This window comes from Schistocerca americana, chromosome X (assembly GCF_021461395.2).
Source record: "Schistocerca americana isolate TAMUIC-IGC-003095 chromosome X, iqSchAmer2.1, whole genome shotgun sequence".
NCBI lineage: Eukaryota > Metazoa > Arthropoda > Insecta > Orthoptera > Acrididae > Schistocerca > Schistocerca americana.
The window spans coordinates 755,641,997-755,885,789 of NC_060130.1; the positions used below are offsets into that span (position 1 = coordinate 755,641,997).

Below are 243,793 nucleotides of genomic sequence, written 5' to 3' on the forward strand. Positions count from 1 at the left end.
TTGGTTTTATTTGCAAAGTAATTTTTTATGAGGTACGATTACCAGATACATATGTTTACACTACAAACTGCAGGACACAATCCTCACATATAGATGAAGAAATTACGTTATACGAACATAGTTCTGGAAACGCTTTGTTTCCATGTCACAACTAATTTTCTCCAACGAGCTCATCGAGATCAGATAGTAAATTTTCACAATCAGCGTTTGTGGGCAGACGTCAGTCCTCACGCAACTGTTGAAGAGAGTCATCAACAAAGATTTTCTGTCAGTTTTTGGGCCGGCATTGTTGGTGACTATTTGGTAGGGCCTCAGTTTATTCCACCCAGGCTCAACAGACAAATTTATCATTATTTTATAGAGAAAGTTTTACCTAAACTGTTAGCAGATGTGCCTTTAGATGTCTGACAAAACATTTACTTCATACACGATGGAGCAGCTCCTCATTTGACTGTTAATTCCCGTCGGCTTCTAAATAACAGATGTGGTGACCGAGGGATAGGTAAAGAGGGACTAATTGCCTAGCCACCACGCTCTCTGGACCTAGACGCACTGGACTTTTATTTGTGGGCGCATTTGAAAGCTCTTGTGTACGGAACCTCAGTACAAGATGTTCAGAGTCTAGGAGTCCGTATTACAGAAGGCTGCAAAACCATACGCAACACTCCAGGGATACACCAGCACATTCGATCCTATATAAGTTGATGCATGTATCAATGCCCACGGAGGGCGTACTGAGCGTCTTCTGTGAGAAAGAGTTGCATGTGATATGCTGGTGCGTTCTGTTTGGGTGTGTTTCCCATGATTAATGAGTTGGAGATTAATGAGTTCCAGATCCATGTTCATATAAAATAATTTCTTCATCTAGGTGTGAGAAATGTCTCCTGCAATTTGTGCCATACACATTTTTCATCTGTATCCACCTTTTTATACAATAATAACATTTTCTTCTGGTCAATCTATATACAGTGTTTACATTACATATGTTTTTTGGTGGGGTCCGCCTTTAGCAAAATACAATGTTGTTTTTTCTCCCAGACATGTTTCACTGCAGTTGCCGAATCATCAGTGGATTTTTTTACTTTATGACTTCTTACCACAAGGTGTGATTTTCTTGCTGTATTACGTTTTTACAGTGTCTGTTTTTCTTTATAGTTTGTCATATTTTCTTTTTTCCCTCTTTTTCTGCACTGTCAAGTTCTGTGTACTGAGTTGTCACTGTTACTGTTTACCAGCTCATAGACCCTTGGTACACATATAAAGGTTGAGATAGCATACATATATACACTGCAATGCCAAAGAAACTGGTACAGGCATGCGTATTCAGATACTGAGATATGTAAACAGGCAGCTGCGGTCGGCAACGCCTATATAAGACAACAAGTGTCTGGCGTAGTTGTTAGATCGGTTACTGCTGCTACAATGACAGGTTACCGAGATTTGAGTAAGTCTGAACGTGGTGTTATAGTCGGCGCACGAGCGATGGGACACAGCATCTCCGAGGTAGCGATGAAGTGGGGATTTTCCCGTACGACAATTTCACGAGTGTACCGTGAATATCACGAATCCGGTAAAACATCAAATCTCCGACATCAGCGGGGCCGGAAAAAGATCCTGCAAGAACGAGACCAACGGCGACTGACAAGAATCGTTCAATGTTACAGAAGTGCAGCCCTTCGGCAAATTGATGCAGATTTCAAAGCTGGGCCATCAACAAGTATCAGCGTGCGAATCATTCAACAAAACATCATCGATGTGGGCTTTCGGAGCCGAAGGCCCATTGGTGTATCCTTGATGACTGCATGGCACAAAGCTTTATGTGTTGCCTGGGCCACAAACACCGACATTGGACTGTGGATGGCAGGAAACATGTTGCCTGGTCAGATGAGTTTCGTTTCAAATTGTATCAAGCGGATGGATGTGTACGGGTACAGAGAGAACCTCATGAATGCACGGACCCTGCATATCAGCAGGGGACTGTTCAAGCTGGTGGAGGCTCAGTAATGGTGTGGGGCGTGTGCAGCTGTAATGTTATAGGACCCCTGATACGTCTCGATACGACTCTGGCAAGTGACACATACCTAAGCATCCAGCCTGATCAACTGCATCATTCATGTCCATTGTGCATTTCAACGGACTTGGGAAATTCCAGCAGGACAATGCGACACCCCACACATCCAAAATTGCTACAGCGTGTCTCCAGGAACACTCTTCTGAGTTTAAACACTTCCGTTGGCCACCAAACTCCCCAGACATGAACATTATTTAGCATATCTGGGACGCCTCGCAACGTGCTGTTCAAAAGAGGTCTCCACCCCCTCGAACTCTTACGGAATTATGGAGAGCCCTGCAGGATTCATGGTTTCATTTCCCTCCAGCACTACTTCAGTCATTAGTGGAGTCCATGCCGTGTTGTGGCACTTCTTCGTGCTCGCCGGGGCCCTACACGATATTAGGTAGGTGTACCAGTTTCTTTAGCTCTTCAGTGTATATTTTATTAATATATTTTTTCTTCAGGAAGATTTGGTGTATTCCCTTGGATGATACGGATTGCAGAAACTTTCGAAACACATATAATCCGAACAAAACAAGCATCGCGCGAAGACAGGTTTGCTACAGTGACATTTCCTCATATGAACCTCACTCGGGAAAGAAACGTCTTTAACACCAGTAAAGATTTCGCGCGTTGGCAATAATTTCACTGCAAACCGTGCATAATGGATCATTTTTCCCCAAACTGGCGCTTACAACTGATTATGAATCAGGATACACTACAGCAATTTCACCGAAAACAATTTCAAATAATTTTCTTATTTCTTTTTCTTTTTTAATTCAGTCATCTGACATACAATTAGTAGACGAATAAAGACAACGTTATATCAATACACACTGGAAAACATTCGTGTAGCAGTCTTCTACAGACTTCGGCATATAAATGAAAAACAAAAATAAAAGGAATAATCGGGTTTCGAGCACAGGACGCAAATTTGAGAAGCCGCGACGCTAACCACTGTACCCCCATTTCCTCTGAAGATATCCCACAGTAAAAGGCACTTTACCTGGAAAATGCCTCGAAAACTTAGACCGTAGCTTTTTCAGAAACAGTTGAGTATCTGCAGATAAGCCGAGACACGTATTCGCTTATTTTGACCCACTTCCTCTGAGCGAAATTTCTGGGAAACCGGGTTATGGCACTTGCCGTGTTCTCCTAGTAAGTATGTAGGTATTGTCACAATAAAAATTATAAATTGACAACACGTATCAAGCCACTGCCAACAAAGCGGTTAGTATTCAGAGTTCGACAACATAAAATGAGCAATTACGAAGCTCATTGTACCACTGAGGTGGAACTGCCATAAGACAGTTCTTACCCCAGGCAACACCTGATGATTTTTGCCTGTTCAATGGTCTTTGGCCCGTATTTATTAATTTTATGTCGATTGTGACGCCAGACAAGTCACTTTCCTAATATTTACACTTTTGGTAATACACTCATCAGCCAGAACATTATGACCATCGACCTGCTATCGATATAAACCCGTTCAGGCGACGGCAGCGTCAACTGGCGAGGAATAACTGCTAGTCAGACTCAGGCATCATGCATGTGGTATTAGTGAGTGTGCTACCAATGTGTAGAATGGGGAAGGCGCTTGATCTATCTGAGTTTGACCGAGGGCAGATTGTGATTGCTCAGAGGTTCGGCGCAAGCATTTCGGAAACTGCACAACTTGTCGGATGTTCGAGGAGTGCTGTGGTGAGTGTCGTCAACACGTGGCAAAACCAAGGTAAAACAGCGTTCAGATGTCGTGGGGTTAGGCGGCCACCCGTCATTACAGATGTCGGACGTCGTAGGATGGGCGAACTGATAAAACAGGACGGGGCAGAGTACACTGTTTGTCTGAACACACGATGCATCGAACACTTCTAACGATGGGCCTCCGCAGCCGACGACACATGCATGTACCAATGTTAACACCAGGACATCGGCAACTACGACTGAAATGGGCACGTGACTATCAGCACTGGACGTTGGCGCAGTGACAGAGCGTTGTATGGCTGATGAATCCTGATACCTTCTTCATAATGCCGATGGGAGGACGCGTATCCGTCGTCTTCCAGGGGAACAGCTTCTTGACATCTGTACTGCGGGATACAGACAAGTTAATGGCGGCTCCACTATGCTCCGGGAAACGTTCATATGGTCATCAATGGTTTCCAGTGGAGGTCGTGCAAGGCACCTCGACGACCAAGGAGTATATTACACTGACTGCTGACGATGTAGACCCGTTCATGAGACGATCATGTTTCCCGACGGCAGTGGCATTTTTCAACAAAATAATGCGCCACGTCACAAAGTCGGAAGTGTGATGGAGTGGTTGGAGGAACACAGTGGCGAGTGGCGAGTTCCAACTCGTCAGGTCTGAACCTGATCGAACACATCTGTGATACAACTGAAACTGGCGTCAGAGTTCAACCTCCCCCCCCCCCCCCAACCCCTCCGGAAATTATAGGAACTGGGCGACTAGCGTGTACAGATGTGGTGCCAACTCCCTCCAGTGACCTACCGAGGCCTCACTGCTTCCATGCCGTGAAGCGTCGCCGCTGTTATACGTGCCAAAGGTGGACGTACTAGCTATTAGGTAGGTGTACTTACCGGCTGTCTGGGAGATGGTCATAATGTTCTGGCTGATCAGTGTATCTTGTCCCACAATTGTACCTCCAGTGTCAACATTTTTGTGCCACTGCTTAAAACAATTTTGCTGTCACTCTGACCTTTTAAAAACGTATCTTTATCGATAGACTATATTTTCTCTCCCAGGCTTCAGGGCTTGAGACTAATCCAGCTGCTTGTTGTCAAGGGGCGTCAGTCCCCCGCAAACTGCATCTTAACCTTAGTCTTTTTTTCCCGAACCATCCTTATCCTTCCGCCAGGACCCCAGAAACTTTCCGGCGCCTCCCTCCAAGCCACAGCCAGGGTGACTTCCATGTTACCGGGCTCTCAGCTGCCCGCCACCCAATGGTTCAAATGGTTCAAATGGCTCTGAGCACTATGGGACTTAACTTCTGAGGTAATCAGTCCCCTAGAACTTAGAACTACTTAAACCTAACTGACCTAAGGACATCACACACATCCATGCCCGAGGCAGGATTCGAACCTGCGACCGCAGCGGTCGCGCGGTCCAGACTGCAGTGCCTAGAACCGCTCGGCCACTCCGGCCGGCCACCCAATGGTGATATTCGGCCGTCACATTGCCCATGGAACTCTGATGTTAGAGTGCAGTTAAATTTTAAATGTCTCCCGATGCAGAGGTCGGATTATGACGTCGTTTGCCCCACTCAACCTTAAATAAAATAAAACACACATGCATGTTATGTTCCACCATTCTTTCTTATCTTAATCTACATTCTTGATTATGTAACTTAAGTAATGGGAAACGAGTGTGGTCAGTGAGATAGCAGCCCACTGCCACGTCAGACCTGCATTACCTCTGTAACAAGATATCCCGAAGATTTTCGATATTTTTTTTCCTTCAGTTCAGTTTGTTCTTTCAAAGTGGAGTTTAGTACTTTAGCATAATATGAAGAAATTCCAGCTCTTCCATGAGGTCCGTATATCTACATTTCTAGAATGAATCGTTCACTGTACAGGATATTTTACAGTGCACTGAATACTTGCAGCAGATAATTGAGATAGTGACGGTCATTCGAACCTGGAGCTGTAACTTTCCCGTACGTAGTTCCCACTGGCCATCTGAGGATGGCTCCAGCCCCATCATACTTTGTTTGCCATAGGACCGTTATAGGATCGTTGCATATCACAATACGTAAGGGGCATTAAAAAAGAAACGAGCTGGAAGCTGTAAAATTAAAACTGCTGAAGGGATCGTAGAGCCATTGCCTGCAGGAGACGGTGTGGTCCGTGTAAGAGCGCTAAGGCGCCAAGTGCACCATACACCCACGTGACGACAGAGCGAGTACACGCACATGTCGACCGTCTGCTGCACTCAGTAGTACTGAAAAGAGAGAAACAGCGACTTCAAAAGAAGAGCAAACGGATATAGCGCGTTTCCTTACTGCAGAAGGAGTGCGGGGAACGGAAATTCGTCTAAGAACGGCAAAAATGTGCGAAAAGCTTTGCTTGTCAGTTGCAAGGATCAAACGCTCTGTCTGGAACGGCACACCGCTGATACCGTTGCCCAACAGGTAGATGCCCTCATTACTGAAGACCGGCGAATAGCGGTGGCAGCCATTGCCACAAACACCGACGACTGATGGTATTTCTGACGTTTCGGCAGTCTGACTGGCTGGCATTGTCAGAGCTTCAGCCTCCATTGCTGGTAGTTGTAAGGAGTCGAGCTCGCGGTCGCAGATTATATTAACTGGCGCGCCAACGTCCAAGGACTTTTCCGTGTGCATTACCGCTGCGGTTCTCCCCTTGCTATCTGCAACGGTCGTTCGCTGCAGCACGGGAATCTACGATCCGAGCACCTTGAAGAAAGCCTCGATGTGAACGATTCCTGGATTTCCGCGCTGCACAGAACTGAATCGCAGCGGTAACGTCCACGGAAAAGCCCTAGGACGTTGGCGCGCCAGGTACATACAATCCTCGGCCGCAAGCTCGACTCCAGTCATCCACCAGCAATGGAGGGTGAAGCTTTGACAATGTCAGCCCCTTGTTCTGGCAAAACGTCAGAAAATTCATCAAACAAACGTCTGCCGAAGAACCCGAAACAGAGGCCAATAGGCAATTTGTCAACAAGTGGCCACGTAAGCCTTAAAAATTTTGTATTGCACCAGATGTCGGATTGAGCGTCGGTTCCCAGGTAGATGCCGTGTTTCTTGACTACTGCAAGGCGTTCGATACAGTTCCCCACAGTCGTTTAATGAACAAAGTAAGAGCATATGGACTATCAGACCAATTGTGTGATTGGATTGAAGAGTTCCTAGATAACAGAACGCAGCATGTCATTCTCAATGGAGAGAAGTCTTCCTAAGTAAGAGTGATTTCAGGTGTGCCGCAGGGGAGTGTTGTAGGACCGTTGCTATTCACAATATACACAAATGACCTTGTGGATGACATCGGAAGTTCACTGAGGCTTTTTGCGGATGATGCTGTGGTATATCGAGAGGTTGTAACAATGGAAATTTGTACTGAAATGTTGGAGGATCTGCAGCGAATTGACGCATGGTGCAGGGAATGGCAATTGAATCTCAATGTAGACAAGTGTAATGTGCTGCGAATACATAGAAAGAAAGATCCCTTATCATTTAGCTACAATATAGCAGGTCAGCAACTGTAAGCAGTTAATTCCATAAATTATATGGGAGTAGGCATTAGGAGTGATTTAAAATGGAATGATCATATAAAGTTGATCGTCGGTAAAGCAGATGCCAGACTGAGATTCATTGGAAGAATCCTAATGAAACGCAATCCGAAAACAAAGGAAGTAGGTTACAGTACGCTTGTTCGCCCACTGCTTGAGTGCTGCTCAGTGGTGTGGGATCCGTACCAGGTAGCGTTGATAGAAGAGATAGAGAAGATCCAACGGAGAGCAGCGCGCTTCGTTACAGGACCATTTAGCAACTGCGAAAGAGTTACGGAGATGATAGATAAACTCCAGTGGAAGACTCTGCAGGAGAGACGCTCAGTAGCTCGGTACGGGCTTTGTTGAAGTTTCGAGAACATACCTTCACCGAGGAGTCAAGCAGTATATTGCTCCCTCCTACGTATATCTCGCTAAGAGACCATGAGGATAAAATCAAAGAGATTAGAGCCCACACAGAGGCATACCGACGATCCTTCTTTCCGCGAACAATACGCGACTGGAATAGAAGGGAGAACCGATAGAGGTACTCAAGGTACCCTCCGTCACACATCGTCAGGTGGCTTGCGGAGTATGGATGTAGATGTAGATGTAGAATTGCAATGGACATGCAGTGCTCTCCGCACATTTGTGCCAATTTTTGGATGAATTTCCATTTCCCGCACCCCTTCTACTGTCAGTAAACGCACTACACGCCTTCGCTTCTCTTTTGAAGCCTGCATTTCTCTGTCTTCAGCACTACTGAATGCAGTGGACGGTCTACGCGCGCACATTCTCACTGTCATCACGTAAGTGTGCTCCAATCTCTCCCCTCCCCTCTCTCTAGTGGCAAGTTTGTGGCCTCAGCGCTCTTATGGGGACCACACCTTCTTCTGTAGACGATGGCATTACGAACCTGTCAGCGGTTTACATGTTACAGTCTCCGGCTCTTACCTTTTTTAGTGTACCTTTATGATCGCAGGGGAAGATAAAGAACCAAGTATCAGTACGGTGTACTGGGTGAAGTGCTCGACTCTCCTGTACAATGGCGTGGGTTCGAGATTTCTATGTAAATTTTAATTTGAGTATTCACTTCTAGTACCATCTAAACATATGAGAACCACTGTTCTATAGATCCTGTACGTGCATATACGCTGTGTGATGTTCTGGCCGGAGACAACAAGCTGCCTGCTCTTGTATGTGTGAGTTAAACGTTCAATAAATCTTCGTTGAGTGTAAATCTGTACTTGTTAATCATCCAGCTGCGTCTAAGGACACCTGATTCTTGTTAGCTACATGACATTATTCTGGTGAAGATGCTGGGTATCTGAACTTACGATCGCACACATCCTTGGCGACACTGTGGCTCATACAGGTCTTCTAAATATCGAGAAATCAGAGTTGGAACCATATTCTAATGAGTGGGTGATGTCGGAGACAGAAGAAGAGGAGCTAACTAAAATGATTCAAAAAGATTCTTTTAATATTTCATTTTACACGTCTAGTTTCGTAGGACGAACTTGAGGAGCAAAACTCCTTGGTCATAACATGAGTCAATAAACGAAATTACTATCATGAAATTTAATAGTAGATGGAGTAAAATTTACACGAATCCTATGCAGACGAAAAGCTACCGAGTATATACATCAACACAACTCTGAAAATTGCTTCATTTTTTTCTGGGAATTCTCCAGATGAATAGACAGAGTGAGACATGAGGAAATTCTTCAGTTTACACTTAAAAGTCTGTGGCGTATTGCTAAGATTTTTTAATTCTTGTGGCAATTTATTGAAAACGGATGCATCAAGCATTTCAGTACAAGAGGCAAGGAGATGCGATCCAAGTGGAGGACGGATTTCTGCTTAGTATTAACTGGGTGAAAGCTGCAAATTCTTGTGAATAAACTCATATTGCTAACAACAAACGACATTAAAGAAAATATATATTGAGAGGCCAGTGTCAGCATTCCCAGACTTCTGAACAGCGATCGACAAGAGATTCGCAAACGTATACCACATATCACTCGAACTCTCCGTTTCTGAGCCACAAACACTGTTTGTGAATGGGAAGAGTTACCCCAGGAAATAATGCCGCATGCCATAGATATGGCCTGGAATTAAGGATTTCAACCTTATTGAATTAAAAAAGGTCTAAATCGCACATTTTTAAGTCATTCATTTTCTAACTGGTTTGATGCGGCCCGCCACGAATTCCTCTCCTGGGCCAATCTCTTCCTTCCAGAGAGGTACTTGCACCCTACATCCTCACTTATGTGGCAGACGTATTCCAATCTCTGTCTTCCCCTATAATTTTTAACATGTGGGTTATTTCCTGATGCGTTAAGATATGTCCTATCATTCTGTATCTTATTCTTGTCACTGTTTTCCACTCGTTCCTTCCTTCAATGATTCTACGGAGAAGCTCCTCATCCCTTATCATATCACTCAACCCGATTTTCGACATTCTTCTGTAAGACCACAGCTCAAGCGCTTGGATTCTCTTTTGTTCCGGTTTTACAAGTGCCCATGATTCACTACCATACAATGCTATCATCCAAACGTACATTCTCAGAAATTTCTTCCTCAAATTAAGGCGAGGATTTCTCCCATTACCCATGTTGGTTTGCTTCTTTTGACTTCCTTGTTTCATACGTCAAGGGTTATTTTGCTTCCGAGGTAACAGATTACGTAACTTCGTCTACTTTGTGATCACTAATTTCGATGTTAAGTTTCTCGCTGTTCTCATTTCTGCTACCTTTTTCCCGTTGTTTCTCAATCCACATCCGGTGCTCATTAGACTTTTTATTCCATTCAGCAGATCCTGTAGCTCTTCTTCATTTTCGCTGACGATAGCGATGTCATCAGCGAATCTTTCTACTGATACCCTTTCGCTCCGAATTTTAATTTTACTCTTGTACCTTTCTTTCATTACCGCCATTGCTTCTTCAATTTATAGCTTGAACAATAGGTGCGAAAGACAGCGTCATTGTCTTACACCCTTTTCAATCCGAGCACTTCGTTCTTGGTCTTCCATCTTGATTCTTGTAAATATGTATGTTACCCGTCTTTCCCTCCAAATTACTCCTATTTCGTACATCTTGCACAATTTCACAGTGGTTCAAATGGTTCAAATGGCTCTGAGCACTATGGGACTTAACATCTATGGTCATCAGTCCCCTAGAACTTAGAACTACTTAAACCTAACTAACCTAAGGACATCACACAACACCCAGTCATCACGAGGCAGAGAAAATCCCTGACCCCGCCGGGAATCGAACCCGGGAACCCGGGCGTGGGAAAACTTCACAGTGTCGAACGCGTTTTCTAGATCGTCAAATTTTATCAGCGTATCCCGATTTTTCTTCAGTCTTGCTTCCATTCTCAAACAAAAAATTACAGCTGCCTCTCTGGTGCCTTTACCTTTCCTAAAGCCAAACTGATCGTCATCTCACAGATCAGAAATTTTCTTTTCCATTGTTCTGTAGATTATTCTTGTCAGCAGCTTGGATGCATGAGATGTTAAACTGATTCTGCGATAGTTTTCGCACCTATCTGCCCTTGCTATCTTCGAAACTGTACGGATGATATTGTTTCTAAAGTCTGATGGTACATCGTCAGTCTCATAGATTCTAACAGCAGCTTGAATAGTCGTTCTGTTGTCATTTCCCACAATGATTTTAGAAATTCCGATTGAACATTATCTACATCTTCTGCTTTATTTGACCTCAAGTCTTCCAGAGCTCTTTTAAATTCTGACGCTAAACTGGATCCCCTATGTCTTTCTTATCGACTCTAGGTCCTTCTTCTATCTAGCTATAAGACAAGTCCTCCGCTTCATAGAGGCCTTCAGTGTACACTTTCCACCTATCCGCTCTTTCCTTTTCATTTAACGGTGAAATTCCCATTACACTCTTAATGTTACCACCCTTGGTTTTAATTTCGCCGAAAGTTGTTTGGACTTTTCTATATGCTGACTCAGCCCTCATTACTAACATTTCTTTTTCGATTTCTTCACATTTTTCGTGCAGCCATTTCGCCTTGGTTTACCTACACTTCCTATTTATTTCATTCCGAAGTGATTTATATTGCTGTATTCCTGTCTTTCCGTGAAGATTTTTGTACTTCCTCCTTTCGTCGATCATTACAAGTCTTTTTTCTGATACCAAAGATTTCTTCGGAGTTATCTTCCTTGTACCTATGTTCTCATATACTTTCTCTGTCTCTTCATCTGCCGGCCGGAGTAGCCGAGCGGTTCTAGGCACTACAGTCTGGAACCGCGCGACCGCTGCGGTCGCAGGTTCGAATCCTACCTCGGGCATGGATGTGTGTGATATCCTTAGGATAGTTAGGTTTAAGTAGTTCTAAGTTTTAGGGGACTGATAGCCTCAGAAGTTAAGTCCCATAGTGCTCAGAGCCGTTTGAACCACTTTTTTCTCTACATCTTCTATTTGCGATGTCCGCACATATACCTGAACTCTCATTGTCGGCGTTGGTTTTCTGTCCAATCTGATGGGAACAACCCTATCACTGTACTGTCCACAGTTGCTCATTCTCTGCCCAACGTTTCTATTCATTTTCTGCTGTTGTTGATATTACCCTATAGTCCCGGATTCTAACCCATCCACTGCTTAAATCTTGAATAAAAATTATCAGCAATGGCGGCCGAAGATTTCCAGCATAAAAAGTCGCCCTCGGTCTGCAAACGGCCTTGTCATAGTGGTAGGCGGTGCGGACGGAGGTTCAGGGTATTCTCTTGCCCTTGGGGTGGCACACTGCCGCTAAAAGGTGGAAGACTCAGCAATGTTCAACAGCATGAGGTTGCGGAGGGCATTGGAAACCACTGCATTAATGACACATAACGTTTATCCACAGGACATGGGCTGTAATTGCCAAAATATCCCGGAAAGACGGAAATCTACATCTACATCTACATCTATACTCCGCGAGCCACCTTACGGTGTGTGGCGGAGGGTACTTATTGTACCACTATCTGATCCCCCCTTCCCTGTTCCATTCACGAATTGTGCGTGGGAAGAACGACTGCTTGTAAGTCTCCGTATTTGCTCTAATTTCTCGGATCTTTTCGTTGTGATCATTACGCGAGATATATGTGGGCGGTAGTAATATGTTGCCCATCTCTTCCCGGAATGTGCTCTCTCGTAATTTCGATAATAAACCTCTCCGTATTGCGTAACGCCTTTCTTGAAGTGTCCGCCACTGGAGCTTGTTCAGCATCTCCGTAACGCTCTCGCGCTGACTAAATGTCCCCATGACGAATCGCGCTGCTTTTCGCTGGATCATGTCTATCTCTTCTATTAATCCAACCTGGTAAGGGTCCCATACTGATGAGCAATACTCAAGAATCGGACGAACAAGCGTTTTGTAAGCTACTTCTTTCGTCGATGAGTCACATTTTCTTAGAATTCTTCCTATGAATCTCAACCTGGCGCCTGCTTTTCCCACTATTTGTTTTATGTGATCATTCCACTTCAGATCGCTCCGGATAGTAACTCCTAAGTATTTTACGGTCGTTACCGCTTCCAATGATTTACCACCTATGGCATAATCGTACTGGAATGGATTTCTGCCCCTATGTATGCGCATTATATTACATTTATCTACGTTTAGGGAAAGCTGCCAGCTGTCGCACCATGCATTAATCCTCTGCAGGTCCTCCTGGAGTACGTACGAGTCTTCTGATGTTGCTACTTTCTTGTAGACAACCGTGTCATCTGCAAATAGCCTCACGGAGCTACCGATGTTGTCAACTAAGTCATTTATGTATATTGTAAACAATAAAGGTCCTATCACGCTTCCCTGCGGTACTCCCGAAATTACCTCTACATCTGCAGATTTTGAACCGTTAAGAATGACATACTTTAAGACCTAAAAGGGGCTAACTAGGACTTTCAAGGATAAAGTATGTCTACAGAACACTTTTACAGATAAACACGGCTTTCAAATAGACATTCTGAAGTAATACTAAGGAAAATCAATAATATGACTTTGCACATGTTGAGAAAAGACGTGATAAATAAACTTCTACACTGCACTGAAATCAATAATGTGTATGGCGCAATGTCATTTGTCTTTACAGCTCAATAATGTATCACCATGCTCCTGCATCGATGACAGTTGAGTATACTGATTTTTGTAGTTCGGCAGGTATAAGAAACAGAGACCGTACTGTAATCAACACTGTGTATGACGCATTATTGCCGCATTGTCGCTTTGAGAATGTGTCCACACGCCGCAGTGTTGAGACAAACTTAGCCAGCCTTTATCAAAATGCTGTCCAACAATAGAGAGATACATTAAAGGAACAAATCCGTGGCACTTGAGTCTCTTTATTTTTGCAGTTATGAAGTAAAGTTGCGTGGTATGTTGATTCGCATTGTGTAGTGCGCTTTAAGCGTAATTTTCTCGTGTCTAAACAGAAATCATCAAAAATTGGATTTTCAAATTGAAATTTAAAATTAGTTTATTGATATGAAAATGCGATTCAATTCAAGTTGACATTTTATATGATCACAGTTGCGACGGTACCTAACGGTTACTGCTAGTGCAGTTGCTCTTCCAAACAGCATCCCATCAGCTGGGTGTGGTTACTTGTACTTTAGGTACTTGCGCTATGCATGGCTCTGTTAAAAAGAATAGCGTGATGTAGTCATAGGATTGAACAGTGCACGTCTGCTTTCATGCCCCGCAGCTAATTCGTTGAATGGTTCAAATGGCTCTGAGCACTATGGGACTCAACAGCTTAGGTCATAAGTCCCCTAGAACTTAGAACTACTTAAACCGAACTAACCTAAGGACATCACACACACCCATGCCCGAGGCAGGATTCGAACCTGCGACCGTAGCAGTTCCGCGGTTCCGGACTGCAGCGCCAGAACCGCACGGCCACCGCGGCCGGAGGTTCGTTGAAAATAGTAACCTGTAGCTGTGATCCCGGCAGTCAAATAGTCTATGCATTGGTTATAATCGCGAGTTAATAATATACACAAAAATACAAAATAAAAGTTAAATGAATAATTTAATACAAAAGGTTCTTTTCTAACGTCTGTAATTCATGTAGATGACAGAGAATGATGTTGAATAATGTTTATTCAAGAAAGGGCATCTCAAATAAGTGGGAAGTGGTCCTACGATATTCATTCAACATACAGACAGAAAATACCCTTATCAAATGCACTAAAGTTACGTTGAGAGCGTTACGAGAATGCTAGCAAAATCCCCAAACTAAATAGTGCATAAAAGATATGCGAAAACTAAGTCCATTTCGTAATCAGAATACACGAAATATTCACCAGCTCAAAACAGATCAGAGTTCAACATGATGATTTATAAATTATCACATGCAATTCCAAGAATAGTAACTCACACCCTGTCTATCCTCAGTTACATAATAAAAGCGGAAAAAGTTAGAGTCCTGCTCTGAAGCACATTCAGAAATCCCATCAGAAGTTAAAGTAAGGTAGTGGGCCTTCGCCGCCCAGAATCAAACACCTCCAATATCGAATACCACTCGTTACCGCAGGCAGATCTGTCTCCTTGCAGTCTCAATGTAAAAGTCCCAGAGCTTGTCAAATGTTCAAATGTGTGTGAAATCTTATGGGACTTAACTGCTAAGGTCATCAATCCCTAAGCTTACACACTACCTAACCTAAATTATCCTAAGGACAAACACACACACCCAAGGGAGGACTCGAACCTCTTCCGGGACCAGCCGCACAGTCCATGACTGCAGCGCCTGAGACCGCTCGGCTAATCCCGCGCGGCTGAGCTTGTCACTCGGAAAAGTCCTAGTCTCCACTTGAATCCCATATTGTTCCTCTGCTTTGACTGAAGGCTGTCCCCGTCAAAAATACATCTTCATGCATTCTGCAGACATCATCTGACCCACTTTGACCACTTCCCAGACTAAAATAACATATTACAACAATATTTGTATAAAGAAATATAATAAACAGTCAGTCGCACTCAAGTCGTTCGCAGTAAATGTAAATTTAGGTTTGTCCATAAAAAAATAAGCAAGTCTTCTTGGCCAAATGCGCTCACAATAAATGGCAAGAGATTTTCGTTAAATATTGTTTAAACAATTATTTAGGCCTGTTTGTCAGAAGCATCTTATGGCACTCCTTTACAAAGGTGCAGTCAGCTTCTTAAACTCCCTTGGTTTTGTATCATCAGTTGTAATGAATTATTAAATAAAGTTTCTGGAAAATTATTGAACTGTTCGTTAAATAAATACACATGTATTTACTGTGAGGTATTCACACTGTACACATTTACTGTGTGATTATGGAGGATACAATGTTGTGACAAACATTTGCATAAGGAAGAGTTATAAAAAAAACCTAATAAATCAAGAAACAGATACGGATATGTAGCTTTCAGAAATGACAGCTACAATGCAATGCTATCATCTGAGACGTCGTAGGTTGAAATCGCACGAAGTGTTTAAAAGTTGTTAATAGAGACGTTCACTGCTAAAATGTTTATTCGCTGTAAAATATTAACTTCTAAAGTTTTAAAGATATTGAAATATTGTTGCGTCATTGGATAAGTCTCATTTTTCTGAGATCGCAGATGTACCGTATTCAAATTTGCTTCTTTTGAAACGCAACGAGCCCTTTACACACACACGAAGTGTTGAACGCTATTGACAGAGCATTTCAAATTGATTCCGCATTTCTAGATTTCCATACGTTTTCTAACACTGTTCCACACAAGCGGCTTGTAGTGAAATTGCGTGCTTATGGAATATCGTCTCAGTTATGTGACTTCATTCTTAGTTTCCTGTCAGAGAGGCCACAGTTTGTAGTAACTGACAGAAGATTATCGTTGAAACAGAAGTGATTTCTGGCGTTCCCAAAGGTAGTGTTATGGAGCCTGATTGTTTGCAGATGATGCTGTCGTTTATCGTCTAGTAAACTCATGAGAAGACCATAACAAATTGCAAAACGATTTAGAGAAGATTCCTGTATGGTGCGAAAATTGGCAGGTGACCCTAAGTAATGAAAAGTCTGTCATCCACATGAGTGCTGCAGGAGAAGTTCAAACCTGGATTGTACTGGTGGTTATGAGCAATTGCATCGATTAAATATGCGCCATTGACCACTTGTGCTGTAGAGAGGTCTTTCTCAGCCTACAAAAATGTACTGCTAGACAATATAAAAAGTTTCACTTTACTAAACTTAGAAATGTTGTTAATTGTATACTGTAGTATCAAAATACAATGTAAAATTTCTTCTTAGTTGTAGCTTTAGGCCACGGATTGTGCCCATACATAAGTACACATCCCACGTATGTGTTTTTTTGTTAGTGACAAACGAAAAGAATCCTTCAGTAAAATACTTTTCATTAAAATATTACAAAAAGAGAAAATAATTGTAGCACTGGTAGGTACCTCAGCTGTTTATGCGTTGTTTCGAATTCCGATATAGAGAATAATTAATTGTTTATTTTCCACAAAGAACCATAATAACTGTGTGAAAGTTATAGTAAAATTTTCTATATTAATATTGGTGTTAAACATATTTTTCCTTAAAAGACTCCATAAGGGCTAAAATAATTTGTTTAATCGTAAAAATGCCTGTTCTAAGACAATAAAGAGCTGAAATCCATTTTATGAAAAACTAAAAATCCGGGCTCCAGTCGTAAGAAAATGAAAATAAGCAAGGTACTGTAGACTAATTTTCGTGTTGAACTATCACATATTGCAGATGTTGTTCTAATCGTAAATTTATTAGCATTTAGTTTTTGAACGAGATCCTGGGCATAGATTTTCCATGACAACTTAATCTCTATCTGAGCACCTAGAAATTTTGATTATAGAGACTCACTAATCATATGCCCATTTTGTGCTATCAAAATGTTAGTTTAGCTGTATTGTGTGTAACAAACTGTAGAAACTGAGTCTTAGCACGATTTCGCATCAGTTTATTCTGTAGAATCCATGAACTTATATCTTGAACGGCACTATTTGATACAATGCCAATGTCGCACTCAACATCCTTCGCTACTAAGCTAGAGGTGGATCGATTGCTTGGCCACCCCGTTCAACTGATTTAAACCCCTCTACTTTCACCTGTGGTGATACGTCAAGTCTCTCGCTTATTCGGCTGCTTTTGTGGATGAACCTAGTCTCCATGCACGCACTACCGCAGCCTTTCAGACAGTACGAACTACACTAGACAATCTTTCCATACACGCACTGTGGCAGGCAGTACGAACTGCACTGGGCATTTTCGGCAGTGTGCGGAATTCAGTGAGGCGACAAACGGAGGTCTGTATTCAGGCAGGAAAAGGTCACATTTAACATTTCCTCTAGTAAATGTCCAGAGTGTACTAGCTGGCTTTACAGACGTACAGTGCAGGTTTTAGGAACTCAAGGTCTAATAAATATGTAATGATGCATTTCTGGAACCATGGTGAGACAGCCTCTTTTTCTTCTTGTTATATGAGGAATCCATTCCTGAAGTTTTGCAGTCGAGTTTTGAAACAACCTGCATATAAAGCCTTTTCAGTAACGTTAAGAAACACAAATGGCATAGCTATAGCTCTAGAATTGTCTACATTATCCCTTTTTCCTTCTTTATGAAGTGGTTGCACTACTAAATACTTTAATCGTTGAGGAAACTGGCCATTGCTAAGGGAAAAACTACAGATGTGGCTAATAAGTGGCTTCAGAAATGGTTCAAATGGCTCTGAGCACTATGTGACTTAACATCTGAGGTCATCAGTCCCCTAGAACTTAGAACTAAACCTAACTAACCTAAGGACATCACACACATCCATGCCCTAGGCAGGATTCGAACCTGCGACCATAGCGGTCGCGTGGTTCCAGACTGAAGCGCCTAGAACCGCTCGGCCACACCGGCCGGCTAATAAGTGGCCTAACATACACAGCACACTAATTTAGTATTCCGCTAGATACCCCGTCATATCAATGAGAGTCCTTAGTCCTCAGCGATTTAATTATTGACTCAGTCTCCTACTTGTCAATACCACTGAAGTGTATTTCAGACAGCAGTCTTGGAAAGTCGTTTTCTAAGAGAGTTAAACAATTCCGTATAGAACTAAGTTTTTATTTAATTCATGTGCTATATTCAGAAATTGATCGTTAAATACTGTACATATATCTGACTTATCAGTAACAAAAACATTTTTACTACGGTTTGACTTTACATCCTTGACCTTGCGCTGTTGACCAGACACTTCCCTCATGGCTAACCATATGGTTTTAGTTCCATGCCCAGAATTAGCTTTCTGTTTACATAGCACATGCTGTTTGCTTCCTCGACGCTTATCTGGAGAGCATTCCTTACTCGGCACGTGTGCAGGTGATGTGGAGACGTGATGTCCTCAAGCTGCTGTGGAGAAAATTACTCTCGCAGCAGGATTGGCCTCGGATGATGTGGAGGTGAGTTGTCCTCAGGTTGCTTCAGAGAAAATTATTCTCGGAGCGGGTCAGTCAACGTGTTATCTGCCTGCGGTGTTGGAGGTGGCCCAGTTCCAGGACGAGCCGGTTGCGGGATTGGCCCGCCTTCACGTAGAAAGCACGAGCAGTCTGCCGGAATCTGTCCTGCAGCAGCGAGATGCCTGTTTCTTCTTGCAGCAAATGTGATGAATATAACATGGGAAGGCGCAGAGTGAGCTTAAGAGCTCAATTCCGTACCCTCCGCAGGGCTACGATGTCATGTCGGCGGCTTTACCCCACACCACGGCCGTGTACTCCAACACTGGTCTGACCAGTGTCAAGCAGAGCGTAATACTGTGTCGCGGAGGCAGCGATGTCCGACGACTAGGCAGAGGATATAAGGATGTCATAAATATGCGGCGCCCATCTGAGCCCCTGATAGAGGTTCACCCCGAGGTATTTCGCGATTTTCGTCCATGGAATAGGGCACTCCAATATGTTGACAGGTGGTAGATCTGGCGGTAGCATCCTTCATGTGAAGATTACTGCTTGGCTCTTGGTGGCGCTGAACTCCAAGCGCCACTTCGTCGACCATGAACCCAATGAGTCGCACCCAATGTCGAGGTGGCGTCTCATTATCTGAACATTCATGCTGCCCGTGAAAAGCGCTGTATCGTCGGCGTAAAGCGCCAACTCTACGCGCCCCATCGGCAGGGCGTCGGTGGTGTACAGGGAGTACAACAAGGGGCCGGGCATCGAACCCTGAGGCACCCCTGCTCTTACCTGCCGCTCGCTGGACGACTCATCGTCTATCCTCACGAAGGAGGACCACACGTGTCATCCCTCTCGCGTGAACAAAGAGTTTGTACACGAGGCTGTCGTGCCGCATAGAGCCGAAGGACATGGACACGTCGAGAAGCACCGCCCCAAGATACTCCCTTGTTTCCAGCACTCTCGTTGCTGGTTCCACGAGAAGCAGCAGCTGGTGAGAGATGGAACGGCAGCTTTGAAATCCAAACTGTTCGTCTGGTATGACACTCTTCTGAGTGACGTGTTGCACCAACCTTTTCATCTACAGCCTCTCGAACGCCTTCGAGAGGGACGTGATGGACTGGTAGCGGGCTACCTGACGTGGGTTCTTGTCGGTGTTCGGGATGGCCGCAACTTTCGCATGTACCGTGCGGGGGGATAGGAGCCTGAGTGTAGTATCTCGTTGAAGACCCCCGTTGAAAGTTTTTCGCCGACCGATGTGGCCGAGCGGTTCTAGGCGCTTCAGTCTGGAACCGCGCGACCGCTACGGTCTCAGGTTCGAATCCTGCCTCGGGCATGGATGTGTGTGATGTCCTTAGGTTAGTTAGGTTTAAGTAGTTCTAAGTTCTAGGGACTGATGACCTCAGATGTTAAGTCCCATAGTTCTCAGAGCCATTTAAACCATTTTTTGAAAGTTTTTCAGCAGGTGTTTGTTGACTCCGTCACTGCCTCCAGCCTTCGTGGTGTTCAGAGGAAGGAGCTGAGTTTCGATTTTTTACTCCCTGATCAGCAGTTTTGCTTTCTTAACATTTTTAAGCAACTTATACTACTGTTTGCAATGGGCTACTGCAGCTCGATTGTGACTGTTTCTGACGTTTTGATATAATTCCCACTTTTCCCTACATGAACCGAGCGAGGTACCCCATTGATTAGCACACTGGACTGGTATTCGTGAGGACGACGGTTCAAACCCGCGTCATGCCATCTGGATTTAGATTTTTCTTGATTTCCCAAAACCACATAAGGCAAATGCCGGGATGTTTCCTTTGAAAGGGCACGACCGATTTCCTTCTCCATTCGTCCCTAATCCGAGCTTGTGCTCCGTCTCTAATGACCTCGTTGTCGACGGGACATTAAACACTAATCTTCTCCTCCTCCTGTTCTACACGATATCCTTATCCCACTAGTCAACCATCCAGATTTCGTGTTAGTTCCAGAATCCTGTTTAAAGCATTCTAATCGAAACCAGCTTTCAAAGCACATGAAAAATATATTGTTTTTTCTACTTGGAGGGTGTTGCCAAGCAGAGTTACGAAAACAACAAGGAAAAGTTCGCAGGCTGGGGAGTATTCCAGACGGAATGGCAGAAGCATTCTCGAGAAATTCCAAGCAGAAGAAAAACTGAAATACAGAGCGCGGCGTCAAGGAGAAACTACAAAATTATTTATTCAGGACGCCTTGGGGCTGTGTAAAATAGTCGATCCTAAGATGAAGGAGGAAGATAAAGATGCACATCTTATGAAGGGTTTCTGATAACATGTACCAAGCACTTCCACTGAAAGAGTTTCCAGAGCGGACGACTTCATAAAATGGTGCCAGAACACTGTGATGACGCATCAAAAAAGAATTGGACGCAAGACGTTTCTACGACTTCCGAATGTTGTGTCGATGGCTGTGTTGGGGTAAGAAACAGATCTTACAGACGCCATTCATCAGATACTGAGAGAGAAGGTTGAAAGAGCAACCAAAAACCGGGACGCTTCAAGATATCGTAAGTGAGAAAGTGGACCAGACGCTGACTCCAGCCTCTCGTCGTGTAGTTCCGTCGAAAACGGCGAAGCAGCAGTGGCCATGGCGAATTTACGCTCCTACAATGCAGCGCGAGGCAACAATTTATGGAAGACTGACGTTTGGAGAACCCGGGACAACCAGCCAGTATATTTTCACTGCTGGCGGTCGGGACATATGGTGGGCTATAGCAGGAAAAGGCGACTGGTATTTGGGGTAATTATGCCCGTGCCACTTGACTGCATGGACAATTCAGCCGACACCAACCCCACGATGCCGAAAAAGGACAAGAAGGTGTAGTTCCAGGATGACATGCATCACTACTGCCGCAAGATAACCGCTGGAGAGGACGCTTCCTAACACACCAATCAAGGTCTCCAACTCCATTCAGAAGTTCCAGCTGAAGCTAAAGTGTGCGACATTCCTTGGAATGAAGAGAAAAATTCTCCGCCGTCTATCATTTCAAAAATTATGGAAACTAACTTCAATATCCTTATGGATGACCAACCAGCCAAAGCTCTTGTGGACTCTGGAGCATCACCAAGGAGTTTTAATCTTTTCCGAAGTACCTTAGTCGTAGGATCACATTGTATCCACAAAGCCCTATCAGTTCAAAAAATCGTAACTTGGAAAGGATTAGAGATAGAGAACAGCGACTTGCTGTAAAACGTAGAGTTTCTCTCGAAGTTTCTTTGTTTTGTCCTTAATTGTAGATTTGACCTTGAGTGCATGAAAATGGCGACAGACAACGAGAAGATGCAATGTGTCATTTGGTATCTGCCGTCCTCTGCGGTATACATTCGCGTAAGAAGTGTCTGTTTTCAGACGAAGCAACATTCCACATCTCTGGCCACGTGAATTGCCACAAAATAAGGAGTTTGTGCTCCAAAGCCTCACAGAACACACACACGCATCCGTTATAGCCCGAAGCTTAATGTTTGGCGTCGACTAATGCGCGAAAGGGTGACGGGCCCACTTTTGTTCGCAGGGAACACTCGGGCGGGAAATGTTTACCTGGACATGCTCTAACAGTTCCTGCTACCACAGATCGAAGAGCTGCAGTCGTCCCGTCATATTCCAACATGATGGTGCACCCCAACATCGAAGTTTGAACGTGCGGATGCGCTGAATGGCATATTTCCTGAGAGGTGGGCGGGTCGTGTTGGTCTCATCTCACGGACTCCGCGCTCTCCCGATGTTACACCATTTTGTTTCTTTTTGTAGGATTACGTCAAGGGTCGCGTGTACACAGCGCTAGTCATTGGCATTGCCACCATTCGCTTCATGCACGAATCAGTGAAGCAATCAGAACGATTGATGCTGCAATGCTGCTGCCTACATGGGCGGAACTCGAATATCGCTTTGTTGTTCTACGGGCGACGAGTGGCACATGCACTGAAATTCTTGCGTACCAGAAAGAAATTAAATGTTTGACAACAAATCACTAATAGTTTCCAGATTATAATTTATTGAAATGAGTGCGGGATTTTATGGACACCCTGTGTTTCTTCCACGTTCGAAGTTTGTCGGACATCAAGAGGAGCGGTGTTTGTGCCTATAAGCGAGAAATCAGGAAGGCTAACACGCTAATAGTATAAACGGACGTTGACGTAGCTTTTTTTTCTAGCTGGTGCCGTACGAGAGTCTGGCGCCTTGATTTTTACGCGCACACGCATGCGCGGAAGCTGCGAACGACGGTATAAGTGCTCCGGTGGCGGGAGAAGGCCGCATTCCGCCTGTGGCCGTGGAGCTCGCCAGTTACTTAGTAGTGTCCACCAACATGGCAACCGAAGAGCACGCCGCTGCAGCCGCCGCGCCAGACAACGTAAGTGCTTGCGGTCTGTACTGTTAACGGTTCTGCGTCCATTTGAGAGACTCGCACCAAGCCGTTGAACTACACGAAATTATTATCGTCCTTTAACAGAGAAAAGAACTCGGCGATCATCGCGCAGAATTATCTGACAAATGCCTACGTACAATGAGATGTAGTTGCTGTCGGGTGCTCTGTACAGGTCAATAAATTAATTAGCAGCAAAGTCTGATTTCGCAAGTAGGAATTTCTGGGGTCTTTCATAAAACAATAATTGCAATTCAAAATGAATCTCTTACTCTGCGCTGGAATCAAAGTGTGCAACTATTTAAAACTGTGTTTAGTATTAATAACCGCATTCAATAATGATGCTATTTTCCAGACACCTGCTCTGATAAGCTCAAAACTTTCAAAACACTGACCTACAATGTGCTGCAAATTTCTGCTTACTACAGATCATGACAAATCGTTATGTTGAGGACAATTGTAACTAAATTAGGAGGGAAGGAAGACAAGAGTTTAAAGTCCAGCTGACAGCGTGGTCATTAGAAACGGAAAATGATTATAGAGATTACAAACGGCTATAATTACTTAATGTATGCCGATGCATTGATAAAAATACAGATAACGTAAAAAAATGAAAGTTCGAAATCCCGATCCTCACACAACTGCAGTGAATTGTAAGCCCGTGCAATGTTAGATTTGGATCGGACATGACGACGCTGTGTTTCGTTCTTCATCAGTTAGATCTCCGAATCTGACATCCATGGATTTCCTTTCATGGGGTTATATGACAGACCTTGTGCATGTGCATCTTTACCAAAAACGATTTCTCAACTCAAAATATGTATTTATAATGCTCTCGCCTGGGCGACTCCACATATGCTTCAGAGTGTGTGACGTGAAATGGATTACCACTTAGATGATGTCTGTGTGGCCAAGGGGAGTCATGTAGAACACCAATTAAAAAAAAAAGACCATTCTTTGACATTTTCTCCAATTCTTATCGATGCATCGCTGTACATTAAATAGTTATATCCGTTTGTACTGGCTGTATTCATTTCGAGTTGCTCTATGACTAATTTACAAAATTATCGCAGTTGTTAAATAATGTCTTATTATTTGCTTTGGTTGTCTTGATGGAAGCTATTGATTGAGAAGAACGGGAAGAAAAGTGCTTTTGGAAATCACAGAAAAGCGATTGTATCTCATGAAGAAAGCTCTATACACAACATCTGATCTTCGGTGTTAATAATCCATTCTTCGGCGACATAGACCTCTTCTACCTGCGGTATCTACAACCCAAATCGCGCACTTTCACCGTAGGATGCAGACATACAAAAATTCGTTTCCCAGCATTTGCTGACAAATCCTCTGAATCTCCCTTCGTATAGCACTTACACGTAAAATCGACAAATGCGGAGCAATACTTTTACACGTTTCAATAAATGGAACGAAGGTTCAGGTTTAATGTCTCGCGGACGTCGCTAGAGACGAAATACGAGCTCAACTTAGATAGGGATGAGGCGCGATGCCCATGGTGGCCTTGCCAATGAACCATCCGACATTCTCTTTGGGGTATCTAGAATAAACACGGAAGACCTTAATGTGTATGTGTAGATGGGGATTTGAATCTCCTCTCTCCTGAATGCGAATTCAGTGAATTAAGGACTGCGTAGTGTTTTTCAATTTTTAGATACTTCAGTCCGGATGTGACACAACTGCAGACAGAACCTTTCACAAAATATGTCTGTCGTTTCTATTGTTTTCGATGTCGTAAAGTTTTTTATCAGATCTTGACAAAAAATGGTGAATACAAATATCAACTCGATGTGTAATTTTGTATTTAATAAATACATTGCAAGATACTTTTACAGTAATCTTTTATCATGTAGGTCAGTAACGACAAGCTGCATTTTTTTTTCTTCGTTGCCACGGATGCACTTTTACATTATACTACTTGCTGTGTAAACCAGCCTTAGGGAGAAATTATATCGCTATGTGTGATATTTGCCAGGAATAGGGATTAATTCACGCGAGATATGCTACGAAATCCACCTGTTTAACTCATTGTACTGCGTGAACTAGTCGATTTTTTGACAATTATCAAAAACAAAACCTTTTATCTGGTTAAACAGATTTTTAAAAGTAATGTTATCTTATAGTGCCGTTATCAGTTTTGTTGGGTAAGTCTTTTATCATCAGCTGTTTGCTTGCTATTTGATTTTAAAGCTGCTCAGAACTTACAACACGCATTCTGACCAAACTATTTCATTGTGAACAGCTTGTCAGCGAAGTGCTGTACCTATCTGGAAACGTCTGTAACTAAAGGAAGGAAGTTTCGCGTATCGGTGCCGAAAGTGCATAAAAAAAGGTAAAGGCAGATGGCATGAATGGCTGGGATAGCCCGAAGGGCAAGTTCACCTGCCTAATTTCAAAGGTTTATCCTATCCTCCACGCCTGCAGGTACCTTTCCTTCGCAAAGTATGAGAACTGTGCGAATAAGTGACCTGTTTAGTGTAGCGAATTGTAATGGTGTGAGTGCGTAGCATATCGTTCGTGATGGTCAGACAAGGGAGAGGAAGAAGTTCGGTGCCGACACATAGCCTGCTTCTCACGAAGAGCACCAAGGGGCCCGCCAGGTTTAACGTCCCCATCCGAAGACGGATTACCATCAACACCGTCGGATGCCCCCATTTCATGAGACATTCCGAAGACGTTTGGAATTTAACTTAAGATATTGACGCAAGGACTGATGATCAGGGACCCCTCCTGTCATGTCTGCCGTAAAGGTAAAGGGAAAATAGTCAACATCGCGCGGCGTGCCCGACTGGTCACCTATCCAAGTGCTGGCCATGTCTGGCGATGCTCAACTTTGGTGATCTGGCGGGAAAGCGTGTAGCAACCTCGGCACGGCCGTCGGCGTCGGTCCATTCAAACTGTTCGCAAGTTCTAATAGTGAACCTGACCTGTTAATCGTGTTTATAACTGTAAAGCGCCAACACAACAGCTGTCATTTGTTTTGTCTCCCGTTGTAGTTTAGTAGCCAGGAAAGCAGTATCTGACCTACAAAACCACACACATTTTATTTTTTATTTTATAGTGTAGAAAATCTCAATTCAGTGTATCATGCTTTTGTAGAGTAAGATAGTCACAGCCGTCTGCAGTGACTTTGTCGTTGACGAGATTTTTAGTAGTACTTGTTGTAGTAGTAGTAGTACTTCTATTCATCGAGCCGGCATGTGTGGTCGAGCGGTTCTAGGCGCTTCAGTCCGGAACCGCGCGACCGCTACGGTCACAGGTTCGAATCCTGCCTCGGGCATGGATGTGTGTGATGTCCTTAGGTTAATTAGGTTTAAGTAGTTCTAAGTTCTAGGGGACTGATGACCTCAGCTGTTAAGTCCCATAGTGCTCAGCGCCATTTGAACCACTGTTTATTCATCCGAGGAACACTTTTAGAAAGATGGTTGTATTATATACTTAGCTATATATATTTATACACTTAGCTATCTAGCTGATAAGGATGGTCGGACAGAGACTTGAGCACCCACCCTCGCGAACACAAAGCCAATCCGTTAGAAATAGCACAACATCGATAAATTTGTCTATAGTATACAATAGTGTTTTCTTTATACAGTATAGCAAATAAGTTATTTCTTAATGCAAAAAAAGGCTAGTGCTATACTTTTCATTCATTTCTCATCACCGATCATCGCACACATTACGCACATTATGAATGACATCCGGACAACGAAGATGAAGTTTTGTTTCCATTTTGTATACCCCAACTTTCCTTTTCCTTGCCTAAGAAACTGAGCTAGCATCGCTTCTTAATGGATGAGATGTTGAACTCAAGAGGAGGATTAGATATTGGCATTATGCACTGGAGACCACTGTATGAGGTTTTCCCGAAAAAGAAACAAGTGAAAATTGAAATGGCAGAGGTGGTTGACTGTTATATAGGTGTGTTATATTTTTTACCAGACTCCTATTATTTATTTAAGTAATCCTTCACTGTGTAGGCAGTATTACTTAACACGTACTTTTTAACTGTTTCTTTTTATTTTAAAAAATAGATTTGTTTTAGTAAGACCCTTAAATAATTAAATATAAGTTCAGTTTAGATCTTATTCCATGGTCAGAGATAGACCTATTTTTGCATTAATTATTAAAGATTTTTTATATGCATAACTTACGACGTTCGAATCACGGATTTACTTCAGTTTTTGGGCAGCTTTAGCAGTCCATTAGGACAATATAACGTGCCAGTAGTGAGACGTACTACTTAGGCAATTTCGAGAAAATCGCAAGAGACAGTTTTCATGGCGAATATGTGCGGTGCGTTGCGTCTCTGAGCACAAGCTGGCGTCAGTCAAGTGTTCAGCATTCAAACTCCCTTCTCGGTGGATCGCAAGAGGGAGGGAGTCCCGCTCATTTTGTGTTTTTTCTTGAATGTACATGTTTTCCAACACTGCTCATATTGTTTCACAAGTATGACATTTGAAAGGTAATGTAACGAAAAAACACGTATGTTTTCATGAACTTTGATACTATTCTCCGTGATTCTGATTTTCCAAAAATTCGCACTTACACCTTTCATTCTTGTTACATTAGCAAGGCCTCACCGCTACGCAAGTTAACTGCCGAATGAGAGCTGTCTCTGTGTCTATAGGTCGAAGAGTCCAGGTGCAAAGCAGTTCTGGGCACCTGACCGGATTGCAGGTACACGGGATTTCGCAAATCACGTTAGGCATACGTGTTCATGGAACAATTTTTTCGTATCATCGTTTACTTGTCCATAGTTATAATACTTGTTGTAATAATTAAAACAGCCATATAAGGTGGAGATTCAATAAAAGTTCATGCAAATACACGTATATTTTATCATATTCCCTTTCCAATTGTCGTACATATGAAATAATATGACCAGCGTTGGAAAAAAAATACATTTAAAAAACAAAACAATAAATATGAGTGAAGATCCACAGGCTACGGAGCTCGAATGCTAACTGCTTGACCGCCGCCCCCTCGTGCTTAATCACAACGCACCAGTACACATTCGAAGCGCAGAACTTCTCTTGCAATGTTCTCGAAATTGTCTAAATAGTACGCCTTAGTACTTGCACATTGTGTCGCCCTAATAGACTCTTAAAAATGAACAAAATTTGATGTAAATCCGTGATCCACACGTCGTGGCATTCCCTTGTTAGTAAATGTACTCGTATGGTGCTATTAAAATGTAGGATGTTCTGAGCAGATCTTTCCAATGAACCCGGTTACCGACTTTGGTTCTATGGCCCTATCCCGTGGTCTGAAAACTATGTTCAAATTTTCTGCACTTTTCCTTAAAATAGAACTTCACAACTTAGAATTAATGGCACTAGAAGGCAGTACATCTACATCTATATCTATACTCCGCAAGCCACCTTACGGAGTGTGGTGGAGGGTACTTCTGGTACCATTACATTTTTTTCTCCTTCCCTTTTCCGTTCAGGAACGGCGCGCGAGAAGAATAATTGTCGGTACAGCTCCGTATGATCTCTAAAGCCGTTCATTTTCTCGTCGTGGTCATTGGGCGAGACGTATGAGGAAGGAAATCATTGTTACCGGACTCTTCGTGGGACTTAGGCTGTCGGAGTTTCAACAGTAAATTTCTCAGTGATGTAAAGCGCTTCTGTTGCAGCGTCTGCCCCTGGAGTTTGTTCAGTGTTGAGCACATGCCACGGCATAAGTGTAGAACTCACTGACTTGAATTCCACCGTGCTCTGAACGCTCAGGAACTACCCGGCTTGTGCATATGGCACGAGTGCCTCAACGTGGAACACGCGATCGCAGCGCGCTCCAGTGGTTGTTGTCGGTTTCTCTGGCTCGCGATTACAGTTTGTTAACAAAATGGACGAGCAGCGCGCTCCAGTGGTTGTTGTCAGTTTCTCTGGCTCGCGATCACAGTTTGTTTACAAAATGGACGAGCAGCGTGCTCCAGTGGTTGTTGTCGGTTTCTCTGGCTCGCGATCACAGTTTGTTTACAAAATGCACAAGCAGCGCGCTCCAGTGATTGTTGTCGGTTTCTCTGGCTCGCGATCACAGTTTGTTTACAAAATGCACAAGCAGCGCGCTCCAGTGGTTGTTGCCAGTTTCTCTGGCTCGCGACCACAGTTTGTTTACAAAATGCATGAGTGTAAAATTCCTATGTTAGCTCTGTTACAGCGCATATAGTGTTCCTTGCCAGTAGGATAGTCATGTTGTTTACTCTGCATTATTCATAAACAGAAACAAAAATATCCAAGAACATGCTATACGGCAAAAAGGAAAGTCACATGTCCAGTCAGTAAGGACATCAGTTTATGAAGTTACATTAAAAATAGTGCGAAACAAAATGACAACAGTCTCTCACATACGATAAAAACTCCTTCATCATTCTCACTTTTCAGTAAAACTCTAAGGTGATTCTTTTTTAATCGCTGTTTTTATTGATAGAAGATGTGAAATACGAGACTTTAAGCAAAAAAGAACAAAATATCTTGCTGCAAGTAATACACGCTCTGTCGTAGATAAAGCTAATCGAACAAACACACTTCTGAGAGAGCGCGCACTTACATTTACATAGCATCGAATATTACAGAATATACTTCTATTAACTTAAGAAGAAAGTCTCTGAACGTATTAGAGACGCGAAGACAAGAAGATAAAGGGCTATAGTGAGAGGCAAACCAGCTACACGGACACACATCGCTTGGTGTCTCTACTCCTTGTGGTATGCTCTACTTCTGCAATATCCGCCTTTCTCTTGTATGTTGCTGTCTTTTGAAGGAAGGCTTTAATAGCAGATATGTTATTGACTGAAATTTAATTGTAACAGATCGTACCAAGAAAAACGTATTTTTGATGGATCTTCAGTGTGTCTTTCCTCTGTAACGGCACTCTTTCGTAACACGCAAATTACAATTCGAAAATTCTTTAATCAGTACTATGATGTTTCCTGGCATTTTATTACAACAAATGTGCAAGAGAACGACGGATTTTCGAGATATTCTTAATTTGCTGATGCTTTGGTTCAAATGGCTCTGAGCACTATGGGACTCAACTGCTGTGGTCATAAGTCCCCTAGAACTTAGAACTACTTAAACCTAACTAACCTAAGGACAGCACACAACACCCAGCCATCACGAGGCAGAGAAAATCCCTGACCCCGCCGGGAATCGAACCCGGGAACCCGGGCGTGGGAAGCGAGAACGCTACCGCACGACCACGAGATGCGGGCTGCTGATGCTTTAAAGTGGTATTTATTCATAGGACGTAGGTTATAATAAAAAACCCACCAACTATGGACTTCCACTGAAAGCCAATATGGCGTCTCCAAAACAGTACAGAAAAGAGATGGCGTACGTGTGACTTAGGTGGCGTTCTTCCGTCTCATTGGTCTACGTTCAAGAGAACGTTCAGAATTTCTATTATTCGATATTACTCTACAGTCTACACATTCTAAAAGACTCTTCGATGTGCTTTTTCCAGGTTATGACGCCAGAAATTGTGCACTCCCAACGTTGACGTTCCTACCCGACAGCTTAATGATCTCGCGCTGAGTAAGAGATGACGTGACGAAACGCACCGCTCTTCGTTGGATCTTCTATCAATGCTCAAGAATCGAACGAATGAGTTTTTTGTTAGCCATTTTTTCGTGGATGAATTATATTTCGTTAAGATCCTCCCAATGTATATGAGCCTAGAATTCGCTTTTCCTGCTATTTGTTAGTGTGTTCGTACCACTTTAGGCTGTTCTGGATAGATGCTGCTAGGTATTTTACGGCAGTTATTGTTTCCAGTGATTTTTGCCCAATAGTTTATTCGAGCAGGGGTAGATAGCTTCGTATTTTTATGAGCAACACGTTACATTTGTGGGGTCAAGTGCCATTCTCTGTACCATTCGTCAGCCCTCTGTAGGTCTTCTTGGATTTCGCTACTCTTCTCGTGTTGCAACCATCCTACAAACTGACTGACACCCACTGACGAAGGTGTCTAAAGGCATAACATACTGATGATATACTGTTTGCTCTTTCTGTGTGTGTTCATGCTATTGCAACTGACAATCAATATTCATTCCTAAGTAATTTATCTTAAACCGTGATCTTACTTCCTTTTCTTTCCAGGTAGTCACTGTCACCTCTAGCTCGTTTATTTGTTGTTTCTCGTGAGTTACGTCAACGAATAAGAAGTATAGGAGCTCCATAAATTTTGACTTGTTGCTGTGGGTGTAACACGTGGTTCTTTGGGAGAACTGAAGTACGTAGATTTCTGGAAAACACGGTGATTCCCTGTCTTCCCTGTTTTTCCTGAGTCTGCAACAGGAAAAGGTTATCAGATTTCTCATCAATCCGCTATGAGAACGTCACGCTCTACAGTGACAGAAAAAAAAACCGCAACACCAAGAAGGCTTTAAGAGTGGCGCTAGAAGGGCCACAATGAGGATGCAAATCAGGTTTGGAGGAGGAGGAGATTAGTGTTTAACGTCCCGTCGACAACGAGGTCATTAGAGACGGAGCGCAAGCTCGGGTTACGGAAGGATGTGGAAGGAAATCGGCCGTGCCCTTTCAAAGGAACCATCCCGGCATTCACCTGAAACGATTTAGGGAAATCACGGAAAACCTAAATCAGGATGGCCGGAGACGGGATTGAACCGTCGTCCTCCCGAATGCGAGTCCAGTGTGCTAACCACTGCGCCACCTCGCTCGGTAAATCAGGTTTGCTTTAAATATGCTCTATGACGGTCGTGAGCATTACTTACCTCTGAAATTGGATGTGATGAGTTAATAATTGTATTTTATTGTACTGTATGGAACTGGGACCTAGAAACGACGGAGAGGCTTCCTCCCCGCCGTAGCCCTCAGTGGTTCACAACCCTACAACAGGCTACAGCAGTCCACTCACCTCACCGCCGCCCCACACCGAACCCAGGGTTATTGTGCGGTTCGGCCCCCATTGGAACCCCCCCCCCCCCCAGTACCTACAGAACAGACAGCATATATATTACATATGTACACGTGGCTGTCTTGATAACTTCAATGCACCTGACATCAGGTTCCAAGTCTCTTGCGGGAATACAGGATTCGCTGCGAGCAAGTAAGTGTATGCACAGTGACGCTATTAGAGTGTGACGAGCTAAGGATTTGTGTCGGACGGGATGCGTGTGTAGTTGCTGAGGCGGGTAAGGCAAGCCCTCGCGTTAAGCAGAATATCTGGATTCGAGTCCCTGCCCGGCACAAATTTTCAGCTTTCACCGTAAAATTATTTCGATGCCCGGTTGCGGCTGGCGTTGGCCTTTCCTTCGAAACTTGATGTAATATACTGCCGCTGTATCAAGTATTTGTTACGTCGGACATATCCGATAGGACACACACACACACACACACACACACACACACACACACACATATATATATATATATATATATATATATATATATATATATATAGGTTAGTGTTTTTTAACGTCCCGTCGACAACGAGGTCATTAGAGACGGAGCACAAGCTCGGGTTAGGGAAGGATGGGGAAGGAAATCGGCCGTGCCCTTTCAAAGAAACCATCCCGGCATTTGCCTGAAACTATTTAGGGAAATCACGAAAAACCTAAATCAGGATGGCTGGAGACGGGATTGAACCGTCGTCCTCCCGAATGCGAGTCCAGTGTGCTAACCACTGCGCCACCTCGCTCGGTATATATATATATAAAAGCGTTACTGTGCGCCAGGTGACGTGTGTATTGTACTGGGAAAACTTTCCAGTTGTTGCAGCTAAATAATCTTCCTAGATTTATTACGGTGCGATTGTTTCTCGCCGGTTCTAGGCGCTTCGATCCGGAAACGCGTTGCTGCCACGGTCGCAGGTTCGAATCCTGCCTGCCTCGGGCATGGATGTATGTTTATGTCCTTAGGTTAGTTAGATTTAAGTAGTTCTAAGTGTAGGGGACTGATGACCTCAGATATTAAGTCCCTTAGTGCTTAGAGCCCCCCCCCCCCCTCCCCTCTTTGCGGACGCCTATGATCCCAGGAGATGAACGGATTGGGTGATATGTGTGGCTTTAACCTTCAACATTGCGTGGAAGTTTGTTTGATGAAAAAGAGAGCTCAGTTCTTCATATGCTGACAAAGACTGTACATCGTAAAGCGCCATTATTTGACTCAGAGACACACAGAGCGCAGACACTTCCGGAGATTAGATGAGATGAGATTAGATTAGATTAGTCAGTTTTCGTTCCATGGACCCAAAAATGAGATGATTCTCGTGGGTGTGGAACATGTCGGGAAGTATAACATAGAAAACTTAGAACAATTGAGTTTAATACTCACTTCCCTGATTATTTATCAGGACATTGTCAAGATATGTGAATGCATTACAGTAAACTGGAACTGCTAATATTTACAGAATTAATACACTGTCAGAATGAAACAAAGTTATGCACTTTTAATAAATTTAACAAACAGAAAATACCTAATATTCACTGTTGTGGCCAAGTGCTGTCACAACTGAAATCTAACAGACATTTTTACTGAAGCTGGTTCAACAGTCGCTGTAAAGATATTCATCAATAGTAAAAGTAGTTGCCTATCAAAAAGTCTTTCAGACTCTGTTTAAACTGTGCTTTATCTGAAACCATGTTTTTAAAGATTGCTGGCAATTTATTGAAAATGTGTGTTCCTGAATATTGAACCCCTTTTTGCACCAAGGTAAATGATTTTAGATCTTTATGTAGATTGTTCTAATTCCTAGTATTGATACTATATATTGAGCCATTGGTTGGAAACAGAGACATACCATTTGCAACAAATTTCATACAGGAATAAGTGTACTGAGAAGCAGTCGTTATAATTCCCATTTCCTTGAACAGGTTTGTATATGATGCTCTTGAATTTACATCGCAAATAAATTTTATTGCACCCTTTTGCACTCTAAAACATTTTGCTCGATTTTTATGAGCTACCTCAGAATATTATCCCATATGACATAATAGAGTGAAAGTAAGGAAAGTCTGCAATTTTTTTTTATATTGATATCTCCTACATCTGACATCATTCACACTGCAAATACAGACCCCTTTAGACACTTCAGGAATTCTGTGGTATGCCCTTCCCAACCGAATTTATTATCGAGTTGTAATCCCAGAAATTTAACACCATCCCCAACTCTTCTATCTGCATGTCTTCATATGCTATACCCAAGCTGTGAGAAAATCTCTTACAGGTTGTGAGCTGCATATAGTGAGTCTTTTCAAAGTCTGACAGTGAATTAGCTTTAAATAATTTATTAATGTCAGTGACACTTTGATTAACAGCTATTTATAAATCTTTATTTGAATTGCTATTTATTGCAATGCTTATATCATCTCCAAACAAAATAAACTTATCATCTGGCAAAGTAACAGACGAGAGGTCATTAACGTAAACAAGAAAAAGCAATGGAACCAAGATGGAACCTTGAGGAACACCGCATGTAAATACCTCCCAATCAGATGAAGACTGATAGCTTATGCCACAGGTATTTCGCAACGACGTACTTTGTTTTAGTTAGGTAGGACAGCATGACTGTCAGTGGCACCATAATGCTCTAATTTACTTATTAGAATGCTGTGATTTACATAGTCAAAGGATTCTGACAGGTCACAAATTCCAGTAGCCTCTAATTTGCTATCTGTTGAATTAACTACATTCTCACTGCACGTGTATATAACTTTCTCTATTCAGAACCCTTAAGGAACAAAAACTGTGACTTAGACATTATATTATTTGCAGTCAGATTCTTAAGAAGACGCTTGAACACAACCTTTTTAAATATTTTTGAAAAAGCCGGCAGAAGTGAAATTGGAAAAAACACATTGATGATCTGCTGAAACGGTTAGGTTCAGCTACTTATGCTGTTAGGATTATTGCAAACATTGGTGATAAAAATATCAGTAAATTAGCCTACAATGCCCATTTTCATTCACTGCTTTCATATGGCATCATATTTTGCGGTAATTCATTATTAAGAGAAAAAGTATTCAATGCACAAAAGCGTGTAATCAGAATAATAGCTAGAGCCAACCCAAGATCACCTTTCAGACATTTGTTTAAGGAACTCAGGACATTCACAGTTTGACGAAATCTCTTTATCCCTCTTCTTGTAAAAAGGATTAACTTCAGCATATTTCAGCCAGTCTGGAAATATTCCACTAATAAGGAATTGATTACACAAATAACTCAAGACAGAAATCAACTTGCATGAACAACTTTGATTAACTTCATTGATATGTTATCGTAATCACTAGAATACTTTGATTTTAAGGATTTTATGACAGAAGATGCTTCTCTGGGAGAAGAGAGTGTCATTTCCATTTTACTGAAGTTATTTTTAGAGAATGGTCTCAGATATTCCATTCCACTCTTTACCAAATCCAATAATCCCAAACTGTCAATAACAGAAACAAAGTACTTGTTTAAGAGGTTTACAACACTACATGTACTAGTAACTGATGTCTCATTCATTTTTAGAGCTATCTGTCCCTCTCCTTTCTGGCCCCACATGTCTCTTTCTTCACTATATTCCATATAGTTTTTATTTTGTTGCCTGATGTAATTATGTATTTCTCATAATAAAGCTGCTTAGATTTCTCGATTATCTCCTTCAATATTTTGCAGTATTCTTTGTAACGCGTTACAATGCTAACATCAGAGTTGTTCCTAGATAGTAGATAAAATTTCTCTTTTGTCTCGAACATCAACCATTGGGATATATTGTGATCTCCCAAAGGCTTTTGACTGTGTGAATCGTATAGTTCTTCAGATAAGCTTAAGTATCGTGGTATGAATGGGACAGTGCACAAATGGAACTCATATTTAACTGGAAGAATGCAGAAGGTTGAAATTAACAGTACAGATAGTCTGCAAAAATCAGCAGAGTCTTCTAACTGGGGAGTTATCAACAATGGTTTCCCACAGGGCTCAGTCTAGGGTCCCTCATTGTTCTTAATATACAGTATATTAATGACTTACCACTCTGTGTTCATGAAGATGCAAAGTTAGTTTTTTTTTGCTGATGATTCAAGCATAGTAATCAGACACAACAAACAAGAATTAGCAGAAGAAGCTGTAAATATTGTCTTTTAAAAAATTATTATGTGGATCTTTGCAAGTGGACTCTTACTAAATTTTGAGAAAACACAGTATATACAATTCTGTACAGAAACTGGCTCAACACCGTTGATAAATAAAGACTTTGAACACAAGTTTGTAGCTAAGGCAGAACATTGAAAATTTCTGGGCGTGTGCCTTGGTGAGAAATTGAATTGGAAAAATCACACTGATGATCTGCTGAAACGGTTAGGTTCAGCTACTTATGCTGTTAGGATTATTGCAAACATTGGCGATAAAAATATCAGTAAATTAGCCTACAATGCCCATTTTCATTCACTGTTTTCGTATGGAATCATATTTTGGAGTAATTCATCATTCGTGTAATCAGAATAATAGCTAGCGCCAACCCAAGATGACCTCTCAGACATTTGTTTAAGGAACTCAGGACATTCACAGTACCTTCGCAATACATATATTCGCTTACGAAATTGTTATTAATAACCCATCCCAGTTCCAAAATAATAGATAAGTGCATAGTTACAAGGCTAGAAGAAAGGATGATCTTCATTATTCTGGGTTAAATTTAACTTTGCTGTATAAATGGGTGAATTATGCTGTCACAAAAATCTTTGGTCATAAGCCAAAGAGCATTAAAAGTGTGACAGATAGCCAACCAACATTTAAAAACAAACTACAAGAATTTCTGAATAACAACTCCTACTCAGTAGATGAATTTTTAGATACGAAGTAGTAACTGTAAAAAAAGTATCTACAACGAAAAGTTGTGTTAATCTGAAAAGTTCCACATCATTACGAAATGTCGCATTCATGATCTATGGAACACGTATTAATATAATGCGCGCCGGCCGAAGTGGCCGTGCGGTTAAAGGCGCTGCAGTCTCGAACCGCAAGACCGCTACGGTCGCAGGTTCGAATCCTGCCTCGGGCATGGATGTTTGTGATGTCCTTAGGTTAGTTAGGTTTAACTAGTTCTGAGTTCTAGGGGACTAATGACCTCAGCAGTTGAGTCCCATAGTGCTCAGAGCCATTTATAATGCAATGATATCTTTATTCCTTGTGTAATCCGTGGTTTATTTTTAGACTTCTGTTTGACTTAACTCTGGGGGAAATTTTTTCCAGCAGATGCATTAACAGTATATCAAGTACAGATATCAGTAACTTCTACAGCTAACGTAATAAACAAACACGCAGGGCCGGCTCGAGAAGTTTTCCACACAGGCGACCAGTCATTTGCGACCCTTCCCCTTTCTCCTCCCTACCTCATACGTTAGTTGCTGTTCCTTGGGCTCTTGCTAATACCTTCAAAATTCGTATATTTAATCTAGTGACCATGGAACTGGTTCGTTTTAGCTGCTACTTATGATACACTTTGTGTAGGAATTTTGCACTTGTGGCATCTCTAGCGACTGACTCAATTTGGCAATATAAGCATCCCCTTGTATCTCTTGGGCCTTAAACCCGCCCTGCCTCTCTGAACAAAACCTACGTAAATCGCAGCAAGTTGTGCTGCAGTGTTAAACGGGAAATCGCTTCTCACAGGGGGACCACGGCTACTCGTCATTACCAATTTCGCCGAAATTTATGGTATATCCAGGGTTTGGCCAGACATGAAAGTGTCAAATAAGAATTCCAGATGGCTAACCGTTAAAAAAAAAACAGCATTTTTGGCACGAGTCGGGTGACGCATGAGCCATATTACGTTAGCGTAGGTGCCAGGCAGAAGTTTAAGAAGTCTTTTTCTGAAGATATTTGTCTGGAGTGTAGCCATGCATGGAAGTGAAACGTGGATGATAAACGGTTTAGACCAAAAGAGAACAGGAGCTTTTGAAATGTGGTGTTACGGAATAATGCTAATGATTAGGTAGGTAGATCACGTAACTCATGAGGAGGTAATAAATAGAACTGGGGAGACAAAAAATTTGTGTCACAGCTTCACAAAAAGAAGGGCTCGGTTGATAGGACACATTCTGAGACATCAAGGGATCACCAGTTTAGTACTGGGGGAAGTGTGTGTGTGTGTGTGTGTGTGTGTGTGTGTGTGTGTGTGTGGTGTGGAGGGGGGTGGGGGAGTAAAAATCGTAGTATCGTAGTGGTAGGCCAAGAGATGAATACGGTAAACAGATTCAGAAGGCTGTAGTTTCCAGTAGTTATTCGGAGATGGAGGCTCGCACAGGATAGAGTAGCATGGAGAGCTGCATCAAACCAGTCTCCGGATTGAAGACCACAACAACAACACATTGGCGAGTATAACTGGTTATATAAACGGAAATGTATTTTGGTGCAGTCTTCTCGGGATGTGATTTCCTTTTCTCTCTTGACGAGATAAGAGCGCTTTTGAAGCTTCTTGATCAAATTCTTCAGCTGACGATAAAAATAGGCATCGCAGAGTTGCACAAGTGTAGTGCATTTAGGAGATTCACTTTAATTCTGCACTATGGCAGTCCTTCATATTGAAGAATCACTACGTTCTTCCCATCACGAGTCAATGAAGAGAAAAAAATTGTTCACCTGCACATACGCTTTCATCACATCGGATAGAATATATCTAGCGTGATGAGTTTATTAGCAATGTAAGTAACGTAAAAATTGAAAATAAACAAAAATATAAAAAAAAGTTTTCGCATAGGGAGCCAATCCCACGACTGTCGGATTACCGTCCCGCTGAGGCAACCGCTGCGCTGCCTTGAAACTGTTAACATAAATAACTCAGGCCTCACCCGAACCTCACCAAAATGTTATTTCTTCTGAATGCTTGGGCATCTGGATATCTTACTTCTGGCACTGTCATTTCTGGCCCAGTCCTGGATCTACCATAAATTTCGACGAAATTGGTTTTGATGAGAAGACGCGGTCCCCTTGACAGCTATCTTGTACGGCGGTTGTTGCGTTCTTCGGGGAAAGGCGGGTTCCCGGGCGATACGCCGTGCTCACTCATCTGTTTACGGGCAGACTATAGCTTCAACAGTACTTCCGTCTTCCGAGAAGCTTGTAGCACAGCAGACAGTTTGAGGTGTTCGCCCTTGCCTGCGGCATGACCCACATTCCAGACAGGCGGCACAGTTCAGGGGTGGCCAGACTTCCCTGTTCAAGTGGAGACTCTCTCGTATCCCCTGTGATCGGAAGGAGTCGGTGGGTGCTGATTTTCTGATATTGCAGACGTGTCCGAACAGCGAAGCGATTCTCAATGTGGGGAGATATGTTAGAGATACTGACGAGATGGAGACAATTTAGATTTAACTCTCTGTCTTGAAATTGTGCGATAGCGGGGGAGTAGAAAGGATGAAAATGCAATTGGTAGTGTGTCGTAGAGATTAGAATGGAAAGAAAAACAGGAATTATTTGGAGGACTGATGCCGCCAGTAGAGAAAAATAAGTGTAATAACTTCGTGATTAGCACACGAAGCCTTAGCCCAATTAAAAACAAATTTCTATGAGACACTAGTTGTAATATTTATAATTAGGAATGAAGAGCAAATACAACCAAACTGACGATGGCTGAAAGATATAAAATGCAAACTGCCAACATGAAGAAAAGCAATTCTGAAAAAGATACAAGTTTTTAACATCGAATGTATACTGAAGTGTGAGCAAGACTTTTTTGAAGGTATTAATCGGTCGCGTAGCCTTGTACGGAAGTGAAACCTGGACGATAAACAGTTCAGACAGGAAGAGAATAGAAGCTTTTAAAATCAAATGCTACGGAAGAATACTGAATATCAGATGAGTAGATCGGATTACTGATTTGGAAGTACTGAACGGAAATGAGAAGGAAATAAATTCATGGCACAATTTTACTAAGAGAAAGATTCAGTTGACACGACACATCCTGAGATATCAATAAATAATCAGATTGGTAATGGAGGGAAGCATTTAAGTGGGATGAGGAGGTGTGGGGGGGGATATTAATTGTAGAGGGATACCAAGGTTAGGCTACAGTAAGGAGGTTAAAATAGATTAATGGATGTACAGAACTGCCTGGAATATACAGGATGTTTATAAATGAATATCGGGGTTTTAACGCTTTATAATGTTTATTATATTAAACTTACAGTTATAAATGATATGTCAAATGAAAGAGCAACTTAAACAGTTTTACCAAGAACATTATAAATGTAAATAATAGCGAAGCACGCGACTGGTTGAACTACACTGTACCCAAGTCCTAGATAGGCCGCAAGGGGCCCAATGACAGGGCTTGCTTTGCGTGGCCTCCACGTTCACCCGACCTAACGCCATGCGATTTTTTCCTTAATCAAGGATACCAGCATACCTCCCTGAACTAAGAAACCGGATTGAAGCAGCTGTTGCTACAATTACTGAAGACACATATATCAACGTTTGGGAAGAGCTCGGCTATAGACTTGATGCGTGCCGTGTGACAAATGGTGCTCACATAGAACATTTATGAGGTTCTTGGTAAAACTGTTTGAGTTGCTCTTTCATTTGACACATCATTTATAACTCTAAGTTTAATATAATAAATAGTATAAAGCGTTAAAACCCAGATATTCATTTATAAACACCCTGTATTTACAATAAGACAGGAGAGAGGTTGACCCCTGTTAATGGACATCACAGAAGATGCTGGAAATGGTCACCTCTGACGTCGATACACCGCTGAACTTGATTTATCAAACTGTGGGACGCGCACTGCAGCTCTGCCTGAGGGATAAAAGCAATAGCATTTTCAACCATCTGCTGTAGCTCTTCCAATGTCTGAAGGTTATTTGAGTACACTTGAATCTTCAATTTGCCCTGTATGTAAGAATCACAGGGAGAGAGTTCAGGCGATCGACGTGGCCAGGAAGCTGTACAGCCCCTGCTGATTGTCCTCTCCTGACCGAACGCCTCACCACATTCGTGACGCCGGCCGGGGTGGCCGAGCGATTCTAGGCGCTTCAGTCTGGAACCGCGCGACCGCTACGGTCGCAGGTTCGAATCCTGCCTCGGGCATGGATGTCTGTGATGTCCTTAGGTTAGTTAGGTTTAAGTAGTTACTAGTTCTAGGGGACTGATGACCTCAGAAGTTAAGTCCCATAATGCTCAGAGCCATTTGAACCATTTTTGAACACTCGTGACAAGATTGTCAAGGTGGTATGTGCTGTTGCTCCGTCTTGCTAAAAATATCCATAGAGTCGTTTATCTTCTGTGAATTGATTCACATATGGATTAATCAATTTCTGGACATACCGGTTAGCTTTAACAATTTGGTGAAAGAATCTTGTTATGATGCGGACATCAGGCATTGCGCGTCAAACGCCAATCTTGAGATTATGTATGGCTCTTCAGAGTACTGATGAGGATTTTTTGATGCATAATGGCACATGTTCTAAGAGTTCACATACTCTCACAGGCTGAACCAGACCCGCCGGCCGCGGTGGTCTCGCGGTTCTAGGCGCGCAGTCCGGAGCCGCGCGACTGCTACGGTCGCAGGTTCGAATCCTGCCTCGGGCATGGATGTGTGTGATGTCCTTAGGTTAGTTAGGTTTAAGTAGTTCTAAGTTCTAGGGGACTGATGACCACAGCTGTTAAGTCCCATAGTGCTAAGAGCTATTTGAACCATTTTTTGAACCAGACCTCACCTGCGCACGCGGAGCGGCCGCACGGTTTGTGGCGCAATGTCACGGATTGCGCGGCCCCTCCCGCCGCAGGTTCCAGTCCTCCCTCGGGCATGGGTGTGTGTGTCGTTCTTAGCATAAGTTAGTTTAAGTAGTGTGTAAGTCTAGGGACCGATAACCTCAGCAGTTTGGTCCCTTAGGGATTAACACACATTTGAACATTTTGAACCTCACCTAAAGAAATGAAAAACTGAGAATCCAAACATCCTGATCCCACTTCAGTCAGAAACCACTGGCAGAATTCAACACCCGACAGGTCGTCTGCTCGCTTTAACTCATACACAACAGTACATTCGTACGGATACAGACGCGGGTACTTTTCGATAATGTTTCGACACAACGATCTCTTAATTCAGACTTGCACAGATAAATGACACTGAAATTTCGTCAGACTTTGTTCCATACTTTCCTTCACTCGAGCAATGTTTTGTGGTGTTCGAACTATTTTCAGATAGTTACGGTATTTATTCGATACAGCGCCCGTTTCGCGCCATTTTTCTTCTACATTTTGCATTGCAGACTTTGCTGGAGTTCCTATCAAAACACTTCCGCTCTTAAACCCTTGCACAAACAATTCCGCACGCGTTTTCTACGAATTGTGCTTCGCATAATACTCGACAGTGAACACGCGATGTTTTATCGTGAGCAACATTTTGTGTTACTTCCAGCTGGTCACTTAACACGTCCGCTCGTCACTCACTCAAACGTTAAGACACAGCAAAGTTCTCGGGACAGAGCATGTGGGAGATGCTCGTGCGCAAACATGCAACAGCAACCGTCTGGTGCATCGAAATCACAGTTTCCAGCATTTTCTGTGTTGAGCACTTTTGTTCATTAACAAGGGTCAATTCTGCATCAATGTTATAAATGTTTTCCCGGTCAGTTTTATTTTGCCCACCGTGTTGTTTGCATTAATAATGCAGAGATGAAGAGATTTGCTCAGAATAAAATAGTGCGAAGAGCTGCATCAACTGAAGACCACGAAAACAATAAAATCATCATAAATAACATCAATCAAGAAAACAAGTAACGAAATCGGGGAAAGAGCAATAACCAAACTGCTGCTAATAAAAACAACTAAAGAATAAATAATATTTTCGTAATGTGAGGCCACAGTCATAAAATATTTCTTTAAAGTTAGTACCGCCATTAGACTATTTTATTTGCAGTGTTACATTTACACGATCATGATTTCGGCTTCAAATTGCCACTATGAAGTGTTTTAATACATATTGACCCTTAGACAATGTGTCTAATAGTGTATTTTAAATACGACAGTATCCAATCTTAGGCACTGTATAACACTTAAAACACTTGATAATGGCACTTTGAAACCGAAATCATGATCGTGTAAATGTAACACTGCAAATAAAAAACAGTCTAATGGTGGTACTGACTTTAAAGAAACTAAGGACTAATAATGCAGTGCCATAGTATGACCCCACATCACATACAAAAGAGCAATTCGTAAAAGCTCTCGGAACCTCCCTAAGGTTGTGATCGGCGCCTAACTATTATGCGAAAACCATGCAACACGTCACAAACATTCACACCCACGCTGGACACCGACTACAACGTGAGGCAGGATCCTACAGGTTTTAGCGATGGCTCTGTTGTGTGTGATGTGACATCATACTAGCGCATCACACAGCATTGAGAATGGAAGTAGACTTTCCAAATATGATCCAAAAAAAGTGAGAGTAAAAATTTGTAGCTGATCGTTGGGTTATTTTTCTCTATAAAAAATACTCGGAGGGCAAAATAAGAATAATAACACAGTTGAAAATAGTGACTAAACGTAAGTAAAATTACAGTTAAGAGTTACGTAGCAAAGACGATATAATGCACGTGAAGAACAATAGAATTAATAAAATTGCAATAAATTCTTCGAAGAATAAAAGATACACTGTTGTTGACCCTACTTTTATTAATATTTATTCAAGCTCCTTCTCTTCTTAAGACGAAGTTTATAATTGTTGGCCAAAGCTTTCTAGCTATTGACATTGCCAGGCACATGTTGTGTCTTCTAAGATGCTGGTTTAGTTCGTCAGTCGTAAGAAACAATTTTTCTTCTAAGTCTCGTTTATTTTTTGCATGATCCGACACAAATATTCTGTAATTTCTGCAGCATTGATTGCAACACTTTCACTCTTCAACTTACAGACAAATGTTCAAATGTGTGTGAAATCTTATGGGACTTAACTGCTAAGGTCATCAGTCCCTAAGCTTACACACTACTTAACCTAAATTATCCTAAGGACAAACACACACACCAATGCCCGAAGGAGGACTCGAACCTCCGCTGGGATCAGCCGCACAGTCCAAGACTGTAGCGCCTGAGACCGCTCGGCTAATCCCGCGCGGCACTTAACAGACTACATTAGAGACAGAGTACAGGATCTGATTTGATTTGCGAGGCTGGGGAAGGAAATCAGCCGTGTCGGCTTCGAAGAAATGTCTCCACCGTTCACTTAGAAATTTCATTACTCAACATTAATTATTTTTTTGGTGTTCCGATTTTTTTCCTTCAGTGTAGATGAATGTGAGTTACGTTGCCCCAAGACGTATGCACAGTTTCTAACTGTAACATAACATTATATCTCTTAGTGAGTAGAGTATGAAAGCATTTTAAATTTTTCAATACTGAAAAGCAGTTTTTTGTTGGGTCTGGAAGCCGTAAAATAGGCAACCTGCAACTGGGAATGTCCCCAAGTTTAGCTATTTAGTAATATAGATTACTAATATTAATCAAGGCAACGGCCTTGCCGCAGTGGATATACCGGTTCCCGTGAGATCACCGAAGTTAAGCGCTGTCAGGGGTGGTCGGCACTTGGATGGGTGACCATCCAGGCCGCCATGCGCTGTTGCCATTTTTCGGGGTACACTCAGCCTCGTGATGCCAATTGAGGAGGTACTCGACCGAATAGTAGCGGCTTCGGTCAAGAATACAATCATAACGACCGGTAGAGCGGTGTGCTGACCCCACGCCCCTCCTATCCACATCCTCCCCTGAGGATGACACGGCGGTCGGATGGTCCCGGTAGGCCACTCGTGGCCTGAAGACGGAGTGAGTAAAATTAATCAAGGCCCCAGAGCCGATTGGAATCTCTGTCATCTTCTATACGGAATTTTCGTCTGAGTTATCCCATCCACTAATCATAATATACCATAACAAAAACTGTGCAGAGTGCTTGCAAGAAAGCACAGGCCATACCTGACAACAAGAAGGGTGGAAGATTTGACTCACTAAACTACTATCAAATATATTAACACCCATCTGTTACAGAATCTTGGAAGATTTGACTCACTAAACTACTATCAAATATATTAACACCCATCTGTTACAGAATCTCATAACATATTCTGAGTTCTAACGTAACAATGTAGCTTAAAGAGAATGACCTTCTGGATACCAAAATAGTTGAATAAAAAAAAGCACGTCGAACCTTTACGAAGGAGGGCGATCCGAATGGTCATGGACTTGTTTGACTTGCGGGAGAATGTAACAGAAAATCATAAAACCGCAACTGGTGCTTACGCCAAGAAAGACGCTATACACGTTTTACAAAAAGAAAAAAAAAACAGAAAGAAGCTGCTCGCATTGTTTTCCTGGAGTGCTAGTGTGCAACTTTTTTTAAGACTTCGAAGTACATCCTCACACGGTGCCAAGGTTTCATCAAAATCGATTCTATTCGGAAGCAGTGGACGATCATTTTATTACAATCGTCTTCTGTCGGCCTGTCGGAAAATGTCTTATACCTGGTATTGAACAATAGAAACGAGACTAGTGTTGCAATTTTGTGTGCCTGTCATATTCATCTGGGGGTGGTGACCTCCAAAGCAGGACCAATTTGCGTCCATACTTACCTGCCTTTGTTCCTTCCACTGGTCCAAACATTCCTGCATGTCGTTTTCCTTGAGGCTTCGACGAAGGTCCCCCGTGTTTGTGTTCCAGCGGAGCACCTATGTAGTAAACTGCCACTGAGCTGAACACTTCTGATAAAATTTGTTATTATTTATAAAAACAAAGTTCATCGTCGAAAATTAGTTACACACAAATGCACCACGACAGTTAGATCCTTATTAATGAGAGCAGCTTCCTTCCGTTGTTACGAAAAGCGAAAACCAGCTTTCAGGACGGGAACGACGAATATTCTTCAGTCTCTTATGTACTGATAATGTAGAGATGCTGAAAACAAAATTAGACTAATAACAATATGCACAGGGACATAGAAGCAATGGTTATTCCCGCTCTCTATCCGTGAATGGAACGGGTAGAAAATTTAACACATGGCACGGTGAAAAACACACTTTTCCATAGCCTATTAGGGGAATCGGAGCATAAAATTTTCTCGAGTGGCACTTCTTCATTGCAGAAACTAATTAGGTTCAGTAAATAGAATTAAAAAAGTTAATCTATCCTCAAATCGAAGGATGTTTGAACACAACAGGGCTTTATTACGAATGGTCCTACTGGAGGCAAGATGACCTTATCTTTGGCTCTGAGCACTATGGGACTCAACTGCTGTGGTCATTAGTCTGACCTTACCTTTCTCAGATCTGTGAACTGACGTACCCAGCCACTTACAGGAACACTACAGTTTAACGTAGACCCGGAAATTCGATATAGCTTGGCGTTTTCCACATATAGAAGTCACTGTCGAAGGCGAAAAACTGTAATAAGTGACAGAAATGGTATCACAGAATCTACTGGAGAACACCCAATCAGCCATCAAGCCACAGGTCAAGTGTGCAGTGGGAATCCAAGTAACTGAAATGAAAGACTGAAACAGACGAGGAACTATTAACATATGAACACTTTGTCTCATCAACTGTGGTAGTGAAGTAGAAATTTTACCGAGCGAGCTGGCGCAGTAGTAAGGCGCTAGATTCCTATTCGAGATGGCCCAGGTTCAAATCCCCGTCCGCCGAGAGTAATTAAGGTTTTTGCGTGATTTCCCTAAATCACTTATGCCGGATGCTGGGATGGCGCCTTTGAAAGAACACGGCCGAATTCTTTTCCCAGCCAGTACTCGTGCACAGCCTCCATTGATCCGGCCGTCGGTGGATCATTGAACCCCGATCTTTTTTCCTTCCTCGTAACAGTATTTCACTAAAATGAACGAAAAGGTATGCTAACTGATCATGTAAAGAGGGCGTTGCGTTGTTTACATTGCCTAGCTATCCTCTCCTGTGCTGTCTATGTTTTTCCAAATCATGGGAGGTGAATGCCGAGAAGGCTACGCGCAACGCCTTCCTCTTTCCTTATCATTATTAAGATTTGATCAATTTTATGCTCTTTGTCTATGATTATTATTGTCATTTTAATTCATTACTTTTATAGTTGAATGTTAAATTGCTATTTTGTCGAAAACTGATATTTTGAGACCGTGGCTGTGTACAAAATTCATGTTGATTATAGCAGAGAAGGTAACAGCAACCAGCCACTTTTTACAATGCTATTTATTCAAATAAATAGCGCCGTTACCGCTTTCTAACCAGAAGTGCAATTAAAAAAATAAAGAAATAAGTAAATAGAAATCAAATGAATCTTCTCGAAAGAGCAACGGATGGTACAGCTCTCAGAATTTCAGGTAAAACAACAAAATTCTTGCCGGATTTTAAAAAATGTGCAAAAATAGAATGAGATACCAATAGGCAAAATACGAGTTAGCAAATACTGTATAACTATCTAGAAGAAACCTTACAGCAGAATAGACCAGAAAGATTTACTACATATGTAAGAATTAGTATAATGGAGGGAGTATGTGGTTTAACTTCCCTATCATTAGCAGATAAAGTCCATAGTCTCTGCTGCAGAAGATGGGCTGATCGTGCAGTTGGTGGACAGTAGGTAGCTGCTTGGCTTTAATGCCCCTTCGCAACATAAAACACAGATGTCACTTTGACACAATATCTGAAGCGGTCACGCTGTCCACTTGGAACGGTAAACTATTCGTTCAAATTCCGTCACGCATAAATTTACAGGCTACAGCTATAACGTGTACTCACGAGAGAATATATTGGCACCAGTTCTATACCGATTTTGGCATTCTGTGAGTTCCAACGGTTCCTCCAGCCGACCGTTGAGATAATTTCCTAAAGAGGACCACGGTCGACTCGATACTCGAGGAGTGTTAAACATGAGTAATTCATCTCTAACGACCTCGGTGTTTACGAGACGCTACACATGGGTCTTGGCAGCGTCAGACAGCACTTACCTGCACAAGTTAGGGTAACTGATACACTATTATTTAGTATGGGAAAAGTTATCAAGAGAGACGGCACAGACGGGAGGATACGGATTCAAATTCCGATGGGTCCTTCTTAAAGAATTTCAGATTAATAACAAGATTGTTCCACAGACAAAGCCAGAACGAACTCCACACACGATCACAGATTCAGCGACCTACCGCGCTCCTACTGATACAATTACTATGGACAAAATATTATTAATAACAACGCAAAAATGTAAGGATATATTACCCTAAAAGGTTAGAATACACTTCTCATATTTCTCACAGCAAAGGAGAAATCATTCCGAATGAGTCGACCGGATAACGATTGTTTCGACATCTTCTATGGCGTAAGAAGTAACTGACAAAGACAAAAAACGTGAGAACTTATCAATCAATAATGAAAGCTGACAATAGGACGAAGCAGGCAACCGTGCACTAGTGAACAGCACAATTTTCAGTGAAAGTCGCGTGTACAGTGAGAAAGGTATCTCTCCTTATGACTTCGTTTCTGTAGGCCATACACGTTCCCTGAAATGTGTAGGTTTGTACATCAAACTTTCGAATGTCCTGTAACTTGTTGAATACGTCTAGATCATGTCTTAAAAAATCCTTAATATGCTCATCTTTCTTGTATTAGTCATAAATGTTCTTCTTAGTGTACTATGTATTTTACTTAACATATTTCCCAAGTGGTGGATGGAGCCAGGAAAAAAGTGTTGTCGGCATTTTGCACGTTAATGACGGATTTTTAAAAATATTATGACATGAGATGCTTCGTTCACTCCAAGGTGCCTCTAGGTCTTAGTCGCAAAAAATTGCGGTGTTGCACTTCATGGTGAGATTGTATGGACCCGTGTGGTGTATTGAAATTTCCCATTTCTTAACACAGTGTCACCCTTGAAAAATCTGGTTAGTCTGATTGTACCCAAATGAATTCTCAATACAATATAGAAAGATTCTACGTTCAAACCTACAACGTCTACAAGAAACGACGTTGATGTTCTACAGAGCTGATTATCGTGATCACTGGCTCTCATAATTTTTATAAGTTATTATTTTTATTTTTTGGGGGGAGGGGGGGGATGCAAACTACACTTGCAGAGAGAATTGATAAGTCATCGTCCAGTACATCTATGGGATGACGCTACAGTATTTCAATTATTTTTTCTTCTTCTTTTGATCCAAAAGAACACTATCCAACAGAAGCTCGACTATTTGACTAAAACAAGGGAAAAAAAACAAGGAATATTATGTAAGTATCTCGAGTGATATATACGATAATTATGTCGAAACTGCGAAGGCAATTTATACAATGCATCAAAAGGTGTCAGACATGATTGTGTCCTATCCTCCAACCTTACTACGTCTATGCAGAACGTGTCATTAGGAAAACTCCTGATGACTGGATTAAAGGCATCTCAGTTGGTGGAAGAACTATTAACAACCTACGATTTGCTGATGACACAGTACTTTCAGTCAGCAGCGATAACGAACTTGCTGATTCATTAACAAAACTAAACAACATTAGTCTATCACATGTTTAAGACATTAAATCCAAACTCATGGTAATTGATCGAGGAGCATAGGTCTACTCACAGGCCGATTAAAGAAAGTCGTGCATTCTTTCATCTGTCTTGGGTCAACCGCCTGCGACACAGGATGTTGTGAAGATGAGATACGAAGACGGATCACCTTAGGGCAAGTGGCTATGAGGAAATTCTCCAAGATCTGACAGAACAGGCTGATAACGAACGGCATAAAGATCTGGCTTCTTGAAACACTCGTGTTTTCCGTCTTCTTTTATGGTTGCGAAACATGGACCTTAAAGACCAGAGATAAGCATTGTCTTTATGCATTAGAACTTTGGTCCTGGCACAGGATGCTGTGCATTAAATGGACAGAAAGAACTAATGTGTCCATCATTGATTAACTCAGTATCTCCAGGCGCTTTTCTTCCCGTATCAACCAAAAAATTCTCCAGTTTTTGGCCATATTGTGAGAACAGGTAATGAAAATCTAGAGAATATAATCATGGACGGAGAAATGGAGGCCACAAGGCTAAGGTGGAAAGCGGATAGCAAGTGTATAGATCAAATGAAGATCGTCTCCAGTCCACATTTTCAGCAGGCTCTAAGAGAAGCGTCCGGTATGAAAACGCTTGGTTCGTGGTGTCACGACGCCTAGCAGTGAACAAAACTGACGTCGAGTGAAATAAGAACATGTACTGAATTCGAAAGCTACTATATTTTCGTAGCATCATCTCCATCGTCTGTCGAAAATCCGTATGGATATAATCCTCTATGTAGTCCACGCATGTAGTTAGGAAAAGCTTCTCACGATGACGAGTATGTGTTGACGGTCATAGCACTCTGCCACAGGCCAGATAACAGAGGATACTGAGAACCAATAAAAAGATGTACAGCTTCCAGGGGATCTCCAATCGTATCCGCTATTACTGATCCGCTGTTAAAGCCGTCTAGATCGCAAGCTGCGATTTTTGCCAGAGCATATTACCATACAATGCAGTGTTCTCCTCGACAGCCTCCTCGTTACAACGAATATTTCGTTCTGCTGTGTGCGTGTGCGTGGCGTTTTACATTTGTTTTATTTAAGGGCTGTTACTCGCTTATTTCGCCTGTCTCTAGGTAGTTTATTTGCGGGGCAACCATTTGCCTTCACCTCGAGCTTCCAACTGACATGTTGCACCTTTAAAGGAAGTGTTGCAAAGACGCATCCACTCGCATTTGTCAGCTGTACAATGATCTATTGTCGGAATGTTTGAGTAAGGGCTGGAAGACTTATAGGTTGAAATTACTGTGAGCAACGACATTCGGGCTAGCCCCCTCTGACGAACCTGCTTTGACAAAGTTTAAATATCTTAGTATCGAAAAAACACAAATATCTGGTTTTTAGATCAACAAAATAGAAAGTACACAGCAGGACATGACGTGATATTAAAAAATCTCCCAAAAAGTATAACAGAAAATTAATATTGTTTGCTTGACCGATACTTGAAAGTGGAATCTTGTTTCTCTCGGACAGATCTCTTACTGACGAAAGTATCCAGGCATCATTCATAACCCGCCTTCACAGCTTCAATACTGCACTCTCCAACTTTCCAAACTTTGCTGAAGCAATCAGTCATAGTCACTCGTCTGAAGTGCCTATGGAAAACCTAAAATGAAATCCCTGGACGGAGATTAGAACCTCTCTACTGACGAATAAGGATTCTATGTCTAAATCAGGGTTACCTTTCTGAATGTTGTTTTCCCTGGGGAGAACGAAATATTTCAGAAAGCTAACGTGCCTTCTCATATGATTAGAAATACTCAAAAAGGACTATCAGAAGACAATGAAGACTGTAAACCTTTCCTGGTCTCATGTTCCCAATTAAACATTTACGGGACCACCTCGATCTGCGTGTTTGCTATATAAATTTTTCACTGCGCCCTGTTCAATAGATCTTGTAAGTTTCGCAGACAGCATGATTTCAGGTCACTTGTGGATATATTTTACAACTTTTTCCATTAATGGCCTAAACTTCTCGTCTCATTAACGTTGGACGTAACTAACTTTTTGCCTTGCACTACTCCTCTTATCTATATTACAGGTATCTTCTACTTTCAATTTTTACCTATTTATGATCTCTGTTTGCTCATAAACTTACCCTTCGCTCCAATTTGACCATATTTTTCTTCATTTATTGCCACAATACCCGTCAAACTTAACAAAGAACTTGAAAATCGTGACCATGATCAACTTTCCACCACAATAAGTCAAGACATTTAACCACAAGAACAGTTCAGTTTGTAAAAGGATCTGAAAATTTTCCTTCAGCACCTAAGTGTCTTGGTTGCTAGCAATTCTAGAATAGAGGAGGACAAAGAGAGTCAAAGTTTAAAGCTCCCTAACACCGAGGCAATTGGAAAGAAGACTCAACACATAGTTTTTGTTGATGTTTCATTTAATGAATTATGATTGAAGTTTTAGAACATTAAGCTGTTGGCTATCAGCAGCCTTCAGATTTGTTACAGATGGGGCCTCGGCATGGTTGAAAAAGATGCGGACAAAACGTTGCCGTAGTCTCGTTAAGGAACCATCCCAGTATTCGAATCGGAGTGGGAGAGAATGTTTCAAACGTTGCATCTCCAGAAAACTAGTCAAACGCCTTATCCACTGCACCAGGTCAATCGTTGAGATTCATAAAGACTTGACAGCATCACAGTCGGGCAAACATAATGTAAGGTGTAGACCTAGACCACAGTAAGGTAACTGCTGCTGGAGTGGCTTGAAGGGATGTAGGCAACTGATGGAAACCTATATCACGATGAGCAGAGGGACGCATGAATCTCAATCCTTCGCCACCTCTCTCCGTTTCTAGTAGCCACTCAGCGACCGGAATACTGATGAAGCTTTGCTCATTTCTAACCTGCCATCACTGCCCAGGCCTTTCGTCTTGTTCCTTTCTAGTAATTAGGCCTTTCTGGCTACAGAAAGTTCATCTGCGGTAAATTATTTAATAGCGAAAGAATAATTGTGAAAGATGCATAAAGTTAGATCTAACATCAATATAAATACTGTAAATTTATCATTACTACATAAAACATACCATAACTATATATAATTAATATATACTACATAAAATATATACTGTGTAATAACTCAACTGACAACCTTTCAGACGTGTATCGGTAGGTTTCTGAGATATTACATAACGAGCTCACGATCTCTAGTGACTAGTTACCAAGTAATTGCGTCTTGCAGGAATTTTCTAGAACATGATGCCGACACTCGCTGCTTGGAAGGTGTGCCACCAAAATTTTGTGATCTTATGTGATTTCGATAGGACGGAATGTAGACACACTTAGCTCGCTATGTCAGGTATGAATTAATACAAGATTTGGGCAACAATGAACATCCTTTTTATGATTTACGCAAATAACCTAATTTACGAATCTTCAGTCGATATTCGCACTGATATGTTACGAACACAGCCGCTGATATTCTACGCCAGTCTCCTCGGACTACATGCTGTGGGCGACAGTTAATGACTGATCAGTGTATGGTGTTTTATAATAAAGGCACTAAATTTTCCGAAGAGTTGAATAGTTTAATTTCTTCTGTATCATGGGAGAAATACACTACTGGTCATTAAAATTGCTACACCAAGAAGAAGTGCAGATGATAAACGGGTATTGATTGGACAAATATATTGTACTAGAACTGACATGTGAGTACATTTTCACGCAATTTAGGTGCATAGATCCTGAGAAATCAGTAACCAGAACAACCACCTCTGGCCGTAATAAAGGCCTTCATACGCCTGGGCATTGAGTCAAACAGAGCTTGGATGTCATGTACAGGTACAGCTGCCCATGCAGCTTCAACACGATACCACAGTTCATCAAGATTAGTGACTGGCGTATTGTGACGCGCCAGTTGCTCGGCCACCATTGGCCAGACGTTTTCAATTGCTGAGAGATCTGGAGAATGTGCTGGCCAGGGCAGCAATCGAACATTTTCTGTATGCAGAAAGGCCCGTACAGGACCTGCAACATGCGGTCGTGCATTATCCTGCTGAAATGTAGGGTTTCGCAGGGATCGAATGAAGGGTAGAGCCACGGGTCGTAACACATCTGAAATGTAACGTCCACTGTTCGAAGTGCCGTCAATGTGAAGAGGTGACCGAGACGTGTAACTAATGAAACCCCATACAATCACAACGGGTGATACGCCAGTATGGCGATGACGAATACACGCTTCCAATGTGCATTCACTGCGATGTCGCCGAAACGGATGCGACCATCATGATGCAGTAAACAGAACCTGGATTCATCCGAAAAAATGACGTTTTTCCATTCGTGCACCCAGGTTTGTCATTGAGTACACCATCGCAGGCGCTCCTGTCTGTGATGCAGCGTCAAGCGTAACCGCAGCCATGGTCTCCGAGCTGATAGTGCATGCTGCTGCAAACGTCGTCGAACTGTTTGTGGAGATGGTTGTTGTCTTGCAAACTTCCCCATCTGTTGACTCAGCGATCGAGACGTGGCTGCACGATCCGTTACAGCCATGCGGATAAGATGCCTGTCATCTCGACTGCTAGTGATACGAGGCCGTTGGGATCCAGCACGGCGCTCAGTATTACCCTCCTGAACCCACCGATTCCATATTCTGCTATCAGTCATTGGATCTCGACCAACGCGAACAGCAATGTCGCGATACGATAAACCGCAATCACGATAGGCTACAATCCGACCTTTATCAAAGTCAGAAACGTGATGGTACGCATTTCTCCTCCTTACACGAGGCATTACAACAACGTTTCACCAGGCAACGCCGGTCAACTGCTGTTTGTGTATGAGAAATCGGTTGGAAACTTTCCTCATGTCAGCACGTTGTAGGTGTCGCCACCGGCTCCAACCTAGTGTGGATGCTCTGAAAAGCTAACTATTAGCATAAGACAGCATCTTCTTCCTTTCGGTTAAATTTCGCGTCTGTAGCATGTCATCTTCGTGGTGTAGCAATTTTAATGGCCAGTAGTGTAGTATGTACTAGTATTACCGATAAACTGACACATGTAAGCAGACCCTTCTGACTCCACACACTGCACTTGTAAGTCTCTACGATGACCAGTTTTCCCCACCATGCCTGTGCGCAATAACAGAGGAGGGTCACTAGAATAGCAAGTTTACTCATCCCACCCGTGCTGTTAAAACTGCGAACGGGATCTGGCAATGATGTCGCAGCTGGTCCCCGCTTGGTAGCGGTTGTTGTTGAAAAAGTTTTGACATCATGACGTAGTTTTGTCAGAAATCACTTCTTCTCCATCGTTGCTGCAACCACTCCTGATACCCGAATCTGAGTGTCGGGACATGACCCCTAAGGAGGTGGGTGAATTGACTAGTGAAAAGTCAGAAAGAAGTGCTGTTTTCCCGCTTGGATATGGGCGGGGAGCGCACATTGGTGGCAATGACTGCAGACGTTATCGCCGCCATGGAGTCCCGACGTAAGGCGGCGTTCAACATGACAGAGGCAGCCACGTCCCACATCAGTCACAAGACTCGCAAACATTTAAAAAACGCATGGTCACTTTCACATGTGACAACACTGGACGCAGACATTTGGGATAAGCAAGCGAATTCCGTCCCAGGAGGGAAAGACGTATACCATTAATATTCCAGAATGAGATTTTCACGCTGCAGAGTGAAAATATCATTCTCGAAAACATCCCTCAGGCTGTGGCTAAGCCATGTCTCCGCAATACCCTTTCTTCTAGGAGTGCTAGTTCTGCAAAGTCCGCAGATGAGCTTCTGTGAAGTTTAGAAGGTAGGAGACGTGGTACTGGCAGAACTGCTGCTGTGAAGCTGAGTCGTGAGTCGTGCTTGCGTAGTTCAGGTGGTAGAGCACTTACCCACACCGAGCGAGGTGGCGCAGTGGTTAGCACACTGGACTCGCATTCGGGAGGACGACGGTTCGATCCCACGTCCTACCATCCTGATTTATGTTTTCCGTGATTTCCCTAAATCGCTCCAGGCAAATGCCGGGATGGTTCTTTTGAAAGGGCACGGCCGACTTCCTTCCCCTTCCTTCCCTAATCCGATGAGACCGATGACATCGCTGTCTGGTCTCCTCCCCCAAAACAACCTAACCCCAACTTGCCCGCGAAAGGCAAAGTCCCGAGTTCGAGTCTCGGTCCGGCACATAGTTTTAATCTGTCAGGAAGTTTCACCATATTGTTAATATTGTTGCTCAACATAAGGTTTTAGCTGGAACAATATGGAATTTTCCCGTACGGTGCAAACTTTCAACCATACGCCAAATATTCCGATTTTGAACATGAGGCATAATGGCTTATATATTGTAATCTTCCAGTACCAAATTTCACGTTGCAGGTTACGTTTCTTAACCTATTTAATTGTGCCCACTGTTCTTGGTCTCTTATTTCTGTGTATGTATATATGTATGTCTGTTTCCGTGTAGTCTGTGTAGTTCATGTCCATCATTCACGTATTGCCCACAGCAGAAGACAATGTGTTCTGGGAAACCTTCTTACCAAGATGTGCATGTAGGTGTCTGTCTCAGACCCACGCAGTTTAAGTACGTGGGATAAGGTCCGTGTCCAGTTAGCAAATGTACCATACAGTGGGTGTGATCGATATGTTTCATTCTCAACCACTCCCTTATGTCAGAAAGAAAGTCATACGGTCTACGTTATTTATCACTTACATCCCACTCACCTTGCCATGTATCCAAACGCAAGCTCTTTTAGAGTGACGTGTCGTCTGCATTGGTACACCAGTTCCAGTTATTGTGTGCACCTTATCTGGTCTCCCCATCTTTAGCCAGTCCCTTCCAGGTGATCGTGATAGCTATCGAGTATATTCCGAGCAGCACACTCAGTGCATCCACTGAGGTGGTGCCGAAGGCTCCTGATAGCCTAAGTAGAACACTTCTTTGCCCTTGTCTGATTATGATTTGTTGGTGACCAGGTTAAGTCTGTCCTCCCACTTGCTAGTTGCGAGGCTGAGTACTGATTCGAAGAACGCACAATGATATCTCCGTATGATTGGTAGAGACAGTAGTGCTATTCTGAATTTAGGCGCCGGCCGGGGTGGCCGAGCGGTACTAGGCGCTTCAGTCTGGAACTGCGCGACCGCTACGGTCGCAGGTTCGAATCCTGCCTCGGGCATGGATGCGTGTGATGTCCTTAGGTTAGTTAGGTTTAAGTAGGTCTAAGCTCTAGGGGACTGATGACCTCCGATGTTAAGTCCCATAGTGCTCAGAGCCATTTGAACTATTTTTTTGAATTTAGGCTCACCAGTTTATGTATTATTTTTTGTGCTTTGTCCGTTGCTAGCCTTGTGTGTTCGTGGATATTCAATTTCTCGTCTATGTGTACACCAAGATAGCGTGGTACATAAGCTCGTTTGATGCTTGTGTTCCCTATTTTAATTGAAGGATTCGTTTGGAGTGACTGTAGAAAGTTATTTGATCAGATGAGTCTTGTTTCACACTGTTTTCAAGTTCTGGACGAGCTTATGTCCCAAGAGTGAAATTTGGCGGGAGTTCGGTGATGACTAGGGCAGTAATATCTTGGTACTCCATCGGCCCCATTGTTAACTCTGCAAGGTCACGTCACAACGAAGGATTATGTGACTATTTTGACTGATCAGTCCATATCATTGTACAATGTTTGTTTCCCAATGGTGGTGCTGTGTTCCAATACAACAGGGCCCCTGTTCACACCACTCACATTGTCCAGGGTTTGTGTGCAAGAGGAAGAATTGTCACATCTCCCCTGTGAGCACAGTCATGGTCTACTTTGGAGAGAATGGCGCGTAATTGTAATCCGCCTCCATCATCATTACCTGAACTTGCCAGTGTTTTGCAGGAAGAAAGGTATATGATTCCCTTGAAAACCATACAGGATCAGCATTTATCCATTCCGAGACCACTGGAAGCTGTTTCAAATGCCAACGAGTTCCCTACACCGCATTAAGCATGGTGATGTCTTATATTTGGCTTCACGAATAGACGCCACCAGAAGACTAAATTCACATGACTTGACTGCCTGCGACTCTGATGGTCGGCGTGTTCCTTCAAGCAGCCGACTCACAGCTCTGATGCACAGTCAATGAACTTACTGACTTATCAACATTAGTACAGAAGACTGCTGTGAGGAAAATACGTCGGTGTAGGATGATGCGACTAAGTAATTACTATATGTCTAAGACTATCAGAGAGTATTAGCATTGAAGATTATTTGTTAATATCAAGAACATTACTCTCATTAATATATAACTTTGCACCACAGAAGAGCCTACAGCATTTAAAAGTTACATGCACTGAAGCCTCAAAGAAATTGATATAGGCATTCGTACGCAGATACAGCGATATGTAAACAGACAGAATACTGTGCTGCAGTCGGCAACGCCTATATAACACAACAAATATGTGGCGTAGTTATCAGTTCGGTTACTGCTGCTACAATGGCAGGTTATCAAGATTTAAATGAGTTTGAACGTGATGTTATAGTCGGCGCAAGAGCGTTGGGACATAGCATCTCCGAAATGGCGATGAAGGGGGGATTTTCCCGTACGACAATTTCACGAGTGTATCGTGAATATCAGGAATCCGGTAAAACATCAAATCTCCAGCATCGATGCGACCGGAAAAAGATCCCGCAAGAACGGGATCAACGACGACTGAAGAGAATCGTTCAATGTGACGTAAGTGCAGCCCTTCCGCAAACTGCTGCAGATTTCAATGCTGGGCCGTCAACAAGCGTCAGCGTGCGAACCATTCAACGAAACATAATCTATATGAGTTTTCGGAGTCGAAGGCCCACTCGTGTACCCTTGATGACTGCGCGACACTTAGTCTCGCCAGGGCCCGTCTACACCGACAGTGGACTGTTGATGACTGGAAACATCTTGTCTGGTCGGACGAGATCCGTTTCGAATTGTATCGAGCGGATGGACGTGTACAGGTATGGAGACAACCTCATGAATCCATGGACCCTGCATGAATTCAGACCCTGGTGGAGGCTTTGTAAGGGTGTGTGGCGCGTGCAGTTGGAGTGATATGGAACCTCTGATATGTCTACATACGACCCTGACAGATGACATGTGCATTAGCATCCTGTCTGATCACCTGCATCCATTCATGTCCATTGTGCATTACAACGGACTTCAGCAATTCCAGCAGGACAATGCGACACCCCACATGTTCAGAGTAGCTATAGAGTGTCTCCAGGAACAATCTGCTGAGCTCAGACACTTCCGCTGGCCACCAAACTCCACAGTCACGAACATTATTGAGCATATCTGGGATGCTTTGCAACGTCCTGTTCAGAAGAGATCTCTACCCCGTCGTAGTCTTACGGATTTATGGACAGCCCTGCAGGATTCATTTTGTCAGTTCCCTCCTGCACTATTTCAGACATTAGTTGAGTCCATGCCACGTCTTGTTGCGGCACTTCTGCGTGCCCTCAGAGGCCCTACACGATATTAGACAGGTGTATCCGTTTATTTGGCTCTTCAGTGTATATCTCAATTACTAAGTGTACATAATGTAAATAAACATACTATTATATTATCTTTTTGTAGGTTTCTGATTGTCTTTTATTGGCCACCTCAGGTACCGACACATCGCAACCAATTTCCACTGATTGAAGCGACAGTAGCAGTCTAAGACCCAACTAGCTTTGCTGTTTCAGAGATGCTCGTTCCCGGGGAACAAGCCATAACAATTTGGCATTTCTAAAAATGAATTTCCCCATTTGCGGCTCGTATCATCGCCAGAATGGTTCCGCATTTGTCAGGCTCTGTTTACACAGTTTTCTATCAAGACGCGTGCCTGCAACCTCGTGGTGGTTAGTGGTCTTCATGTTTTGGTTTTTCAGTGTATATTGCATTATGTATTGTAGCCTACCATCTAAAGAAATTCATATAGAAATGCCACTGCAGATTACTGTGAACGATAAAAAGTCGCAACACACCAGTAAATAAAAAATAACAAAGAAAAAATATTATTAGTGTGCTCTAAACTTGTATTCCTTTGAGTATGGCTGGTAAAATATATATTATCCGAAAAATCATAATTGGGAGTGATCAAAATGCCACAGAAGACAGTTTAATTGGCTTTGATTTTCGCAGTTCAAACTTAACTGATAACTTGTATTTGTGCATTTATATACATCATGAATGGCACAGTTCATTTGATTGCACCTTTGCATACAGGATTAATGGTAGCCTCGCATCATAATACACTTTTGTCATTACACCTTACATTGTCTGCTCTGGCAGCTTCCACTTTCGTTACATGGGTACAGCTTGGTCGTCAGTTCTTATGCATTCTCCCCAGCCAGTCATGCCTTTTAGCTGTTAGCAAGAAACAAAGAAAATAACACGACGAGTCGCCTGATATTCAAGGATAAGTCGAATTGAACCCACCGCCGTTCTCAATCCATGCTCACAAAAAAAAAAAACTCCGAAAGCTGAAACGTAGAATCAGATCGGCTGCGTCAAAACGCCTGTGAAGGTTTCGTTTCCGTGCCAACAACAGGTAATTTTCAGCAATAAAATGGCCCAAGCAATTATTGAAACTGTACACCATTTAGACAAAAGGATCTCCAACCGAAATAAGTTAGACGTGGTGTAAACAGGGCTAAAGGTACTGTATGTAGATTTTCCATGATTAGCCTCGTTGCAAGCATTTAGTCAACAGCAACTGTTTTCCCAGAGTGAACAAACAGTCTATTGTCACTATTTTGTTGTAAACCTCATTCATGTCTGCACACATGGCAAAAAACTGAATGAATACATAAGTAAACACAAGGAAAACGTTGTTACAAATGATCCCAAACCAGTTATGATTAAATGAAATATACGTATAAACCAATAAGCCATATGCATATGAAGTAAATAAGCTTAAAAAATTGGTTCAAATTGTTCTGAGCACTATGGGACTTAACTTCTGAGGTCATCAGTCCCCTAGAACTTAGAACTACTTAAACCTAACTAACCTAAGGACATCACACACATCCATGCCCGAGGCAGGATTCGAACCTGCGACCGATGTGGTCGCGCGGTTCCAGACTGTAGCGCCTAGAACCGCTCGGACACTCCGGCCGGCAAATAAGCTTAACTATCCAGAATTACTGTTGATCAAATAACTATCCTAATGAACATCTGTACATAATCATATAAAAAAATCAAATCATCTGACTTGTCATCTGCTACATAGACCACCAGTTATTGGTGTATATCTAAAACATGCATCACACTAAACAAAATATACAAGAATTCACTATTATAGTTGCAACAACAAACAAAAATCAGTTTCCCCTCCTTTCCTCATTGCCAACCATCTGACTCCAGTCACATTACAAAATGGTGAAATAAGTACAAACAAACAGTAAGATTACAAATAAATCATTGTCGCTATACTTTTAGATAAAAGCAACAAATTCCAATTTCATTATCATCTGTACCACTGATTTTCTACTCAGATCATGTACAGTCTAAGCTCAGGTGTATTTCTGAGTCTTGTCTCCACATAAGCCACTAACTGAACTTCCTAATTGCTTTCTCATTTGCGTCAGTGTGACATGTCAACTGTTCAATTATTCAGTAAAGTCCTACACAGATTGTCATGTGATGATCATTTAAAATACTATTTCTGTCACCCCGCCATTTAACTTAGCATGTTTTTCAATAGTCATCTTGCATATTCTGAATTTTAATGAAACATTGCTAGCCGTAATTGCAGTCACTCATTAAAACTAGAACTACTTCACTTGTTTTCTATAAAAATACTCTATCCATTCTCTTTAGAACAAGACAATTACATATGTACTCAAATATAACTGCACACATCATTTTCAAATTCAACTACAAAATGATGCCTAATTTAGTATTTATAGGTACACATCACACTGATTTGCTTATCCTGTTCCCTTTTCTACTGCCTTTGCATGGTGCAGGCACTCTGAAACTGTTTACTTCAATCTAACTCATCTAAAAGATTTACTTCGTGCTAAACTAATAGATCTGCCTCAGGGATGCACTCGTTGAACTCAATAAATCTTTTCCTGTTTCAATGATTCTGTGTCATCCCCACAAGGAAAAAAATACATTAAAAACAACTTTTAAGTCAGGAAATTCCAAATTGGACCCACTAGCTTACTTGCAGATCAAAACTTCTCCTCTTTGGTTTTGGAATTAATGGGTGGTTCAAATGGTTCAAATGGCTCTGAGCACTATGGGACTTAACATCTCTGGTCATCAGTCCCCTAGAACTTAGAACTACTTAAACCTAACTAACCTAAGGACATCACACACATCCATGCCCGAGGCAGGATTCGAACCTGCGACTGTAGCAGTCGCGCGGTTCCGGACTGCGCGCCTAGAACCTCTAGACCACCGCGGCCGGCCAATTAATGGGTGGCAGCTGCAAAATAGATAGCAGGAGCTCCGGTTCCCTCCATACCGGCCCCACACGTCGTACACCTCCGAGATTTGCCATTCACAGGAACTTTTCAGTTTTCTTACTACCTTCCTGATAGCCGAAGTTACTTCGTGTATAGTACATCCGACAATAGCTCAAATCTGACACCTTCGACAAGCCACTGCCACGAGCACTATGACTGCTTGTCTTTCAACTCAGGCCATCTGTCATACATTCACTCAGATGTACTATAACTACAATTTATGTAACGACAGTTTATTACAATTGTTGTTTCAGCCACATAAACAGATAGAAATTTTTATAAGCTTGTTTCCTTGACTTTTGGCTCTAACACTTAGTGAGTGACCACTCAAATAAATCCAGAGGAAAGAAATAGTTTCTCAGGCGTAGCAAAAAGCTCCGAGAACGCCTGGAGACGCAAGTTTTGCATTGAAGTGAATAGCATTGGACTCTCCACAGATGTGAGAGTAGTAGCTGTAGAAGTAATAACAGCACTAACACTGATTGTAAAATGAACCACGAGGTGTGTGGGAAGTAACGAAACATTCCCTCGTTTGTGATCCTGAATAAAATATTGTTTAGGCCAGTGTGTTGTACCTTGGGACACTTCTCAGACACTCGCCTCTAGCCAGCTGTGTAATAGATATTAAAATATGGTGTCTTATTTCATTCTCAAATGACGTCACTCAGTTTCTATATGTTGCATTCTTTTCCTAAAATTGCAAAAATTACTCTGGGAAATTAAGGTATTTCCAAATGTGAAAAAATGTTCCCAGGTAAAACATGGTCTTGTACCTAGGAACAAGTATTTTATTCAAATTTAAAAGTACTGCAATCAAGAGCATCTTGTTAATAGTGTATTTAACAGACTGCGTGTTACACTATTGATCTAATACACACCAATAATCAGCAAGTGAAATCAAATCAAGCTGAAGTATTATCAAAATCAAATTAAAAGTTAAATACAATTTTAAACTGAAGCTATGGGAAACTAACAAATTTCCATTTTCAAGACAGGCAAAACTCTTAAGACAGTAACTAAACTCAGTTAATTTGCAAATGTACCATGTTCTACTGTAAAAGATCTTTTGTTTCAACGTACAAGATGGTGCGTGACTGACAAAGTATGGCTTTATAGTCCACACGATATATAACTAGAAGAAAGAAAAAATAGAGCAAGTTGCAAATTATTACTTTTTAACTCATTCGATGACTAGTTTCGGGCTGAGACCCAGTTTCAAATCATCATAACAAAATCGAAAATGGTATTTCCGAAGATGTTAAAACTGTACAGTAAACATTTGCAGTGCATATAGATAATTCTCCAGCATGCTGGATGTTCATTATGTAACAAGTTTTAAAATACACGCTAAGACGAAAAAAAGGGACGTAACGTAGGAATTATCGGAATGGGACGGCATTACAATATCATAAAAAATGGGTGATTTATTGAAGAGAAAGTGCTTCACAAATTGAGCAAGTCAATAACGCGCTGGTCCACCTCTGGCCCTTACGCAAGCTGTTATTCCACTTGGCACTGATTGACAGAGTTGTTGGGTGTTCTCCTGAGAAACATCGTGTCAAATTCTGTCCAACTGGCCAGTTAGCTCGTCAAAATCCAGAGCTGGTTGGAGGATCCTGTTCGTAATGCTCCAAACGTTTTCAGTTGGGGAGAGATCCGGCGACTTCGGTTTATTGGGAGAATTTTAGGAAAGAGTGGTTCACCCGTAAAGGAGACCGCATATAGGACGCTGGTGCGACCTGTTGTTGAGTTCTGCTCGAGTGTTTGACACGCGTGCCAGGACGGATTGAAGGAGGACATCGAAGCAATTCAGAGGCGGGCTGCTAGATTTGTTACCGGTAGGTTCGAACAACACGTAAGTGTTACGAAGACGCTTCGGGTCCTCAAATGGGAGTCCCTGGAGGAAAGGCGACCCTCTCTTAGAGAAACACTATTGAGAAAATTTAAAGAACCGGCATTTGAAGCTGACTGCCGAACGATTCTACTAACGCCAACATACATCGCACGTAAGGAACACGAACGTAAGATAAGAGAGATTAGGGCTCATACGGAGGCGTACAGACAGTCGTTTTTCCCTCGCTCTAGTTGCGAGTGGAACAGGAGGGGAAATGACAACTAGTGGAACAGGGTACCCTCCGCCACGCATCGTACGGTGTTTCGCGAAGTGTCTATGTAGATATAGATGTAGACCTTGCTGGCCAAGTTAGGGTTGGGCAAGCACGAACACAATCAGTAGAAACTTTCGCCATCTACGGGCGGGCATTATCTTGCTGAAATGTGAGCCCAGGATGGCTTGCCATGAAGGGCAACAAAGCGAGGCGCAGAATGCCGTCGACGTACCGCTGTGCTGCAAGGGTGCCAAGGATGACAACCAAAGAGGTCCTGCTGTGAAAAATATGGTACCTCAGACCATCACATCTGCTTGTTGCTGCATGGCGGGCGACTGTCAGGTTGGTATCCGACCACTGTCCGGAGCGTCTCCAGACACATCTTCACTGGTCATCGGAGCTCAGTTTTAAGTGGGACTCATCACTGAAGACAATTCTACTCAATTCAATGAGATTCCAGGCCGAAGACGTCTGGAGTCGCTAGAGAAAGTGGTGAGATATCAACCAGACTGTCGCCCACCATAGAGTGCGACAGCCAAGAGTGATAGTTTGGGGTGCCATTTTATTTTATAGGAGGACCCCTTTGTCATCCGCTACACCTGCACAGCACAGCGATACGTCGACATCATCCTACGTCCCATTTTGATGCTTTCCATGGCAAGCCATCCTGAGCTAACATTTCAGCAAGATAATGCCACAGAGTGCGTGATTCTACCGCTTGTCTTCGTGCTTGCAAAACCCTACCTTGGCCAGCAAGATCGCCGGATCTCTCCCCGACTGAGAATACTGGAGCATTGTGGGGAGAGCCCTCCAACCAACTCTGGAATTTGACGATCTAACGCGCAAATTGGACAGATTTTTGGCAAGGTATCCCTCAGGACATACAACAACTCTATCAATCAACGCCAAGCCGAATAACAGCTTACATAAGGGCCAGGGATGGACCAAATCGTTATAACTGGCTCAATTTGTGAAGCTCTTTCTGTTGAATAAACGATCAACTTTTTGTATGTATAGAATTTTATTTGCCATAAAATTCGATTGAAGGGTTAACAATATATTTGATAAAATCTTCATACTATTACAGAGCACATAAATGTGTAGAACTTTAAACATTTACAGATGCTGCACAAAACAGAATCTCAGTCCTAACAACAATAAAAAATTCTGAAAATCGCGCAAACTGCTTGTGACAGGCTCTAGTGTGCATTCCTTAATGTGATTCTACAGCTCAGTCACCAGACTATGGGACAGCTCGAAAATATCGTGTGTTCCTAGGTACATTCTCCTGCAAGTATAACACCCCCCCCCCCCCCCCACAGTCTCAAGCAAATCAGTTATTGACCATATCCTATATTACATAAGAATTAAGTTAATGTCTTGCATATTTTACTCAAGAACAGCTTGTAACGGTATTTTCCATACTATCCTCAAAAGAAACTCGAGTAGAGATAAATTAAAATTATCTCGCTGTTGCATCGAAACGTGTAAATTTGTCGAAAACTGTTTCAACCTACATTCTTCTCACCTCAACATCCCTAACTGTCTCCGTTACCATCTATTACCTTTTTACTTTGTCTGTTACGTTATGGTTGCACCGGGGCATAAATAATTTCTTGGTGACTGTGGCGGCCAGGAGAGGTGTGAGAAATCGTTCTCGTGCTGACAAAACCAGGTCTGGACGATGTCAGCTCTGTGAACACAGCATCACCATTGGAGAACCAACACGGTATCATGGGATAGACCTGATCAGCCATAATGGTCACATAATCCTTGGCAGAGTAACCATGACACCCACGGGTGCCCAAATCATCACCGAACCCACACCTTGTTTCACTCTTGGGACGTAAACTCGGCCAGAAGCTAGAACCGTGTGAAACAGTTCATCCAACCAATGACTTTCTTCCATTGCTTCATAGGCCAGGTTTTATGGCTTCAGCACCACGTTTTCCTGTTACGGGAATTTGCGTCACTGATGTATGGTTTTGGAATGCCAGCTCGTCCTACAATTCCCTACTTATGGAGCTCCCTTCATGTTTTGGCGTTGACAGGGTTCGTGAGTGCAGTATTCAGTTGTGCACTGACTTTTGCAGCTGTCGTCTTCTTTTCTTTTTTCACGAACTTCTTCAGTTACCACATGTCACGAGTACTCGACACACAGTTTCGTCCGCATTGTGATTTAGAGGATGATGTTTTTCCTATGCCCCTGAATATGATATAAATCTTCGATACAGTGCCTCTTCAAACACCTAACATGTTGGCTATCTTGGTTGCGGGCACCCACCATACGAGCACCAAGTATTTGTCCACATTCGAATTCACTCAGCTCCAACGTAATGCACTCACAACTACACAGAACACTGTCCCGACCGCGACTGACACTTGCAACGTATTAAGGACATTGCACAGGTACTGTCCGTGGTCAAATACAGGGTGTTTCAAACAGGACTTTACAAGTTTAAAAATTCATATAAATTTATTGAAAGAAGATATAGAACTGGGTGTAGTGTTATTTTGTAGGGAAAAACATCAGGTTCTTCTACCTTAAACTAAAGATGTCGTATGTGGCTTCTGTTGGTTATCTTGCACACATCCCATCGGAAATCAATTTCTTCCCAAACTCGCTGTAGCATTGCAGGTGTAACTTGCTCAGTGGCGCCATAAATTCTTGCTCTAAGCTCAGGTAGAGCAGCCGGCCCAGGGGGTACAAACACGATATCCTTGATGAAGCCCCATAAAAAAAATCGAGAGGTGTCAGGTCTGGGGAACTTGGGGCCCATGCAATTGGTGCAAGTTGGCTAATCCATTGACCTGGAAAGCGGTCACTGAGAAAATCCCAGGTAGTGGAGTGGTGTACCATCTTGCATTTCGTTCTTGGTCATCCTCATCGATCTGAGGTATCAAAAAGTGTTGTAACATATCCAGATACACTATAACATTGATGGTTCTCTCACAGAAAAAGAGTGGCTGTACACTTTGTTCTTGCTCAATGCACAAAAAAGTTCAGTTTAGGGCTATCATGAATATGTTGCAATGTTTGATGTGGATTTTCACTGCTCCAAATCCTACAGTTATGTGTGCTAACCTTGCCACTTAAGTGAAAAGTCGACTTGTCAGAAAAGATGATTTTGTCCAAGAAATGTTCTTCCTCATGTAATCGAGTTAACATATCCTCACACAAGTTCTTGCGAGCAATTTTATCAGTATCCTTTATTGCTTAAGTGAAATGTCGACTCGTCAGATAAGATGATTTTGTCCAAGAAATTTTCATCCTCATGTAACCGATTTAACATTTCCGCACACAAATTCTTGCGAGCAATATTATCAGTGTCCTTTATTGCTTGTACGATCTTCAATCTGTACGGTTTCAAATGCAAACGGTTTCTCAACACACGCCAAACAGTCATATGAGGGACTCCCAGTTCGCGTGATGCACGCCAGGCCGATTTCGTAGAACTGTTGACAAAACGTTGTTTCACTCGCTCAACGACGTCGTCAGATGTGCTTGGACGACCTGAGCATCCTGTTTCTACAAAACATTTACGCCACTCGTAAATTGTAGGTCTACTAGGAGGATCTTTAGCGTACTTGGTACGGAAATTACACTGAACTGTTGTCGCCGACTTCGATTCTTCAAACCAAAACACACAGCTAGCACACTCGGGTCCAGTGAAGGCAGCCATCTTTAACGCGACTGCCGCTAGCGCTCCTTACTGTGCAATTCGGCACTAGCGAGCTACGCGAGGTAAGAGTTGATATATTTCCCTACAAATTTACACTACAATAACCTCCGTAGGTACTATTAATTAATTTATATGCATTTTAAAAGTTGTAAAGTCCCTTTTTGAACCACCCTGTGCAACAGCGCAACCTGCAGGCTTGGCTAGCATGTGCATTTATGTCCAAGTACGTATTTCTCGAGGTGTTTGCATATTTCCGTCTAGCCCCTGTAAGTTTGAAGGCAAAGAGTAACGTGGACACACTCCCCCCCAAACAAGACGCAGCACGTGCCGTCGACATTTGCACTGCTGTAGAAGATAAGAACCCCTAGAGAAATAATCACAAGCACCATTTAATGACGTGTACTTCTGTCCCTTGACTTGATAACCACCTGGATTTCGTTAGGAAGTGAATCCACAAGGTTGTGCAGGTACTCCGCATCCACGTTAAGCCACTGAGGATCTGATCGCGCAATTACACCGAACTGAAGGGGTGCCGATGCCAGCGTTTCAACCACTGTACCATTATGTCTCTCAGACTTGCTGTGGTGTTCACGTCAGTTGATTGTGCAGGCCAGTCGAAGTGTAATAGGGTATGGGAGTGTTCATTAAACCAGTCATATGTTCTTCCAAAAAGATGAACTTCGCTGTTGTCGTCTTTATGTTCCTGTGTGAACAACGACCCCTTGCGAGGTGACCTACCCCAAACGTTCACTGCATGCAGTAGCAGTTGCAATGTAATCTCGCTAATAGGTTGGGATGGGCCTTTAGTCACTACCTACAGCAGTTCCTGTCAGATTTGGAAGCGATTTTTACTCAAAAGCCGTAAAACACGTCTCCGGTCTCTCTGCCAGGATCTTTTTCTGACCGCAATTCTGACGCCATGTTTCGTGGCCACGTATGGTGCGCCACTGCTTGTAAACACGCTGAACAGTCTTCCGCGAAACACCAACGAATCCAGCAATCTCACATACTTTATATCCATGGGCACAGCCAAACACGACTGCCACACGTAACGATGTCTGCTTGAAACATAATCTGTGAAGTTACAAAACCACGTGCTGCGCTGCGCCGCGCCACACGCGCTATACGCGTCTCAATTTGCCTAAGTGTCTGATCGCTACTGCCTTATACTCACGTAAAAGCAGTGCGCGCGCGTCTGAGCGCGTGACTCGATCGTTGTGCCATCTCCAAAAGCTTAACAATTCATTTGTGCTTGTCCACTGGGGTGACTAATGTTGTGTCCAGTGATCTTATTTGCAGTGTAATACAGATACAGAGATAAATGGATGTTAGAAATCACATGAAATGCAATTACTCTGCAATGGACACCGAGGACCACGTGTCCCTTATATCAAGCCGGCCGTGGTGGCCGTGCGGTTCTGGGCGCTACAGTCCGGACCCGCGGGACTGCTACGGTCGCAGGTTCGAATCCTGCCTCGGGCATGAATGTGTGTGATGTCCTTAGGTTAGCTAGGTTTAAGTAGTTCTAAGTTCTAGGTGACAGATGACCTCAGATGTTAAGTCCCATAGTCCTCGGAGCCATTTGAACCTTATATCAAAATACTCGAAAAATGTTCCTGAACAACCTCCGGAAAGGTGTCGTTGGGGATGGATTTCAGCTAGTAGAATTGCCCGCGTTGTACAGGCACTACAGAGTGAGACGATCGTGCGACTTGAGATACCTGCGTTTTATCTGGACCTGAGTACCATTGCGCATTTGTAGGAAGCTAAACTTAGATTCCACAACTTTGGAGGCTTCGAGAAAGGAGTGGTGTATCTGTATGAGCTTCGCTGGCATGAAAACAGGTTGTGTTGTGAGCAGATTGAGAAAAACAGAGATAGGACTGATCCATTAAAATTCGAGAATGCGGCCGCAGGAATTCGAGTTCTTCTTATTCTTCTGCTATTTCGGTCGTATACCTTTCGGCCATCCCAGAGTGTGATGGTAGACTGAAGCTACAGTACTCGTCCTGTCGGCACAGATACACAAGCGCCAGAGACGCTAATCGGCGACAAAGAGTATTCATAAATTGAATCTGTGACTGCTCGGTCGATCCATGTTGGGATCATTTTTAGCTGCACTGCAGCGACGACTTGGCGAACTTGTTAAAGATGGCACCACATTCCTTGATTAGTCCAATATGAAATGAAATTCTTCGCCAAACGAATTCCAACTGCTTCCTTTAACACCGAATCCGAAAAGATGAAGTCGACTCTAGACTTGCGACATTCTCATACCGCAAAGACGTCGCTACAGTGCAGCTAGTAATGATTCATCGACATCCTAGCTTGGATCGACCACGTGGTCACAGATTCAACTAATGCATACTCTTTACCGCCGACCAACGTGCCTGGCACGTGTGTCTCTTTGGTTTAAAATGAGCGACGAATACTGTAGCTTCTGCCCGTCAGCTCACTCTGAAGATGGGCTGAAGGTATACGACAGAAATACTCGAAGACGAGGATGAAGAAGAAGAAGAAGAAGAAGAGTTTGTCCCGCTGCACTCCCTAAATTTAATGGATCAGTTACTGCAGAGCGAAAACGTGAGGATACACAGAGCTAATGTTACTTGAACGGAATCGATATCGGCCTAAAAAGCATTAATATTGGCGAACGGATTTGATGTTAGGCTGCCTGTGCAGTGGATACGGAAGGAGGAGCTACGTGCGTGCCCAGCCTAAATGACATGTCCACAGTTCACAGCCGGCGTGTCTATCGTTAGATTTTAATTTCACAGAACGGAAGTGGACACTGGTCGTCCCTCCTACTGTTTCAGAGCGCTAGTGATAACAGCCACAAAGCGACGCGTGAACTTTGAGAGTGAGGCAGGGCGCTGGAGACGGGCACTATCAGGCGGTCTCTGACCCGGCGTCTTACGCAAACGCGATCCCAGCCACTTCCTCTGTCTGTGCCCTAATTGACGTCCGTGTTGCCGTCATAAATTTGTCGCTCATTTTTGCAGACGCGAAGCATATTCATTCACCAAACAAAAACAAACTACATTCTTGTCAGAATATACAGCCATACAAGAAATAACCTCTTCGCAAGTACAGTTCACACATTATTTTGTTAAGGAGAATAAATACTAGACTCTTACTATTTTGCTACCACTCGGCTACGTTTATTGTTTTTATTTATCTGCTACCGATTTCGAAACAACCCCGGCTACATCTTCCGCAGCTTCAGCTCTGTCACCGATGCGATCATAGCATATAAATTGCAACAACAAACATAGCTGAATGGTAAAAAAGCAATAAGATAATAGCCATTCACAGCTGAATTCTCCAATTACGTCACTCGTATGGCTCTGAGCACTATGGGACTTAACTTCTGAGGTCATCAGTCCCCTAGAACTTAGAACTACTTAAACCTAACTAACCTAAGGACATCACACACATCCATGCCCGAGGCAGGATTCGAACCTGCCACCGTAGCGGTCGTGCGGTTCCAGACTGTAGCTCCTAGAACCTCTCGGCCACCCGAGCCGGCCAATTACGTCACTGTGCAACCAACAATACTCACATGTTAAGTCAAACAAAGTCCTCCTCCAGAAAACATTGAAATGAATGGAACCAATACTTGATTTTCAGTTATTACTTTTCTTATTATTGAGAGGGAAGATACTATTACGCTCGGCAGATGACGAAGTATCATCCGCTGTGCATTTTACATTGCTTGGCTAATGGTTAGCGGCAAAATTTTAGTTCAAATACTAGCAGAAAATGAAATGCAGTAACTCCGAACAGGAACTTCCAACGCGCTTTTTTATTGTGAGCCAGAAAATACTAATATTGCACTCAAGCCAAATCATACGTCGGAACAAGAATTACAAGAAGGTTTTAGTATCTTCAGAACACAAAGATTTTTGTGAAATTTAAGTCTCACAGCAGGCGTCGTTTTATTACAAATAATCTTTATCATAACAAATACTAGCACATTACTGATAATGATAAATTACCAACTTCAGCAAGGAAGAGAGACCACAACTTTCTTAATATATGCCATATGCAACTGAAGCCATTTGTTAATTATTTGATTCCGTAGAGCTATCAAGTTGCAGGGATGTTAATTGCTACGTTTTATCTATTGTCCCAGATATTTTCAGCGGGGTTAAGACCGGGTGAGTTAGAGGTCCAGTCGAGGTTCGGTTAAGTGTGAGTATACGTGTAGGTCCTTGAACACAGCTGTTGTCATCTTGGCAAACGCGAGTGTTACCAGCATACTCATCACGAAGATGTCGAACAAAGGCCAACACTTGCTCACCAATAATGTTGAAATAAACTTCCTGGTTTATGTTCACAGTAACATGAACGAGTGGGTCTATGTCATGGTATGAAAAACACCCCTACAGCATAACAGAACTGTCTCTGGTCTGAACGCCATCCTCCACACATTGCTGGTCAAATGCATCATTGGGCCATCGGTAAACTCGACACTTTGAATCGTTTGAAAAGACAGAAAACTGCTACTCATTGGACCATACTACCCGCCTCCAGTCAGCTACTGCCCAGTTTATATACTGTTTGGTCCACTGACGACGTGCAGCTTTATGGGCCGCTGGTAGAAATGGCCTTTTGCGAGGTACCAGACTCTAAATCCTCATTACATGCAGCACTCTTCGCAATGTTCTCTCGGAAACTGATTTAGATGGACCTGCATTCACTAACAGCAACAATTTCCTACGGGTTTGAAGCCGATTGTCATTGACAAGACATAGCATTCGTTTCCGGTCGCAATCAGTTAGGATCTTTTTACGATCACTGATCTTGCATCACGTTAGGAGGCTGCGAGTGGTACATCATTCCTCGTTGACGCGGTGGCATTGCGCGTTGGTATACAAACAAATCGGGCAACTTGAATCACTGTGTGGTCCTCGGCACGTCCAGACACGGTAGCTCCTTTCTGCCATTCGACCAGCTTTACTAAGCTGATTCCATACAAACGACTGGCATATGCATACCACTTCACGGTCACGTTTAAAGCCAGCGGTGGAGGCTCATACAACCGCCTGGTAACAGTTCAACACCATGCACAGCACTCCAAAGTGACCAGTGTGTTATTTTAAGGGAGTAACTATTATTTTGTCTAGTAGGCTTCCTGGTGGCGAAAATGTTTTCTGTCCCCAGAGTTCGAAGTGACTGTCTTCGATTTACGAGGACGTGCTGAAAAGTAATGCCTCCACATTTTTATGTGAAAAATCTTAAGGCTTTTTAAATAAAACAAACGTTATTAACATTCCACTTCTGTACTCTTCATGTCTACATATTTGGAGCCGTAGATGGGTTCGACTTGTAGCGTGTAACATGGCTGTGTGTAACGTAACTATGTCGGTGCATGAGAAGCAGAGTGCTGTAATCGAATTTCGAATTCGAAGAATATGTCCACCCATGGAGCACTCTCTCCTTCAGCACGACAATGTCAGATAACGCACGTCCGCTGTGGCATCTACAAGAATCCGACACCTTGCATTCACTGTCATAAATAATCCTCCTTCCAGACTTGGCCCAATCCGGTTTTCGTATATTCCCAAAACTCAAAAGAACAACTTCGAGGACTGCACTTCGATAGTGACGAAGTGTTAGAAGCAGAGGTGACGTTGCGGCTCCGTCAGAAAAGTCAAACATCCTACAGTGAAGGTATCAACAACTAGTTTCTTGTTGGGGAAAATGCGTTCGTCGCTAGGCTGACTATGTTGAGAAATAAACACGTAGACATGAAGAATAAATATGTAGAATGTTAAAAAAGTTTGCTTCATTTCCAAATCTTTAAGAGTTTTCACATAAAAAATTCGTAGGCATTAATTTTCAGTGCGCCGTCGTGAATACCGCCGTGCTAGCGTCCTCGAAAACTAACTTAAAACGAACTTTATAATTTTTTCAGTATAAGAAGCATAAAATACCTTCCATTTCAATATTTATTCAAACAAATACACACATGAAATACTGAAATAGAGATACGTACCTGATAGTGTAGCAAACGCCTTAGCGCTGATGACGGCTGCGACGCGTCATGGTATGAGCTCTATGAGTCTGGGAAAGCATTGGGGAGTTCTCTTCAACGACTGTTCAGTCATCGTCCAGAACTCTCGGAGATTGACCAAAGCTGGATCAGGTCGATGGTAAGAAGCCCTAGGTCTTTCCAAAGGGATTGGATTAAGGTAACCTCGGGGACAACACAAGGACTCCTACGTAACTAGAGCGTCTCACAAAACATTGCCCTAATTCGTGAGCTATTGGGGGGCCCATTGTCTTGCGGGAACTACAGGTGAGTTGTGGGATGCTGAACGTGATCAAATTGATGAACATGATCAGATAGAAAGTTTCTGTATCATTCGTCGTGGCGAGACAATGGAGGACGTATATTACCTGTTAGTGGACATTAATATGGGGTGTGTCCACCCTTTGCCTTTATGACGGCTTAAACTCTGCTAGGGACAATTTAAGTGAGGTTTCTGAATGTCTGTGGATGAATGGCGGCTCATTATTTCTCAAGAGCCGAAATCAAAGAAAGGTAGAGATGTCGGACGCTGAGGTCTGGAGCGAATTCGACGTTTTAAATCATCTCAAAGGTGATCCACTGCGTTCAGGTCGGGACTCTGGGCTGACCAGTCCATTTGAGGAATGTCGTTGTCCACGAACCATTGCCTCAGAGATCTTGCTTTACGAGAGGATGCATTGTCATGTTGGTACAAATAATCATATTCTCCGAATTGTTCCTCTACTTATGCAGTACAGTCCTAAAAATGTGTTCATATTCTTTCACATTTAGGGTCTTTTAAAACACAGTAAGAGGACCACACCCTAACCACGAGAAAAAACTGCCGGCCGTACTTCCGAACTCACGAGTGATTCTTTCTGCTGATTTCATGCGAATTTTTTACAACCATCCTCCACGAGTATAATGACTTTTCTGGAGACTAGAAATCTACTCTGTAGGAATCAGACGATCGTGTGAAACCCAGCTCGCGCTATTCGTCCACGAGACGCAGAGGGCCATAGACACGGGTTCCCAGGTAGATGCCGTGTTTGACTTCCGCAAGGCTTTCGATACAGTTCCACACAGTCGTTTAATGAACAAAGTAAGAGCATATGGACTATCAGACCAATTGTGTGATTGGATTGAAGAGTTCCTAGATAACAGAATGCAGCATGTCATTCTCAATGGAGAGAAGTCTTCCTAAGTAAGAGTGATTTCAGGTGTGCCGCAGGGGAGTGTCGTAGGACGTTGCTATTCACAATATACATAAATGACCTTGTGGATAACACCGGAAGTTCACTGAGGCTTTTTGCGGAGGATGCTGTGATATATCGAGAGGTTGTAACAATTAAAAATTGTACTGAAATGCAGGAGGATCTGCAACGAATTGACGCATGGTGCAGGGAATGGCAATTGAATCTCAATGTAGACAAGTGTAATGTGCTGTGAATACATAGAAAGAAAGATCCTTTATCATTTAGCTACAATATAGCAGGTCAGCAACTGGAAGCAGTTAATTCCATAAATTATCTGGGAGTAGGCAAAGGAGTGATTTAAAATGGAATGGTCATATAAAGTTGATCGTCGGTAAAGCGGATGCCAGACTGAGATTCATTGGAAGAATCCTAATGAAATGCAATCCGAAAACAAAGGAAGTAGGTTACAGTGCACTTGATCGCCCACTGCTTGAATATTGCTGCCGAGCGGTTCTAGGCGCTACAGTTTGGAACCGCGCGACCGCTACGGTCGCAGGTTCGAATCCTGCCCCTAGCATGGATGTGTGTAATGTCCTTAGGTTAGTTAGGTTTAAGTAGTTCTAAGTTCTAGGGGACTGATGACCTCAGAAGTTAAGTCCCATAGTGCTCAGAGCCATTTGAACCATTTGAATATTGCTCACCCGTGTGGGATCCGTACCAGACCGGGTTGATGGAAGATATAGAGAATATCTAACGGAGAGCAGCGCGCTTCGTTACAGGATCATTTAGTAATCGCGAAAGCGTTACGGAGATGATAGATAAACTCCAGTGGAAGACTCTGCAGGAGAGGCGCTCAGTAGCTCGGTACGGGCTTTTGTTGAAGTTCCGAGAACATACCTTCACCGAGGAGTCAAGTAGTATATTGCTCCCTCCTACGTATATCTCGCGAAGAGACCATGAGGATAATATCAGAGAGATTAGAGCCCACACAAAGGCATACTGACAATGTTTCTTTCCACGAACAATACGAGACTGGAATAGAAGGGAGAACCGATAGAGGTACTCAAAGTACCCTCCGCCACACACTGTCAGGTGGTTTGCGGAGTATGGATGTAGATGTAGATGCTCGACGGTCCACGTCCGTCGGTACATAAGGTCTGCCCAGTCTTGGTTTACCTGTCGTTGTTTCTTCGCGATTCCCATTCGGTCACACCACCGACTGTTTACTTTGGCAGCTCGAGAAGAGTTGAAATGTCGTTGATGGATTTGTTACTCAGTTGACATCCAACGACTAGCGCACATTCCAAGTCACTGACCTCTCCTGGCCGACAGTCTGCTGTCACTGCTTCTCTAGTGACAACACACTACTCCCCGCCTCGTTCTATACTGGCGGGTACGCTTCTCGTGACATCTAGCGTCCAGTTCCGCAATACATACGGGCGTCGAGAAATATTTTATCAAATAGTGTATGAGGGTCTCCATGCCACGACCTGTAAGCATTAGCTACACGAAAACACCTCCACCATCTGCCTACCAATGTCGTGATGGCAAGGAAGGCGTTTCGCGATGTAATTTTCGACCCCACACTAAATATTGTGCTTTGGGCTATCACAGATGTGTTCACGTGCCTTGTGTGGATTTTCAGTGCTCCAACTCCTAATGTGACGATTCAGATGCCCACGAAGGTGGAACGTTGCTTCATATGAAAACAAGCAATTTTCAAATGTTCATTGTCAGCAGCTATATGGGCCAGCGTAGAACAAGCGGATGCTCGCCACAAAGGACGATCATTTGGCCGCTATGCTTGGACCATTTCACTTTGTACACAAAAATGCGTAATCGCTTTTCTAACACTTTTACGTACAGTTGATCTTGCTTCCTGCAATTCGCGTGGTGCGCGACGAACTGACTTTTGGGGGACTGCGTTGAAATGCAGCTTGAGACACAAAGGGACGTCCACTTCGAGGGAGGTGTTCCACTCTGCCTCTCTCTTTACAGTTTTTACATCGCCTCATTATGCTCATTTCTGCCGGTGGTTCCCTCCCATATTGGCGTCGATAATTCCACAGCTCGTTGTGCTTCACAGCGTCGTTGTCATTGATTTGGATTCTGCACAGCAGGTGGCACATTGCACCTTTTCCTCGACCGTCGCCATTTTGATAAAGAACAAACGGAAAAAATATCTATAAGAGCTGCTAAACGTTTTACAGAAAATCACAATTTTCTGTCACAAATAGTTTTTTGACTTTACAGACAGCCTGTAGTTTTGTGTGGCAATGAATCCGCAATAAGGCTGAAGTTCGAATGACGCTCTGAAGTGATTTAATAATAGTCGCGTTGGCTGTGGTGACTTCCACAAAAAGTGAGGAGAGAGAGATAGAGAGATAGAGATAGAGAGAGAGAGAGAGAGAGAGAGAGAGAGATAGATAGAGAGAGACGAGAGAGAGAGAGATAGATAGAGAGAGATAGATAGAGAGAGATGATATATATATATATATATATATATATATATATATATATATATATATATATATATATAGAGAGAGAGAGAGAGAGAGAGAGAGAGAGAGAGAGAGAGATAGAGAAGATAGGAGAGAGATAGATGAGATAGGAGAGAGGGGGGAGGTAGGAAAGAAAAAGGAAAGAGCTTTGATGCTGACAATCACATTATAAACGGGCCTTGTCAAACTGTAACTAGTAAAGTGGAGAGGGGGCGGGTGCCGAACACACACATTCTGGCCTCTTAAATTAAATAGTGCGTGTAAAGAACGATGAAATAGGTATGCCTGCGATAATGCATACTAAACAAAATGGAAGGATCTAATATCAACGGAAGTGACACAAACGGTTTTATGAGTTTAACTGCTAGTTCGTAGACGATTAGTGAGTCCTACTGAGTATTTTACAAGTACGATTGTAAATAAAACACCTCGTCTTATAGAACCAATATTACACTACTGGCCATTAAAACTGCTACACCAAGAAGAAATGCAGATGACAAACGGGTATTCATTGGACACATATATTGTACTAGAACTGACATGTGATTACATTTTCACGCAATTTGGGTGCATAGATCCCGAGAAATCAGTACCCAGAACAACCACCTCTGGCCGTAATAACGGCCTTGATACGCCTGGGCATTGAGTCAAACAGAGCTTGAATGGAGTGTACTGGTACAGCTGCCCATGCAGCTTCAACACGATACCACACTTCATCAAGAGTAGTGACTGGTGTATTATCACGAGCCAGTTGCTCGTCCACCGTTGACCAGACGTTTTCAATTGGTGAGAGATCTGGAGAATGTGCTGGCCAGGGCAGCAGTCGAACATCTTCTGTATCCAGAAAGGCCCGTACAGGACCTGCAACATGCGGTCGTGCATTATCTTGCTGAAATGTGGGTTTCGTAGGGATCAAATGAAGGGTAGAGCTACGGGTAGTAACACATCTGAAATGTAACGTCCACTGTTCGAAGTGCCGTCAATGCGAACAAGAGGTGGCCGAGACGTGTAACCAATGGCACCCCAAACCATCACGCCGGGTGATACGCCAGTATGGCGATGGCGAATAAACGCTTCCAATGTGCGTTCACCGCGATGTCGCCAAATACGGATGCGACCATCATGATGCTGTAAACATAACCTGAATTCATCCGAAAAAATGACGTTTTGCCATTCGTGTACCCAGGTTCGTCGTTGAGTACACCATCGCAGGCGCTCCTGTCTGTGATGCAGCGTCAAGGGTAACCGCAGCCCTGGTCTCCGAGCTGATGAACCATGCTGCTGCAAACGTCGTCGAACTGTTCGTGCAGATGGTTGTTGTCTTGCAAACGTCCCCATCTGTTGGCTCAGGGATCGAGACGTGGCTGCACTATTCGTTACAACCATGCGGATAAGATGCCTGTCATCTCGACTGCTAGTGATACGAGGCAGTTGGGATCCAGCACGGCGTTCCGTATTACCCTCCTGAACCCACCGATTCCATATTCTGCTAACAGTCATTGGATCTCGACCGACGCGATCAGCAATGTCGCGATACGGTAAACCGCAATCGCGATAGGCTACAATCCGACCTTTATCAAAGTCGGAAACGTGATGGTACGCATTTCTCCTCCTTACACGAGACATCACAACAACGTTTCACCAGGCAACGCCGGTCAACTGCCGTTTGTGTATGAGAAATCGGTTGGAAACTTTCCTCGTGTCAGCACGTTGTAGGTGTCGCCACCGGCGCCAACATTATGTGAATGCTCTGAAAAGCTAATCATTTGCATATCACAGCATCTTCTTCCTGTCGGTTAAATTTCGCGTCTGTAGCACGTCATCTTCGTGGTGTAGCAATTTTAATGGCCAGTAGCGTAATATCCTTTTATACACTACTTTTATCCATAATGTACTCGACGCGGAATTAACAAAGTAAAAAACGAGCGAAGTGAAATAGCCCTTCCTTTACAACAATAGGAGAAAACATCATGCGAAAGACTTGCGTTTTCAAATGCGTAAGTTCAGTGAAGTAAAATGGTCGAATATCAAGAGTGACAGCCCCTCTGTTAAAAAAAAAATTGATTTCTTAATTTCTGCCCCGGCCAGGGTGGCCGAGCAGTTCTAGGCGCTACAGTCTGGAACCTTGCGACCGCACGGTCTCAGGATCGAATCCTGCCTCGGGCATGGATGTATGTGATGTCCTTACGTTAGTTAGGTTTAAATAGTTCTAAGTTCTAGGGGACTGATGACCTTAGAAATTAAGTCCCATAGTGCTCAGAGCCATTTTTTTAAATTTCTGACACCTTCCAGAAGATGCGCAAGCGACGAGCATGTGTTGTTAAATAAAGAGCAAAGATGATGTTATATACATCTTGACCCGACCACACAGTTACACAGCGTGACAGGGATAGGACTGACTACTAAATTAAACAGTTTCAGAACAGAACCACCTGAACCATACCCTGATCTTTGTCACCATTATCTCTCTTTCAAGCATATCAATATGTCAGGATATTAATTTACGTGAATATTTATTTGTTGCTGCCGGTATTAGTGACTAGGTAAACATTTTTTTAAACAGTATTTCCCGTTTGTATTCCGATACACATGAATATGAGGACATTTATGCTACGGAAACTGTTGTGCTTCCAAATAAACGATCTTACATACAGACGTTTGCCGTTTTCATTCCACAAGATCACAAGATGCACATTCAATGTGCGCTGCGCAGTTCATGGTTCACACGGCACTGAGCGCTATGGGACTTAACATCTATGGTCATCAGTCCCCTAGAACTTAGAACTACTTAAACCTAACTAACCTAAGGACATCACACAACACCCAGTCATCACGAGGCAGAGAAAATACCTGACCCCGCCGGGAATCGAACCCGGGAAACCGGGCGCGGGAAGCGAGAACGCTGCCGCACGACCACGAGCTGCGGACGCAGCGCAGTTATTGTTTAGTATTGTGCGATATGCCTGCTCATCATAAGCCTATCCACACACTAATTTTCTCTACGATTTGGTGAGTGTAACTGTATAACAGTTCCCGGTTAGATTCCTCGTGCCCATAGACACGAAAAGTCTGTTCTAGTAGTTATGATTTACAAGGAGTTTTTTTATTAAAATTTATTTACCTTTTCAAGGTTCCGGTTTTATTCAGGGTGCGGCAGCGTTCATAGTAGGATAGTAAAAACACACCATCAGGCAGCAACTGTAATTTATTTATTACCTCTTATGTCAATTAATAGTTAAAGGTATGCCATTTACCAATGTGTAAGTCATAGTCCATTGCGTGGATTACTTTTTGAATATGACTCCTGCCAAATGATTTCCCTCTGTACAACACATTCATCTAGGCGGCGTTGCCGGCCGCGGTGGTCTCGTGGTTCTAGGCGCGCAGTCCGGAACCGCGCGGCTGCTACGGTCGCAGGTTCGAATCCTGCCTCGGGCGTGGATGTGTGTGATGTCCTTAGGTTAGTTAGGTTTAACTAGTTCTAAGTTCTAGGGGACTGATGACCATAGCTGTTAAGTCCCATAGTGCTTCGAGCCATTTGAACCATTTTTAGGCGGCGTTGGAAGCTTTCCATAACTCGGCGTTACGTATTCCCTGGGACGTGTCCGACGGCAATTCTCGTGTCACAGTGTGGAGTGGAGTTGCTTCCTTTGGGATTATTGGCCCTTACTTCTTCGAGGATGACAGCGGTGTGGCTGTAACTGTCACCAGTGAACGCTACTTAGAGATACTGCAAGACTTCGTTCTTCCCCAATTAGATATGGTCGATGTGGATGTGGAACGATTATGGTTTCAACAAGACGGAGCGACCTTGCATACAGCCAGAATTTGCATGGATTTTTTGCGACAGACATTTCCCGGTAGAGTAATTTTCCGTTTTGGTGACATTTCCTGGTCGCCTTGCTCACCTGGCCTTTCATGTGCAGTCTTTTTCCTTTGGGGCTACCTGAGGCAAGAAGTGTTCCGAACACGTTGTACCACCATTCCTGAGTTGAAGGATCGCATTAGAACTGCTGTGACTGGACATTGCACACCACACAGTTACCCGTTGATGGTGAAGAGACTTATCGATCGCGAAAAGCGGGTTCTGAGTCCCCCAAATGCGTCAGTTTTGCTTATTGGCGAACCCACCCACATGTAAGTGAGCTAGGTCGCTAAACCAAACCATATTAATCCACATCATGCTCCCGGCCAACCGTGCAGTTTGAACGTCCTAATGCAAACCGTTCAGAAGTTATGAAGATTTTATTTCACATAGTTCAATAATTGTTACCCAGCAAGTACTTGCAACAGAGACTGCCTTTTTATTTGAAAATTTTTCCCAAGGGTTAAAGACAGACTACAAACGCGCCTAGATGACGCAAATAAGGGAATAGTGCACTTCATTTCTGGATACGGTCCTTGTCTGGTCCACTTACACAGAATAGGAAGACGGACTGCGGCCATCTGCAATTGTGGAGAAGTAAGGACCCCTGAACAAGTGAAACTTCATTGTATTTTACAGCAACTGAAAATGAGAAACAGGCCAGATAATATGAACTTCGACACAATAGGTCAAGATGCCGAAGGATTTAATTTACTTAACTCTGCTGACAATAGAATATCAGCAGCACTGCAGTGTGAGTTTTACGACAGGGAACATAGGGATATTAATGACAAAGCACGAGCTGATATATGCAATAACTAAATGGGTGAAGATCGGCCAGGTTTGGAGCTTATACGTACAAGAAAAACAGCAGTAGCAGGACAACCCCGAGGAGTTCAACAATGGAACAGTGAAGAGCAAAAATCATTAGACATTCCGATTCGGAATGAGTTGATGATGAGTCGGAATGAGGTGTCGATGAGTAGGCTAATTAATGATGCAATGTGTTCATTTGTAAAATCGACAGTCGATCAACTCACACAAAAAAAAAATAGCAATGGCAACACAGATGATGATGCAAAGGCTCGAGTGCTGTCGAACCACGCAGTATCATTTGGCTATAGTTTAATATAGGAACAAATTTAGATGTAGGTAATTGCACGGTCAGCAATGTTGAACAGTTCTAAGACTGCTTATTACCACTGTAACGGATCAGGGGCAGAGGGATCTGTGATGCTGGGTTTTTCTTTCATTTTTACTAACTCTTCTTCCTTTGTGTAACTTCTACATTTTTCTGTTAAGGATGTAGAATTTCGCTGTAGATGTTCAATTTTATTTATTCAGTGACATACTGAAAGGGATATGGAATGTTAAGATGTTAGATCCGCCTTAGAATCACAAGACTACGGAGTCAAACGCAACAGTAACAAATGGTTCAAATGACTCTGAGCACTATGGGACTTAACATCAGTCCCCTAGAACTTAGAATTACTTAAACCTAACAAACCCAAGGACATCACACACATCCATGCCCGAGGCAGGATTCGAACCTGCGACCGTAGTGGTCGCGCGGTTCCAGACTGTAGCGCCTAGAGCCTCTCGGCCACCAGCGACCGGCCAGTAACAAATAAATAAATAAATGTTCCTAACCAGAAAGAAAACGAAACTGAGATAGATCCAATGCGACAGCGGCCAGTGGCCTACAGCCGCTGAAGTTACGATTAAGTACAGTCGACCCTTTCGGACACGCGAATAAGTAACCAGTATTTACACGCCGCCCGGTGGCTATGAAATTTAAGCCAGTTTATTTGTACACAGTTTGTGATGAGGAACTATAAGCCGTTATTTCTCCCACCCTGATGACCAGTATCACTTACGCAAAGTGCTTCCACTATCGGTATCTGAACCGACCAATCTCGGGTCGAGCTTCAGCATGTTGCGGTGACCTCGGCCGAGAAGGCTGTCTAAAGATGAATTAATGGATGTTAAACTTTGCAAACATAATATCGCTAATTAAGGCCTCGGGAGAGGAGCTCAAACATGCTGTCACAGACGAATTCGAAAAGAACATGCACAGGAAAATAGCGGGATGAAAAATGGTTCAAATGGCTCTGAGCACTATGGGACTTAACTTCTGAGGTCATCAGTCCCCTAGAACTCAGAACTACTTAAACCTAACAAACCTAAGGACATCACACACATCCACGCCCGAGGCAGGATTCGAACCTGCGACCTTAGCGGTCGCGCGGTTCCAGAGTGTAGCGCCTAGAACCGCTCGGCCACACCGGCCGGCTAGCGGGATGAAGGAGTTTTAAATAGGATAGTAAAGGGAAAATAGTTGTCAAGAGAAGGCAGAGTTTAATAAGATAGCCATTTGTGGTGCTTATGTGGAAATTTAGAGACTCACATAAGTTAGGATACTTGCCTGAAACAGTTAACTAAAAAGTAAAGATGCACAACCTCTAATAAGTTGAAAGTCGAAGAATATCAGATCCAACAAATAAGAAGGAGACAGTTCATGTAAATTGTACGTTTACCACTTAGTAGCACAAAATCAAACAACTTCATACATTTCACACAATAGAGCCTGAGCAATAAACGACTCGAAAATACATCGTCTGCATATATTTTCATTACTGAAAATTGTTCTGAGGAAAATAAGAACAGCAGTTATTTGGGGAACAGTGCAACGTAAATGGATTCTTGTTTGCGATGTTAGTTCATTGGAAGGAAGGAAGCAAGAAAGGGCCATTGGAGTACAACGTCATATCAACACAGCTATCAAAGGAGACAGAGCACTAGCTCAATTAAAAACGGATGCGGAATCGTTTTTGTCAAAGGACTCAGGTATTCACCTTAAGCGATTTAGGGAAACTGTGGAAGACCTTCACCTGTATGGACGTATGGGGATTTCGGTGATACTCCTCCAAAATGTGACTCCTACTTTCTGAACCACTGCAGCACCGCGATTTGTAAGGTTTGTCATAAATAGGCTTAATACACTGTCAGACGAAAAGTACATGCGACTGCACTGTCAGTCATCTGACGGTTTTTTGCGTTACCCTCAGAAAAAGTGTGAAGTGCAACGGTGCTTAATGCTGAGACAAAAGCACCTGCGCGAGATTGCTTGTTAACGGTTCAAGAAACCGCTATAGCCACGAGGTGGTCGTGCAGCGCTCAGAGGCACTACTTCATCACCAGGTAGGCGTTTCTGCTGTTTCACAACGTTATCATTATCCATTGCTGAAAGTTGCACCTGGATTTTTCACAAAATACAGGAATTTCTGATTACAGTTGTTCCATATCTACTCACTTGAGAAAGAAAGAATTCAAAGTACTAGCATAATATGTAATGCAATAAGTTAAAGGCGCATTCTAACCGGTAGAGTTTACAGCACTGATGAAGAACTGTGTAAGCAGAGGCAGTCATGTTAGACGTAGTGCTCCAAGCACCTCAACGAAAGGAATAGTCTCTTATGCAGCATAAACAGACCACCCGTTAAGGTTTCAGCATGAGTGACAGATGCACATAGGATGGGCAAGACTAGGTACACCATCGTATTTGGTCATGGTCAGATTTTATGGACGATGAACGTGACTCCAATAGGGAAGCGACCACGGTAGATCCCGCTGTCTAGTCTAGACGTTAACATCGTGCAATTCATGGTATCTGTTAGGTAACTATATTGTGAGAAACTAACATCTATTTATAGGTACTGTAGAGAGCGTGGTGAGTCAACATATGCAACCGTCTAGGCTGAATGTGTTAAGACTAAAAAAAGACTGACTGCTAAACAACAACATTGACCTGAGATTTTCGTTGTCACGTGATCAGCACATGAAACTGTCGCGTTGACTGCAGACTCAGGCTAGACCAGGGCTTCACAATATACGTGCTCGCGGAGCAAGCTGTAAAGCCGTCGGCACACGGACCGTGCATCCGAACGTTGAGCGTTGAGCGTGCCCATTTTGTGACGTCATAGCGTGGAATAGCACGTTGGGGAGCCTTTCCGAACGTGCAGAGCAATATCTAGCATGTCAGATATTCTGAGCGTGCGTCTGAGCGTTGACCAATGAGATGGCACAACGCCACCTACGTCACACGCACGCCGTCTCCCTTCAGCACAGAGTTGTGAGGCGCCATATTGGCATTCATTTCAAGTCTATACATGTATATGCCGTTTCTGAGCACCAGCGAAGTGAGAATCACTGGAAACCCCGTTGTTAGCTGTGTGATTCGTTCCAATAAAATAATGAGAAACATCATAGTCGTGGCAAAAGAATTACTGTAACGAGCGTATTATGAGAGTAGGCCATTTGAAGGCAGCGACTCACTGAAGATCCATCCAAAGCTCATTGTTCTTCGTACAATTTGTTATAATTAAATTTCAATTAGTAACATAATTATCTACTATTAACGTATTTAGCAAGGGGTAATGTAATATATTTAATAAAAATGATTGTGTTGTATGTTTAGCGTAATGAGTAGCCTCTCTGTCCAGTAATAAATTTTTGTTGGGGTGGTGGTTCGCGTCTGAACGGTTCCAAATTTTGTTTCCCAACATTCGCGTTTTTATTAGGTTCTCATACTTTATTATTAGTTTAATATAAGAATATGCTACAATATTTGATGTTATGTAAATATATGTTCACCTTTTTACGAGGGGTGACTTTGTTGGATTGGCTTAATCTACAGGACAGCTTGCGCTACTTGTATAAAGATATTTTCCTCCTTTTTCTTTTACGCTTCGTAATTCATATGTTACAGAGATTCTGTGTTGGGTAGGAACAGTGATCAAGTAAGACTGACCTTGGGGTTTTACTAAAATGTGGGAATGATGAAATAATGTTTATCTTATTCGGAGAAGTATTCCAAATTTGTACCGCACTGTTTGTGATGGAACTTTTACAAGCCTGTGTCCTTATTAATTGGACATGGCACTTTCCTTTTCGTGGACGATAGAGGAAATGTGCGTTTTAATAGAGCTAACGTGGGAATTTTACGCGCGCCCGTTGAGTAAACAGTGTGATTTACGAACCAGAAACATCCCTCAAACTGCCGCTGGAGTGCGTTGCGATCGCGTATGCCACGTTGGGGCCCACGCACCGTATGCACAAGTCGCATCGTTCCTAAGCGTTCAGCAGCACTTTGAACTTGGCACGCTCAACGTTAACGTTCGGCAGCACGGTCCGTGTGCCGATGGCTTAAGCAGCAAGGCGCGAGCACGGAGCAGCGCGAGCACGCTACCCCCACTACCGGACCAGAGCGGAGAGTGAGGAGAGTCACATGGGGTACACAACAGCTGCCGCCAGTCGATGTAAATCCGCGGCCACCTGCAGGGATATCACTCACGAATTATTACTGCGACAAATGAAACAAATAAAGGAGAATGTACACGTGCCACATAATTTTATTAGCTTAGTGTATGCCTCTACCATCTGTAGACACTGAAACTAAAGAATTCCACGACAGTCCTATATTTTCAACACTTTCTTCAACACTACTTCAAATATCACCTCCGGTTGTAGTGTTCTTCATGGCTACTACATGGAGGAGCTCCTCCCTCACTTGAAGATCTCTATTAACACCTCTAATAAATATGGCAAGCTGCGCTGTTCCAGTGATATCAACACTTTCGTCCAGAGCTCGAGAATACGCCATGAAATCTTTACAGATATTTGCAAGCTGGCTCTGGACGTCGTCTGCCATGTCCTGTATGCGACGCATAATGGTCATGTTAGATAATGGCACAATCCGAAACTGTTCAACTTGAGATGGACACAAAGGTTCCGCTGCAACTACCAAACATTCTTTTATTAAATCGCCATCAGTTAAGGGGCGCAGGGATTTTGCTAAAAGCAAAGCAATTTTGTAACCCACTCTGAGAGCTGCCTCAGTTGATTTTTCTTCATCGTCCAGATCTTCTTCGGATAGCTTCCTTTTAAGTCTAATAACTTCCTGTGCACGATCTGGTCAATCACATTTTCCACATCCGTAGTCTTTCGCGTGGTACGACATATAATGTCGCTGCAAATTAAATTTCGCAAAAGACTTCAGCGTTTTGTGACATACTAAACATTTTGCAACACCATCTTTTTCAGTAAACAGATACAATTCCTCCCAGTGGGGGTTGAACTGCGAAAGCGTGGTTGGGGCTACACAACGGTGACTTCACATGATTCTTAACCAGCGAAGTGACTGTTAAGAGCTGATCGTAGTACTTTAAACGTTACACAGTCGGCGCGAATTCAATAGGCACGCTGCGGCCGTATTCAAACGTGCGCGCGCATTTCCCCTCCCTCCCCTCCCACCCTACTCTGCGACCTTGCACCTGCTCGCGAGCACGTGCCTGAGCAGACGCGAGTACTCGCGCTCAAAACCGGCCAGTTGTTAAGCCCTGGGCTAGAATGAGGCTCCTGTGGCGTGGTGCAGCCTTGTTCACGTGTTCCGCTAAACTCTGCGAGCCTTGACAGGCTGAGGTTCACCGGATGGGGATGTCGGATGCTCTATTTACTACCACAAGCGTGTCGTACGTAAGGAAGGAAGATTAGTGTTTAGCGTCCCACCGACAACGAGGCCACTAGAGACTGAACGCAAGCGTAGGTTAGAAAAGGGCGGGGAAGGAAATCGTCTGTGCCCTTTCAAAGAAACTATCCCGGCATTTGCGTTCAGCGATTTATGGAAAACACGGAACGTTCCCAACCGATTTCTCATACACAAGCAGCAATTGACCGGCGTTTCCTGGTGAAACGTTGCTGTGATGCCTCGTGTAAGAAGGAGAAATGGATACCATCACGTTTCCGATTTTGATAAAGGTCGGATTGTTGCCTATCGCGATTGCGGTTTATCGTATCGCGACATTGCTGATCGCGTTGGTCGAGATCCAATGACTGTTAGCAGAATATGAAATCGGTGGGTTCAGGAGGGTAATACGGATCCCAACAGCCTCGTATCACTAGCAGTCGAGATGACAGGCATCTTATCCGCATGGCTGTAACGGATCGTGCAGCCACGTCTCGATCTCTGACTCAACAGATGGGGACGTTTGCAAGACAACAACCATCTGCACGAACAGTTCGACGACGTTTGCAGCAGCATGGACTATCAGCTCGGAGACTATGGCTGTGGTTACCCTTGACGCTGCTTCACAGATAGAAGCGCCTGCGATGGTGTACTCAATGACGAACCTGGGTGCACGAATGGCAAAACGTCATATTTTCGGATAAATCCAGGTTCTGTTTACAGCATCATGATGGACGCATCCGTGTTTGGCGACATTGCGGTGAACGCACATTGGAAGCGAGTATTCGCCATCGCCATATTGGCGTATCACCTGGCGTGAAGGACGGGGTGCCACTGGTTACACGTTTCGGTCACCTCTTGTTCGCATTGACGGCACTTTGAACAGTGGACGTTACATTTCAGATGTGTTACGACCCGTAGCTCTACCCTTCATTCAATCCCTGCGAAACCCCACATTTCAGCAGGATAATGCACGACCGCATGTTGCAGGTCCTGTACTGACCTTTCTGGATAATGAAAATGTTCGACTGCTGCCCTGGCCAGCACATTCTTCAGATCTCTCACCAACTGAAAACGTCTGGTCAATGGTGGCCGAGCAATTGGCTCGTCACAATACGCCAGTCACTATTCTTGATGAACTGTGGTATCGTGTTGAAGCTGCATGGGCAGCTGTACCTGTACACGCCTTCCAAGCTCTGTTTGACTCAATGCCCAGGCGTATCAAGGCCGTTATTACGGCCAGAGGTGGTTGTTCTGCGTACTGATTTCTCAGTATCTATACACCGAAATTGCGTGAAAATGTAATCACATGTCATTTCTAGTATAATATATTTGTCCAATGAATACGCGTCTACCATCTGCATTTCTTCTTGGTGTAGCAATTTTAATGGCCAGTAGTGTAAATCTGTATGTCCGGACGGAGATTTGAACCGTCGTCATTTGGAATGCGAGTCCAGTGACATGCGTGTCGTATTTCGTCTCGGGTGAATGTTGGGTGTAGAGAATTGAGAGAATTTGGGCAATGCCTTCAGGCCAGGGCTACGCTGTGCCGATAGGCATCACGGTCTTTGTCACCAGCTGTGGTTATAAAAGGTATGGTTGTTTAAATTGCGATTGGCGCGTTTTGTTGAGCCCCGTAGAGACGATCATTGGTTGTGAGCCTGGTGGAAGCCGAGGAGGTTTCGGCGAAGAAGCATGCTAGCTGGTCCTGTGTGGAGACCGAACAGGAAGTTTCTTCTTACAGGGAAGGAACACAGTTTGGCAAGTGACTAGAATGTGAAAACACAAAGATTGCCATTGTACTGCAATGGAAGAGGGACTGGATACTGTAGTGTCACTGAAGTATTGGTAGCGTTGGGGCTCACAAAGTGCATTTTGTCATCAGCTGTCCTGGCTCTCATATAGAGTGCGATGCGCTGCGGATGTATTAGACCAAGGTATTAGCAGCGAAACTTCGCTCCATTTGTTCAGTAGTAAATGAATTTCGAGGAGGCAACATGTTTGAGAAGAGATGCAGTTCGCTCAGAAGCTTGGTTAACTGAATTGGTGTATTATATTTTGCTCACAGCTTATGTGCATCCTAAGACTGTGAATTTGGCTGTCCCCGCTTGCCAAGTACTTGAACTTGTGAGAGAGCCGAACCAATTATGTAAGAAGGTTCTAGTCAGCGATGTTTCGTGACACATAATCCGGTCTGAGGTTGTTGTGTTCAAGGAACTCTCCGGCCACGTGTTCGGATATTAACATTTGTTTTGATTTTTCATGGTGGTGTGAGGTTGGTTCCCGAGTGACTATATTTCCTTATCAATTATGGGCTGAGGGCAAAGCTTACAAGTGGGCGCCACGCCGGGTTAATTGCAGTTCCTCACGATGACAGCAAATGTGGCGTGTTGTATAAGAAACACTGCTCATTGGCACAGCTATTATATGCACAGGGCATCGGTTGTTACACTGCAACTTATTGTAGGTGTGTCCCTAGGTGAGTCGTACTTGGGCCATTTGTAAGTAGTTCTGTTTATACTGGTTATGGGTTATATCTACTACTGTGTAGGGATAGTTACGACGACAACACATGGCCTCGATTCCTCGTTGTGTCTTTCTCCCTGTTCTAGGAACCAATTAATGTTGCGAGCATTAGATGTAATGCCTTCACTCCTTGGTAAAATCGTTGCTTCTCATACATTCAGAAACTGTTCAAGACATTCTAAGTCCGTTGCCGTCTGTTTCTACGTTACAGTGTCACTGTTAAACCTTAAAGTTCTTAGGAGAGTTTGTAGGAAGCCTACCAACGCAAACAGTCATTTATGGGCCGCTTCGAGTCACCACCCAACCAAGAAGCAAGCGATTCTGAATACCCTGTCTTCCCGTGCATTCTGTATCAGTGAAAATAAGAGCTTGCCATCAGAAATTTATTTTTTAAGGGAAACACTGGTGAGTAACGACTACAATGAATTTTCCATGAATAGGACCTTCAAAACAAAGCGGTAATAACAGTTCAAACAAGAAGAATGAGGAATCTCCCCCTCATTCTGTAAGGTTAAAGTTTTTGAGGACTAAATTATTAAGTCAACAGAAAATAAGAGTTTTTACAGCCTAAAAAGTACGTGACTGATCACCTTCACACTGCGGGAGTCTATGAAGTGACATGTGGTTGTTGTAAAGTACATGTAGGGGAAACTGGGATGACACCAAGAAGAATGTGATCAGGATTAAAATTTCAGTAACTTACTAGTCTTGCGAAAGGAAATAATATTTACTGAATGAAAGTCTGGGAAGCAGTTGATGTCCCTAAGAATGAGTGCAATTTTGACTAAGATCACGGCTACTGGCTTCCGGCTTCGAGGCTACACGTCATCAAAGAAGTAAATACCCTGCCTGCGTTGTCAGGAAGCAACCTCGACGGCACGACATAACATTCCGCTCTCTTTCACTATCTGCTATCAGCGTTTACCCAAGACGACGTCCATCAATGGCAGCCTGAAGACTTTTACTTAGTAACTCCACTTGTCCGAAAATGCGCGGGAAAACAGCCTTTTTATAAGTGGACGCAACAGGGCTTTTCGACCACCCAAGGACACCACAGCAATCCTGCAGAAGATTACAACTGAGGGATCGAAACGTCGAGTTTTCTAAAAATTTGAACAGGAAGATGACTTCGCCTAACTACTCAAAAAAATGGTTCAAATGGCTCTGAGCACTATGGGACTCAACTGCTGTGGTCATAAGTCCCCTAGAACTTAGAACTACTTAAACTTAACTAACCTAAGGACATCACACACATCGATGCCCGAGGCAGGATTCGAACCTGCGACCGTAGCGGTCGTGCAGTTCCAGACTGTAGCGCCTTTAACCGCTCGGCCACTCCGGCCGGCCTTAACTACTCAGTTTCCTACATCTACATCTGCATCAATATACAAAAAGCCACCTGACAGTGTGTGTTGGAGGATATTTCTGGTACCACTAATTGTTCCTCCTCAACCCTGTTCCATTGGAAATTGGCGCGTGGGAAGGATTATTGTCGGAAAGCTTTTGTCTTAGCTCTGATTTCTCAATTACTTCAAATGGCTCTAAGCACCATGGGACTTAACAAAAAATGGTTCAAATGGCTCTGAGCACCATGGGACTCAACTGCTGAGGTCATTAGTCCCCTAGAACTTAGAACTAGTTAAACCTAACTAACCTAAGGACATCACAAACATCCATGCCCGAGGCAGGATTCGAACCTGCGACCGTAGCGGTCTTCCGGTTCCAGACTGCAGCGCCTTTAACCGCACGGCCACTTCGGCCGGCGGGACTTAACATCTGAGGTCACTAGTCCCCTAGACTTAGAACAACTTAAACCTAACTAGCCTAAGGACATCACACACATCCATGCCCGAAGCAGGATTCGAACCTGCGGCCGGCTCGGTCACACATGCCGGCTCGAATTTCTCCAATTTCCTCGTTGTGGTCATCTTGCGAGGCGTATTTGGGACTGAATTTTGACCATCAACGCATTGAAAAACATTGGATTTTAATCAAGCATATTAATAAACTGGCTTTGGACCACACACAAGTAGTGAGCAAAATTGTAGAAGCATTCAGTAGCTACGAATTACCGCTTTCCTTGGGATTCATAGATTTTTTGAAACTTTTAACTCACTTAAAACACAATCTGTACTAATAGCATTAGAGAAACAAGGCATTACTTCAAATTATGACAGTTTGCTGAAGAACATGTTCACTGTATCACATCTGGAAAGTGAGACATTCAGAGCTGAAAGAGGGAACAGGCAAGAAGATTTCAGATCTTCAAGGAATTTACAGAGCATCAACAAAAAAATGGTTCAAATGGCTCTGAGCACTATGGGACTCAACATCTTAGGTCATAAGTCCCCTAGAACTTAGAACTACTTAAACCTAACTAACCTAAGGACATCACACACATCCATGCCCGAGGCAGGATTCGAACCTGCGACCGTAGCGGTCTTGCGGTTCCAGACTGCAGCGCCTTTAACCGCACGGCCACTTCGGCCGGCGGGACTTAACATCTGAGGTCACTAGTCCCCTAGACTTAGAACAACTTAAACCTAACTAGCCTAAGGACATCACACACATTCATGCCCGAAGCAGGATTCGAACCTGCGGCCGGCTCGGTCACACATGCCGGCTCGAATTTCTCCAATTTCCTCGTTGTGGTCATCTTGCGAGGCGTATTTGGGACTGAATTTTGACCATCAACGCATTGAAAAACATTGGATTTTAATCAAGCATATTAATAAACTGGCTTTGGACCACACACAAGTAGTGAGCAAAATTGTAGAAGCATTCAGTAGCTACGAATTACCGCTTTCCTTGGGATTCATAGATTTTTTGAAACTTTTAACTCACTTAAAACACAATCTGTACTAATAGCATTAGAGAAACAAGGCATTACTTCAAATTATGACAGTTTGCTGAAGAACATGTTCACTGTATCACATCTGGAAAGTGAGACATTCAGAGCTGAAAGAGGGAACAGGCAAGAAGATTTCAGATCTTCAAGGAATTTACAGAGCATCAACAAAAAAATGGTTCAAATGGCTCTGAGCACTATGGGACTCAACATCTTAGGTCATAAGTCCCCTAGAACTTAGAACTACTTAAACCTAACTAACCTAAGGACATCACACACACCCATGCCCGAGGCAGGATTCGAACCTGCGACCGTAGCAGTCCCGCGGTTCCGGACTGCAGCGCCAGAACCGCACGGCCACCGCGGCCGGCAGAGCATCAACAGGGAAAACAAAGAAGGAATGTCTTAATCGAATAAATATGAATCACCTTCGTTTTGATAATGAAAATTTTCTGTTTGTTCTTAGTGCAGATAACAGCCGCCCGGATAGCCGTACGTGTTAGCACGCTGCTTCCTGGATTCGGGGAGCTGAGGCGCGCCCGGATCGAATCCGCCCGACCCACAATGGGTCAACTCGCTTCAAAACCTGGACATAATACAAAAAAGGTTATAAAATCCTATACAAAAATACATTTGCACTCGTTAACAGTACTATTAAAGTAGCAGGAGAGCCATTTACAAAAGTGGAGCCATGCAGAGGAAATTTTGTCTCCAACTATTTTGGAGAATATCGGTAGTAGTTTAGCCGTAAGTCTATATAGGTCACTATACCGATTAAAAGTGTCAAAGAAATACCTACTGGAGTGCTAATCATCTTTTTTTATGCTGACAACTGTGTAGGATGGATGTCATACGGTGTATTAAACAGGCCACACAAACAATATCCGAAAAATGTGTCGTCCAATTCATCGTTACCCGCAGCTGTGACGGCACGTACCACACTACTTATTTGTAACTGGAATACCACTCCAGCACTGGACAAGTATGCACCAGTGCCATCTAAGCAGTATTTCGCGAGAAGGCACACCTTTTTATATTTCTGTTTTGTCCACGTTTTGCCGGCCGCGGTGGTCTCGCGGTTCTAGGCGCGCAGTCCGGAACCGTGCGACTGCTACGGTCGCAGGTTCGAATCCTGCCTCGGGAATGGATGTGTGTGATGTCCTTAGGTTAGTTAGGTTTAAGTAGTTCTAAGTTCTAGAGGACTGATGACCACAGCAGTTGAGTCCCATAGTGCTCAGAGCCATTTTTTTTTTTTTTTTTGTCCACGTTTTGAAGCGAATTGGCCCATCGTGCGGCGGATAAACAAGGCCAGTCGGCCTGGATGTGGTTTTTTGGCGGTTTCTCTCATCCGACTTGCCCAATGATTCCCAACCTGGGTGTAATTACCCTCTTCGTAGTAAAATGAAAAAAGTTCTGAGACTAAAAACAGAAGGGTCCGATTGTCTTTCGGTCAAGTTACTAAATTAATTTTTAAAATCCCATTATTATTATTATCACTATTTCACAATGCCTTAATAATGATTACATGGTTATACCAATAATTACATATTTTTAAAACAATAATATTAGTGTGTGACAGTATATGGTGGAAGTTGCAGCTTGTGAACCGAATATATGAACATCAATTTTCTCACATACTCCACGCACTAATCACATACTTTGTACCATGCATCCGTCCCAGTAAAACTGAGACATATACGTGACATAGCCGGCCGGAGTTGCCGAGCGGTTCTAGGCGCTACAGTCTGGAACCGCGCGACCTCTACGGTCGCAGGTTCGAATCCTGCCTCGGGCATGGATGTGTGTGATGTCTTAGGTTAGTTAGGTTTAAGTAGTTCTAAGTTCTAGGGGACTGATGACCTCAGAAGTTAAGTCCCACAGTGCTCAGAGCCATTTGAACCATTTATATGTGACATATGCACAAATGTCTAATGAAAACGCCTTCTCCGAACTGTAGGTAGTTACCGCATTGGACCAGACACTGATTCATTATTCACTTCGCAACACATACACAAACTAATTAACAGCACAACACAACAATAAATATGTAATGTCTGCTTCACTGCTGTAGTGTCTACATGATATTATTATTATTATTATTGTTATTATTGAGGCAGTGACCAGACGCAAAGCATTGGCAGCCTGAAGTCTTCGAATTTCTGCCATTTCAGGAGTAAGCAGTCCAGCAATCAACTATAGTATAGTGCACAAATTTTAACTTACAAGAAGTGTGACACATACATGACATCACTGAATTCGTCCAGATTTATGGTAAATGCATGGCTTGGACAGAATTAAAAGTAGCGGAGGGAAAAGCACCAGATGGGAAAGGGTTTGGAAAAAATACCATTTTTGGCGCTGATCGAGTGAGACGTGAGCCATTTCTGTTAGCGTAGGTTCCAGGCAGCGGATACCATAGTGGAAAGAGCAGAGAACGGTAATCAGAGGATGGTGGGGTCATGTCTCTCCCTCGAAACATTTTCTTTTATTTTCAATTTTTACGTTACTTACACAGCAAATAAACCGAAACATCGCTGAATACATTGCGTCAATCAGATTTTCATAAACAGCATGAAATGGGAAGGCAAAGGGAAATCTGGGATTACGGAAAATAAGTCCCAAGAAAGGATTGTCTTTCAAGGTCCACAAGGACTCTGCAATTTACTTTACAAGAAAGGATTTTTAAAAAATTGTACAATCCGTTCCCGGAAATTTATTTGCAATCCAAATTTTCCTTTGCCTTCCCGTTTCATACCGTGCATATGCAGGATTTAGCCAGAAATGAAAGTAAAAGAGGAGTGAGCCCCAGATGGCCAGGCGTTTATAAAAACTAACGTTTTTGACTCTGTAGAGCAAGTAAAGTAAAAATTAAAAAAAAAATTCCCTATGGGGACTAGTCCCCATGACCCTCAAATTGTCGTTCCGTACTCTTTCCCCTGCTTGGAAGCTAAGCTAATGTAAGTGGCTCATGCCTCGCCAGAACCGCTCCAAAAATGTTAGTTTTTCTAAATGCTTAGCCATCTGAGGCTTTCACTTCTGTTACTTTCATTTCTGGCTAAGCACTGAATATACAACAAATCTGGACGAAATCGGTGATGACGAGCAGGCATTTTAAATGAGGTTACAGGCTATGGGTGAAACAAGTGGGCCGGCCAAGGTGGCCGAGCGGTTCTAGGCGCTACAGTCTGGAACCGCGCGACCGGTACTGTCGCAGGTTCGAATCCTGCCTAGGGCATGGATGTGTGTGATGTCCTTAGGTTAGTTAGGTTTAATTAGTTCTAAGTTCTAGGGGACTGATAACCTTAGACGTTAAGTCCTATAGTGCTCAGAGCCATTTGAACCATTTTTTTGAAACAAGTGTCGCTAGGGAGAGGTGTGGTGCAGAGGAATCGTGTTTTGTACCAAATGTCTACCCTAAATGTGAATAGTTAGCTTTATTTTCTAAGTAGGAGTTTTTGACAGCACACGCGATGCACTGAGAACTTATTCTATAAAAAAGGATTGTTACAAGCAAGGGGTACCAGCAGTCTCATTGACTCATTAAATAGTGGTTTAATAAAAAGTGGCCAAAACTAAATATAATTTATCTATGATCATTTTAACAATTAAATTTTTCAAATAAAATCTTTTTTAATTCTAAAGTTTAATTATACGCTAATGTTGATGACTGTGGGGGGTGGGGGGGGGGGGAGAGGGTGCTTAAGGGGAGGGTACTCTCTAATATCTGATTACACTCAGGTGTAATGGCCTCAGAAGGTTTGGGAACCAATGGACTAGGTGAATAATAGACTGGTACCGATGTACCACCTCAGTTCAAAAAATGGTTCAAAATGGCTCTGAGCACTATGGGACTTAACATCTATGGTCATCAGTCCCCTAGAACTTAGAACTACTTAAACCTAACTAACCTAAGGACATCACACAACACCCAGCCATCACGAGGCAGAGAAAATCCCTGACCCCGCCGGGAATCGAGCCCGGGAACCCGGGCGTGGGAAGCGAGAACTCTACCGCACGACCACGAGATGCGGGCCCACCTCAGTTACGAGAGGATATAACGAAAGCCTTAATCTCATGTTTTTAACTTTTGCAGAACAGTTTTCATCAAATGATCATACAACCAAGTGAACTGATAATGTTCCTTTTAAACGCTTTCTGCGTCAATAAATGCAGAACACTTCATTTTAATTACCGGAATGCGTCCACATACATGAATGAAAAGAGCGTTTCAGAGAAAAGTCTAACAGCAAATCGCAGCCTAGTTGCTTATCGTTGCTACTGATTGTGGCTGAGTGTGCTTTACAGTGTATTGCGTCAGGATATGTCAGTTGCGGAGAAAAGGAAAGAAAGGACAAGTGGGCGTTCACGGCAGCCGTAACGGGAACAGCAAGGACGCTGCCTGATCTGCCAGGGCCCGGAATGCCAATTCGTGAAGGCAAGGAAGCGCCCAGAACAAGGTGCTTTGTAACAATACAAACCTTCCTCGTTCCCGCGCCCAATACAAAGCTGCGCAAATGTGCACTGTAGTCTCATCCTCTTTGTATCCATATGGTAAAGTATAAGCGAGCGTTAAGAGTCGTATATAGTGATCATGACATGATTTTGCTACATCATCGCTAACGCGATTGGTAGCACGATTACTGTGCGTCACTCAATAACGAGAAATTTGGCAGCTACATCGTAATGAAACTGGAAGCAATAGCTAAAGTAAAATACCTGGGAATAGCTATCCGGAGCGATCTAGAATGGAATGACCTCATAAAACAAATTGTAGGAAAATCAGATACCACGCTGAGATTCGTTGGGAGAATCTCGAGGAAATATAATTTATCCACGAAAGAAGTGACTTATAAAGCAGTTATTCGTTTGATTCTTGGGTATTGCTCATGAGTTTGGGACTCTTCTCAGGCTAGATTAATGGAAGAGGTAGAGAAGACCCAACTAGAAGAGAGCGTGCGTTCCAGAGAGTGGAGCGACGTATTATTTCCTTCCACATACGTCTCGGGAAATGGCCACGGCGAGAAAATCACAGAACTTTGAGTTTATTTACCGATAATCGTTGTACCCATGAGCCATTCGCGAACTCCTTAAGATTTGACAATTACTGCTTTGCTATACAACCATCAAATCATTTGTTTTTTAAGTCTAAGCTGGCTTTGCACTTACTTTTCAGACACAATTTTATCTTTCATATTAGAGTGGATTTAAGTAATTTTTCATTTTTGCACGCCACATTGACATAGGTACGTATATATTTCATTTGAACCTTCAAATATAAAGGATACAAGCAGTGGCGACACATGTAAAACACATAACCATACTCGGATCGGCAATAGAAGCGGCGATATCCGCTTTGGGTCAGATATGCAATCTTGAGGCCACGCTGGCATTCTATGTTGGATTGCGAACACTTACACGGAACAAAAAAAGAATATAAGTGGCGATCTAAAAGTTTCTGTTTGACTGCGTTGCTGCAGCATATATGCAACGTAGCGCGTGTCCGATCCGGGTGCACAGGCTATCCGGAAAATACTATTGCAAAGGTCTAGGATTTGTAGCGGGGAGTGGGTACACAATATTTTGAATAGGAACCCATGTCCGGAAACGTACCTTTAATCAATTCGGATGTTTAACTCATCCACTTCTGCTTGAGAGACTGAATTAGGCGTGACGCAGTAAAATTATTAGATAATAATTCGTAAGGAAACGTAACGAAAGATTTATTTACCACTTAAGCACACTTAATCGATACGTGTTTACATTATTCCAAAACAAAACAGAACTCAGCATACTACGTACAGAACGGTACTGGTGCATTACAAAAAAAAAAAAAAAAAAAAAAAAAAAAAAAAAAAAGGTTCAAATGGCTCCAAGCACTATGGGACTTAACATCTGAGGTCATCAGTCCCCTAGACTTAGAACTTCTTAAACCTAACTAACCTAAGGACATCACACACATCCATGCCCGAGACAGGATTCGAACCTGCGACCGCAGCAACAGCGCGGTTCCGGACTGAAGTACCTAAAACCGCTCGGTCACAGCGTCCGGCGCATTACAACAGCAGCTCGATGTGGCGACCACCAACGTTGTTGGTTGGTTGATTTGAGGTGGGTTCAAACAGTGGGGTCATCGGTCCCGCATTAGGGAAGGAAGTCGGCCGTGTCCTAGCAAAGGAACCATCCCGATATTTGCCTGAAGCGATTTAGGGAAATCACAGGAAACCTAAATCAGTATGGTCGGATACAGGCTTGAACCGTCGTTTTCCCGAATGCGAGTCTAGCGTGCTAACCACTGCGTCACCCCACTCGGTGAACGTTGTTACAGAAATTGTACCTATGAAGCATGTTCTGGTACACGCTCTCCATCCCGCCTGGTGTCTCTCCAATTTCTAGTGCAGCGGGCAGAACTTTTGCCTGATCTTTCCCTGTCTGTACAGGAGCCTCGTAAATTAAATTATGCGTACACAACTGGACATTAAAATTGCTACACCACGAAGATGACGTACTACAGATGCGAAATTTAACCGACAGGAAGAAGATGCTGTGATATGCAAATGATTAGCTTTTCAGAGCATTCACACAAGGTTGGCGCCGGTGGCGACACCTACAACGTGCTGACATGAGGAAAGTTTCCAACCGATTTCTCATACACAAACAGCAGTTGACCGGCGTTGCCTGGTGAAACGTTGTTGTGATGCCTCGTGTAAGGAAGAGAAATGCGTACCATCACGTTTCCAACTTTGCTAAAGGTCGGATTATAGCCTATCGCGATTGCGGTGTATCGTATCGCGACATTACTGATCGCGTTGGTCGAAATCCAATGACTGTTATCAGAATATGGAATCGGTGGGTTCAGGAGGGTAATACGGAACGCCGTGCTGGATCCCAACTGCCTCGTATCACCAGCAGCCGAGATGACAGGCATTTTATCCGCATGGCTGTAACAGATCGTGCAGCCACGTCTCGATCCCTGAGTCAACAGATGGGGACGTTTGCAAGACAACAACCATCTGCACAAACAGATCGACGACGTTTGCAGCAGCATGGACTATCAGCTCGGAGACCATGGCTGCGGTTACCCTTGACGCTGCATCACAGACAGGAGCGCCTGCGATGGTGTACTCAACGATGAACCTGGGTGCACGAATGGCAAAACGACATTTTTTCGGATGAATCCAGGTTCTGTTTACAGCATCATGATGGTCGCATCCGTGTTTGGCGACATCGCGGTGAACGCACATTGGAAGCGTTTATTCGTCATCGCCATACTGGCGTATCACCCGGCGTGATGGTATGGGGTGAAATTGGTTACACGTCTCGGTCACCTCTTGTTCGCATTGACGGAACTTTGAACAGTGGACGTTACATTTGAGATGTGTTACGACCCGTAGCTCTACCCTTCACTCGATCACTGCGAAACACTGCATTTCAGCAGGATAATGCACGACCGCATGTTGTAGGTCCTGTACGGGCCTTTCTGGATACAGAAAATGTTCGACTGCTGTATCTGTGCACGCCATCCAAGCTCTGTTTGACTCAATGCCCAGACGTATCAAGGCCGTTATTACGGCCAGAGGTGGTTGTTCTGGGTACTGATTTCTCAGGATCTATGCACCCAAATTGCGTGAAAATGTAATCACGTGTCAGTTCTGGTCCAATGAATACCCGTTTATCATCTGCATTTCTCCTTGGTGTAACAATTTTAATGGCCACATGAAGTAGACGATAGGGGTAGTATACGTCATCCTCTCTATTCTACTGCGTACCAAGATAAGCAACTCTGGAACTTTTTTCTTTCCCTCAGGAGACGTGGATACGTTATATATCAGAAGTGAAAACGTCTTAGAATAGAAACAGTACGTTTCCGGACATAGATTCCTATTCCAAATAACTCTGTAACGGGAATTTCTGAACACCCTGTATATGGAGTGACAACTAGGCAAAGGATTGGTGTGCTATTCGTGTCTTTCCGATGTGCGTGTGCTAGCATTTTTGTCTGATGCGCTAAATTATCAACAGCGATGGCACTATGATACGGTGCTGTCTACAATTCTGGAACAGTCAGCTGCAAATACTGGTCCAGTTATTCTGATAGAGCGCTTCCATGATTTCAAAAGTCTCTTCACACTGGTAGCAGTACGGTTTTTTCAGCAATTCTACCGCCTGTTTTATTCTCTGTCCTAGTCCACTTTAGCTAGAGTTTCGTCTCTGATAGTGAGACTTCAAACAACAATTAAACGAAAGCATGGACTGTACAGGGTGAACCAGAACTCCGCCGACAAATTTTCAGAGGTCATAGTATGGACCAAAACATGGAAAAATTCTACTAAACATTGGCTCTAAAGTGCAGTACTTAAGAACTATGAGCACTTGTTCGTCTTCGCTACTGAGAAACACAACTGTTCTACTGAACAAGTGCTCATAGATATTAAGATAGGCAGTTTGGAGCCCATTTTTACCAAATATTTTTTCTTATTTTGGTCCATACAGTTACCTCTGGATGACTGTCGGTAGATATCTGGTTCACCATATTCGACAGTGTAGATAGTTGACGTAAAGTTTTATGAGTAGCTAGTTATAACACGCAACCGTTTGCAACAGTGCTTTAAACGATTTTTATTGCCATGGGAAGCTTCAAAGCAATGCGACGCTGCAACCGCTCCACGTGCCGGTCGGCTATTAACTCCAATTTGTCCATTAGCGACTCCCTCGTGCTTTGTGGGCCGTAAGAGGAGGCAAGATTAGGGTTTTATGTCACGTTGACGACGAGGCCATTAACCTCCTCTGCCAGCACATAGCCTTACTCCTCCCGAATGCCACCAGAGGGAAACGCCTAGGTTAACTTTTCGCCATAAACAATATTACATGCCCTCTTTTCATGAGACAGAGCGGTTATGGTCAGATCACAGAAGTTAAGCAACGTCTGGCATGGCCAGCATGGGTAGCCGTTTGGATGTACCATGTGCTGTTGGCTGCTTTCCCTTTGCCTTTACGGTAAAGTGGAAAGGGGGGGGGGGAGGGTTTCCGATCGCCAAACATCGCACCGATCTCTTGGGTTAAATGCCACCTACTGGGAAAATGCACAAACGAAAACAAGTGAAGGACTGAAAGCGCTACTATCAGGCACAGTGAGTTTAGTTTATTCCCTGAGCCAGTAAAGTGAAACGATCGTGTGGCATTCTTGGCCAGGAGGCCCATGCGGGGAAGTTCGGCCGCCGAGTTGCAAGTGTTACTTCAGTCGACGACTTGCGTGTCGGTTACTATGAGGAGAACACAACGCCCAGTCTGCGAGCGGAGAAAATCTCGAACCCGGGCGGAAATCGAAGCCGGGTCCGCCGTATGGCAGGCAAGCGCGTTACCACTCAGCTAAGCAGGCGACACTTTCAACCCGTAAAAATAAAACTTAGATGTAGCATATATGCTATATAAAAACTTAGAATGGTCAAGAGGGGCTCTAGCTCGAATTGAGGAAGGATGGAGAAAGAGTAGGTCCTGGCGTTTTCAAAGGAATCCCTCGTGCTTTAAGCACTTCATAGACAGCACGGAAAAGTTACATCTAGATGGCCGGGCTAGGATTTGAATTGTCGGACTCGAATACTGGTAAAGCGAACTATCTACCACTTGATAGCGATATGAAAGGTTGCTGTAACCCGGCAGTTAAATATTGTAACAGGGTGAACAACGAGAAGAAAAGGAGCCTTCTTTGCTACGCGCCATGCAAGCGTTCATTTGTGGGTACCTTTTACTCAGAATAAACTGTTTTATGTCATTGGCTTCTAATAGCAAACAGCTCCTGTAAATTCTTAACGTAGCCAATCGTACTGCAACCAATGAACCCTCCATGTATGAAACAGCTTCAAACGTCTGATTGCTTTACAAATGAGTTAATGTCTTAAATATTTTACTTCAAGCATGTAAGCTTGAAAAAGCTCAGGAAAGATTTGAAATCATGTGTAAACTTTGTTGGAAGTCGCTAAGAGCTCCCATTCTCAAATATAGTAAGAATTAGCCCGGGTATTTGTGCGTCAATAGTTACACTGCCTCAAGAAAAACACAGCTTGTAACAGCAATACTTGCCTTATTATGTTAAACTTTTAACATAAGATTATAGACCATAATGAGTAAATTATGACAGCATTTTACATTTTAAAATTCGCTCACGCGAAATATCACAATTTAAATTTTTGTTGCCTCTGGAAGCCGTTAGATAGGCAATACAAATGCCAAATCTAAGCGATGAGAAATTCTACTTTATGGTTTGTAAATAGACTGAAAATAAGACAGTGACACCATTTACCACTCAAAATCAATAAGAATAAAAAGCGGATGGACGCGGAATATAAAAATCAGGGGACTACAAATGGCTAAAAATTCATTAAACAAATTGAATGCTGAATTGCAATGTAATTACCAAGATGTATGGCACGGAAAATCTATAACTGATAGGGCACTGAGAAATAGAGCTTACATGAGCAAACCAATAAGAAAATTGAGTTACTGAAGAGGCAATGAAGATAAGCATTATGGGAGTGACTGAATTTGGCAAAAGAGACGCGAAATCGAGAAGAAAAGACAGATAATGAGGATAACATTTTGAGTCTGATCAGATGAAAGCATACCAAGTCTGGTGGGATAGGTTACAGATATTAATTTCTGGTGAGCGTTGGATGTTTGGGTATTGTTTTAGGAGTCGAAAGAATTTGCATTGGGGACAGGTGGACGGGTTTTTACATTCTTGGGTTAGTTGGTCGTTAAACGAGTGTTTAAGGCATATTTGGGAATGGTATGATGGAAAAGTTCTTCACGGTGTCTGTAGTGCTAACTGGAGACTACATAATTGATCAGGTCATCAAGATGATGAGGATTCTGAAAATAAATGAACAAAGAACGTGGGGACTTGGCTTTTGTGGATGCCGAGGGCCTTACAGATGTTGAAATCGCGCTGAGATTTTAGTTCTCATTCGACGTATCTGATCACAGTTGTGAGGGTGGCAGGTAGCATGGAGGAGTTGTGGTTTGTTGGAGCTTGGAGGATCATGAGATAGAAAGAATGTATAGGGATAATAGGTTTTGGAGAGAACTTTGCATAGCGGGGTAGTGAAAATCGAAAAGATAAAGACTTAATTATAACAGAAGTTTTGCATTGTGTGAGTTGGATGATGTTGAGGTTATCGAGATACTGTTGGTCGGGTTGAAGTAAGTCAAAGGGATTGATTGGAGTGGGTGTTCGGGGATTGTGAGGGTGTCATTGGTACGATATTGTCGGCTTCAGGAAGAGACTTTTGGCATTTGGGATGGGTAGTGTATCATTATTCAATCACTTGTACACTCTTTCCGACATAAATGATTGATAGTAGAACTGACATTTTACCACAGGGTGTCTTACCCAGAGTATCTTACCCAGAGTATGGCCTGTCTGATGAGATAAAGTCGGTGCTGACAAAACGTGGGCTATTGTAAGGGTATGTGAGGCTCGTGTGTTGATGACTGGCAAAAATAAAAACATGTTTCTGCTGTTATGGGTTGTCCTCATGCAAAAATGCTAGTGGTGGTAAGAGATTGGTATCACATGGTGATGTACTGGCAGATGCAACGGAAAATCAGGTGGAGTCTGTGGTTGTGGTGGTGGTTGTATGTAAAGTTGTGATAGATTGGATAAGTTATCCTTGAGGTGTATCATTAAGAAAAGAGGAAAGAACAGGCGAAGACATGGTGTAAGCCCTATAGGGGGTAAAGGTGAAGGTAGGACTAAATGGCCGTGGGTGTCACAGTTGTACGAAGATCCATGACTGAATATTCAGACGACCAGTAGAGAGAAGGTGACAGCAGGGACACAAGAGGAGACAGAATAGAAGGCCATAGTGAAATGGATGACACAACGAAGACGGCGATGACACGAAAGACGGTCCTGGCAATGGCACGCGGCGATACGAATGACAGTCGAGTCGATGACAGACGAAAAGATGGCGGTAAATCCAGGAGATGCCGATGGCACGCGGCAATACGGCAGAAAAGTCCATGTGGTGACGACAATAAGCAGTGACACGAAAATCAGTCCAGGGAATGTGGGCGGAATCCATATCAGCGGCGTGTGAAGAAACGTCATCTCGTCACGAACGCTACGAAGAGCGTCTCCTGGCTACCTATTGCAACAGTCGATGTAAGGTCCCAAAATTATCAAGCTCTTCCTGATGTTTTTTGGTGGTTTTGAATGAAGTACCATGTTCAGGTTTATTCAGGATTGTGCCTCTCTCCTGCTTATTTTTCTCTTTTACATAGGGGTTTTCGTCTTTTGTGAAATAAAGCTGTATAATTATGTGTAGTACTGTTTCAGTATATTCTGCTTGTAATAATGGTGTCTATTATGCCTGTCCTATACGTATACTTGAACATCTCATAGGACACGTCACTCACTCACACATTTCACTGTTTCAGATCTAATTTCTGTACGTTCCACATATCTTTAAATTGTATAAAGGGTATTTAATATCAAAAATCTAACAACAGACTTTTTGGGCACACATCGGTCCTTTGCAGTGTACTGTGTTCTGTAATTAGTGTATGTATTTTACTCAGTTTATGTCTCAAGTTAACCATTATTTCTGTAAAAAAAGGGGGAAATGTGAAAAAATGTATGGAGTATTTTTCCGCTATCTTCCTGTTCTTATAATGCTGTTTTATCTATTGCATCATGTTTGTTTTCTTATAATCCGATAAACTGACTTACTACGTAAGGTCTTTAGGTAAATTACGTTAGTCTGTTTCTTTTTATTTTATTTTATTTTTTATTTTTTGAAGCTGCATTGAATCTGCCACTCATGGTCTTTGCGTATAAGAAAAATGCTGCCCATGTCCACACCGCATCCGCAGCTCTTTCCTCCCTCTCTGCATCAATGGATATTAAAAGACTGTAAACCACTTCACCCCTCCGGAACAGTGGCGTTCGGACGGTAGGATTGCGCATACCTTAGACTAAGAACTTAAAGACTTATCACGGCCACATTAGTTTGGCGATGGTAGCACTAAATACTCACGGACGGACGACTCATATGGCGTACCGGTAATAAATTATATATATACAAACCTTCCTCGTGAATCAGTCGGCCTGTTAGAGGAAACCGTTTCAAAAGCCCTATAGTAGTTGCGGAGACTACACTACACACACACACACACACACACACACAGAGAGAGAGAGAGAGAGAGAGAGAGAGAGAGAGAGAAAGCGCCGGGGGACTTCAACTTACAAGGGACCGCGCCTACTCTTCATCACAGGTGTCGTCCGAATTTATGGTGTATCCAGGTCTTGACCAAAAATGAAAGTAGCAGAAGTGGAAGCTCCAAATGGATGAGCGAAAATGGCATTTTTGACGCGGGGCGGGGGAGGCGAGAGCCATTTACAGTATCTTAGTGTAGTTTCCAGTCAGTGGCTGGCGCAGCGGAAGAAATACAGAACGATAATTAGAGGGTCGCGGGGTCGAATCACTACGCCGAAACTTCTTTTTGTCTTCAATTTTTACGTTATTTATACTGCAAATAAACCAAAGAAATATGGAGAAAGTAAGAGACCCAATACAGCGCAATATGATATAACTTATTCGGGAAAATCATTACCAAGAGTAGAGGTATGTCTACAAGAGAGTACGAGCTCGTTTTGACAGAAGATTCAAAAACCAGTGGATGAGTACGCGTCAAAATATAGGAATGCCATCATTATTTAGTCAAAATCTGGGAAACTCACAAACGCCTTATACTTTTTTCAAGTAATGTGATGAAATGCTACGTGCAGGAGAACAAATACCCTCCATTAATTGACTCGTGAGGAATACAAACAAATCCACAACTATAGGACGAGATTTTTCATGATGGAGGAGGATTGGCATCGTACAGTAATCCCTCAAATGCGCTCCGCTAGCGCATATATATCATGTATATTTTTATCGTCATGTGATGAATTTGATCAAAACACTTCAAAACTGCACTTATCTCATTGAGAGGGAAAAAGAAATAGTTCCGCGAGGAGACTGCAACAAAATACATTCCATCAAACTTCACCAGTTATCCTCGTTAATTTTTGAGAAATGATGCGTTCCAGGTGGTTTTGCTGCCAAACTGCGATGAGAGCTAACCTTTCATGAATATAAACGAAGTCTGTTTTTCTACAGAAAGTTTAAAATAATTATTTAATTATAAAAATGTGACGTGTATAGCGTGTGCAAGATTCTGAGAAAATGACTTCTTCCCCTGTTTTTACGATGAATATCACCCCAGAATGTGTAAATCAGCTATAAAGCGATTAAAGTATCTAATTTACAAAGTATGTAAAATGCCTTTTATTAAAACATGCCTTTTATTAAAATATTAATAGATACAATATACTGAACATTATTTCAGTTTATCTGCATTGTAAATAATGTAAAAATGAAAATAAGAAAATGACTCGGTGTAGGGACCCAATCCCCGTCTTGGTTTACCGTTTTGAAATCTTTCCGCTGCGCCAACTGTTGCCAGAATATTACGCTAACATAAATGGCCGATGGGAGAGGCTACAACCTTGTCTCACTCCCTTCCCAACCATTGCTTCCCTTTCATGCACCTCGACTCTTATAACTGCCATCTGGTTTCTGTACAAATTGTAAATAGCCTTTCGCTACCTGTATTTTACCCCTGCCACCCTCAGAATTTGAGAGTATTCCAGTCAACATTGTCAAAAGCTTTCTCTAAGTCTACAAATGCTAGAAACGTAGGTTTGCCTTTCCTTAATCTAGCTTCTAAGATAAGTAGTAGGGTCAGTATTGCCTCACGTGTTCCAATATTTCTACGGAATCCAAACTGATCTTCCCCGAGGTCGGCTTCTACCAGTATTTCCATTCGTCTGTAAAGAATTCGCGTTAGTATTTTGCATCTGTGACTTATTAAACTGATTGAAGAAATAAAAACTTTAAGGTTCGCCGATGACATTGTAATTCTGTCAGAGACAACAAAGGACTTAGAAGAGCAGTTGAATGGAATGGATAGTGTCTTGAAAGGAGGATATAAGATGAACATCAACAAAAGCAAAATGAGGATAATGGAATGTAGCCGAATTAAGTCGGGTGATGCTGAGGGAATTAGATTAGGAAATGAGAAACTTAAACCAGCAAAGGAGTTTTGCTATTTGGGGAGCAAAATAACTGATGATGGTCGAAGTGGAGAGGATATAAAATGTAGACTGGCAATGGCAAGGAAAGCCTTTCTGAAGAAGAGAAATTTGTTAACATCGAGTATAGATTTAAGTGTCAGGAAGTCGTTTCTGAAAGTATTTGTATGGAGCGTAGCCATGTATGGAAGTGAAACATGGACGATAACTATTTTGGACAAGAAGAGATTAGAGGCTTTCGGAATGTGGTGCTACGGAAGAATGCTGAAGATTAGATGGGTAGATCATATAACTAATGAGGAGGTATTGAATAGGATTGGGGAGAACAGAAGTTTGTGGCACAACTTGACTAGAAGAAGGGATCGGTTGGTAGGACATGTTCTGAGGCATCAGAGGATCACCAATTTAGTATTGGAGGGCAGCGTGGAGGGTAAAAATCGTAGAGGGAGACCAAGAGATGAATACACTAAACAGATTTAGAAGGATGTAGGTTGCAGTATGTACTGGGAGATGAAGAAGCTTTTCACAGGATAGAGTAGCATGGAGAGCTGCATCAAACCAGTCTCAGGACTGAAGACCACAACAACAACAAACAACAAATGGCCGATGCCTCACCTGACTCTCACCGAAAATGCCATTTTCTCTCAACGCTTGGCCATCTGGAGCTTCCACTTCTGCCACTTTCATTTCTGGCCAAGCCCTCCATGTACCATAAATCTGGATAAATTCAGTGACGACAGGTTTTCGCGCTCTCTTGTTAGTAATACGTATGCACTGTACTCCGTCTTCAGGCCACAAATGGCCCTCCGGGGCCATCCGACCGCCGTGTCATCCTCACTGAGGATGTGGATAGGAGGGGCGTGTGGTCAGCACACTGCTCTCCTGGTCGTTACGATAGTTTTCTTTGACCGAAGCCGCTACTATTCGGTCGAGTAGCTCCTCAATTGGCATCACGAGTCTGCGTACATCCCGAAAAATGGCAACAGCGCATGGCGGCCCGGATGGTCACCCATCCAAGTGCCGGCCACTCCCGACAGCGCTTAACTTCGGTGATCTGACAGGAACACATGTATCCACTGCGGCAAGGCCGTTGCCAGTAATACATATAGATCTGTTATATTCTTGATACGTTGAATAACTTACAGTCTTCTCTCGCAATTACCCCTGTGGTGCACATGTCTCCTGCAGAGTCACCTCTCAAATGGTTCAAATGGCTCTAAGCTATATGGGACGTAACATCTGAGGTCATCAGTCCCCTAGACTTAGAACTACTTAAACCTACCTACATCACACTTCCATGCCCGAGGCAGGATTCGAGCCTGCGACCATAGCAGCAGCTCGGTTCCGGACTGAAGCGCCTAGAAACGTTCGGCCACAGCGGCCGGCAATAGTCGCCTCTATGGCTGGTGCTGTGCCCTGCGTGCATTTCCAACCTCAGGACTGACTGAAAACGCCAAAGAAGGGACCATTAATAGCTGTCCACTGCAGTGGACATGTGCACCACAGGGTTACTAAAATGGATTTTGTGAGATCTTCTGCAGAGTATTGCCGCAACTTGGGGAAGTCAAATGAACCTGTTTTTCAGACTACCGTCACACTTTGCACACCCATAAATGTTACTGGTGTAGTTCGTTCATCAAATGTACATTAAATCACGTTAACGTGCTACATTTCTCAATCTAGTTAGTGTTTACAATGTGTGCTTGTAAATATTCTAAGAGAAACATTGCTAACGTCACTGATATTATACCGAAGATGTTTTTGTCGTATGTGATACGCAAACAGAGGTCGAACATGAAGCGAGGATTTAAATGGATGGAGTGTCTTATAACAGCTGTCTGTTTATGTGAACGAAACAATAATCACCGAGACATAAGGCACGTGCTGGTACAACAGTGGGATGTACGTGAAATTGTGCGGTAAATTAGGATGTCGCCATGTCACCAAACTTATCCCCTACAGATATCAGCATCTCTACATCTACATCTACGTGATTACTCTGCTATTCACAATAAAGTGCCTGGCAGAGGGTTCAATGAACCACCTTCAAGCCGTCTCTCTATCGTTCCACTCTCGAAAGGCACGCGGGAAAAACGAGCACTTAAATTTTTCATTGCGTGATGATCATTTCTCCCTATGTAGGTGGGTGCCATCAGAATGTTTTCGCAATCGGAGAAGACAACTGGTGATTGAAATTTCATGAGAAGATCCCGTCGCAACGAAAAACGCCAATCCAATTCACGTATCATGTCTGTGACACTGTCTCCCCTATTATTTCGCGATAATACAAAACGAGCTGCCCTTTTTTGTACTTTTTCGATGTCATCCGTCATTCCCAACTGATGCGGATCCCACACCGCACAGCAATACTCCAGAATATGGCCGACAAGCGTGGTGTAAGCAGTCTCTTTAGTAGACCTGTTGCACCTTCTTAGTGTTCCGCCGATGAATCGCAGTCTTTGGTTTGCTCTACCCACAATATTATCTATGTGATCGTTCCAATTTAAGTTATTTGTAATTGTAATCCCTAAGTATTTAGCTGAATTTACACAGCCTTCAGATTTGTGTGACTTATCGCGTAATCGAAATTTAGCGGATTTCTTTTAGTACTAATGTGAATAACTTCACAGTTTTCTTTATTCAGGGTCAGTCGCCACTTTTCGCTCCATACAGATATCTTATCTAAATCATTTTGCAAGTCATTTTGATCATCTGATGGCTTTACAAGACGGTAAATGACAGCATCATCTGCAAACAATCTAAGACGGCTACTCAGATTGTCTCCTATGTCGTTAATATACAGTAGATCAGGAACAATAGAGGGCCTATAACACTTTCTTGGGGAACGCCGGATATTACTTCTGTTTTACTCTATGACTTTCCGGCTATTACTACGCATCTACCCTCTCCAGGATACTGCGCATACAAGCCACTGTAGTGGCAATTTGTCCCAGGCTAATAATAGTGACTTAAAAAATAATAATCATAATTATAGAACCCCTTTAAGGCAAAAATAGAAATTTTGACGGAGATTTTAAAGTTTAATCCATAAAAAACTATTGTTGCAGGTATTTGCAGATACACCCGCATCGACGCAAACTACTTATGGTCATATTGTGTAAATTTGAAGTGATACATCAAAATGAGTAATAATGAGATGAATAAAACAGAATGGTTAAAATTACGACCAAGATTCAGTATTGGACAAGTAACTATATTTTTCTTATATTTATTATAAAACCTAATAACACAATGTGACCTAAAAGTCCGTTAACATTTTAAAATGCAGTAATCCACGGAATAATGTAGGTAGTAAGATACAACTTGATACATATATCTGAAATGACATGGGATTTTATCGAAACCAAAAACGAGTGCAATAACCGGCCAATAGATGGCGCTGGACAGCAACAAGTCAGTGACACCACATGAAAATCGTGTATAAAATGAGCTATAGTGCGAAAGGAAGTCAGGTCCCCAGACCTCAATCCGTGTGATTATTGGTTGCGGGGTTACCTGAAGTCGCATGACTAGCCCGATTTTCCGACGTCATTAGGGATGCTAAAAGACAACATCCGAAGGCAGTTTCTCACTATACATACTGATATGCCGCACATTGCTACTCACAACACTGTCCCTCGACTACAAGTATAGTTGAGGAATGACGGCCGACATCTTGAGCGTTTGTTATAAAGAACATTGTCTGTAGTGTTAAGTATTGCTTTTGTATCATATGACGCGTTATCTGTTGGTAAATTTGTGCACTTTTTTTTCTTTCAACAAAACTTCATGTCATTTTAAGTATGTGTGTCAGTTTTTACCTTTTTACCTAAATTATTCCAAGAAGTACTTAATTTTTCAAATGTTAATAGACGTTTGAGACATCTTGTATTAACTACATCCACATTCTGTATCTAAAATTCGCCATCAAGAAACTTTCCAGATACAGAAGGAAACAGAAGGTTTTAAATGAATAGACAACACCATGTAAAAGCACACTCTTCAGCCTATTCAAGTAACCTCTATTACTAAAAGAATATCCCGGCCCGGGCAAGGTACCATTATCCCTTTAGCAGGTTGTCTATCTAACGCCTTTTGAGGGCAACAAAATTTTTATTTTCAATATTCCGTGAAATTGTTGACTTAATTTAAAAATTTAAAACACTGTCATAATCTACATCTACATCTACATCTATACTCCGCGAGCCACCTTACGGTGTGTGGCGGAGGGTACTTATTGTACCACTATCTGATCCCCCCTTCCCTGTTCCATTCACGAATTGTGCGTGGGAAGAACGACTGCTTGTAAGTCTCCGTATTTGCTCTAATTTCTCGGATCTTTTCGTTGTGATCATTACGCGAGATATATGTGGGCGGTAGTAATATGTTGCCCATCTCTTCCCGGAATGTGCTCTCTCGTAATTTCGATAATAAACCTCTCCGTATTGCGTAACGCCTTTCTTGAAGTGTCCGCCACTGGAGCTTGTTCAGCATCTCCGTAACGCTCTCGCGCTGACTAAATGTCCCCATGACGAATCGCGCTGCTTTTCGCTGGATCATGTCTATCTCTTCTATTAATCCAACCTGGTAAGGGTCCCATACTGATGAACAATACTCAAGAATCGGACGAACAAGCGTTTTGTAAGCTACTTCTTTCGTCGATGAGTCACATTTTCTTAGAATTCTTCCTATGAATCTCAACCTGGCGCCTGCTTTTCCCACTATTTGTTTTATGTGATCATTCCACTTCAGATCGCTCCGGATAGTAACTCCTAAGTATTTTACGGTCGTTACCGCTTCCAATGATTTACCACCTATGGCATAATCGTACTGGAATGGATTTCTGCCCCTATGTATGCGCATTATATTACATTTATCTACGTTTAGGGAAAGCTGCCAGCTGTCGCACCATGCATTAATCCTCTGCAGGTCCTCCTGGAGTACGTACGAGTCTTCTGATGTTGCTACTTTCTTGTAGACAACCGTGTCATCTGCAAATAGCCTCACGGAGCTACCGATGTTGTCAACTAAGTCATTTATGTATATTGTAAACAATAAAGGTCCTATCACGCTTCCCTGCGGTACTCCCGAAATTACCTCTACATCTGCAGATTTTGAACCGTTAAGAATGACATGTTGTGTTCTTTCTTCTAGGAAATCCTGAATCCAATCACAAACCTGGTCCGATATTCCGTAAGCTCGTATTTTTTTCACTAAACGTAAGTGCGGAACCGTATCAAATGCCTTCCTGAAGTCCAGGAATACGGCATCAGTCTGCTCGCCAGTGTCTACGGCACTGTGAATTTCTTGGGCAAATAGGGCGAGCTGAGTTTCACATGATCTCTGTTTGCGGAATCCATGTTGGTTATGATGAAGGAGATTTGTATTATCTAAGAACGTCATAATACGAGAACACAAAACGTGTTCCATTATTCTACAACAGATTGACGTAAGCGAAATAGGCCTATAATTATTCGCATCTGATTTATGACCCTTCTTGAAAATGGGAACGACCTGCGCTTTCTTCCAGTCGCTAGGTACTTTACGTTCTTCCAGCGATCTACGATAAATTGCTGATAGAAAGGGGGCAAGTTCTTTAGCATAATCACTGTAGAATCTTAAGGGTATCTCGTCTGGTCCGTATGCTTTTCCGCTACTAAGTGATAGCAGTTGTTTTTCAATTCCGATATCGTTTATTTCAATATTTTCCATTTTGGCGTCCGTGCGACGGCTGAAGTCAGGGACCGTGTTACGATTTTCCGCAGTGAAACAGTTTCGGAACACTGAATTCAGTATTTCTGCCTTTCTTCGGTCGTCCTCTGTTTCGGTGCCATCGTGGTCAACGAGTGACTGAATAGGGGATTTAGATCCGCTTACCGATTTTACATATGACCAAAACTTTTTAGGGTTCTTGTTTAGATTGTTTGCCAATGTTTTATGTTCGAATTCGTTGAATGCTTCTCTCATTGCTCTCTTTACGCTCTTTTTCGCTTCGTTCAGCTTTTCCTTATCAGCTATGATTCGACTACTCTTAAACCTATGATGAAGCTTTCTTTGTTTCCGTAGTACCTTTCGTACATGGTTGTTATACCACGGTGGATCTTTCCCCTCGCTTTGGACCTTAGTCGGTACGAACTTATCTAAGGCGTACTGGACGATGTTTCTGAATTTTTTCCATTTTTGTTCCACATCCTCTTCCTCAGAAATGAACGTTTGATGATGGTCACTCAGATATTCTGCGATTTGTGCCCTATCACTCTTGTTAAGCAAATATATTTTCCTTCCTTTCTTGGCATTTCTTATTACACTTGTAGTCATTGATGCAACCACTGACTTATGATCACTGATACCCTCTTCTACATTCACGGAGTCGAAAAGTTCCGAACTATTTGTTGCTATGAGGTCTAAAACGTTAGCTTCACGAGTTGGTTCTCTAACTATCTGCTCGAAGTAATTCTCGGACAAGGCAGTCAGGATAATGTCACAAGAGTCTCTGTCCCTGGCTCCAGTTCTGATTGTGTGACTATCCCATTCTATACCTGGTAGATTGAAGTCTCCCCCTATTACAATAGTATGATCACGAAACTTCTTCACGACGTTCTGCAGGTTCTCTCTGAGGCGCTCAACTACTACGGTTGCTGATGCAGGTGGTCTATAGAAGCATCCGACTATCATATCTGACCCACCTTTGATACTTAACTTAACCCAGATTATTTCACATTCGCATTCGCTAATAACTTCACTGGATATTATTGAATTCTTTACTGCTATAAATACTCCTCCACCATTGGCGTTTATCCTATCCTTGCGGTACATATTCCATTCTGTGTCTAGGATTTCGTTACTGTTCACTTCCGGTTTTAACCAACTTTCCGTTCCTAATACTATATGCGCACTATTTCCTTCAGTAAGAGATACTAATTCAGGAACCTTGCCCTGGATACTCCTGCAGTTTACCAATATTACGTTGACTTTTCCTGTTTTTGGTCTCTGAGGACGGACGTTCTTTATCAACGATGATAATGTCCTCTCTGGTAAGCCGTCAGGTATTTTATCGTTTCGCCCAAGGGGGGGTCCCTCTAACCTAAAAAACCCCCGTGTGCACGCCACACGTACTCTGCTACCCTAGTAGCTGCTTCCGGTGTGTAGTGCACGCCTGACCTGTCTAGGGGGGCCCTACAGTTCTCCACCCAATAACGGAGGTCGATGAATTTGCAACCATTATAGTCGCAGAGTCGTCTGAGCCTCTGGTTTAGACCCTCCACACGGCTCCAAACCAGAGGACCGCGATCGACTCTGGGCACTATGCTGCAGATATTAAGCTCAGCTTGCACTCCGCGTGCGATGCTGGTTGTCTTCACCAAATCAGCCAGCCGCCGGAAGGAACCAAGGATGGCCTCAGAACCCAAGCGGCAGGCGTCATTCGTTCCGACATGTGCTACTATCTGCAGCCGGTCACACCCAGTGCGTTCAATAGCTGCCGGAAGGGCCTCCTCCACATTACGGACGAGACCCCCCGGCAAGCACACCGAGTGCACACTGGCATTCTTCCCCGACCTACCCGGTATTTTCCTAAGGGGCTCCATAACCCGCCTAACGTTGGAGCTCCCTATAACTAATAGGCCCGCCCTCTGTGACTGTCGGGACCTTGCCGGAGAATCGGCCACTGGCCCAACAGGCGAGGCATCCTGTGGTGGCTCGGAAACGATGTCATCACCACTAGGAAGCACCCCGTACCTGTTGGAAAGGGGTAAGGCAGCTGCCACGCGGCCAGATCCCACCTTCGCCTTTCGGCCAGGCACGCGCGAGCCCACCACTGTCCGCCATTCACCCTGGAGTGATGGCTGACCGGTAAGATGCTCACTGCCGGAAGACGCAGCGACATCAGGGGTTCCATGCGATTCCAAGGCCACCGAAGTAGGCATAGGTCTCACCACAGTTGCCCCAACGCCACTACGAGCCGACGCCTGCGCCTCGAGCTCGATGAGCCTAACAGACAAAGCCTCCACCTGCCCCCGAAGAGTGGCCAATTCTCCTTGCGTCCGCTCACAACAACCACAGTCCCTACACATGACTATGTTTACCCTACAAGCGAACGGTGTACTCGCCTTATTAGCAGCAGGAAATCGAAGTGCTCTCTCACTGACGGTCTAACCGACACTGAGCTGTTCTAACCAAACAAACAAAAGCCTGTACGATACGAGGGTCGATAGCAACGGCGATACTGTACACTACACTGTTATTAAAATAAACGGTTGTGTCTAGTAGGCACTCAAACACGCAAGAAATTACAAAAATAAAATAGTAACTACCCAGATAACTGAAAATAAGTTGTACCTGTTTGAAGCTCGCAAAAATGTGTAACAAGCGAACGGTGTACTCGCCTTATTAGCAGCAGGAAATCGAAGTGCTCTCTCACTGACGGTCTAACCGACACTGAGCTGTTCTAACCAAACAAACAAAAGCCTGTACGATACAAGGGTCGATAGCAACGGCGATACTGTACACTACACTGTTATTAAAATAAAAGGTTGTGTCTAGTAGGCACTCAAACACGCAAGAAATTACAAAAATAAAATAGTAACTACCCAGATAACTGAAAATAAGTTGTACCTGTTTGAAGCTCGTAAAAATGTGTAACAAGCGAACGGTGTACTCGCCTTATTAGCAGCAGGAAATCGAAGTGCTCTCTCACTGACGGTCTACTCAGTAAGAGTTAGAACCTTGTGTTAAAAGTTCAACACAATGAGACAAGTATTACTGTTAGAAACTGTGTGTTTGTCTTGAGGGGACTTAACTGATGGCGCGCAATTTTCCGGACTATATTCGTCCAGTCTTAGAGAATGAAAGCACTTAGCTACTTCCAAGAAACTTTACACACGAGGTACTGGCGAAGACTGGTCTTGACTAGTGCTTGGATTTTTGTCGGAGAGCCCTTATCCGCGAAAGGCAACGTTCCCGAGTTCGAGTCTCGGTCCAGCACACAGTTTTGCTCCGCCAGGAAGTTTCAACTTTACACATAATTTCAAACCTTTTCCAAACTATTTCTCGTTGGCACCTCCCATAAAATTATAAAGGAAAAAAAAATTATCGCTTAGTACATTTTTGCTGTTCATGCAGTAAAACGGCAGCATCAAGCTTGACGTTTTAATCTATTCCTTCTGTACTACTAAATCTATTCGCAACACAATATACGGACAGTATCTACATATACTGATGAATATCCTTGCAAAATTATATCGTTGTAAGACACATAGTTCTGGAGATATTAAGTCATAAACATTTAGGTACGTGAAAAACTAGCGTTTGATTCCAATGGCGCACAGTAAAACTTCAACATCCCGCATGACGTTTTAATATATTACTTTTTTTACTACTTTCTCTATTGGTAACACACTTTGCATGCGGTATCTACACATATCACTGAATGTACATGCAAAATTATATCATAGTCGGACATATAGTTCGGAAGATATGACGTCATAAACATTGAGATGCGTGATAAACTAGCTTTTGTTTAAAATGCAGCGCAAATTACTGAGTTTATGTTCGTCTAGCGTTTCATAATGAGAGCACTTAGCGACTTCTAACAAACTTTAAGGACACTATCAAATATTTCTTAAATTTTTTCTCGCTTACCTGCATAATGGAAATATTTTGGACATTAACTTTTTAGTAATTAGACGTTTGAAGCTGTTTTATACATGGGAGTTCGATTTTCTAAAGAATCGGAATTTTGCTGGTTATACGGAGTAGAGAGCACGGCAACTGAGAGGGAGAGTCTCTCTCTCTCTCTCTCTCTCTCTCTCTCTCTCTCTCTCTCTCTCTCACTCACACACACACACACACACACACACACATAGGTAACTAGTGATAGAAAGGACGAGAGACAGATTCAACTTATGTTCCAGGCGTTGGATGAAAACAGAAGCGTAGAACTGACAAAATTTTGTTTTTTATGAAGCTAGTTTCTAATGAATTGTGTTGCCGTTGATAAGTGACATCCACAGCGATTTTGTGACTGTATTTTCCGGTGAGGAGTAAGTGAATGAAGCGTGTCACGTCGAAAGTCTGTGTAGATCTGCAGAGAAATAAATAGCGTGCATCGAATAAAGTTTATGATTTTGTTTTATTGTAACACCATTGCTATTGTAGATGACAAGCTACCCAGTCAAAACGAATAAATGTGCTACAAACCACATAATTAAAATTGTGACAGCAAAAACGTTCAGGCTTAAATTTACACCGTCATTGTTCTTTTTCAAGTTTTCAAAATGTTTCGCATGGTACAAATATGCTGAAACATGTTTAGGCGAAGGAGCTCCTATGACGAATGAATTATTTACTAATACAGTATCCAAACACAGAGCTTAGGGTTTAGAATGCAGAGGACCAACAGAAATGTCAAATTGTCTACAGGTCACACAGCTTCAACATTTCAACTGGAATGCCTTGTACGATGGAGCAGACGGACAAAGCTGATGACCTTCAGTTGTATCTAAGTGCGAAACCAAGCAATCTCAAGAAAGCTATTGAAAATTTCAATACTGACCTCGATGCACTGTCAAAATGGGCACAGGACGTTGGACTAGAACTAAACTCATCTAAAACCCAAGCGGTACTTGTTGGTCACTCTAAGCTCATTAGCCCAAAACATCGGGAATACGTACCATCTCTTATCCTAAATGGAACAAATATTAACTTCTCTCCTTCAGCAAAGAGTTTGGGAGTAATACTAGATGAAAACCTAAATTGGACAGAGCACGTAACTGCAGTGTGCATAAAAGCATCAGCATCCCTTCATGTCCTACAAAAATATAAAAAACTCTTCCCTTTCGATCTGAAAAAGAAATTAGTACAAACGCTTATACTCCCAATCATTGACTACAGCGATATTATCCTACAAGGCCTCTCTCAGGAAAATTCGCGACGTCTAAAACTGGTCATAAATGCCTGCGTCCGATATATCTATGACGTTCGACTTTTTGATCACATTTCACCAGCATATGCAAAATTGTCCTGGCTGCGTGCAGACAAACGCAGAGATTTCCATACACTCTGTCTCATCTACTGCCTTATAAATGTAAACTGTCCCTCACATCTCTCCTCATCCTTAACGCTTGTGTCGGAACAACATGACAGAAACACACGTTCCCATCATAATAAAGTCCTCTCTGTTCCACTGCATCGCTCAGTTACCTTCTCCAAGTCCTTTACAGTAGCGGGAACCCGACTCTGGAATAACCTCCCTCGTTATGTTAGAGAACTTGAAAACATGTCCGGCTTCAAAAAACAGTTAATGACGTACCTACTTAAGCAACAGTAATGCCTTCCTTTGTACATGAATGCACTTCACCTCATTGCTTCCCTCTTTCCCCCTCCTCAAATCTCCCTTCCCCAAATCTCGGCCGCCCGGTGTGGCCGTGCGGTTCTAGGCGCTTCAGTCTGGAACCGCGTGACCGCTACGGTCGCAGGTTCGAATCCTGCCTCGGGCATGGATGTCTGTGATGTCCTTAGGTTAGTTAGGTTTAAGTAGTTCTAAGTTCTAGGGGACTGATGACCACAGATGTTAAGTCCCATAGTGCTCAGAGCCATTTTGAACCCAAAACTCGCTATACTAGTAAACATCTACTTTACACACCAAGATATTAATGTACATTTGCACAACTCTTCATTAGTATTGCCAATTTTTCTCATGTTTATCATTATTATTTGATTTTTTTACTGTTATTATTATTGCTTTTATCATAATCTGTATGTATAGCCCCTGTTGTAAAATACTGCCAGCATTTACTTTATTAGGTATTAGTCACTACTCTTTATTCATATTGTCACTAGAGTAATCTAATTTTCTTATTTAAACTATTGTCATGATGTAACTCTAATATGTGAAATGTTGCATGTGTGGAGCACTGGTCCGATGTAAGAGAGGGCCTGATGGCGCTAATCTGATCAGGTTAAATAAATAAATAAAAAAAAGATGAACTTAAACAGCCTAAAGGAAGTGCAGTGGTTTTCCGCTGCATTAGTGTATCAACAGACTTTACTGACGATCTGATATGACAGGTACTGGGATAGTGTGCAGAAAGAAAGCAATCGCCAATTGTACAGGGCTATTACAAATGATTGAAGCGATTTCATAAATTCACTGTAGCTCCATTCATTGACATATGGTCACGACACACTACAGATACGTAGAAAAACTCATAAAGTTTTGTTCGGCTGAAGCCGCACTTCAGGTTTCTGCCACCAGAGTGCTCGAGAGCGCAGTGAGACAAAATGGCGACAGGAGCCGAGAAAGCGTATGTCGTGCTTGAAATGCACTCACATCAGTCAGTCATAACAGTGCAACGACACTTCAGGACGAAGTTCAACAAAGGTCCACCAACTACTAACTCCATTCGGCGATGGTATGCGCAGTTTAAAGCTTCTGGATGCCTCACGGCTTAAAGTTTACGGCCCCTTTTTCTTCTGCGAAAAAAACGTTACAGGACACGTGTATCTGGACATGCTGGAAAATTGGCGCATGCCACAACTGGAGACCGACAGCGCCGACTTCATCTTTCAACAGGATGGTGCTCCACCGCACTTCCATCATGATGTTCGGCATTTCTTAAACAGGAGATTGGAAAACCGATGGATCGGTCATGGTGGAGATCATGATCAGCAATTCATGTCATAGCCTCCACGCTCTCCCGACTTAACCCCATGCGATTTCTTTTTGTGGGGTTATGTGAAAGATTCAGTGTTTAAACCTCCTCTACCAAGAAACGTGCCAGAACTGCGAGCTCGCATCAACGATGCTTTCGAACTCATTGATGGGGACATGCTGCGCCGAATGTGGGAGGAACTTGATTATCGGCTTGATGTCTGCCGAATCACTAAATGGGCACATATCGAACATTTGTGAATGCCTAAAAAAACTTTTTGAGTTTTTGTATGTGTGTGCAAAGCATTGTGAAAATATCTCAAATAATAAAATTATTGTAGAGCTGTGAAATCGCTTCAATCATTTGTAATAACCCTGTATACCTCTTAGCAGTCAGTGAGCAATTAGCAGAGTCTGAACGGACCGAAATCCTCTTAGCTCCATGTCAAATGATTAACTCAGAAACAGGGTTATTGACCACCAATATGTTATGGACATTTGTGGACATACATCGATGCATGTCTTTTTTTCCTATTTTTTTCACTGTTCCTTTCTATTTTGATTTTTACTTGTTTGTCCCTCCTTTCTTTTGGATGCCAGCGGGCCCCTTGTCCTCGAGCGGCCCCAGGGCACTGGCCTCGTTGCCCAGTCTAGTTAAGTCACTGCTTAGAATCCTAATGTTTGTCTGCTTTGTAATGATGAGGGATGAAATACATAGAGATCTGAAACAATTTACATGCTACGGAGGCAGACAACACTAATTATATCTAAAATTCTCATGTGTGGCATTCTAGAGAAATATTTGAAAGGTTTGGGACCTTATTTGTACCATCCTAACGTATTTTTCAAAGTGTAATGTACATTAAGAATAGTATTAGGCATTATTAATCTGGGTGAACTTACGAATGAAAGTTCGGTCAAAATTGGTAATCGGATGCTTTTATAGACGGCATGGTTAAAAGCTGTAGTGATAGAGCGGCTCCGATAGAACTTACAGAATACCTTAAATTATTTTCCTGATCATGCTGTTGTGATGTGCATGACATCACCTAGCAAGACACAGATTGGGAGAGTCGTGTTATCAAAACTCGTACCAGAGACAGGGATTCGCGTGACCTTATTCTATATTTCTTGTTCGAAAATTAGTTTGATCAGATAGTTAGAGAACCAAATCGGGACCTTCTAGCAACAAACAGACCTGATCTTACCGAATAAGTTAACGTAGAGCAAGGTATCAGTGACAAGGCTGTGACAGTAACTATGACTATGGTTTTACGAGAAAGATTACGAAAGGTAGTAAGGTATTTTTGCTTAGCAAGAGTAACAAGATAAATATTTCAGAGTACCTGAGTAGTCAGCATCAAATATTCAGTGCTGAGGACGAAGATGTGGAGCACAAATGGAAAATTGAAAAGCATCGCTCAATATGTCTGAGACAAGTACGTTCTGAGCAACGCCTCAAGGGATGGGAAAGATCCATTGTGATTTAACAGTCGCGTTAGAAAACTGCTTAGTGAACAAAGAGAGCTTCATCTTAGATTCAAGAGGCGTTAAAACCTAGCCGGAAAACAAAAGTCGAACTAAGGGAGGAGGAGGAGATTAGTGTTTAACATCCCGTCGACAACGAGGTCATCAGTGACGGAGCGCAAGCTCGGATTAGGGAAGGATGAGGAAGGAAACCGGCCGTCCTTTAAAAGGAACCATCCCAGCTTTTGCCTAAAGCGAGTTATTGAAATCACTGAAAACCTAAATCAGGATGGCCGGACGCGAGTTTGAACCGTCGTCCTTCCGAATGTAAGATCAGTAAGCAGTTGGAGATCATCTATTCATTCACTCAGAGACCATACTGGCACCGAAACACAAGATAACAGAGAGAAGGCCGAAATACTGAAACCATCTTCCGAAATTGTTTCATGGCGAAAGATCATGACACAGGCCCTCCTTTCAATCATCGCCCGAACGTCGAAATGGCAGATATTGAGATAACCGATCGCGGAATAGAAAAGCAACTACAATCGCTTAGTAGCGGAAAGGCGTCAGGATCGAATGTAATACCTATAAGATTCTACAAATAATATGCGAAATGACTTACTCCATTCTAGTAGGAGTTTATCGTAGATTGCTGGAGGAAAGAAGGATACCTAGTGACTGGAAAAAAGCGCAGGTCATCCCCATTTTCAAGTAGAGCCGCAGGACGGATATACACAATAACAGATCTTTATCACTGACGTCAGTATGTTGTAGAATTATGGAACATACTTTATACTCAAGAACTGTGATTTTTTGGAGAACGAAAGTCTCCTCTATAAAAATCAACATTGATTCCGCAGATAGAGATCCTGCGAAACTCAACTCGCTCTGTTCCTCCATGAAATCCATAGTGCTGTTGGCAACGGTACTCAGGTTGATGTCGTGTTCCTTGACTTCAAAAACGTATTTGATACCGCCCGGAACTGCCATGTAGTGAAAAAAAAAACGCTTATCGAGTATCGGACCAGATTTGTGACTGGATTCAAGACTTCCTTGCGGACAGAACTCAACACGTCGCCCTTAATTGAACAAAAGCGACAGATGTAAACGTAATTTCTGGAGTATCCCAAGGAAGTGTAATATGACCGTTATCGTTTACGACGTATGTAAATGAACTAGTAGAAAGCGTCAGATGCTCTTTAAGACTGCTCTCAGATGATGCGGTTGCCTGTAAAAAAGTAGGAATGCGAGAAGACGGTATAGATTTGCAGAACAACCTGCAGGGGATTGATCAATGGTGCAGGCTCTGGCAGTTGACCCTTAGCGTAAATAAATGTAACATGTTGCGCATAGACAAGAAAAGAAAGCTACTACTGTACAAATGCACTACTGGTGAGAAACTGCTGCCAACAATGTCTTCCGTAAAATATGTGGGAATAACTATCCTGAGCGACCTCAAGTGGAATGGCCATATAAAACAAACAGTAGGAAAAGCAGATGCCAGACAGACATTCATAGGAAGAATACAAAGGAAATGTAACTCATCCACGAAGAAAGTGACTTATAAGGTGCTTGTTCGACCGATTCTTGAGTAGTGTTCATCAATTTGTTACCAGGTACGACTGATAAAAGAATTGAGAAGATCCAACCAAGAGCAGCACGTTTCGTCACGGCATCGTTTAGTCGGTGCGGGAGCACTATCGAGGTGTTCAACAAACTCCATTACCAATTGTGACAAGAGAGGCGTTGTGCATCACGGAGAGATTTGCTATTGCAATCTCGAGGAAGCGCTTTCCAGGAAGAGTCGGACAACGTATTACTTCCTTCCACATTCATCCCACGTAGCGACCACGAAGAAAAAACTCGAGAAATAGAGCCAATACGGAGGCTTACCGACAATCATTCTTCCCACGTGCCATTCGCAAACGGAACGGAACAGGGCAGGGGGGGGGGGGGGAGGGGGCATCAGTTAGTGGTAGTAGAAGTACCATCTGCTACACACTATTAGGTGGCTTGCGAAGTATGATATAGATGTTGATGTAGATTGCACATATATCTGTATTTGTGGCCATATAACGTGGGATAGTCAACATTACTTATAGCAATTAGAAATAAAGTAAAGATTTAGAAAGGACTCTATGATCAGATACAGAATTGGACACTGAATTTTCAAAACAGCTTGATAATCGCCACAACGCTATTCTTTGTGTGGTTACTTTATTAAATAACTGTATTTACTCTTGTTTTCAATTTGTATGCGCCATATTTTGCTGTCTTATCTATTACTATGCAGGATGTATCATAATTAATAGCGAAAACTGACAAAGGTGAAAGATTACAATAGAAGCAGAAACGTTCCAGCAAGAAACGCTGCTCAGACGAAGTGTTTGGAAGATAACTGCGGGTGTGTTGCTACAAGACGTCCCAGGATAAATTACGAATTATTGTCTAGTTAGGACAAATATATTTGAAAGACAAGCTTTTAGGTTAAGTACCCATGTAATTGGACTCCAATCTGACGTAACTCACTTGCTCTTCATGAGTCGTCACATCAGCGAAGTTTTCCATGGAACGTTTGGTTAGAAGTACTAGGTGTTCGTCTCATTGAGCCACAGATTCTTTCACGAAAACCTGATGGATGAGGGTACCTGCGGTGGGATCTTCCTAGACTACTTGAAGATGTTCCTTTTTCGCAGTATTGTCAAATGTGGTACATGCATCGTGCGGCATCAGCCTATTCTGCTGCTGATGTAAGACGACGTATGGTTCAAGATGGATAGGTCGAGAATGTCCTGTAACACCTAGATCACCTGGCCTCAGTCATCTGGATTTTTCTGTCTGTGGCCATATAAAAACTGTAGCGTATATCATTCCTTTTTATACGAGTGCGTAACTGAAACAGCGTATTTACTGTCTGTTACAGCTTTACGAGATGATCAGGGATCTTTGACAGAATTTGTACCTCACTGTAGAGACGAGTGCAGTATAGAATCCAAATGCGAAGGTGACGCATGGGACACCTTTAACAGATACGATTGTGCATAAATTGTAGGCCTAACACCTAGCAGGTTGCAGTATTACTGTATTTCTTTTTACGATAGCTCATGGACGAAATTTGAGTCCAACTAGATTGGGATTTCATCGAAAAATTTACATTTCAGTTAGACTGTAAGAACTATTGAATTATTTCAAAGTGACATCAGTGGCAGCTGTTAATCGCATACTCATTTGCAAACGCAAGTCCGCCGGAACATTTTTGCTTCTATTATCGTGTGCTTTCACCCAGATCAATTTTCCCTAATTATGATACAACCTGTATGCCTTCGTTTTCGTATCTAATATGAATTAGATTAGTTAGTTATGCGTTGGTAAGTACTGTAATTACGAAGAACCTATATGATGCAAATGTTTATTGAAACAAACAAAGAAAATAACGATAAAACGGAGTTTGCATGGATCCGTGGGCTGACATAGGATACTTCAAGCGGAGGACTGATTTACGCGAGTGTTTGAGCTCCTGCCTTAGATTTCGTTCAGGTATATGGGTTTCGTCTGCCACTGATGTCCACCTCAGGCTTCCTCAGTTACAGTACCTTATTAATGCATTCGTTGCAAATCGTATGCTTCTGTCAACTTCTTCCTGTTTTGTTTTAACTGCTCTTGGCATCATAGATATCATCACAGACAGTGACTAAGTGACTACAACGCTCCTCGAAATGAAAGATGCAGAAATAAACTGTGTTCTTCGGTGACGTATTCCTCTGACTTGTTTAAGAGAAATTACGAACTAGTTACTTCCGGAGGTCCAGGCCGTTCCTAGAACCTCCCATCCAGATTTAAGCTTTCCGAGATTTCACTAAATCGCTCCAGGCAAATGGTTCCTTCGAAAGGGCACGGTCGATTACCTTCCCCATCCTTGCAGCAATCCTAGCTTGCGCTCCGTCTCTAATGACCTCGCTGTCGACGGGATGTTACGCTCTAATCCTCCTCTCCTTCCTAGAATCTCGCAAATTTTCACTGAAGGGCCATACCCCAAATTTACGGTATTTCGTCCTGTCTACTGGGAGGAATGTGTAACTAAGGAAATGAGAAAATAGTTTAAACTCGTCATCAGTGAAATGAATCTGATGATGCTTCTTTTACATGCGTTGAAAATGATATAATATCACTGTACGTGTTTGAGGCTTCATTGAAACACATCTCGTGCTCTAAACTGTTTCTTAGTGCTTCATTAAAAAATTGATACGTTTTATACATATTTATTTCAATAATTATTACTTCTGAAGATCATAATAATTTAATAAGACAAAATATTGGATGAAAAAGATAGCGGTTGATGTCATCCTGGCTGGATTAACCAATCTTTAGTTCATCCAGACACTACTAAAATTAGACGTGCGCACAAGACTACATCTATGAAAAGCGACACACTGTCAAGGCTACTGAGTTATGCACTGTACATTTTGCGTGACATGGTTCCCAGAGTCGCTGTTTTGTCTGTTTCACGAACCGTGTTACAGCAGATGTTCCACGGTCACGCAGATACCAGTTACTACTGTAACACAGTCAAGGCGTCGTGTTATTGTTCTCAACAATGTGAATTTGATCCTGTCTTTGGCAATATTGAGATGCTGTGTGCAGTATGTAAGGCTTTAAAATATCTTCTCTTTATCTGAAATATTTTTCCTGAAAACTGCCATAGCATCACCAGCTACGCGTATATTGTACTTTTTTGTTCATATGCTCGTAGCTCGGAGCTATGGGAAATCAACTACTGCTCTGACTTGTTGGATATTCACGTGTTCCTGTTATTTGTATAGTTGAAAGTAGACGAATGACCGCGAAACTGCTTGTAAATGAAAAGCTGTTGGACATTCATGATTCGAACAAGTTGATACTCAGTGTTGACAGTGAACGGTGATTAATTTTGTGGCCGACAGGCGGATACTGACAACAATACTGTCTACCCTGCTTCAAGCCTGTACTCAACGAGTCACTTCGAAAATAAATATATAACATCTGCTTGTTCCATATTAATTCCGAAAGCTAATTTATGAATATAAACATATATTTCGTAAGTGACTGGTCGCAGCTATCCGTATCTGTATTCAGTTCATCATATTCTTACCGCTCATGTGACAACTCCAAGTTAATGTGGAAATAGGATGATTCATTCCTATCAGTAATCACGAGCATGCTCCCAACACTGTCACTCCTTCCTGCAATTTTTCAGATGAATTAGAGCTTACCTTAAAGATCCGCCTGTCTTGTCCTTGACCGTTCAGCATCAGAGATCGCAACCTACAGCAGGTGTTTCAACAGTGGCGTGTGTTAGCCTTTAGGAACAGTGCGAACGCTACAGAGGGGTAACAAAGATTCTGCAGCCGAAACCAAAACTCAAATATTGATCTCAAACGTATGGGAAAAGACGAGGCAGACTCAAGTATGGAAAAAGTCTAGAAATCACAATTCTGAACTAAAGCAAGTTATCCGCGGGAAAATAACACGTAAAAGCACGCAAAGAAAATAACGGCGAGGGTTCGTTCCAGCCCTTAAGGAAAATTACTGCGTGTATAATATATACATGCATATATACATATAACTCGAATTAATTCTCGCTATTGGCGAAGAGGGGACATTAATTGTCCTAGTGCAACACAGCGGACGGCGACACAAGGCCGCCGGCAGTTGTGGCAGAGCGGTTCTAGGCGCTTCGGTCTGGAACCGCGTGACCGCTACGGTCGCAGGTTCGAATCCTGCCTCGGGCATGGACGTGTGTGATGTCCTTAAGTTAGTTAGGTTTAAGTAGTTCTAAGTCCTAGGGGATTGATGACCTCAGATGTTAAGTCCCATAGTGCTCAGATCCATTTGAACCTTTTTTTTTTTTTTTTTTTTTTGACACGAGGCCCCTTTAACAGTCAACTACCAGGCTTTCACCCTGTGTGACTTTCTAGTGAAGTGAAAAGAACATATCTATTTAGCGCGTTGAACATATCGCGTTTTGTACCTATAAAACAGCATCTGCGGGAGTGTTACTCTTTTACTGTCACCTCAAGAAATTGCTTCCGAATGTCATCGTTTGCTAGTGGAAGCGTATGCAAAACATGCTCTGTGGGAAACAACGTGTAGCGATTGGTTTCAACTATTCCAAGGCAATAATTTTGAGATGCGTGAAAAAAAGCGTCCTAATGGCTGAGGTGTAACATGAGCTGGTGCAAGAGGATCAGACGGTGAATGCGGAACGCTAAGAAGCACAGTTAAGCACAAATACTCAATTTGAGTGGCGTACTTAAGGCCAAAGCCCACAATATGCCCAGAGGCATGACAAATTAATTATGCTTCATGACAATGCCAAAGCGCGTTGCAAACCGTGTGAAGCAAACCTTGAAAGGACTTAGATAGGATGTCTTACCCCCCACCCATATTCACCAAACATTGGACCTTCCGATTACCATTTGCAGCATTGCCTTCCTAACAACACTTCGCAACTTTGGAATATCTCAAAAAGTGATTCATAAATGGATTACCTCAAAAGAACTTTTTTTTGTCGCGGAATCCATTTGTTAGCCAAGAAGTGGGAAAAAGTTGTAGCAACCGAAGGACACCACTGTCAATAAATTTTCTTATAACACCCTACTAAAATAAACATGTCCTCTGTCCAACAGACTGTAAGAATAAATTCAAGTACCCAACAGAGAGAATTAACCTGAAGGAAATAAGTACAGAGTGACAGTTAAAAAAAAAAAAAAAAGTTCAAATGGCTCTGAGCACTATGAGACTTAACTTCTGAGGTCATCAGTCCCCTAGAACTTAGAACTACTTAAACCTAACTAATCTAAGGACACCACACATACCCATGCCCGAGGCAGGATTCGAACCTGCGATCGTAGCGGTCACGCGGTTCCAGACTGTAGCGCCTAGAACCGCTCGACCACCTCGGCCGGCGCAGGGTGACAGTTATTGAACTACACTACTAACCATTAAAATTGCTACACCAAGAAGAAATGCAGATGATAAACGGGTATTCATTGGACAAATATATTATACTAGAACTGACATGTGATTACATTTTCACGCAATTTGGGTGCATAGATCCTGAGAAATCAGTACCCAGAACAACCACCTCTGGCCGTAATAACGGTCTTGATACGCCTAGGCATTGAGTCAAACAGAGCTTGGATGTCGTGTACAGGTACAGCTGCCCATGCAGCTTCAAGACGATACCACAGTTCATCAAGAGTAGTGACTGGCGTATTGTGACGAGCCAGTTGCTCGCCCACCATCGACCAGATGTTTTCTGTTGGTGAGAGATCTGGAGAATGCGCTGGCCAGGCCAGCAGTCGAACATTTTCTGTATCCAGAAAGGCCCGTACAGGACCTACAACATGCGGTTGTGCATTATCCTGCGGAAATGTAGGGTTTCGCAGGGATCGAATGAAGGGTAGAGCCACGGGTTGTAACACATCTAAAATGTAACGTCCACTGTTCAAAGTGCCGTTAATGCGAACGAGAGGTGACCGAGACGTGTAACCAGTGGCACCCCATACCATCACGCCGGGTGATACGCCAGTATGGCGATGACGAATACACACTTCCAATGTGCGTTCACCGCGATGTCGCCAAACACGGATGCGAACATCATGATGCTGTAAACAGAACCTGGATTCATCCGAAAAAATGACGTTTTGCCATTCGTGCATCCAGGTTCGTCGTTGAGTACACCATCGCAGGCGCTCCTGTCTGTGATGCAGCGTCAAGGGTAACCGCAGCCATGGTCTCTGAAAAATGGCTCTGAGCACTATGGGACTTAACATCTTAGGTCATCAGTCCCCTAGAACTTAGAACTACTTAAACCTAACTAACCTAAGGACATCACACAACACCCAGCCATCACGAGGCAGAGAAAATCCCTGACCCCGCCGGGAATCGAACCCGGGAACCCGGGCGTGGGAAGCGAGAACGCTACCCCACGACCACGAGATGCGGGCAGGTCTCTGAACTGATAGTCCATGCTGCTGCAAACGTCTTCGAACTGTTCGTGCAGATGGTTGTTGTCGTGCAAATGTCCCCATCTGTTGACTCAGGGATCGATGCGTGGCTGCACGATCCGTTACAGCCATGAGGATAAGATGCCTGTCATCTCGACTGCTAGTGATACGAGGCCGTTGGGATCCAGCACGGCGTTCCGTATTACCCTCCTGAACCCACCGATTCCATATTCTGCTAACAGTCATTGGATCATGACCAACGCGAGCAGCAATGTCGCGATACGATAAACCGAAATCACGATAGGCTACAATCCGACCTTTATCAAAGTCGGAAACGTGATGGTACCCATTTCTCTTTCTTACACGAGACATCACTACAACGTTTCACCAGGCAACGCCGGTCAACTGCTGTTTGTGTATGAGACATCGGTTGGAAAGTTTCCTCATGTCAGCACGTTGTAGATGTCACTCTAAAAAGCTAATCAATTGCATATCACAGCATCTTCTTCCTGTCGGTTAAATTTCGTGTCTGTAGCACGTCATCTTCGTGGTGTAGCAATTTTAATGGCCAGTAGTGTATATGAAATAAAATCGTCATAAATTCTTAACGGTTTGCGTCAGGACATTCAAACTGCACGCCCGGGGGAATGACGGGAATTAGTATGGTTTGTGTTAGCGACGGAGCCCACTTTCATTTGGATGGATTCATCAATAAGCAGGATTGGCGCATTTGGAGGACTGAGAAACCGTTTTCGCGATCGAGAAGTCTCTTCACCCTCACCGGGTGACTGTGTGGTGTGCGATGTCAAGTCACGGAATACTCGGTGCGATATTCCTTGATGGCACGGTGACTATCGAACGGTACGTGTAGGTTTTGGAAGACGATTTCATCCCCATTATACAATGTGACCCTGATTTTGACAAGCTGTGTTTCATGCAAGACGGAGCTAGACCCCATCAAAGCAGGAGAGTATTTGATGTTCTGAAGGAGCGCTTTGGGGACCGCAACATGGCTCTTGGGTATTGACCACCATATTCTCCGGATATGAATACATGCGACTTCTTTCTGTGGGGCTGTATTTAAGACAACCTGTACAGTAATAACCCCAAAAACTATTGCTGAGCTGAAAAAAGCCATTCACGTGGTTGTTGACAGCATCTATGTTCGGAAACTTCAGCTGGCCGCTGTGACCGAGCGGTTCCAGTTGCTTCAGTCTGGAACCGCGCGACAGCTACGGTCGCAGGTTCGAATCCTGCCTCGGGCATGGATGTATGTGATGTCCTTAGGTTAGTTAGGTTTAGGTAGTTCTAAGTTCTAGGGGACTGATGACCTCAGATGTTAAGTCCCATAGTGTTCAGAACCATTTGAACCATTTTTTTCGGACACTTCAGAGTGTCATACAGAATTTCGCTATTCGTCTGCACCACAATATCACCAATGATGGCAGGCACATCGAACATGTCATAACCTAAATCCGAATATGTGTAGTGACGTTTACGTGTTGAATAACGTGTGTGCACGCCATATTTTCTAACTAATTTGCGTTTTATTTCATATAGTTCAATAAGTGTCACCCTGTAAGAAGTTAATAATCGATGAGGATACGAGAACGAAGGCGTGTAGCTTACCAAGGAAGCATCGGCGTGCTGGTGGTAGGCTGCTTGCAGAACCAGATATGAGTGCGTGTTCTTACAGCAATTCCGGAAATCGCTTGCATCTTCTTGTTTGCGACCAGATTACTATGGTGAGTTTCCAGCACCAGGTAACGAAATTCAGAACATGTTGCAAGTAAGATTGTGGCAGATTTGCACGCCCATCTTCACGATGAACCGAAATCAGACAACCACGATTGGATACTGCTCCAGAGGGGCTAGAAAGGTTGTCTCCATCGGTTTTACTTCCATATTCGGTTTGCCTCTCTACTGCCAATCTTACATGGGACGTTAGCTAATCTCTCCTCCTGTTGCATTGTTAGACAGCATAGGGGACTTAAGTTTCTTACGTTGGCTACGCCAGAGTGGTACCAATCAAGAGACGCAGAAAGAAAGGATGTTGTTCAACAACGGCGTGGCCGAGAAGCAAGTCTGAATGGAACAACTTCTTTCTTCTGTTTGAATGAACTCGCTATCTTGGAATTATTTTAAAAAATTGATATCCAGCGCTCTCAAAATTATCTGGATATTTTCACCCCGTGGTACTTGTACCTGGTAACACTTCGATCGGTTCGGAACCGCAGAGAAAATTACTTTTCTGGGGGAAATTTGCCTATCTAATAGATGCGTAAATGGTTGCGAAAGCATACTTGACCTCTTAGCAGCAAATAATCCTAGACAAATAGTGAGTATCGTGACGAATACAGGGATTAGCGACCACAAGGCAGTTTCTGCTATTCTGAATACCGTCATACCTACAACCATCAAAAAGAAACACAAAGTATATCTATTTTAAAAAGCTGATAAAAATGCTCTTACCGCTTTTTTAAAAGACAGTCTTCACTCCTTCCGATCTGACCATGTAAACGTAGAAAAGTTGTGGAATGATTTCAAAGAGATAGCACCGACAACAATTGAGAGATATATACCACATAAATTAATAAATGATAGTACTGATCCCCCATGGTACACAAAACGGGTCAAATCGCTGTTGCTGAAGCAGTGAAAAAAGCATGCCAAATTTAAAAGAACCCAAAATGCCCAAGACTGGCAAAGTTTTACAGAAGTTAGAAATATAGCGCGTACTTCAATGCGAGATGCTTTTAATAATTTCCACAACGAAATTCTGTCTCGAAATCTGGCAGAAAACCCAAAGAGATTCTGGTCATACATGAAGCACACCAGTGGCAAGACACAATCAGTACCATCACTGCGCAATAACAACGGTGAAGTCACTGATTACAGTGTCACTAAAGCAAAGTTATTAAACACGGCCGGCCGCGGTGGTCTCGTGGTTCTAGGCGCGCAGTCCGGAACCGTGCGACTGCTACGGTCGCAGGTTCGAATCCTGCCTCGGGCATGGATGTGCGTGATGTCCTTAGGTTAGTTAGGTTTAAGTAGTTCTAAGTTCTAGGGGACTGATGACCACAGCTGTTAAGTCCCATAGTACTCAGAGCCATTTGAACCATTAAATTATTAAACACGGTTTTCCGAAACTCCTTCACCAAAGAACACGAAGTAAATATTCCTGAATCCCAATCAAGAACAACTGCCAAGCCGGCCGCGGTGGTCTCGCGGTTCTAGGCGCTCAGTCCGGAACCGCGCGACTGCTACGGTCGCAGGTTCGAGTCCTGCCTCGGGCATGGATGTGTGTGATGTCCTTAGGTTAGTTAGGTTTAAGTAGTTCTAAGTTCTAGGGGACTGATGACCACAGCAGTTAAGTCCAATAGTGCTCAGAGTCATTTGAACCATTTGAACAACTGCCAAGACGAGAAACATAGAAGTAGATATCCTAGTTGTGACAAAGTAGCTTAAATCACTTAATAAAGCCGAGGCCTCTGGTCCAGATTGTATACCGGTCAGATTCCTCTCAGAGTATGCTGATACAATAGCTCCATATTTAGCAGACACACAAATACCCAAAAAGGGAAGTAGGAGTAATCCGCTGAATTACAGGTCCATATCACTAACGTCGATTTGCAGTAGGGTTTTGGAATATATACTGTATTCGAAAATTTTGAAGTACCTCGAAGAAAACGATTTATTGACACATAGTCAGCACGGATTCAGAAAATATCGTTCTTGCGAAATACAACTAGCTCTTTATACTCATGAACTAATGAGTGCTATCGACAGGGGACGTCAAATTGATTCCATATTTTTAAATTTCCAGAAGGCTTTCGATACCATTTCTCACAAGCCTCTTCTAACCAAACTGTGTGCCTATGTAATAACGCCTCAGTTGTGCGACTGGATTCGTGATTTCCCGTCAGAATGGTCACAGATCGTAGTAATAGACGGAAAGTCATCGAGTAAAACAGAAGTAATATCCGGCGTTCCCCAAGAAAGTGTTATAGGCCCTCTATTGTTCCTGATCTATATTAACGACGTAGGAGACAATCTGAGTAGCCATCTGAGATTGTTTGCAGATGATGCTGTTATTCACCTTCTTGTAAAGTCATCAGATGACCAAAACGAACTGCAAACGACTTAGATAAGATATCTGTATGATGCGAAAAGTGGAAATTGTCCCTGAAGAAAGAAAAAGTGTGAAGTTATTCACATTAGTACTAAAAGAAATCCGCTAAATTTCGATTACGCGATAAGTCACACAAATGTGAAGGCTGTAAATTCCACTAAATACTTAGGGATTACAACTACAAGTAACCTAACTTGGAATGATCACATAGATAATGTTGTGGCTAGAGCAAACCAAAGACTGCGATTCGTTGGCAAAACACTTAGAAGGTGCAACAGGTCTACTAGAGAGACTGCTTACACCACGCTTGTCGGCCATATTCTTGAGTATTGCTGTGTGGTGTAGTACCCGCATCAGGTGGGACTGACGGATGACATCGAAAAAGTACAAAGAAGGGCAGCTCGTTTTGTATTGTCGCGAAATAGGGGAGATAGTGCCACAGACATGATACGTGAATTGGAGTGGCAATTATTAAAACAAAGGCGTTTTTCGTTGCGACGGGATCTTCTCATGAAATTTCAATCACCAGTTGTCTCCTCCGATTGCGAAAACATTCTGTTGGCACTCACCTACATAGGGAGAAATAATCATCACGATAAAATGAGAGAGTTGCCCGCATCTCGTGGTCGTGCGGTAGCGTTCTCGCTTCCCACGCCCGGGTTCCCGGGTTCGATTCCCGGCGGGGTCAGGGATTTTCTCTGCCTCGTGATGGCTGGGTGTTGTGTGCTGTCCTTAGGTTAGTTAGGTTTAAGTAGTTCTAAGTTCTAGGGGACTGATGACCATAGATGTTAAGTCCCATAGTGCTCAGAGCCATTTGAACCATTTTTTGATAAAATGAGAGAAATCAGGGCTCGCACAGAAAAATGTAAGTGCTCGTTTTTCCCTCGCGTCGTTCGAGAGTGGAACGGTAGAGAGACAGCTTGAATGTGGTTCATTGAACCCTCTGCCAGACACTTTATTGTGAATTGCAGAGTAATCACGTAGATGTAGATGTAGACCAGCTCATTGACTATGCACGCACTCAACCCATAATTACGGTCATCTGGTTCGTAATCCCTTCAATAATCCGAATCCATGATTGTATTTTATATTCGGTGAATATTTCATAATTCCTTCTCAGAAACGGCTGTGCGAAACCTCTCCGTGTGTGTGTGTGGTGTGTGTTGGGGGGGGGGGGGGGGAGGGGGAATTGGTTGGTTGATTTGGGGGAGGGGACAAAACAACGAGGTCATCGGTCCGTTTGTGTGTGTGTGTGTGTGTGTGTGTGTGTGTGTGTGTGTGTGTACATTTGTGAGCTAGAAAAGTCTCCAGTTCACAATAGCAGAGTAACTATAAACTGCTAGATTTTCATATGTTGCCATGGCGACAAACAACTGCAAATCCCCCCCCCCCCTCTCTCTCTCTCACACACACACACACACACACACACACACAAACACACACACACACACACACACAAACACACACACACACACACACACACACACACAAACACTCACTCACTCTCACACCCACTCCCTCTCCCTCTCTCTCTCTGTCTCTTTTTCTCTTTCTCTGGCTAAATTGCCTACAATAAATGAATATGACGACTGCTATTATTTTATGTCTTTTCACCATAAGAGTCAAACAATTCATCTACAGACATGACGGGTAATTATAACAAGGCGCCTTTAAAGAGCCAGTCCGGCATTTAATTCCTTTTTTTCTGTGGAGATTCTGGTTACAGTATAGCTTACAAATTATTTGAGCTCCGTGTAAAGAGAGGTACAACGGAATAACCATTCGTCGAATCAATGAGCACCGGTTTCCTAACATGAGATATCTGTAAACATTAACTTTCTTACGCTCTGTATACCATAAGTGTCATGTTATGACTCCAGTTGTCACCCGAGCTGTTTTCCTGAAGGGTTTCACTAGCTTTAAAATAATCTTGTCATGCTTAGAAAAACTGTATGGCCGTTTCTGCGAAAGTATCGAGTATTTAATGGAGGTCATGGAATACTGCTTTAACACCTGTATGAATTTATTCGAAAATGCCTTATACAAAAAGCTGTTTTCGTACAATTATTGTTATTTATTTTCATAAACTTGCATCCGTCTCAAACGTGCAACTCTTAAGCGACTGATTAATAATAGTATGTTTTTTAACGAAAAAGTTGCCCCAATGTGTCATCTACGTTCCTAAGTCTATCACTGATGTTCTGAAACAGTTGTAGTGATCTTGGAAGTGACCACCCATAAGGCCAGAACACCAGTGTACGTACGCGAGCAGTAAGAAGACCAAATTATCATCCTAAGGGTGGCTAGCAAAGAGTGCACACCAAATAAGTCTCTATAATTAAGAAAATAGAGGTAATTAGAGTAATATACATATTACAATTAAAGTTGACAGAAGAGAAGTAGTAGGTTAAGATCGAGATAAGACTGATTGACGCAAGAAAGAAGGAATTAAATAGAAGCAAATCTACAAACAAATATACTCCACAAGCCACTACTGCTAATCCCCTTTCCTATTCCGCTCGCAGACGGAGTGAGCGGAAAATGACTATCTATATGCTTCCGCAAAGGCTTTAATTTCGCTGGCCGCGCGGGGTAGCCGCGCGGTCTCAGGCGTCTTGTCCGTGCGGCTCCCTCCCGTCGGAGGTTCGAGTCCTCCCTCGGGCATGGGTGTGTGTGTCGTCCTTAGCGTAAGTTAGTTTAAGTTAGATTAAGTAGTGTGTAAGCTTAGGGACTGAAGACCTCAGCAGTTTGGTTCCATAAGATCTTATCACAACTTTCCAAAATTTCTAATTTCGCTTATCTTGTCTTCGTAGTCCTTACGTGCGGTGTATGTTGTTGACAGTAAGCTGGATTAGTAGTCTGTCGCAAATGCCGGTTCTCTATATGTCCTCAGCAGTTTTAGTTGCAAAAGGGTCAATAGCCACAATAAACTTCTTGAAAGAAGTTTCTTTCTTGCCTTGGCTGTTTTTGTATCCATTCAATTTTTATTTTGCAGTCAACAAAGTTTTGGCTGTGTACCCAGTTTCAAGCCATTGCTTACATATCAAAAGAACGAAACAGAATGTAAGGTGCAATGCAATCATTGACCTGTTAATCATGAGGGGTCGCTGCACGCAGTTCAGTGTTCACTCACACTAGTAAATGGCTTGTTGTGTGCTACTGTTTGTAAGGCAGTCCGTTCGACACACCGTAAGTGGGGTTTGCCTACTTTCAGGCGCTATAGTAGTCGCAAGACTGGACTGGTGTCGAAGTTTCCGACAGGTACATTTGTAATGTGCTCAGGAAAGCATGGGTAGCACCAAGGTCGTTGCCGAATTGGGGGGGGGGGGGTGTTAATATTACACTCTCCCGTGATCACGCCACAGGGGGGGGGGGGGGGGCAGGGGGGGAGGCGCAAAACAGGAGCGCTGAGAAAGCACAAGCAACCTTTGCTGCGTCTAATCACGTTCAAATTTCGTCGAAAGGTTTTGAACGCTACCTACTGGTTCCAAATTGTACATGAAAGCAAAAATGCGGTCGGGCTGTACTCCAAAAGGGTGCTATCATGTTCAATGGGGATGCAGTCCCACAATGTCCTTAAAGAAAATCTAAAACACCTGAAGATGTCAGCAGTGTCTGAGGTTGTCAAGAACGTCTACCTGTTACTCATCGCACTGCAAAATGTCATTTTCGACCGCGAAATATGTGGAAATCAACGCCCCTGGGAAATGGGTGGTTTCACTGACGTCCTCTACGCCACTCCCTAGGCCTTTTCGTGTCGATTGTGAGCGGTGGTGTGTTCGAAATGTTTGCTTGGCCACCCATAAGAATATAGCGTGATTTCATCGCTGGGGGTCGCAGTTCTGATATCTATCCCAGAGGCGTGAAAAGAAGGGGTGAAACGTGGGTGGGAGGGGCTGTGACGACCCTTCACTAGTGTGACACGTCCAGAGTGACGTTGGGCAGAATTTTGGTGAAATGTGGTGCCAATATAACATCATTAACCCACATTACAGCTCGCAGAAACTTCTAAGCCGTGACCTTTTTTTTTTTTTTTGCATGTGTTGACACCTTGCTGTCTGAAGCGTCGCCGAGTTCCAGAGTGACGTTGAAGGGTGCGACGTTTTCCCGCCATTGCAGAGGAAGGTTGTCGGTACCTTTGAGTCAAATCTGAAACTTATGCGTCGCAATCGGAGACAATTACAATGTTTCGAAAAAGCGATCCTATAATTTTTTTACACAGTGTAGATGAGTTGCGCTTTCCTAGAATGCTCCAAATAAACAGAACCCAACCATTCGCCTTCCCTGCAACCAACCTTAGGTTCTCGTTCCATTTTTTGTCACTTTGCGACGTTACGTCTCGATATTTAACTGACGTGGCTGTACCAAGCGGCACACTACTAATAGTGAATTCGAATATTATATGATTGTTTTTCCTACACACTTGCATTAATTTACATTTTTCCACATTTAAAGCATTCATCACACCAAACAGAAATTATATCAAAGTCATACCGTAGACTTATACAGTCACTCAAAGACGACCTTGTCCACCACATTACAGCATCATCAGCAAACAGTCGCAGACTATACTAAAAAATAAGAGTAAAATTCGACAGCGTGGGAGGATGGCCAACTGTGATTGGTTGGGCCATCTTAAGAAGTGCTTAAATAGCCGAACATGCCACCTGCCCATGATTCCCGCTGGTTTTCATCGGAGACTTTGTGGCACTTACTTCTATCGAAGACTCGGTAGGATCCACGGCTCATATGTGCTTGGTAGACTGAAAAAAATATATTTAAGTAGACTACTATGCCGTCTTTTGAGCACACGTAGCTCAAGATGTATTTATATTTCTGTTACAATTGGTAGATGTCTATGCTTAGACTTACTAGGAGTCATATGCATTGTATCAGCAATGCGTTAGTTGTGCTAAAGTTTGAAACGCTATGCTGATGGTTTTCTAAAAGCATTAGTAATGTTGCCATTATAAACCTATATGTACGTAATCACGCATTTTATGGAAGTGGTCACGGTCCTTGAGACCCGACTATGTATGAACAATAACGTTATGGACGTATTTTCAGTCAGCTTCCTCTGTTGCGTACCGACCCCTAAGTATAAGCATATGCACTAAGGAAAACAGGTTTTTTTCACCAATGCCACGTACGTTTATAAGGAATAGAATGCCATGGACGTCGCAGTAGTCGGGACTACAGGTTGCAGAGTGTAGGGGACCATCTCGCTAACTCCTCTCCATAAGCTTTCAGCCAAGACTAAGCCCCAGGAATTGAGCTTGTGCAATATTTAAAGTGATTACGATTATTTTTCAGGTGGCGGATGAATTCGATCCCCTGTGCTCAGAGGAAACACCACATCAGCTACATTTCGAAGAAGTCACATCAGCCGCATTCAAAATAAAATCTGGCGTTATGTATACGCCGTGTGTGGTGAGTTGAACATGTATGTACATTGCTGTTAAGATCTAAGGATAGCTATATATATATATATATATATATATATATATAGCTATATATATATATATATATATATATATATGTATATATATATATATATATATATATATATCACTGTCAGGCTTCAGTAGCAGCTCTCACTGCCCAGCGACTAGTAGTGGATAATATTTTCTCTGTTACACAGGAAAACACTCTAGACCATTTTCTACTGTTACACATTTGTTAATGTGCTAGTAATACTTTGTGATCAATAATCGATATAAAATATTAGGTTGCAGTGAACTGTTCGAAAGTAAGGACAAAAAGAATCCGCAGTCAAATGACGCCATTGGCTGAGGATGACACGGCGGTCGGTCGTTCCTGGTAGTCAGACGTGAAACATTGACAACGAGTATGCCTGCCCTCACGTTCCCTCCACCATCCGCCCGCTGTTACATCCGAACTTTCCACAAACCTGGATACAGCACGATTCGACCAGTCGGTCAAGTGGGGACTCACAACAAGGCCCCTCTTAAACACTAAGCTGCTGATAACGCTGTCTGTCACGAGTACGCGGCGTCTTCATGTCCTACAATGATCACTCAACATCTGACACTGTTCGCGCTTCTTATACAGGGTGGGTCAGCTGCCCCTACCGATATCCTTTTATGTAACCCGCAATGTTATACCTGGGCTCTGAACATTGCGCAAGGTTTTCATATTCTCTGGCTCGCCACGCTCAAACTATTAGTCCTACAGAAAAAATGAACGGGACTCTTCTGTAAGAAATTTAATGCAGTTTAATTTTGTACTGGGATACATTTTCGTTGGAGGCCACGGTTTTCGAGTTATTCAAGGAAAACGTACAAAAATAACCTTCAAACGCACCTTCGCCCCCACACTTACCACTCACCATTAAGTATTTATAGCATGTTGTTCGTGGCACTCCCTCCTACCACTGCACAAAACTTTCCCACTGCCTAAACTATTCCCGATATTAGACCTTTTTTGGTCTCTATTGATTGGGATGTTACGCCACCAGCATAGTCGGCTATTTCGTTAACATTATTAATTTAAACATACCAGCGAGGATAATAAAAACGCTTTTTGTAAACGTTGCGCCAAAACTAATTACGTTGACAATTCGACCCAAACTTAAGCCTTACAACCACAGTACTTTCGTAGTCAGAAGGCCTGACGAATAAATCGGTGTAATTATTTACTTTATGCTGTCATAATTCACAAAATTTTAGGGTAAAATTTACGCAAATGTCAATTTTACAATTTGTAAGTGCTCAACTAGACCGGTGGCGTAATGAGGTCAGTCAATGAAGACAAAAAATTGTAGAATGTAGGAAATAATTCGTCTGGTCGCAATTTTTTTCACATTGTTTGAAGGGAGTACCATGAACAACGTTCTAGAAATCCTGACCATTGGGGACTGAGTGTGGGAGTGGGGGGGGGGGGGGGGGGGGGGGTGTTTGAAGGTCACTTCTATACTTTTTTCTTGAATAACTTGAAAACTAAAACCTCTAGCGAAAAAGTGTCGCAGTACAAAATTTAACTGTATCAAATTTTCTACAAAAAGGTCCTGTTCCTTTTTCTGTAGGTCTATTAGTTTGCGCGTAGCGAGCGAGAGAATATGATAATCTCACGGTTAGTTCTTGAAGGCCAGATATAACATTACGGGCTGCATAAAACGACATCGGTAGGGACAGATTAATCACCCTGTATATCCTATCAGGCCTGGTTACAACATTAAACACGAACAATGCTAATACATTTTGGTGCCTGTTATACTTGTTATGGAGAACTGAATTGCTTATCAAGGACATAATGATCGATGGTGTGTGCGTGTATGAAGTTAGTGACATCCCACAATGTTTTCCGGGTGTTTCACTTTTTATGTCAGAATGTAGAATAGTTCGCTCATATCTTTCTTCATCTTTGTCTAAAATCAGCCATCAGCGATTACTTCGTCACTAAATACTTCGCTGTGGATGTGATGTTATGCCAAAATCAGAAAACACTGTGAAATGTGTTCGAAAGGAAGCTTAGAGCTGAACGTTGAGGTAATCAGAGACAGAGGTGTAGATAGGAAGGAAGAATAATGCGTAGCATTTCGTCAATTTCAACGTCATTAGGGACGTAGTCAAAGTATAAGGGAAGAAATCAGCTATGCCTTTACAGGTATCAGCTGAAGTGATTTAGAAAACAACAGGTAACGTGTATCAGACCTGATATCTGTTTCTCTCAAATACAAGTTCAGTGTTTCGACCACAGCGCCAGTTTGCTTGGTGAATGCAGCTCGTTTAGTATTGATAGCTGCGGCATTATGAGGAATGTTGCTTCTGAATTTCATAGTCTTTCTTCCCGTTAATCTGTTGCTTACGAGAATGCGTGTCTGTACCAATTAAGATATGTCAGCGCAAGTCTCCTAGGATGCCCGAGAATTTTAAACATGTGTTACTTGATGTGCGAGATCGTCCATTACTTGATCGCAGTCGTGCTGATCGGTGAACCTGCCCATCCGTCGTTTATCCGGCGCACGCACTCAAACCGGATCTGTCTCACCTTCCTGCACCGCAACCGAGCACAAGCAGGTCAAGTCCACGAAAACGTTTCCCGACATACTAACGACAAATTTTTGTAACACTTAGGTCCCTTTAGTTGGTTTTGAATAGCGAAATTTGTTGTAAATGCTGTACTAATTTTGCAAAACGGACTCTGAAAATGAATTCTTAAACATTAAATGTATATAAAAAAACAGAGCAGAGTTACGCAGTTAACACACAGACATTTAATAAATTACCATTACAGAATTCGTAAAAACGCAAACGCAAACGCCTGTTATAGGCATGGGTTACTTCATCAAGGATGAAGGGGAAGGAAAACTATCGTATAGTAAACAAAGAATGAAGACGGATGGATGCACCCACTTGAAATATATGGGTTGTTCGCCAAAGGGCATAACCTCTTCGGGTATCAAGTGTTGGTACACAATCTCCGCCTTCTTCATTCTTACGAAATTCCCGATAAATGTTGGAGGGAAATGTTTCGAAAAATAGCAACACATTTAGCCGTGTATTGTAGATGTAAGTAAGCATTATGTAAACCCAATAGCCTGCGACGATACACAAATACCCACAAGACGATCTCGAGCCGTAGTCCGTTTATGCTTCCGAGATTTAAATACTTTTATTGAAAACTCTAATAACACCTGATTTCTCAGAAAAGGCACATTGTGTTAATGAAAATGCTGTTAAGTATGGGGTAGGAGAGCTCTTTACGGACAGATTTTAAGAACTGTTCAAATATATCGCATGTTTTCTCGTGATAAGTATGAGTGTGTAGCTCCGACATGATTTGTGTAAGGCACAATTTCCAGTAGGTGTTAGGAAGATTTCGATGCACAGTTTGATTGAAGATGAGTTTTTAGTAGAGGTGCCATTCCACGATCAATTTGATAACCAGGTAAAACATCAATGGAATTGTCCTTCTGGAATAGTAAGAAAATGTCAGTTCGATATCTATATGTGGGTCCTAACTAGAGTTGCTGCTGCTGTTAAATGCGTGTGACAGTCTACGTAAGTGATTGTGTACAGTGATAATGTCTGTCGATACTTAGAACAGTTGCATTAAAATGAAAGTAAGCACTGAAAAGTAGTTCACAAATTAAGTAATTGTCTGTTCTCTTGTACTTTTCATTGTTTGTGATATTGCAGTACATATGCCAAAAGTGATGAGACTTTGAGTAATTCTCTATCAAGTGTCAGAACCAATGTGCCCTGTTGCCAGAAAGATGGTATCTTTCTGAAAAAACAAGTTATACCATTTAGTAATAAGCCACAAAAGGCGGTGAAATATTTATACCAAAATTCTCAGCTAACACCCCCTCAGAAAAAGTTGAAAAACTCTCGAAGTAGTCCTATCTCTTTTACCGCAACGAAAGACGTCTGGGGATATAGCAGAGATTTTTTGCATGTAAAAATAAAAATCTTAGGAAAATCATGGTTTGATAATTTGTAGTATTCACTTCGTCCTGTCGATATGATACATATCAGTCAAAGCAGCAGTGAATTTTCCAGGTACGCTTCATGTAGCGACTTTGGTCTTACTGCCTTGTAGTTCAAAGAGCGATGATCATATGATTTATTCCCACGTGCATATTGAAGCACTGGCCGCAGCTCAGCCATCTGCATGTCAAATGCCGAAGGGAAGCGATCTGATCTCATCACTGCGAAAGCATCAAACACAATTCAGGAATCGGAAACTGAGAAAATTGAGCTCTCTGCCTAGCATATGTTTTGAAAATAATAATTCATTGTTTAGCAGAGTCTTGAATAAACTGCAGTCAGAATACACTGAGTGCTGTTATGTGGATCGTCTTACAAATCGATACATTCAAGATCTACATAAGCCCCATCTAGCATTGTGACTTTCAACACACTTTCCCATAATCGTATGAAAAATTCAGTGGTCAGACTATTAGCTCTGGAATAGAAGGGTCAACGATTAGGTGAAGACTTCAAGAATTAGGTTAATTTTTTTACTGTTATAACCAAGTGTTGAGTGATTTTAATTCCTGAGGCAATCAGCTTAATTCTTCTTCTTCTGATGCTTCGCTTCAAAAACTTTTTCTGTTTGGCATTCTTTCGTTTAAACAATTGTAGTTCATTACTTTCTTTTCGATGTGAATCAGCTTTCTGGACATGAATCTGTGAAACAGTTAGTTACTCCCATGCATACAGATTTTGGCGTATATCTACAACATTAAAAATTCTTTGAGGCTTACACAGTTTATCAGGGACAAATATGTACATTTGGGAGTCCGTTTCGAGGAACTCACGAAAAGAAAAATCCATCTCAGAAAAAAAATGCAACACCCTCAGGGACTGTTTAGTGACACCAGGGTACAATATGTGCATACTGAGAGGGTTGCTGTGTTAGTGATTAATTTGTCATGGTCATAGACGATCTGATGGCGTTCAGGAGGCCTGTCTGTGCACCCTCTGTTTTGACTGTGCAGGCAGCAACTGTGCTGAGTTTATAGCTGAGCAGTGTTTGCAACATTCATTCTAGGATACAACTATGCCCCAACGACGAGTACGTAGTCCTGCTGAAAAGCTTCAGCCATTCAACGGTGTCGCACTGTGACCCTGAGGAAAGCTGGACGGATGTATCGACGAACTGCCGCACATGTTGTACACAGTGTATCAGCATCGATGGTTTGTCGCTGCTTTCAACAGTGGTCTGTGGAACATTCCCACATGTGTAGACCAGGTTCTGGACGTCCGCACAGAAGCACATCCAAATCAACACATTGTGCTAGTAGCACTGACCGACCGAACATCATCCAGGGACGAAATCCTAGCACCTGTTGCACTTGTTGCGTCATCAGGTTCCATTGGGAACCGTTTGCGTGCAAAGTGATTAAGATCACGTGTGCCTCTGGCCAGAGTACCAGGCTACTACTGACACCACGACACCGACAAACGTGGCTACTCTGGTGCCGTGAAAAAGTTGGCTGGGGAGTGGAACGGCGCTCTGTTGTCTTCATTGATGAGAGTACGTTCTGTCTGTATGCGAGTGACGTGTATGGCGTAGATGTGGTGAGCTACCTGTTCCAGAGCGCATTCGTCCACGCCATGCCGGTTCCATCCCAGGCTTCATGTTGTGGGGGGCCGTCAGTTAAAACCGCAGTCGCATTTGATGTTTCTGCAGGGTAAAGTAACCAGTGTCCGCTATGCTGCACAGGCTTTTATGTCGGTGCTACTCTCATGTCTTCGACAACAAGATGATGTGTATTTTCAGCAGGACAGAGCACTTTCACACACGGCTGCTGCGACGTTCTCTTCGTGGTGTAAAACAACTGCCCTGCCAGTAAGATCACGAGATCTCCCGCCAACTGAACACGTAAGAGACGTGATGAAGCGGGCACTTAATCGTTACCCTGGGCCTGCAAGATCCATTACCGGATTGCAACAAAAAGCACAAGATGATTGGGACAGTCTATCGCAAGATGCCATTCGGCACCTTTATGGTCGTTTGCGTGTGAGAATGTGCACATGCGTCACCGCTAGAGGGTGGTACACTGTATACCGATGCGACTGTTTGGCCGCCGATTACTGTGACGTGTGTTTCCTTTAGTCTGAGTTTTTTTTATCATATACTCCTACTTGTCACCTCACTTGTCACTAAAATGACCTTGTCCTTGAGGGTGTTGCATTTATTTTTTCTGGTGGTGTATATTGAGCCGTTTACGTGTTGACGATTTCTGTAAGGTCAAGCCTTCTCCACACTTTGCTTGGGCCGTTTATTCGGCATGTACATGTGAACACGCAGAGATGTCCGTACCTACTCCACATTAGTGCCGCAGTTCGCGACTGGCAGGAAAGCTGGTAAACAGACACATTTCGCCGTCGCAAGTCTCACACGTCACTCAAAGGCGACAAACAATCGTTCAGTGCCTTGCTCGATCTGTTAGCGTTGATGCTATAACCATTAAACGTAACAACCTATTTTTAGAGTCTGTTTATCACAGACGTATTTTCAGATGAATTGACGTGGTGTGATTTTTAGAATCGTACCTCTGTCGTTACCAACTAGGCTGTCTATTGCAAATATCACCTTTAAAGTGAGGTTATCTGCTCTCTTTTCACGTCGACAGGCTACACAGCTCCTTATATCTCGAATACCGTCTACTGTCAGTGCCAACTAATGTGTTGATATTTCAGTACGTTTAGCTAAATGACATGGAACGATATTTGGAACTGCTAGTGCCTCCCTGCCTAGTCATGCGTGGACATAAAAAAGAGAAAAGCATCGATATGAATTCGATTTACTCCCAATAACATTGACTAAACCGACTCGGAAAAAGGATTGCCATTCATTAATTAATTACAATACCGTTCATTTAAATCAGCAATAAGAAAGCGAAAATAGCGGATGCCCCGAAATTCCATATTTTCATACTTCCATTGGAGACGATGATAGCTCTTGCCGATTGTTAGGCGAAAGATAGATGCATACTACTAAAGTGATGCATCAGAGCAGACGTTTGCAGTCCTTTTTTGTGTATTTCATCCTCATTCCTGAAAATGATGTACAGTGAAGCACAGTTTACTTTATCGCAGGCTTTGGCATGTTTCAACATCGGAGCTTTACATGAAATCTGACAGAGTTGGGAAGTGACTTGAAGAAACCATTAATACCACCCGATGGGATTTGCAGACACTTCTGAGAACTGAAATTGGAATGACCACATCAGCTTTTGAATCCGCCGGGAATAAATATTTTACCCGGCAGCATAGCATACTAGCAGCTAGATTAAAGCCCATTTAATTAATCAGTGTTAACATAAATTAATGATGCATTTGTGATGAAATTTCCCAATACATTAAACCTATTAATAAGTTTAATTTGCCGGGAACTTCCATTACAGTCGGCTGGTGTGGCCGAGCGGTTCTAGGCGCTTCAGTCTGGAACCGCGCGACCGCTATGGTCACAGGTTCGAACCCTGCCTCGGGCATGGATGTGTGTGATGTCCTTAGGTTAGTTAGGTTTAAGTAGTTCTAAGTTCTAGGGGACTGATGACCTCCGATGTTAAGTCCCATAGTGCTCAGAGCCATTTGAACCATTTTTTTCTTCCATTACAGAATTAACTCCGCTGTAGGCAGAAATATTTATTCTGCAAACATTGTATGGACTATTATTACGTCATTTTTCATGACATCTTTTCTGCTAGTATTGCTAGCCCTAAAAGGTATTTGGGACTGCGCCTCTGTACATTATGAAAAGTACGAGAGGCACTAATAAATTATAGCTTCGAGGAAGGTCGTGAAGGATATCGGGATTACTTAGCTGGTACGAGAATTTCCCACGAAAACTGAAGGTCTGGGCTAAGTTCCCGATTCTACATCTATTTCTACATTTATACTCCGCAAGCCACCCAACGATGTGTGGCGGAGGGCACTTTACGTGTCACTGTCATTACCTCCCTTTCCTGTTCCAGTCGCTTATGGTTCGCGGGAAGAACGACTGCCGGAAAGCCTCCGTGCGCGCTCGAATCCCTGTAATTTTACATTCGTGATCTCCTCGAGAGGTATAAGTAGGGGGAAGCAATATATTAGATACCTCATCCAGAAACGCACCCTCTCGAAACCTGGCCAGCAAGCTACACCGCGATGCAGAGCGCCTCTCTTGCAGAGTCTGCCACTTGAGTTTGCTAAACATCTCCGTAACGCTATCACGCTTACCAAATAACCCTGTGACGAAACGCGCCGCTCTTCTTTGGATCTTCTCTATCTCCTCCGTCAACCCGACCTGGTACGGATCCCACACTGATGAGCAATACTCAAATATAGGTCGAACGAGTGTTTTGTAAGCTACCTCCTTTGTTGATGGACTACATTTTCTAAGGACTCTCCCAATGAATCTCAAACTGGCACCTGCCTTACAAATAATTAATTTTATATGATCATTCCACTTCAAATCGTTCCGTACGCATACTCCTAGATATTTTACGGAAGTAACTGCTACCAGTGTTTGTTCCGCTATCATATAATTATACAATAAAGGATCCTTCTTTCGATGTATTAGCAATACAATACATTTGTCTATGTTGAGGGTCAGTTGCCACTCCCTGCACCAAGTGCCTATCCGCTGCAGATGTTCCTGCATTTCACTGCAATTTTCTAATGCTGCAACTTCTCTGTATACTACAGCATCATCCGCTAAAAGCCGCATGGAGCTTCCGACACCATCTACTAGGTCATTTATATATATTGTGAAAAGCAATGGTCCCATAACACTCCCCTGTGTCACGCCAGAGGTTACTTTAACGTCTGTAGACGTCTCTCCATTGAGAACAACATGTTGTGTTCTGTTTGCTAAAAACGCTTCAATCCAGCCACACAGCTGGTCTGATATTCCGTAGGCTCTTACTTTGTTTATCAGGCGACAGTGCGGAACTGTATCGAACGCCTTCCGGAAGTCAAGGAAAATGGCATCTACCTGGGAGCCTGTATCTAATATTTTCTGGGTCCCATGAACAAATAAAGCGAGTTGGGTCTCACACGATCGCTGTTTCCGGAATCCATGTTGATTCCTACAGAGTAGATTCTGGGTTTCCAGAAATGACATGATACACGAGCAAAAAACATGTTCTAAAATTCTACAACAGATCGGTGTCAGAGATATAGGCCTATAGTTTTGCGCGTCTGCTCGACGACCCTTCTTCAAAACTGGGACTACCTGTGCTCTTTTCCAATCATTTGGAACCTTCCGTTCCTCTAGAGACTTGCGGTACACGGCTGTTAGAAGGGGGGCAAGTTCTTTCACGTACTCTGTGTAGAGTCGAATTGGTATCCTGTTAGGACCAGTGGACTTTCCTCTGTTGAGTGATTTCAGTTGCTTTTCTATTCCGTGGACACTTATTTCGATGTCAGCCATTTTTTCGTTCGTGCGGTGATTTAGAGAAGAAACTGCAGTGTGGTCTTCCTCTGTGGAACAGCTTTGGAAAAAGGTGTTTAGTATTTCAGCTTTACGCGTGTCATCCTCTGTTTCAATGCCATCATCATCCCAGAGTGTCTGGATATGCTGTTTCGATCCACTTACTGATTTAACATAAGACCAGAACTTCCTAGGATTTTCTGTCAAGTCGGTACATAGAATTCTAACTTCGAATTCACTGAACGCTTCACGCATAGCTCTCCTTACGCTAACTTTGACATCGTTTAGCTTCTGTTTGACTGAGAGGTTTTGGATGCGTATAAATTTGCAGTGAAGCTCTCTTTGCTTTCGCAGTAGTTTCCTAACTTTGTTGTTGAACCACGGTGGGTTTTTCCAGTCCCTCACAGTTTTACTCGGCACGTACATGTCTAAAACGCATTTTACGATTGCCTTGAACTTTTTCCATAAACACTCAACATTGTCAGTGTCGGAACAGAAATTTTCGTTTTGATCTGTTAGGTAGTCTGAAATCTGCCTCCTATTACTCTTGTTAAACAGATAAACCTTCCTCCCTTTTTTTATAATCCTATTTACTTCCATATTCAGGGATGCTGCAACGGCATTATGATCACTGATTCCCTATTCTGCGCCTACAGAGTCGAAAAATTCGGGTCTGTTTGTTATCAGTAGGTCCAAGATGTTATCTCCACGAGTCGGTTTCTGTTTAATTGCTCGAGGCAATTTTCGGATAGTGCACTCAGTATAATGTCACTCGATGCTCTGTCCCTACCACCCGTCCTAAACATCTGAGTGTCCCAGTCTATATCTGGTAAATTGAAATCTCCACCTAAGACTATCACATGCTGAGGAAATTTATGTGAAATGTATTCCAGATTTTCTCTCAGTTGTTCTGCCACTAACGCTGCTGAGTCGGGAGGTCGGTAAAAGGAGCCAATTATTAATCTAGCTCGGTTGTTGAGTATAACCTCCACCCATAATAATTCACAGGAACTATCCACTTCTTTTTCACTACAGGATAAACTACTACTAACAGCGACAAACACATTATTCGGAATATAATTTTAATCTCTCAAGAACTTTCAAGATTTGAATCAGTTCCTCTTAATCAAGAGAACTGCTATTTAGTTCTGCGCCATTTTGCTAGATTTTAGGCATGGTTTGTGTATTTAACCTACCGTTACATGTATCTTAAACCGGTTTCTATTTACTATAACTGGTTGACAAAAGCAACTGCTACGACACAGGGCCCTGATTCCGGAGGAGCAGGATTCAAATCATCGTCTAGCAATCCAGCTTTAGCTTCCTTAAATGATTTAGGACTGAGATGGACCGCTCAACAAGACCACAGTTCGTTTTTTCTTATGCCTTTCTGCTACTGAGCTAACAAATTATTAAACTCTAACTTTCCTGACTTTTCTTTCATAGAAGCTGTCTATTTCCCAATGGGACAAGAAAGGAGAAGTATATACGTAGTTTAGTTAAGGACCGTAAGATGACGATATAAAGACGAAAGGTTGGCAACAGGAAGACCGCCTCCACTTGCTGCCATGCTTTCGCTTGTGTATGGCACCAGCGCATCTCAACTCAGCAAGTAATCATTATTTTGCTGATAAAGAAAGGAGTATTACAACCACAGGTGAAATCTGTCAGAGAGGAGAGATGGTGATATGGTAATAGGTTCTTCTCTGTTAATTCGCTCATTATTTCTACCACATTCTCGCGCACCGAGTGAATTGGAACAGAGAGAATTCCGGATTCCCAATTGGGAGAAGATAGATTTCGCTGTAAGTCAAGATATCAGTTTTTGCAGTCCACAAATAATACCTAGTTCCTTCATGATAGATCAAAGCGAGATGATACAGTGGTACATTGACACTGAACTCGTATCAGCAGTGTGCGTTGGTTAGTTCTCCCTTTTCCCTTGATTTTCTTGATTTTCCTGAAATCATTTTGTCACTGTCAGGCTGTTTCCTTAAAGTAGGCACAGCTCATTTTCTTCATCATCTTCACCCACTGATAGCTTGCTGTTAAGCACTAATAACATTAAATCTTAATCTTCATTTGTTTATACACGACGAATGTTAGAATTGTCCCTCCGACAACGCTCCGGCCAGTCGTTTACTTCATTCCTGTCAAAACTGAATTGTTGCTCTGCTTGTTATGGCCGTGCTGTCTACAGCATGTTGGACAAAAGAGGTATCTCTGACTTAAGAAGATTTGTTGAAGACTTCTGGAATGATAGAAAAGCAGTTTCGCGTAGGATTTTGCGTACGTGGATCATTTTATATGGCTTATCAAAAGTTTCGTAGATTTGCTGCTGTATTCCCCATATTTGTCCACCTTAATTAGAAAGGACAAGAGAATTACTCTGGTTACAGATTAACTTGGATTTCTGGATAGCATTGTATATGTGTGTTATGTAATAAGTTGTTAAATTTGAAAATTTACTAACAAGCAATCTAGTACTGTGCACTAAAATATAAAGTATTTTTATTGTGATATTATTACATAATTATAAGCTTGAATGGCTTGCTTTATGTTTTGTGGTACTATGTGGAAAACATTAATATGATTTCATTTGTCTTCTTTTCAGAAATCTCATTTGTCACAGGTCACTGGTATGGAAATTTACTTGAAGAAGGACTTCCTGCAATATACTGGCAGGTATTGTATGAGGTATAAGTCGATAACTGTTCTATCGGTAGAGCCCCTGGGACCTGATGTGACCACGCATGAGGTCGTGGGAAAACGTCAGTTCGCTTATAATGTCAGTATGCTTTGGTTGCACAGTTGTTACGATGCACCTCAGTTATGTGTCGTACTTTGGGTCGTAACATGCGTCAACAATGAACAGCCAACGTATTTACTTGTTTTGCCACTCCTCTTGTACGTCCCCACACAGCAACCATAGGTCGTGTAATTCTCAGTTGACAGGTTTTTACGTCCGCACAGACGCCAGAACGGCAGGCAGGTTCGCATCTCCATTGTATAAGCATATGAAAGGTGATAAAACAGAGTCTTCATTAACTGTGTGACAGTGATGCTGGCGAAAAGCGTCAGCTGTACACATACTTGGCTCAATTTCGCGTCAGAATCTACTGGCCGTACGACATGGTGTAGTAGCCAGCCTGGGAATACACAAAGACCAATTCTCGACCTAGTTCCCTGTAGAGCGTCGAGAAAGAGTTTGTGAGACAGTAGTACACAGCGTACATAAGATTTACTTACTAAAATATGCCACCTACAGATTTGTGTCGGCAATAATTTGCTGTTTATTAAATCTCGGAATATACAAGTTATGTGTCCAGAATAATTCATTACGTGACAAAGTGCTGTTGCGAGGCGTGTAGATGAGGAGCTAATTCAAGTCTGTGAGCCGAGCCGAGATAAGTAACCAGTCAGTACACAACCAGACTCAGTAGCAGAGGTCCACACGAAGTCCAACTACAGCGAATGTCGTCAACTAGTAGACATCTCTGCTCACTGTTTGATAACCCTAGTACGGCAAGCAGACAACCAACTGGCTGTAACCTTCTTTTAAATATATTTTTAGTCCAAGGCTAGAAGAGCGTAGATGGAACAGTGAAAGAGCTCTGCGCTCCGTTACATCATAGGTGTTTTGTTGTGTTGTCACACGGTTTATTTGGGCATTGAGGGGACGGGTGGTAACGTTATTTTGTTGAGCCCTTGTATGGTTTGACTATTATGGGTGCAGACGAAAGTGGTGAGTGGAGGACAATGAAACAAGAAAACAGTCCTAGTAAACACAGGTCCAGAAACCAATGGTTTCCCGTGTACGAGATACACACAAGTCCAGTCATACTTATATTGCAACATTGTCAAGTCTGAGGCTACGCTTATGCTGCAGCTTCCTAGTTGGCACATCGCTGACGGTAAGATGAATGCGTTGGTGTGAAGTGGAGAGTGTCCTTGAAGCAACAACATTGACAGGGCCACATTTCCTAACTGCATGAGTTACTGGTCGTGTATACCTACATTTCCTGCAACACAAGCCTATTGGACTATTTGCATGATATTCCCAATTGTGAAGGGATACATAAGTGGTACACTTCCATGTGGCTGTTTGGAAATACGTAACACGAATCTTCGACAACAAGTGTATCGGTAGTGGCTAGCCAATACCATGGCCTCCCAGGTCCCCCGGCTTGAACCTGTCGAATTTTTTTGTGTGGGGCGATGAACTACGGGAACGCATAGTGGATGGTTGTCATTGCATTGGGAACACGCCTGGGATTTTTGAATGTATCCGTGCATCGATGAAAAGACGTGCTGAAGCCGGCCTTCACATGAACAGTGGTCGTGTGGAACACTTGTCGTAATGTGTTTGTCCTCAGGTGCATATCTGCAGTCTGATTCCTCGAGGACTATGTTGTAACATGTTCATGTATTCAGTAGAAATACATCGTATCGGGAAAACCGTTCGTTCTGACGGAGGAGATAGAGAAGATCCAAAGAAGAGCGGCGCGTTTCGTCACAGGGTTATTTGGTAACCGTGATAGCGTTACGGAGATGTTTAATAAACTCAAGTGGCAGACTCTGCAAGAGAGGCGCTCTGCATCGCGGTGTAGCTTGCTCGCCAGGTTTCGAGAGGGTGCGTTTCTGGATGAGGTATCGAATATATTGCTTCCCCCTACTTATACATCCCGAGGAGATCACGAATGTAAAATTAGAGAGATTAGAGCGCGCACGGAGGCTTTCAGACAGTCGTTCTTCCCGCGAACCATACGCGACTGGAACAGGAAAGGGAGGTAATGACAGTGGCACGTAAAGTGCCCTCCGCCACACACCGTTGGGTGGATTGCGGAGTATCAATCTAGATGTAGATGTAGATGTAGACCTGCTTCTTAGGATTATTTGCTTGTTTCACTGTCCTCTACTCGCACCTCTAGTTTGTACCTGTACTCTCGAGCAGGCGAGGCACACAGCCTTGCGTATGTGGCGCTTGGTGGCGTCGTTGCTGTTGTACGCAGAGGCAGTCGATTGAAGCGTTGGGACACACGTTTTGTGGAAATCACTAACATCCGAGATCAATTTTTATTGACGTCGAAGCCCCTACACAGGCGGATTTTACTTTTAAAGTGGTCTGTGGACTACCCAATCACTCATATGAGAGTAACAACAGGACACTGGCAGCATTAATTGATGCAAACAACTCTTAATGTCTTCAGCGGCAATTAGTCAAGAGCCGAGAGATAATGCGTGAAGCCTTCAACTACTATAGTAGCAGAATATTATCAAATGACATCCCAAAAATCCCTTTGATCACATGCAAAGACTCTCAGTGGCACCAAAGTTAGTGTCCAGACGCTAACAGAAATTGAAGGCGGCAAAACAAAAATAGAAATGTCGGGCCCCGTTTTCAAATGATGCTTTACAAAGAAGATCCAGGATTACTGCCCCAGTTTAATCCTTACAGCACTGCAAAGATGAATAATACAGATATTAGTAACAGTGGCTTTGAGAAACACACAAAATCGCCAAAACCGAACAAGGCTCCAGGGCCCTATGGAATACTTATGCGATTTTATGCAATATATATGGCTACTTAGCCTTCCTTTTGACCATAATATACTGTAGATCTCTCGATAAAAATCGGTGCCCAGAAGTTGGCAGAAAGTGCAGGCCACATCCATCCACAAGAAGGATAGCAGAAATGATCCACAATGCTACTGTCTAAAATCATTTATATCCATACGTTGTAGACTCTTATAACATATTCTGAGCTCAAACGTAATGAGGTATCTCGAACAGAATGATCTTCTTCATGTCGACCATCACGGATTCCGAATTCATCTGTGATGAAAATCCAACTCCAGTTTTTCTTAGACTGGCTGGTTCGTTTCTCCACAATTGGAGCTCAACGATCCTTCAGCTAATATCTAGCTGAATGTCAGTCGCAGTGAACGCAGTGTTCACACAAATTTCTCCTCTGCGTCGTACAGAGCGTTATGTGCCCTGTTCTTTACTTGACGCCAGTTCAGAGAAGAGTCCTCAATAATTTCGCTCTTGTCTTTCCCGTAGATGAACTGTTTCGCCACCTGGGTTCTTTCGTTCTCCACGTCACGGCTTTTTTAGAACAATAGGAGCGTTCCTCTTATTTTGTGGAAACCCTCTCCGCCAATCGCAGGGGCCCTACCATTGAACTGCGTCGATATCTCGACACTTTACTCCTTCCTAGTTCATTTCCGCCAGTCGGACGTTTTGTGCCCGCTCCAGACGCCTAAAAGTTACATGCGTACATCACATGTGTACCATTCTCTGTTCACGTGATCAGCTGTGTCACTGGTTTTGTTCGTATTCATTTGGAATTCCGAAACGCAGTTTTCTAAAGCTTCTTTCTGTCCTATTTCTGGTGGCCCATTACTTGCTCTCCAGTATGCGTCACCTGTCCAGTCGCTGACTCCCGCCAGGGTACGCCCCCTAAGAGCTTTTTGTGGTGTTTTCCATGGTGCAGTCTCTGCTTCTCCCCGCACTCGCTTCAACACAAAACTTTTCCTCTCGCTGCTTGTTTCACCTTCTGTTCATTGACATGCATTATATAGGAGCGGTGTCTTAATACCGTCGACTGAGTGTCATCCCTTTTGCATTACAAACTTATAGGCAAATCTGCTCATTACCGCCAAAGTAAGTTAGGTGTCATATTCACCTTCCCGTTACGATGTATAAAACTCTTATGTAAGGTGCGAAATTGACCTTCATTTATTCTGCCGCCTTACAATATCAAGTTGGCTACCACAGCTATTTCCTCACACATTCAGAATACAAACCACCTTAGCAATGTTGCCTCATGGACCCACTGCAGTTTGACAGTAGCGCGCTACTTTGTCCTGACTCGTTCCACTGATTTTGGAGGTTTGTTAATAGTATCGTAACCTTACGCCTTCCTCCAACGCAACTGTCTGCTACGCGCAGATGAGAAGTTTGATTGCAACGTTTTTAATTGGATGTGCTAGTTTTATACAACACTAATATGGTAGCAGTATACCCAACTTTGGTGCGTTCAAAGACCTTGCTATCGTGTGTCCCTATCAAACTCCATGTGGGCTTATTTGTATTTCCGATTTGAGACTTCCAAATTACGTCATTGCCTTTCTACTTCTTCCTAACACTTCTTTTACAGTAGTGAAATTTTTCGGGTTTACACACATGAGGGCAAAGAAACTGGAATGACCTTCAGTTTTTTTTTTTTCACGACATAGGCAAATATACCGTATCCAAACTGTAATCTGAGGTGCAGGATACTGGCTTATGGGTCGAACGAAGTGGCGTTGCATTTATTCGTTTTGACTCACATTTGGAAGTAGCGGAGCCCAGCGTTTCATCCTGTCGACTTAGTTTACGAACTTTTAACTTTCTAAACCACTGCCGGCGAACACTGCAGTGGTTCCTTGAACTTGCCACAGCTGGGCATTTTCCAATCCTTTCCAATCTGGTGCTCCTCATTAATCACCTCTGCATCGACGAAGACGCTAAAACTTCTTTGTGTTATCTATTTTCCGTAATAAAAGCGAAATTGTCCGGTGACGTTGAGATCCAGTCTACATCCACATCCACATACATTGGTGTGCAAAACTTAAGGACGAAAGTAACTTTCGCAATTGTGTAACTTTCAAGTAACATAGCTCAATGAGACTTGAACCATACATACAAAGAATTTCTACTGTATAGTACATAAGGTAATAGATAGAAATAAGAAATTAGACGAACATAATGACACTTTTATTGAAAGACACTGGTTACACTGAAGTCATCTCAATTTATAATCGTCTCCTAGACATTAAAGAGGCAGGACATGGTTTTTAATACGGTATGTGATCACCATGGACGACAATGCATGCTCTGCTCCCATGCTGGCAGGCAGATTGGTAAGCAGTTCTTTTGAAAGGGGATGAGATGTAAGTCGGGGGAACGGGCAGGCCGGTCCCTTCGCCGAATATCCTTTCGTTCCAGGGCTCCTTCAACTAAACAGACTGATGCGGTCGCGCATTGTCATCCGTAAAAATGAAGTCAGGGCAGAATGCACAGCTGAAAAGACGCGCATGGGGAAAGAGTAGGGCCATCGCAGCCATGTCCGATATCGACTGGCTCAATATTTTGCTATATCTCTTCTTGCAAAAACGGCCAAGTCGGGGACAAGTATGGCTTAGAGGATCCAATAGGAGATTACCTAGTTCAGATGAAATTGTACAATGGGAAAGTTTCTTCGAAGGATCCCTCAATGTACTGGAAGGGGAAAGAAATGGAATTAATGATCAGTGCGGAACGGGATTCAACGATTATGCCGCATATAAATGGTCTCATAGCAAGCGCCAGCCAATCTCTACAGGAAAAGGATGCAATCCTCCAACCCCAGCGAAAAAGGTTCTATGCCTTTTCATATCATATAATTGCAGTAGGCTTTACATTAACACCAGATATTTTTAAATTAATACCCACACTAGTAATCATATTCTTATTTTGATTTAAAGTTGCGAGTTCCGTTTCACTCGAGTTTGTTGGGAAAGCAATTCTAGGATTTCGAGCAATTACTTTTGCAGAACAATGACAATTCTACTACCATGTGGCAATAAATCAAATTCGGATGGTGTCATATACAAAAATGGCCGATCAACAGGAATTTCAGCTAAAAGAGTAATCATAAATACTGCATTTTCATGAGTAATTACTACTACATCTGGGTCTTCAGCTCCCATGGAGACTACTAGTACAGATCATAAATGTGATTTTCCTGCTGTTTGGAAAGCATGGTATGGATATCAAAATAATGAGGATGCCTTTTTAACTACAGTACCTGCTCATCAATTTAGGCAACCTATTAATCTAAAATACTACTATGCATTTGTGTCAAGTACAAAAGAAAAAGGTTTACATAACTGGGGTGGAAGTGTGTACAATCATGTATTTTGGAAGTAGATACGGATGCTCGTACTGGAAGTATCATTGTTAATTATGAATATAAGCCTACGTTAGGGTTTGTTAAAATTCCAAAACCATCTAATGTCGATATTTTCCCTCTTACATCTAACGCTCAGGGGGTACCTCAACGGTACACAATCAATGGTGACAAACACTGTTATCCTGGAGAGTGTACCGTGTTCAAAGATTGTAAGGAGAGCATGCCCATGCAACATTATGCCTTCCTACACCATAACACCTGGACCAACTGTCGAACAATGCCGGACGACCCTCATACAGCGAGAGGTGGGAACACGCAATGCACCCAGTAACATTGTCGATCACGATCGTTTCGGCAGTCCAAATGTTGTGGTGTGGGTAGGCATAATCTTGCATGGGCGTACTGACTTCCAAATCTTTTAACGCTGCAAACTCACCCGTAAACGTTATTGTGACACTGTACACCTTCCCCATGTGCGTCTTTTCAGGGGTGCATTCGACCCTGATGACATTCTTACGGATGACAATGTGGGACCGCTTCGAATAGTGCAGGTGGAGGAGCCCTTTGTACAAGAGGATATTCAGCGAATGGACTGGCCTGCTCGTTCCCCGGACTTAAATCCCATCGAGCAGGTGCGGGATGCGTTTGGGAAACGTCTGGTGGTGCGTCCACATGCACCGACGACATCCAGAAACTGTGAACCACGTCGGTGGAGGAATGAAACGCCCTTCCGTAAGAACTCTTTACCAACCTTGTGTCCAGAGGAACATCACAAATTGCAATCTCTTCAGTGTAATTATTGTCTTTGAATAAAAGCATCAGTTCTCTTCCTCTCATTGCACATGTCTTTCAGTTACTTTCTGTACTATACTGTGGAGTTCTTTCTATGTATGGTCCAAGTTTCATCGAGCTGTATTATTTGGAACAGGCCCATCATGGGGAAGCTATTTTCGTCCCGTAGTTTCGCACACACTAGTGTTTATACTACACAAGCTACTGTATAGTGCATGGCAGATGGTACATCGTACAAATATTATCGACTTTCTTTGCTATCCCATTCACGTACTGAGAGAGTAAAAAATGACTAAATGCTTCTGTATGTATCCTCGCCTTTCTTATCTTATTCCCATGATATGAATGCGAGATATACATTGTTGGGAGCATAATAATCACATAGCCTTAGAAAAGAGGATATCTAATTTTACCTAAAATGGGTTCAAATGGCTCTGAGCACTATGGGACTCAACTGCTGAGGTTATTAGTCCCCTAGAACTTAGAACTAGTTAAACCTAACTAACCTAAGGACATCACAAACATCCACGCCCGAGGCAGGATTCGAACCCGCGACCGTAGCGGTCCTGCGGTTCCAGACTGCAGCGCCTGTAACCGCACGGCCACTTCGGCCGGCTAATTTTACCTAACAGAGATTCGTGAGAACTACGTCATCTTTCTTCCAAGGATTCCCATTTAAGTTGTGTGACCCCTTCTGTTCCACTTTCGTATGGGCTACACAGAGCTGTTACGTTTCTGAATTCCTTAGATGTCTGTTGTCTTGCCTATGTAATAAGAACTCAACTCGTTTGAACAATACTCTCCAACTGATCGCAATAACGGCTTGTATGTGGTTGCCTTTACAGATGTATTTAGTTTTCCCACAATCGTTCCAACAAATCTGTCTTCCATTCGCCTTCCCTAATACTGACAACGCGATTGCTCCATCTGATGTCGCTTCTTAGTATTACCCCTAACTGGTCATACGGTGTGACATGCTCAAAATGTCCACCACTAATCTCGTAATTAGATACTGTAGGCTTCTTTCTCGTTGCAGCAGGCATTATCTTAGATGTATCCACATTTAAAGAGAGCTGCTGTTCATTAAATCAAGCGAAATTTTGATCAAATTCTTCTCCGTTTTTTTTCAGTCGTCCGAACCAGGTTTTTAATCGGATATTCCCGAAGCCAGTCACATATTTGCGGAAATAGTATGCTCGTATCTTGCTTAGTTGCAGATGATGTGGTATTGTGTCGAAGGCGCTGGGAATTGTAGGAAGACCAAATCTACCTGTGCACCTACATCCATTGTTTTCAAAATTTTTGTGTGAATAAAGCAAGCTGTTTCAGACGAGTGATTTTTTGAATCAGTGTTTGTTCTTTGAGAGAAGCATCTTTACCTCCAGAAACTTCAAAATGTTTGAGACTGGAATATCATCTAATATCCTACATCAGACGGACGTCAGCGATAATTGGCCTGCAATTCGGACCATCCGATCTTTTATCTTTTTTGTAAACAGGAGTGACTAGCGCTCTCTTCGTCGCACACGATTAGCTTCCGCTGGTGATGCTCGATAATATGAACTAGGGAAGGAGCTGTTTCCGCGGTATATTCAATACAACATTCAACTGGAATTCCGCCAAGATCTGGCGCCTTGTTCGTTTTAAGTAGTCTACTGTTTTTCAGTGCTGAGGGCGCAAATATCGATACCTCTCATTTGTAAGTCTCTGCAACGGACGGTTGTCTGTTGTCTTCATTTTCGACACCAAACGGATCTACGAGAGACTGAATGGAAGGTTTAGATCCCCTCATTGATTTTACGTTTGAATATAGCTTCCTAGAAATTTCTGATAATCCTTTCGCTGGGAACTGGCCTTTCTTACTGATGCTCGAGTTGCTGATAACTTTCCTCTAAGTTTCCCTGTAGTCTATTGCAGAGAGAGTTTTGTTGTTTGTTTTCGCACCGTTCTACGAATGGTACTATTGAAACAGGATCGGTCTTTGAGGCCTTTTATTACATTATGTGGAACGAACTAATCAAGACCACGGTTTATAACGTGTTTCAGCTTTCACCAGAACTGTTCTCCGTTTACCAGATTGGAACTAAATGTTCTCAGTTCATTCTTTAAACAAGCTGATAATGAGTACCGTTTCGGGCAAACAAATACTCTACCAGCTCTCCTGATGACATTTTTGCCTTCGGTGACCATTGATACTGTAATGGCATCATGGTCACTAATCCCCCCATTGGTGATACTCTCGAGAAGATGAGGTCTGTTTGTAGCTATAGCCTATACGGGGTGTAGAACGTTGTTTGTGAAAGCTCTCGGACGAAGTTTTCAGTATCACTGCCCTAGACTGTTTGTCCTTACTGCCGATAACATAAGCGTAGTTTTCCCTGTTGATACTGAGCAGGTTGAAGTCACCACTAACTGCTATCTTACACTCGGGGTATTTACATGCTGTCGACTTTAGTCTACCACTGGATAACTCTAAGTCTAGTGGTCGGGAACTTAAGTCTAGCGGCCCTGGTTACTGTTGCTCACATTAATTTCCAGTCGGATTTATTGTGGACTACCCTACACGTAATGTTTTGCTCATCACTATAAACAAACTTTCTCTTGAAGAGTCCAATCTATCCTTCCGATATGTGTTGTCAAAAAATTCCATACTATCTATTTTGGGTTTCAACTAACTCTTAGTTCGTGTTATGTTGTGGGGTCGACAACATTCTGCGAGAGACATGAGTTCTGCACTTTACTGCAAATACTCTGGCTGTTAACAATCTATATTTTGAGATTCTCTCTCTCCATATTTGTAACTTCGTATGTTCCGTCTGTTGAAATAACTGGTCTATCTAATGCTTTTTTTATCTCAGAAATTCGTCAAAAAACCACGATTTTCACACATATTGCTGTTTCTGGTGTACAATGCACACCTGACCTATAAAAGGCAACTTTACTAGTTTCAGCTGTGTATCATAGATCATGAAATCTACAGCCGATGTCGTCACAGACGTGGTGTAGTGTCTGCGTCACATCCTCCACTCTCCTCCAGACCAGAGGGCGCTGATCAGTCCTCAGAACCATACGTCAGATTGATAGTTGTGCAGAGACCTCGCTAGTGTGGCTAGCTGCCGTCAACACTTCTGTCAGTCACCATAGAAAGTTAAGAATGGCCTCAGAATATAGGTGACAGACATTGTTGATGACAATGTGAGTGACGATCTGTAGCTGGCTGCAACTTGCGCTCTCAGTTGCTCCCTGGATGACCTCTTCCAACTGATAATAGTTCCCCCCAGAATACACACCAAGTGCATATTTGGTTCATATCTCTGAACCCCCCTCCCCCCCCCCCCCCCCCATCCTTGATGGTAAGCCCACCGGACAAAAAAATAGTCACCTCTGTGTGAACACACAGACGAATTGTTAAGCCATCACAGATGGCGCAGCGACTGAGTCACATGTTCGCTGGCACTCGCACTGCCTCTATGTGAGCATAAGGAAGTAGCGATCAATGAGACATTCATGTTTCAGGCAGACATAATTCATAAACATAGGTAAATGTAAGGACGTGAGAGAGTGTCAAAAAGGGGCAGTCGTGTTTGGCCATGCCAACACCATAAGGTGTGTAAAGTTGCTGGATTTGTTGGTGTTTCACAGTGGGCTGGTCTACGTTTCTAAAGCAGTGGTTTAACACACGTGGCCACGAAACACAACGTCAGAATTGTGATAGGAAAAAGATCCCGACTGAGAGGATCCGGAGACGCGTTTCAGAGCTTGTGAATCAAAATCGCTTCCAAATCTCATAGGAACTGCTGCTGCAGGCAATGAATGAAGGCCCATCCCCACCTGTGAGCGAGAGAACGTTGCGATGGAAACTACACACAATGAACTTCTGGAGAAATTCGCCTCGCAAGAGGCCATTGCTCACACAGAGACAAAAAGATGGTAACAGTTAAGTTAATCAGGCAGAAAGAATATGTGACTCGTTTTCTGAACACATCACCACCATGATACATCTTGATTTGCCTGCAAAATCACCTGCCTTGAACCCTACACAAAATTTGTAGGACATATTGGAACAACGGGTAAAACACTGACATCAGCATCCCCGCAATGGAATTCCATAATCAAATCCTCAGCAACTGGCTTAACTTGGATTCAATGCACGGTACCTGCAAACTTTTGTGCTCTTGTTCTAACTAAATCCAGATGGTTATCAAGTCCAGGGGCAGAACTGCATGGTACTAAATGATGCTTGTAATGATTTCTCTAGGGGTAACTGATTTTTTATCTGGTGAACTTATTTCCCTAAAAGGGGCTATCATACAACTACCACTACCATTAACAGCCTCTTTTTTCCTGTCTATGGATGCCCTGACCGCAACAGAGACTGCTGCATGAGTAGGAATGGCAAAGCCCACTGGCTTTCTCCTGTTATCAACAGGAGGCAATACCTTAAACGTTTTTAGTACAATTATTGGGCTAGCCCCTAGTCATTTTCTACATACAACCTTCCTCACAAAACAGCTCAAGATCTGGGCTCATCCAAGTGGATGGAGCGTTGATTAGATGGAAGGGGATAGGCGAAGGAATGTACCAAAGGTCCACAGTAACATTTGTTTGAAGTGATTTTGGGTAACCAAGCAAAATGCATATCAGGATCACTGGCTTGGAATTTTAGGTCTGCTCCTTCCAAATACTGTGCCATTTCTCATGACTCATTAATACACCACCCCTTCCTCTCTGGTTGATATAGTCACACAAGCTACTTTATAATCCAGAGGTAAGTGTCCTTCTCCATCTATGATGTGGGACCAGTGATTACTTTTGACTATGCATATGTCCAATTTTCATTAAACTAAAACAATTTCTATTTTGTGTGTTGATTGCTAGTTGCCTCATATGTGGCGAACACGTAATGGAAAACTTTGGCAGTTGCTGTGACTGATCTGCTCTGAATAATCTGCAGTCATTGTGAATTTGAGTATTTAACCAAAAACTGAAAATTCAGAAGCACAAAACATTTTCTAATATTTTATATGGCATTAATTTGATTTTTCCACTGACTAAGCAAGAAAATGGAAGACTACTTGAGAGACACAAACATTCAGTTGTAATGCTGCTGATAGCTCATTTGTGGCAGGACTAATGCATTTATTTCACTGCCAAATTTTTTTTGGCAAGTCTTTCATTAAAGATAGAAGCACATACCAATATTCATGAAAAAATATTACAGAATTACCCAGTGTGGTACCTGTAAGTGGCCTCTACAGGCAAAACAAAAAGGTTTCCAGGTAGACATAAAACAATATCAAGTTATATTAACAAACATAGAAGCATAGCTTCATGGAAAGTCCACTGATTTACTAATTGTCTGAATAAAGAACATAAAGTTATTCTGAAGTTATATGAACTCTCTCTCAAATTTGTGGCAAACCAACAAATCTAGAAGTTACTTGTCAAGTGTGGACCACCTTCACTTTTGAGTGGAATGAGCAAAAATTTGAAGTACTGTTGAACCATAAGTGAATGGCTCTCCATTAATCACAAATACTAAGTTTAATGGGCTGGCAGATACCAGATCCTTGTGCCTGAGTCCACAGAGACCAAGTCGTATAGACAAAGACTTTTTGCTGACTGATGGCTGCTTGTTGTCACAGTGAAGGCATATGGTGTGGATTAAAGCAGTGGCTAGAACTGGCTTTCTGAGGCTGTGCAGCGGCCTAAATTTTACGTGGGCAGATGGATATATCGTGCCTACTTGCTGGCACATGATTCCGCAAAATTGAGTAGTGCCATGTTTGCTGTACACCCTGGTCATGACAGAGGTAACTCCTGTGGGCAGAGGGAGCTCCACTTCTTACGGTGGTGGCTGTCAGAGTTCCCCATGGAATCAGCCTTGTGTTACTGCTGCCCTACAAGGATGCTGAGGCTCCAGAAGATGCTATCCTGCAAGCCAGCACATCGGCAACCCCTACAACTTGCATGTTATGCTTGTGGACTAAATGTCCTGATAAAACACAGCTTCCTAGAAACGCAGCTGCTCTAACTCTCTGCGTAACACGTAGTTGTGACCTGAGAAACTTTTCTTCCCAAAGATTGAGACCGGTTGCCTGCATGGTTGATGGGCCACTGAGGATTACATTGTCTGTTCAAATGCTTGAATGAGCAGAAGGCAGGCCAACCAAGATGGGTCATTGAGTTTCAGCAAGTTGTTCCTAAATCCCTCGTCGAGTGAATGCACAAGGATCATGTTTGTAACAAAAGCATCATCAGCATAGCATTGTCTACACTTCAGACTGGTGCAATGGAAACAACAGCCACAAGAAATACCCTGTAACTGCACTCTCCATTCTCAGTATGTTTTTGTGATAGCTAAAAAAAAAAATTGTGGCAGGTAGTGGCCACATGTACCTGGGAATCAGAATACTCTGCTAGTTTCATTTTAAGTTAATCATATGACACATTTTTGGGTCTTACCTCTCTGTTCGACTGTTGACACCTGAACAGGCTGGCAAAAAGGCCTGTTGCTGGATACCATCTGAAATTCCATGTGCAGTGAAATGCTGTTTCAGGTGTACGATATAATTGGCCCAAGATTCTATCTTCATATCAAAAGCAGAAAACAGTGGTAGTGCTGACTAGAACACTTTCACTATAGTCAGTCCATGCAAGTTTTCTGGATACCTCCAGTGGTATGGTGCAGCCAACCATCTTCTCCAATATCAGTGCTGCATTTTTTTCAATAATAAGAGAACTTGGGTGGCCACAACTGTGTTGACTGCAGCCATAGTGAAATGAAAGTTGAATATTAGGCCACCAGTGACATGATATGAAAACTCATGGAAAAGTCCAAAAATCACTGTCAACTCAGGGAAACATCAAATATACACAAATTTCATAATGAAAACCTCATTGCCAGTGACTAGTGCCCTTATGGGGGCTACACAAGCAAAACAAAATTACTAGGTGGACATAAAACAATATCAATGTTATTTTAACAAATATAAAAGTCTTGCTTCACAGAAAGTTCACTGATTGTACTAATTGTCTCAATGAAGATTGTAAAGACATTCTGAAGTTATACAAATTGCCTATTTAGTTTATGGCAAACTGACAAATCTAGACATTAACTTTCAGTGTAGACCACTATCACCATTGAGTAAAATTAGTACAAACAGATGGACTGCAAGTAGACAGCTGTCTGTTAATCACAAGTACTAAGGTCATTAAGTGATTAAATACCAAGTCCTAGCACCTGAGTCCACAGAGGACAAGTTGTAGAGGCAGAGGCCCATAGCTGACTGATAACTGCTCATTGTTGTGATGAAGGCATGTAGCATGGATTGAGGTGGTGGCTGGAACTGGCTTGCTGAAACCTTGCAGTGGCAGATGGATATGTTATAGCCTACTTCCTGGCATGTGGCACAGTGAAGGCAAGTAGTGCCATGTTCATCAAGCCTCCTGGTGGTACGCTGCTAATAGGTGAAGGTAGTGCCACATGTCATGAGAGTGACTGTCAGATTTGACCATGAAAACAACCTTACATTGTCCTCTGGGGTGTTGGTGAATGGCTATGGAAGTGGCCTGTAGGCATGCACATTTCCATTCTCCAGAATTTGCATGTTATGTTGGTGGACTAAATGTCCCAATGCAGAACCCAGTAACAAAAATATTTATCTCATCCCATAAATTTCCCATAGCATTAATATTGTGCAAAAAATTTTGAGAAGTGCATACAATAATTTGAAATTCTTTGGAATGTCATCAAAACAAGTATACAGAGGCCTTCTTGCATGAGCAAATGCATTGTCTTGCTTTAATAACTTATGTTTGAAGAGTACATGAACTACACAGAAAAGTGCAAATTATTCTCAAGTAACCTTTCATAGTACCTACAATCAGTTGCCTGTATAGAAAAAAGTAGTTAAATTAGCCAATACCAGTGACCTATATTTGGAGTTTCCATCAACTGACACTGTGTTTTTGTCAACCAGTGGGATCTGTAGCTTCTTGTGCTGTACCTGAAAGTAAAGAAGAAATACAACACTAATTGAGTTGTACAGTTCTAGGTGAGGAAATTGGTCACAAGCTGATTTAAAGAATCATTTTTATGTTATACATCTATATTCACATTCATATTCTCTAAACCACAGTGCAGCACATGGTAGAGGCTGAAGTGATTTCAAAAAATCCCAAGACTGTCAGTTACAGATGTAAACCCCACTCCTTACAGAAAAGTAAATTGTAATAACTTTCTACTGTTGTGTCAGGACATTAGCACAGGCTGTCTGCTTGTTAACCAGCCTACACATCCTGTGACAACAAATGAACCCCATTTTTCTTTCAGAGGCACCTTGAGAACATCTTGTATCAAATTTTAATGTCACAATGTCCTGACACATTTTATTGATTACTTCTCACAATTCTTGCCTTATGCTGGTGATCATAATCATGAAATAGCCATGGTAAAATACCACACTGTCTGTGCTGAAAGACAATCCCTTCAGTACAGTGTTGCTGTGATGCATGTGAAACTGTGGAGTAAAGTATTGTGAATGGCTGCTTGCCAGCTGAGATGGAATTTCAAATCTGTCATGTCCACCATTATGTGTCCTTCACGTCCCTTAAGGCCATGTCATTTTAGTAAAATATAGAAGGAAAGCTGAAAAATGGAAGGAATATATTAAGGGTCTGTATCAGGGAAACAAATTGAGAGCAATATTATAGAAAGAGTAGAGGAAATAGGTGAAGATGATGTGGGAGATTTGAGACTGCAAGAAGAATTTGACAGGCTGAAAACCTAAGTAGAAACAAAACCCTTGGAATAAATGACATTCCCTCACAATTATTGAGATCCTTGGAAGAGCCAGCTATGACAAAATTATTACACATGGTGTGCAAGATACATAAGACAGGCAAAATACCTACAGGCTTCAGGAAAAGTGTAATAACTCCAATTCCAAATAAGGCACATTTGAACACCACCTAACCATCAGTTCAATATGTCATGCTTGCATAATATTGACAGAGAAGAATGGAAAAACTGGTTGAAGATGATCTCAGGGAAGAACATTTCGGCTTCTGGAAGAATATAGGAACACACAAGCAATACTGACCCTATGTCTGATCCTAGAAGACAGACTGAAGAAAGGCAAACCTGTATTTATACAATGTGTAGATTCAGTAAAAGCTTTTGACAGGGTTGACAGGACTACACTCTTTGAAATTCTGATGGTAGCAGGATAAAATACAGGAAGAAAACTGTTATTTATGGCTTTTATAGAAACCAGACTGCAGTTAACAAGAGCTGAAAGATATTAAAGGGAAGCCACAATTGAGAAAGGAGAGAGACAGGGTTGTAACCTATCCCAAATGTTATTCAGTCTGTGCAATGAGCAAGCTGTGAAGGAAACCAATGAGGAGCTGAGAAAGTGGAATAAAACTTCATGGAGAAGAAATAAAAACTTTCCACTTTGCTGATGACATTGAAATTCTGTCAGAGACAGAAAAGGACTTACAAGAACAGTTGAATGGAATGAATGGTTTCTTGAAAACAGATTACAAGATGAACATCAACAAAAATTAAATTAGTAATGGAGTATTATTGATTTAAATAAGGAAATGCTGAGGGAATTAGATTAGGAAATGATCAACCAAATGTAGTAGATGACTTTTGCTATTTCGGTGGTAAAATAATTGATAATGGCCAGAGTACAGAGGATATAAATTGCAGAGTGACAACAGCAAAAAAAGCATTTCTGAAAAAGAGGAATTTGTCAACATCTAATATCAAATTAACTGGTAGGAAGTCTTTTCTGAAGCTGTTAACTAGGGTTGTAGCCTTTTAAGGAAGTGAAATGTGTTCAATAAGCAGTTCAGACAAGAAGAGAACAGAAATTTTTGGAATATGGTGCTTTAGAAGAATGCTGAAGATTAGATGGGTAGATAAAATAACAAATGAGAAGGTACTGAATTGAATTCAGGACAAAAGAAATTTCTGGCACAACTTGACTAAAAAAAATTGATAGAACACATCCTGATGCATCAAGGAATTGGTAAGGGAAGGAAGAGTGTGTGTGTGTGTGGGGGGGGGGGGGGGGGGGGGGAGGGGGGGGGGGCAGGGGAGGGACAGCGATCTAAAAGTTGTAGAGGAATACTAAAGCTTGAATACAGTAAGCAGGTGCAAATGGATGTAGGTTACTTTAGTTACACATAGATGAAGAGGCTCGCAAAGGATAGACTACCACGGGGAGCTGCATCAAACCAGTCTTCCAACTAAAGACCACAACAGCAACAGTAACAACGATAACAACAGTGTAAGAAGTGCAAGCAATTAATTTGTTACCATAACAGATTTCCTTGTTCAAAGAGTATTGAAATTTGCAGCAAACAGGTCTTATTTGTAATTGCACCAACACAAAGAGGAACAAACTTCACTGACTTTACTATTTAACTCTTTTTTTTCTAGAAAATAGGAGTCATTTGATTGTTGAGTTAGATCTGAAAGAATAACATCTTCAATATATCATTAGCATTCCAAGGTCTTGCTTAGATGCCCTCAGAAAAGCCAGCTGGGTCTTATCATCCATAGACAGGAAACGGATATTCATTGTATTTGCAGACCAAATTTGGAACTCTCTGGGAACTATTTTTGAAATGGGCCAGGTTGCATAGCTATGTACATGTTACAATTAGGTCTTGCTAAGTGTGTCTTTCCACTAGAGACCACATTGTATTTGTCTTTGCTCATTGATAATGTGGCACTTGTTTCCTTGACTTAACGCCCATTGTGATATGACTAGACCATCTTAATCTAAAGGCTGGAATAACAAGTCTGATTTCTCCTTGTGATGAGTTTATATTTAGTCCTGTGTGGTTTTGTACTTTGACTGTTTGTGTGTTGTGTTTCTAATATAGAAATGGAGTGCATCCAGTGTTTATCTGAATGTGGTGGACAACAAATTTAAAAGTCATAGTCATGCTGTCCTTTGTACCAGACTAATTGTAGCATGTGAACACAGTTCAAGCCTTGCTCACAGCTTCGTCTCATTGGGCAGTGTATGAGCAAGTGTTTGACCCTTCTAAGATCATACAGCAGAAAAATCGATATTATCACCTTCTTCCAGAATTTCCCTTAGAATATTTAAGTTGTTGCATTGATGGATTTTTGTATGAACTAGCAATAAATATGGTTCATTTTTGTACCTTCATATTTGTACTATATTTAACAACATATTTTAATGATACAAAAATGTAACTACATAAGTAGGGTTTGTCTTCTAGAATGAAATTTTCACTCTACAGTGGAGTGTGCACTGATATGAAACTTCCTGGCAGATTAAAACTGTGTGCCGGTCCCGAGTTCGAGTCTTGGTCCGCACACAGTTTTAATCTGCCAGGAAGTTTCAGGGTTTGTCTTGCTTGGCTTTACTCATACCCTGTTAGCATGTGAAATAACTTTCATTGACTTTTATAATCATTTAGTCTTATACTCTCAATTATTACTATTTAGCCGCAGTGTAAATGAATTAGGTCCTGTGACTCTGCCATGCTGCTAGTAAAATAGCTACACCGTGTGCCAAAACACCTGCTAGATGTGCTGTTGGCTGACAGGAGAATGGGAATTGGGCATTTTGGCATGCAATGTAACTGTTTTACTAATGACATGACAGAGTTGCAGAACCTAATCCATTTACTAAATTGGTGACCCTGGAGCACATCCCCAGAGTCACAGGATCTAATTAATTTACACTGTGGGTAAAACTACATCCTTGATTTTGTACTGATTTTAACTGATTAACAGTATTTACTAAATAAGTATTGTTCTGTGAAAGATGATGCTGTCTGCATAAGAAAATATGGAACATTGGAGTTCCTTTATTTTTTTCCCACCGATGAGGTCATTATGGAAAACAAATTGTGGCCTTATGTTTTGTGTTATTTTTCCAAAGGAACTATCTCAGCATTCACCTTAAGTTATTTACAGGAACCAGTGAAAGCCTACATCTGAAAGGCCACAAGGAGTTTTGAACTTCATTCCTCCTGAAAGTGAGGCCTCTACATTACCTTACTAGGTGCATGATTTGGAGATAATCATTGCTGTTATCCCTTATTTATTTATTTATAAATAAATATATATTTATTTATAAATTCATTTATAAATAAATATTTATTTATAAATAAATAAATAAATAAACTGCTGTCAGAAAACAGTACTAAAGAACTAAAGTTAAAACTGTAATTTTCCTAATATTGGAGCTCTTAACAGAGAGTTAAAAACAACTCATCTTATGTGGTTTCAGACCATCAACATTGGATTACCATTCTTACTGACTGTTTTTATGGATGACAATACTTAAATATGTTTGGCTATAAGTTGGTTTTAATGTGTTTCTCATGTTTTGCATATATTTTATTGTGTTCATAGCACAAAAAAATGCTAATGAACACCACATATTTCCATATTTACATATCTGATAGTGATGTATTTTGGAGCAATGTTTTTAAATTAAGTGAAATGTGCTTCTATTGAATGAACATGGTACACATTATTCAGCAAAAACCTTCCCAAGCTTGTAGCTTCTGCAGTTGGATACCTTTGTGTTGTTTGGTAATCTGTCAAATGAAAAGAAAATAACTTCAGCAATCTGATATGAACTAAAGGTTCAGCTTGACACTTATTTCCCAAAGTCTTTCCTGCTAAAGACAAGTTAGCTGTCTTATTGATTGTTAGTCACTTAGTATGACATATCAGTATATCAATGTTAAAATATGAACAAAAGAATATCTTCCAGTTTGAATGATGAAATTGTCAGTCTGGGGTATATTATGTAATGCCTATAATGTTTACAGCTTCAAGGAGAGAGGTGCAAGGTATGCGCTTCTGATGTTACCTGAGGATCAGAAGAAAAGAGGTGTTATTTCAGCATCCCTTGGGAACCATGCTCTGGCACTTTGTTATCATGGAAAGGATTTGAAGATTCCTGTGACTGTTGTTATGCCTTCTGTAGCACCATTAATGAAGATCCAAGCCTGTCAGCAGCATGGAGCTACTGTTATAATCCATGGTGAAGATATGGGTGAAGCCAAAAAGGCTGCAATGAGACTTGCGCATGAGAAAGACTTGACTTACATTAATGGGTAAGAAGTTTCATCCATAATGCACATCACAGCTACAAAACACTGCAGAGCTTTTACACATTGGATATGTTAACTTTTTAATCTTGTAATAATTCTTGTTTTTACACTACCTGATCAAATGTATCTGGACATCCCCTATGTAATGTGGAACTGACCACTAGATGTCGTGAGAAGTGTATCCACCAGTATAAAAGGAGATGGGAAGTATTGTGTTATCAGTAGGGCAGCTGAACTAGCAGAATTGCTCAATCAGAAGCGCTCACAAGGGAACCTCCCCATCGCATCCCCTTCAGATTTAGTTATAAGTTGGCACAGTGGATGGGCCTTGAAAAACTGAACACAGATCAATCGAGAAAACAGGAAGAAGTTGTGTGGAACTATGAAAAAATAAGCAAAGTATATAAACTGAGTAGTCCATGTGCATGACAGGCAACATAAAGGATAATTGGAGGTTAGGAGCGCCGTGGTCCCGTGGTTAGCGTGAGCAGCTGCGGAAGGAGAGGTACTTGGTTCAAATCTTCCCTCGAGTGAAAATTTTACTTCATTTATTTTCGCAAAGTTATGATCTGTCCATTCGTTCATTGACGTCTATGTTCACTGTAATAAGTTTAGTGTCTGTGCTTTGCGACCGCTCTGCAAAAGCGTGCGACTGTGCGATTAGTACACGAAAGAACGTGCCTCTCCAATGGGAATCGAAAACTTTTGATTGCAAGTTCATATGTCAACCGATTCCTCCACAGGAAAGCACGTCTGATACGTTCTATACGACACTGGTGACGGCATGTGCGTCACATGACAGGAATATGTTGTCGTCCTACCTAACTCGTGCACCTGGCGAATGGGTAAAAAGATTCTTCTACCTTGCCCAATTTAGGTTTTCTTGTGGATGTGATAATCACTCCCAAAAAGTGATGAAAACATAAGAAATTGTCACATAAACTGAAAATGAAGAATTAAACTTTTCACTCGAGGGAAGACTTGAACCAAGGACCTCTCGTTCTGCAGCTGCTCACGCTAACCATGGGACCACGGCGCTCCTTCGCTCACGCTGTCCTTGATGTTGCCTATCTTAAACATGGACTACTCATTTTGTATATTTTGCTTATTTTTTCATAGTTCCACATAACTTCTTCCTGTTTTCTCAATTGATCTGTGTTCAGTTTTTCAAGGCCCATCCACTGTGCCAACTTATAACTAAATCTGAGGGGGGTGCAATGGGGAGGTTCCCTTGTCAGTAACTCAGAACATGGACTAGTCATTGGATGTCATCTGAGTAACAAATCAGTCAGGGACATTTCAATACTTCTAAAGCTGCCCAAGTTGATTATTGTTCATGTAATTCTGAAGTGTAAATGCGAAGAAACAGCCATAGCTAAATCAAGATAAGGCAGATCTCATGTAATGGCAGACAGGGACCATCTAGAATTGACGAGTGTGGTTGTAAAAATGGCATGAAAGCAGCAGAAAGAACCACCCAAGTGTTAGGGTATGGCAAATGCCTGGAGGGCATTATCTGCTATCATGTGCAGTGCCAATGGTGAAGTATGGTGGATGTTGAATTATGGTATGGGGGTGTTTTTTGTAGTTAGGGTGTAGTCCCCTCATTTTGAATAAGGAAAACACTAAGTTCAGATGGATAAGACTACATTTTACAGTATTGTGTATTATGTACAGTAGAGGAACAGTTCAGAGACAGAGATTGTCTCTACCAGCATGACAATGCACCCTGACATAAAACAGCATCTGTAAGGCAATGATTTATTGACAATAACATTTGTGAAATAGATTGACCTGCCCAGAGTGCTGACCTGAACCCAATGAAATACCTTTAAAATGAGTTATTAAGTCTACTTCACTCCAGACCCCAGTCTCCAATATCACATCCCTCTGTGGTTTGGTTCCTGATGAAGAATGGGCTGCCATTCCTCCACAGACATGCAGATACTTCATTGAAAGTGTCCACAGCAGAGTTCAAGCCATCATAAAGGCAAAGGGTGGACACACCCCATACTAATGTCCACTAATAGGTATCCAGCTACTTTTGATCAGATAATGTACACACTGCATTATATATTTTTAATGTATTAAGAAATGTACTGCAGGAAAGACAGGGACTAGAACTATTTTTATTTTATTGATCTGATATCTCACTTAAATGTTTTTGTGTTGTCAAATAATATATAAATAATGTTTATGTAATTTAGCATATATTATATACAGTGTGAGCTATACCTATTTGCATAGCAGGTTGTTAAACACATAGTAGTTTTTTCTTGTTAGTTCGCTTTCATAGCAGATGTTCACTCGAAACAAGGTTGCTGCATTTTTTTGGCAACTAACAAATGTATTGTAGGGTGACTGAGGTTGCATTTCTTATTCCATGTTTTCATTTTGTTTTGCTAATATTACAGCAAGTGTTGCTATAAATTCACATCTTCTTTTGTGTTAATAAATTGTTAGTGACTATGCCTCTCATTTACAAAAGCTTAGATGTACATGAAAACAGTTCTATGAAAAAGACTAACATTGCTCATTTATAAAAAGAATAAAAAGCCTCCCAACATGATTGATTATGTGATACATCATCATATGTGTTTTGTTGTTGTTGTTGTGGTCTTCAGTCCTGAGACTGATTTGATGCAGCTCTCCATGCTACTCTATCCTGTGCAAGCCTCTTCATCTCCCAGTATCTACTGCAACCTACATCCTTCTGAATTTGCTCAGTGTATTCATCTCTTGGTCTCCCCCTACGATTTTTACCCTCCACACTGCCCTGTAATACTAAACTGGTGATCCCTTGATGCCTCAGGACATGTCCTTCCAACCGATCCATTCTTCTAGTCAAGCTGTGCCACAAACTTCTCTTCTCCCCAATCCTATTCAACACTTCCTCATTAGTTATGTGATCTACCCATCTAATCTTCAGCATTCTTCTGTAGCACCACATTTCAAAAGATTCTATTGTCTTCTTGTCCAAAATATTTATCGTCCATGTTTCACTTCCATACATGGCTACACTCCATACAAATACTTTCAGAAACGACTTCCTGACATTTAAATCTATACTCGATGTTAACAAATTTCTCTTCTTCAGAAATGCTTTCCTTTCCATTGCCAGTCTACATTTTATATCCTCTCTACTTCGACCATCATCAGTTATTTTGCTCCCCAAATAGCAAAACTCCTTTACTACTTTAAGCGTCTCATTTCCTAATCTAATTCCCTCAGCATCACCTGACTTAATTCGACTACATTCCATTATCCTCGTTTTGCTTTTGTTGATGTTCATTTTATAACCTCCTTTCAAGACACTATCCATTCCGTTCAACTGCTCTTCCATGTCCTTTGCTGTCTCTGACAGAATTACAATGATGCCCCTTATAATCATTTACACAACATTTTCCATTGGAAAAACCCAATGTATATTTTAAATGACTGTGCATTCTACTGCGGATATTTTATAATGATTATTTTTTATCAAAATTGAGCCTGCAATTTTGAGTCCAGTCAATTAAAATGGTGTTGCAGTTTTAGTGTTTGAAACAGGCTATCTAGCACTGTTGAATTCAGTTCAGTGATTGGCAGTGAAGTTGCTATGTTAGTTCTATTTTTTAATAATTAATGGATAAATACACTGTATTATGGCTCATCTTATCTGTTAACAAATGCACTGCAGGAATGATATACATTCATATATTAGGGATTATACTCCTTTTTATTTCATTAACCCAACATCTTGTTTAGATACTTTAGTGGTGTTGAAGAATTATACCAATAATATTTATGTGATTTACAAAGTGAATTAAAATTTTATGTATACTGTATCAATCAAGAATCAAGAATTTTATTCACTGTAGATCATTTTACAATGATATTGGCTTCATCAAACAAGATGTACTAGTACATACAGAATAATAAAATAAACTTCTGTCAATACATTATAGAATACATTTGAAGCATGGCAGTGTACCAAATTACAAAGGATAGCTTTTAAAAGTTAACGCAACAAGCCCTCTTATAATCTAATATAATATGGTATTTTATTGTTTATAGTATAAACTTTGTAATTACACACGATTAACCACAGCACAAAATAATATGTTTAACTACAGACAACTTTTAAATGCTTATATTCTCCTCAGGCATCTCAAAGAATTCTTTAATGTCATAGAATGGATGATCCGACAGCCAGCTGTACCACTTAATTTTAAAAGAATTTGCATCCATAGACTGAACATGAACTGGCAGTTTATTCAACATTTTGAGTGGGTTAACTTTGTGGGAATTTCCTGTTCTCGCTAGCCATTCTTGACGACTCTTCAAAGTGATTTAACAAATGAGCTACTGTACTGTAATAACTGAATAAGGAACTCAATTTTACTGGCAATTTTGCAATCTTCTTAATACTTGTAAATGAAGAAAACAAGGGAAAAAACATTTCAGGTAGAAAGAAGGTTAGAGCTTAACACCCTGTTGACTGTATTAGGGGTGACACACGTACTCAGTTGGACAAAGATAATGTGGAAAGTTGCCCACAGTCTTTACCTACAAAATAACATCACAGCACTTGCCTTTAGTGATTTAGAAACTGTAGGAAACCTACAGGAGATTGACAGAATGAAGATTTAAAGTTTCTGTACGTTCAGAAGAAAAATGAAACATTGGTAGGTGACCTTAGGTATTCTTTAATAAGTGCGGCACAAGCCACATCACACCAGACCTATAGATATTTCACTCATGTCTACTTATTGTGAGCCATTAAAAATTTTCTTGCCTGATGGGCTCCAGTCCACTTGTCATATTGCAGGTACTACCAGTTACAAGGGAAACAAGTAATGCATTTACTTCAAAGTGTCACCCAGTATAAGTATGGCATGCAGCCCTACAAGGGACAAAATCCAAGAGATCTTTCTTGTATGCTGCAGAATATTTTTAGACCAATCTGATAACTTAAGGACAGCTTTATCTGGAAGTCTTACAGTATGCTACAGGGAACCTAAGACCACATGAAGCTGCACAACAAGTTGTATTCTGTAGGCATAAGAAGCAAGAATAACATGAAAAACTGGAGACTCACCCATGAATTGACTCCATTCATGTGAGCAGTAATAGACAATGGACTGTCTTCCCAGTTATTATGACTATTCCCTTAAGTCAACAATGGCAGTTTTGATGAAGACATCACCCTCAGTTAGTCCAAGTACTGGTTAGCACATTTATAATAGCCACAAAATACATTTTTAATATTCACTACTAATGATGTCTATGCAACATGATGCATTGACATAACTGTATGAACATGTACAATGAAGAGCCAAAGAAACTAGTACACCTGCCTAATATCATGTAGGGTCCCCATGAGCATGCAGATGTGCCACAACATGACATGGCAAAAATGGCTCTGAACACTATGGGACTTAACTTCTGAGGTCATCAGTCGCCTAGAACTTATAACTAATTAAACCTAACTAACCTAAGGACATCACACACATCCACGCCTGAGGCAGGATTCGAACCTGCGACCGTAGCTGTCGCTCGGCTCCAGACTGTATGAGGTGGCATGGCTTGACTAATGTCTGAAATAGTGCTGCAGGGAACTGACACTATGAATCCTACAAGGCTGTCCCATAAATCCACGAGAGTACAAGGGGGTGGAGATTTCTTCTAAGCAGCACGTTGCAAGGCATCCCAGATATACTCAATAATGTTCATGCCTGGGCAGTTTGGTGGCCAACAGAAGTGTTTAAACTCAAAAGAGTGTTCCTGGAACCACTCAGTAGCAATCATGGAAATGGGGGATGTCGCAGAGTTTACTGAAATTGCGAAAGTCCATTGGAATGCACAATGGACATGAATGGATGCAGGTCGTCAGACAGAATGCTTACATTCATGTGAACTGTCAGAGTTGTATCTAGACGTATCAGGGGTCCCATATCACTCCAACTACACAAAACTTATCGGACCAGACAACATGTTTCCAGTCATAAACAGTCCAATGTCTGTGTTGATGGTCCCAGACAAGGCACAAAGCTTTGTGTCATGCAGTTATCAAGGGAACAGGAGTGGGCCTTCGGCTCCGTAAACCTGTATTGATGATGTTTCATTGAATAGTTCAGACACGGACACTTTCTGATGGCCCAGCACTGAAATCCATAGCAAAATGTGGAAGGGTTGCACATCTGTCCCATTGAACAATTCTCATCATTCATCATTGGCCCTGTTCTTGCAGGATCTTTTTCTGGTTGCAACAATGTCATAGATTTGATGTTTTACCAGTTTCTTTGATGATTTAGTGTATGTTATGTATGAAAAGTTTGACATATTTGATAATTGATTACATCTGACACCAAGAAATGAATAAAAATTAAATTATGTAAAATATGTTTCTAATAAAGAATTGATTTCATACCATATTAAGATGAAATTAGAGGTCAATGAGACATCCTACAATAAACATTTAATTCAGAATGAGTACATAAGCACTTTCACCTGTGATGGATAAACTGTGATAAGCAAATTTTATTCACATTCAGAACCAATCAATCATCAGCAGTTAATATTTCTGGAAAATATCAAAAGTTTGTTGATATCTTCAGCAACTGTCAAAACTTGTAATATTTACTGATGATATAAGAAATTGAGGGAAAGAGTGGGGATAGGGCATATAGGTGGGGGTTGAAATGGAGGGAAGTTGCAACTGAACATAAATCACTGGGAATGAGAACCATAAATGCTAACAGTTTTAGACAACTAAGCAAAGATGCAAAAAAGCTATTTGTGATGTCACAATGAACCAAATTTAACAGTGTAAATATATACAAATAATTATGGTTTAAAACATTTTAAAAGATTGAGATAGTAAAAGGAGGATTATAAAACATCATAGTTAAGTAATATGACTTGTAATTACTTATTTTTGTTCCAGCTATGATCATCCACACATAATTGCTGGACAAGGAACTGTAGGATTAGAAATCGTGGAGCAAGTATCAAAGATCGATGCTGTTGTTGTACCTGTTGGAGGAGGAGGACTAATAGCAGGAGTTGCTCTTGCAGTCAAGTCAATGTTTCCTGATATTAAAATCATTGTGAGTACAAAATTATGGACTATAGCAAAGTTCTGAGGAAGATGCTCTTTATGTTGCATTAAAAATTATCTGGTACTGGTATTCAAATAATTAAGAAACATGAATCATGATATAGGTTCTACTAAAGAGTAGGCTTTAGTATGGAGATGTATTGACAATATGCGGTTTACTTATTAATAATTTTACAAATGTATTTCATTTACTTTTTTCATTGATTAAAGCAGGAGAGAGAGAGAGAGAGAGAGAGAGAGAGAGAGAGAGAGAGAGAGAGAGAGAGAGAGAGACAGAGAGGGGGGAGGGGGGCTAAAAATTGTTCATGACTGCTTGCTGCCTCTTCCAGAAAAAGAGTTAGGTTGGAAGCAATAGAAACATTGTAAGACAACAGTGAAAGTGTAGCTCATTCACTGGCTTGGAAAAATTAAAAGTGAAGAGCTTGCTTGATAATGTAGGTACCATGCTTAGACATAGCCCACTGCAACATCAGCATCTTCCTTTCCAACAATAAGTAGTCATGCTTAAATTTAGTTGTTTGTGCTGATTTTTGTAGAGTTCTCATATTGTTCACACACTGGATGACATGCATAAAATTGAGAATGAAACAGTTTCAAGTCATTTGGTGAAAGACTTAAACAGGCAATTAGGGGCTTATGTAAATACTTAACTTGTTTTTATAATACACAAATGTAAGATTCACATGGGTAGCAGAGTGCATTACAGAGTCCACTTCCAGGACCCAGGAAGGCCCATTGGTCCCAGGTCAAATCTGCCTCAGGGATTACTGAAGGGAGCTGGTGTGTTGGATAGCCTGGGTGTGGTTTATAGTTGGTTTTTCACATCGACTTAGCTAAATACTGGGCTGATTCCCATGTCCCACCTCATACACACGATGAGCAGACCCTTTGAAAAATGATTTTGCATTTGACCATGCAGTTACACTAGTTGCAAACAAAGGATCCACAGATTTTTCCTGTGGGTTGGGGGGACTGCTGCTAGTAGCTTTAAAATTCCTTCGGGAGTGACAACCCACTGCAGTCTTTTTCCTTTTCCTTATCTTTATCTAGTATCTTTATGGGATAAGCAAGACAATTGTTGGATTTTGCAATGTTAGTGGTAAAGAATGGGTGGATGCCCTTCCTATCATCTCCCCCCCCCCCCCCCCTCCAGCCCCACGGACCCCCATCCCCACCAGAATGGTATTTGTGTGCACCATCTGACCATGTGTAGTGTTATTCCACATGAAAGTGTGTGAATATTTTCTAAAATTATATGAATCATGTAACTAAGGTATAAGGTGTGTACCAGCATAGTATTCAACTAGTGGGATGTGTGGAAACCACCTAGAAGCCTCATCCAGGCTCATGGGTACACAGGCCATCATCATTTATCCACTGGGCAGGATTCAGTTTGGGGCCAGCTTGCCTCTCCAAATCCTGTAAATGGTGTGCTAATGCATGTGACTAAAAGGACAGCATGATGACCCAATCATAATAATAGCCTGTATACTGGTATGGTTAGTTCTCTGCAAAATTGGAGAAGTACCATATCAGTCCTGACCCAGAAAAAGGGCACTGGATGGGAAGGATGAAAGGAATATTATCAGTGTCATCTCCTGATAATCCTTTACTTTCTCAATGTGATGCACTTAAAATACCATTTATTCTTCATGTATAGACAAGGATAGAAGCATATTTTTCATACCTACACTCCCTGATACCTTAGGAGATAATTTTATGTGATGTCATTAACAAATTGTTGTAAAAAATGATCAAAAAATTTGACCAAAAGTCACTGATCACAGCACTGAACATAGTCTGCCCCACATTGCATTGTATTGAAGTACAGTGTGAGATAATGTAGGCTTTATAAGAAGTTCATCAGTTTTGTCTTTTTTGCTTTCAACCAATTTTTTAGTGTTTTGGGAGCAGTCCTGTGATAGAACTCTGAAAAATAAGTCTTCAGACACTGTGCACATTGACCTAGTTGCTGAGAGTGTCTCGATTGGCATACCTTAACCACAGTTCTGTGCTTTTAATGATAACCATTGTGCAGCTGTTTTTGTTTTCTTAACAAGCTTCCTAATTATATTTATATACCATGGAAGACATTTGCCATTTTTACCTTTTCTATTTTCAAAAAAATATTTATACAGCTTTATCAGCTAACTGCTTGGAATTGAGACACAATTCGACATTTATGTCTACATCTACATTTATATAGATACTCTGCAAGCCACCATAAGGTGTATGGTGGAGGGTACCCTGCATTTTTCATTTCCCCTCCTGTTCCAGTGGCAAATGGAAAGAGGGAAAAACAACTGTCTGTACATCTCCGTATGAGCCCTAATTTCTCGTATCTTATCTTCATGGTCCTTAAGCATGATGTATGTTGGTGGCAGCAGAATCATTTGGCAGTCAGCTTCAAATGCCGGTTATCTAATTTTTTGCAATAGTGCTTCCTGAAAAGAACACTGCCTTCCCTCCAGAGATTCCCATTTGAGTTCCCCGAAACATCTCCATAACACTTACATTTTGTTTGAGCCTACTGGTAACAAATCTAGCAGCCCTCCTCTGAATTGATTTGATGCATTCTTTCAATCTGATCTGGTATGGATCCCTGTCACTTGAGTAATATTCAAGAATAGGTTACACTTGCATCCTATATGTGGTCTCCTTTACAGGTGAACCACTCTTTCCAAAAATTCTCCCTATAAACTGAAGTTGACCATTTGCCTTCCTGACCAAAGCTTTTAGTTGCTTGTTCCACCTCATATTGCTTTGCGATGTTATGTCCAGATATTTAAATGATTTGACTATGTCAAGCTGGACACTAGTAATACTGTATCCAAACACTACAGATTTGTTCTTCCTACTCATCTGCATTAACTATCATTTCTTTTTCCACATTTAGGGCTAGCTGCCATTCATCTCACCAACTGGAAATTTTGTCTAAGTTGTCTTGTATCTTCCTACAGTCACTCAACTTTGACACCTTACTGTAACCATGGCATCATCAGCAAACAACGTCTGACTGCTGCCACCTGACTGCCAAATCATTTATGTATATAGAGGACAACAGTGGTGCTATCACACTTCCCTGGGGTGCGCATGACAATACCCTTGTCTGTGATGAACACTTGCCATTGAGGACAACATATTGAGTTCTGTTGTTTAAGAAGTCTTCAAGCCACTCACATATCTGTGAGCTTACTCCATATGCTTGTACCTTCATTAACAGCTTGCAATGGGGCACTGTGTCAAATGCTTTCTGGAATCTAGAAATATGAAATCTGCCTGTTGCCCTTCATCCATAGTTCTCAGTATATTATATGAGAAAAGGGCAAACTGAGTTTTGCACGAGCGATGCTTTCTAAAACCATGCTGATTCATGGCCATAAGCTTCTTAGCCTCAAGAAAGTTTATTATATTCAAACAGAGAATCTGTTAAAGGATTCTGCAGCAAACACAAGTTAGGGATATTGATTGGTAATTTTTCAGATCAATTCTTTCACCTTTCTTTATATTAGAGTCACCTGCACTTTTTTCCTATCACTTGGGACTTTGTGGTATGTGAGAGATTCACAATAAATGCTAGCTATGTAAGGGCCCAATGCTGAGAGTGCTCTTTGTAGTATCAAACTGGGATTCTATCAGGACCTGGTGATTTATTTGTTTTCAAATCTTTAAGTTGCTTCTCTGCACCAGGTATGCTTATTTCTATGTCATCCATACATGAGTCTGTCCAATGGTCAAATGGCAGTATGTTTGTATGGTTCTCTTGCATTAACAGTTTCTTGAATGTGAAGTTTAAAACTTCAACTTTTGTTTTTCTGCCTTCAATTGCCACACCAGGCTGGTAAACAAGGGACTGAATGGAAGCCTTAGACCCACTTAGCGATTTTATATATGACCAGAATTTTCTCGAGTTCTCTGCCAGATCTGCTAAGGTGTGATGGTGGTAGTTGTTCTATGACTTTCACATAATTCTTTTCACAGACACATGAATCTCTACTAACCTTTGCTTGTTGTTGTTTGTTTGTCCCCTTTTTAACCTAGAGTGCAACAGCCTCTGCTTCCTCAGCATCTTACAAAATTTGTTATTAATCCATGGTGGTTGTTTTTCATCCTTTATCCACTTACTAGATGCATAACTCTTCAGACCACAATTTACAATCTGCTTAAACTTTGCCCATATTTCCACTGCATAGTATTGTGTGATTCATTCCACTGTAGCCTGTTTTCCTTGATGAGCAAATAATAAGTACATGGGATATGAAAAGTTGAAACTATGTGCATAGCTGGGGCATGAGCCGAAACATAACAACTGAGTCACTTGAGATCACCTCATGGGCTGTCTCAAAGCCTAAGTTTCCACTGACTCTTCTACTCTCTCTCCAAATTCTGCAGAGGCTTTCCTGTGTTGTTACAAGGTTAACAGTTCTAGCAAATGTGTAGGGTTGAAACTTTGGTCTCTCTAGTGCCTCAAGGTTATTGCTGAGATTAAATTCTTTTACTTGTTGCAGAATACACATTTTAGTCACTAAAAGAAATTCATCTTAGAAATAATTAGTAACTAAGCCATTATTTTTATTTTATTATCTAGCTTAACATTACATATATTTTTTGAGGAATTTTGTGACTGTTATAATGCTCCCATTGTTCTCCATACATTGCTCACTGTTCCTGCAGCGAAAACAATTTAAATTTACTTGACTGCAACCTGTACTTTGATTCAATGTACTATGTAAAACCATTTGGTTTATTAATGACAACCTTAAAATTTCTGTGAATCCCTATGGGTCTTATCTACATCTGATTAGTCCCTTAGGTTACAAATATTATTCCCTAGATCAGAGATACAGTTCATAATCACTTTATATTAAGTTGGTGAGTTTCATACTTCACAGAGATTACTCAGCGTCATCCATGAAGAATTAGCATAAGAAGACAAAAGGAAAATAACAGTGTGTAATGATGGATCAACTTATGCCTTAGAATGAAGAGAAAAAAATTACTATTAGTCAATAGTTAATTTGTTCAAAATTCAACCAACAGTGTAACACAAAAATCACATGTGAACGTCTTCATTTAGTTCTCAGTGGTCTAATTAAAGTTTGTACTAATTACATACTGTTCAACTGGCTTAAAATAAACCTCCGATTAAAAATAAAACTCAACCATTTCACCAGATGTATCAATTGAAATGCAGAATATTTGGACATCAGATTAAAAAGTAATCATTTGGTAATCAAATGCTCTGTCTCATGTCTATTACCAGACATAACTTTTGGAATGGCATAATAAATAATTGAAGGAATAAATATAACAATTCATCAAATATTAGAGGCACTCAGCTGTCAAAAGTTACATAAACAATTCTGAGAACTTTGCTTATTTTGGTCAAATCCTTTTTCTATTATTTACATTCCACCAGGTCTTTCTGTTACCATATTACGATGCAAAATGGCATGACATTTTGACACCAGGCTGAGAAATCATCATCAGCTGATCCAGTGCACTGAGGCAATGTATTTTTCACTTCCAATTTAACACCAAATGTGTGGAAGGACAAGTATATGGGTGCCAAGATTTACTGATATGTTTGTCATGAAGGATCATGTAGAAATCTATACAGTAGAAACCTCACATGATAATATGGAATCGGGTGGGAGAGGGGGAAGGTTGGGGGGTCTGAAATCCAGTGGTCTCACTTTCAGAGTGCAAGTCTCTAAATATTGATGAGTGCAAGATACCGGTACTATAATTCCTATAACAAAGTGAAAGAATCTGATAATACACTCCTGGAAATTGAAATAAGAACACCGTGAATTCATTGTCCCAGGAAGGGGAAACTTTATTGACACATTCCTGGGGTCAGATACATCACATGATCACACTGACAGAACCACAGGCACATTGACACAGGTAACAGAGCATGCACAATGTCGGCACTAGTACAGTGTATATCCACCTTTCGCAGCGATGCAGGCTGCTATTCCCCCATGGAGACGATCGTAGAGATGCTGGATGTAGTCCTGTGGAACGGCTTGCCATGCCATTTCCACCTGGCGCCTCAGTTGGACCAGCGTTCGTGCTGGACGTGCAGACCGCGTGAGACGACGCTTCATCCAGTCCCAAACATGCTCAATGGGGGACAGATCTGGAGATCTTGCTGGCCAGGGTAGTTGACTTACACCTTCTAGAGCACGTTGGGTGGCACGGGATACATGCGGACGTGCATTGTCCTGTTGGAACAGCAAGTTCCCTTGTCGGTCTAGGAATGGTAGAACGATGGGTTTGATGACGGTTTGGATGTACCGTGCACTATTCAGTGTCCCCTCGACGATCACCAGTGGTGTACGGCCAGTGTAGGAGATCGCTCCCCACACCATGATGCCGGGTGTTGGCCCTGTGTGCCTCGGACATATGCAGTCCTGATTGTGGCGCTCACCTGCACGGCGCCAAACACGCATACGACCATCATTGGCACCAAGGCAGAAGCGACTCTCATCGCTGAAGACGACACGTCTCCATTCGTCCCTCCATTCACGCCTGTCGCGACACCACTGGAGGCGGGCTGCACGATGTTGGGGCGTGAGCGGAAGACGGCCTAACGGTGTGCGGGACCGTAGCCCAGCTTCATGGAGAAGGTTGCAAATGGTCCTCGCCGATACCCCAGGAGCAACAATGTCCCTAATTTGCTGGGAAGTGGCGGTGCGGTCCCCTACGGCACTGCGTAGGATCCTACGGTCTTGGCGTGCATCCGTGCGTCGCTGCGGTCCGGTCCCAGGTCGACGGGCACGTGCACCTTCCGCCGACTACTGGTGACAACATCGATGTACTGTGGAGACCTCACACCCCACGTGTTGAGCAATTCGGCGGTACGTCCACCCGGCCTCCCGCATGCCCACTATACGCCCTCGCTCAAAGTCCATCAACTGCACATACGGTTCACGTCCACGCTGTCGCGGCATGCTACCAGTGTTAAAGAGTGCGATGGAGCTCCGTATGCCACGGCAAACTGGCTGACACTGACGGCGGCAGTGCACAAATGCTGCGCAGCTAGCGCCATTCGACGGCCAACACCGCGGTTCCTGGTGTGTCCGCTGTGCCGTGCGTGTGATCATTGCTTGTACAGCCCTCTCGCAGTGTCCGGAGCAAGTATGGTGGGTCTGACACACCGGTGTCAATGTGTTCTTTTTTCCATTTCCAGGAGTGTATTTTATTACAAGATTCATGGTGTATGTCTTGAGCATGTCACTTCATATTAATATTTAGGAATAATGCTAAGACAGAATATGAAATGGGACAATCATATAAAATCAATATTAGAAAGTGAAAAGTGCATGATAGAATAACCACAGTATGGAAAGGATAGATTGCTACTCACCACATAGAGCAGGCATTGAGTCAGAGACAGTTACAATGAAAAAGACTGTGAAATGGGACGGGCATGTGGGGAGTGTGGTAGGGAAGGCAGATGGTCAACTTTGGTTTATTGTGAGAACTTTGAGAAAGTGTGGTTCATCTGTAAAGGGGACTACATATAGGACGCAAGTGTAACCTATTCTTGAGTACTGCTCAAGTGTTTGGGATCCACTCTAGGTCAGATTAAAGGAAGAAATTGAAGTATTTCAGAGGCAGGCTGCTAGATTTGTTACCAGTAGGTTTGAAAAGCACATAAGTAATATAGAGATACTTCATTATCTCAAATGGGAATCCTTGGGGGAAAGGTGATGCTCTTTTTGAGCAACACTAATGAGGAAATTTAGAGAATTGGCACTTGAAACTAGAGCATAACAATTCTACTGCTGCCAACATACATCTCCCATAAGGACCACAAAGATAAGATAGGAGAAATTAGGGTTCATACAGTGGAATGTATACAGTCATTTTTCCTTATTTGTGAGTGGAACAGGAAAGGAAATGACTAGTAGTGGTCCAGGGTACCCTCTGACATATACTGCATGGTGGTCTGTGGAGTATGTCTGTAGATGTAGATGACAAATTAGTAAAGATATTATGGATTCTACACATTAATGTGGTGGGATCTTATGTTGTGACATGATGATAAAATGAGGGCATCATCAGGTAAGCATTTTAAAACTAACAAGAATACTGGATTTTAAGTTTCTCTGACTTTGTAGCAATATATTATGAATAAGTTTCACAAAGACTCCATATGTACACTCATCTGATGTAGCTTAAAAACAATTATCACACAGTTATATAATCAACAACATAAAATTATCCACTCTTTTTGTTTGTACTCAGTATTTCAGTACCTATTATTGGATTTTTATGAATTCCCTGTGACTCATTTTCATTTCAGATCTTAGGTCCTTTAACAGTTTTATATACTACAACCTTTTATTTTTATTTGGACCTCTGTTGATAAAATTTATTGATCTGCCATAGGGAGTGGAGTCAGAAAAGTGTGCCAGTTTTTCAAGTGCTTTGAAATCAAAGAAACCAGTGTACACACCAATTCAGTCCACCTTGGCAGATGGTCTTGCTGTCCCAAAGGTGGGATACAATGCATTTGTAACTGCTGCTCCACTGATTGACAAAATGGTGAGTAGTCATTTGGATTGTTTCAAACTGTATGACTGGAACAATCTACATAATAACCAGTACTGTTCATAGTATTTTATTAGTTCAATATTACACTGATGATCTGACTACAGATATCATTTTTTATGTATTATCTAGGGACAATAAATTATTTACTTGATTCATAGTAAAACTGTTTATTGAAAAGTTCAAAAATGAAAAATGGTGTGCAACTAAATTAAGACAAAAAAACTCATACTTACCAAATGACGACAGACATATGCACACACCAAGAAGAAAAGAATTATGATAACAACACTAAAAAAAGAAAATTTTTCAGTGTCTGAGAAGATAGAAGGGGAAAAACATCAGAAATGAGGAAGTGGAAAACTGAGTACAGAAATCAAGATGTGGCATAAAAGGACAGCAACATTTAATAAAAAGACAAGAAGAAACAAATGAATGGTTCAGGAGAAAAATACACAAAACATTTAAGAGGGTCATAAAATGAAGATGACTGAGTATTAAATTAGTGGCCAAAGTAATGAGGCAGAGTGAAAATGAAGTGAGAGAGGAATCAAGAGCTAGACAGTAACAACAGTGATTAATATAAAGTGGCCACTTCAAGTAGAACACAATGATTTTTTCAACAGACAACAGTTGTTTCCATCCTCCAACCTTTTTTTCTTTTGGATTCAACTTAAGACTACAGGGTAGTGAGAACTGCATACATGTTGTGGAGCAGCTGCCCTGCAAGTTCCCAGGTACTGATGCTGAGTGGATGAATTCAAACCATCTGTGTTGTGAAGCTATTACCAAGGACATTGTCATTGCATTGCAGAGTGCACTCAATAATAGCTCAATTGGTTTTACCAGTATAGATTTCTTGTAGCCATCATGCCTATGTGGAGAGGAAACAGAGGCTTCATGTCAGCTAAAGTACTATAGAACATACTGCATCTCATATTCAGATTTCTCTGGTGGCAGACCACTACATGAATTTACACTATTTGGGAACAAAATGAACACTTTGGTGGCTAAATACAGACTGATTCAGATAGACAGTTATAAACGGATGATGAAATGCTGACTCACATGTAGTAACTGTAAAATTTGAATGCTGACTTCAGACTGCCTGTGGCACTGTGCATCATGCTTATTTATAGATGAGCATAATATTATAAATCACAAAATATTGATGCACAGACTGTTACATTTTGAATATTAACACCAAAATCAGGAAAATTAAGACACAAAAATACAATAGGTAATGACATAAATTTAACTAATACCTGTATAACTAGAAAATGGCAAAAATAATAAATAATACTTTATGAGGTTCATTTTAATGTACATAGGGATTCTCAAAGCCTACCAAAACTTTCAAGAAAGTGAAACGTTCCAATTTGTTTAATTAAAAAACTAAAAAGTTATTTTGTTGTAAATAGGAACTTTTGGAATCAGTAAAACCAGTGCTGCAAGACTACAGTATTGAATTTTGAAAATAGTCACAATTCAAGAGTGAAACTAACTAAAACACAAAAAGTTTGAATACAAGTATGTTTTGGCATACAATTTTTTTTGGAGAAAGTAAAATGTTTGCTGAAAAGATGAGACTGGGGTCTTTTAAATGAGATATGCTAATTTAGAAATGAACAGCTATTTGCCCACTGAAAATTTCTCCTTCACAAGATTTGTACATATTGTAAACCACAAATGTTTCTTTCAACATAATGTATCTAGAAGCATCAAATGTATTACCATCATCAGTCGTCAGGAAACTATCCAGTGAATAACAAATTTTGATGAAATACAGTATTAATGAAAAATTGGCTATTTTGTGTGCCTATCATAAATGCACCATCAACAAAATGGGATCAAATAAAGAAAAAAATGTATTAATGTCAGTAGTGTATGAGAACTCTTTAGCAAATTATACAGTTATTATTCATTAATTATAGACATGGCAATGGCAAATTCTATGTTGATAATTCTTTTCCCCATCTCAAACTATATTTACAAAATTTTATTGTATATATTAAGCAGAGGTGATAATGTCTACTCTTTCTTCAAAACAAGAAAATTATTTAAACTTTCTGGCAGATTAAAACTGTGTGCCAGACCAAGACTCAAACTCAGGGCCTTTCCCTTTCGAGGGCAAGTGCTCTGTTGAGTGAGCTACTCAAGCACGATTCATGACCCATCCTCACAGATTTACTTCTGCCATTACCTCATCTTCTACCCTCCAAAATTCTCAGAAGTTCTCCTGCAAAATTTACAAGACTAGCACTCTCAGAAGGAATGATATAGAGGAGCCATGGCTTAGCCACACCTGGGGGGTGTTTTCAAAATGAAATTCTCACTCTGCAGTGGAGTGTGCTTAGTTTGTAGAGCACTAGCCCATGGAAGGCGAAGGTCCTAAGTTCGAGTCTTGGTCCAGCACACAGTTTTAAACGTCCAGGAAGTTTCATATCAGCACACCCTCTGCTGCAGGGTGAAAATTTCATTCTGGAGAAAATGATTCATCAAGTTTATAATGACAGATGGTTGGCTGCAACATATATATCTAAAAGGTATCTGAATCAGTAGTATGAACCATATTTAATCAAATTGCTTTGACAATTGCTGCAAGGGAAATAAAATGGTTTAAGTTTACTTTTGAAACTTGTTCATTTTGCTTTATTTTATGTAATTTGATAGGTTGTATTATAATTTAAATGCAATGTGTAAACTTATTTATGATAGCATGCTACTCTGGGCTGAATCATGTGGATAATGTAGGTGCTTTCTATGTTATAGCTACACAAATATTTGTTTTCCCATAATCTTGAGGTGTTTAAAAGATGATCTTGTTCAAACAGGTTGGATTGCGTAGTAAGCCAAGTAGACTTTATTTATTTTTATTTCATATACTTTGTACATGTTTTATTCATAGAATACTAAGTTCCTCAGCAGTGTACAGTCAACCTCTGCTGTGAAATGAATGTAAATGTGCATAGTGGCATAAGCCATTTGTGGTTGCAACATACATTGTTTCAACTTTAATTCTGTTTCCTATTGCTACTGAGTTGCTCAGTATGCTCTTTACTGGATGACTGGCATTTATTTGCAGGCAGAGTAATGCTGTTACATTTATCACTAATACAGACTGGCTACTGTTGAACTACGTTGGTGCAGTCATCGGCTGTGTACCACTTTTAGACTCATGAGCCAATACACGTGGTTCTTTATCAACCTCATTTAGCAGCTTCTAGTCTTAATTCTCTCCATGTTGGCATTTAAGTAGTTGGTTAGTGAATGATTTCTCTTGCATGATAGCTGAAAAACTTTGCTTATGGATTTGTTCATATTGTTTTCATCAGCATTCAGGGACTATAGCATCCCATAAATAAGAATATATATGCCACACAGTGCTGTTGACATCTGTTGGTTCTTTACCTTCCCCATATGGGCCAGCATACATCCCTCATATGGAAGGAATGGTAACACCTTCTTAGGTCTGTGTTTCAAAAAGTCTCAGCAAGAAAGTATCAACTATCAAGCTGGGAAAGTATGGTCATGAAAGATGCACTCAGTTACTTCTGAAGAAAACTCTAACAGATTTTTTTAAAAAAAATTACAGAATTGAGCTAAAAAAATTTGGAGCTATCAGAGTAGCAAACTCAGAAAGTGACTTCTATAGTATGGCTGTTGAGGAGATTTCTCCATTTAATTGGCCACCGATGTGAATTTAATGATTTCCACACTTAATAAGGCACTGGCCTGAAGGAGACAATGGCAACAGCCTAAACAGTTAATAAAGTAGGTAAGAGGCAATATTGTTAACTTGTTTGTATGTAAAAACTCAGACGATGCAGATTTGTGTGGTCAGTTTGTCTGATTTCAACAAACCCTTGCTATATGCCATTGTTTGTACCATGGTGCTCATATATCCAAGTGGAGTAGGAGTGCTGCTCTGGTATGCTTTTGGAAACATTCTGAACATGGTGGTGACACATGCCAGACCTCTTGTGTTGACTCATATGTGTAGGCTCTTTCTTCCAATGCCTCTTAAGATGTTCATACTCTACAATGAGGGTGATCGTGCAATGAACTAGAAATCTGAACTGTCCTACAGTTTATCTGCACCCACTCATGGCATTCAATAAAAATGTTGGTTGGGTGCCTGAGCTATTTCAAATGACTGCACTATTCATAAAATCTAATCAAGAGAAAGATTCTCAAATTTCAATGCCTCTTTGAAAATTTCCAGACTGGGAGATAACTGTACAATACTATCTTATATTAAGGGATCTGCATAGAAATATTCACAGTCTGGATTTTTATGCATGAAACTATTCTTTCTATGGTGTTCTTGTAAGTTGGTAATCAACAAACTACTATAACTGGCCAGGTTGTTTATTCTACTGATGAAGTTATAATCTAATGACTACAACAGGATATTTTTGTAAAAAAGCAGATGATAGTTCACACATTTCCCTAAATGATAGTACTACTTCTACAGACAAGGAGGTAAACCCTCTGAGCAGGAATATATGTTTCAGAGAGGCTTGGGAAAGAAACAGTGAGTGCTGTAAGCTATTGTCCAAAAGCTTTGAAATGTTTTATTTTCTCACTGCAACATTAAAAGCTCATTCATTATCCTACAAAACTTCCTTTTTCTTTCATTAACCGTTTATCAAAGTGTCAGTTCACAGTTTTTTCATGATATCATTGAAACAGTACAAACTACAAAAACATTTAAGCACATAAAACCCTTTTGGAAATCCATGCTGTTTTGATGACATCACCAGAAAACTCTCTTCCAAAACTGATAATATGAAAAATGCTTAAGGAAAGAAAATGGATATCTGTAGGAAAATGGATAAATTTTCAATGTTTCAGTGAGTGGAAAAATAATTTTTCTTATATTATAACTTTGAATAGAATATGGTGTTGTGGGTTGGCAAGAGTGCCAACCCAGTACTACTAGAGGAAGCCGAAAGGCACACGTTTTAGCTCACGCAGACTGGCGTGAGGTCTGGAACAGGTCAAGGAAATTAGACTTTAGCAAAAAAACGTATGTTGCTGCTGGAATACTTAACTTTAATCCATAAATGGTGAACATCACTCTTGATGGTACATTATTCATAATCTCAATAGTAACTGGTAATGGCGCCTTGCTAGGTCGTAGCAAATGACGTAGCTGAAGACTATGCTAACTATCGTCTCGGCAATTCTGAGCGTATTTTGTCAGTGAACCATCACTAGCAAAGTCAGTTGAACAACTGGGGCGAGTGCTAGGAAGTCTCTCTAGACCTGCAGTGTGGCAGCGCTTGGTCTGCAATCACTGATAGTGGCAACACGCGGGTCTGACGTATACTAATGGACCGCAGCCGATTTAAAGGCTACCACCTAGCAAGTGTGGTGTCTGGCGGTGACACCACATGCGGCACTGCAGTTGGTAATGCCTACATAACACAAGTATTGAGCACAGTTGTTAAATCAGTTACTGCTGCTACAAAGGCAGCTTATCAAGACTTAAGTGAGTTTGAAAGTGATGTTGTAGTCAGTGCATGGATGATGGGACACAGCATCTCTGAGGTAGCGATGAAGTTGGGATTTTCTTGTATGACCACTTCATGAGTGTACTGTGAATATCAAGAATCTGATAAAACATCAAATCTCAAACTTTGCTGTAGCCGGAAAAAGATCCTGCAAGAACAGGACCAACAATGACTGAAGAGAATTGTTCAATGTGAAAGAAGTGCTGCCTTCAACAAATCGCTGCAAATTTCAATGCTTGGCCATCAACAAGTGTCAGCATGCAAACCATTCAATGAAAAATCAGTATGGGCTTTCGGAGCTGAAGGCCCACTCATGTACCCTTGATGATGGTATGACACAAAGCTTTATGTCTTGCCTGGGCCATAAACACCAACATTGGACTGTTGATGACTGGAAACATGTTTCATTTCAAATTGTATCAAGTGGATGGATGGATCCTGCATGTCAGCAGGAGACTATTCAAGTGGGTGGAGGCATTGTAATGGTGTGGGGCATGTGTAGATGGAGTGATATGAGACCCTTGATACATCTCGATATGACTCTGACAGGTAACATGTACATAAGTATCCTGACTGATCACCTGCATCCATTCATGTGCATTGTGCATTCCAACAGACTTGGGCAATTCCAGTAGGGCAATGTGACATGCCACATGTCCAGAATTCCTACAGAGTGACTCCAGGAACACTCTCCTGAGTTAAAGCACTTCTGTTGGCCACCCAACTCCCCAGACATGAACATTATTGAACATATCTGGGATGCCTTGCAACGTGCTGTTCAGAAGAAATCTCCACCCCCTCATACTCTTATGGCTTGTGGATTTATGGACAGCCCTGCAGGATTCATGGTGTCAATTCCCTGCAGCACTACTTCAGACATTAGTCAAGTCCATGCCACGTCATGTTGTGGCATTTCTGCATGCTCGCAGGGGCCCTACACAATATTAAGCAGGTGTTCCAGTTCCTTTGGCTCTTCAGTGTAAATGCTGTAAAAGCCACATTACACATGAGCCAAAACATTAGGCATTTCCCAGTGTGAGATGCACATGACCTGATGGCACTATGGGCACATGACGTGCTAAGGAAAGCATATAAACACAATAGAGACAAATGAGGAATCATTCTAGTGAAGACACAGGCTACAAACGGGGAAATCCACAAATGTAAGTAAGTTTGACAGAGGCTAGATGTTATGGCACAATGCCTGGGTATGAACATTCCAGAAACAGTGAAGCTGGTTACTTGTTTAAGTGCTACAGTCATTAGCATCTGTGGAAAGTAGTTGAAGGACAGAGAAACCATGACCAGATGAGAAGCTATTGGATTTTCATGCCTCATCACAGAATGTGGAAGTTGGAGGCTTGCACACTCTGTGAAGCAGGACAGGTGGCAGTGAGGCAGATGACAGGGTACAATACCAGTGTGGGTGTAAGTGATTTAGAGCACACCATTCATTGCACATTGTTGAACATTATGCTCTGCAGCAAATGACCCATATATGTTCCTATGTTGACCCAACACCATCATCAGTTAAGATTCCAGTGAGCATGAGATTATCAAGATTAGTCACAGGTCATTGGAAATGTCAACCGGATGGATGAATTCTCTTACTTGTTACACTAGGTTGATGGTCATGTGTGGATACACTGTCAAGCAGGTGAACAGCTGCTCAGATGCATACACACAAGCTGCTAGAGGTATTATGCTAATGAAGGACATTCATCTCAGCTGTGATGGTACCTGTGGTAGTAATCAAAGGCACCATGACAGCTGTGGAGAACATTAACTTTACTGTGGACCATCAACTTCCCTTTATGCTTGATATTTTCCTGAACTGTGATGATGTCTTCTAGCAGGATACCTGTCTGCATTATAAGGCCAAAATCAAGATACAGTGGTTTGAGAAGCATGACAGTGATCTCATGTTGATGTCTTGGACACCAAATTTGCCTGATCTAAATGTAGTGAAACACATCTGGGAAGCTATCTGGTGCTACCTTAATGTCCAAAAACCTCCAACCCATAATTTAAGGGAATTGTGTGACCTGTACATAGACATCTAGTGTTGTATATCTTTGAATTTTTACGAATGCCGTGTTGAATCCATGCCATGCATTGCTGTATTACACTTCAAAGATGGGCAAACATGCCACTAAGCAACCGATCATAACATTTTGGTTTGTTAGTGTATTGCCCTTGAACATTTGTTCTAAGATGACAACATAATTTTAGGTAGTTGTGAAGGAAGAATGGATTGCTGTTGCCATCTTGCGGCTTGTGGAGTTAGAAAAATGTGTTGTGGAAGGTGCTGGGGCAGCTGGACTAGCAGCAATACTTGCAGGTCACTTACCTGAATATAAAGGCAAGAGGTTAGTGATAACTTAGTAGTAGTAATTTAATTGTGAAGGGATAATTTTACAATGCTTTAGGATATGTCAGATTAATACAAGAAAAACTTAAGTCATATGTGTGAATATATACAGGGTGTTTCAAAAATGACCGGTATATTTGAAACGGCAATAAAAACTAAACGAGCAGCGATAGAAATACACCGTTTGTTGCAATATGCTTGGGACAACAGTACATTTTCAGGCGGACAAACTTTCGAAATTACAGTAGTTACAATTTTCAACAACAGATGGCGCTGCAAGTGATGTGAAAGATATAGAAGACAACGCAGTCTGTGGGTGCGCCATTCTGTACGTCGTCTTTCTGCTGTAAGCGTGTGCTGTTCACAACGTGCAAGTGTGCTGTAGACAACATGGTTTATTCCTTAGAACAGAGGATTTTTCTGGTGTTGGAATTCCACCGCCTAGAACACAGTGTTGTTGCAACAAGACGAAGTTTTCAACGGAGGTTTAATGTAACCAAAGGACCGAAAAGCGATACAATAAAGGATCTGTTTGAAAAATTTCAACGGACTGGGAACGTGACGGATGAACGTGCTGGAAAGGTAGGGTGACCGCGTACAGCAACCACAGAGGGCAACGCGCAGCTAGTGTAGCAGGTGATCCAACAGCGGCCTCGGGTTTCCGTTCACCGTGTTGCAGCTGCGGTCCAAATGACGCCAACGTCCACGTATCGTCTCATCCGCCAGAGTTTACACCTCTATCCATACAAAATTCTAACGCGGCAACCCCTCAGCGCTGCTACCATTGCTGCATGAGAGACATTCGCTAACGATATAGTGCACAGGATTGATGACGGCGATATGCATGTGGGCAGCATTTGGTTTACTGATGAAGCTTATTTTTACCTGGACGGCTTCGTCAATAAACAGAACTGGCGCATATGGGGAACCGAAAAGCCCCATGTTGCAGTCCCATTGTCCCTGCATCCTCAAAAAGTGCTGGTCTGGGCCGCCATTTCTTCCAAAGGAATCATTGGCCCATTTTTCAGATCCGAAACGATTACTGCATCACGCTATCTGGACATTCTTCATGAATTTGTGGCGGTACAAACTGCCTTAGACGACACTGCGAACACCTCGTGGTTTATGCAAAATGGTGCCCGGCCACATCGCACGGCCGACGTCTTTAATTTCCTGAATGAATATTTCGATGATCGTGTGATTGCTTTGGGCTATCCGAAACATACAGGAGGCGGGGTGGATTGGCCTCCCTATTCGCCAGACATGAACCCCTGTGACTTCTTTCTGTGGGGACACTTGAAAGACCAGGTGTACCGCCAGAATCCAGAAACAATTGAACAGCTGAAGCAGTACATCTCATCTGCATGTGAAGCCATTCTGCCAGACACGTTGTCAAAGGTTTCGGGTAATTTCATTCAGAGACTACGCCATATTATTGCTACGCGTGGTGGATATGTGGAAAATATCGTACTATAGAGTTTCCAGACCGCAGCGCCATCTGTTGTTGAAAATTGTAACTACTGTAATTTCGAAAGTTTGTCTGCCTGAAAATATACTGTTGTCCCAAGCATATTGCAACAAACGGTGTATTTCTATCGCTGCTCATTTAGTTTTTATTGCCGTTTCAAATATACCGGTCATTTTTGAAACACCCTGTACATGTATGTTTAATGAGGAAAGGACTGCTGGTTGGCCATGACCTTGTTAAAGGAATCATCCCAGTATTTGCCTTAAGTGCTTTTGGAAAACCATAGAAAACCTCAATTAGGATGCTTTGACAGAACATTAATCTCCATCCTCCTGAATCTGAAGTCAGTGCTTAACAAATGCATTACCTCAGCTATACATAATTTGCAGCGCTCTCGTGTTTATGTCTATACATAGTGGAACAAGTTGACTTAGTAACATAAAAAATATTAATACACTGTCCATTTAGTCTGTTTCTGTACTATATGAAGCAGCAGTACTTTCAAGTATTCCAGTAATGGTAAATAATATGATGATGTTTCAATGTAAAACAGCATATTTCTCCCTTCTTTGCTAGAATGATCACCATGCACAAAATCAATCACTTAATTCTATAAACTGCCAGATTTTTTGGCAGCACATCAAACTACTGCAGTTTTTTATCTGACACAATATAATTTAAGAAAAGAAAGTATTTTTCTCCAGGTAATCTGTTTTCACTAATAATATTTGTACTTTAAAAGTACGACTTACTAAGAGCAACTGCATTTCCATGACTGCAGCAGTGGAAAGTCTCAGGTTGTCCAACTAGGAGATTTGATAGCTGAGTAATTGTTGATTTTCTTTAATGCTTTAATGACACCAGAATATTAGGATTTGAAGAGTATTGATTCTGTTAATATCTGGAAAAGAGCGTATATAGAACAGAGATAGCACAGTTGCCAAATAAAGAAAAATTTTATTAAAGGACTTATTAGATTCAATGTACATTATTATAGATATTCCTCAGAGGAGCATCTTATAAGTAACATTGTTTTTAATGTAAACTGCTCAAAGTTCTGTCCCTCTTGCATATATGTGAATGTGTGTTGCCTTAGATTCAGGGGACCAGGGGATGAAAGAATAATGGAACTAACAAAAACATTTTACTGTGGAGTAAAAACAAAATAACAACCAAAATAAATGCAAACAGTCCATATACAAACTGCTAGTACTCACTGTCCAATGAACACAATATTTCAGCAAACATTTCATCTTCATCTGATGAACTGATGTCTAGGAGATAAGTGGATGACTTATGTTCTCTCCCCTCATTTCTCCAGAATGATGTTTCATATGCTCTCAGCACCTGATGGTGTATGCTGCAGCTGTAGAGGTCGTTTAGGTGGCATAGTTTTTGGCACACCACCTTCTCAGCAGTCACTTTGTTATGTATGATGAATACCACATCCCTTTCCTTAACCATACTGAGTTGGGTTCCCAGGTCTTGTTGAGAATGTAACCAGTGTTGCAGTTTATTGGTTGGTGCTTGTTTCATATCTGATTTGGGTGACTTCTTTTATGACAAGTTCCAACATTTGTATTTTGTGTCAAATTTGTGCTACAGTCATATTCCATACTGTGTAATTCAGAAAAATATTCTCTGCAGTAATTGACTTGCTTGGCTGTAGTGAACACGTATGCCACCCATGCTCATCACAGTGATCTTTGACTGCGTAAAACATATGATCTACATGCTTCTTTCTTCATTGGCAGGGAATCTGGGATACATCAGGAGGTGGTGGGGGAGGCAGACAAAGATAGATAGATAGATAGATAGATAAATAGATAGATAGAGATAGAGAGAGAGAGAGAGAGAGAGAGAGAGAGAGAGAGAGAGAGAGAGAGAGAGAGATTGGGGTTTAATGTCTCAACAGCATTTATGTCATTAGAGTTGGCCCAGCTTTTCATGAACCAAGTATGGAATGCTGCCTCAGAGATTTTGGGTGAGGGAATGTAAGTTACCTGCGTGTCCCAAAGAAGTTAGTTCATCAGTTCACCTGTTGATGGCAACAGGATTGCTCATTGAAATACTGTGCTCATTAGGCATTGAGTACTGGCAGTACACTCATGGACTGTTCTCTCAGAAAATACGCTGAGAAATTCTAACAAACCACAAAATAAAAGCTGTTTGTTTGGAAGTATACATCAGTGAAATCAAACTCTATTTTGATCCTCCCTATGCATGGACTCTTCTTTGGATGCTGTCAACAAGGTATTTGAGATTTTGCCACTGAGGTCTGTCCCTTCCTTTCACAACGCCTCTGCTGAGGTTGTCCAGTGTACGACAAGGGTTACTGCAATGTTTACAGCTGGTCCTGAAGCATGCTTAACTTGTTTCACATAAGCAGATACCACAGACCATTTCATTTTATTGATTCCTGTTTGCTGGTGAAAGGTATTCATAAGTTTCAAATGATTTACTTGTGCATTAACCTCTTGAGAGACTAATTATTTACTAAAAGATTGCTAGATCTGGACAGTAGGTTAGAGCTCCTGTTCCCTTAGCACACAGCACCCAAAGTACCCTTGATAGCGATGAGAAGTATCCAACATTTATACATGATATCAACCCAAAACAAGACTGACCACCCCCTTGTTGAACATGTGGTACAGCATCTCAAAGACATACATCTCCTTCTATGACAGTCATCAAGTAACAAACAAATCCTGCATTCAACTGTGAAAATATGCTCACACCACCGATCCAGATTCCATTCAAAGTGTTTCTTTGCCCTCCTTCTTTGTGCATCATGGTGCTGACAGGCTTGTACTGGATGTTTAGATGCCACATTGATCATATGGAGATGGGTCCATACTCTTTGAACTGACACAGCCCTCCCAGTTGTCTCAAAAAAAGTCAGTGCACAATTCTATCACATTCTCATTATAGTACTTAGAAGTTTGTATTATTCCATCCTAGTCAGTATGCAGTGAAGTTAAACATCAGAAAAAGTAAGTGCATTTTAGGACTAAATGTTTACCTTTTTTGCACTACTTAATTATCATTGGGTGGAAATAATTACAAACAAAATAGATTTTGCTTATCTTTCCCTCTTGTTTCTTGCTCATTGTCTGAGGACAGGCTTGTTATATGATGACTGAAACACACTTATATGCCTTTTTCATCATTTATTAACAACAGGTGAACTGTTCATGAGACTTTCTACAGACAAGTGATGAAAATGACAGACAACTTCAGATGCGTGGCATAGTATCTTTTAAGTAATAAGTTAGTCATAGACTAACTGGATGGTATCGTTACATGTCAAAATCTGAACATAAACTTGTAGAATACGTGTATAGCACCTACATTTATAATCTCACTTTTCCTGTCTTTTTTTCTAAACTGAAACATTTTAATTTCAATAATTTAACAATCAGCACATTAATTTTGACAAAATTATACCTTTTTAGAAACCTGGAAATTAGAGTATTAAGGTTAGAAGGCTGTAGTAATGATTACTGAAACCTTTTTCAATTTCACAAAAGAATATTATAGAGAGCAAAAGTTTATATCATCAATGAGTTTTTAAGCAAACTAATCATATTTCTTTAAATAAATTTTTTTAACAAAACAAACTACTTTATTACAATAACAATAAAAACCGAATAATAAAGTTTAAACTGAAACATCTTTACTAAAATTTTGACAATTTCTGGAACATTTTGTGTAAAGGACTCACAGTGAAATAGCATTGATTCTCACTGTAGGATAATGGCAAAGTTTTGTATACTAAACTGGTACAGATATGTGATACATAATGCACACAGACGCACACACAAATAACATGAAAAAGATGGTGTTTTTTCCAGTAAATTCACTGCTTAAGTTTCAGATGGTAGTACATTACAAGAAACTGAAAGTCACCAAATACAAATGTGAAAGTATAACACTGTTTATGAATATCAGAGAAACAAATAAAAACTTTTTAATTGATTATTACAACATTACCTCTTCAATTAATAAATGTTTAACACTTTCACAATCTTTTATCTCCAAGATATTCATTCTTGACAACAGAAAGTAGCTGTCTTATCAAAGTTGCTTCTAGTGAGTGGCTTGGTGGGAATGTTTGCTAGCTGATCTACAGAGCAGACATATCCCAAGTTAAAGATTCCCATTTCTATGAAGGCTTTAAAGTAACATATGAGACTGCTGATCAGTCTACCAAATTAAAAAATACTAAGAAATAAGGAGCCTCCTCATTGTACATACAAATAAAAGAGCTCACAGATATGGCAGCTTCACCTAGTTTAACACCAAAACCTGTGGCTGATTTATGAGTAAGAGCACCTCCTGCAAAAGGATATTCCCACTCCTGGGATAATATAAGTTGTAAGAGCCCTTTAGGTACCGTAAGATTGTCTCCACAGCATTACAGTGTATATCTTCTAGTTTTTCAAGGTGCTGACTAGCATTGTGCACTACAAAAGTGATGTCAAATCTAGTTGCCCCAGATAGACAGTGTGAGCTTTCAAGAGCTTGGAGCACTGATAATTTTTTGACCGAGTCCCAGCACAGAATACAAATGACCACAGTCATCCAGTATTGCCACAGCATTACCATTCTCCATGTTCCAGCAATGAGTTGAGATCTCACATACTTCAGAAGGATTTATAGTGAAACACCTGTCAGATCCAAAATATATTAATATAGGTGTCCCACAGGGGAGTGTATTAGGCCCAATTCTTTTTCTTAATTAGATAAATGATTTCCCATAATATTGGATGTGGAGAAAAATATACTGTTTGCTGATGACAGCAACACAGTGATCACAGATAAAACTCTAACACAATTGACAGAAAAGGCTAATGCAGCCCTCAGAGGTGTCCACAACTGATCACTGAAAAATAAAGTAACTCTAAACATGAAGAAAACTAATTGTATGTACTTCCAGCTGATGCTAGATTAAAAATTAATGATGATCTATTAGAACATTTAATCGACACCAAATTCTTGGGGTTGAAGGTAAATTGTCAGTTGAAATGGAATGAACATGCAAAAGCTTGGGGTTGAAGGTAAATTGTCAGTTGAAATGGACTGAACATGTAAAAGCTTTGGCAAGGAGACAGTATGTTATGCTTTGTGAATAATTGCACTAGTTTACAATATTTCAGATTCAGAGCTCTTGTAAAGATAAGTGTTTAACTGAATAATAACAATTAATTAAGGCAATATTACATCATAAATAAGTAAATTAATAAATGCAAGGCTTCCCAGATACCTGTGGAAGCTCACAAGAGCTACACAAAATGGCTACTATTGACTTAGAGCTAGTCAGACTCAATATTGCTATAACAGCACTGCAGGAAACCAGACTACCAGAAGAAGGCTCAATATGGGAAGAAAACTAGAGTTTTTTCTGGAAGGGTAAAGACATTGCTAGCCCCAGACAGTACGGAATCGGTTTTGCTGTCCTCAACGACTTGTTGTGTTGTACCGAAAACCCGATTGGGATCTCAGAAGGCATTATGGCTCTGCATTTCACAACAAATAGTGGACCACTGATGCTGACATCTGTATATGCACTAACACTTTCCTCAACTGCAGATGCCAATGATCAGTTTTATCAACAACTCAGTGATGTGGTACAAGGAGTGCGCTCTGGCGCCCATCTATGCATCCTTAGAGATTTCAATGCTCACATTGGTAGTGATTTTGCCACTTGGCCTGTCTGCCTAGGCAAACATAGAGTGGGCAATATGAATGAAAATGGCCTATGGTTGCTTGAGTTCTGTACAAAGTATCAGCTGTGTGTCACCAATACATATTTTAAAGGCAAACTGAACCACATGGTTTCCTGGATGCACCCCCGCTCAAAACGCTGACATCAGCTAGATCTTATTCTAACTAAAAGGAAAGATCTGTCTTACTTTCTACATAAATTTTCTTTCCTTAGTCAGACTGTGACATGGCTCATGCACTAGTAGTGACAAAAGTGCACTTCGTGACTAAAAAGTTTCACTCTGCCAGAACACCTTGCAAAAGAAAAATTAATCTTTGCCAAGCAAGAAACACTGCTGCAGTAGAAGTATTTAGTGATGAGATAGGAAAAGAGGTGGATCCCTGGAACCCAGCTGCTCCTATTTCTGAAGACTGGAAGATAAAATTGCTTCTTACCATTGTGGCTGGAAATGTATTCGGTAATCTGGAAGCAAAATCCCAGGATTGGTTCATCGAGAATGTAGATGTCTTGAAACCTCTCCTTGAGGCTAAGCGACAGGCCACTGTCATCTGGTATAAAAACCCATGGAATTCTACACACAGGGAGCTAAGGAAAGCAAAGGCAGCTGTTCAGTGCACTGCCTGCAACTTCATCAATTCCTATTGGGAGCAGCTTTGCACTGACATGCAGGAGTGTTTCAGTGCTGACGACATTGGTGGTGTGTACTCAGGCATCAAACTGGCCATTGGACCCATTCCAAAGAAGAGTGTACCACTCAAGGAAATAGATGGAAAAGTCACCACAGATTGAAATTGTCAATTGCACCATTGGGTAGAAAATTACTCCAGCCTCTACTCACATTCCATCAACATTAGTCCAAACACAATGGGTGAAATTTCTCAGATGACACCTTACCATGACTTAGATTTCATGCCTACTATGGAGGAGCTTCAAAGAGCAATTGCACAGTTTAAATGTGGGAATTGCTCTGGCAAAGACAACATTTCCACAGAAATTGTAAAACTTAGGCCAGTTTTTCCACTGCTTTTCAACCTCTTACTGAAATGTTGGGCTGAGGGTACTGTGCCACAAGACATGCATGATGCCAATATTGTTAATATATACAAAGGCAAAGGTGATCATGGCGATTGTAACTGTCACTGTGGAATCTCACTTCTGAGTATACCTAGAAAAATATTTGCCTATGTGGTGTTGGGCAGATTTCAGAAGCTTGCTGAGTGCATGTACCCTGAGGAACAATTTGGATTTGTCCCTAACAATCTACAGTTGATATGACCTTCACACTCTGGAAAATTTGGGTGCCGCCAGCAGAAAGCCCCTCTGTTCATTGCCTTTATCAACCTAAACGATTCTATTGACACAGTCAGCAGAGAAGGACTGTATGCAGTACTTTTGAAGATAGGGTGTCCTCCAAAGCTCTTAAAGATGATCATGGCTTTTCACAAAGATATGGAAGGTGCTATGGTCTTCAACGGAATCACATCTGACCTGTTTGCTGTGAAAAGAGGGGTTCATCAAGGCTGTGTATTGGCTCCCACTCTGTTGAATATTTTTTTCTCAGCACTCCTCAAAGTTGCTTTTGGTGAAACTAACCTCTATACCAGAGCTGATGGGAAGCTCTACAACATTTCTCTACCCAGATCCAAGTGCTTCCGAGAGGACTTGCTTGTAAATAGCCTTTTATTTGCTGATGATGCTGCATTTGTTGCGCATACTCAAGATGATCTGCAAGAGCTTGTGGGTAAATTCTCTACTGCATGCAAGCTCTTGTCCATAAACGTAAAGAAGACAGTTGTCTTGGCACAAGGATACATAGATTCACCTGTCATCAAACTGGATGGTTCCTTGTTGAAGGTAGTCAATAAATTCTGCTATCTTCGTTCAATTACATCAGAAGATCTCTCTCTCAATGACAAGATAAATGCATGAATATCAAAGGCTGCCAGCACTTTCAGAAAGTTCTGCACACAAGAATCGGATATCAAACATCTTACATTGTCGACAAAAATACTTGTGCGTCAATCATGTGTGCTGAGTACTCTCCTGTATGGAGCTGAGACTTGGATATCATATGCCAAGCAGGAACGAAAGCTCAACGCCTTTCACCTGCAGTGCTTACGAAGCATCTTGGGAACATCATGGAAGGATCATGTGACAAATGATATGGTTCTGAAAACTGCAAAACAACAAAGTATCACTGCCATGCTCGAGCAACATCGCCTGCAGTGGTTAGGGCATCTGCTTCATATGGACCACTCCCGTCTGCCCAGGTGCACATTACTTAATGAAATAGCAGCAGCAAAGAGACCTCATGGAAGACCTTCACTACGCTTTAGGGATTGCATCAATCATCATATGTGCACATTCAATATTGACAGTTACAAGTGGGAGCAACTCGCTGACAGTCGCAGCAAATGGAGGAAACTGACTGCAGATGGAACAAAATGCACGACCAAGTATGGCTTAACATCTTAGCTGCAAAATGATCATGCAGACATGAGCTTATGACTAACCCTCCTGCTGGAGTGACTAATATTTGCCTCATGTGTGGGTGCCAAGTCAGCTCTCACCTCAGACTTCTGAACCACTAGTGAAAATGTCTCCAGGATGCCACTTGAATCTTCTGACAGGAAACACCAGGCCATTATAGGTGGTGGTGGTTAGTGTTTAACATCCCGTCGACAACGAGGTCATTAGAGACGGAGCGTAAGCTCGGGTTAGGGAAGGATGGGTAAGGAAATCGGCCGTGCCCTTTCAAAGGAACCATCTCGGCATTCACCTGAAACGATTTAGGGAAATCACGGAAAACCTAAATCAGGATGGCCGGAGACGGGATTGAACCACCGTCCTCCCGAATGCGAGTCCAGTGTGCTAACCACTGCGCCACCTCGCTCGGTCCAGGCCATTATATATAATACTTATTGTAAGCCATCAATTAAAGATTTCGCATTCCATGTGTATTTTCTGGAAAATGAGAACATTTCATAGGCATCAATTTTGGACTAGGATTTGTTTATGTTATCATATACTGTAAGTTATGTGATTATTTCAATAAAGTAAAATTTGTGTTGTTTGTGTATTATTACACACTATCCATTTTATTCTCTAGTAAGTAGCCGGAGCGAAAAGTTCTGAAATAAGTGAAAAGTTTATATAGTCTAGGCTCAGTTCTTTGTTTACTTTTTATTTCATCACATAAACAGTACAGGTTAAATCTTTTGTTTCTCTGAAAGTTCTGAATTTGTATCCAAACTTTAGGCCTAAACTTTCTAAGAAATTTAATATATTAATTGAGTAGTCTAGGAAGTTATTCTTGTTTAACTTAGACTAAAGCTCAAATTTGTTTGCTATGAGTGAGAAGTGTATGACTTGCTGTTGGATTGTTAGTTCTGGGGTGTGGTGTGAGGGTTGTTGCAGTTTCTTTCATGTGGGTGACTGTAGCAGCGTGGAACTTGGGGATACAAACAAGGCTCATTAGTTGCATAGGATTTGTTGTAGAGATAGGAAGATAGTGGAACAAGAGGAGAATATTTCTGCCCTTCAGATGGAACTAGATAAAGTGAAACAAGATCTGGAAAGGTTAAGGGAGGAGAAGGGAAAAGAGAGGTGGGAAGTGACAACACTTTATAGAAGAAATAAGAATAGGAATTTCTCAGACAGTGTTGTTGTGAATGTGGAAAATAGGTTTCATCTGTTATCACAGTTGGAAACTGATGAGCTACAAGTAGCTGTAGGAGTAAACAAGACTCAACAAACTTTCAAAAAGTGTTTGAAAAGTAAGAATTCAGAAAAAGTTGTGAAGAAGAAGAAAATTTTGTTATTAGGTAGTTCACATGGTCACGAGTTTTTTTAAACATAGTGCAAATCTGGGTCAGGTGATAGAGGATGCAGGTTCACTTCACAAAGACTTCACAAAGCAAGACACTGTGGTAATAGTGGGTGGGTCAGGCAACAGCATAGACAGGAACCCTAATTATTGAATTGAGAGTGACCTGGGGGGTAAAGGTAGCTTCAGCAATGAAACATACTGATGTTGGTCTTGTGTCTGTTCTGTGGTGCCATGACCAGCCTCATTTAAACTCTTCTGTTAGCAGAGTTAATTTAGAGGTGGAGCAGCTGCTTGGATCAGGTGTGCGGTCTCTTACTGGTGTCGTTCCTGTTGACTCTGTCAGCAGGTGGGACTATACTAGACATGGCCTTCACCTCAACATGAAAGGAAAAGGAAAGCTGTCTGGGTACCAGTGGTTAACAGTGACAGAACAGCTGTTTTTTAAGGACAGGGAGATCAGAAACAAAAGATTTTTAGAGACAGGTTGAAAATGACATTCACATTGATAAAACAAGCAGCCAGAGAGCAAAATTTAGTGTACACAATTCATGCAGACAGCCTGTGATAGAAACTAGAGATTCTCAAAAATTGACAGGAAAATTAGGTTCATTCAGCTGTAATTCAGCCAGTGCAAAAGCTCAGTTACCCTTATTGCATCAGAATATCTGAGGACTAAGGGGCAAGCTTAATGAGTTGCTTATTTTTGTTGAAGAATTAGAGCTTATCAAAGCAGTTGATATAATTTGCCTCTCTGAACATCATAAGACCACTGGTATAGATGTGTTAAATGTTACAGGTTTCAAGTTAGCTTCCTACTTCTGTAGAGAAAATATGGAGGAAGGATTGTTTTGATTTTAAGAATATTGATATTAATGAATTTTGCTCAGAGCAGCAAATAGAACTTTGTGCAAAAGAAATAGTATTTCATAATAAGTCATTTATAATAGTAAGTATATACAAATCACATTCAGGAAATTTTAACTTCTTCATAAAAAATCTCGAATCTCTGGTGTCCCATCTCACAGAAAAAAATCGAGGAAATAGTGGTTGCTGGTGATTTTAATGTGGATTCATTTAAAAGCTCTCCAGCAAACAATTATTGCCATCAGTAACACTATCAATCAATTTAGTTGCTACTGTAGTTTGCAACTGGCATATGTAAATATTCTGAGACTGCTAAAGATAACATCTTTATAGACAAATCTAGGGAAAAAAGTCATATCACAAAACCAATAGTAAATGGGCTATCTGATCATGACATGTAGTATCTTGTGTTAAATATTGAAACTTGCCAGGATAAAAAATCTATTAAATTTGACTACAGGAGCATAATAAATCAGTCAAAAATTGAGAAATTCTGGAAATTGCTCAAAGACATAAACTGGATAGAAGTTTATGATACATCTGACTCAAGAGGAAAATAGAAAGAATTCATTAATAAAGTTATTTCTACTTTTGAAAATTGTTTTCCCTGAAAGGTAACTCAAATCACACAGAAGTCAAAATGTAAACCGTGGATTACACAAGGAATAAAGATATCGTGTGGGACAAAAAGGAGACTGTATCTACGATCTAGGAACAGCTCTGATGTTAGCATTGTAATGCATCACAAAGAATACTGCAAAACACTGAAGCAAGTAATTGAGAAATTGAAGCTACTTTATTATGAGAAAAAGATAATTACATTACACCATGCACAAAATAAAAGCTGTATGGGATATAATGAAGATAGAGACAGGTGGGTCCAAAAAGGAAGAGGAACAGCTAGCTCTAAAATTAATGAGACTTTGGTAACAAGGGATGTAGTGTTGCAAACCACTTAAACAAGTACTTTATTTCTGTTACTGACAGTTTGGGGTTATCAGGTTTGGTGAACAGTGCAACGGAGTATCTGAAACCAGTCTTTAAAAATAAATTCAGTAAAATGGATATGACACTCACGTCTCCCAAAGAAGTAGCATCCATCATAAAATCCTTAAAATCTAATTATTCTAATGGGTATGATAACACATCAATGAAGTTAATCAAAGAATGTTCATGCAAGTTGCATTCTATCTTCAGTTATTTGCGTAATGAATTTATTATCAGTGTAATAGTTCCAGAGTGGCTGAAACATGCTGAAGTTAAGCCTCTTTACAACAAGGGGAAGAAAGAGATGCCATCAAATTATTGATCAATTTCACATTTGCTGTCTTCCTCAAAAATATTTGAAAAGGTTGTATACAAGCATGTCTTTAAGCATCTCACTGCAAATAATATATTGTCCAAGTCACAGTTTGTGTTTCTTAAGGGTTCTGATATAGAGAAAGCTATTTACACTTATAGGGGGGCTGTATTTAATTCATTTGATAATAAATTAGAGGCTACTGGCCTTTTCTGTGACCTGTCAAAAGCCTTTGACTGTGTGAACCACAGCATTCTCCTAAGTAAATTAGGGTATTATGGTGTCACTGGCAACAATGCCAAATTGTTTGAGTATTTTTCAACTAACAAGAAACAAAAGGTGCCATTGCAAAATACCAGTGCAATAAGCAGTCAATCTCCATCTGATTGGGAATTAATGACATGTGGTGTTCCTCAAGGATCCATCTTGGGTCTCTGCTTTCTCTTGTGTTCGTTAAGGACTTCTCATCTGTTGCATTGTCAGATGCTAAGTTTGTTTTGTTTGCAGATGATACAAACATTGCAGCAAATCAAGTACAAATTTAGAAATAGCTGCTAATCGAATTTTCACTAACATTAATCAGTCATTTAAAGCTAATCCACTGTCATTAAACTTTGAAAAGACCCACTATATGCAGTTCAGAGCCTGTAAGAGATTTCCTTCCAGCATATATATAACATATGAAGGCAGGCAAATTGAAGAGGTTGACAGTGTTAAGCTTCTGGGATTACAAAATGCGTGTGAAATCTTATGAGACTTAACTGCTAAGGTCATCAGTCCCGAAGCTTGCACACTACTTAACCTAAATTATCCTAAGGACAAACACACACACCCATGCCCCAGGGAGGACTCAAACCTCCGCCGGGACCAGCCGCACAGTCCATGACTGCAGCGCCCTAGACCACTCGGCTAATCCCGCGTGGCTCTGGGATTACAACTCAATAATAAATTCCATTGGGAAGGGCATACCACAGAGTTGCTTAAGTGTCTAAACAAGTCTGTATTTGCCGTGAGAATGATGTCAGATGTAGGAGATATAAATTTAAAAAAAACTTGCATACTTTGCTTACTTTCATTCTATTATGTCATACAGGATCATATTCTGGGGCAACTCATCAAACTGAGCAAAATGTTTTAGCTTGCAAAAACATGCAATAAGAATAAATTGTTATGTAAATTGAAGAACATCAGGTAGAATCCTGTTCAAGGAACTTTGTTTTCTAACCACTGTTCCTCAGTATATTTATTCCTTAATGAAATTTGTTACAAGTAATATATCTCTATTTCCAACCATTAGCTCAAGCATAGTATTTATACTACAAATAAGAACAGTCTACATAAGGACCTAAAATCACTTACCTTGGTCCAAAAAGGGGTCCAATATTCAGGAACAAACATTTTCAATAAAATTCCAGCAACCATTAAAAGCTTGGTTTCAGATAATGCACAGTTTAAACAGAGTTTAAAGACTTTTTGATAGGCAACTCCTTCTACTCTATAGACAACTATCTTAACAGGGACTGTTAGACCAGCATTTGTAAAAATTCTGTTAGATTTCAGTTTTGACAGCACTTGGTCACAACAGTCAAGATTAGGTAATTGTGTATGCTAAATTTATTAAAAGTACCTAACAATGTTTCATTCTGACACCATATTAATTCTGTAAATATTAGCAGTTGCAGTTACTGTAATGTATTCACATATTTTGACAATCTCCTGACAAATGAACAGGGTAGTAAGTATTATATTCACATGTTTTATGTTCCTTATGTTATACTTTCTGACATGTGCCATACCCACGAGAATCATCTCATTTGTTTGGTCTGTGGAACAAAAACTAAATATAATCTGATCTATTCCTGAATACCCCACACATTTAGCAACAATATGTGGCACAACTATAAATAATGTACTGTAAGACTAATTATAAGAACAATAAATCTGTAAGAAACCATGTATAATTATTTAATAAGAAGCATTAACCAACAATTGATGACGTCTATACATTTCATATTTTACTATGGATGAATAAATATATAAATCAGTTAATCACTCAGTCAATCAATCAGCACAGCCTCTTGATTTAAGATGATGGAGCCATCTTGAAATTTGCATTTGCAAATTGACATGATGACTAGCAGTGCTTGTAGTTACACCAAATTCCTGCTCCAAATCATACAACAGATTGATGACTTCTCTAGACTCTGATACAACCAGACCATCATTGATATGAATAGCTATAGCTGTCAAGAGTTTACAAAAACACAGGGATATATATATATATATATATATATATATATATATATATATATATATATATATACCCCCCTTTTTTCCCCCTAAGGTAAGTCTTTCCGCTCCCGGGATTGGAATGACTTCTTACCCTCTCCCTTAAAACCCATTTCCTTTCGTCTTTCCCTCTCCTTCCTTCTTTCCTGATGAGACAACAGTTTGTTGCGAAAGCTTGAATTTTGTGTGTATGTTTGTCTTTGTTTGTGTGTCTATCGCCGTGCCAGTGCTTTTGTTTGGTAAGTCACATCATCTTTGTTTATATATATATATATATATATATATATATATATATATATATATATATAAAACAAAGATGATGTGACTTACCATACGAAAGTGCTGGCAGGTCGATAGAAACACAAACAGACACATACATACACACAAAATTCAAGCTTTCGCAACAAACTGTTGCCTCATCAGGAAAGAGGGAAGGAGAGGGAAAGACGAAAGGAAATGGGTTTTAAGGGAGAGGGTAAGGAGTCATTCCAATCCCGAGAGTGGAAAGACTTACCTTAGGGGGAAAAAAGGACGGGTATACACTCGCGCCCACACACACACATCCATCCACACATATACAGACACAAGCTGAAAATATGTCTGCTTGTGTCTGTATATGTGTGGATGGACATGCATGTGTGTGCGAGCGTATACCCGTCCTTTTTTCCCCCCAAGGTAAGTCTTTCCGCTTCCGGGACTGGAACAACTCCCCACCCTCCCCCCCAAAACCCACCTCCCTTCGTCCCTCCCTCTCCCTCCCTCCCCCCCGATGAGGCAACAGTCCGCCGCGAAAGCCTGAGCCCCGTGTGTATGCATGTGTCTGTGCTTCTATCAACCCGCCAGCGCTCCCGCATGGTGAGTCACATCATCTTTGTTTTTAAATATATTTTTCCCGCGTGGAATGTTTCCCTCTATTATATAATTATATATATATATATATATATATATATATATATATATATATATATATATAAAGATGATGTGACTTACCACACGAAAGCACTGGCAGGTCGACAGAAACACAAACAGACACACACATACACACAAAATTCAAGCCCTCGCAACAAACTGTCGCCCCATCAGGAAAGAGGGAAGGAGAGGGAAAGACGGAAGGATGGGGGTTTCAAGGGACAGGGCAAGGAGTCACTCCAATCCCGGGAGCGGAAAGACTTACCTTAGGGGGAAAAAAGGATGGGTATACACTCGCACACACACACACACACACATATCCATCCACACATATACAGACACAAGCAGACATATTTAAAGACAAAGAGTTTGGGCAGAGATGTCAGTCGAGCGGAAGTGCAGAGGCAAAGATGTTGTTGAATGACAGGTGAGGTATGAGTGGCGGCAACTTGAAATTAGCGGAGATTGAGGCCTGGTGGGTAACGGGAAGAGAGGATATATTGAAGAGCAAGTTCCCATCTCCGGAGTTCGGATAGGTTGGTGTCAGTGGGAAATATCCAGATAACCCGGATGGTGTAACACTTTGCCAAGATGTGGTGCCCGTGCACCAAGGCATGTTTAGCCACAGGGTGATCCTCATTACCAACAAACACTGTCTGCCTGTGTCCATTCATGCGAATGGACAGTTTGTTGCTGGTCATACCCACATAGAATGTGTCACAGTGTAGGCAGGTCAGTTGGTAAATCACGTGGGTGCTTTCACACATGGCTCTGCCTTTGATTGTGTACACCTTCCGGGTTACAGGACTGGAGTAGGTGGTGGTGGGAGGGTGCATAGGACAGGTTTTACACCAGGGGCAGTTACAAGGGTAGGAGCCAGAGGGTAGGGTAGGTGGTTTGGGGATTTCATAGGGATGAACTAAGAGGTTACGAAGGTTAGGTGGACGGCGGAAAGACACTCTTGGTGGAGTGGGGAGGATTTCATGAAGGATGGATCTCATTTCAGGGGAGGATTTGAGGAAGTCGTATCCCTGCTGGAGAGCCACATTCAGAGTCTGGTCCAGTCCCGGAAAGTATCCTGTCACAAGTGGGGCACTTTTGTGGTTCTTCTGTGGGAGGTTCTGGGTTTGAGAGGATGAGGAAGTGGCTCTGGTTATTTGCTTCTGTACCAGGTCGGGAGGGTAGTTGCGGGATGCGAAAGCTGTTGTCAGGTTGTTGGTGTATTGGTTCAGGGATTTCGGACTGGAGCAGATTCGTTTGCCACGAAGACCTAGGCTGTAGGGAAGGGACCGTTTGATGTGGAATGGGTGTCAGCTGTCATAATGGAGGTACTGTTGCTTGTTGGTGGGTTTGATGTGGATGGACGTGTGAAGCTGGCCATTGGACAGATGGAGGTCAATGTCAAGGAAAGTGGTGTGGGATTTGGAGTAGGACCACATGAATCTGATGGAACCAAAGGAGTTGAGGTTGGAGAGGAATTTCTGGAGTTCTTCTTCACTGTGAGTCCAGATCATGAAGATGTCATCAATAAATCTGTATCAAACTTTGGGTTGGCAGACCTGGGTAACCAAGAAGGCTTCCTCTAAGCGACCCATGAATAGGTTGGCGTACGAGAGGGCCATCCTGGTACCCATGGCTGTTCCCTTTAATTGTTGGTATGTCTGGCCTTCAAAAGTGAAGAAGTTGTGGGTCAGGCTGAAGCTGGCTAAGGTAATGAGGAAAGAGGTTTTAGGTAGGGTGGCAGGTGATCGGCGTGAAAGGAAGTGCTCCATCGCAGCGAGGGGATATATATATATATATATATATATATATATATATATATATATATATATATATATATATATATATATATATATATATATATATAGAAAGAGGGAAGGAGAGGGAAAGACGAGAGGATTTCGTTTTTAAGGGAGAGGGTAAGGAGTCATTCCAATCCCGGGAACGGAAAGACTTACCTTAGGGGGAAAAAAGGACGGGTATACACTCGCACACACACACATATCCATCCACACATATACAGACACAAGCAGACATATACAGAGGCAAGGAGTTTGGGCAGAGATGTCAGTCGAGGCGGAAGTGCAGAGGCAAAGATGTTGTTGAATGACAGGTGAGGTATGAGTGTTGGCAACTTGAAATTAGCGGAGATTGAGGCCTGGTGGATAACGGGAAGAGAGGATATATTGAAGAGCAAGTTCCCATCTCTGGAGTTCGGATAGGTTGGTGTTAGTGGGAAGTATCCAGATAACCCGGACGGTGTAACACTGTGCCAAGATGTGCTGGCTGTGCACTAAGGCATGTTTAGCCACAGGGTGATCCTCATTACCAACAAACACTGTTTGCCTGTGCCCATTCATGCAAATGGACAGTTTGTTGCTGGTCATTCCCACATAGAATGCGTCACAGTGTAGGCAGGTCAGTTGGTAGATCACGTGGGTGCTTTCACATGTGGCTCTGCCTTTGATCGTGTACACCCTCCGGGTTACAGGACTGGAGTAGATGGTGGTGGGAGGGTGCATGGGACGGGTTTTACACCGGGGGCAGTTACAAGGGTAGGAGCCAGAGGGTAGGGTAGGTGGTTTGGGGATTTCATAGGGATGAACTAAGAGGTTACGAAGGTTAGGTGGACGGCGGAAAGACACTCTTGGTGGAGTGGGGAGGATTTCATGAAGGATGGCTCTCATTTCAGGGCAGGATTTGAGGAAGTCGTATCCCTGCTTGAGAGCCACATTCAGAGTCTGATCCAGTCCCAGAAAGTATCCTGTCACAAGTGGGGCACTTTTGTGGTTCTTCTGTGGGAGGTTCTGGGTTTGAGAGGATGAGGAAGTGGCTCTGGTTATTTGCTTCTGTACCAGGTCAGGAGGGTAGTTGCGGGATGCGAAAGCTGTTGTCAGGTTGTTGGTGTAATGGTTCAGGGATTCCGGACTGGAGCAGATTCATTTGTCACGAAGACCTAGGCTGTAGGGAAGGGACCGTTTGATGTGGGATGGGTGGCAACTGTCATAATGGAGGTACTGTTGCTTGTTGGTGGGTTTGATGTGGACGGACGTGTGAAGCTGGCCATTGGACAGATGGAGGTCAACATCAAGGAAAGTGGCATGGGATTTGGAGTAGAACCAGGTGAATCTGATGGAACCAAAGGAGTTGAGGTTGGAGAGGAAATTCTGGAGTTCTTCTTCACTGTGAGTCCAGATCATGAAGATGTCATCAATAAATCTGTACCAAACTTTGGGTTGGCAGGCCTGGGTAACCAAGAAGGCTTCCTCTAAGCGACCCATGAATAGGTTGGCGTATGAAGGGGCCATCCTGGTACCCATGGCTGTTCCCTTTAATTGTTGGTATGTCTGGTCTTCAAAAGTGAAGAATTTGTGGGTCAGGATGAAGCTGGCTAAGGTAATGAGGAAAGAGGTTTTAGGTAGGGTGGCAGGTGATCGGCGTGAAAGGAAGTGCTCCATCGCAGCGAGGCCCTGGACGTGCGGGATATTTGTGTATAGGGAAGTGGCATCAATGGTTACAAGGATGGTTTCCGGGGGTAACGGATTGGGTAAGGATTCCAGCAACAAACTGTCCATTCACATGAATGGACACAGGCAAACAGTGTTTGTTGGTAATGAGGATCACCCTGTGGCTAAACATGCCTTGGTGCACGGCCAGCACATCTTGGCACAGTGTTACACCATCCGGGTTATCTGGATACTTCCCACTAACACCAACTATCTGAACTCCGGAGATGGGAACTTGCTCTTCAATATATCCTCTCCTCCCGCTATCCACCAGGCCTTAATCTCTGCTAATTTCAAGTTGCCGCTACTCATACCTCACCTGTCATTCAACAACATCTTTGCCTCTGCACTTCCACCTCGACTGACATCTCTGCCCAAACTCTTTGCCTCTGTATATGTCTGCTTGTGTCTGTATATGTGTGGATGGATATGTGTGTGTGTGCGAGTGTATACCCGTCCTTTTTTCCCCCTAAGGTAAGTCTTTCCGCTCCCGGGATTGGAATGACTCCTTACCCTCTTCCTTAAAACCCACATCCTTTCGTCTTTCCCTCTCCTTCCCTCTTTCCTGATGAGGCAACCATTGGTTGTGAAAGCTAGAATTTTGTGTGTATGTTTGTGTTTGTTTGTGTGTCTATCGACGTGCCAGCACTTTCGTTTGGTAAGTCACATCATCTTTGTTTTTAGATATATTTTTTCCCACGTGGAATGTTTCCTTCTATTTTTTTTATATATATATATCAATTTTACTACATCAAAACATAATTTCAGTATCAAACTGCCTCATATCCATGGCTTTGGATGCTGTGATAGGTAGCATTATTCTTGTGGAGACAAATCTTAATACTGGACTGAAAGTTTCAACATAGTCCGTGCCATTCCTGTATTGAAATCCTCTAATAACAATAAATCTATATAAAGTTCCATTCATTTCCCTCTTCTCTTTGAATACCCTCTAATTGTCTTGCATTTCTTGGTTTTCTGAAGAATCAATCATGATAGAAGTTTCATTAAGATTAAGTGCGTTCATTTCTTCTTGCATGGCCTCTTTCCAGTTTTCTGAGTAGTCACAGTCCATTGCATCTTGGTATGAGGTGAGTTCATAAAAATGTGTCACATATTCCAAATTTACATTAAGGTTGGCATATCTAATAGGCTTTGTGACTGTTGCCCTGTCACATAGGCTTCTTCCTGTTTGATTAGTGGATTCTGTACCATATTTATTGACATTCTGTTTAGTACTGTTGATTTCAGTAGTCAGGTCTTCTTCAAGTGATTTAATTACCTCCTCTTCTGCAGGAATCATGCTTTCTTCTTAAGTAGGCTGTTCATGCTATTGGTCTCAAATATTAGGAATGGTTCATCTTCTTTCTGGGCAATTTTCTTAGACTGAAGCTCCTTGTATAATTTGCCCATGGAAACATCATCACAATGTATTTTAGCTCGACCACTATGAGGGAACCAAACATGATATCCTTGTACCTATGTATCATATCCAGCTAAAAAACCTTTTTCAGCTTTGGAATCCCATTTCAGCCATCTCTCCTTTGGGATGTGTGTGTAAACCATCTCTCCAAAAATCCTGGCCACATCACAGTCCACAATTTGTTATGTGATTTTCCATCAACATTGCTTTTGCCTGTCCTGTTCAAAATATGTTTCCATGTTCACAACTTCATCCCATAATCATACTGGCAACCCACCTGCGTGAAGCATTGTCTTTGCATTCTCGACCAAAGTTCTGTTCTCATGTTCAGCTGCAACATTCTTTTAGGGACTGCAGGCTGCCAATGCCTGATGGATTATCCCATGATTCTGCATTATTTTATGTATCTCTTGATCAATGAATTGTAGTGATCACTTTAATACCATGTTCAATGTGCTTATCACTGGTTTTTACAAAATATTCCAAGTGTTTATTCACTTCAGACTTATGTTTTAAGAAATACATTATTGGTCAGTGGGAATAGTTATCCCTTAATAAAAGAAAGAACTGCAGATTGCTAACTGAATTAACTTGTATAGTGTCACACAAATCACTGTGCATCAGGTCACCTGTCTTTGTCGACTGTGCGTCACTTCTATGGAAAGGCATCTTGTGAATTTACATCCATATTCCACAAGCCATCATATGGTGCATGGCAGAGGGTACCTTGTACCACTATTAGTCATTTCATTTTCTGTTTCACTTGCAAATAGAGCAAGGGAAAAATGACTATCTTTTGTGTCTGCATAAACTCTAATTTTTCTTATTTTTGTGACCCTTATGTAAAATGTGCATTGATGGTATTAGAATGCTAGTTCTCTAAATTTTCTCAGTAGTGTTTCACAAAAATCGCCATCTTCCCTCCAGGGAGTCCCATTTTTGGTTCATGAAGCATCACCAAAATACTTGCATGTCGATTGATCCTACTGGTAACAAATTTAGCAGCCCTCTTTGAACAGTTTTGATGTCTTCCTTTAATCTAACCTGGTGGGGATCCCACAAACCTCACCGAAACTCAAGAATTGATCACACAAGTGTTCTATATGTGGTCATCTTTACATATGAACCACAATTTCATAAAATTACCCCAATAAATCAAATCCAACCATTCACCTTCCCTACTACTGTCCTTATGCACTAATTACATTTCATATCACTTTGCAGCAATACACCTAGATATTTAATCAATGTGAGTGTGTCAAACAGCACACTACTCGTGCAGTATTCTAACACCATGGGATTGTTTTTCCAACATATCTGTATTAACTCACATTTTTCTCTATTTAGAACAAGCTGCCATTCATCACACCAACTAAAAATTTTGTCTAAATCATCTTGTATCCACATACAGTCAGTAAACAAAAGACACTTTTCGATACACCACACAGCATCATCTGCAAATAGTTGTAGATTGCTGTTCACACTGTCTGTTAGATCATTTATGTATATAGAGAATGAGAATGATCCTATCACACTTCCTTGGAACACTCATGATGATACCCTTGTCTCTGATGAACATTCACCATCAAGGACAACATACTGGTTTCTATTACCAGGGTTGTTCAATAAGTAATGCCCCACATTTTCTTTAAAAAGCCATTAATATACATAGACAAACATCATTGTTGGTGATTCACATTTGATGTTTGTTCTGTGTGCTGGTGAAGTTTTGAACCATTCTGGCAGATGGCAGAGCCATAGTACAGTGTCAAAATGGCGTCTACATATGATTCACGTTACAAGCAGCATGCTGTTATTGAATTCTTGTGTGCAGAAAAAGAAACTGTGGTGAACATCCATAAACATTTGTGTGCAGTGTATGGTGATGCTGCAGTTGATTGGAGTACAGTTGGGTGATGGGGAAGGAAAGTTACAGCCTCAGGAAATACAGAAACAGAGCTCCATGATCAGCCATGCTCGGGATGTCCTGTCACAGCCACTGCATTTACCTGGTTTTCTTGAATTTTTATCTTCAAGGTGGGGGCTATTCTTAAAATGCTTGTTCCTCTGTTTTTTACCTGCTTTGTTCACTCTCATGCATTCAGGGAATGATTACTGTTCATAGGTAATGTCATTAACAGTTTTGTGATCACAACAGAGTTCAAAATATTTTCTCCTTGATTCCTCAAGTGATGCACAAAGTCTCCTAACTGCAAAATATATGTAGCCATGTCACTTGAAACATTCTTTTTTAAATTGTACAATTGCTGCGGGAATCAATGTATGCTTACATTATTTTCCTGTCCATAAACTGAAAGAAGCTTGTTCCACATGGCTGTATTCACAGTTAAAATGTGTAGGAGTGCCTTCTCCTCAATTGACATTCCAGTAATTTCCTGAGCTGGATTTTCCATCTTTTTCCATACTGTGAGATGCTTTTCATATGCTTGTACTGCTGCAGTGTTCATGTCATGATGCATTGCTTTAATGACAATATACCAACCTCCCATGGAAGTTAAGGTAATATGCACTTGAAATTTCCAGGTTCCATGGTTCTCAATGCCTTTGAGTTTTCTAACTCTTATAATGTCATTTTCCATCAGTTTAAGGTTATGTTTTTGTTTATACTTGGCTATTTATGTCACATAAAACTTGTAACTTGGTAATTACTAGGCCCATCAGTTTATAAAGCAGTCACAGAGAAACACCACTGATCCCCATTTACTAAATGGGTACAAAACGTGATACATATGCACAGAGCCACAAACATATTTCAAGAAAGAGGTGTTCCTTTTACCAGTGTGCTCATTGCGTAGTCCCAGGTGGCAGCACAGTTTAAGCAACTGGAAAATGCACTAAAGACAAATGTGAAAGTATAATACTGTTAATAAATATTGGACAAATATACAAAACATTTTTAATTGATTATTACAACATATTGATATCACATTACTTATTTAATAAACAGTATAAAATAAATATGGTGTCATTTGGATCATTAGTTCACCCTTTTGTTGTAATTGCTTCCTTTATTTTAAAATAAATGTAGTGGTGATGAAACTTTATTACTCTATGTTAAACCGAGGCCAACAAGAAAGACAGGCCATGGCATGAACATCACGCAGGTGACACTGCAGGTCTTAAGAGTGCCAGCAGCCATTTCTGGCAGGGAGTGAGTAACTATTTCAGACAAGTTTAATTGTGTGTTTAATTGCATAAAAGCTCTCAATTGTACATGAAAAATTTAAAATCCTTAGTGGGTACCTTTTCAACTACATATTGATTTCCTGTCGGCCTTGCATGGAACTGAGAGTTCACTGAGTGTGGTGGACAAGCTGACTAGTGTGACATCACAAGTTCAGTTTTTAGCCCTTACTTCTCATAGGCCCTGGTTAGACACACATTATACATGACAGTAGGTCAGGAGAAATGCTTTTATTAATTCCAACACAACCCGAGTAAAATAATTACTTACATATGATCACATGAATCACGTAATTCAGATGGAAGTTATATTTAAGTTAGAGAGCTTTAAAAACATCAGTATTGATTGCTACAGTAACGGAAATTTACCTAACCCCATTTAAAGCCATAACTTGTAGGTAGCAGTCATCAGTGGTTGTTGCTGACAATAATAAAGCACAAAAAGCAGATCTTCAGTGTTTTGTCTGTCACAATAGTGGGTGAATGTTTGAACTATATCACTGTGTTGTATCCCAATTTTGTGGCCAATTTCCAACACTGACAGTCCTACTTGCCATAGAGTAACAATGTACATGCTCTAAACTTAAAATGACCCACAAAGCATGTTAATAGACTGAACACTGTACACAAGCCACAGAGTCTTATCCATGATACAAGACACGGCACACTCAACTGAACTTCACAGAGAATGCAGGTTTATTTTTACCTTGAGTACACAAATGCCTCCATGTAGCAATTTATCCTTGTCAAAAGAGTACTGAATATCATGTCTTCAATCAGAAAACAAAATAAACATTGTCCTGGTCATGACAATGGTGAAACACATTTTTTTCACCAGTTTAAACCAAACACTTCCTGTGCTGCACTAGATATGGGAAAAAATTCCCTTTGCTGATAACAGCGTGTTACGTGCCAGAATTCCTGCTATAAAAAGCAAATAAAATTCTGAATGATAATTGCAGTTGGTCAATATGCAATAAACTAATTCATACATCCATCCATACATATTATAAAAGTGTATGTACAGTCATGTTCAAAAAAATGGAGCACCTTGAACGACTAGAGATAGGATGTTGATATTGATTAGTATGTTCTGTAGAAATGATTATCATTTCAGTCACCTTATTTCAGAATGTGTCCTGTTGCCCAATAGGCATGTGGTCCACCACAGGCCCTTGATAACTTGTTCAAATGGTTCAAATGGCTCTGAGCACTATGGGACTGAACTTCTAAGGTCATCAGTCCCCTAAAACTTAGAACTACTTAAAGCTAACTAACCTAAGGATTTCACACACATCCGTGCCCGAGGCAGGATTCGAACCTGCGACCATAGCGGTCGCGCGGTTCCAGACTGTAGCGCCTAGAACCGCTCAGCCACCCCGGCTGGCTGATAACTTGTCCCATGTGTGATGGCATCCAAAGTTCATCTGTGGTGGTTGGCATTGGATCACTGTGCTGCACATGTCATTTCACCATACACCACGCATTTTTGATTGCTGACAGATCTGGTGATCTGGTAGGCCAGACCAAAAGACTGACATCCTGAGATACCGAGAAGCCACATGTTTGTGCAGCAACATGTGGTCATGCATTGTGGTGCTGAAAAAATGCCATCTGGGCTGTTGTGCAGAAAGAATATGGCTACAGGTCATAGGATGTCATTCAGATAGGTCACACTGGTCACAGTGCCTTGGACACACACCAACTGTGATTTATGGTTGTACCCAGTAGCACCCTACACCATAAGGCCTTAAATTGGCACTGTATGTCTTGCGCAAATGCAATCACTCTGATGCCGCTCCCCTTGTCTGTGGTGAAGAAAAAGGTGGTCATCATTTTCAAATAAACAGAATCTGGATTCGTCCAAAGACACTGTCTGATGCCTTTCTTGTCCCCAGTGTTGTGATCCCATCCACCATTGCTGTCTAGCATGTTTCTGCACACATAACCCATGCTGTAATAAATGGCAATGGGTGGTCACCCCTGATAGTGTCCAATGTGTTACACTGTTGCACCAGTGCTGAGGAGGATGCAGATCTGTCTTGCAATGCTATTAGGATGAGGTGTCGATCTTCTCAGGTGGTGGTCTCCCACATGGATGCATCACATTCTTTCATGCCAATACTGCACCCTCTTTCAAACCCACTGATTTGACAGTATGGTTCATGTGTATGTCTGCTCAAGTCACACTGATTCATACCTTGGGTTTATAGTGACAAAGAGAGCCACAATCACATTTTACCAGTAGGTGGTATTGCACTGCAATATTGATATTGATCTTGAACCCACAAGTTGTCATGGTTCAAATGTTAATCATTCCTGCAGAACATACTAATGTGCATGTCCTGTGAATATGAACGACCTATCTCTAATCATTAAAGGTATTCTGTTTTTTTTCTGAACATGAGTGTACATGGTACTGCTTCTTCAGCAACTTTTGCTTCTGTTAGTCTTTAGATTTGATAACCTTCATGGACTGTGCGGCTGGTTCTGGTGGAGGTTCGAGTCCTCCCTCGGGCATGGGTGTGTGTGTTCGTCCTTAGGATAATTTAGGTTAAGTAGTGTGTAAGCTTAGGGACTGATGACCTTAGCAGCTAAGTCCCATAAGATTTCACACATATTTTTCATAACCTTCAGACACTGTTTGCACAAAGATGCAGAATCTTATAGTTAAAATATCATGACAGATGCTAGAACTGACACATCTCCATCTTTCTAAATAATTTTATTTGGTTTTATCAATTTGAGCTGGGGTACTTCTCTTGTTAGCTTTTAAAATGAAGTTATTGTTTTGCAAATCATATGTGCAAAATATGGACACACAATTTCTAATCTTCAGACAAGAACTATACTTTAATAACTAAAAATAATAATTGGATTCATTGTAATGATCTGTTTATAAAGTTGAGGATTCTAAGTGTGCCATGTGGCCTCGAGTTGGTGCTGTATGTCTTGTGCGAATGCAATCCCTCTTATGCCATTCCCCTTGTCTGTGGTGAATCAAACTTCAGCCATCATTTTCAGACACCTGGATTCATCTGAAAACACTATCTGATGCCATTCCTGTCCCCAGTGATGTTGCTCCATGCAGCACTGTCATCTAGCATGTTTCTGCACATTCATCAAAAGTAGGCAGATAAGTGGACAAAGCACTTGTAACCTGTGCCATAATTAATGGCAATGGACTGTAACCTCTTATAGTGTACAATGTGTTCCACTGTTCCACTGTTGCACCAGAGCTGAGGCAGGTGCAGTTCTGTCCTGCAATGCCATTCAGATGAGATGACGATCTTCTCGGTGGGTGGTCTGGGTGGTGTGACCTGGCCCATCTTGTCATGTACTATGGCCTTCCCTGAGGTATTCTGCATATACCCTTTGCCCTGCTGAAACCCTTCGTTTCACAGGAGCAGAAATTTCCCAGATGGATACATCACATTCTCTCATGTCAATAATGTAACCTCTTTCAAACTCACTGATTTGATGGTATAGTTCATGCATACATCTGTGAGGCATCCTGCATGCTTGCTCAAGTCACACTGATCCATTATGTTTGGTTCATAGTGACAATAAGAGCTGTAGGCACTTCGTACCGGTAGGTGGCATTGCGCTGTGATATTGATGTTGACCTAGACTCCACGGGCCAACGTGGTTCAAATGCTAATCATTTCTACAGAATGTACTAATGTACATGTCCTGTGAATTTTAATGTCCTATCTCTAGTCGCTCAAGGCATTCTTTTTTTTTCTGAACATGTGTGTGTGTATGCATATATGTATGTATGTTCCACATCTTCTCCTAAACCACTGGTTCAGTTTCAACCAACTTTGGAACACATATCATACCGTCTGCAAAGAAGCACTGTGGTGGTAAGAACCATCTAACTATCAATGAGGTGGGAGTGAAAAAAAGTGTAGCTCACAACACACAAATAGGCAAACTCTATTTGTCGAGTATTTGAGAATGAGAGCACTTAGTGACTTGCAGACAACTTTACACATAATTTCAAACCCTTACAAGATGTTTTCTTGTCCACACCTCCCACAAAATGACAAAATGGAAAAGTTTATTGGTTACCACATTTTCGCTGTTCAAGCAGTAAAACTTCAGCATCAGACATTATGTTTTAATTTATTATTTTTTTAGTACTACTTCTATTTACAACACATTTTGCAGACGGTATTAACACATGCCGCTGAATGTAGGTGCAATGTACACTGAGGTGACAAAAGTCATGGGATACTGATACGCACATATACAGATGGTGGCAGCATTGCATACGCAAGGTATAAAAGGGCAGTGCATGGGCAGAGCTGTCATTTGTACTCAGGTGATTCATGTGAAGAGGTTTCTGACATGATTATGGCTGCATGACGGGAATTAACAGACTCTGAACATGGAATGGTAGTTGGAGCTACACACATGGGACATTCCACTTTGGAAATCATTAAGGAATTCATTATTATAAGACCCACAACGTCTGTAGTGTGCTGAGAACACTACATTTCAGGGATTACCTCTCACCATGGACAATTTAATGACTGAGAGCAGCAGCATTTGCTTAGAGTTGTCAGAGCTAACATATAAACAACACTGCATAAAATAACCACAGAAATCAATGTGGGACATATGAAAAACATATCTGTTAGGACAATGCAATGAAATTTGGCATTAATGAGCTATGGCAGCAGATGTCCAATGTGAGTGAATATCCTAGCAGCAGGAAATTAACTGCAGTGCAGATGATTGAAAAACTGTGGGCTGGTTGGATGATTCCCAGTTTCAGTTGGTAAGAGCTGATGGTAGGGTTTGAGTGCAGACCTAATGAAACCATGGACTCAAGTTGTCAACAAGGCACTGTACATGCTGGTAGTGGCTCCATAGTGGTGGGAGCTGGTTTAAATGGAATGGACTGGGCCCTCTAGTCCAACTGAATCACACCTTCATGTTGTTCCTTCACAGTTTATTCGCATACACTGGCGTCCACGCTTACACTTGCGGCACTTTGCTGCTCTGAACGTACCACCAGAACAGACAATGACCAAAGACCTCATATTCCCACTCATATCCCCAGTCCTGAGTCGGGTAACGTCAACTGAATCAATCTTTGACTGGCAACAGTTATGTTCAGCTACTTGGAGACCATTTGCAACAAACAACTTTGGAATTTTTATGGATGACAATGCAGCATGTCACTAGGCCACAGTTGTTTGCAGTTGGTTTGAAGAACATTCTGGACAGTTCAAGTGAACAATTTAGCCACCCAGATCATCCAGTATGAATCCCATCAAACATTTATGGCACATAATTGAGAAGTCAGTTCATGCACAAAATCCTGCACTGGCAACACTTTCAGAATTATGGGTGACTATAGAGGCAGCATGACTCAATATTTGTGCAAGGAACTTTCAACGACTTGTTAGAGTCAATACCACGTTGAGTTGCTTCATTATACCACCCAAAAGGAGGTCCAGCATGTTATTAGGAGGTATCCCATGACGTTTGTCACCTCGGTGTATGTATCACTGTGCGACACACAGTTCAGAAGATATGACATCATAAACACTGAAATCCATGAAAAGCTGCTCTATCATTCATAATGTTTTAATTTGACTTCTTCCTACTAACTCTGTTTGCAATGTATTTCACAGCCAGTGTTCATGTATATCACTGGATGTATCTGCAAAATTATACCATTGTATGACACATAGCTCACGGAACATGATGTCATAAACATTGAGCTGCATGAAAATGAAACTACAATGCGAAATTTACTAGAGATACAGGTGAAATATGTGTGTCGGAGGAAGGCAATGGCAAACCACCTCCACTAGGACCTTGCCTAGTACAGTGGTGCGGGTCTCCCGCATTGTTCCCTATGCTCCTCGGAGTATGGGACCTCATCATCATCATGTGTGTAAATACATGTGAAATATGTTAAATACATGTGACATATGAATATGTGGGAAAAACATGGGTAAAGATCTCCATATAAACCCCTGGATCGATTTCAACGAAAGTTTGTACACATGCTACTTACTGTCTGGAAAGAAATATTGTTGGGGTAAGAACCAGCACCCTCCTATGGGGGTGAGGGTGATAATATTGAGAAAGGAGGGGGTGGGGAGGAGGAAGAGTTGAACAGACAGAGTGGGGAAGGAAGAAATGGACACAGATATGGGGGAGGAGTTGGACAGAGGGAGAGAGGGGGGGATGGAAGTGGACAGACAAAGAGGGAGGAAGAGTTAGACAGAATGAGGGTGCAGAAGGAGATTGACTTAGACAGGATGAGGGGGATACAGAGTGGGCAGAAGGAGATGCACAGAGGAAGAATGAGCAGATGGACAGAGATGGGAAGGGGAGTGTGAGGTGATGTACATAAAGAGTGGCAAGGAATAAATGCATACCCAGCAACATTGGGTTCCCAGCTAGCACTGAACGTAAAGAAAAGGAACACCATGTATTTGCTTGAAGAGGGATAATAACAGTGTCAAATTAAACATAGATGGTAATTTACTAAGCTTTTCTTAATGTAGATTTGTCCAACAGAGAGGCCTATAGGACAAATATACGTACAGCTGAAAAATTTAATAACAAAAGAAAATACTGCAGGTTGGACAAAGCCATGGGCCTTAAAGTATGTTCATATAGTCAATTCCATAAATCTCTAATGTACATTAACATTGTCTTGTACAGGATAATACAGTTTGTAAGGTAACAAGGGATAATATGGAGCTCTTCCAAGTAGTCCGTAATTTAAATTTAAAGCACAGCAGCAGAAGTATGTTGGGCTGGTGTACTTCAATCAAAATGTTTCATAGTAGAATTAAGTTATAAAGATGTTTAGAACAACTGCAAAGTAAGTAATTATTTTATTATGAAGACGCCTTTCAGTTTCAATCTTTGTAGTGCCAGACAAATATTTGTATGTCTCATATTTCAAGCAAAGATGTCATTAAATGAAGGGAGAGGGTGAAACTGTGCCAAAACTTGGTGTTATTTCTAATTATGTAAATCTGATAGCATGTCATAAATTAGTTCTGATTTTAATTTTCCGAGCTTAAGAATAAAATTATCAATTAAATGCAGAGTGAAAATAGTGTAATGCAAAATGGACATGAAAATACTTATTTTGTGTCTTGATGAGCATCATAGTTCCGTTGCATAGTGTGGTGTTTTTTTTTGTTATATATATATATATATATATATATATATAAAAAAAACAAAGATGATGTGACTTACCGAACAAAAGCGCTGGCAGGTCAATAGACACACAAACAAACACGAACATACACACAAAATTCAAGCTTTCGCAACAAACTGTTGCCTCATCAGGAAAGAGGGAAGGAGAGGGGAAGACGAAAGGAAGTGGGTTTTAAGGGAGAGGGTAAGGAGTCATTCCAATCCCGGGAGCGGAAAGACTTACCTTAGGGGGAAAAAAGGACAGGTATACACTCGCACACACGCACATATCCATGTGCGAGTGTATACCTGTCCTTTTTTCCCCCTAAGGTAAGTCTTTCCGCTCCCGGGATTGGAATGACTCCTTACCCTCTCCCTTAAAACCCACTTCCTTTCGTCTTCCCCTCTCCTTCCCTCTTTCCTGATGAGGCAACAGTTTGTTGCGAAAGCTTGAATTTTGTGTGTATGTTCGTGTTTGTTTGTGTGTATATCGACCTGTCAGCGCTTTTGTTCGGTAAGTCACATCATCTTTGTTTTTAAATATATTTTTCCCGCGTGGAACGTTTCCCTCTATTATATTTATATAAAAACTAAGTTTCAATTTGAACTTGTAAAGTGTACCTACCTCATTTTGTGCAAGGTTGTGGTATAGACAATTGTGTATTCAGTTCACTGCTGTTCAAAGACTAGCCAATATATGACTCAGTATTAGGGGTGCAAATGCAACTGTTCACTACCAACTCCCTTTGCAGATGAGCCACGTGAAAAATAGGTAGTGAAAGAGCCCGAGTACAGTTGCAGGTTCTCAAACACAGTCATCCAAGGGACATTATTTTATTTTTGATGATGAATAACTAAACTACCCTCAGTTTTGAATCTTCTTCTTTCTTCTTTTGCTTTTCATATATCTCCACAGAGTTATAATCATTATATATTGGTTTTGGCAGTTTCAGATGAGTCTGGCAGCCAGATGCTATTCTTGATGCCATCACTCTACCTAGGATTGAATCTGTATACCCCATATATCTGTGACCAGTGTAAATCTTATGTTCATGTGTAATAACTTTTTGAGTTTTAGTGTAGTGTGTATTTGTGATGGGATGCAGGTACCAGCCTAGTACTTACCCAATTCAATGTGGTAAATTGTCTAAAAGCCATTTCTGGCTGACCAGACCATCAGCCATCATTGTTAATCCACAATGTGGGTTCAATCTGGGGCTACAATTGCATTGTCATGTTCTGGAAGAAGGCACGTTAGTGCTCTTGCCTGTCTGGATAGGTTGTAACAAAAAATTTTGGATACCTTTCCCAGTTAGGATTCTAAACCAATGTGAATGTCTTGTACTACAGATGACTGTTCTCCTGATAAGGTGAATGAACTTGGTACCTCTACCCATATAATTATATAGACTCTGATTTGGAAATGGAGCTGATAGTAGACATTTACTTTCAAAGTACCCACCTAAAACACACCTGTGCAGTTGCTCTCAACTTTGGGGTAAGCTGTCTTGAAGCCTGGTAGTGGATGACATTTTCACTGCCAGTATTTGGCCCACAAAGGATGGAGAAGTGGTACCATAAAGTTTCTTATCACCAGTCTTTGCACCAATCTCCTGGATTAAATTTCACACCTCTTTGCAATATCATCAAGTGAGGACATATGACATTATGATGGTTATGTGTCTGTTACATGAGGACAATAAGCTCACCAGGCTCCCTTGGTGCTATTCAAGAGGAGTAATCTATGTGCTGGCACCATGTATGACCCTCTTCCTTATTTCATCATCATCCAACATGAGCATGACACCAACTCCACACACACTCCACACTTAACAGATATACTTACATACACAGCTCTCATACTTCATACCAGAAAGATGCCTGCTGGTGCAGAGGATAGGGAAGACTTTTCCAATTAGATGGCTGAACCTGCCCTTTGGGGTCTTACAACCATTCATGCCATATGACTTTACTTTACTTTTTTACTTCCAAAGTGACCTACTCACCAAACTCTACACCTTAAAGTATTACATCTATAAACTCAAAAACAGGTGCAGCTTTATTATCTTTTATACAGAATATGACACTGAATTTTCTAATTTCTAAGTTATGCCAAAGAGGTTGTAAATTTATAAAGTTCTCTTGTAGATTTCTCATTTTATTCCTAAATATATTTGGTCATGTTAGTGTAGTTGCTGAATTGTGTAATTCTGCATGTAATTTGTCAAAAAAATGGTCATTGAAGTAATGTTACATGAAGCCAGGGATTGATACATTAAGAAGTTGATTGGTTTATCTTTGTTTTATCACCATGTTCATCTTTCCTTTATTGTCTTTGGTATCAGTAATGTAGTTAAAATGAATTTACAGCCCAAAACCTAGGTTGTACAATAAAAATAATAAAATTTGTGAAACAAGGCAAAAAAAATTTTTGTTTAGTTGATTTCATGAACTAATTCAGAAAACAATGAAGATTTAAACAAGGACCTCAATATGATGATCTTATACTTGACTACACACACTATTAAAATTTTTAATTTGTGGCTTTCATTTTCACTGGAATGCAGACTTGAGAAACTAGATTTATTGGAAACTTCTGAATGAACTGGAGTCAAGCTCAGCATTACATAAAATTAACACATGCTGCCTAATAAAAAAAGTGAAGTGCCCACAAGGGGATGAGGAAATGAAATGAAACTTCATAGGTTGAGAGGGTATGTGATGTTGTTTGAGTGATTATGAAATTGAGTCAAATTTACAAGGAACATGGCATTATGAGCTCACTTATCAGTATGATGTTGCAACCCCTCTGACCTGGATGATTGCACAGATTTGGCTGGAAAGTTTGTCATATAGCCATTGTGTCCTCTCCTGAGGCAAGCTTGCCCAACAGTTTTAACTGATCCTTGTTGACCTTGATACTGGCTCTGGGATGGAGCTGATGTCTGAAGTGATCCCACATACTGTATGGGGGCAGATATGAGGGTCTTGCTGGCCATTGGAGTACCTCACCATCGCACAGATTGTTCACAGGGACATGTGACATATGTGGATGAGCATTGTTCTGTTGAAATGTGGCACCATGTTATTGTTGCATGAGAGGTAACACAAGATGAAGCAAGATGTCCTATGGCTCCATACACCATGATGTCAGGAGTAACATTGCTGTGCCTCTCCAAAATGATGGAAGACTGGGGCCTCTCTCCAGGTTGCCACCACGCTCTGCTGTAATGGTCATTTGGTATAGTGCAGAACCATGATTCATTGCTGAACATGGAGAAACACCATTCATCAGTAGCCTATGATTCCTGGTCATAGCACCACTCCAAGCACAACCATTAGGATGCTAATTTCCCTGTCTGTATGCTGCTAGTCTCCAAGCAATCATGCAGGATGACAGTGTTGCAGAGAGTGTGTTACTTGTTCTTGGATGGGAGGTGCAGATGTGAAGGGACTATGACATACTTGGTGCAGTCTGACACTTGGTCACTGTCACATTTGAGTGACCCAAAAATCTGGATACAGTACCATTTGACCAGCCAGTCAAATGGTAACCCATGACAAGGCTCATTTTAAACTTTGTCAGTTACTGACAACAATGTCTCACATGAGTTTGTGGCATCTTAATGCCAGTCACAGTGATACTGAACATCTGATGCTCTTCATGTTCCTTGTATACCCTACCAGGCCTGCTAACAAACACAGACAATACTACTACACTTGCTAGCCATCCTACCCATCACAGAGGATTCAAATTCTAATCATTTACATACCAAACATACCCACCAATGGTGTGTGTGTGTGTGTGTGTGTGTGTGTGTGTGTGTGTGTGTGTGTGTGTGTGTGTGTGTGTGTGTGTGTATATGAAGTTCCGCTGACATCTGGCCATATCTTCTGGGTACTTCTCTTTTTTTGTCAGACAATGCAATCAGCTATATTATGATATTGCTTAATTACAATGATCCCAGTGACGTGTTGTTGTCCAATTGCTACCTGCCATTACTGGGTTGCAGCCTGCAATGGCTTCAGCACAGAACAGGGGGAAAATCCTGCTCCCTTGTATTCATGGTTAGCCTACATATACATTGTGAGAGAGAAGTAATACTTACTTCCTCACAAGTTCAAACTCCTTTACAACCAGACTGTAAAATTGTCCCATTTTTTGTTATGAAAATGCACTATACACAAAAAATAATACATTCCAATAATAAAGCCAGTTTTGAACATTATTAAACATGAGCAGTGTACATGGATTTGAGTTACTGAAAAATAGCTGTGGCAGGAATGATGACGAATTGAAGTCATTTGCCAGCAAATTCAATGATTACTTCATCGCAATGACAGCAAATATTTTGAACACAGTAAACAAACAGAAATATTTTCCTTAGATTTTCTTCAGCAGACACTGTGAGCAACACCATTGGACACAAATTTCAAAATTACAACCCCTAAGGAAACTATAACATTAATCAGGTCACTAATTACTAAAACACCACAAAAAATTAAATTGAATTAAACATGTTCAAGCTTTAGCAAATGTTATATTGTGAAATGATTTTCCAGAATTGTATTACTTCTATGTGGTGGAAATATTGATACTACCATTTTGGGCCGCTGTCTGGAAAGAGGTCTTGCAGCAGATGGCAGACTAGTGAAATTCTCTGTAACGGTTAGTGATCGTCCAGGAGGGATTGCAGAGCTGTGCCGCATAATGGCCAAACTTGGTGTATCCATAAAAGACATAATGCATGAAAGAGCATGGATAAAGTCTGACATATTTAGTGTTGTGGTAAGTAAAATATTCAGGTACTATTATGCAATAATAAATCAGTACATTACTTGAATATTTACTAATTGCAGGCATTCCAGAATTTTTAGCAGTCATAATAGGAAAGGAAACCATCTAGTTCAAGAACAGAAAATGTAATGTATGGATATGAGAAATGGACCTATAATAGAACTAGAATAACTGTTATCAGTTGCAGGCAGAATGTTAGCTGTTCTTGTTCCAAAACAGATATCATCGTATCACTAAAAAAATTTAATTTCCAACAATTTTACATTTGGAGCATAGTTTACAACATAAAATTCACACAAAAGGAAGGGAAAAAAATAAGAATTTAACATACTATTGACAATAAGGTAACTACATGTGAACAATAGGTCAGACTGGACAAGAATGAGAAATGAAATTGGCCCATTCTGACACTCACGTTTATCAGTTTAGAGAGATTTAGAAAAACCTAAATCTAGGTGGTTGGATTTGGATGGACATGGATTTGCAACCTACTCATCTAAAATGTGAGCACAGTGCCTCAGTGAGATGGTTAGTTATTGTCATGTTAGACAGATCATAATTTTGATATCCTGTTATTATTTTCTTTTTGTATTTATTTTATCTGCCTCATTTTCTATAGATACATGGCAAATAAATCACAAGGCTGTACAACATCTCATACTTTTACAATGTATCTTTCATTTCTACATAAAATAGTTCCATTTATAAAGATTAAGGGTTAACGATGACATTAAAATTAAATATTTTACAATGTGTTACATCATAATTGACACTGATTATACATTATTATGAAATTCCTGTGAGGAACAGAAAAATTTTTCAAGGAGGTACTGTTTTAGATGTTTTTTAAACTTGTTTAGGTCAGTAGCGATGGATTTTATCTTGGCTGGATGGGGACTATACACCTTTGTACTAGAGTAGCTAACCCCATTCTGGACTCAGCTCATGCTTTTCTCAGTACAGATCATACTTATTTCTAATGTTATGGTTAAGATATAGTTTCTAATGTTATGGTTAAGATATAGATTGTTCAATTTGAACAAGCCAAAATTCTTGACAATAAAAGACAAGAGAGGTAATGTACTGAGAAATCACGATGAAGATGCCTAGCTGTTTGAATATGCTGTTACATGTACTACTCAAGTTTAACCACATGAATCAAAACCTAGCATATGCTGATGATGTTTGTATCCTGTCTAGAAGATTGAAAGAGCTGGAAGAAGGATTTGGCAGAACAGAAAAGGAGGCAGAACAGTTGGGGCTTCAAGTAAATGGTACCAAAATGCAGCATCTCTTTGCTGCTGTTAAAGAGAGGTGCATGGAGCCAACTATGAGAGATGTGAGAAATTCCAGTACTTGAGAGAGCTTTTAACCAATGATAACAATGTAATTGAAGAAATTGCAGTAAAGTTTTGGAACATATAGAGCATCTGAACATTACAAATTACCCCAAAGAAAAAGATTTCTTGACAAATAGTCAACACAGATTCGGAAAATATTCTTCTTCTGAAACACTACTAGCTCTTTATTCCTATGAACTAATGAGTGCTATGAACAGGGGATGTCAAATTGACCGCATATTTTTAGATTTACAAAAGGCTTTTGACTCCATTCCTCAGAAGCAACCTCTAACCAAACTGCATGCTTATGGAGTATCATCTCAGTTGTGCAACTGGGTTCATGATGTTCTGATAGAAAGGTCACAGTTCATAGTAATTGATGGAAAGTCATTGAGTGAAACAGAAGAAATATCTGGTATTCACCAAGGAAGTGTTTTAGGTCCTCTGCTGTTCCTGGTCTTTATAAATGATTGGTGAGACAATCTGAGCAGCCCTCTTGGATTATTTACACATGATATTGTCAATATCATCTTGTAAAATCGTCAGATGATCACAAACAATTGCAAAATCATTTAGACAAGATACCTATATGGTACAAAAAGTGGAAACTGGATCAAAATAAGTGTGAATTCATCCTCATGAGTAGTGAAAGGGATCTACTAAATTTGGATCACACCATATATCACACAAATCTAAAGACTGTGAATGCAACTAAATACTTAGGGATTATAATTATGAATTACATAACTTTGAATGATCACATAGATAATATTGTGGGGAAAGTGAACCAAAGACTGTCATTTATTGGCAGAACACCTAGAAAATTCAAGTCTACTAAAGAGACTGCGTAAACTATGCTTGTCCGTCCTCTTATGGAGTATCACTGTGTGGTGTGTGATCCGCATTGGATAGGACAGATGGAGGACACTGAAAAATTTTAAAGAAGGGCAGCTTGTTATTTATATTATCATAAATATAGGGAGAGAGTGCCACAGATATGATATGCAAAATGGGATAGCAATCAATAAAACAACGGCTTCTTCATTGTTACAGGATCTCCTCATGAAGTTTCAATTACAACTTTATCCTCCAAATGCACCAACCTACATAGTGAGAAATGGTCGTCATAGTAAAATAAAAAGATTTAAGTTTCCATTTTTCCTGCATGCTGTTGGGGAGTGGAATGGTAGAGAAATAACTTGATGGTGCTTTCATGAACCCTCTGCCAGGAACTTAATTCTGAATTGAAGAGTTATCACGTAGATGTATATGAATAAATACAAGCATTTCCATTGGAATCAGAGCTTACTGGGTCCTAATTAAGATTATTCAGTCACATAGCCTGAGCAGAAAATTGAAGGTGACTGTCTACCAAATGGTTTTAAGGCCAGTGGTAGTGCATGGCTCAGAAACATGGACAATGACTGTGGCAGAAGAGGCATTCCTCAGAAGATGGGATAGGAAAATATTAAGAAAGAGTTTTGAAGGAGTGAGGCAGGGCAATGGAGAATACAGAAAAGAATGAACTGGAAGAACTATGTGGTTATAGCCTACTGATCTAGTTTTGGAAATCAAGGGCAACAGATTAAGATGGCTGTACCTTTTAGAGGCATTATTGAAATAATTGTTTACATCAATAGGCTTAAATATTACATCATATTTAAGATAAATTACTATGACACTCTTTTCAATTCTGTTTCTGATATAGTATTGTACTGTGCTGCATCCAAGCAGTTTCATCAACTCATTTCTTCCCCTTCCATGCATGCACTAAAACATAGTATATGGGCACTGGTTCGTGCATTGGTATCACTTATGTCATCAAACAGTTGCTCAAAGTTAGATCCATGACATTTTGATGAAATAAGAAGAATTTAATACTAATGGTATCTTGAATTCAGTACAACTGCTGTTATCACTGAGATTTATTTCCTTCATCACATAATAAGAGCAGTTTTTTATTAGCAAGAGAGACCTGTTGTAGGTTTGATCTCCACAGGAGCATTACCAACTATAATATGACATATTGTAAAAGCACATGACAGTCTATTTCTAAATCCAACTGTCATTCATGAAATAGATGTGAACTCCATAACCAATGGTTTATAGCTGAGAATGATGGTCAGATAGCAACAGTAAAGCATCCTCATCAGTCAGGTTCAACTAAGAAGATGAAAGTACACTTTCACATAATCGTAAATGATGACTCAATTACAGTATTTGGAAAGAATTTACTGGATGAAAAATAAGAAGCTTACTGAAGAATAAATTTGACAATGCAAATGGTATTCAACCTCTGATGATAGTAGGAGTGAGAAAGACAATCTTTCAAAACATTTGCTACTAAAGTCAGTTTATTTTTCTTAACAATACCTAATGTCACAATGACAAAAATTGACTGCCAAAAGCAGATCCATTAGGCTTACTTAGGCAGACATAGAATTCTTCAGCACAAGACATTAGTTTTGCCACATTGCCTATTACTGAGATAATGAAAGACATTATGTTAATGAAAAGCAGTTACACTTTAGATTTTCATGTTACATAAAACCAAACTACTAAAAATCTTATGCTGACTTTGAGGTAACCAGTCAAGGTGTATTTTCTGAAATTCTGAAGTTTGTGGTGGTAACACTCATTTATAAATGTGGAGACTAAGAAGTGACATTTAATGATAGACACAGCTCCTTCCTTCCTGTGTTCTCAGCATTTTTTGAAATGTAAGCTTACAACAAAATAATGAAACATTTTTCTGAGAATAAAATTTTAACAACAACTCAGTTTGGCTTCAATAATGGCTTATCTATTGAGAGAGCAGTATATGATCTCACAAATTCAATTATGACAGAACTAAACAGGAAAACTGACCTTTTGGCATTTTTTGTGATCTTCTCTAGGCCTTTGATTGTGTGGATTATAAAATTATGCTAGGGGCTATTAAATTCTATGGCATTAAAGACATTCCCCTAGCATGGATGGAGCCTTATTTTGACAATAAAAGCAGTGTGTTACATCAGCATATAACAGGATGGAAATAAGAGTAAATTTGGAGTTGAGAAACATGAAATATGGTTTCCCACAGGGTTTGGCACTTGTTCTTCTCCTGTTGTTGATGTTATTGACCAACATCAATAATTTGCATGGGACATTGTATTGTGTTCTCTTGGTAAATGTATATCAATAGGGGGCCTGAATATCTCCAGGAGAATAATGGAACTGGCTTACAATGGATTCACAGCAATCATGTTAACCCTGGATGTTAGAAAGATTCATATCATGCAGTTACAAATTTAAGAATGAATTTCATGGACCAGAAGTAGATACCAATAAGCACACGCTTAATGAGGCTTCATGTGTTGAGATTCTAGGCATCCTGATGAATAATAAACTGAGTTGGCATCAGCAGGCAGACAAGTTAACAAAAAACTCAGTTCTGCCTGCTTAGCATGTAGAAATCTTTCTAGTAGTGTAGACTTGCAGATGTAATAGCATAACTTTCTGGGGCAATGCAACTGACATAAAAAAGCATTTATTCTACAGAAGCATGTATACTGTGTGATATTGTTAACTGAACATATTGCAACGACTTCTTCAGGGACATGGTGATTCTTACACTTATATGACACTACATATACTCCCCACTGGTATTTGTAGAGGATATCAAGAATGAATTCAAATGAACTGTGTAATTCACAACAAAATTACTGGAAGGAAAATAATACCCATTAGACTATATACCCCTATCCAGGGTTTAGAATGGGGCTCTATACTATGGCACATAAGTCTATAACGGGTTACCAGTAGACACCTGTGGGGGAGTGGAAAGAACACAGAGATTCAAAAATAAAGTGGAAGTCTACCTTATTAGCAACTCTTTTCCAGTTTATCAGAATATTTGCACTCAGGATTAAAAATTCTGCAAAATTCTAATGTATATATTAAAAAGTTATTGACATTGATAGTGTATAGACAGTGATAGTGGTATGTATGAAGTTAGGTAAATGCTTTGTTCAAAGTGTCATATAAAAGCAGCAGCTAAAAGTATTAAAATACAAGGAGCAGCAGTGATCTTTATCAAATTAGCAATTTCTAATATACATAAACATATATCCAGCAATCTAGAAGTAATTTACATAATTATCAATGTGAGTAGATTTAAATTAATTATAATTTGATGCTGGTACGGATCTGCTTTATATCACTTGCACAGACTGTTTCTGCTTGTTAATGTATAACTTGCCTCATTCCACAACCCTGCAAGCTTTCCTTCAATATGGGGTTTATGGAACATGATTTTGTTTAAATGAATGAATAAATTTTAAGAAATGCTTAAAGAAGCTCTGCTTTCAGGTAAAAGTTGTATGTGAAACCAGAGATATGCAACATGCCAGCCAGCTAAGGGAAACATTGTACAAGAATTATGAGAAGGTGGTGTTCGGTGATATACCTACAGCGGGACTTCCAGAGCCATAGGAGTGTACATGAAGTGACATAAAAAAACCAGCTAAATTGTTTTTGTTTTGAGTATTGCTTGCAGAGTACTGTTATATTTCTTAATTACTGCAAGAGTTTCTTTTTGAACCTACACTATTTAGCAAGTAGTCTTAACCCTGGCAGGAAACATAATCACAAAATTAAACTGAAAGTAAAAATAATTTTGATGTGTAACCATGAGTCACAACAACAATATTCTTCAGTTTGTTGCATGAATGTCTAGACAGAGTTACCTAAAATTCACACTTTTGAAGCTAAATGAAATAAAAAACATTTTTATGATCTACCAGCATGTGCCTGGAAACAAATTGTATCCAAGAATTGTTGATCATGTGAAATAAATTCCTTCATCCATATCTTAATATTAAGTGTTATGTGAATTCCATTATAATTAATAGTGTCATATATATGTGTGACAGCTACTGATCCATCAGTGTCAATAAAGACTTGTGTTTTATGAGGATTTGGAGATATTTTCTAGTTTTTCATATGTGTACCAGCAAACGTGGCACAATTTTATGAAATTAAGAAGGCAAAGGGTAACAATATAAAACAATTAATTGAATTCATTTAATTTAACTTCTGTAACTACTGATTATGTTCAGTAATGAAATGAAGCCCCAGCAGCATTCTTTCTCTTTTAATTATAATTACCAGTTTTGGCCCAAAATAACTAGCTGCAGATACCAATATTCACATGTTCTGCAGAGTATGGCATTAGCAACTTATTTTCGTCTGCTTTACTGAGTGAGAAAACTTTCTAGTACTGACCATGATAACCTTTAATGTGTTACCTCCTGAAGTACAATCCTTGTAACTGGAAAAGACTAGAAAAAAGTTCAGAATACAATGTTCTAAGATTGTGACCTCTGTATTTAATTAATTAATATTTACATTGATGTCAGGTAATAGATGTGCAGAATGGCTAGATGTATAGCTAAACAAGATAGTGCTGTCATTACTAGTGCAAACATTTTTTTAAATTTAAGTAGGTACTGCACTGAACTGAATCAACTGTTTAAAGCCTTTTTTTCAGTCAATGAGCTATGTATTAATCTTATATATTTCAGTAATTTATTGCTGTTTAATTGTACAGGTGCTCCAAATTGAATGTATCCTGAATTGTAAGACTGGTTTAATCATCTCATTAATGACAAGTGAATGATTGTGAGTTAGTGATAAATAATAATAGTGATATTAGATCCAATCGCATTAATTGTCTGTCTCATTTTTGGCACAGGAGGATGTGTTCTATAGATTTCCAGGATAAACTTTGTGTCTTAACTATGGTAAGGTAATGACTGGTTGAATTTAAAAATCAGTTTTGATGCAGAACCCCACAATCTTTCCATCTGTCTGAGTTTGCTATGATCTAAAGCACCATCTTTTGTGATGGTACTCTGATGCAAACCATGCACTGGCCCTGTATGTGACGATGGGTTTGTTGTCTCTGGACTTACCCCATAAAAGAATGTAATATTACACTGAAGTGCCAAAGAAACTGGTATAGGCATGCATATTCATATACAGAGGCAGAATACGGCAATGCAGTCAGCAATGTCTATATAAGACAACAAGTGTCTGGCACAGTTGTTAGATTGGTTAATGCTGCTACAATAGCAGGTTATCAAGATATAACTGAGTTTGAACATGGTGTTATAGACGGCACACGAGCAATGGGACACAACATCTCCAAGTTAGCAATGAACTGGGGATTTTCCCGTACAACCATTTCATTATTGTAATGTGAATATCAAGAATCCGGCAATACATCAAATCTCTGACGTCATTGTAGCTGGAAAAAGATGACCAATGATGACTGAAGAGAATTATTCAATGTGACAGAAGTGCAACCCTTCTGTTACTTGCTGCAGATTTCAATCCTGGGCCACCAACAAGTGTCAGCATGTGAACCATTCATCAAAACATCATTGATATAGGCTTTCGGAGACAAAGGCACACTTGTGTACCCTTGATGACTGCATGACACAAAGCTTTACACCTTGCCTGGGACCATCAACACCAACATTGGACTGTTGATGACTGGAAACATGTTGCCCAGTCAGACGAGTCTCGTTTCAAATTGTATAAAGTGGATGGATGTGTACGGGTATGGAGACATCCTCACGAATGCATGGACCCTGCATGTCAGCAGGGGACTGTTCAAGTGGGTGGAGGCTCTGTAATGGTGTGGGGCATGTACAGTTGTAGTGATAAGGGATCCCTGATATATCCAGATACAACTCTGACAGGTGACATGTACATAAGCATCCTGTCTGATCACCTGCATCCATTCATGTCCATTGTGTATTCCATCAGACTTGGGCAATTTCAGCAGGACAATGTGACATAGTACACATACAGAATTGCTACAGTAAACCTTTTCTGAGTTTAAACACTGCTGGTCACCAAACTCCCCAAATATGAACATTATTGAGCATATCTGGGATGCCTTGCAATGCGCTGTTCAGAAAAGATCTACACCCCCTCATACTCTTACGAATTTATAGACAGCCCTGCAGGATTCATAGTGTCAGTTCCCTCCAGCATTACTTCAGACATTAGTCGAGTCCATGCCATGTTGTGTTGTGGCACTTCTGCATGCTTGTGGGGACTCTACATGATATTAAGCAGGTGTACCAGTTTCTTTGGTTCTTCAGAGTGTTAGAGTCATTCATTATATGTACTTTTCTAATTGTCTCATCTATATTTTCCATTACATGTCATCATTAAGTTCTACCCCTAGGAATTTTACATGCCTGAAGTATTTAATTTCTCCACTCCATTGATGAAACGTGTTGTTTTTTGTTCTTAGTTGGTGAAATTGTACTAGGTGACAATGTTGGTGGAACAAGAGTAGATGATTTTTGGTAAAATTCAGTTATATATGCCACTTGAAATCCACATCTCTAGTCTCAGTATGTATCCATTGAACTATTTAGTCCCACAGAGGGAGGTTGCCAAGCACTAGTACGCAGTACGTGGTAACTAGGGTGCAGATGATGACATTCATCATCTACAGAGTGTAACAAAAGTCCCATGCCACCACATATGTCGCAACCATTACGGGATGTGTCATAAATGTGGGAGGGAAGAAAGTAAGAGAAAAAGAAATGGATGGACAAGAGAGGGTGGCTAGATAGAGGAAACAATAACAAAGGTCGGATGACACAAGGTTTGAATGGAAGGGAGCCACTAGGATTGTAATATTGTATAGAAAGTTCTGGTTGAGAATTAGGAATTATTTAGGAATAAAGGAGACAGCTCACTGAAAGGCAAAAGTGCTGCATCATCAATAGGTCCACCACAAACAAAAAGTAAAGAGCTTTGCTGCCTTTTGTAATGAATTTCCTTTTACAAGCTTGTAGGAAAAACATGCATGCGTACACACACACACACACACACACACACACACACACACACACACACATACATTCACATGCTCATGCCTGTCTCCCTACATTATGCTCAGTTGACTTCCAGCTCTTCCCTGGCCCCTGGAGAGTATAATCCCAGAAGTCCAACATAACCTCCAATCTCTGCTGAAATCCCCAGACCCTTCCTAGAACCTCTCCCCTGAATCCATCTCCCTACTCACCCCAACAACAGCCCACACACCCAACTTCTACATGCTCCCCAAAATCCACAAACCTAGCAATCCTGGACATCCCTTTCTGGCTGGTTACAGTGTCCCCGCCAAAAGAATCTTGGCCCTTGTTGACCAACATCTGCAACCAATTGTCCAAAACCTAGCCCCCTACATTAAAGATACCAACCACTTCCTGCACTGGCTCTCCACCATCTCCACATTCTTACCTTCTGGGTCCCCACTCATCACTGTTGATGCAACCTCCTTATACACTAACACCACTCATACCCATGGCCTTGCTGTGATTGAACACTACCTCTGCAGATTCCAAACCAACCACTTCATTCCTTGTGCACCTAACCACCCACATCCCAACTCATAACTACTTCACCTTTGAAGGGAAGGTATACAAATAAATTCATAGCACATCCATGAGCACCTACATGGGACTATCCTATGCCAACCTCTTCATGGGCCATGTAGAGGAAACATTCCTAGCTTCCTAAGACCCTAAACCAATGATCTGGTTCAGGTTTATTGATGACACCCTTATAATCTAGACCCAAGGTCAGGACACCTTATCCTCATTCATCCACAACCTTAATGCCTTCTCTATCATCCACTTCACCTGGTCCTCCTCCACTTATTGTGCAACATTCCTAGATGTCGATCTCCTCTCCACATCTCAGTCCACATCAAGTCCACCAATCACCAACAGTACCCTCACTTTGGCAGCTGCCACCCCTTTCACACCAATAAATCCCTCCCATACACTCTGGGTACCAGTGGTAGATGTATCTGCAATGATGAGAACTCCCTCACCCTGAAGGCCTTACAAAGCCCTTCACAGACAGGCAGTACCCTCCATACCCAATTCACAAACACATCTCCCTTTCCATATCTCCACACACCCCTGATTCTTGCATCCATCCCAAGAAACGAACATAGAGAAGCAGCCCCTTGTCACCCAATATCACCTGGGACTGGAACAATTGAACCATATCCTTTGTCTGGGCTTTGATTATCAATCATCATGCACTGAAATGAGGGACATCCTACTCAAGATACTTCTATTCCCTCCCAAAGTGGTGTTCCAACACCCACCTGACCTTCACAACCTCCTAGTCCATCCCTATGCCACTCCCACTCCTAGTCCCTTGCCACAGGGATCATACACCCTTGTGGAAGACTCGGGTGGAAGACCTGCCCCATCCACCACCCAGGACCACCTACTCTTGTGACATCACAGGCTTATTCTACCGCATCAGAGATCTGGCCACCTATAAAAGTTACCATGTTATATACTAACTCTGCTGCAACCACTGCACAGCATTTTACATTTTGATGATAACCAACCAGATGTCAGCTAGAATTAATGGCCACTGCCAAGCTGTTGCCAAGAACAAGATGGACCACCCAGTGGCACAACATGCAGCAGAACACAACATGCAAGATTTCAATAGCTGCTTCACAACCTATATATATCATTTGGATTATCCCCACCACCACAAGCTTTTCGGAGCTGCACAGATGGGAGATATCCTTAGAGTGCAGCCTTCATTCCCATAACTTCAATGGCCTAAACCTAATGTATCTCGCTGCCACCCCCCCCCCCCCCCCCCCCACTGAATCGTGTGTGTGTGTGTGTGTGTGTGTGTGTGTGTGTGTGTGTGTGTGTGTGTGTGTGTGTGTGTGCACCAACCCCAGCCTCAGTACCCCCACGCAATTCTTGTGTTGTGTGCTGCTGTATCATGCCTTTGTCTGTGAAACCATGTGCCCTGCTGTCTGCCTCCTAACCCCTCTACCTGCACCCTAGCTAGCTCACATACAGCTCCCCACTCTCCCATGAGCTGCTAAACACCTCCGCCCAAACCTCTCCC

General features: G+C 41.7%; 1 protein-coding gene across 1 annotated transcript; it reads left to right on the top strand.

Annotated features, from left to right (window-relative positions):
- Window positions 1-22,998: 22,998 nt before the first annotated feature.
- Window positions 22,999-238,686, top strand: LOC124555415 (L-threonine ammonia-lyase). Its single transcript, XM_047129316.1, has 9 exons — window positions 22,999-23,092; window positions 140,006-140,122; window positions 152,196-152,266; window positions 172,152-172,439; window positions 179,365-179,527; window positions 187,942-188,097; window positions 195,855-195,991; window positions 232,256-232,481; window positions 238,181-238,686. Exons 1-9 carry the CDS (start codon window positions 23,048-23,050, stop codon window positions 238,301-238,303), a joined length of 1,326 nt encoding a protein of 441 aa, XP_046985272.1. The 5' UTR covers window positions 22,999-23,047; the 3' UTR covers window positions 238,304-238,686.
- The last annotated feature ends 5,107 nt before the right edge of the window (window positions 238,687-243,793 follow it).

Coding starts and splice junctions, on each gene's coding strand:
- LOC124555415 (XM_047129316.1), top strand. CDS start 23,048: ATGGCAACCGAAGAGCACGCCGCTGCAGCCGCCGCGCCAGACAAC. Junction 23,093..140,005: donor CAGCCGCCGCGCCAGACAAC/GTAAGTGCTTGC, acceptor ATTATTTTTCAG/GTGGCGGATGAATTCGATCC. Junction 195,992..232,255: donor CCTGAATATAAAGGCAAGAG/GTTAGTGATAAC, acceptor ATGATTTTCCAG/AATTGTATTACTTCTATGTG.